At 43.6% G+C, this 288,358-nt stretch overlaps 8 protein-coding genes, 1 long non-coding RNA gene and 1 pseudogene across 12 annotated transcripts in view; 5 read left to right on the top strand and 5 right to left on the bottom strand.

Moving 5' to 3' along the window:
* ZNF831 (zinc finger protein 831) overlaps nucleotides 1-99,496 on the bottom strand; it is a 117,676-nt gene extending 18,180 nt beyond the window's left edge. The window contains exons 1-5 of one of the 3 annotated variants that reach the window (XM_069951644.1): nucleotides 99,082-99,496; nucleotides 84,613-84,664; nucleotides 41,031-44,524; nucleotides 38,557-38,654; nucleotides 38,147-38,265 (exon numbers count right to left, since the gene is read on the bottom strand). In XM_069951644.1, coding sequence (XP_069807745.1) covers nucleotides 38,147-38,265; nucleotides 38,557-38,654; nucleotides 41,031-44,501 — 3,688 coding nt within the window. In that variant the 5' untranslated portion in view covers nucleotides 44,502-44,524; nucleotides 84,613-84,664; nucleotides 99,082-99,496. Of the gene's footprint in view, nucleotides 1-38,146; nucleotides 38,266-38,556; nucleotides 38,655-41,030; nucleotides 44,525-60,222; nucleotides 60,305-84,612; nucleotides 84,665-99,081 lie in introns of those variants that run through there. The other 2 variants (XM_069951643.1, XM_069951645.1) reach the window with 2 other exon arrangements.
* Nucleotides 7,551-7,727, bottom strand: LOC138773630 (U2 spliceosomal RNA; annotated as a pseudogene).
* On the top strand, nucleotides 99,297-111,656 carry LOC138771720 (androgen-dependent TFPI-regulating protein-like). The gene is made up of 6 exons (XM_069951646.1): nucleotides 99,297-99,577; nucleotides 104,414-104,554; nucleotides 105,668-105,769; nucleotides 106,051-106,166; nucleotides 108,089-108,240; nucleotides 108,868-111,656. The coding sequence occupies exons 1-6, from the start codon at nucleotides 99,428-99,430 to the stop codon at nucleotides 108,912-108,914; spliced, it is 708 nt and encodes a 235-aa protein (XP_069807747.1). The 5' UTR covers nucleotides 99,297-99,427; the 3' UTR covers nucleotides 108,915-111,656.
* Nucleotides 111,657-128,504: 16,848 nt separating this feature from the next.
* On the top strand, nucleotides 128,505-136,972 carry PRELID3B (PRELI domain containing 3B). Its single transcript, XM_069951509.1, has 6 exons — nucleotides 128,505-128,611; nucleotides 133,361-133,529; nucleotides 133,795-133,884; nucleotides 133,998-134,068; nucleotides 134,449-134,551; nucleotides 135,010-136,972. Exons 1-6 carry the CDS (start codon nucleotides 128,580-128,582, stop codon nucleotides 135,127-135,129), a joined length of 585 nt encoding a protein of 194 aa, XP_069807610.1. The 5' UTR covers nucleotides 128,505-128,579; the 3' UTR covers nucleotides 135,130-136,972.
* A 3,750-nt stretch (nucleotides 136,973-140,722) lies between these two features.
* ATP5F1E (ATP synthase F1 subunit epsilon) lies at nucleotides 140,723-147,587 on the top strand. The gene is made up of 3 exons (XM_069951994.1): nucleotides 140,723-140,833; nucleotides 144,100-144,228; nucleotides 147,455-147,587. Exons 1-2 carry the CDS (start codon nucleotides 140,802-140,804, stop codon nucleotides 144,221-144,223), a joined length of 156 nt encoding a protein of 51 aa, XP_069808095.1. The 5' UTR covers nucleotides 140,723-140,801; the 3' UTR covers nucleotides 144,224-144,228; nucleotides 147,455-147,587.
* Nucleotides 147,588-153,743: 6,156 nt separating this feature from the next.
* TUBB1 (tubulin beta 1 class VI) lies at nucleotides 153,744-159,729 on the bottom strand. Its single transcript, XM_069953832.1, has 4 exons — nucleotides 159,614-159,729; nucleotides 156,206-156,314; nucleotides 156,003-156,113; nucleotides 153,744-154,989 (listed from the first exon to the last, which is right to left on the bottom strand). Exons 1-4 carry the CDS (start codon nucleotides 159,668-159,670, stop codon nucleotides 153,896-153,898), a joined length of 1,371 nt encoding a protein of 456 aa, XP_069809933.1. The 5' UTR covers nucleotides 159,671-159,729; the 3' UTR covers nucleotides 153,744-153,895.
* Nucleotides 159,730-164,856: 5,127 nt separating this feature from the next.
* On the top strand, nucleotides 164,857-179,927 carry CTSZ (cathepsin Z). Its single transcript, XM_069952114.1, has 6 exons — nucleotides 164,857-165,003; nucleotides 175,141-175,304; nucleotides 175,874-176,053; nucleotides 176,519-176,669; nucleotides 178,048-178,213; nucleotides 179,323-179,927. Exons 1-6 carry the CDS (start codon nucleotides 164,867-164,869, stop codon nucleotides 179,434-179,436), a joined length of 912 nt encoding a protein of 303 aa, XP_069808215.1. The 5' UTR covers nucleotides 164,857-164,866; the 3' UTR covers nucleotides 179,437-179,927.
* Nucleotides 179,928-184,962: 5,035 nt separating this feature from the next.
* On the bottom strand, nucleotides 184,963-197,440 carry NELFCD (negative elongation factor complex member C/D). The gene is made up of 15 exons (XM_069951713.1): nucleotides 197,127-197,440; nucleotides 196,345-196,457; nucleotides 194,054-194,163; nucleotides 193,751-193,860; nucleotides 192,567-192,674; nucleotides 192,328-192,480; nucleotides 192,106-192,236; nucleotides 190,629-190,794; nucleotides 190,145-190,279; nucleotides 189,607-189,746; nucleotides 189,392-189,506; nucleotides 186,587-186,682; nucleotides 185,621-185,761; nucleotides 185,394-185,523; nucleotides 184,963-185,129 (listed from the first exon to the last, which is right to left on the bottom strand). Exons 1-15 carry the CDS (start codon nucleotides 197,211-197,213, stop codon nucleotides 185,095-185,097), a joined length of 1,770 nt encoding a protein of 589 aa, XP_069807814.1. The 5' UTR covers nucleotides 197,214-197,440; the 3' UTR covers nucleotides 184,963-185,094.
* A 14,344-nt stretch (nucleotides 197,441-211,784) lies between these two features.
* COL20A1 (collagen type XX alpha 1 chain) lies at nucleotides 211,785-275,095 on the top strand. 2 transcript variants are annotated; one of them, XM_069952952.1, is made up of 38 exons: nucleotides 211,785-211,861; nucleotides 215,192-215,274; nucleotides 235,283-235,393; nucleotides 235,474-235,617; nucleotides 236,395-236,505; nucleotides 237,746-237,913; nucleotides 238,279-238,434; nucleotides 239,085-239,204; nucleotides 239,286-239,450; nucleotides 239,532-239,696; nucleotides 239,773-239,945; nucleotides 240,956-241,085; nucleotides 241,172-241,314; nucleotides 241,385-241,508; nucleotides 243,137-243,273; nucleotides 244,226-244,358; nucleotides 245,555-245,694; nucleotides 245,790-245,922; nucleotides 246,115-246,174; nucleotides 248,053-248,100; nucleotides 253,227-253,365; nucleotides 256,554-256,696; nucleotides 257,227-257,336; nucleotides 257,420-257,578; nucleotides 259,126-259,203; nucleotides 260,839-260,925; nucleotides 261,007-261,060; nucleotides 262,712-262,807; nucleotides 264,674-264,727; nucleotides 264,968-265,021; nucleotides 267,082-267,135; nucleotides 269,798-269,869; nucleotides 270,824-270,859; nucleotides 271,052-271,118; nucleotides 271,619-271,807; nucleotides 272,478-272,555; nucleotides 272,632-272,775; nucleotides 273,782-275,095. In XM_069952952.1, exons 1-38 carry the CDS (start codon nucleotides 211,851-211,853, stop codon nucleotides 273,808-273,810), a joined length of 4,098 nt encoding a protein of 1,365 aa, XP_069809053.1. In that variant the 5' UTR covers nucleotides 211,785-211,850; the 3' UTR covers nucleotides 273,811-275,095. The 2 variants fall into 2 exon arrangements, with proteins under 2 accessions (XP_069809053.1, XP_069809051.1); XM_069952950.1 differs by having other exon boundaries at nucleotides 236,392-236,505.
* Nucleotides 267,765-274,727, bottom strand: LOC138772510 (uncharacterized). The gene is made up of 3 exons (XR_011359774.1): nucleotides 274,553-274,727; nucleotides 269,491-269,579; nucleotides 267,765-268,086 (listed from the first exon to the last, which is right to left on the bottom strand). It is a non-coding gene; the product is annotated as an uncharacterized lncRNA (long non-coding RNA).
* Nucleotides 275,096-288,358: the final 13,263 nt, after the last annotated feature.

Genomic DNA, 288,358 nt, shown 5'->3' with positions numbered 1-288,358 from the left:
GCAGGGCAACCACTAAGACACTTATGCTGTGTGAAAGCTCAAAGAAATGCAGACATAACAATTTTAAAGTGCTTGCAAAAGGTCCCAGAAGTAAAATCATGAACATACTTTCCATGTTTCCAATCTATACGGCAGTAAATATGAATATAATTTATCATTCACCCATATTGCATATGGACAATATTAATGATTACTTGGAAGACCATGAAGTTAGCATTAGAGACTGACGGTGGAGGTAGAGGAAGATTTTATCATGCATTATTTCAGTCTAATAATGATAGCTGGCGTCCCTGCTTACCTGCTATGAAGTTTCCTATGTGTAAGAATCAATAAAGCACAAAGATCTGGTGAGTACTGTTTCCCTATCCTTTTGTTGAGCTTTTGTGGAACTTGTGTTTCTGAGACTAAGAACCGTTCAGTGCATTGATATAGAGCCCTATTACACCAATAGATTATCTGACAGTTTTTTTTAAAGCGACTCTGTACCCACAATCTGTCCCCCCCCCCCCCCCCCCCCCCCCAAACCGCTTGTACCTTCGGATAGCTGCTTTTAGTCCAAGATCTGTCCTAAAAAACAACTTTTAAACTTGCAGCCCTGTGTCAAACTGCTGTGGCCTAGAGTGTCTGTGCCCTATTATTTGCACCACCCCTCTGTCCCTCCTCCCCACCCTCTTCATCATTAGGAATGCCAATGACAGGATTTTTCCTATTCCTCTGCAGTGAACACTGCACAGGTGCCTTAGCCGATCCAGCCCATGTGCCGTGCTCACACAGCTGATGAATAGGGGAATACCTGCCTGGGGCATTCCTAATAATGAAGATGGTGGGCAGGAGGGACAGAGAGGTTGTGCCAGCCTAATGCACAGACACTCTAGGCCACGCCAGTTTGACATAGGGCTGCAAGTTTAAAAGTTGTTTTTAAGGACAATAACTGCATCACCTGCCGAACGGACCCCAGGACAGATCTTGGATTAAAAGCAGCTATCTGAAGGTACAAGTGGTTTGGGGGGGTCAGATTGTGGGTACAGAGTCACTTTAAGCCAAAGCCAGGAATGGATTTGTAAAGAGAAGAAATCTCAGTCTTCTCTGTTTATAGTCAATTCCTGGCTTTGGCTCAAAAAAAGCTGTTAGATAATCTCTTGGTGTAATAGGGCCGTTGGCGTCCTTCATGCATATGGAGTATGGTGAGAGCATTTAAGTTCAGTGCTGACTGCTGTCTCTAATTGGGTTTATTTCAAATATTATACATTTTTATAACACAACAAACCCTATGTTATTAGGTAGCTTAATTTTAATGACCTGAATGACCTTAATAGAACAGATTGTTCAGAATGAGACATGAATGGTGTAAAAAAAAGTATAAAAACACACTAAACAGTGTTTTTTAATTTTTTTATTGGCATAAAACTTATATAAATCATAGAATAATTTACATGTAACCACAAATAGTAGTGAAAAAATAAAATGTGGGGGGCATGTCCTGGCAGCACTTGAGCACCAGTTCCTGCACCACTAATTAGCTCCTGAAAGTAACTACTAACAACCACAAATTGCTCTATATTGCCGCATACTTCCTTATGATGCCCGTCAGGAAAAAACAGCAAAGCAGACCGCAGTCTCAGTCTGCATGCGCCAGATCGATGGCTCACCAGAGGAGATCATCGCCTGATTCGAATCTGAGCGGCATAGGAGACGCAGGTGCGAGGTGCTGTATGAGGGGAAGAGGATGTCTGCATGCAAGCACATGGTAACCTGATACACATTACACATAGCAGCGTGGCACAAAACCAGTGACCTAGCAATAGCCCTCTTAAAACAGCCGCCATGCTTCACAGCCTCCAATAAAGAGGTGAATGAACAGGGGCAGAGAATCAGGGGGATGCTTCCAGGGATGCACTGTTGCTTTTCCTGGCCTCAAACAGTGTCATTACTGAAATATCTATGGTCGATATGTTGTTATGCGTTATGCTTTTTATTTAGAATGCCAGAACAGCTACTTAAGAATAGACATGTTCTTAGTTGATAGGGATACCTATACCTTTAGCACATACAACCACTATTGAGACCGATCATGCGGCTATCACGCTATCATTGATACATTGAGTCACATAATCATCTTCCAAACTATCTTTGGAGGTGTAGTCCATTTATTATGTCACATCATAAAACATAGCCCAGCATATTTAGGAATTTCACATTAATAAACCCAAGGAAACCAGTCCACAAAATGTCTGGAATGCACATAGGGCCTGTATCCAACGGAACTTTATCAAATTTGTCTCTATACTATAAAGAGAAGAGAGAACGGCAGATCTCAGACCTTCTGCATGATATCAAAAACCTTGAGGCCCATAATAAGAGTAGTAGCAACAAAAGCTTTGATGTTGAGGGAAGCCAGATTAAAATTGAGAACTTTGCTTCTGGCCAAATATGAGAAGGTTCTGAAAAAAATAAGGCCATATATTATTCCCAAGACCAGTGCTTCTCAATTCCAGTCCTCAGGCCTCACCAACAGGCCATGTTTTGAGTATTTCCGTAGTATTTCACAGGTGATATAATATATAGTGCACCAGGTATTAGCACAGGTGTTCTTTGTATGGGAAATGCTCAAAACATGACCTGTTGGTGAGGCCTGAGGACTGGAATTGAAAAGCACTGCCCAAGACAGCAAGTTGGGTAAATTACTTGCAGCGCGGTTAAAATCCAGAAAACTTAAAGCCAAAATCCAATATTTATATCCTCCCTGCACTAATAATAAGTTATAATCCCCACAGCATATAGCGGATGGGTTCCCGGACTATTACTCTGGCTTAAATAATTTGGAGAGTAGCGCAGCACGAACCCCCTCATTAGAGAAAAATATTTCTACTTGCTTGTCATCACTAAACTTACCCAGTCTAAGGGTCCTACTACACGTATCGGCCAAATTAGGCTGATTCAGGTGATTATCGCTTGATAGAGAGAACCTAAAATCATTGAGCGTTGGGCACACGTGCTACGTGAAATAGTGAGGCGTTGCTGACGGCTTTTCTGATTAACCAATCGCTGGCCGAGACAGGACCTTGGCCAGTCATTAGCTGAGCAGCCTGTCAGTGCAGAGACTGGAAAAGAAGGAAACAGGAGGCAGAGCTGCAGCTACAGAGAATGGGGAAGGCCCTAGGACACTGGAGAACATGGTAAGGTAAGTAAATACTTTACTATTTTATACTAAAGGCAAGTGTTGCACGGACATTGCTAATGACATCCATGCAGCCCTTACTGCCCAATAGCCGTCCAGTGTAATCGCTCAGTAAACGAGTGCTTAACTAGTAGGTCGGTGCTGGTTTAACTGACATCCCTGAATAGTGACTTTACTATGCAAGAAATAAAGCCGATAATTAGACCTTTTCCATCAGACAAAGCTCCCAGCCCGGATGGCTTCGCCAATCATTATTATATAAGATACCTAGAGCTATTGGCCAGGACAGGAGTGTTTCCTAAAGAAAACCTCCAGGCGCAAATAGTTACGCTTTCTAAGCTGGGAAAACAGCAGATAAGCCACAAAATTTCCACCCCATATTGTTATTAAATAATGATATGAATATTTTAAACATGCCTAATTAATAGCGAATAACCGGGATTTGTCCAAGGGCGACAACCCTCAGATAGTACAAGACACATCTTAAATATCTTTTATACAGTAGAAACAGTAAGAAACTTCCAATGCTTGCTGTAGCCTTGGATGCCGAGAAGGTGTCCAATAGGCTTCGCTGGTTGTACGCCTTCTCGGTACTTGGGAGAATGGGATTTAGTGGCAGCGTAATTAAAGCCATCTTCACATTATGCTTAAACCCTTTGGCAAAAATTATAGTGAATGGAGAACTGTCCCAGGACTTAATAATAACAAAGCCCTAAATTGTTATCATTGCAATCGAACCTATGGCACAGAATATATGCTCTTATGAGCAAATCACAGGGGTGGCAATCGGTCACAGCGTCCATACCATCTCTTTATATGCAGACAATGTGATATTGACCCTGACTAATCCTGCCAAGTCCCTGCCAAGAACTAATTGAGTATTTTGGGTCCTTATCATATTATCACCTAAACACATCAAAAACGCAGGTCCTCCTAATTAATATCAATATTGAGATGATTAATGCACTTCACATTTGACTGTAAAATAGATGGCTTGGAATATCTAGGCATTCATTTATCTACTCAACATTCATCAGTGTATAATTTGAATTATGAGGCACTACTCTTAGGCCATGTTCATACAACGTAGTATTTTTGAAAAGAATGGCCACCATTTTCAATGACAACAGTCGCTATCCTTTTCAGCCTGGGCGGCATTGCATTGTAATTGTAAATGGTTTTGCGCTACAATGCATTGTGCTTGACAATGCGCACCTGTAGCGTGAAACCGTTGCCTCTCTAGACGTGCCCGCTTGCCATCTTCCCCCTTCCTTGCCTGCACTTCGTGTTCATGAATAAGTAGAAGACTACTTTTGGGTGAGTGCCATACGTCTCTTTCTTTTTACTATTATAGAATGCCTTACCTCGGTGTGCACCACCCTAGGAGTCTGTTTAGACACGACCTTCTTGCTGATTGCTTATTTATTATGCTGCTATAGCAGTGGTGCCGACCTCTCTCTCTCTCCTGGACAATTGTATTGTAATCATTACAACGCCACCCACTGGATGCACAAGTCGCACCGACAATGGGCGTTGTTCGGTGCGGCCATGCAAAAGAATGATCATGTTGATTAATAACGCCTGCTGTTCCACTAACAACAGCCGTTTTCAATCTTCAATGCTCACATGGATGCAGTCTGTTCATCCGTGGTGTAAGGGAAATCAAAGGACAACTCTGGCGTCAGCAAAAAAATAGACACAGACCCTATGCTCACCATCCCTCCTAAGTCGATTGCCATTCGAGAATCCCGACGGTCGCGGTCCCCGTCAACCCCGTCCGCATCTTCATCTTCTTCCTCACTTCTGAGGTCCCACTGCATGAATGAGAGCGAAAAGACTGCTGATGCACATGCGCACTGGCAGCCTTTTCATTGACTGGATTGCATCACATGGCTTCCAGCTTTCTCAGCCAATTCGCTTCCATTCATTATAAAGGAAGACGCTGAAGAAGAGGATGACCAGGCCCGCCCCAACCCCCCCCCCCCCCGCCCCGCTTGTGGCGACATCATCACAAAATGGCGGCAGGAGAAGAGGACGGGGTCGACAGTAAATGCGTAAGTATGTTTTTTTTAAGGGGGGGAAAAAAGCCTTTAAAGGCCATTGTTATACTATGTATGAACATAGCCTAAATCAGAAATCTCATGGGTAGGAAGAGTTGCAACATGTAAAATATGCATTGAACATGGACTTTTGTTAGGTTTTTTTTTGTTAAAGATAAGTGTATTATCAACTTTATCTAGAATAACAAAAAGCCTTGAATGGCAACTAAGCTATTACATAAACACCGGCTAATGGGCGGCATGGAAATTCCTGACATTAAGAGTTATTATGTAGTCACTATGGTGTATATTAAGAATCAGGAAGTAACACCTTGGGATCTTAACAATGCTATGCCCTCGCCTTTTTCGAAACATGTTAGACCTCCCTGCTCAAACCCAATGATGATAGCAACCTACAAGGCTTGGGAACAGTACCATATTGAAAGCACTCCACAATTATATATGAACCGTTCTCTCCTACCTTTATCTTTTTTAGAATATAGCATACCAAATTTAACGCTTCTGGAATGGAGGACTGGATGAATATTATTAGCAAATCAGCTACATGATGGAGATACTTTATTATCTTTTCAGAACTTAAAGGGGAAAATTTGACATTCCACAGAAGGAATTTTATAAATTTTAACAGATTAGACACTTCTTGCGTGGTCTGGTCCCATCGGATGTACGAGCAGAGGGGTCAATTTTCTTCTTTCTACATTATAATATAAAAGGTATAAGTCATGTCTACAAAAACGTAAATTACGTTTCCACCTTCACCAAAACAAAATCATTGCGGTTGTGGGAAATAGACTTAAAACAGTTCTCAAAAAAAAAGGAGCATATGGCCTTTTCCTTAATTCATAGCACCTTTAAATGCAGTACCGACATGGAATCAGCCTTCAAGACCATGTTAAAATGGTATTATATGCTAGATGGATTAGCTAGGATGTATACAGGGGTAAGTGATAGATGTTGGAGAAGATGTGGCTGTAACAGCTTTTTATGCTATGGAAATGCAATTGTATTCAGGCATATTGGAAATTATCAGGTAAGCGCACCATGAAAGGATCAGATACCATTGACCGTTCCTTTGTGTTATATTTTCCCAGAAAGTGGCATTCACTATCAAAGAACTGGAAGATCTGGATAGTAAATGCCCGTAACAGAGGCCCCTGCACTTGACAGACTCAAAGCAGATGAATGGGTCCTCTCCTCTCTCTCAACACATTTCACTCTGGATAGCTGCCAATCCATGCATATGTTTCATGGTAAGGACCAGACCCCCCTACCCCCCTCCAGTGGACTGTCTAAGCAGCTTAGCATCATATACTGCTTCCTCTTAAAAACATTTCTCCAACAGTCTATTAGTTCAGCTGCTTGTCACATCATTACTGATGACTGTCACTAAGATTCAGAATCTTCCTGGTTGATAATTCTGACATTTCAGGATAGGAAACAGTAACCATGGAACTGCAAACATCTTCTTAATGAGCTACATGTTGGTGTTTATATAAGTGAGTTTTAACATATGATAGATTTGTGGTAAACCAGGGAAAGTGCCATGACAGGAAACCCTGAGAGCTGGCACAAGGCCTTTCACAAGGTTACCACACACTCCATGGGCTGACACAATAATAAGGGTCTGTACAATGGTCAGAGGCGATGATGGTTCTCTGGGTCACACCCTGCAGTTTAGGCCTTCTTTGCAGGCTCTCTTCAAGTAGACGCTGCACTGGACAGCACTCAACCTTCCAGCCCAAGAGGCTTGGCTTCGATTAAAGAAGAGGGCCACCTTTGGGGTAGGACTCAAGAATTTGTTTTGTGAGGTCCTCAAACTTTTGGTCAAACTCACAATTTTTTTTTTATCTGCCCCCCAGCGCCCCCCCCCCCCCTTACCCCCCTCCAGGCGCTGGCATGTATACTCACCACAGGTGAACGGTGTCCCACGGTGCCGTTTAAATCTGGGGCACGCTCACGTCACCTGCTCCTGTGAGCCCTCTTCGGTCTCCTGTGATTGAAGGCCGGAAGTCACTCTTTCCCGTAGAGAATGCATTGGAAAGCCTTGAAAGGGACTTATTGCCTATCCACACTTATTCTTATGACTTCAATTCATATATGAGATTCTCCATCTTCATTACGTCTTTCACAGCAGTCAAGCGATGTACTGAGAACTCCACATAGGGGAACCCCTCTAATGCTATACTAGCCTGCATTGAAAATGCATAGGTCATGCAGTTTTCTGGCAATTCTACTTTGAGGATAGCAGTGGATATGCTTTTAATCTTCTATTCCTCCCACATTATATCCTTCCCTGGACCATCCTCGGCCTGTTAGATTTAACCAGGATATAGGGGGCAGATGAGAGACCACAAGAGCAAGCTCTTTTTCCATCGCCCTGTTCTAAAAATCCATTTAATATACGGTTCTCAGATAGGGGATGTATCAGATATTAAACTGATGAGAACAGATACTACACTTGATCTTAGCCAAAAAGGCAGAGAAGCAATCAAAACTGGGTTTTTGAGAACCAGGTCAACCTGCTAGGAATGCTTGCTGAGTCAAGATAGGCGGCTCAGTCTTGAGTGTACCTGGTAGGTTGACCATGTAAATGTGGGTCAAATAAAGTCGGTGTGGTAGGTGACAGTGTATAGGTGGGTAGGAGCGTGTTAAGTAGCAAAGCTATTCTATTGGGTTAGTCTATACTTAGTTAGTGCTAGTTGCACTCAGGTCATTTGGTTAAAATGTAGGCTGCTGTGAAGCAGTAGTCACTCTAAGGCAGTGTTTCTCAAACTTTTCAAGCCAAGTACCCCCATGTGACGAGATGCTCCAGCCGAGTACCCCCAAGGATGCGATCCATTAAGAACATTGCCCCAGGGTAGATTCACGTGTACTTTTCGCAGCAAAATCCACTGCGATACTCTGGCCTATGGCTCTGCATTCTCACAGAGGATTTTCATCCTGCTGCCAGAATGAAGCTGCTGTCTATTTACCTAATTTACCTAATTAGCTGCCGACCCTTAACAGATCCTACTTACCTGCCTGTACTTCCTTCTGCATCTTTGGCTCCCGGCTCACTGACAGCTTGCTCATCCAATCAGTGGTTACGGTGGGACAGTGCATTGATTGGATGAGCAGGCCGTCAGTAAACCGGGTGCCAGAGAAGCAGGTGGGATATGTCCCCCTGCAGCCAGATACCTCCCCCCATGTAGTCAAGAGGCCTCTTTCTTTGTAGCCAGATACCTCCTCCCCATGTAGTCAGATACCTCCTCCCCTTGTAGTCAGATACCTCCTCCCCATGTAGTCATATACCTCCTCCCCATGTAGTCAGATACCTTCCCCCATGTAGTCAGATACCTCCTCCCCATGAAGTAAGATACCTTCCCCCATGTAGTCAGATACCTCCCCCCATGTAGCCAGATACCTACCCCCTTGCAGCCAGACATCTTCCTATGTAGTTAAGGTACCTCCTTCTATAGTTGGAGATGATGGGGGTGAGAGGAGGAGATGATGGGGGTGAGGAGGAGGAGATGATGGGGGTGGTGAGGAGGAGGAGATGATCAGGGTAAGGAGGAAAAGGAGATGATGGGGGTGGTGAGGAGGAGATGATGGGGGTGAGGAGGAGGAGGAGATGATGGGGGTGAGGAGGAGGAGATGATGGGGGTGGTGAGGAGGAGGAGATGATCAGGGTAAGGAGGAAAAGGAGATGACGGGGGTGGTGAGGAGGAGATGATGGGGGTGGTGAGGAGGAGATGATGGTGGTGAGGAGGAGGAGGTGATGGGGTGACAGAAGGAGATGATGGGGGTGAGGAGGAGGAGGAGATGATGGGGGTGAGGAGGAGGAGGAGATGATGGGGACGAGGAAGAGATGGGGATGAGGAGGAGATGATGGGGTTGAGGAGGAGATGATGGGGATGAGGAGGAGATGATGGGGGTGAGGAGGAGGAGATGATGGGGGTGAGGAGGAGGAGGAGATGATGGGGTGACAGAAGGAGATGATGGGGGTGAGGAGGAGGAGATGATGGGGGTGAGGAGGAGATGATGGGGATGAGGAGGAGATGATGGGGATGAGGAGGAGATGATGGGGGTGAGGAGGAGATGATGGGGGTGAGGAGGAGATGATGGGGGTGAGGAGGAGATGATGGGGGTGAGAGGAGGAGGAGGAGATGGGGGTGAGGAGGAGGAGGAGATGATGATGGGGGTGAGGAGGAGATGATGGGGGTGAGGAGGAGATGATGGGGGTGAGAGGAGGAGGAGGAGATGGGGGTGAGGAGGAGGAGGAGATGATGATGGGGGTAAGGAGGAGGAGATGATGGAGGTGAGGAGGAGGAGGAGATGATGGGGGTGAGAGGAGGAGGAGATGGGGGTGAGGAGGAGGAGATGATGATGGGGGTGAGGAGGAGGAGGAGATGGGGGTGAGGAGGAGGAGATGATGGGGGTGAGGAGGAGATGATGGGGGTGAGAGGAGGAGGAGATGGGAGTGAGGAGGAGGAGATGATGATGGGGGTGAAGAGGAGGAGATGATGGGGGTGAGGAGGAGGAGGAGGAGATGATGGGGGTGAGAGGAGGAGGAGATGGGGGTGAGGAGGAGGAGATGATGGGGGTGAGGAGGAGGAGGAGATGATGGGGGTGAAGAGGAGGAGGAGATGATAGGGGTGAGGAGGAGGAGGAGATGATGGGGGTGAGGAGGAGGAGATGATGGGGTGACAGAAGGAGATGATGGGGGTGAGGAGGAGGAGGAGGAGATGGGGGTGAGGAGGAGGAGGAGGAGATGATGGGGGTGAGGAGGAGGAGATAGGGGTGAGGAGGAGGAGATGATGATGGGGGTGAGGAGGAGGAGATGATTGGGTGACAGAAGGAGATGATGGGGGTGAGGAGGAGGAGGAGGAGATGATGGGGGTGAGGAAGAGGAGATGATGGGGGTGAGGAGGAGGAGGAGATGATGGGGTGAGAGGAGGAGGAGATGGGGGTGAGGAGGAGGAAATGATGATGGAGGTGAGGAGGAGGAGATGATGGGGGTGAGAAGGAGGAGGAGATGATGGGGGTGAGAGGAGGAGGAGGAGATGGGGGTGAGGAGGAGGAGGAGGAGATGATGATGGGGGTAAGGAGGAGGAGATGATGGAGGTGAGGAGGAGGAGGAGATGATGGGGGTGAGAGGAGGAGGAGATGGGGGTGAGGAGGAGGAGATGATGATGGGGTGAGGAGGAGGAGGAGATGGGGGTGAGGAGGAGGAGATGATGGGGGTGAGGAGGAGATGATGGGGGTGAGAGGAGGAGATGATGGGGGTGAGAGGAGGAGGAGATGGGAGTGAGGAGGAGGAGATGATGATGGGGGTGAAGAGGAGGAGATGATGGGGGTGAGGAGGAGGAGGAGGAGATGATGGGGGTGAGAGGAGGAGGAGATGGGGGTGAGGAGGAGGAGATGATGATGGGGGTGGGTTTAGCGTCGGGGGTCCAATCGGGGCGGGATGGTCCTATTCAGACCTGAGAGCGGTCCGGACAGCTGCCAGAGAATCGGGCCGGCGAGGAGTCGTGGTGCGCAGGGCTCCCCCGCCTCAGGCTGTGACAGGAGTGGGATGTGGACCGGGGTGACAGAAGGCAGTGGGGCAGCCCCTGCGTCCACGGCCGCCGCTGCTTCTACCTGGTGGCCCTGGACGCAGGGGCTGCCCCATCTCCCGGTCCACATACCACTCCTGTCACAGCCTGAGGCGGGGGAGCTGTGCGCACCACGACTCCTCGCCGGCCCGATTCTCTGGCAGCTGTCCGGACCGCTCTCAGGTCTGAATAGGACCATCCCGCCCCGATTGGACCCCCGACGCTAAACCCACCCCCATCATCATCTCACCTCCTCTTTGCCCCCCATCATCACCCCTTCTCTGCCCCCATTACTTGCTGCCGCCGCTCCCGGGTCCGGCAGCCGCAGGGGGACAGCATGTAGCAGACACTGCTGGTGCGCTGCTCCCCCTGTGATCATCCTGACTCTCTCCATCTCCCCCTGCAGCATCTCCCGTCCCCCACAGAACACTGGTGAGCTGCTGCTGCGGGAAAGTAGGAGAGAGCTGCGGCGGTGACTGGTGCCGGGACACTGCTAAATGATAGCAATGTCCCGGCATCTAAAGCAAAACTTTATTTTTCCCCCGTCCAGCCGCGTACCCCCTCAACCTGCGGCAGGTAGGTTGTACCGAAGGTTGAGAAACCCTGCTCTAAGGTGCTGATTATAACTATTTAGTTTGCTTCCAGTTATAGCGCCCCCATCAAGCTTGTTGCCCAATGTACTGTAACTGTCAAGCTTACTATACCAGTTTGGGAAAATATTGGGAAAAAATGAATGAATCTGCTGCCACACAGTATTTTGGTCAGCATTTTGTAACCAAAACCAGGAGTGGATTGAAGACACAGACTATGTTCATACACTGTTGAAATTGAGTGGATGGCTGACAAATAATGGCTGTTGTTTTAGAACAATGGCTGTTATTTTAAATGGCCGCCATCCACTCAATTTCAACAGTGTTTGAACATAGCCTTCCTGTGTTTTTAATCCACTCCTGGTTTTGGTTGCAAAATACTGAGCAAAAATACTGTGCCTTAATGTATTCTAGTATTCCACAAACACTGCAAAATGTATGCAGCTGGTAAAGTTGTGCCTTTAAATGGCAATTTGCAGCAAAGTTTTATACCATTGTAATTTGTTTAACCCCTTCCCGTCATTCCCGTTCCTACTGCACATACCCAGGGCAGTAGAAATGTATATATACATTCCAGACTTCAGGGGCTTACTGATGTGTGCAGGACCGCTGCAGTGCGAGCGGTCTCGCAGGCATTAGTGTGTCTGGGGCCGGAGTTAATGAGAGGCAGCCGTGATCCCGCAGCTGCGTCTCATTAACCCCTTAAACGCTGCAATCTATATCGATCGCGGCACTTAAGGTACTTAGTGAAAGAACAAGCATATGTCACTGAGTGATCGCATGTATCGACGGGTGGGGGTAAGCCTCTTACCTCCGTCCTGTCGGTTCGGCGTTCTATGCATAGAGTCTGCTTTCAGACAGGCTCTATGCATAAATCGCTGATAACAATTATCAATGTTATGCTATGGCATAGCATAGATCAGTACATGCAAAATAAGGATAGCATGTTTTACTGTTAAAAAAAAGGTGTAAAAAAAAAGTTTTTAAAAGTATTAAAAAAACATTTTAAACCCCCAATAAAAGTTTAAAACACCCCCTTGCCCATTATAAAATTAAAAATATAAAAAAATAAACATTACATATCGTAGCATGCGGAATTGTCTGATCTATTAAAACATAACATTATTGTTCCCGCACGCTGAACGGTGTAAACGGAAAAAAAATTTTTAAACACACCAGGATTGCTGATTTTATTAAATTATGGTATATATCCGAAAAAATTTTATAAAAACCTATAAAAAATTTCTGTTACACCAATATGATATAAAAAAAAACTAGAGATCATGGCGCAAAAAATTATACTCCAACCAGCCCTGTAGGTGGAAAAATAAAAGCACTATGGCTCTTAAAAGGTGAGGAGGAACATTGATTTGACCCAGACATCCATGCATCAAAGGGCTCTGTCTTGATTAAAAAACAATACAATTCTTTAAAAATTTATGATATTTGGCTGAATGATTGTTTATACTGTAGATCATGTACTGTAGCTCCTATGGGGTTCACGGAGCAATCCCTTTAGGAATCTTTTCCATTGTGATAGGTAGTAAAAACCAACACAGAAATGTGGTCTCTACACATATCAGTCAAAAGTCAATGTCATATCATATCATATCATATCATATCATATACATAAGTCAGCAAAGTGGAAAAGTTACTCAAAGGAACGAGGTCCCCAGGACATAGTATTGCTGCAGGGGGTAACTAGAGCATTTGACTTTAGGGCCTGGCCAAATGCTATCTGAGCAGAGAGTTCACATGGGGTGTAGTGTGCATGGGTGGGTGGGGGGTTGTATTTAGTAAGAAGGTCAGTTCTCGGGTCTGTATCTACTTAGGGGCTCAGGTCTGAGGTCTGTTTTTGTTTAGGGGGGTTAGTTATTTTGATATCTGCTTGCAGTAGCGGATTATAATGTGGGTGGTTTGGGCGGCTGTCCAGGGCCCGAGGCTCCGGAGGGCCCATGCCGCGCTGCCCACCTTAGGATGTTACAGAGCAGCACATCACTTTTGGGGCCTAGTGGGCCCCTGAGTAATGTTCTGCTGTGGCGCGCTGTCCCTGGAGTCCGCCACGGCGCCGCCCCCTCTCTCCGATAGTCCGATGCCCTGCCTGGTTTGCTGAAATATGGGAACTCCCCTTCCGTCCCGGGCGGCACTTTGCTCTCTGACCCCTGCGTGCTTACGCTGTTTCAGGTGGGCGGGCCGCGGGACGCAGTTGAGAGGAAGGAGCTGGCGTCTGGCGATGCTGCATGAAGTCAGCTGAGCCTTAGCTGACGTGCAGTGCACCGCCCCCCATGCTGAAGAGGAGCAGCTATGGGGGTGCCCAGCGGCGCCCAACACCGCCCAGCTCCTGCCCTGACCATGTAATCAGCACCCCCTCTACTTCCCCTCCAGACCTCACTGGTCTCCTCTGCGCTGACGGCGGCAGCCTCCTCTCCCCCTGCGCGGATCTGCATCTCTCTCAGACAGATCCTCTAGCAGGCCAGTGATGACGTCATCGGGCCTGCTGGAGGATCCGTGCGGCAGCTGACAGTCTGGAGAGCAGAGGAGAGAAGAGAGGAAGACCGGGGCCAGGATTAGGTGAGTATATTGTTTTTTTGTTTTTTTTTTGTGTTCATGCAATGCAGGGGGGCTATGGGGATAATGCAGGGGGGGCTATGGGGGTAATGCAGGGGGGACTATGGGGGTAATGCAGGGGGACTATGGGGGTAATGCAGGGGGACTATGGGGGTAATGCAGGGTGTCCCCTATAGTGTTCCCCTGTCCCCTGTATTATCTCTGGTGTTACATAGGACTACAGGTGACATCTACTCCATTATCTGTACTCAGAGATATCACTGTGTTATCTGTGGTGTTACATAGGACTGCAGGTGACATATACTACATTATCTGTACTCAGAGATATCACTGTGTTATCTGTGCTGTTACATAGGACTGCAGGTGACTACTCCATTATCTGTACTCAGAGATATCACTGTGTTATCTGTGGCGTTACATAGGACTGCAGGTGACTACTACATTATCTGTACTCAGAGATATCGCTGTGTTATCTGTTCTGTTACATAGGACTGCAGGTGACTACTCCATTATCTGTACTCAGAGATATCACTGTGTTATCTGTGGTGTTACATAGGACTGCAGGTGACATATACTACATTATCTGTACTCAGAGATATCACTGTGTTATCTGTGGTGTTACATAGGACTGCAGGTGACTACTCCATTATCTGTACTCAGAGATATCACTGTGTTATCTGTGCTGTTACATAGGACTGCAGGTGACTACTACATTAACTGTACTCAGAGATATCACTTTTATCTGTGCTGTTACATAGGACTGCAGGTGACTACTACATTATCTGTACTCAGAGATATCACTGTGTTATCTGTGGTGTTATATAGGACTGCAGGGACATTATATGTACTCAGGGAATTAAGTTGCTGGAAATGTGCGGAGCCTAAGATGTTTGTCTGGCAGGTTCTGATGAGACAAACTGTAGCTGGAAGAAATCATCACAGTGGTCCGGGCCAGAGGAAAAGGAAAGTGACGCCTAAGATCAAAGAAGACGTCACCTGTAAGTTACATTTTTGTATTTAGTAGACAATTATTTGGTAGGGGTGCAACACTGCTCTATGTTGTAATACTCACACTTCTTCCTAGTAACCCCCCTTTCCTTCTCTACTTCATCCACCACTTAACCTGAGAGAAAAAAGGATTTTTGACAGGTACACAGGCGTCGGTTGTTGATGGACCGGGGGGGGGGGGGGGGCAGGGTACATTTAATCCGCCACTGTCTACTTGTATTGATAGGGTTAGCTCTGAGGTTTATATTTATTCAGCGGATCAGGTCAGAGGTCTTTATTTGGGTGATACATTTTTTTGTAATATATATATATATATATATATATATATATATATATATATATTATAGAGACAGGAAGCAGCTGCAGTCATCAGGTATTTGGGATGGATATAGGAAAAAAGGAAAGAGAACAGCTACAACAGGAGAACATACAACCTGAGTCACTGGATTTATAGAGGAGCCATCACCTCTCCTGACATATCTGTTATCATAAGTATAGAAAGGTAGTACTAAAGGCATTGGATCTACCTATTACCTCTCCTGCATATATCATTGATTCTGTCTACCCAGAAAAGCATATGATGACAAAACAGGCTTATCGGTAACCAATTAGCACAAAAATGGATTTAATGCTTGAAAATGTTGCTAATACTGCTAATCATACACTGAACCGGGTATGTTTGAAGAGGTAATCTATAGAGAGAGCGAACCGGATTCGAGTCCATTCGAACCCGAACGTTTGGCATTTGATTAGCTATGGCGCTGAACTTGGATAAAGCTCTAAGGTTGTCTGGAAAACATGGATACAGCCAATGACTATATCCGTGATTTCCACATAGCCTTAGGGCTTTATCCAACTTCAGCAGCCACCGCTAATCAAATGCCGAAAGCTCAGGTTCGGATGGACTCGAGCATGCTCCAGGTTTGCTCATCTCTAGTAATAAACGTAAGATTGCAGGGCACAGCGGCCAGGGAAGCAGGGAATAGCTAGATGTTTGTGTAGTTTATGTTTAGCAGTATTAGCAACATTTTCAAGCCTCATATTGATTTTTGTGCTGATTGGTTTCCACCAAAAATTTGAGATTTTTGGGGGGTGAAAAAGAAAATTGTTAATCATCCATTACATAGAAAGCAACCTGAGTGACTTATAAGACTCATGCTACATATTCCTTTACAGATGGAATTAATCCTCAGCATCAAGCCTGACACATGACCTGTTTAATGGCAGGGATTGTGTACAATAGACACCATATGTATCCCCATAGGGATTGGAAGCGTCCGGTTTAAGGGTCTATTTACAAACTGTGTTTGCCTACCTTTTACAAGATCACTGTAAACTAGAGAATCCATTTTCGGGTGAGTTGTACCATTAACATGAGTTTATACAGCCACGTATTATAATGCCTAATGCCTCCTGTTAAAAGACATTTACACGCTTTAGTAACAGGAAAAATACTGGTAGCAGGACCACATAGTAGACACTATAATCTTTAGACTACACAGTGAGTGGGAGTTCGGTGCGATTTGCTGGGAAATTTGTCTCGTAATTTGACTTCAATTTAAATTTCAAGCAACGTGGGAATGACTAACATTTTCTACATGTTTCTTTATAGTCTTCATACCACACACTGTACAGTAATTTAAAGCGAATGTATCATCAGATACATTCGTTTTAAATTTTCCAAGCTAGAACAGCGTTTAGAACAGCCCAGTTTCTGTTGCTGTTCTATTCCCAGGGACCGGCTGGGGGTGAAGCACTGGAGGCGGGTCAGCACTGGAGGCGGGTTAGTACTGGAGGTGGGTCAGCTAAGCAGTAGGAATATGGTTGTTGATAAACTTTTTAACTGGTTCCAGTGGAAACCTGCAACACTGTACAGAGACCAGTATAAGATAAGGTACAACATTCTGTGTTCCTATGACAGCTAAGGAGCTTACACTATATGCCAAATAACCTTATTATAAAATTTCTATACTGTAAGCTCGCCTGCAAGTGGCGGTTGCAGGTAACCCAAAATTAAATGGACATTGTCACTTTCAAAAGAAATATATATTTTGACAAGTCCAAGAGACATACAATGAAAAGTTTAACATCATCCAAAAATAGTGCAAATTCTTCAGTATTTAGTAACCAAGTACATAACTGCAATGTTTTGACCCAGCAGGGCCTTTTAAAAGCAGGACCTGCTGGGTTGAAATGTTGCCATTAACCCTTAGGGGACACCGCCAGTTTTCATTTTTGCGCTTTTCCTGTATACTGTGTATACAGTATAAGGCCAAAGCCTGTGCATTTTTCCACCTAGAGACCCAGATGAGCCCTTATTTTTAGCGCCACTAATTGTGCTTTGCAATGGCAGATGTAATTTTTCCTAAAATATGTTGTGAAACCAGAACATTTTTTTATTTGGGGGAGGGGGTGTTGTTTTTACGCCGTTCACCCTAGGGTAAAACTGACTTGTTATACATGTTCCTCATGTTAGTACGATTAAAACGATATGTAACTTGTATAACTTTTATTTTATTTGGTGGCTTTTAAAAAATTAAAACCTATTTAAAAAAACATACAGTATTTCCCTGCGTATAAGACTGCTTTTTAACCTAGTAAAATCTTCTCAAAAGTCAGGGGTCGTCCTTTACGCCAGGTTTCGTCTTATAGAGCGAGTACTGAAAAACTTTAGACTGGAGAATCTGAGTTTGCCGCATATGGTGGTGGTGGTGGTGTTGGTGGTGGTGGTGGGGGCTCAAAAATGGCCACATCCCAGACGTATGTGGCGACTGTATCGATGGCAGAGCAAGCTGTAGGTGTCGGAGATATGGAAAATAGATAAAGAAGAGTGGTGCTGTGCCCAGAAAAACACACCTCTTCTATCCATCTGGCCCGCCCTTGTATCCTACCGGTATTACTGTACCTCCTTCTCTGCCTCTCAGATCTCACTGCTGTCTGATGTTTTTTATTAGATTTTATTTGGTGTGCGTGGGAAGGGGGATAGTCTTATACAGTGAGTATATCCTAAACTCTATATTTTAACTGGAAAAGTTGGGGGTCGTCTTATACACCGGAAAATATGGGTATGTTCCTTGAAATCGCTCTATTCCCATGCCTATAGCACTTTTATCCTTTGCTCTATGGGGCTGTGTGAGGTGTCAGTTTTTGCACCATGATCTGTACTTTCTATCGGTACCTTGATTGCGCATATGTGATTTTTTGATCGCTTTTTATTACAATTTTTCAAGATTTGATGTGACCAAAAATGCACAATTTTGCACTTTGGAATTTTTATGCGCTTACGCCATTTACCGTGCGGAATCGGGAATGTGATAATTTATTGGTTCAGGCGATTATGCACGCAGTGATACCACGCGTTTATTTATTAATTTTTTTTTTTTTTTTATTATATATATTTTTTTTAGATACACCATTATGGCACAGACCCTGGCCCGGAGCAGATGCGGGGATCGCCCCTCCGCGATCCCGTCGTGGGAGGTGATCCCACCACTAGACCACCAGGGAAGGGTGACAGCAAGCATTTAGATGCAGCTGTCAACTTTGAAAGCTGCATCTAAATACCTAATTAGCAGGCACGGCGATCAGACCGTGCCCGCTAATAGCCGCGGTCCCGGGCTGCATATAGCCTAGTTCAGTAATGTCCTGATGCAGCTAGGGGTTAAAGGTGTTGTCCAGGATTTTTCAATAAAACAGCATTGCATTGACTTCTGTGGAAGCTGTATGTTCTATATATGTTTTCATTTATTATTTAGAGCACTTACTGTCACATGATCACTCTGCCTGTGTTTTCTTTACTTCCTGTGATTTCACGTTCCCTTTCTGTTTCCTGTTCCTGCCAGTGAGGGAACAGTGAGTCATCAGGTGGTTGGGGTTACGCATCCACATTGATTTAGACCAACCCTGTGGGAGGAGCTAACATCTGAGCCCAGTGAAAACTGCAACAGTAAGGGCAGCATGACATGAAGGAGAGCAGGAGCTGATGGCTGTGTTGTGGGGAGCACATAGGTTAGCCATGTAGTGGGTGGCACAGAGGTTAGCCTTGTTGCTTAGTAGTGTTGGAGTCCTGGGATAAAATGCCACCAAGGATATGCCCCCCAATGTTTGTTTGGATTTTAACCCCTTAACGACAGCGGCATAAATATATGTCATGGCGCTTCAACCCAGACTCAGAGAGGGGTCATGCCATGCCCCTGCTTTAACCATGCCGGGGACTGTGGCTATTAGCCTGCACAGCCGATTGACCGTGCAGGCTAATTAACCATTTAAATGCTGCTGTCAAAACTGACAGTGACATTTAAATGGCTTAAACACTCCATGTATGGTGGTCTAGTGATGGAATTCCCTCCCCCCACCATGCAGTCGCAGAGGGGTGATCCCTGCTTTTTGGTAAGGCTCATTGATCCCAGCTCGGCAATTGTTTACTATAGGCTGCAGCAGCCTATTTGAAGCGAGCACTGATTTCATAGATCAATGCAGTACATATGTACTGCATTGATCTCTATGAGAGATCAGTGCAGTCATCATAGAAGTCCCCCCTGTAAAAAAAAAAAAATCATTAATAAAAAAAATCCCATCCCATAATAAAAGTTTTAATCACCCCCTTTTAATATTTTATAAAATAAATTAAGAAATTAAAAAATATAAATTTTATATAGCCCAATGCAGAATCTCCTGAATAGAGATGAGCAAGCTGGGTTCGGTTTCGAGTCCATCCGAACCTGAACATTTGGCATTTGATTAGCGGTGGCTGCTGAACTTGGATAAAGCCCTAAGGCTATGTGGAAAACATGGATATAGTCATTGGCTGTATCCATGTTTTCCAGACAACCTTAGAGCTTTATCCACGTATAGCATCCACTGCTAATCAAATGCCGAACGATCGGGTTCGGATGGACTCGAACCCGAACCCAGTTCACTCATCTCTACTCCTGAACTATTGAATTATGCAATTCCCAATCTTGCACGGTAAACGGTGTAAGTGCAAAAAAAGCCAAAAAGCAAAATTGCTGATCTTTGGTCACGTCAAATCTTGAAAAATTGTAATAAAAAGTGATCAAAAAGTCACATATTCACAAGAAAGCTACCTATAGAAAGCATAGTTCATGGCACAAAAAGACACCTCAAATAGACCCCATAGACCAAAACATAAAAGCAATATAAGGATGGTAATCGAGCAATTTAAAAAAAAAATTAGCTTTTTTTTTTTAGAAAAAGATTTACATTTTTTTTAAAAACAGTCAAATAAAATAAACGTTATATAAGTTACTCATCGCTGTAATTGAATTGATGAACATAGATAACATGCCAGCCACATCCCACAAGTACAATTGGTTTAGCAAAAAAAGTGCTCATGTGGGTCTATAGGTGAAAAAAATGGCCTTTTAAAACACAAAGAGGATAAAGCAAAAGGTACAAAAATGAAAACTGTCGCCGTCATTAAGGGGTTTAAGTACTTGGCTACTAAATAAACCACCTGAACATTTGCACTAGTATTCCATGCTGCTGGACTTTCCTTTTGTGACCTTTACCTGGGATTATTGGCCTTCTGTCCTGGATCCTCCCTCTACTACTACTGCCTTACAGACGCCTGTATTTGAAGTCCTAGAGACATGTTAAAAGTTTCAAAAAAGCTTCACTCTTTGGCATACTGAGTTTTCCACCTCACTGTAGAAGATGGTCTTTATTGTAAGGGTCATATAAGACGACCCGAAGCATCAGGTACGCGAACACCAATCTGCCTGATCTGCACTCGCTTACAGAATATTATATGGCTCAACTATTGTGTGTCAAGGGCTGCATGGACATCGTTAACGATGTCTGTGCAGCCCTTGCTTTTTCTATAAGAAATAATAAAGTTTAACTTACCTCTCCATGGTCCCCTGTGTCCCCCTCCCTGAGCAGAGGCGTCTTTGAAGCTCACGGGGCCAATGACGGCTGAGACGGGTGTAGAAGCTTTAGCGACAGCTCCAGTCAGCGGGAAACAAGCAGGGGGGCACCATGGAAATGTAAGTTCAACTTTATTATTTTCTATAAAAAGCAAAGGCAGAACGGAGTGGTGAGCTGTTGGCGACCAATGATTTATTTAACATGCTGAAAGACAATGATTAGCTGATGATTAGCTACTTGGCTGATCTTTGTCTTTATTACGTGGGGCGATATCTGCCCAAATCATCCTGATTGGGCAGATAATCACCACATGTAATAGGAACCCAAGTCTATGAAAACTGTATCCTGCTGCAAGATGGAGATCACAGCAAGCAAGGAGTGAAGCACACCCTCAACCAGATCTGCTGTTGCTGCTGTCTCTATGGGATCAGGATATACTGCAGTTGTACACCTAAAATTCAGCAGCCCGTCAGGTAATTTGACGACCAGGTGATCTCATTAGGTTTCATTTGGAAAACTGCACTGATGAAACTCTCTCTGCAAAGTCAGAGGCATCATAGGAAATGTAGTCATTAGAAAATCATTTCAGTGGGCAAATACAAATCAATATGAAAACCCATCGTTGCCTCATCAGCTAAAACAGGTAAGCACAAGACATACACAAGAGTATTCTGGAATGATAGCCTATGCTGCACTACATAAGCTAAAAAAAGTGCCTTTTAAATCACAGTAACAGTTTACTTTGTAATTTCTCGTGCCTTTTGAATAAATGTATACTCAATTTAGCAACAACTGCAGCACATATGTTTCCCAGACAATAAGCAGACCCTATACTTGAAATGCATAGGAATGAAATCTTCAGAGAATAAGCCTTGAACAATTCCCAGTGGGATCGCAAAAGGGATGATAAAAATCTTCAAATATTCCACTTGCATTGTAAAATCCTTAATGTGACTCTCCATGGTCTTGCTATACCATTTGCAAGTCAGTTTATACTTGTGACAAGCATTTATTAGACTGGCTATAAAAAAAAAAAAAAAACAGGAAGCAGTATACGGTGGCCACTACTGACTAACACAAAACTGTGAGAGTTTATAGGGCACTAGAATAATACTTAAAAGTGAAAGGGGTCGGCCACCTTTTTTACGCTTTTTGTCAGCAATGGTTATAATAGGGCACGGACGCTTATAAGGTGCCTTCATTGTAGGCTCATTTTTTATTATGCTGCTCTGCCCACTGCGGATGCCCCATCTTGATGTCTTAGCCTGACACCTGCTTCTTCCATACATGATGTCCTATGGAGGAATATATGACATACATGTCACTCCACTGCGCCAGCACTACCTGGTTTAATGCTATGGAGGAGGCAAGGGTGGTGTCATGTATGAAGCCATGTATACATGGAGGAGCCCTCCGGTTATTGAAGGCATCAGTCGTGGCTCAGCTTTGATCTACTAATCAAAAGTATAAATCCATGAGTAATAGGTGCTTTCAATATGGAGAGAGGCAATAAGTGCAAGACCAGAACTGTAATATCAGATAAACAAAACCACCTGGCAAGAGGAAAAGCAAAGTGTCTATTTAACCACAAAAAATATTTTCCATATTAAGCACATACAGATTATAAAATGTGCCAAAGGAGGTTGTGCATGAAAACCTCACGTACAAATAATCATATCACCGACTTTGTTACACGGTATATTCACAGTGTTATATGATCTGTTATAAACACAGGAATTATACAAAAAAAGGTCCCCCCATAACAAACACACACTACCTTGCAGGAATGGGGTCTAATACCCACCCACAATATATCAGAACCAGTTAAACCTCACTCTGGAAGTCTGAGGGCTCCCACATCAGCCTGGAAAGGTGTCACCACCTAAGGTATTTCCGGCTGGTCTAGAAAAGTGACCTCTTCCAGTTTCACTTTACACCAGTTTGATAAATCTCCACCATAATTTACTATTAAGCCAGTCAATCAGTGTGACTGGACCACTGAGCAGGAGTACAGGCCATATTCCCCACAATTTGGGAAGGCTATGATACTATTTGGGTGAGATGAAGGGAAGGTAAACCCATAGGTGGCATGGTGCATAATACAAAATTGAGTTTCCCTCCATTGCTCAGATATGACTGCAGTTTGACCTGTGTTCCACCCTTTCAAAATCTGAACAGGTAAATCCGTTAGCGACCACTTCTCCTCCCAGTACTTAAACATAGATGAGGTCGACCCTTAGGTGACTGCATCGCGTAATGTCATATATAAGGAAGACAATGTTTACATAGGTGTTGACTGTAATGAAGGTAGTGATAGAGCTGGATAACAGCTCCAACCTAAGGTTTCTAAGGCGAGCCATAAGGAAGCTGCAAATCTTAGAAAATAAAAAAGAAGTATGCCAAACTAGAAACGGAGCACACCAAAAGTACAATATAAATAACAATCTTTGTTCCATGTGCCATAAGGTAACTGTGCATTTGATTATAAGCCAATAAGTGCCCTGGAACAAACCCATATTTGGATCGCAGTTCAAGAAAGGTAAAGTATCGCTCCTTAGAGAGGTTCATTAGATCCAAAGCTTTTGATACGCCTCTTTCCATTTACCAAAGAGGGGGTTTTGCCTCCCCTGGGGAAATTCTGGGTGATGCCAGATATCAAGGTACTTACACATCTGTTAGGGTAGACCCGGTAGTTTCCGACCCGCCTGCGAGGCTTTAATGGAATTTTTAAAAAGTTTTGATTGTTTAGGGGTCTGAGTTTTAGGTAACTTATACCCCACCACCACCACCACCACACACACATACACATATGGTACTGTGTCTGCACCAAAATTCTGTCCAAAAACTGTTGCACAGGACTTTTCTTCACAGATGCCTTCCCCTGGATCAACAGGGTAGGGTTTCTGTAGGTTGAACCAGATAAACTCTTGTCTTCGTTCAACCCTATTAACTCGGTTACTATGTAACATTTATTATGCATTCTAGATATTTTTTGATGGGTCAGGAAAAGGGTGCTTGGCTCCGGTGACAAGAGGATGTGACTTTATGGCATCCTAACCTGCTGAGCATAACAGAGCATAATAAGACACATTGTAAACGCCCCCCCCCCTCAAACGTCCCGTAGGGACGATCCACACATCCTTTACCGGCCGGGGTGAGCGCCATAATAGCGCTGATCCCGGCTCGGCACTCGATTGCTTCCGGCTGCAGCAGCCAGAAGCAATCCAGTGCCTATCTCATTGATCTATGCTGTATAGCTATACAGCATAGATCTCAATGAGAGATCAGTATACTTATACTAGAATTCCCCCAGGGGGGCTTCTAGTATAAGTGTAAAAAAAAACAACCCTCCTCTAATAATAGTTTGAATCACCCCCCCTTTTCCCATGGTATAAATAAAAATAAACATGTTTGCTATCGCCGCGTGCGTAATCGCCCAAAACATTAATTAATCACATTCCTGATCTCACATGGTAAACGGCGTAAGCGCAAAAAAAATCCCAAAGTGCAAAATTGCGCATTTTTGGTCGCATCAAATCCAGAAAAATTGTAATAAAAAGCGATCAAAAAGTCGCATATGCGCAATCAAGGTACCGATAGAAAGAACACATCATGGCACACAAAATGACACCTCACACAGCCCCATAGACCAAAGGATAAAAGTGATGGAGAGATTTTAAGGTACATATATTTGTTAACATTGGTTTGAACACATCAATGGTTTGAAGACATCAGATAAAATAAAAGTTATACATGTTACATATAGTTGTAATCGTAAGAACTTGAGGAACAAGTCAGTTTTACTACAGGGCGAAAAAAAAAACAAATAAAAGAAATGCGTTTTTTGTTTTTTTTCAATTTCACCACACATTGAATTTTTTTCTGGTTTCGCAGTGTACTTTATGAAAAAATTCAGCCTGTCATTGCAAAGTAAAATATGTGGGTTTTTAGGCGAAAAAATGCAACTGCTATGGCCTTTTAAGCACAAGGAGGAAAAAACAAAAACGCAAAAATTTAAATTGGCCCGGTCCTCTAAGGATTAAAGGAGAAGTCTGGCAAAATTTTTTATAAAAGTATTGTATTGTCCCCCAAAAGTTATACAAACCACCAATATACACTTATTACAGGAAATACTTATAAAGGGCTTTTTTTCCTGCACTTACTACTACATCAAGGCTTCACTTCCTGGATATCATAGTGATGTCACTTCCTGGATAACATGATGATGTCACTTCCTGGATAAAATGGTGGTCATGACCTGACTCCCAGAGCTGTGCGGGCTGTGGCTGCTGGAGAGGACACTGAGGAGAGGATGATGGCAGGGGACACTGAGGGACACAGGGCACTGGTGGGACACTGAGCATCCACCTGCCATCATCCTGTCCAGCAGCCACAGCCCGCACAGCTCTGGGAGTGAAGCCTTGATGCAGTAGTAAGTGCAGGGAAAAAAAACTTTATGTGCATTTCCCGTAATAAGTGTATATTGGTAATTTGTATACCTTTACTTTTTTTTTTTTTTTGGGGGGGGGGGGGGTAATACAAAACATTAATAAAAACTTTTGCTGGACTTCTCTAACACCACCCTCGGGGCGCCAAACTGCCCCCCCCCCCCTAAAGAATATCAGTGGATCTTGACCTTACTGGACACAGGATTACACTACAAACTGCATGGCGCCGAGGATTAAGGCAAGAGACATAACTTCATCCTCAGCACCCCATGCACAATAGGGAGCTATCAGCAAGTTAGTTTAATTTAACGGGCTGATTGTTCCCCTTTAAGAGATAATATATATTAATTTATAAATTTTTTGTGTACGTGCAAAAAAATCAATGCTGTTGTATGAAGGGTTATTTCCATAGGTCTGGTATGAATATCACATCTCACCCCAGTGCTTGACTCTCAGCTTAGACTGCTAAGAACTGCCCTATAATGCCCGCCATGCTGCTACTGATTCTGAAGTTGTGTATAAAGACAGAGAAGAGTAGGACTCCCTCTTATTCTTCGGCTGTCCTGGTATGATTAGAATTGTAGTTTTGCAATAGCTGTGGGGCCGGAGGTTCCCCATCCCTGATGTGCTTCAGCCTCCATTTCCAGAGATTTTGAAAAAAAAAAAAAAGAGACAATGAATATGAAGATGAACCATTGCAGCCTGACAGTGTACAAAACGTAAAAGTGCTCACAGAGGGGCACAAAAATGTTAGGTCATAAGGTTAGCCTTGATACCTTGGAATTTTCGCACGTAAAAGTGATTTATCAGAGTGGGACATTAAAAACTGAAGGCTACAGAAAACCCACTGCGCCAAACACAATATTACATTTTAAGAGCTATCATCCAAAAGAATTGGCCATCCCATATGGACAATCTGTTAGAACTTGCATTGAAATTGGACAAAACCCTCCCCAAAATGTCACTTTTTATTGTAGACTTATGACTTATGTATGTCTTAGGTAAAAGCTTGTTGGCACCTAACTTCAATGCATTATGTCCATTTTTAACCCCTTAGTAAAAAAACAAATTTTAGCTTTGAAAAGGATTTAAAAAAAATTCCTTCTGTCATAACTTTTTTATTTTTACTCATGTGTGGCTGAAAGATGCCTCTTGTATTTTATGGGGACATTTTTTATAGGAACCATTTTGGGTACAAATATTATATAATTTTTCGTGTTATTTTTTTCTGAGGAAAACCCCAGCAAGAACACAGGTTTTTTTTGCACACCTTGTTATCTGTAGTAAAAAAAAACAACATTTTGGGCATCTGTTTATTCTTTTTAAACCATTATTTCTGCCAAAAAAGTGTTTTTGCACACGGCATAAATTCTTTTCACGGCATATATCAAGTCGCTTGCACTTTTTTGATCAGCTTATGCCAGCTGCACCACTTTTTAAATTTTTGCAACTGGGGGTGGGGGGCGTTATTTGTGTCGTTTGTTAACCTTTTTTTTAGCAAAAATTGTTTTTTATTGCAGCACATGAAAAGAGTGTTATCTGGGGGAAAGCCCTGCACTAATGATGCAGAGCCCACTTTGACTTTATTCTTTGGGTCAGTACAAATGTATTGATACCAAATACAGTGGTTTGCAATAAGTTAGAATATCAACTTATCAGTATTTCAATTCAAAAGTGACCTCATATATTCTATAGAGCAGTGCTTCTCAATTCCAGTCCTCAGGCCTCACCAACAGGTCATGTTTTGAGGCTATCCCATACAAAAGGACACCTTTGAGAATACCTGAGTATAATTAAATCACCTGTGAAATACTAAGGAAATCCTCAAAACATGACCTGTTGGTGAGGCCTGAGGACTGGAATTGAGAAGCACTGCTATAGAGTCATTACATACAGAGTGAACTTTTTCAAGCGTTTATTTCTGTTGAAGTTGATGATTATGGATTACAGCCAAGAAAAACCCAAAAGTCAATATTTCAGAAAATTAGAATAATTAACCCAAAACACCTGCAGTGGCTTCCTAAGTGTTATAAAAGGTCCCTTAGTCTGGTTCAGTATGCAACACAATCATGGGGAAGACTGCTGACTTGACAGATGTTCAGAAGGCAGTCATTCACACACTCCACAAGTAGAGATGAGCGAACCAGCCGTATTTCTGGTTCGTATGAATCAGAAATCTCGGCGGCTGACTCCCACTGCCTGCTCCCACTGTGCAGCGGGTGGATACATCGTAAGGAACGCCTGGAAAACTGGGATACAGCCAATGCCAATGACTGTATCCCAGTTTTCCAGGCGTTCCTTATGATGTATCCACCAGCTGCACAGAGGGAGCAGGCAGCGGGAGTCAGCCGCCGAGATTTCTGATTCATACGAACCAGAAATCCAGCTGGTTCGCTCATCTCTATCCACAAGGAGGGTAAACCGCAAAAGTTCATTGCTAAAGAAGCTGGCTGTTCTCAGAGTGCTGTATCAAAGCATATTAATGGAAAGTTGAGTGGAAGGAAAAAGTGTGGTAGAAAAAGGTGCACAAGTAACCGGGAGAACCGCAGTTTTAACAGGATTGTAACGAAAATGGCATTCAAAAATTTGGGAGAAATTCACAAAGAGTGAACTGCTGCTGGAGTCAGTGCTCCAAAAGCCACCACATACAGGTGTCTGCAGGACATGGGCTACAAGTGTTGCATTCCATGTTTCAAGCCACTTCTGACCAATAAACACCACCAGACGCGTCTTATCTTGGCCAAGGAAAAGAAGAACTGGACTGTTGATCAGTGGTCCAAGGTGCTGTTTTCAGATGAAAGTAAATTTTGCATTTCATTTGGAAATCAAGGTCCCAGAGTCTGGAGGAAGAGTGGAGAGGCACACAATCCAAGCTGCTTGACGTCTAGTGTTAAGTTTCCACAATCAGTGATGGCTTGGGGAGCCATGTCATCCGCTGGTGTAGGTTCACTGTGTTTCATCAACACCAAAGTCAACGCTGCTGTTTACCAGGAAATTTTAGAGCACTTCATGCTTCCCTGTGCTGAAAAGATTTTTGGAAATGGAATTTTTATCTTCCAGCAGGATTTGGCACCTGTCCACACTGTCAAAAGTACCAATGCCATCAGCTGATCGCCTCCATGCCATGCCACATTGATGCCGTCATTCATGCAAAAGGTGCACCGACCAAGTATTGGGGGCATTTACTGTACAGACTTTTCATTTGGTTGACATTTCTGTGTTAAAAACATTTTTTTTCAGTTGGTTTTATATAATATTCTAATTTTCTGAAATACTGACTTTTGGGGTTTTCTTGGCTTGTAATCCATAATAATTACCTTTAACAGAAATAAACGCTTGAAAAATTTCACTCTGTATGTAATGACTCTATAGAATATATGAGGTAACTTTTTGAATTGAATTACTGAAAAAAAAAATTTTTTGTTGATATTCTAATTTATTGCAAACCACTGTATGTATAGTTCTTTTTATTTTTTAGTGTTTTTTTCTGTATTTTTATAGAAATATTTCTCTGTCACTGCATTCTAAGAGCCATAACTTTTTCCCCCATTAACTTAGCTATATGATGGTTACTTTTTTTGAGGGATGAATTATAGTTTGTTTATTTATTTATTTTTAGGGGGGGGGGACGACATTTTTTTACATTAAAAAAGCGGTTTTATTTAAAAAACAATTATTGCAGTTTTTCTTTTTACACCTTTTGTAATGTACACAAAAACGTAGCTGACCTTTTTTGTGTACATTAAAAAATGTACACAAATGCATCAGTTTTTCCATGTTTTTTTTGCAAAAGTGGATAAAAAAAATGGTTTGCAAAAATGTAGCATGAACCCAGCCTAACAGATGTTTTGTCAAGCACTTTTCAATCTCTATTAAAAAAAGAAACAAACTAAACTGGGCCATTTAAGTTCTGCCCCAGTACTGCCCAGGAATGCCCCCCAAAACTCTTAGTAAATAGGGCACATGCTGCTGTCAGCAGGGCCACATCTGCCTTGAGGTGAGATAAAGATCAGAATAAGGCTCTTTTTTGCAATTTTTGCAATCCGTTTTTTTCATTCGTTCAAAAAATGGATGAAAAAACGAATGGAAAATGGATGCATTTGCGTGCATCCTTTTTGATCTGTTTTTCCAATGAACATCAACATGCTGCTCTTCTTGGTGTGGTTATACCCCTTTAGTGTAAATTGCCAATACATGTTAATATTCTGTGAGTTATACTTTGATTTTTCAACGCCTTTTCTATGTTATTATTGCTTGATGACATTGATTTCTATTGTTATTGTACATTCTTGCCTTCATGTCTTTTCTTGTTTTCATCTTTTGAAAAACTAAAGTGCCTAAAATGTTCGTCTAACAAGTCATAGCTAAATGTAGTTATCATGATAGCCTGGACCGAACGTAGAAAAAAAGGAGAAAGTAAAAGACATCATTTGTGAGTCACTTTATGTAACTGCACTGTAATCACAATGTTGTCTTTATATGGGGGGTAATGTTGGACTCAGTACAGTGGTTCTTATTTAGTAGCAGCACTGGTATTTTTCAATCATTAGGAAGTGGTAACATGGTCAATATGTGACGGTATTATATGTCCCTTGTATAGTGGTAATATTGGTAATAATATTTAGTATCTATGGGTGGTAATATGTGGTCATTGTGTTGCGGTATTACTTGACATTTAGCAGTATCATAGTAGTATGTACGGTGATAATATTTGTTCCTTGTATAGTGATATTATTTGGTAACTGTACGACTGTTATATAGAGGTATATGAGTAGTTGTGCTGATACTGTTATATACTAAAAATAATTCCCAGAATGCCCCCACTAAACAAACACAATTCTTAGAAAACTTGGATTCCCATCTAAGTAACCTTTCTAATTTTCAATCTAAGGAGTAAAACAATACTTTATCCTGTTAAGTAAAATAGCAGTCGGGGAAGGAGGGGGTTGAAAGTGGAGATAAGACTTAACAGCTCTCACAGTTTTCTATGTCTTAAGCAGAAACAGCATTCTCAAAAGTGAGAGAAGGAGACATGTATAGAATATATTGTTAGTCTCCAGGAGGGAAGATGATTCAACATATACTTTAACTAACCAGATAACCCCTTTAGGCATTGCCCAGGAGAATACAAGAAAAGTAGCCCATAAATTTCTGAGGCCTTCTCCTTCTATTTGACTATTTTGCACAAAACTGAGCCAAAGATATATTGGTTCTTTCAAGATTGGACAAGCAAGTTTAGTGGCTTTTCATCTTCAAAAATGATGAGGATCTATCCAATGCTCCATGTGTCACTACTAAAACATGTTCGTCTGAATTCATTTCCCAAGCACTTCATTCCTCCCTTTAATTCTTTTCAAGTTGATGGACATGAATAATATACCACTGAAAAGATCATGGACTCAAGGACAGTCAGGAATGGGTTGCCGTCTCTAATATAATGAGAGAGGATAAGTCGTGGGAACCAGTAAACAATATCAATAATTAAGGACTGTCACCAAAGATATCCAACTCAACCATCATCCAGAAGCTGCTGTTGAAAGGCAGGAATAATGTTAAGAATATGCTGGATTTCTCAGAATTGGCCAGTAGTGGCAGTAGTTTCATGGTGAAGAAATTGTTTTACTTTTATTCACCAGAGGCTGAATATTTTTCTCATAAAGTCCTATTACGCAAAATATGTATTGGCACGATGTCGGCTGATCATTGCCTTTCAGCATGTTCTATAATTCCAACAACAATAGGGACGGTCTGCTGCCTATCGTCCTGTGTAATAGCAGCGGCAGCAGTAGACCAGCGCTCTCTTATATGGGCCACCCAGACAATCTATAGATCATCCAGGTAGCCCCATGCTCCATCCAATTGTCTGTGCTATTACACGCACAGACATTGGGAAGGAGCAGGGGGCTACCTGGATGGAACAAGGAGAAAGCAAGCGCTGACTTTACAGGTCAGTGCTCGCTTCACTCCTCATTTTGCTGCACAATGAGCTCTATAGACTTATAATAAATCTTAGGACCCTATTCCACTGGACGATAATCGCTCAGATTATCGTTAAATCGTTCGAATCTAAACGATAATTGTTCGGTTGAAATGCGCTTAACGATTAACGACCGAACGAGAAATCGTTGATCGCTTTGTAAGAGCTGGACCTATTTTTATCGTTGCTCGTTCGCAAAACGTTCGCAAATTGTTCGCATTGAATAAGATGTCGTTCGGTCGTTCGCAGTAGATACGAACGCAATAGCAAAGAAAAAACGATCGCAAATACGATCATAAGTAACGATTATCGTTCCATGGAAATGAGTGAACGTTTTCAGGTCTTTCGCAATAGCGGTCATTTGAGATCGTTAATCGTTAACGATTATGCGAACGATAATCGTCCGGTGGAATAGGGCCCTTAGTGAACCACATAACCAAACACTTCTCCTGACTCATTTTAGAAAACCTTATTTTTAGCCTCTCTTTGCTTTTTCTTATGACACTGTAACTCCTAGATGACCCTGGGCGTACCGGTCCAGACTGCATTTAAGGGGTTGTCCAGCGGAAAATTTTTTCTTTAAAATCAACTGTGTCAGAAAGTTATATAGATTTGTAATTTACTTCTATTTAAAAATCTCAAGTTTTCCCATACTTATCAGCTGCTATATGCCCTGCAGCAAGTGTTTTTTGTTTACATTCAGAAACAGTGCTCTCTGCTGACATCTCTAGCCGGACAGGAACTGTCCAGATCAGGAGAGGTTTTCTATGAGGATTCCCACAGAAAGCCAGTCCTACTCTGCAGAGTTCCTGTCTCGGACAGAGATGTCAGCAGAGAGCACTGTTTCTGAATGTAAATAAAACAACATTTCCTGCAGGATATATAGTAGCTTATAAGTATGGGAAAACGTGAGCTTTTTAAACAGATTGCCGTTCAGGATTCAGGATTGCTGAAAATTGGTGCAGTCATTTAGGTCGTTTTGGGCTGGGTCATGAAGGCGTTAAGCAAGGTGTTGTTTCTAAAGGTTGTTTCTACTTTTTTAAGTCCTTCAAGCTATTTTTTCGAGAACATTCCACCTCGTTCTTTCCTCTGCCCTTCCTATTTCTTACTTCAGGCCATTATTGGGTTCCAGCAGTGTTTCACCAGACCTGATGATCATTTCATGTATAAAGATGTCTTCTTAATCTTCCCAGACAGCAGATGTCTGGGAAGAGAACTGGCCTATCATTTTGTTTTTGGGGAGATAAGCCTCTCCCACAGATGTCTTCACCCTCCACACTGGGGGTAAATGTATGCTTAGCTAAAGCAGAGAATACATTTATTTTGGGAAGATCAGTAGAGAGTATTTGGCCAACAGCTGTGAGTATGGCCAGCTTAAAGGGGTAGTGCGGTGTTTAACATTTATTCACTAAATAACACACGTTACAAACTTTGTAATGTGTGTTATTTAAGTGAATGGCCCCCTTCCTCTCCCAGAGATGACGTCGTCAACCCAAGATGGCGTCCGGGGTCAGTGAGTAATGCACCACACTTCGGGGTGGGGAGTACATGGGGAAGGGGGCCTTTCACCTTAATAACACACATTACAAAGTTGTATAACTTTGTAATGTGTGTTATTTAGAAATGTGTTATTTGAGAAATGTGATTAATTATCTAAAATCCTACTATCTAGCTGTTTTTCTTACATGAATTTTCATTCTCATATGAAAGTCTCCTGTATGCGTTCACACATACAGGATCTGCAGCAGATTACCCAGATGGCCCAGATTACATTCAAAGCAAATCTGCAACTTCAAATCTGCTGCAGATCCTGTACGTGTGAACGCACCCTTAAAGAGTTAAGATGGCCATACATTTCAATAACTGTCCTATGAAAGCTGGTTATTTCTCCTGACCACCCCATACATGTTAACATGCAGCACAGCTGAAGATTCATGTTTTCTCTATGGGGAGGGGTAATCTTTAAGAACCTTTTCTAAAACAATAGGGTTGGGTAGTAAAAAATCCAACATGTCTGATCCTTCTTTCCTTTTGAAAAACTTGACATGTCAAAAGTTTTTATTGGTTTTACCAATCATGAAAACGAACAGGAAGAGAAGCCATCAGCCAGGCATTTCTCTCCCTACTTTGTGTCTATGAGACAAGGAGAGTCCCATCAAATTACATTACAAATACAGAGCTGGGAGGGAATAGGCTAAGTTATCATAATCAGTTGGGGTTTGAACACTCATGACATATCAAAAGTTTTTTGAAATGACAGTGCCCATTTAAGGAGACTTTTTTAAAAGCAGGGCCTCAATGACATATGCCCCAAAGCTTACATGACATGCTTGATTTGAATCCGAGGAGAAGGATGCTTAACATAAAACCAAAGATCTGTTTACGAAAAGGATAATGTTTTCTAACCTATGTTTTTCCGCATAACAAGAGCGTGACATATCGGCACATGTTCCTTCTTAAGACAAAAGATTCAACGCTAACAGCTGTCCCCCCCGCTATTCCCAAACTTAAACCCTTATGAGATATGAATGACCCAAATAATTACATGGACTGCAAATATTCAGATGGTATGCTACAGGTGTCCACAATTGTAGATTATAGTGGAAACCACATCTCACATTACATGGTTAGGTTAGTGGAGTGGAAGTTGATATGCTGTGCTGAGACCACAGGTAACATCTTTGCCCTAACCAGAAGCAGAATTGTCTTTTTAATGGCTTCAAGATGGAGGCAGACACAAAGAATTGTAGCAAACAGTGTAAATGTATAGCAAACATATTTTACAGAGAGCGTTGCAAAGAGTTTGTTAAGGGGTTATATTTATATTGGTGGTAGTATAAATTAAGGCTCCTAAATAAGATGGGATCCATTGTAAGATTACATGTTAGGTAAGGTTCTTGGTGACCTTTCCTTACTAAAGGTGTTCTCCTCTTTTGACTTTCTCTCTACTTAAAAAGGTGTTCACAAAGAGTCCCCATCCTTAGGGCCCTTTTACACAGAAAGATTATCTGACAGATTATCTGCCAAAGATTTGAAGCCAAAGCCAGGAATGGATTTGAAAAGAGGAGAAATCTCAGGCTTTCATGTATGACCTGATCTCTGTTTATAGTCTGTTCCTGGTTTTGGCTTCAAATCTTTGGCAGATAATCTGTCAGATAATCTTTCTGTGTAAATGGACCCCTAATCTTTTAAGTGACCTATAAGTACATGCTCAGTTTCCCTGCAGCAGCCCTGCGTTGAGTTAGAGGCAACAACTAAGAGATCCATTGTGGATAAAGTATAAAACAAATTTCACATCTGTATCTCCATAAGAGGAATTTCTTTGTGAAAATAGAAGATCATAGTAAGACAGCTGCAAGCTAGGAGTTTTTTTTTTTTTTTTCAGTTTGCAGATATGGTAACCCCCCTGATTCACACCATGTTTACTTGTGAGGAACTCAGAGAAAAGCGCAACTTAACAACCTCGGAGCACTTTACGTATATACAGCTACGTCCTTTTATGCTGTCACATGTGGGGTCCACCACAATTTCCAAACCCATGACATTTGAGCAGCAGGCTAAGGCCGGGACAGGAACAAAGGGCTTCATCTCTGACACTTATAAGATACTGGGGTCACCGGTTAATGACTCACCAACTCAACACAAATATATGACCAAATGGGGGGAAAAAGATTTCTCCAGAGTGCTGAAGTATGCGAGAGGGGGGCTAAATTAAGCCAATACAAGTTGCTAATGTTGTGGTATCATACCCCAGAATTGCTTAACAGACTGAATGACTCTATTTTGCCTCCGTGTTGGAGATGCCAGAGTGCTCTTGGGTCACTTTATCATGTCTTTTGGGATTGTCCAGTTATTAAAGCCTACTGGACTACAGTATGCAGTGTTGTTTCCACTATCATACAAAAACCTCTCCTATGTGATCCTTCGGTCTCCTTAAAGTGACTCTGTACCCACAATCTGACGCCCCCAAACCACTTGTACCTTCGGATAGCTGCTTTTAATTCAAGATCTATCCTGGGGTCCGTTCGGCAGGTGATGCAGTTATTGTCTTGAAAAACAACTTTTAAACTTTCAGCCCTGTGTCAAACTGTTGTGGCCTAGAGTGTCTGTGCATTAGGCTGGCACAGCTTTTCTGTCCCTCCTCGCCGCCCTCCTCATCATTAGGAATGCTCCAGGCAGATTTTCTCCTATTCATCAGCTGTGAGACACAGCACATGGGCTGGATCGTTAAGGCACCTGTGCAGTTTTCACTGCAAAGGAACAGGAAAAATACTGCCAGTGGCATTCCTAATAATGAAGACGGAGGGGAGGAGGGACAGAGGGGTGGTGCAAAGTTAGGGCACAGATACTCTAGTCCACGGCCGTTTGGCACAGGGCTGCACGTTTAAAAGTTGTTTTTTAGGACAATAACTGCATCACCTGTTGAACGGATGCCAGGACAGATCTTGGATTAAAAGCAGCTATCTGAAGGTACAAGTGGTTGGGGGGGGGCAGATTGTGGGTACAGAGTCGCTTTAACCATTTAAGGACCGGGGCAATTTAGATTTTTGCGATTTTGTTTTTTCCTCCTTGTGCATAAAAGGCCATAGCACTTGCATTTTTTCACCTAGAAACCCACATAAGCCCTTATTTTTTGCGCCACTAATTGTACTTTGCAATGACAGGCTGAATTTTTGCATAAAGTACACTGCAAAAGCAGGAAAAAATTCAATGTGTGGTGAAATTGAAAAAAAACCCACATTTTGTGTTTTTAGTGGATATGTGTTTTTACACCGTTCGCCCTGGGGTAAAACTGACTTGTTATATATGTTCCACAAGTTGTTACGATTAAAACGATATGTAACATGTATAACTTTTCTTGTATCTGATGGCCTGTAAAAAATTAAAACCATTGTTTACAAATATACGTTCCTGAAAATTGCTCCATTCCCAGACTTATAGCGCTTTTATCCTTTGGTCTATGGGGCTGTGTCAGGTGTCATTTTTTGTGCCATGATGTGTTCTTTCTATCGGTACCTTGATTGCGCATATACGACTTTTTGATCGCTTTTTATTAGAATTTTTCTGGATTTGATGCGACCAAAAATGCACAATTTTGCACTTTGGGATTTTTTAGCACTTACGCAGTTTACCGTACGAGATCAGGAATGTGATTAATTAATAGTTCGGGCGATTACGCACGCGGCGATAGCAAACATGTTTGTTTATTTATTTATTTATTTACTTTTATTAATAACCTGGAAAAGGGGGGTGATTCAGACTTTTATTAGGGGAGGGGGCTTTTTATTAATAATGACACTTTTTTTTTTACTTTTACACTTATACTAGAAGCCCCCCTGGGGGACTTCTAGTATAAGTTCTCTGATCTCTCATAGAGATCTCTGCAGCATAGATATGCTGCAGAGATCCATGAGATAGGCACTCGTTTACTTCCGGCTGCTGCAGCCGGAAGTAAACGAGTGCCGAGCCGGGGACGGCGCCATCTTGGAGTGGTCCCCGGCCGGCTTCAGAAACGGAGATCGCTCCTCCGGGATAACATCCAGGAGGAGCGATCTCCCCACTAGACACCAGGGATGACGCTGCAAACGGTAATCGGATGCAGCTGTCAACTTTGACGGCTGCATCCGATTATTGTATTAGCGGGCACGGCGATCGGACCGTGCCCGCTAATACCTGCGGTCCCGGGCTACAAGCGGCACCCGGGACCGCCGCGGTCCAGAGCGCGGCCGCTGCGCGGCCCCGCTCTTAACGTCCTTACCGACCGCAGGGCGTAAATATACACCCGCGGTCGTTAAGGGGTTAATCTCACTCCTAAAATCATTGGTGAAAAGCTTACCAATTTGCTACTACAAATGTTGACTGCAGCAAAAACACTCATAGCTAACCAGTGGAAGCAATCTCTTCCTGCGTTGATGGATCTAGTTGCCAAGATAAAGGAGATGAGAACGATGGATTTTTTAACTGCATAGTCGAATAATAGGTTAGAAGCGGTATGGTCTTCGTGGGATGATTACCATACGCAACATGGTTATGATTGAGGACCACTGGAACTGGACCCCTCCCCTCATTCTCTCCCTCTGTTTCTTAGTTTGTCTGATCTGCCTCTTGTCTTTGTCTTATATTCTTCTTTTTTTTTTTACCATACTTCCTGGTATTATTTTGTTGGTCTGATTATGATGTAGTTGCTCGCCTCTAAATAGCGGTGAATTTACTCCTCTTTTTGCTGATAATATTTTATCTGTTTAAAATACCATGGATGAAGGTGGATATTTCCATGTCCTGCTTTTTTTCCATGTCCTGTTGTTTTGGCCCACATTGTATTGTGGCAGTATGTTTGTTATTGTAATTGTTTATTTTTCATTTAAAGCGACTCTGTACCCACAATTTGCCATCCCTAAACCAATTGTACTTTCGGATAGCTGTTTTTAATCCAAGATCTGTCCTGGGGTCCATTTGGCAGGTGATGCAGTTATTGTCCTAAAAAACAACTTTTAAACTTGCAGCCCTTTTTCTAACTGGTGTAACCACAAGGTTAACAAGGCTGGTCATCTTGAACCATTTATTGTACAGTGATGGCGCCAGGTAACAGCAGCTCAAATCCTATTTACTTCAGAGGAAAACGAGCTGCAGTTATCAATGTAACCACTATACATTGAATGACCCAGGGCTTCTGGTATAATTCACTGTGTAGTGTGAGGGGCCAAAAGCAGGTTGGTGAGGGTGCCAGGAGTAGCCAATAATGCAATTGAAATGCAATGTTGCAGGCCAGAGTTACAAAGTAAATTTTTCATAACTAAATTCAAAATAGAGTGGAGAAGATAGATTGATAGCTAGATAGATGAAGTTAGTCAGTACCTGACTCAAGACGAGAAGAACCAATGATTTTCTTATGGTGTTGGTCTTGACCAAGAGCTCCTGGAGTCCTATGCTGTGGCATTTTGCTATTGGAACGTCCACGGGTACCATCTTTGCTCCTGAATTGGATAAACACACTTTGAAGGCTCCTGCACAGCCCAAATAACATTATCATTGATTAACATTATGCTTCACCTGCATTTGATTTGCTGTACCAGACATGAGATATGAGATAGGAGAAAGGAAACAAAAACATGGCAAAAAATAGTCACACACTGTCTTAACTGCCAACAATACACAGACATGAGACACAACCCTAGTCTAGGAAACGGTGGAACTCATAGTTGTGTTCATGGTTGACATCAACAAGCAAACAGGCAGCAGGAGAGAAGAATAGAGACATGGCACACCTTTTTACATGCCTAGACTTCATAACTGTGCTCGTCTTGCTTGACCTCTTGACCAATGGATGATAATTGCCATTGTCAGTTTCTTCATCCACATTGTCCTGCAAAGAGGAATAACTATATATAACAAAGATGTTACTTTTACTGAAGAGTTATTCCTATGAAACGCACAAAAACTTATTACTATTAGAACAGCTACTGTTCAAAATCAGTGCGTGCCCTAGAAACTACGGCATTTCCCAAAGGCTGCCCAAAACCATCCTACTGTAGTGTATGGGAGATTCCAAGGGGAGACTAAGAGAAATACTGATGCAAGAAACAAACAAGGGACATGGATCTCCGATCGGTGGGTTTCATGGGCCACTGAGTACACCAATAATGTAAAAGTCTCTGTAATGTCAGATGGTGTTTTAATTGGTGTTTGCACAGTCCCTAAAAGGGCAATATGAATGTGTCCTTGTATATGAAGTTCAATCTTACATGAAGCTTTACAGATTTTTGGCCAGATTTTGACATTACCAAAGAAGTGTGGATTATAGGCCCCTGGCTCCTTTGCTTTGAATAGAACCACAGGTACACCTAACCTGTGGCTTTATTCATTTATTCTCAAATTCTTTATGGAGTCCCTGGAAAAGAGTACAACACATGGCTCTTTCCAGAGGCTCCATAGAGAATGAATAGAGACACAGGTCAGGTACCATACCCGCAGCTCTATTCAAAACAAAGGAGCCGATATGGAGATCACCAGGAGTCCCCTATCCTTTACACAGGGGGCAAGTAAGTTTTAAGTTGGAAGCTCATAAGCACTGGAAGACTTGAGTTTTTTTTAGAGATGTATATTACACATCTCTGGCTCTTTCTGGGACCAGTTGATTTAAATGTTTTTGTGAACTACATCTTTAACTGTTTTAAAGCCTTCACCTTTTGAGCAATTTATTATTAGTGGGTACTCCCACTAGGGGGCCAATTTCTGCAATATATATTATTCTTAACTCTTCGGTGGGGGATAATCCCATCGGGCATAATAACATGACCAAGTAAGAGACAATTTTAGGTAGAAAAATTACTCCAGAGTGCTGGGGTATTGTATGGGACAGAGCTGCAACTTCCTCCATATGCACAACATACCAGGAATCACTTTACAAACGTTTGATGATGTTGTACCACACTTCGGAGCTTCTTCATAAACTGAATAGTAGCGTATCTCCACTATGTGTGTTCTGGAGCTGCGGGGTCACTTTATCACATCTGCTATGAATGTCCTCTTATTAAGAAGTTATGGTCAGGGGTTTGCAGTCAGTCCACTATGATACTTTAGAAATCTATACCCTTATAGATTGGCCTTTCTTCTCAACCTCTCTCCCTTAAGTCTAAGGAAAAATTCTACTAAATAGTTTCTTGCCATTTTGACTGCTGTTAAGTTGTTAATTGCTAGAGGTTGGAAACAACACCCCTCCCCTCTTTTCCCCTTCATTGGATAGCCTGATAGCCAGAGTGAAAGAGTTGAGATCCCTGGAGTGTTTGACAACCTAACTAAAAAAAACTAAATGGATCTATTTGATACTATGTGTTCCCCATGGGGTTAATACTTTGTCTCAAATTATATTTGGATGGAAAAGCTCTAGGAATATCCCCTCTATTTCCATTCCCTACTCTTTTCCTCTGTCTCCCCTGTGTTTGTCCTTTGTGTCAATTGTTATTTGAATACATTTGATCTCAGGGTTCAGCGCCTACCCTTGTTATAGGTGCTCAATCATCTGTTTCGGTTTTTGACACTTTAAAGTTTTGCTGTATATGCTTGGATATGTTATAAATATGTAACCATTTGGCCAAAAGTTTATTTGTTTGATAAGTTTGAACTTATAATATGGCCTACTGTATTACTTATTGTTATTTGTGTATTAATTTTTTTTAAAAAAAATTACTAAAAAATACAATTTTAGACTGACAAATTATTCATCAGTGGTTTACCCTGACAAAAGCATTCCAAAGTCACTCTGACCAAAGACATTCTGTTAGGATCAGGTGACAGATTCAGTGACTATTACCAGGTTATCCATATGTTACAATTTGCATTACTGTTATAGGACAATTGTAGAGTAGTAATAAATAAAGTCATATATAGTAATAATTACACATATTATATAACTTCTGCATGTCATCACCAATACATTATACAAAAAAGCTGCTTTTACAGTCTTGGACTGTAGGGGAGGTTTCTAATGGTTTCTGTGTATGTTATGGCATAAAATTGTTGCAGATTTTTGACTAGTCGCTAATTGTCTCAAAGCTCTGTGACTTTTCCTGTGTTTTGTACAAAAGTTTAGAGAACTGTGCAAAAACTAACAGTGTACACTAGTTTTCTGGTGAAAGCATTAATAAATCCCTGTTCACAGGAACATGACTTTTGGAGGAATCCCCCAACAATTAACTCACTTTTGCAGATAGAATTCTGCATTATCTGAAAATGCAAATACCTTTTGCTTTGCTGACATCAGAAGTGATGACATCACTGGTTGTTCAACAAATGTTGCCCTGTGGATCACATCCTTCTCAGTCTTCCCATTTGGTTCAGTTCTCCTTTCCTTAATGGCCTCAGTTGACAAAGATGCATAAACTGAATATGACTTTTCTTTCTGCTCTGCTGGAAAGGGCAGACATCTATCCAACCAGCACCATGTAGACTTAGGCTCTGTGTTCAGTGTGGAAAAGCTGACTTGTGTGACTTTGATACTGCAGATACTTGATGGTGCATAACTGGATATCGCAGTGAACAATGGGGTTTCTTGGTTTGGAAATCCAGTTCCATTTAGTGGTTTCAAACAAGTTTGTCCAGGCTGGATTACATCTAAAAGAAAAGGGTCTTGAGAAGGTTTGTTAACTTCATTGGTTGACATGGCTCCACTGCTTACTAATGTTATATAGGACTTTAAGTCTATTTGTTTAGATGTTAGGTCTTCTACCACTCTACATTCCTCAAGTGCATGATGTCTCTCTGGATATGTGTCGTCTAACCTGACGTTTTGATACCTACTTCCCTGAGTGTCTAAGCTTTTGTTCTGTACTAGATGCTGGGAAACTTTAGAGGAGCAACATATAGAAACATATTCTTCATTTAGACTTATTTTACCAAAGGGGGCAATTACAGAGTCATGTTTCTGCATCCATTTTGGCTGGCTTTCGAGGAAGGTTGGATGACATAGTTTGTTTGGGACAAGAAGACATGTTGAGTCTACATCTTCTGTAATGTTGAGCAAATCAGTATCTGTTGAGACACTACCAAAAACCGCTGGCTGGTTGGACTGTAATACAGATTCTTCTACTGAAGTTCCAGTGAAATTACATTTTATTAAGTATCTTGGTGAAAATAAAGTCTCTTTCAATACTAATGATGGTTCAGTAGTTGGGATAAAATGTTGACTTTTATTTGACTGTGGTGGTATTTGTCTACAACCTTCCTCATGGGAAAGGAGAACATCCTTTTTAAGGATAGTGGAAGGTGAACCACAAGATAAGTCTACATTAGCTATATTATCAACATTTATTTTTCCACTATCTGTTATGTCATCTATGTTCCTATTCTGACGCCCAATGCTATCTTCTGTAATGTCCAAGGAAACGCTATATAATATCTTCCCTTTCAACTGAGCTACCTTAGGCTTTTTTCTGTGTGATGGAGATCTTTCATGGCTTTGGCCATTGTCAGTATAATAAACTTCTGAACAGTCATCAATACTTGGAATATTTGGAGCTTTCTGCTGATTTCCAGTTACTACAGTACCTGGGTTACTGTACACACTAGTAGAAGTCGGGACATTTACTGGAACATTTTTGGAACCATTCATATCACCTTTGGACATATTTAAGTCACTTAGGGGCTTAGCTTCTGTTTCCTTCTTTTGACCATCACTGTCTTGATTTAGAAATATCTGTTGTTTTCCAATAGATATGGGGGCATCCATTCCTTTGCTAAGTGAGGTCGTTGCAGAAATACAAGATGTTGGAGTTGGAACTATAGGTATACAAGTAAGATTTTCAGATGACTTTTCCAGTTCACAAACTGCCTGTAAGCATATTTCATTATTGAACGAACCTTTAGACTCTGGATTGTCTTGTTTTGTTTTCTTAGCCTGTTCACTCTTCTTTACTTTTTGATAAAACTTCTTGAATGTTTCATCCCCATACATTTGCCACTTTTCATGAGAAAACATGTTTAATTTCTTTTGTCCACCTTTTTTACTTGTCGTTTTCAATTTTGAAGATAGTTGATCTCCTGTAGCCCTTTTCTTTTCCTTAATTTCTCCTGAAGCAGTAGAGTCAGAACCAATGCCAATATGTATCTCATCTACCGCAGCTTGCCTGACAAGTCCACGGGGATGGCTGCATGAAAAGTCAACTGTGCAGGCTGTGGCAGTGTTGGAGAGCAATAAATTGCTATAGCTGGCATTTAAAGGTTGTTTTCCTAAGCCATGGGATTTAACATTATGTACAGTCAATCTATCTTTCAATTTGCCAGTTTCCACAAATGGCAAGGAGTTGCTTCGAGTTAATATTATGTTTTCTATAGCTGTAGAGATCTGGGTTGGCACTGAGTGAAAAAATAGAGGTTTGTTCTTCTCTGGTGGAGTAAAAGTAGATTTGGTCGAGCAAAGGGTCACCTTCTTCCTGTTGATGTCAAAGTGGAAGGAATCTTTGAAAGTGTATGGCATTGGCAGGTCAATGCTGCCTTGTTTTGATAAAGCAGTTTTTCGAGGACGAACATTGTCCAAGTGTGTGTTATCTACAACAGCTTTATTCTGAGAGATCAACATGGATATATGTTCCTCTAAGTTCTTCTTGTGTGAGGATGAAGACTTATCCTCACTTTCACCACAACCAATACCTAGCATGTTCTCTGATTCCATACTGCACTCACTAAGGCTATGAAGAGGGCTTCCAGAAAAAATTTGAAGATCTGCACTGTCTGAATGGGATAAGTATCCAGAATCTGTGCTTTCACATTTTTTTAGTTTCCTTTCAGAAGGAGAAGAGTCCCATTGCTTATCTACACAGGTTTCATGTTGCCTCTGTAGTTGACCATGCCTACTTGTAGGTTTTGGGTCTAATGTTGCTTTTTGCAGATTTAACACACCTGGTGAGACTATGGTATGTGATGAATAATCACAATCTTCTTGTGTCTTTTCATGTATCTTCAAAGATGAAAGTCTAGATACGTCTTCTTTGTTTCCTGGTAAATTTTCCCTTTCCTGGACTGGATTTTTATCTATACAAACGTCACTTGTTCCACTGTTGCTGTCAAAACATGTGTTATGTTCATTTTGTACATGGGGTCTATCTTCACTGCAACTACCACAATCAGAATCCCAGCTCTGCTTGGCATTGTTAACATGGGTTTGTGTTCTTCTATGTTTGTAAAGGTTGCTTTGGGTTTTAAAGGAGATACCACATATGTTGCAGGGAAAGGGTCGCTCCCCAGTGTGTGAGCGAATGTGTTTCTCTAGGACGCTTGGCTTCAAACAATCTCGACCACAATGAGCACATATGTGCTTTCCGATACTCTTTGATTTACCTGGGTTGGAACCAGTAAATCCAGCAGCGGAATTTGGACTCAGAATGGGTAACGTGTTCACGATATTCAGTGTGAGAGTCTGTGTTGGAGTTTTTTGGAGAATTGTTTGAGGCTGAGGGGTAAATATCACAGATAGATTGGCGTTTTCAATAGCAAAGCTGGTAGCGCCTGATGTCAGCTGAAAGGGTGTCTGTTGACCTTCCTGTTGGGAAATCTGAACTAGAGGCAGGCTTAGGCCATTTAGAACCACAGCATGCGGAGATTTTTTTTCATTTCTTTTGGAGGCTTGGTGGTTATCACTGCTTGGTAGAGAATTAGATAAAGTGCATGAAGACCGTGCTAAGCTGGAGGCCAAAACTGTCATATCTGATGGATCCATTTCTAAATGCTCCTACGTTGTATCTGCAGATAAACCAGAAAAGAATGAAAGTTATTAGCTATTGAAATGTTATTACAGAATCAGCCACAAGATAAAGATTTTCTTAAACACTTGGAAAACTTAAAATACATATATAAAACTACTATGCGATAGTTCATGAAGAGAAACCTATTATACAAATGGCTGTTTTAAATGAGCATGCTAGTACAGTGCTGTGTCTAGTATATAGAAACATCTAGTGCAGTGCTTCTCAGTTCCAGTCCTCAGGCCTCACCAACAGGTCATGTTTTGAGGATATCCCATACAAAGATCGCCTGTGATAATACCTGATGCACTGACTATATTATATCACCTGTTAAATACTAAGGAAATCCTCAAAACATGACCTGTTGGTGAGGCCTGAGGACTGGAATTGAGAAGCACTGATCTAGTGTATATTGCTTGGTTGGAGGCACAGGTATAACTATAGGGGTGCAATGGTTGTAGTTACATCCTAGCCCTGATTCTAGGGGTTTTACTGCAATATCAGTAACAACTGGCATGAGACAGTAAGAGAGTCATGTACTGATTTTGGATAAGGAGCTTTAACCCATGCTTCAGGTCATAACAATATGCCTTATGTATGTGATTAATAAAAATTGAAAGGAAACCAAGAACTCACATGTACATAAAAGGAATTATTTTGTTAAGAAAACCTGTTTTAAATAACCTGTTATGTGGCTATAAAAAAACATATTTTACTCATGATAACCTGACACATCAGTGAACCACATGGTCAGCCAACTGAAATAAAAGGAAATTGTGTAATACTTAAAGTGTGACTGTCATTTAAAACTTTATTGCGGAAATCAGTAGTACAAGTGATTTTAAGAAACTCTGTAATACATTTTATGTAAACACACCCTTAGGCTATGTTCACACTACGTATATGTCCGGCCACACATTTTCACGGCCGGACATATACGTGTTAAACTCCATTCGGGGATTTACGTAAGTTGTGGCCTGCTACGTACGTTCAGCGAACTTACGCACGTAGTCTACTTACGCTTCCCGAGCGCCCTACGTAGCGATCTGACAGTGGTCTTTTACTTGGAAATCTTCGGCTAGCCACGGACACCCCACAGAACCTTTTGGATCGGCGAATCAAAGTGCAAAAATGAAAAAATCACCACTACGTACAGGACCACATGTTACGCTACAGGCGTAAGTTACAGCATTTTCGTCCTCAAACAATGGTCTGGTTCATTTTTTACAGTGCCGCGTACGATCCTGGCGTAAGTTCTTACGTAGTGTGAACTGTGCAGCTGTAGATCGTATACTTTCCATTGTACGCAAACTACGTAAATCTCCGGCCTCTCATTAACGGAACGTGCTACGTCCGGAAACTTACGTAGTGTGAACATAGCCTTATAGTATAAGGACCCTTCCTGGTGTCTTCCTGTAAAAAAAAAAGGTAAATCTGTGTCTACATAAAGTATGTATTGTGCATTTGTGTGTAAGTGTTATCTATATATGTAATGTGTATTTCTTCATATCTGTGTATGATGTGTGTATGCATTGTGCCTATTTCTCTGTAATATATATGCACGAAGGTTATATGCACTCATTTTGAGGTGTATGTATGCATTTACATATGTAATGTGCACACTTTTGCGTACATACATGTTTGTAATCATTATTCAGCTGCTTAAAGAGTCCCTGTCATTGTGATGTCCCTGTCATTGTGATGACGTGTTAAAAGTTATTTTTAAATACATGTACTGTTTAAATGGCCACTGTCACTAGAAAAAAAACTTTTCATGTCATAAAGAAATATCAAAAGATTTGATCGATTGGTGTTTGAGTGTTCACACTGCAAAAGCAATCACCACTCACTGTGCAGAGGCTGCCAGACACAGCGATCATGCTGGGAAGCCTTCATTCCCTGTAGTGTATATAAGAATATACAGAACAGAGGGAACGGGACCCTGCTCTGTCTAGCAGTTCCTGACACAAATGCTTGGTGCTGGGATCAGGGCTGGTCCAATCAGCTGCTGGACCCAGTCTCTGATCCTGGGTAAATAGCAGCAGGCTCCTCATTTCCCTGCTGACTATTAGAATTTACTTACCTGCTCAGCTCCCTGTCCCTTTTCTCTGTTCTGCATGTTGCTGACCTTTTGCACCTGACCCCCTACTATTAACCTGCTTACTGTTTTTTTATTTCGCTGTCCGACTGTTGCTGACCTGGGTTGTCTGACATCTCTTATTGTGTTTGTCTGTTTTGCTTTCCATGTGTCGAGAGTAGGGGACGTCTTTGTGGTTGTCCGCAGCCGTTTAGAGCTGTTAAGGCAAGAGGCAGGGACAGTGGGTGGGATTAGTCAGGGCTCACTGTCCCTGTTTGTGTGTGCTATTTGCCACTCCTGACATCAATACTTTTTTTTTAAATGAAGTTACAAAGCACTATAAATTTATTAAAGCAATTAAAAATTAATGTTTAGTCTCTGGAGTACCCCTTTAAAATCTTTTGGTCAAATCAAAAGTTAAAGAGGCATTCCGGTGAATAACAATTATTATATGGAAAGTATGGAATGAGGGGGGCTCAGACACTTTGGCCATATGGGGCCCCACATTTTCTGATGGCAGCCCTGGAGAAACCAATCGCTTACTGCTGTGTTTTCATACGTGTTATAGCTGATAGGTTAGGGCCCCAGCAGGCAGGCACTATATGATAAGCTTATTTTCTGGACCACTAGGATTTGTATTATTATAACTTATTTACACTAAAGAACTAATAACTATTCACTGTAGGTGAAATATCTTACTTTTCATAAACTCATTTGATGCACCAGGGGCTATGTTTTGGCCTTTAGCTTGTTTAATAATGGCCGATAAGCTGTTCTTCTTGGCTAGGATACACATATAATCACTAATACTCCCATTACAGTACACCGCCCGTCCCATGGCCTGGATCCAGACAGTCTTCCTTCTATCGGAACATAATAACCATGCCAGCAGCACAATAAGCAGCCAGAAAATAACATTTACGCACAGCTAGATCGATGTAAAGACTACATTAATACAATTATTAGAGAAACATGTGTATATTCATGTTTGCCTTTCCTAAATGAATAAGACAAGTAAGATGTATTAAAACACTTAACGTCCAAGGTTCCCTATGGATTAACTTGTCTCTGACCTTCAGGAATTGACTTATAATGCAATATTATTTCTGACTTGCCTCTGATTTAAATGAACACTCTAGGTAAAATGGATACACCATGCAGGAAGGTAAGAGGGGTGGAACATCATACAGGGATCGCCTCTTTGGTGCCCTGTGGCACGCACAACCCCTTAAGGTTTTATGTTTTTTCATATGACTTGGTCATTGTGGAGATCTGATGGCTGGGCTTGACCAATAATCAGGACTAGTTTAGTTTATCCAAACTAAAAAGATATGATCTTTATTATTCAATCTGTATACAGCAAGTGAAAAAAATATCTTCCCTACCTCAGAAACCAGGATCCCGTATTAATGCAATGCACTGCATAACATAACTTCCTTCTCCGTAAATATTATGTTGTAAGCTTGAGGACTAACACCCCACTATATGCACATATATACACAATATATCCAAATATACAATAAGCACAAATGCAAAATAATAATACCACAAAGAGGTAAATGCAAAGTATAATTTTCATAAAATACACAAGTGAAAGTAGATACAGCCTCACAAGCTATATAAAAATGGGAAGGAAGCATGGCCCTGACACAACCCTGCCCCACGCGTCCCATCAGTCCAAAACTGACCTCATCAGGAGTCTTTATTCTTTTGTATTTGTACTTATTGTTTATCTGGATGTAATATTCATGCTTACCAGGAGACAACGCTCTTTGTTATGCAACAATTCAGTCAGTATAATGTCACTGTGTGGTTACAGTGGTTTTTGGTGCTGTGTAATAGGAGAGCTGACCATACAACGTGAACATTCCCAGGACTCTGCTACTAAATGTGGATGTGCAGCAGCTGTACACATGTGCAGTGAAGACTTGACTGCTTTATATCCTGGGGAACTTTTTTGAGGTACTTTTGTTAGGAGGAATAGAAGACATCGGTGATGGAGCTACAAACATGAAGAGCAGTGACTATTAACTATCTCAGGATGGGAATTATGTTCATTATGGACTTTGGATTGGACAATTAATATTATTCTATTTTCACTTAAAAGAACCAAGAGGTTCCTTTTTTTTTTTTCCCCCCTGCGTTTTGTATGCGTTTTTTGTGCGATTCGCATTATAATGATTGTATAATGGTGATTTGTATATATGATTACACTTATTATTTAATATGGCACTTTTGCACTTTATTCTATTCATGGATGTTAGAATATACATTTGTTTGCACTATATCATGTTTAAAAAGAAAATGGAAGGGGAAAGGAAGGGGAAGAGAAGAAAAGGAAAAGAAAGAAAGAAAGAAAAGAAAAAGAAAATTTTTCTTACATTTTGCACTTTATATATGCTTATAGATTTGTTTCACTTCCTTATTTGCACTAGCACTTTGATTGATTAGCAAGTCTTTATGCACTTTATTACATACTAGTTAATAGGAGTATCACCTATACTATGCACTTTAGATTAGTTAGCTATAATTAGTATCGTCTTTTCCGTTAGGTCAAGATGAAATAAATTGGTCCATGTCCATATATGACCTATATAAAATCACATGGAACCTCTGAGATAGTATTGAGTGTTCAACCCTAATCTCTGTCCCCGCTCTTGGAGTGCGCATGCGCGCGGGGTAAGTGCGGGCGTCCGTTCCTTTTCCGGCGTCATATGCTGTGTGCGCATGATCGGAGGTTTATCTTCCGGTTCATTCGTTCCAGATGACGGCCGCAGAGGGTCGGATGAGATTCCTGCATGACCCGTACGCATGCGCCGGCGTCCCGGAAGTGTGGCAGACGCCATGATAGCTCTCACCATATAAAAAGATCCCTCATTAGGTACATAGATAGCGCCCCCTGAGGAAGATACGAAACATGCGTTGGGGTCCCTTGCGTTTACATGATGGGTAAGGTGCAATAGGAGCATAACTGTTTGTAATATGTACTTTTGTGTAGTTGTGGGTGGATTGGACCATGCATATAGGATATCATTAATATGTCACTGACGGCTATTTGATATTTATTATAATATACGCATTCTCCACTAGGACTAAATTTATGCCCCCTAGTTACTATTTATTATATTCATATGCTCTTTTTTACATGATAATAGACTGATGTTATACAATTAATACATTAATACCCATCAAGCAAGTTACGTGATCAAGTACTGGAGTGTTGTTTCCTTTAGTTTTTATGTATTTTATATAATTGTTTTTGTTGAATAACATTTTGATGTTTTTGGCTATGATCTGGGTGTTCTTTGGTATAAAATTTGTGGATAGATCGCCATTAGTTATGCGTTTGGTGGATTAGACAGATTAAATAGGCATAGTCCTAGATAATTGTATTGTTGGTGTTGTCCACCGGAACTGTTGTATATAATCGTTTTTTCTGTGTGTTTTAACAGCCATAGTTCCGGGTCCAATGTGGACTTTAGAGCAAGAGACCAATCGTGGCTCTTGCAGCTTAACGAAGTGTTTAAGGAAGACTCCAGTCTGGTTTTAGATGTGAATGGTCAAGACATGCAGGAGTCAATACGTCAATTGAAGGAACTACTGAATAAGAGGTTAAAAATATGGTGGAACAAAGCGTTTTTGGAAAAATATTTGGGTAAAGGACTGATACCTAGAGGTTTAAAGGGTTCAAGTGTTCCCCTCATATGTAATTGAAGATGAGAATTTAAAAAAAAGATGGGAAAATCTTTCCACTGTTTGTTCACATGGGTTCATGGAACTGTTAGTTGAGCAAAATCGTAACACACTTACCCAGATTGAAAAAGAGGTGGAGGAGTTACAAGAGAAAATTAAACAAAATGTAACCAGTGATGTTATGACTAAACTAGATGGTGAAATTGAAATTCTATTCCAGAAATGGGAAAAGGAGATATGTGCTGTAAAATCAAAAAAATTTCAACGGGATGTACAAGATCTACAGTTAGAACGAGTGTACAGGTGGCAGAGAACACGTGAACGCTCTCGATCCCGTTCCATATCTAGATCCAGATCGAGCTCCATATCCTCCAGAACATCCTTGGAAGAACATCCGAGGATGCGTGAATTAAGAAATCTGGGAGAATCCAGTGACAGTGAATATCAACCAAGGAGAGTTTTGAGAGGCAATCAGGGGATAAAACGTAAAACAGATATAGCACCTCAAAAACCTAAAAAAACAAGACAGACACTAGAGGTAATTAATCTCTCCTCACATTCCCTATCTGATGCACAGTATGAAGTATTATCTAAGGGTTTAACATTCTCCCCTAGTAATAAATATGATTTTTTCACAGCTCTGAAGGATTTGCACCTGTTCTCAAGGAAGTTAGTCTTGAAGAAAATACACTCCCGTGGGGAGACGAACAATGAAAACTTCAGTGAGAGAGAACAGGAGGCAATCCAAACATTAGAAAGCTTGCTTACGGAACAAGAAGGGACAATTCAAGGTATGTTTCCTTCTGAGACTATACCACGTTCCAGATATTTCCCCCCCTTGGGAATATGTCCAGCAGTGGAAATCTTCACTAGATTGGTGGCGGGGGTTCTAAAAAAGATCCCACCATCACTAGTGAATGATAATTTAACAAATGACCAACGTAAGGCAATTAAAGAATTACAAACATATGATGATGTAATTAATAAAGCCGCTGACAAGGGGGGGAATATTGTTATCTGGCCAAGAGACAAATATGAAAAGGAGGCATTTCGTCAATTGCGAGATAAAACTACGTATACCAAACTGACATATAATCCAGTACAGGGATTTGCTGCTGATTTGATTAAAATCTTACAAAAAGCGATGGACCAAGGCATTATACCTAAGAAAATCTTTGAGGGTTTAGTCCCAACATTTCCACAGATACCAACATTTTATCTGTTACCAAAAATTCATAAAGACCCCCTCAATCCGCCGGGCCGTCCGATCGTGTCTGGAATTGATGGATTATGTGATCCAATTTGTAAATTTATAGACTTTTACCTAAAACCTTTGGTGGAAAATTTACCATCATATACACGAGACACGACGGACGCCTTGGCTAGGATTGATGGGGTCTTTATGGAATCTGACATGGTATTGGTTGCAGCGGACGTGGAATCCCTTTACACGTGCATAGATCACGAAGATGGTCTCCGTGCAGTTGAGTTTTATCTCGGTTCCAGCAGCTGGGATGGTGACACCTGTAAACTTATTTTGGAATTATTGAGATTTGTTTTAACTCATAATTTTTTTACTCTCAAGGATTTGTTTTATTTGCAAAAACGCGGCACTGCCATGGGGGCCGCGTGCGCGCCCTCGTACGCCAACCTCTTTTTAGGGTACTGGGAGAGGGAGGTTTTCATGTGCGGGGGCGGGCATGCGACAACCCATGTGCAGTGCTGGCTGCGTTATATTGACGACGTTTTGTTTATTTGGCAGGGGTCACCGTCCCAGCTGAGGGACTTCATGATTGAACTGAACAATAATACAAAAAATATCAAATTAACTTATACATGGAACACGGAAAAAATTGAATTTTTGGACATAAAAATAGAGAAAGATGTACGTGGTTTATTGCAAACAGACGTCCATAGAAAAGCGACTGCAACCAATTCCCTTTTACATGCATCCTCTGCCCATTTAAATTCAACAATACGAGCTGTTCCAGTAGGCCAATTCCTCCGAATGAAGAGAATCTGCTCATCGGAGGAGAATTTTGAAAGACAGGCAATGGATTTAAAAAGCAGATTTTTGGATAGAGGATACAGTAAAAAATGTATCCGGAATGGGTACAAACGTGCAAAATTAACACAAAGAAAAGATTTGTTGAAACCAAAAATGCCTTGGAAGAAGAAAAATTATGATATGGTGAGATATATATCTACCTATAATTGCCGTTGGGAACAAATGCGTCAGATATTGGAGAATACACTGATCTGGTGCTTCGCCGGTATCTACCAAAATATCCCTCAATGACAGCACGGAGGGGAAAAAACCTCCGTGATATGCTAGTGTGCAGTCATTATACCGCAAAGCCTAACACGATTCCTGGCATGGGAAGACCCAGTTTTCCTTGCGGTGACTGCATAGCGTGTGAAAATATAGAGAGGGCAACCACTTTTCAAAACGCAGATAGAACGAGAAAATTTGAGATTAGGAATTATATCTCCTGCAGCAGTACCATGGTGGTATATCATGCGACATGTGGATGCGGCAAGATTTACGTGGGACTTACTTCAAGAGCATTACGAACTAGAGTAAGAGAACATGTGAGGGCAATAGTGGCATCAAAGGAGATTGATGATATCTCACAATTGAAAACAATACCGAAACATTTCAAGTTGTTCCATGACAGCGATCCCAAATCTTTCAAAGTTAAGGGGATAGAAAAGGTACACTGTGGTATCAGAGCAGGGAATGTGAGGAGGATCCTTGCACAAAAAGAAACTCGATGGATCACATTATTAGGTACAGTCATACCAAATGGTTTAAATGAACAATGTAGCTTTGTTCCATTTCTGTAATATTGACCATTCACGGTTTTAATGTTGTTGTCTTATGTACTGATTTTCATTTTGTGTATTTGTATTGTTTTAGACTGCTTTATATCCTGGGGAACTTTTTTGAGGTACTTTTGTTAGGAGGAACAGAAGACATCGGTGATGGAGCTACAAATATGAAGAGCGGTGACTATTAACTATCTCAGGATGGGAATTATCTTCATTATGGACTTTGGATTGGAAAATTAATATTATTCTATTTTCACTTAAAAGAACCAAGAGGTTCCTTTTTTTTCTTTTTTTTTTTTTCATGCGTTTTGTATGCGTTTTTTGTGCGATTCGCATTATAATGATTGTATAATGGTGATTTGTATATATGATTACACTTATTATTTAATATGGCACTTTTGCACTTTATTCTATTCATGGATGTTAGAATATACATTTGTTTGCACTATATCATGTTTAAAAAGAAAAAGGAAGGGGAAAGGAAGGGGAAAAGAAGAAAAGGAAAAGAAAGAAAGAAAAGAAAAAGAAAATTTTTCTTACATTTTGCACTTTATGGCTGGATTCACACGCTGTAACTGTGCGGCTGTATTTTTTATGCGGCTGTAAATGTGCGGGTGAAACTCCGGCCGTGGGAAAAAATAGACATGCGGCTCAAAACATACGGTCATTTACTTGGAAATCTGGTTCAACTAAAAATATCAAATAAAATGTTAAGAAAGTGATGGAAACACCTCTGGATGCATCTGGGAAAGCAGGGAACACAGTTTACATGAATCGCTATTACCGGGGTTTGCGATCCTCTGCACTATAGCCGATGTCTCTCATGGTTAATATATTGAATTAATAAAACACATTTTCTGTCTAATAAAGTCCCTTTTATTGTTCAATAATTAAATGTAAACGATTCCATCATTTTGCAATTAAATATACTGTTAAAATAAATATATATATAAATAAATGTATATTTATATATATATTTATTTTTTGACAGTATATTTAATTGCACAATGATGGATTCGTTAGAATTAAATTATTGACCAACGAAACTGAATTTATTTAAACGAAAATGTGTTTTCTTAATTAAATATTAATTAGTACAGGAAACTCCATAAGCCGGTAATTCATATGCCGGCAATAGAGCATTCTGTACTAATCATCACTTAACTTTAATGAAAACATCAAATGTTTCTTCTAATTATGTTATGACAATAGCATTATTAGAAGAAACATTTAGAATTATATGTGCGCTCAGCTGATTGGCTGATCGGCTGAGCGCACATATAATTAGCGGGTCCGCAGCACAGTGACTTCATTGTGCTGCGGACCAGCGAAGAGGACGCATCGGGGTGAGTATAGAGCTCTCCCCACCCCCTCCCCAGCACTGCACCCCTCCCAGCAAGGAAGGGGGGTCACTTAACCCCTTCCTTGCTGGGATGGGTGCAGTCTGACATCAGTCTGGCCCCCAGGGGGTTAAGGGGGATGCAATACATCCTCCCTTAACCCCTTGGGGGCCAGACTGTAAGCAGCGATCTGTAAAGATGCTGCATACTGTAAGGTGCACAACACCGCTCACAATGATGGGTGTTGTGCTCCTGTTTGTGTGTTTTTGTGTGTTTCTCCCTTTTTGTTTTTCAGATATCGGTATCCTGGGGATTACGTCGGATTCCATGGACTACGTCGATGACCAGCGTTTTTTTAATGTTTTTTTAATAAAATGGTCAATGAGGGGTGGGGGGGGTGTTTTTATTTGAATAAAAAAATTTGTAAACTTGTGTCTTGTCTTTATTTCTTTACTTTATAGACTTAGTAGTGGAAGCCGTCTAATAGACGGAATCCATTACTAAGTCGGGGCCTAGTGTTAGCCGGTATAAAATGGCTAACACTAACCCCCTATTATTACCCCAGTACCCAATGCCACCAGGGGTACTGGGAAGAGCCGGGTGCCAGTGGTCCTGGAGCGTCAAAATTGGCGCTCCTGGACCGGGCGGCAGCAGGCTGGTAAGATTTAGGCTGGGGAGGGCCTAAACCAATGGCTCTTCCCACCCTGGTGTTACCAGGCTGCTGTCGTTTGGTTTTTAACCCGGCTGGTTATAAAAATAGGGGGGACCCTATGCGTTTTTTTTTTTAAATAAATAAATAATTAAAAAAAACGCATAGGGTCCCCCCTATTTTTATAACCAGCCGGGTTAAAAACCAAACGACAGCAGCCTGGTAACACCAGGGTGGGAAGAGCCATTGGTTTAGGCCCTCCCCAGCCTAAATCTTACCAGCCTGCTGCCGCCCGGTCCAGGAGCGCCAATTTTGACGCTCCAGGACCACTGGCACCCGGCTCTTCCCAGTACCCCTGGTGGCATTGGGTACTGGGGTAATAATAGGGGGTTAGTGTTAGCCATTTTATACCGGCTAACACTAGGCCCCGACTTAGTAATGGATTCCGTCTATTAGACGGCTTCCACTACTAAGTCTATAAAGTAAAGAAATAAAGACAAGACACAAGTTTACAAATTTTTTTATTCAAATAAAAACACCCCCACACCCCTCATTGACCATTTTATTAAAAAAAACATTAAAAAAACGCTGGTCATCGACGTAGTCCATGGAATCCGACGTAATCCCCAGGATACCGATATCTGAAAAACAAAAAGGGAGAAACACACAAAAACACACAAACAGGAGCACAACACCCATCATTGTGAGCGGTGTTGTGCACCTTACAGTATGCAGCATCTTTACAGATCGCTGCTTACAGTCTGGCCCCCAAGGGGTTAAGGGAGGATGTATTGCATCCCCCTTAACCCCCTGGGGGCCAGACTGATGTCAGACTGCACCCATCCCAGCAAGGAAGGGGTTAACTGACCCCCCCTTCCTTGCTGGGATGGGTGCAGTGCTGGGGAGGGGGTGGAGAGCTCTATACTCACCCCGATGTGTCCTCTTCGCTGGTCCGCAGCACAATGAAGTCACTGTGCTGCGGACCCGCTAATTATATGTGCGCTTAGCCGAACAGCCAATCAGCTGAGCGCACATATAATTCTAAATGTTTCTTCTAATAATGCTATTGTCATAACATAATTAGAAGAAACATTTGATGTTTTCATTAAAGTAAAGTGATGATTAGTACAGAATGCTCTATTGCCGGCATATGAATTAACGGCTTATAGAGCTTCCTGTACTAATTAATATTTAATTAAAAAAACACATTTTCGTTGAAATAAATACAGTTTCGTTGGTCAATAATTTATTTCTAACGAATCCATCATTGTGCAATTCAATATACTGTCAAAAAATAAATATATATATAAATATACATTTATTTATATATATATTTATTTTAACAGTATATTTAATTGCAAAATGATGGATTCGTTAGAAATAAATTATTGATCAACGAAAGTGTCTTGATTACAAAGAAAATGTGTTTGATTAATTTAATATATTAACTATTAGAGGCATCGGCATTCGGCATCATTGCCGGCTATTTTTGAAGTACTCCGTACGGACCGCCTGTCAATCCACGGCCGCATATTCAGCCGCAAACAATGGTCTTGTTCATTTTTTACGGGTCCGTTTACGATAGGGCCGTAGATTCATACATAGTGTGCACTGTGCAGCCGCATATCCTATACTTCCAAGCATACACACGAACCACCAAAAATACCGCCGCACAATTACAGCCGCAAATACAGCCGCACTCTTACAACGTGTGAATCGAGCCTATATATGTTTATAGATTTGTTTCACTTCCTTATTTGCACTAGCACTTTGATTGATTAGCAAGTCTTTATGCACTTTAATACATACTAGTTAATAGGAGTATCACCTATACTATGCACTTTAGATTCCCTGTCCGACGTCATATGCTGTGTGCGCATGATCGGAGGTTTATCTTCCAGTTCATTCGTCCCAGCTGACAGCCGCAGAGGGTCGGATGAGATTCCTGCATGACCCGTACGCATGCGCCGGCGTTTCGGAAGTGTGGCAGACGCCATGATAGCTCTCACCATATAAAAAGATCCCTCATTAGGTACATAGATAGCGCCCCCTGAGGAAGATACAAAACGTGCGTTGGGGTCCCTTGCGTTTACATGATGGGTAAGGTGCAATAGGAGCATAACTGTTTGTAATATGTACTTTTGTGTAGTTGTGGGTGGATTGGACCATGCATATAGGATATCATTAATATGTCACTGACGGCTATTTGATATTTATTATAATATACGCATTCTCCACTAGGACTAAATTTATGCCCCCTAGTTACTATTCATTATATTCATATGCTCTTTTTTACATGATAATAGACTGATGTTATACAATTAATACATTAATACCCATCAAGCAAGTTACGTGATCAAGTACTGGAGTGTTGTTTCCTTTAGTTTTTATGTATTTTATATAATTGTTTTTGTTGAATAAAATTTTGATGTTTTTGGCTATGATCTGGGTGTTCTTTGGTATAAAATTATTGTTTATCTGGATGTAATATTCATGCTTACCAGGAGACAACGCTCTTTGTTATGCAACAATTCAGTCAGTATAATGTCACTGTGTGGTTACAGTGGTTTTTGGTGCTGTGTAATAGGAGAGCTGACCATACAATGTGAACATTCCCAGGACTCTGCTACTAAATGTGGATGTGCAGCAGCTGTACACATGTGCAGTGAAGACTTGACCCGCTCCTTGCGCGCTCAGGAATAGCTGTCAATCAATGGGTTCACATTCGCTTCATGTTTCCTAGTAAAACAGAGCCATGACAGCTATGCCAGACATCGTTTGCAGGAACCGACAAATACTTAAAAGGGTTGATTGAGGAGCAGAAAAGGTCACCAACATAGTGCGGTTATTGACCATGGTGAGTGAGAGTGGTCAAGATCTCGACATGAACCTGCCGCCCTCCTGTCTCAGAAGGAGAAGAAGAAATCAATTAGCAGAACAGGTAAGACCCCTATAGCTGAACAACCCCTATATCCCCAGCAGGTTCCTTGCCAGCTGCTGAAAAGTTGCAACATCTGTACTTACCTTTTCTCTAGGTCTGTACTTACTGCACCATGCTGCACACACTAAAAGCAGCCAGGTTTTGTGGGAGGGGCAATACTCTTATTAGTATCAATACATACTGTATATGAGAGCACTATCTATAATCTTCAGTCCTACTCCTCAGCATACTCTCTGTAATTGTTTAGATCCCGCACCATACATACCACACAGCAGACATTAGGAATCCCCCGTGTGTTTGTTAGCTCTTATGCTTCTTGAAGTCGCACATTTCTGGCACATACTGTATCAGTGATGTTCAGGCAGGATGTGACACCCAGCTACGTATTAATTTCCTGACATGTAAAACATCCTGCTCTCGTACACCTGCAACAGGCGAGTTTTAGGGTACGGTATAAGGGATTCCTGTAACCTACCTTTTCAAAGGTGTATTGAATATACGGAAGTCCTTGGAGCAAACTGATAGGATAAGCAGTGACGCTATCACTCACCAAGAACATACCATTGTTCTGGACCAGATACAGAAAGAGGAAGCTGAGGAATTCAATTTCGGCTTTTACAACTGTGTACTTGCAAACAGAAACCACTGACTTGGATTAACCCTTGCATTACCAAGTAGAAGCTTTGGTTATTTAATTCCTTGTTATCATCTATATTGCCCAGCTTCTTTTTCGTAAACAATGCAGTCCTGCGAAAGCTCTTGCCAGACAGGAACAGAGAGGATGGGTTCAAACAGAGCTGGATCCCATAATGGCATAGCCTTTTTTGTAGTATACCTTCAGGGAAGTTCAGGCCCTATTAGATAGCCAGCCCATGTTGTAAATTAGCTCTAATCTCACAGATCAGTACTGTGTTTCTCCGAAAATAAGACCTACCCCAAAAATAAGACAAAACTTAATTTTGCAGGCTTTTTGGAGTAGGCTTGAAATTTAAGTCCTACTCCAAAAATAAGCCCTAGTTTAAGTCAGCCAAGATCCCTGACACTGGGTGGCTGAGCATCAGCCAACCAGGGCCAGACTTGTTATGCTCAGCCCCCACCTGCTCAACACAAGCTGCAGGGAACACGGGAGTGGTAAGAAGATTTATTTATTAAATTGACCCAATGAGACAAATTTGTTTGCTTGTTTGTCAGCTGATTGCTGATCCTATTATACACCCCAATAAATGTCCAATGTAATAGGGCCATCAGTCTCTAATGTAGCGCTGCTAAGGGTAGTTATACTATATATGTCAATAAATCTGTATAGGATCCCACATTACCCACAACACAAACAAAAAAAAGCAATGCAGGACCTAAGGGAGCAGTGTATGACATAAGGATACAAAGAACACCAAAAAAGAAAAAGAATACCAAATAATCCCAGTGGCATGCCCCTATCAAAATAGGCCATCAGTATATGACCAGTGTGAAGTTAGCCTCAGGATCCTCAAATGATTAGCTGGAATCCAAACAAGTGTGGCCATGCCTGGTACTGCAGCTGAGCGTTGTTCGCCAGGCACAGCTACATTCATATGGGCATCACTGACTGGTAATACAATCATAGGGCCACAGTGGGCCAACAAGTGCAGCTAATCTCGAGGGGTCCTGAGTAGGGATGGTCCGAACCCTCGGAAATGATTCCTGCTGTCTGCCCGCTCCGTGGAGAGGGTGGATACAGCGGGAGGACCGCCTAGAAAACTGGGATACAGCCATAACCATAGGCTGTATCCCAGTTTTCCAGGCGGTCCTTCCGCTGTATCCACCCGCTGCATGGAGCGGGCAGAAAGCGGGAATCTGATGCCAAGCGTTCGGGTTCATACGAACCCGAACCTCAGCAGGTTCGGACCATCCCTACTCCTGAGGTTTGTCCTTTAATTATAACACATTGATGGGCAATAGTTCTTTTATAAAGGTTTAACAAACTAAGTAATCTTTTTCTCAACATTTCTAAAGCGGTTAATGATACTCATGATACTCCTTCCTGTTCTTCTACCACTAAAACCCTTTCATTCCTATTGGAACATCTCTATGAAAGTCCCCCTCCTTACTAATGTACTCTGAATATACTCACTGATCCAACCAGACCCTCTCCCAGCATAAAGCCACCTCTTGGCATCAGTCTGACCTGTGTTCCATGCTGGCCTGCTGAGGGGTGGAAGAGCTGTCCACTCCTCCTGGTTTCCCTTCTCTCTCCCCATCGTATGTTTTCTCTTTTCAAGTGTTCATGTTTTTTTTTTCTCTTTCGTTCAGATCACAGCAATGAGTCAGAATCCCCACATGTGAGCGTGTGACAAGCGTGGAGGGGCGGGCAGCTCTGGAAATGACTCACAATAATGAAATACTGAAAAGTGGAATGAAATGTATCTGTACAAAACAACGAAGACATGAGTCATGATAAATAAGTCATGTTCAGAACATTAACCAGCACCGTCCACTAAAACCAGCTTCAAGCCCGTTAGAGTGTGCTACATTACATAGTGTGGAGAAATAAGTGCTGTTATATAGAGAGGTTATATGGAGTAATAGAAGGAGTTATATTAGATGCTGCTACATATAAGATGTTGGAACTCAGTACAATGTATTGTGAGTACCAGAAAGTGGAGCCCCTTTGTTTCTTCTTATAATCCAGCCATGGTTGTATGGAATAATTGGATGAAAAAGCATGAATCCAGCACTGCTGTTTTCCATACAACGCTAGGCAAATTACATATACAAGTCCTTTTTTAATATATAAGACTACACAGAACTCACTCAGTGTTGTATACTCTTACTATGGCCACCTGACTGTCCAGCATGTGCAATGTCTGTCCAGTCTGAACTTTTGCAAAATGAGAATGGAACCAACGCTGGACCTATGCTTTAAAGGGAAACTATCAGCAAATAATAAAACCAGAGAAGCAGTCCTCTAAAGATTGCACTAAAAGCCCTGTAAAGGGATTAGTTTATGGGATCACCATCTCCTGGGTTAGACGGGCGCTTTTTGGCACAAACACACTCCACACCAGCAAGTAAGGTGAAACTGACCGCAACCAGTTTTATTTTCTTTGCAGCAGATAAAACAATAATACAAAAGAAAACCTATGCGGTCTGGCGACTCACTAGACAGTACACAACTAACTGACCAAAGCTGAGCCTAGTGCACTGCTTCCAAACAAAATATGCAGCACTTTATTACTCACAATAAGGTTTTACCCAGAGAGAACTATTATTTTGTGAGCTGTCTGCCCTTTTACAGCACACTCAGGTTTGTACCTGATTATCCACAGTTATTCCTAATAACTGGAGTGGCTAAGTGGGGTAGGAGCCCACCCATGTCTCTGTGGTGTCCCACCACGGGTTTTTCTAGTCTTTACACCCCTCGCAAAAGTCTGTACTTAAAAGTGAAAGTGGTTATGAAGTAGTACTAAGGTTTTACCACTAGATGTCGCTAGATGTTGCACAGCTGGGTGTAACTAAAGGGTTATTGTTTTAGAATCTGTGCACCAATGGGAGTTCTTTCTCTTTTCTACCTATCTCTCCTTCACGTTCTCTTGCACTCTCTTCTCACTCACAGCACACCTTACAAGTGCTGTAGAGGGAAGTCACATGGGGAATGGGGAGAGGAAGTGTAGACACACCTTAGTGAGTCTTACCCTGGTTGTTGTAGAGGATAGACACAAGCCAGAATGGACCCTGTAGTAGCCAAGGAGGGCCCTGGCTTATGCCAGGTCCCCTGTGGACAGTGGTTGGTTGGTCTCTGTAGTAAACAGATGCAAATAAGACACCTAAACATCTTTTTCTTGAAAGCAGCACTTCCCCACGCTATGCAGTGCTTAATGCACACATCAAGAGGACAAGTCAGGGATCACCCCAACCCACACTGAGAACCAGTCTAAAAGTGCAGGACAGTATCTAAGAAGAAAACAGAAGAAAAGAACTGACCCGGATAGAGCAAAGTTGCTAGAAGCCTACATACTCTATCTCGCAGAGCAGGTGTCATCAGAGAATTCTGACCACTCTGCTCATCCCAGGTAACAATCTCTGAGGCTTGTGTCACTGTCTAGGGCGGGTCGTCCGACATTGGTGGGCAATAGGTGGTGCAAAGACCAAGGAGTCAAAACACGGGCACAAGTATTCTCTCTACTCTCAAGTACTCTACTTATTCGCCTTCTAAAGTTCCGGCAGAGCACATTTCTACCCTGGGTTAGGACTCTCTCGACATCCTCTTCTCTACTTCTCTGAACCCTTTTCTACCTCTCAGCACGCAACTCAGTCAGCACAACTATAGCTCTCTAAACTCCCAGCACAGATCGGGTCTCTAAAGATTCAAGGATATTATTAAGTCAAGATCTTACTGTTTATCACTGTTTATTTATTCTAATTGTGGTTATTCACAAAGCACCTACACAGCCACTGCATCCTTCTTGGGTCATCTCCCTTTTCTGTGACTGTCAGTACCGATAGTCCAGGTGGGTCACAACTCCACCACTGTGATAAGTACCCAAGGGACCGCCAAACAGCCTGGCAGGTTACTGACCACTGGCGAAAGGGTATAGCCAGCATGTCTAAAATAAAAGCAGGTGTGCCACCATACCTGTGTGCCCAATGGGCACTGGCGTCACAACAACCTAACATCGGGCAGAGCTATTCTGACCAACCACCATAGAAGTGGCGTCACACGTTACCATCTTGCAGGTGATCGGTTGAGCGTACATATCTCCCCTACTCCAAAGCAATCTGGGTCTATTTTTTTGGTCTTTGCCAAAACCTATAGCAAGGAAACAGATTTTCCTTGCTATCCAAACTCCCTGGCTGCTTATTTAACACACATATGACAGAAACCTTGGTGGTGAACAAGGCTCTCACTGAAATGCGTAAACAATGTCTTTTCCATGACTGTCCCAAATAGAAAATAAAAGACAAGTTTTTAACCCACATCAGAGCTGAATTTTTTTTGTTTTTTTGTATGACAGGAACCTTGTTGAAAGATACATACCATCCACCACTTTGCTCCTGGTCCTGTCACATATACTCCACCTGTTTCCACCTTGGGGGCGGAACATTCTGTGCCCTTAAACAGTACACCCTAGATAGGGAATCAGCATTAGCCAACTGGTGCCCAGGTATATGTTTCACTGTAAAGCTAAAGTCTTGCAATGACATTTGAGAGGGGCATGGTCAGTAACAAGCTTGTATGTTCTCGCGATCAGATAATATTTGAGTGCTTCTTAAGTTCACTTTATTGACAGACACTCTTTTTCAACAATGGAGTACCTGCTCATTCAACTTTTTACTCTGAATAGCCTCAATTTTGTTTATTTGAGGCTTGCCCAATTGTGTACCCAAGGTATTTGGACTCTTCCTGTCCTACGGCACACTTCTTTGGTTTTGCTGTCAAAACCTGCTTCCCTAATAGAGTTCAGCACCACTTGAACCTTGGCCAAATTACTCTCCCAGTCAGTGTGTATGATCACATTGTCCAGATAGGCTGTAGGCGTATTTGCGATGTGGTCTTAAAATCCTATCCATCAACCTCTGGAAAGTGGCTGGGGCCCGTTGTAAACCAAACGGAAGGACCACATACTCAAGAAGGACATTAGGAACACTAAAGGCTTTTTTTTCTTTTGCCTCATCTGTCAGTGGCACCTGCCAGTAACCTTTTGTAAGGTATAATGTTGTGAAGTGCCTAGAATTACCAAGTCTATTAATTAGCTCATCCATTCGAGGCATTGGATTAAGTGTCAAATTTTGATACCGCATTCAACTTTCTAAAGTCATTACAAAACCTCTATGAGACTCCTCTATGACCCCCAACTTTAGCATCATTTACACCTCCTTTGTATTTGCCTTACACTTGGCCTCAGGTACTCTGTATGGCTTTTGGTGTATTCTGACCCCTGGTTCCGTTATGAGATCATGTTTGATCAGATTGGTTCGCCCTGGTAGATCAGAGAACACATCCCTATCTTTCTGCAAAAATTAATTTGCCTCCTGTATTTGGGAGACCAACAAAGTGTCAGCAATTTTTACTTCTGGTATGCCAGCTACACACTCTTTTTTACCTGCACTGTCTGCTAACAATACCTCACAGTCTTTCCATGGCTTAATTAGATTTACATGGTAGGCTTGGTATGGTTTATGTTTACCTGGCTGATGAATTCTGTAGTTTACCTCACCTACTTTTTCCACCACTTCATATGGGCCTGCCATTTAGCCAAAAATGTACTTTCCACCATAGGGACAAGAATCAGGGCCTACTGGAAATGTTCTTTAACAATCTGCATTACTTTCTCAATTCTATCCAGCATTTGTGTGATGCGTTCAATAACACTTTTGTAGGGTGTAGCCTCTTGTTCCCAGATTTCTCTCACTATATCCAAGAGACCTCAGGGGTGTAGACCATACACTAACTCAAAAGGGGAAAAATCTGTGGATGTTTGGGGTACCTCCCATACAGCAAACATGAGATAAGGTAAGAGGCAACCCCAGTCTTTCCCATCCTGTGCCACCACTTTTCTAAACTTCCCCTTGAGAGTTTTATTTAACCTCTCCACTAACACGTCTGTCTGTGGATGGTAAACTCACATACGCAAGTGAGTTATTTTCAACAATTTGTACAACTCCTTAGTGGCTGTTGACATAAAGGGTGTCCCCTGATCAGTAAGTATCTCTTTGGGTATCCCGACTCTGGTAAACATTAGGAATAACTCTCTTGCAATGCCTTTAACTGTGGGTTTCCTTAGAGTCATTGCTTTTGGATAGTGGGTTGCGTAATCAAGGTCAACCTTGATATGCTGGTGACCTCTAGCAGACTTAACAAGAGGTCCCACCAGATGCAACTGTCTTCTAAAGGATGATACAGGGTTATGTAACTGTCTCTTTTACCTCTTTATGTACCCCTGGCCAATAAAACACCCTGCAACACCCTGTCTTTTGTTTTATTATAGGCCAAGTATCCCCCTAGTACTTGGGAGTGGGCTAAATCCATCACTTTCTGGCAATGCGATTTAGGGACTACTAGTTGTTCCAGAACATGTCCAGACACCTTATTTACTCTGTAGAGGAGATCATTTTCTATTGCAAAATCTGGGAACCTTTTCTCGGCCCCAGGTTCTTGGGGCACAGCATTAATAATTTTTTCACTTTCCCATGCATGGGTTAACGTGGGGTCCCTGAGTTGAACGGTCCCAAAATTAATGTGTGAAATAATTCTATTGACATATAGCGCAATGTTTAGGCAATCCTATGTATACTACTGTTAGTATTAGTAAATGAATGGTTGTTTTTACGTGGTTGTCGACTGCTTTGCCAAGATTCTCGATATGCGTTAATTGTAGATCTTTTGCAGATGCTTGGTAACGTTAGTTAGCAACAAGATGGTTACTGTAACCCTGCTGGAGGCGCCCCGGCCGGCGGCACTTCTCCGCAGTGGGTTACGCTGATGTTGCGGTTCAAAAAATTTTCCCGGGAAGGCTGAGTGACGTCACTGCTTGTACGGGAGCTCGGTGAGACCAAAAAAGTAATCAACGTGTTTCGGCAACAATAGCGGTTGCCCCCGTCAGGATACGTAGGTCCCAAAATTAACACTGGAAACAGGCACGTCAGGTAGACCAATCTCAGGAGTATGTATCTCAATATCTCCTGCAAAAACCTCTAAAGGGAAACTATGGGTCCCACTTAGGGTCATCCCTACTGTTTGTACATTATCATCATCAGCTAGTAGAACAGGGTCGGCACGAGGTACAGATAAATGTTTTTCAAGCATTTCCCACAATTGCCAAAACAATGGAAAACGTCATCTCACCTTGTGCATTAAAGTCTTTACAAGTCCAATCTCATGGGTGATGTTCCCACACGGAGTTTTAAAAGGACACAACCGCAGTGAGATTGCAGATAACCCCCATATGTCTGCTTTGCCACTTTCTGGTGTCAACCAAACCGGCGGGGACAAGGGTTACCAGGCTGCCTGAGTCCAATAGAGCTTCAATGGAATGTCCTTTTACCACCAGGTTACAAGATTGTCCCTCTATGTTTTGTGAGAGCAAGGCAGAGTAGGCGGGTCTAGCAAACAGTGACTTTCCCTGCCCACTTGTATTGTACTCCATAGGCTAAGGGCCTTATTACGCGGGATGATTATCGTGCGAAAAATCGTTAAATCGTTCCAATATAAACGATAATCGTTCTGTGTAATTGCAGGCAACGATCGAAAAATCGTTCGTATGTCGTTGATCGTTTATTTAGATCTGGACCTAAAATTATCGTTAATTGTTCGCTGTAATTCCACATTCGTTCGCTCAAGTTCCGCATTTTTTCACTAATTGTTCAGTGTAATAGCACATTGTCCATTGTTTAGCTGGGATCAGAAGGAATAAACGATCGTAATAACGATGAATGATTTCAGGTTAATGATAAACAATCTCGTTTGTGATCGTTTAACGTTAGTCGTTAATCGTTAAAAATCGCTCCATGTAATAGGACCCTAATCCACAAGAGGACAATTGCAGCTACAGGTCCCAGACCTTGACAATGCCAGCAAACAATGTTCTTAACAGTTTGTCTGAGGCCATTTAGGGCTAACCGGCCTTAGATGCCTAGCCAAAAGGTCTTTCCCCATGCCTTCTTTATGGGCCTCCTTCACCCCTAATAATTAGAAACACTCTTACTCAGTTAGGAGGTCTTCTGGTTCCCTGGGGTCGGCCACGTAGGTGAGGCATCCTCTGTATTCAGGTACCGATCCACAAGTGCGACTGGGTGATCTGCATCGCTGGACTCCCACACAGCGCATCGCTTGTCCCACACAGTGCTGTATACGAACAGGCAGGGATTGCAGAAATCGGTCCAGGACCACTCTTTTAACCACCTGGACTGCTGTTGATACCTCGGGTTACGGACACTTTTTAGCCAGGTGAATCAGGTCATACATTTGTGACCTGACTGGTTTATCCAGTTGGAAAGTCCAGTTATGTTCCTGCTGGGCTCTGACAGCAGGTGTAACACCTACGTGAGCAAGAATTTCTGCTTTTAGCTTATGATATTGTCTCCCATTTTGCTCACTCAAATCAAAGTAGGCTTTCCACTCAGAAAAGAAGTAACTGTGTCTGCCCATTGGTCCACTGGAAGTTCCTCTCTTTCAGCAGCACTTTCAAAACTGACAAGGAACGCCTCCACATAATCATCTAGAGTCATTTTTTGCAGAGAGGCTTGCACTCTCCTTGCAGCAGATACAGATTCTGCCTAAACATGAGGCCTTTTTGCCAGCAGTTTTATTTGCTCCACCAGATTAGCGTTAATCACCTCTTGCCCTCTGAAGGCTGTTTGCGTAGACTCTATAAGCAAGTGACTGGTTTCTTGCTGGTTAGCATTAGTCTCTTGCTGGTAAGCATTGGCTTTCTGCAGCTGAATGTTAGCCTGAATCAGTTGCTTCACCACCTCATCCATGTCTGAAGTGTTTGGTTTTGCTACAGCAGTAAACTCAACCCACGATATGCAACTTGCTAAAATTTTGTGCCAGCACAGCCTCCACCATATGTGAGGGGATTAGCTCATGGGATCACCATCTCCACTTTGTTATTCAAACTGAGGTTTTACCCAGGGCCGTTTCTAGTGCCATGCGAGCCGGGCCATCACACAGGGCACCAACAGCTTGGGGGTGCTGGTACCAACCCCTTTAGCTTCTCCCCGGACTTCACCCAGCGGCGCTCAACAGCTTCCCAACCCCCACTGCAATCAGCTGATGTCAGCTAACCATGGGCGAGGATGCTCTAAGCTGATCATCATCACCAGCCAGCAACCACCCTCTGCTATGACCCCATTGAGCTCATCATTGGTGCCCCGCTCCTCCGACCCCACTGAGCTGATTATCGGCGCCCCTGCTCCTACAACCCCACTGAGCTTATCATTGGCACCCAGAACCTCGGACCCGACAGAGCTCCCACCTCTCGGACCTTACTGAGCTCCCCAGTCAGCACCCACCCTCCCCTCTAACCCCACTGAACTCACGATCACCACCGAACCCACTGAGCCCCCCCCCCCCCACCCACACTCATTTAGCATAGCTCCCTCTCTCTGATTTCTCCAGCAGGCGCAGTTATATGATGTCATTGCGCCTGCTACAGGATTCCTTGCTGCAATTCAAAGGCAAGAGAAGACAGACAGAAGATAAAGGGACCTTGCCATGCTTGCCTGTGAGTATAATGGTTTGGGGGTTTTTTTGTGTTGGGGCAATGCACAGAGAAATTATTACTATATAGAGGCTATATAACACAAAGTAGGATATGCTTAAACCAAAGGGTATTTATTAAGTATACAACCTTCACTAATATATACAATTATATACAAATCTGGAAGTCCTCCAGAAAGTTATTCAGTAGAAAATAATGCACCATGTCGTGCTAGGCTACATGCATCAGTTGTCCAGTCTGGTCCAGGCTGTACCCTGATCCGTCAGAGGGACTAATCAACCAGAATCAAAGCCACTATTGCAGTATACTGTACAATTGTCCCAGTTTTGATCTTAACTAATGTAATGCAGTACACAATGTGGAGTAATGACTATACCAACAGACCGAACCGTATATCAGTCAAAGTGGTCACTATGTCAGCAAAAATAATCGCAATTCTGCTCCAATACTTAAACATTAACACCTCGTCCCAACGAGTTTCAGCCACCAGTTAAAGTGATCTCATCAGGGGCCGTCGAGGCAAACAATTATAGCATATACACAAATGTTTTATTGTACTATCTGAAGGAGCTATATCACGTATGGAGACAGCTGCGGGTATGGCTACTCACTGTCCGTGGAGCGGTTAGAGGGTAGGTCACATGTAGCAGTGGCTGGTATGGACCAATCTCCCTCAAAACTGATAAGCAAGGGTGAGTGCCCGGAGGTCTGGAGGTGCCCGCGGAGCTGTACTTCTGCTATATGTCCCGTGGCTCTATAGGGAGCTGTACTTCTGCTATACGTCCCGTGGCTCTACAGTGGCAGAGTGTATATGGAGGCACAGCAGGAGACATTATTACTATATGGGGACACAGCAGGGGACATTATTACTATATGGAGGGCACAGTAGAGGGCATTATTACTATAAGGGGCACAGCAGGGGACATTATTACTATATGGGGGAACAGCAGAGGACATTATTACTATATGGGGCACATCAGGGGACATTATTACTATATGGGGGAACAGCAGAGGACATTATAACTATATGGGGGAACAGCAGGAGACAACTATATCATAAAAATGAAAGTCTGTCTGTCTGTCCCGTATAGACTTTCAAACGCCTGAACCGTTTGACCCCAAATTTGGCCCACAGATACATTGGGTGCCCGGGAAGGTAAGAGCGAAGGTCCCGTCCCCGCCAGATGTACAGGAGGGAAGGGGGAGGGGGAAGAGCGCCCCATAGAAATGAATGGGAAAATCTCCACACTGCACACACAGGTGATATAATTAGCACTGCAGCTGCCCAGCAGAAACGGCAGTTTGAAGCCTTAGCAACCAATAGGATTACTACTTTCACAGGGAGATGGAATCTGATTGGTTGCTAGATCCAGCTGCCTCACAACAGATCCACAGAAATAAATACAGTAACGGTGCCTTCACACACACTGGATCCGCAGCGGATTTCACACTGCCAATTCACAGCGAAATCCGCAGTGGATCCAGTGTCATTCAACCCTCTGACACTACATACTTGCAGCGAGATTAACATCCCGCTGCGAGCATGTAAATTAACCCCCTCGGCGGCTGGTGCGTAACTTACACTGACAGAGGCACCCATCATCAGAGGGTTGAATGACACTGGATCTGCAGCGGATTTTGCAGCGTGAAATCCGCTGTGGATCCGGTAGGTGTGAAGGCACCCTAACAGTGTATATACAGTGTATACAACAAGGAGCTTACCTGCCGGTTGGTGGTGTTGGGGAGTGTATACAGTAAGGGGGTGTTAGGGAATGTATACAGCATGGGGGGCTACCTGGGGGGGTTGTATACAGCATGGGGGCAACTTGAAGGGGGGAGCGTATACAGCATAGGGGCTACATGCAGAGGGGAGTTTGTACAGCATGGGGGCTACCTGAAGGGGGGAGTGTATACAGTATGGGGGCTATCTGCAAGGGGGGGCAGTGTATACAGTATGGGGGATACCTGCAGGGGGAAGTGTATACAGTATGGGGGCTAGCTGCAGGGGGGAGTGTATACAGTATGGGGGCAACTTGAAAGAAGGGGGGGAGTGTATACAGTATGGGGCTACCTGCGGGGGGAGTGTATACAGTATGGGGGCAACCTGCAAGGGGGGAGGGGGTTATAGAGTATGGGGGCTACCTGCAAGTGGGGGGAGTGTATAGAGTATGGGGGCTACCCACAGGGGTGGGGGGTGTATACAGTATGGGGGCTACCTGCGGGGGGAGCGTATACAATATGGGGGCTACCTGCAGGGACGGAGTGTATACAGTATAGGAGTACCTGCAAGGGGGGGGGGGAGTGTATACAGTACGGGGGCTACCTACAGGGGGGGAGTGTATACAGTATTAGAAACTTTGAAACCTCTTCTGTGTTGTCCTCACCAAGGATGAAAGGTAGTGCCTAAGAGGGCTAGATTATGATGATGCAGGATTGTGTATGCACTTATTATAAGCTGCAGGTTTTCTGAACACACACCTTACTTATGGTCTGCAGTTGGCCCCGGGGTGGGGGTGGGGGGTTGGAGAGAAAGACCCCCAAACTACACACTACACACTCCACCAACTATATACTACAGGTATACAGGACCTCCACTAACACTGTTAATGTTGTATATAACCAGGCTCAGCATAACACTACCAATGTTGTGCATAACCAGGCTGTATATAACACTGCTAATGTTGTATATAACTAGGCTGTATATAACACTGCCAATGTTGTATATAACCAGGCTCTGTATATAAAACTGCCAATGTTGTATATAACCAGGCTCTGTATACAGTCTAATCACATGATGACATCTCAGTTTGGCTATTAGGTATTTAGGATGTTTAAAGTTTTTAGTTTATTTCTAACCTACAATTTACATAAACAGTGCAGAACTGTCGTGGTATATAGCTTATAAAGGGATATATATACGGCTCCTGGTGATTTCCTCTTAAACAAAAAAAACAAGGGCATAGATTTGCATCCTGGGCGACGTTGGAACAAATCTAATTAACACACTGACACTTTATACCCGGGCAGCGCCGGGTACATTTTCTAGTTATTACTATATGGGCACAGCAGGGAACATTATTACTATATGGGGGCATAGCAGGGGGCATTATTACTATATGGAGATCCTACATACAGGGGGCAACCCACATAACTTCACTTTACTTCACCAAACAGCAGAATTACTACTGTTTGGGAGCCTATGGGTATGTTTACACTGAGTAATATAGGCAGAATTCTGTGGCAGGGGTCTTCACCGCAGAATCCCGTTTGCCTCAGTGTCACACAGAGTCTCTATGGGAGGGCTTGCGCACCTCCGCTCCCTGCTTAAAGAATTCACATGTCAATTCTTTGAGCGGAGAGCGATAGAAGCTTGTACCTGATTAGCCACAGTTATTCCTAATACCTGGAGTAGCTAAGTGGAGTAGATTCCCACCCATCTCTCCTCTACTCCAAAGCAGCCAGGCCCTATTAGTTCAGTCTTTGCCAAAACCTATAGAAAGGAAACAGATTCTCCTTGCTATTCTAACTCCCTGGCTGCTTATTTAACACGCATATGACAGGAACCTTGGTGAAACATACATACCATCCACCACTTTGCCCCTGGTCCTGTCACAGCCTGTTGTTTAATATTGGCCGATACAATGATAAAACTATAAATACCACAAGGCCCATGTGGTTACATTTAATAACATAAGGTACATAAAACATACACATACATGCAATATTGATATTGGTCAGGTGTATGTATGGGCCCCAAGTGTTTGGAGTTGCTAACTGGGAGTAGACTGTAATTTGTAAAACACTTTAGTGATATAATGTCACAAAGAAGTTAACAGCCGTTTAGAAGATGCTTATCTGCTATGTTCCCATAGGGCCGGGGATGCTGAGGATGAAGGTTGTTTTCCCTTTGTTAAATCTTCAGTTTTATTGATATGTAATTTAGGCAGTTTGGTGTACTGGGGGCAGGACTACTACCTTCAGTGCATCCTCTGCCTGCCAGCTGCCTCCTTACTGCGTCACTTATATATGCAGAGCTTTTTCTGCCCGATTAGCCACCCATCTATTATACAATTTTCCCCCATTTACCTAAATGACATCCATGTGATGTAATCTTTTTGCAAGAGGCTTCAAGGGCAAGACCCACTCTAATCTGGAGTAATAAATCAAGAAAAAGGGGGGATACATACTGTGGTGTGGCTATAGGGGTCTTGTAGGTTGAACAAGTCTCCCCCCCCCCCCCCCATACACACACACACACTAGCAGTGACTGTACCCTTAATATTAAGGTAGAGCACTCCTGAATTGCTCTGCCCAATCATAGAAAGAACAGCTGTGTCTATGCCTTTCCTGCACGTAACAGTGTATGGATAAAACAGGACACTGTTGTATTTTGCAAAGGTGAGTACCCCAGGAATGTAGTATTAACGAATGTAGTATTAACCTTTCCTCTGCCTTCCACCTTTAATCTCAACATTTATGACATCTTTAAATGTCTAATAGATTTAGGTCCCCCTTTACATTTTTCTCTAACAATAGCAGGTAGTGTACTTTACTAGGTAATCCTAGATGGCAAGGTACAGAGGAGCAGTTCCCCAAAGAAACCAATGGGATTATTATTTTCATTTTCTAACAGGCCTTGGCGAGATGAAATCTGATTAAAGTTTTTAGTCACAACATAACTAAAGCGGCAAATGGTTGCGGAAATTCCAGACTTCAGTAAGGTGGATAGTCCAATAATCAAATGAAGCAAAGTTGGTAAAATCAGATGTGCACCACATACATATAGATACAGTTACACAAAGGCCTCTTTCACACGTTCAGTAATTTTTCGGGGTCGCAGAACCTCCCGTTATCTTTTCTCCATGATCCCTGAAAAGTCCTCCGTATTTGCACCTGTAATTGCATTTTAATATCCTTAAAATGTGAACAGTACTAGCTTGCTTAGATTTAATCCGTGATTTTACAGACGCAATCTCTGTGTTTATGTGACATCTGTAATGTCCGTAAAAAATACTGATCCCATAGACTTCTATTGGTAATCCATACTGCAATCACAATCCGTACTAGCACATACGGAACAGATTACAGATCAAATTTAAAACGGACTGTGTGAATAGCCCAATATAAATTAATGTGCTCTGATACAGATTAAATTTCTCTAGTGCATCTACCAACAGTTTTTTTTTTTTTTTTAAGAATTTGTTAAATCTGTACTATACTAATTATTTTCTTTTTTTTATACATTTTTTTGTTTTCCAACAGGTAGGTTCCCATTAATAATCCAAATACAAAAAAGTATCAAATACACAAATATATCCTTAGCCTAAGATGCTGATGTGAACGAGGCCTTAGCTGTTAGGTATTTAGGAAGTTAAAAATGTAATAAACTGCGCAACTGTCAGGGTCTATAGGGCTACTATCAATCTTCCCATAAACAAAAACACAAAGGCATTCTTGGAAGAAATCCAATGAATATTGGCAACTCCCAAGACTCCATTCTAGGGCCTCTTCTCCATCTATACCTTTGACCTGGGACAAATCATAGAATTCCACCTTGAAGTACCATCTCTATGCTGATGACACTCAAATCTACATTTCTGGTCTGGATGTCAATTTCCTGCTATCCAGAATCCCAGAGTGTCTATTGGCTATATATTCCTTTTTCCCCTCCCGATTTCTAAAACTCAACATGAACAAAACAGAATTAATCATCTTTCACCATCTCACACCCCCCATCTAATCTGTTAATGGCTGCTGTCCCCCCTCCCTGCTGCCTTGGGGTCAAACTTTGATTCTACCCAAAAACATTTCTTGATTTCTCTCTTTTATCAATCCTGACATAACAAAACTACTGGTACATGCTCTCATTATCTCCTGCTTGGACTACTGCAACTTCCTCCCCTCTGGCCTTCTATATAACCTGTCCCCTGCATATATCTCTCATCTGAAATAACATTTCCGTCCCTCACGCAGTCTCCAATCCTCTAATGACCTCCTGTGTTCCCTTTTTGTTCATACCTCACACAACGGCCTCCAAGATTTTGGCCAATCTTCCACCATACTATGGAACTCACTTCCCCAACACACCCGGCGCTCATCCACCTTCAAGACCTTCAAAAGAAACCTGATAATCCACCTCTTTAAACAAGGCTACAACCTACAATAGCTCTGTACCACACTTATGGTCCTTTTACACGGGACGATTGATCGTTCGTTTTTGCACGATAACGGTCAAATTCGAACAATAATCGTACGCGTAAACGCAGCGAACGATCAATCGACGAGCAAAAAAATCGTTCATTTTCATCTTTCAACATGTTCTCAAATCATCGTTGATCGTTCGCAAAAAATTCGCAGATCGTTCCGTGTAAACATTCTTTCAGCGATTTCACCTGTGTGAGATAGGCTTAAACGACCACAAAACGATCGCATAGCGAATTTTCCGTACGATGTATCGTTCCGTCTAAATGCTGATCGTTATAAAAAAAACATCGTTCATTCAAAATCGTTAATCGTGCGATCGGGCGAATTATCGCACCGTGTAAAAGTACCATTACACTAGCTGCTCCTCCTTACCTTGTAGATTGTAAGCGCTCACAGGCAGGGTCCTCTAAGGGCCCTATTCCACCGGACGATTATCGTTTGCATAATCGTTAACAATTAACGACCTCAAACGACTGCTATTGCGAAAGACCTGAAACCGTTCACTCATTTCCATGGAACGATAATCGTTACTTATGACCGTAATTGTGATTGTTTCTTCTTCGCTATTTATTCGCTATTGCGTTCGTATCTATTGCGAACGACCGAACGATGTCTTATTCAATGCGAACGATTTGCGAACGAGCAACGATAAAAATAGGTCCAGGTCTTATAAAGCAATCAACGATTTCTCGTTCGGTCGTTAATCGTTAACTGCATTTCAACCGAACGATTATCGTTTAGATTCGAACGATTTAACGATAATCTGAACGATAATCGTCCGGTGGAATAGGGCCCATAGACTAGCTGCTCCCCCTTACCTTGTAGATTGTAAGCGCTCACAGGCAGGGTCCTCTAACCTTATGTACTAGTCTGCCATTTACCTTATTCATGTCACCTGTTTGTTAATCTCTATGGCTTGTATAGCACACACCAAGGCGAGCTTTAAAAATAAATAATAATAATAACATACATACATACATACAAACAAACAGACAGACACTTTAGACCCTGTTAGCACAAAATACTTGTTCTAGTGTTTAAAGGAGTATTCCCATTTCAGCAAATAAAGCTTAGTCATTGTATAACAAGTCATGCAATCTTATAATCTACTTTGTGTATCAATATCTTACTTGTTTAAAATTCTCTGCTTGTAGTCATTGAATAAGAACCTTAAGCTCTGTCCGTGTTGTGCCATGGACAAACAGTTGCTTGCTATAGTTACTAAATCTCTTTCTTGACTTAACATGTGTGACCATCACATGACACAGACAGATTTTCATCCTCAGGACAGTTCCCATTCAGTACCTACCAAAAACAATCTTGGAAATGGTGAGGAATTTGTTGTGAGTATGTTAGAAAGCAGCTTTATTTGCTGAAGGTAGACTACCCCGAGAGCCTATAAGAATCTTTTATTCCTTCCTGCACACGGCATCCGATGCACACTGACGTACACATAATGCATGCTCTGAACACAAAGCACCGATGAAAATCACAGACTGTACAACTAACACTTTACTTTGAGCAGGGTGACTTCATGGCCGGTGTACAGATACGCTTTGAGGTTTGGGTAGGTTCATCCCTCTGTACACCTCCACCTTCTCAGTACTTTCTGCCAGTGCGTTAAGGACCTGGATGGCATGGCGTGGGTAGAGCTTTAATGACCGTAATATGGTTTTCCTGCTTATAATGTCTGTGCCACTGCAGCTCTGTGTGGGCGTACAAAATGACACTACTGTGTTTTAACCTCTTCTAGACACAATCCAAAAATTACGTATCTGCCTTGTGATGACAAGATCCAGGAGCAGTAGATATGACTGTCTATCAGAGCTGCAAGATGAGTAAATGTGAGCCATGGATTTAGGGATGCATTCACACTGCTGCTTGCTTTATGTTGTCGAAAAGCTCCTTGCATATACATTATTTTTGTGGCCTCAATACTGTTTTTTATCCATGCACTATAAAATAGCATAGTAGACTGTGCTATTCTATATAGAGGCATTTACTAAAAACATATTATACACGTATATATCAGAGACATATAAAACCAGGCATAGATGCCACGCCTTCTTCCCGACTTGTAACGCCCCCTGCCCCCTGCAGACATGCAGGACATACACTAGGGAAAAGACGCAGATTTTTGCAAAATTCTGCACCTTTTCCCTGGTGTACACCAGGCCCGTAAATTATAAATTCTCCCCAAGGTCTATGATCCTCTAAGAAGCTTTCAGCACAAGACCAGAACCTCTCACTCCCACCTCCAAGACTTTGCTTGTGCTGCACTAGTTCTCTGGAACACTTTACCCAAAGACATTACACTCATTCACAACACTCACAGTTTCAAGCGTGCCCTAAAGACTCATCTGTTCAAGGCAATTCTTATTTTTTACAGACACATTTAGAATTTAGAAAGTGTTCAGAGAAGGCTATTTTGCTGCAGTATTGTAGTGACTGCTACCCAGACAATGGCTTAACTTATAGCTTATTGAAGGGTTCTTTTAGGCAACACTACAGTAACAAAATTCCAGCACTTAGACATAAGTGACTGAGTCGGCATGTAGGGAAAATTGGCATATCTAAAAATGATTCACAAGCTTATGTTCTGTGCTTTTCCGCTGCTAGTATATGGTTTTCTCTGTGTGTTATCACAGTAACTAGTAATTTAATGATGAAGGGGATCTATATATATTAAACATTAATTTTTATCAAACACAGCATGTCCAAAACCTGCGCCGAAATGGAACAAGTATATTTAGAAAAAAAGTCTGTTTTTTTTTTATTACAGTGTTCATGAAAACGCTCAACCATCTGCTCCGCAAAGTAAAGCCTGAGTCTAATAAACACAAAAGATTAAAAGGGTTGCTCCAGAGGAAAAAAAGTCTTTCAAATTAACTGATGTCAGAAAGTTATAGAGATGAATAATTTACTTCTATTTACAAAAACCCAACTTATGTGGTGTTATAGCTCAGCTCCATTTAGGACAATGAAAGTAAGTTGCAATATAATACACAACATGAGGATAGGTGTGGTGCTGTCTCTGGAACCAACAGTTACAATTATTGTGTATTTGTCACACTCAGAGGTCACTTAAATAAGTAAAGGCCTGGTCACATAACACTCCTACGGGCAGTTTCCTTGAGAAGTGAGCTGGGGGGGGGGGGGGGAATATCCCAGGTTCAACCTCTTTATGGGTTAGAATTTAAGGGGAACTCCAGGTAGAGGTTAAGAAAATTAAACTTCTGCAGAAGCATATAGCATTACTTACCTGTCTATCCCAGCTTTGAAACTACCAAAAATCAATTTGTTTGGGGGGGGGGGGGGGGTTGTTCTGTATTGTGTTTCTGTCCTTCCTGGTTGAGCAGTTCCCAGAATGCAATGCTTTCCCTCAGCTGATCATCACAGTCCCCCACCCATCACAATCAGTAAAATTAGTGCTGCAGCTGCTTCTGGCCATTCAGAGATGTTGAAGCACTCAGTAGATTGGGGGATCCAGCAAAGCCTCCTGTGAGATCATGCCCTGCCCCCTGTCTGCATCATCAGCCTGTGCTCAGCAAACTCACACAATGTGAGACAGAGACATGGAATATTTGTCTCCTAAGGTTCGGAGAGCAGTGGGAGCAGGAGACAATGTGAATTGGCACAGGGGACATTTTTCTTCACTTACTCACTTACTGGATTTCTATCAGCTACCAGTGTGGCAGAACCGTACAGGTATGGTAATACATTGTATAGACACATCTATATAACTTTTAATGTACTTTCAATAGAAAACAAGTTTTTCTTATTCAGAATTCCTCTTTAAACCCTGCAAATTTAGGTACAGAGTTTTACTGCTAGGCCTCAACAATTTCCAGTTCCCTTCAACCTCTAAAACCAAGTGCCTAAACTGCAGCATTACCCTACAACCTGTTCAGGTTGCTACCTTTACTAAAATGGATATCCCCACCTGAGCTGGTTATCGATAAAATAAGGATAAAAAGGTTAATCACTGTGGTCCGATCTTTAGGACCCCCATCAATCCCAAGAAAGCAAGTACAGTACTCGCCTCTTTCCGGCTCCACAGAGAATGAATAATGCCCCTTTTGACCATGGTTTTATTTTTAGTAATTTTATATAAATGATTTGGTTACACCCCCCCCCCCTTTTTTTTCCCTCTTCCCCTTTTTTCCAAAGTAAGAAAAACACTGTTAGGCTATGTTCACACAACGTATCTTTACTATTAATCATGGCTGTTGTTGCAAACTGCAACACCCAATGTAATTAATAGAAAAGATAAATTAGATTAAAGTCAGAGAGAATCCCAGCCGGAGTGTATACACATAGGAGGACATTTATCAATGAAAAAATGCATATTTTTTGTCGGAAAATGGTCAGATGCGAATAAATTTATTCGCAAATGGCCATTTTGCTAATAAATATTCACATCTGGCCATTTTCCGCCCGGCACGCCAGGGGGGGCGGGGAGGGGGTGAGGAGGGAGAGGAATGAGGGGGTGCAGAGTCCGCTCAATTCATCATTTGGTTTGCAATGAAATAGTCAGAAAACCTACTCCAGCTCTGAGCTGGCGTAGGTTTCCTGGCGCGCGCACAGGACTTATGTAGAGGCCGTACGCCTCTACATAAATCTCCGTACTGTCGGAGCTGCGGGGACATTGTTAAGTCCGGCGCAGAAAACGCCGGACTTAATAAATGGCCCCAATAGTATACACTCCAGCTGGGATTCCTAGCGGCCGCACAAAAAACTGACATGTCAGTTTTGTGCAGCCGCTATTCAAGTAGCGGCCGCACAACACTGGCAGTTTACACAATGGAAAGTGTGGCTCCAGCCAGACTTTCCATGGTGTGTTATGGTGAATGGGATGCAGGCACACACGGGTACGCCCGCATCCCAATTCAACAGAAAGTACCTGCCGGGATGGTTCTTTGACACAGCCGCGTCACAGAATGGCCGGTGTCATACTAAGTGTAAACCCGGCCTTACACTGAATCTAGATGCTGCATTTTGAAGACTTGTATTTACTCTTGATAGGATCTTGTGTTCCATACTTTTGTTGATGTGACTTTCCCAGTCATTTATGTGCTAAACTCTAATAAATCAGTTTTGGGGAAAATAAATAAATAAATAACCAATTTAAACAGAAGAAGACCCAGTACTTAATCTTGGGTTCAACACTTAGAAACATGGGGACCATGCGAAGTAAGAATCATTGACCACCACTCTCTGGGTATGGTCCTTAGCAACTATAAGGGACAGTGTCAAACGCTTTTGCAAAGTTCAGATACACTATATCCACATCCACCCTCTATACAGGCTTTTTACTAACCGCTTCATAAAAAAATTGTTGGTTTGCTAGCTACTTTCCTTAGTAAGGGTGCGTGCACACTGAGGACACTGACGAATGTAAAGTATAGGGTGCCTTCGCTATCAGCTGAATGAATTGACCACGACAGAGATTGCGCTCAGGATTTCCGCCTATTTTCCTCAGTGTGCACACACACCCTAAAACCATGCTGGCTAAGGTGCGCAAGCCTCCCATTGACTGTCATTATTACAGGGAGGCTGGCGGGGTGCCGCGGAATTCTGCCAGTTTTGCTCCGTGTGAACGGAGCCAATCACTTATAATACAGTTACCCTCTACATACTCCTGAACATAATTCCACTTGTGCTACTCAAAAAGCTTTTCCTGGAAAAAAGGCCATGTATGCCTATAAAATCCCTTGTTTACCAGTCTACAATTACCTGTGCCACAGCACAAACACATCCACTAGTTGCGATGCAGGCAATGCAACACTGTGATCTTTCCCTCAGCAACGCATGTTGCATCTACCATGTAGCCAGTAGCGTAGCTACCATAGAGCCAGGGTAGGCAGTTGCTATGGGGCTCGTGCAGGAGGGGGGCCCGGGGGAGAAGGTTCTGCTTCTGCTTAAAGGACAACTCCCACGAAATTTTTTTTTAGCTTATGTAACACACATTACAAAGTTATATAACTTTGTAATGTGGTTAAATACCCGGTCTGGCCCCCTTCCCCCACTTTCGGACCCCCGACCCCCCGCCCGGAAGTTAAAGAATATATACATTACCTATTACGATCGTCACGGTCCTCTTCTCCCGGGCGGCATCTGGTGACGACGACGTCAGAGTCGGGGGGCGGTCCGGGTCTTCTTCCTCCTCGGCGTCTTCATAGAGAGTGAATGGGACGGAAAAGGCTGCTGGTGCACATGCGCACCAGCAGCCTTTTCTTTGGCTGGAGCCCATCACATGGCTTCCTGCTTCGTCAGCCCTGATTGGCTGTGGTTGCTGGAAGCCATGTGATGCGCTCCAGCCAATGAAAAGGCTGCCAGTGCGCAAGCGCACTGGCAGCCTTTTCCATCCCCAGGACCCGGAAATCAGAGACATCGCTGGACGGCAGACGGCGGTGAGGCGGACGGCGGGCGAATGGAGTGGCGATCGTCACCGGAGGGATGGTGAGTATGGTGTCTGTGTTTTTTTTTTTGGGGGGGGGGGGGGGGGGTCCTGCGGGAGTTGTCCTTTAACCCCTTATGTACTGCAGTGTGTAAGTGATCTGTGTAGGAATGAAAAAAATTAAACAGCATGTCCACAAGTTGGGACAAAAGTGACATATTAATTCTGTAAGTGTATATTTTTAAAACTTTTTATGATTTTACAACTTTTGCGCATCATAACACATAAAGGGTTTATCACAAGATTACAAAAGGATAGGTGACTAGTGGGAGTTTACAAGAACAGGGGTTTGAGTGGAATGGTCCTGCTTGGGCACTGCCACTCTATTCAAATGCTATAGGTCTGTGTTCCAGTATGCATAACCACAATGGGTCACTCAGGACCCCTAATTTCATAAGTCGTCAATGTCACAGCAGTTGGACCTCCATCAATAATTATCTTCTGGATATATTATTGTACTGTCCCAGTACAGATGTGCCACTACCATTGAATTTCACCTGGTAGCACTTCAAGGTAGCACTTCTAGCACTTTCCCCACCAATAGGAGATTAGTCCCAGTCACCCCTATATAGGATATAGCTAGTTCCTGGTGGGAGGGTCTTCTTTAGTAGATGGTGGTGAGAGAAAGAGACAAAAAAGAACTAGTTCCTGCTGAAGCTTATACCCCAGCCTGGTCTGAGGGCCAGGGCCTTTGTCAGGAACCACGGATCACAGAGTTTCCAAAGAGACTTTCTAAGAACAAGCATGCAGTGCTAAACCCAGAGATGGGGTCACTGTCACCTGGGAAAACCTTGTCTACGCCAGGGGTAACCATCAGATACCTAATTGTGACAATCCAGCAACAACGGATTAGTCCACAGTGGAGCAAAGTGCCTGTAAGCCGACAAACTCCAATAATTGACCTACTCGGGGAACCTTGAGGGGTTAGCTACACCCAGTTGTTCAACCCTGGGACTCGTGCTACAAGACCTGATACTCCGTGGTCTGTCTTCTTCTTCTCAGTCCTAACCGTGAGTACAAGATTCTTCAACCAAGTAACACACAGTACAAGTTGCCCCAGCAGAGTTCTATACTACTAGATGAGGCCCCAAGACAGTCCCTTAGGCTACAAACCCACTTGCCGGATCTGCAGCGAGTCCCCTCACTGCGTATTTGCAGCGAGACTCACTGCAGATCCCGGTCCTATACTTTCAATGGCAGACAAACACGGCTTCGGCAGTTCCAGGTGTCTTCAGCAAGCCGGAGCGGGGACCAGGTGAAGTATATGCTCCAGCCAGCCGCCCGCCTGCAGCCCCTTTAACACCTCACGCAGCCCCGCCCGCCCGATCGGGGCACGCAGGGGAGCGATCGGGTGGCCGGGGCTGTGGGAGGTGTTAAAGGGGCTGCGGGCAGGCGGGCGGCTGGCTGGAGCATATACTTCACCTGGTCCCCGCTCCGGCTTGCTGAAGACACCGGGAACTGCCGAAGCAAGCCGGAGCCAGGATCAGATAAAGTATCAGCTCCGGCGGCCGGGGGGTTAACGGGGTGGGCTGCGGACAAACTCGCAGCAGGGATGTACATCCCTGCTGCATGTTTGTCTGCCATTGAAAGTATAGGGCCGGGATCTGCAGCGAGTCTCGCTGCAAATGCGCAGCGAGGGGACTCGCTGCAGATCCGGCAAGTGGGTTTGTAGCCTTACAGGGGTTGTTCAGTGAAAATCATTTTGCTTTCAAATCAACTGGTGTCAGAAAGTTATGTAGATTTGTAAAAAAAAAATCTATTTAAAAATCTCAAGTCTTCCTGTACCTATCAGCTACGAAATGTACTGCAGGAAATGTTTTATTTTCAGTCTGACACAGTGCTCTCTGCTGACATCTCTGGCCAAGACAGGAACTGTCCAGAGTAGGAGAGGTTTTCTATGGGGTTCATAGAAAACCAAGACAGCGTTCCTGTCTCGGCCAGAAATGTCAGCAGAGAGCACTGTGTCAGACTGAAAATAAAACATTTCCTGCAGCACATTTAGTAGCTAAGAAGTACAGAAAGATTTTTTAAATAGAAGTAAATTACAAATCTATAAAACTTTCTGGCACCAGTTAATTTGAAAGAAAAAGATTTTCACTGAACCACCCCATTAACCTATTTTTACTCAAGTAACACCTACTACCTACAAGCACCCAAGCCAAGTCTTTTGTGTCGTCCATCAAGAGAAATTTAGGTCAGTCATTATGAAAGAAAAAAAACAAAACATTGTTTTTTATTTATATTTCCTATGGCCTCCACCATATCATATAAAAAATGTTTTCTTTTTCTGCAGGTCAGCACCATTATGGCAATACTTAACGTAGGGTATTTTTATGTTTAAACCCCTTAAGGTCAAAGCCAATTTTCATTTTTGCGCTTTTGCTTTTTCCACTTTATGTTTAAAAGTCCATAGCGCTTGCATTTTTTCACCTAGAGACTTATAAGAGCGCTCATTTGTGGCGCCATGATGTGTTTTTTCTATCGGTACCTTGATTGCGCAATTTTGCACTTTGGAATTTTTTTGCACTGACGCCGTTTACCCTGCGTGATCAGGAATGTGATTAATTAATAGTTTGGGCAATTACGTGCGCGGTGATACCAAATATGTTTATTTATTTGTTTATTTATTAATTTATAAAATGGGAAAAGGGGGGTGATTTGGACTTTTATTAGGGGAGGGGATTTTCAGGTATGTCATGGGTCGCTAAGGGGTTAAACAATAAAATCACTTTTAAAAAACTAAGCTGTGTGGCCATTTTCTGAAAATCAGAACTTTTTATTATCTTTCAGCCCACATAGTTATATTAGGACTTGTTTTTGTGAGACAATCTGTAGTTTTAATTAGTACCATATTAGAGGCACATGTGACATTTCATAATCAGAAATTATGTCTTTTTTATGGCATTCAATGTGAAGAACAAATAACATTACAGTTTTATAGGATGGGTCGTTATTAATGGGCTGAAACCTAATATGTTTTTATTACTAGCAAAGGGTGTTTTTTTTACTTTACATTTACTTTTTTTGTTATCATCATTATTATTAAACAAAATCTTTTCCCTTTTTTGTTTGTGGTGCAATTATCTGATTGCTGATAGAGTACTGCTGTGTACTATGCACTTGCTGATGGTTAAATGGCACTTACAGGCTTCCATACAAGGCAGCCCCAAACGCCACAATTTGTATTTAAGCTGACATGGCAACTATTGGAACCCAGTGATCATATCACAGGGTTGTCAACAGGCTACAGGCAGAATCTCCTCCCTCTGTAGCCTGCAGACGCAGAAGTCTCTGCTGACCACATTTCTATGTAATTCTTTGAAAAATTCTAAAAGAGAAGCCCTACCTTGGAATATCTGTAAAATTGGAGGATTTTTTTAATTTCTGACAACTTCTGGGACCTTTAAACCCATTTGGACTGTGCTATTCTATTGTAGGTATGTACCACAGTATATATTACTCTTACAGGCGCTACGTGACTTTCTTTATCAATCATGGCTCAACGCTGACTACAAATCCCTACTCTAAGCAGAACACGATAGATCGTGATTAAGTCTCTTCACATTGATTCTATAAAAATGTACGGATTCAGCCCAAGGCACATCACCTCGGCTCCTGAACCACCAGCGTTCATCTGGCCACAGCACAGAGTTACAAGGGACAAATTAAGACAGATAAATACGCCACTCACCCGCAATCCGACACGAGGCGTGTGATGCTAAGTCCTCTTCCCCGATTTCTCTCTAAAAAGATAGATCATATTATGTTTTATATATTTTTTCTTTTGCTTTCATGCAGTTATGCTTTCATCAGTTGTCACGGAAACACATTTTTTTTCTTTTCCACTCGAATGTCTACATTTCGGTAACCATGGATACAAGACAACCAAAGAATGTAAAAGTGACAATTATAGGGTCTTGTAAGTTTACAGATATATAATGCGCGTGTAAAGTGTTAGTACAAAACACTGTCGATATTATATTGACATGTACCTTGTAGGCATTAGACCATATGGGGGCAATCTATGGCGTCAATGGGGCATCAACAGTGAGTAACATCATTACTTGCTGATTTGTGGGATGCCAATCTGAGGGCTGTTCTGCAGTGGCTGGAAGTGCTGCTGTGCAGGATTAAAGGGGTAATTAGATGGGTTAGTATTGCAGCTTCTCAAGGAGAGTGTGTATATAGGAATAGGCTCTATAGACCAGAGGTGTCAAACTCAGGTGCTCCGGCTGTTGCAGAACTACTATTCCCATCATGCCTGGACAGCCAGCTGATAAATGAAATATGCCAATGAATAAAAGGCATTTAGTGGAGACAGGTTCCTGTGAGGTTTTCTAACTAATATCATGCATATACCACATAGGGGTGTTATACAGGTATAAATTGCACATGACAGACATGTGGCCCTGCTGCAGATTTTGCATTGGGGCCTAAAAACTAAAAGTCACAGTGGCAGTCCGTTCCCACACCTACTGCAGAAGATAGCTTAAAGGGAACCTGTCACCCCGTGCGGGGGTGACAGGCTCCCGACCCCCGCTAGAGCCCCCTATACTTACCTGTTCGCGCCGGGTCCTGCTTCTTGATCCGGTCCGATGACGGAGATTTCAGTGCCCGAAGCCCGGCGCGCACGCTCCTGAGATGAGCCCGACGCTCATAGAGAATGGAGCGTCGGACTCACCATTCATTCTCTATGGGCGTCGGACTCATCTCCGGAGCGCGCACCGGGCTTCGGGCACTGAAATCTCAGTCACCAGACCGGGTCAAGAAGTGGGACCCGGCGTGATCAGGTAAGTATAGGGAGCTCTAGCGGGGGGTCAGGAGCCTGTCACTCCGGCACATGGGGTGACAGGTCCTCTTTAAGTCCCCCCACATGAAATGCAACTTAAAGAGGATGTACCACCCGGTACATCCTCTTTAACCTGAACCCACGTTTTGATCGGTGTAAAAAAAAACAAAGTGTTTTTTATTAATAAAAAGCCCCCTCCCCTAAAAAAAGTTTGAATCACCCCCCTTTTCCAATGTTACAAATAAAAATAAATAAATAAACATGTTTGTTATCGCCGTGTAAGTAATCACCCAAAATATTAATTTATCACATTCCTGATCTCGCACGGTAAACAGCATAAGCACAAAAAAATCCCAAAGTGCAAAATTGCGCATTTTTGGTCGCATCAAATCCAGAAAAATTTTGATAAAAAGCGATCAAAAAGTTGCATATGCGCAATCAAGTTACCGATAGAAAGAACACATCATGGCGCAAAAATTACACCTCACACAACCCCATAGACCAAAGGAAAAAGGCGCTATAAGCCTGGGAATAGAGCGATTTAAGGACCATATATTTGTTAACAATGGTTTGAATTTTTTAAAAGCCATCAGATAAAATTAAAGTTCTACATCTTACATATCGTTGTAAACGTAACGACTTGAGGAAACATATATAAGTCTGTTTTACCCCAGGGCAAACGGTGTTAAAACAAAAACTCTCCAAATAAAAAAAAATGTGTTTTTCAATTTCACCACACATTTATTTTTTTCCTGCTTTTGCAGTGTACTTTATGAAAAAATTCAGCCTGTCATTGCAAAGTACAATTAGTGGCACAAAAAATAAGGGCTATGTGGGTTTCTAGGTAAAAAAAAAAAAATGCAACTTTTAAGCACAAGGAGGAAAAAACGAAAACGCTAAAATTTTAATTGGCCCGGTCCTCTAAGGGTTAAAGTACTTTATTGCCCCCCAAAAGTTATACAAATTACCAATATACACTTATTACGGGAGATGCTTATAAAGTGCTTTTTTCCCTGCACTTACTACTGCATCAAGGCTTCACTTCCTGGATAAAACGGTGATGTCGCAACCCAACTCCCAGAGCTGTGCGGGCTGTGGCTGCTGGAGAGGATGATGGCAGAGGGATGCTCAGTGTCCCTTCAGTGCAGTGTCCCTCAGTGTCCCCCTGCCATCATCCTCTCCAGCAGCCACAGCCCGCACAGCTCTGGGAGTTGGGTCGTGACATTACCATGTTATCCAGGAAGTGATATCACCATGTTATCCAGGAAGTGACATCACCATGTTATCCAGGAAGTGAAGCCGTGATGCAGTAGTAAGTGCAGGGAAAAAGCACTTTATAAGCATTTCCCGTAATAAGTGTATATTGGTAATTTGTATAACTTTTGAGGGGCAATACAATACTTTAATACATTTTTTTGTCATACTTCTCCTTTAAATGGGCACTTTCATTAAAAACAAACAACTTTTGACTTGTCATAGAGACATGATACAACTTTTCATCAACTGGGGTCTGGGTGTGCAAATCCCCACTGATCGACAGAAGTCATAAGAAGCACTAGCTAAGCTCTGTCCTCTTGGCAGGAGATGTACTTCTATAGAAGTCTATGGTACTGTCTCTTGTGGCAAGACAGGGAAGAATGCACTCAGCTGCGTACTTCTCTTCACTAGTTCTAATGATCAGTAGGGGTCTGAACACCCTGACCTCCGCACCAATCAAAACTTTTTTTTTTTTACATAAAAAAAACTTTTTAAATGACAGGTGCACTTTAAATAGGCAGCATGTTACTTTGTTGAAAACATTAAATATCAACAGTACAAGCGATTTTAAGAAACTCTGTAATAGGTTTTATCATTCAAAAAAGCCTCCTTCTGTACTCAAGAAGCAATCTCCCAGCCTCCCCCCCCCCTGACTTCTTATCTGTGCATTATCAGGCAAACACGTCTTCATTACAGAGAAGCCAGTGAAGACGGGTTCTGCTCTCTCCATTCTATCCTTATGGAGGGAGGAGGGTCCGAGGGAGATGAGGGAGCAGGAAGAGGTGACATGAAGGTCAGCTGTTTGTAGACTCGGCACATAAAACGCTGGATTCTTGGGTCAGAAAGGTCAGTGCTTATCTATGAACTTACTGAGAGAAGATTGCAGGGTGTTGTGCTGTGCAGGACTGCTCCGTGCTCAGTCACTCCTAACAGCCCCTCCCCTCTCCATAGCCACATAATGGAGACAGAAATCCTGCTTCTTCTGAAGGGAGGGGGGAGGCTGGGAGATTGCTTTTTTCAGTCCAGAAGGAAACTCTTTTGGTTTATAAACCTATTACAGAGTTTCTTAAAATCGCTAATACTACTGATTTCTGCAATAAAAAAAAAAATATGGCAGTTATGCTTTAAACCCTCATTGATCCTCTACTCACAAAGCCAAATTCAGCAATTTTTCAGGGTGAATAAGGGCTGCAGTGTGACTGACATATCTGCCATCATATGTGCATTAGATACATGTAGCATCAGTAAGGAGTAAAGAGACATAGGATAAACCTCTTGCCCTGTGTGTGTGTGTGTTTTATCTAGTTTTATAGTCAATACTTCTGTAACTATGTCAAACTACAGGTAAGTTACCATAACGTATGTGAGATTACTAAGTCAGCTCTGCTTTATCTGTACAGAATCGTTCCAGTGTACACTCTAATTAAAGACAAATGTTTATTTAATAAGCTGCAGGTATCCCACTGATCCCTATGGGACATACAGACATTCAATGTTGCATTTTACGATCTTGTCCTATAACGTGATGTTCCCCTGTCATTCACCAGACACATGTGAATTCCGCCTGGAGAGGCCTGCGGGTGCAGCACGCATTGTGTTACTTGCAATACTCCCGTGACAGGCATCTCCATGGCAACACGTCATGTTTGTGCTGGTGATAACAGGGGAGGCTACTTCCATAGCAACCATGTCAGCAGTCGCCGCCTCATGAAATTAGCAGAACAAATAATCCTGCGGCTGTGCTGGGAATAACACTGTGCAGAAGGATGTGCCTTCCCTTACAGTGATCCTGGGCCAAAGTGCAAACTGCAACCTCCAAGTACTACATACTGTAGGATGATTGCATATTTTCCAGTGATTTGCTCCGACCTTCTTGCAACATTTAACCCTTCCTGACAGTGATTTTTGGCACTTAGAGAGCTATCCCTTATTCACAAGATAAGGGACAACTATCTGACCGGGTGGGGGCAAAGTGTCAAGAAAGGAAACCGCAGTTTCCTGTTAGAATAAACTGGTGGCTCAAACATGTGCTCCACCACCCCATTCATTCTTTATAGAAGCTATGGGGAAAGCTGAACCCCGTACTTGGACCCCTCTGGCATCTCCCATAGAGAATGAAGCGTCATTGGTCTGCATAGGTGACCTGCTGCTCCATTCCTGCAAGATACCCAGGTCGCTGTTCTCCAGATTGAGGGGGGGGGGGGGGGGGGGGCGGCAAGAAATGGCATCAGTTTAGTGGTATAATGGATGATATCCTTCTATAGGATAATCCGGCCTAAGGGCAGTTGTGCCAGGGGGTGGATGACAATTTTTGGAAGGCTCATGGTATAATATTGCTGAAAGATCTCTATGCACTGGATGTATTTAAACCTTCACTCAATTGCAGGAGGAGTTCCATCTGCCAAGGGGGTCCTTCTTTCATCACCTCCAAATCCATCATGCCTTGGCCAGCCAGTTCCACTGCCTGTTTCAGAATATCCACTAATAGGTGTGTTGTAGTCCCGAGGACCAAGGGTGTTGGTTTCTGCATTGTACATTCACCTCATTACTGTTAAGGCTGTTAGTACCCCTCTTACGGCGGAGATTTACTGGAAAGCCCATATCCCATCGTTGAGTACAGAAGAAAACAAAGAAAGGAGCGCACCAACTATTATAAAAAATAATACAAAATTTATTGATGAACAGCACAAAAAAAGGCAAATTAAAACCATTTAAAAACACAGATCATGAAACACCCTACAATACAGGGTGTGCATCCCACTGCTAAGGGCCCAGATAACCCCACCATTGGAACCGGGTGCACTAAGGTAATAAGAAAATGTACACAGTAATAATACCAAACAAAGAATGTGCAAAAAGATACAATACAACCTGTAATGGTGTACCTGAAGAATCAGTGTGGTGAAGATACCCTACATGCATCGCTGCCCCCCTGCAGCATGGTCAGGAGCTTGAAAAATGCCCTACTGACATATAAGGGCCAAAACTCGTTGCAATTTTAATACATTTTTACAGTGTTAGTATTATGCGGTATCCGTAGTGTGCTCTGTGGCCACAGTCACGCCGGATTATATACTATTCCTCCTGCGCTTGTGTTGAATAGAGGATCCACAAGACGATTCGATCCAGACCAGCTCAGTCTGCTTCGCAGTACATATACACCTTTGGTGGTATCCCTCTGACGAACTGTGGTGGTAAACTTCATTATAGGCTGAATATAGTGCTGTGTCTATAATTTTGCACAATCAAAATAGGCAAGTGTATACCACCTCCCTGTGTGCCATCCTCTTTATTGTTGCCAGTATCTTTATATACTACACCAGAAGGCGCCTCTCCACCTCTCTTTCACTACTAGATCGAGCATCTGCATACATTTGCTGTTTGTTTGATGCCCCTGCATGGGGAAGTTTTGAATACTGCTAACTTCTTGTTCTTTGGAGTGTGGAAATGTGATTTTTCTCTGCTTAAAGTTCGATAAAACGAATGGGAAAAAAGTGGTCCGTTCCCCCTTAATCAGACAGGAGGAAAAGAAGACAAAAATGAAGAAGAATTATTACTATATCATATAATGTATACAGTACAGGGTGCTGTTCTGGTGATCGTGGGGACGGGGGAGGGGTGCAGTGCTTAGAAACAATAGGAATTAAATTAATTTAAATCAGGTTACCCGTTTAACATTATTCTGCAGGTCAGCAATGCCTAATTTGTATAGTTTTGGTTTTACTCCTTTTAAAAAACATAAACTTGTTTTATGTCTCCCTAGTCTGAAACCCATAACTTTTTTATGTTTCCATCTGCGGGAAACAGATATAATTTTCATTGGTACTATTTTTGGTCACTTATCTATTCTGTATTGGGAATAAATGATAAATAATGTGATATATATTATATGGGGGGGATAAATCACCATTAGAGATGAGCGTACCTCGAGCATGCTCGAGTCCATCTGAACCTGAGCATTCAGCATTTGATTAGCAGTGGCTGCTGAAGTTGGATAAAGCCCTAAGGCTATGTGAAAAACATGGATATAGTCATTGGCTGTATCCATGTTTTCCAGACAACCTTAGAGCTTTATCCAACTTCAGCAGCTCCAGCTGATCAAATGCTGATCGTTCGGGTTCGGATGGACTCGAGCATTCTCGAGGTTCACTCATCTCTAATCACCATCCTTCGGCGGTTTACTCCTTCCTTTTTTCAGTTAGAACACATGCCTGCTCAGCTGAGCCGAACTGAACATTCTTGTGTATATATAAGGATCAGAAGAGACAGGGCCGGCTCCAGGTTTTTGTGTGCCCTTGGATGACTGAGCCTCAGCGGGCCCCTTTGTGAAATATATATATTTTACCTTAGTTAACAATAAGCTGTTGAACTGCCCGGGGCCAGCACACAGCAGCTGGGCTTGCAGTGGAACTCAGTCACACTTCACTGTGACGCCATCCTAATAAAGTAAGTAGGTCCCTTTGTGCCTTAATAAAGTAGGAAGGCCCCCATCTGTGTGTCCACAATAATAGTTAGATCCCTCTGTGCCCGCCCCATTTAAGGCCCCTCTGTGTACCTATATCGTAGTAAGGCCCCCTTTGTACATTCATACAGTAGGTAGGCCCCCTCTATGTAGCCCCGGTAGGTAGTCCCCATCTAAATGTTATGTCCCTGTAGGTAGTTAGCCCCCTGGGCCCTCATGGTATCCCAACACCACTAATAGCAGCATCCCCTTTGTTGTTACACCTCTTGTAGGTAGTTGCCCTGAACTCTGATACCCCCCTTGTAGGCATCCTCCGTAAAAAAAAACAAAAAAAACTTGTCCACGTAAGCCGTGTGCTGGCACCAGCCCTGACATAGCTGTCCCATGTATACAGGTGCCTTTAGTTTTCTCATTTCTATTATATCCAGCTCTGCACAAGTAAATGCAAATTTCTGGATTATTAAAGGTTGAAATTCAATCTGCATTTATTTTTATTCACAAGCGCCTCCCCCCCTCCTAATATAAGAGAATTGCAGGGTGCAGGTAAAATGCATTTTTGTCTTTTCTATGGCTTAAAAGGCCATAGCAGTTGCATTTTTTCACCTAGAAACCCACATGAGCCCTTATTTTTTTGCGCCACTAATTGTACTTTGCAATGAAAGGCTGAATTTGTTTATAAAGTACACTGCAAAACCAGAAAATTTATTTTATTTGGGGGGTATTTGCTTTTACGCCGTTTGCTCTGGGGTGAAACTGGCTTGTTATGCATGTTCCTCCATTCGTTACGATTACAATGATATGTAACATGTATAACTTTTATTTTATTTGATGGCTTGTAAAAAATTCAAACCATTGTTAACAATTATATGTTCCTTAACCCATAGCTGCACCAGGACGTTATTGAACGTCCTCGTGCCGCTATGGGAGTTCAGAGGGGGGTCGCGCGGCGACCCCCCTCTGAACTGCCGCGATCCCGGGTGCCGCATGTAGCCCGGGCTCGCGGCTATTAGCGGGCACGGTCCGATCGCCGTGCCCGCTAATTAAGTACTTAGAAGCAGCTGTCAAAGTTGACAGCTGCTTCTAAATACTTGCTGTTATATATCCCTGGTGGTCTAGTGGGGGGATCGCCCCCCTGCGGCGCGATTGCGGGGGGGCGATCCCTGCATCCATACCAGGCCGGGGTCTGCTCCGTAATGGCGCTGATCCCGGCTCGGCATTCTATTACTTTTGGCTGCAGCAGCCAAAAGTAATAGAACACCGATCTCATGGATTCATGCAGTATAACTATACTGCATGGATCTCTATGAGAGATCAGAGTGCATATACTAGAAGTCCCCCAGGGGGGCTTCTAGTATATGTGTAAAGTAAAAGAAAAATGTATTTTTAATAACACAAAATCCCCTCCCCTAATAAAAGTCTGAATCACCCCCCTTTCCCCATTTTATAAATAAAAATAAATAAATAAATTAATAAACAAACATGTTTGCTATCGCCGCGTGCGTAATCGCCCGAACTATTAATTAATCACATTCCTGATCTCACACGGTAAACGGCGTCAGCGCAAAAAAATCCCAAAGTGCAAAATTGCGCATTTTTGGTCGCATCAAATCCAGAATAATTGTAATAAAAAGCAATCAAAAAGTCATATATGCGCAATCAAGGTACCGATAGAAAGATCACATCATGGCGCAAAAAATGACACCTGACACAGCCCCATACACCAAAGGATAAAAGCGCTATAAGCCTGGGAATGGAGCGATTTTAAGGAACATATATTTTCTTTAAAAGGTTTTAATTTTTTACAAGCCATCAAATCAAATAAAAGTTATACATGTTACATATCGTTGTAATCGTAACAACTTAAGGAACATATATAACGAGTCAGTTTTACCCCAGGGCGAACATAGTAAAAACAACCCCCCCCCAAATAAAAAAAAAACATTTTTTTTTTCAATTTCACCACATATAATTTTTTTCTGGTTTCCCGGCACATTTTAGGCAAAAATTACATCTGCCATAGCAAAGTACAATTAGTTGCGCAAAAAATAAGGGCTCATTTGGGTCTCTAGGTGGAAAAATGCAGGCGCTATGGCCTTATATACACGAGGAGGGAAAAACGAAAATGCAAAAATGAAAACTGGCTGTGTCCCCTAAGGGTTAAAATCGCTCCATTCCAATGTTTATAGCACTTTCATCCTTTGGTCTGAGGGGCTGTGTGAGGTACTTTTTGCGCTTTCGGTGGAAACAGCTGGATTCCACCGTCACCAGCTGTTTCCACCGACCGAGGCCGCGTGACACCTTCCAGCTCACAGTAAGTCAGCAACCCGGGATTCCACCCACTGACGTCAGCGGATGTGACGTCTCGGTGTTGCACGGCCTCTACGAGTAAATACGGAGACGGTAAATCTTGGAAGTCATGTGAAATTGCAAAGTCATGTGATACTGTGAAGTCATGTGATACTATGAAGTCATGTGATACTCATGAAGTCATGTGATACTGTGAAGTCATGTGATACTCATGAAGTCATGTGATACTCATGAAGTCATGTGATACCCATGAAGTCACGTGACACTAGCCCCCACCCCTTAGGTGGGAGGTCATAGAACCTAATGGAGTGTATAAAAAGGATCATTTGTATACATGATGTAGGAGCTTGATAAAGGCGGCAGTACGTCGCCAAAACGTGTTGCTCATTAAACCAATTTTATGAATAATACTGGAGAGTACGTCTTGCAAGTCCTGCGCCGAGGCTATATCAGCTATCTACAGTCTATCTTGTATACACATTTAGCAAGTATCGGCATCTAGACGGGGGCCGACCACTACCACTGTTTGCCTGGCTGCGGACTTCTGTGTTATATTGGGCTTTGCTAGTGTTGTGCCTATCGTACGCACAACACGAGAAGGTTAGTCTACAACTTGCTTTTTATATTGGAAATTCCACTCCATTGAGCTACTATACTATATGAGCGCCCCTCTCTGTTCATGTTTGTCCATTCTTCTATATGTAACAGCACTGTGACAGTAAGTTCAGTTTCCCTGCAGTGTCACCACAGGAGATATGAAGCATTACACAACACCAACCCATATCCATAGGTTGTCTGTGTAATGCAGGACAGGAGAGGTCCTCTAGAGCAGGAGTTGTTTTTTTTTTTTGTTTTTTTTTTAAATAGTAGAGTTGAAATTATACTAGAAGTAGTAGTAATAAACTTTATTCACAGATGAACCACCAAAGGAAAGAATTTGAATGCATGAAATAAGTATCAGCTGGTGTTAAAGTAAAGGAGCAGGGGTCTGGGGTGACAAGGTTATTACTCCACTGGGAGACGACAGATATTTATCCAATGAAGATGGTAAAGTCCCTTTCAAGGGGTCGCTAACCTTTGGAGGACTTCATGTGAAATAATGCTCCACTGTCGGGTGGGGGATGGCCTGTGGGACCTAAAACAATTTACTGTCCTGCCAAGCCATGGTGTTTGTGATGGTTTTCCCACCATTGGCCTCTTCAAAGAAAACAAGTGGAACTCCAAGTATTTGTATTTGATCATGCAGATGTGATAAAAAGTATGTGGACCCTCCTAAGAATGAAAGTGATAGATCTGCCAGGGTCAACCTCTAAATGCTATTTGGGTATGTTCACATGGGGCAGACACGCAACGGAATTGAGTTAAGAAGATACAAAGCGTATTACAGTAACTGTAAAGTGTCCACACACTGCTGAAAATATCTGGAGAACCCTCAAGAGCAAATTAATATGTGGTATATTCAATCTGCATGTCAGTTCATTTTATAAATTTACTGTGGATTTTTCTATTTGATGTCAATGAGGTCAAAATCTGCAATAAACTTTGAATGCATATGGGGCATATTTACATGTGCAAATGCGCCAGAATTTTGGTATAATTTGTGCAAAAACTGTTTAACATGACACGCAATATTTACTATTTTTCCTAGCTTCCAATAAAAGAGGTGTGCCCTTGGTAAAAGAGGCGTGGTTTAATAAACATCCACCAGTAACGTTTAAATGTAATGTATCATATATATATATATATATATATATATATATATATATATATATATATATGTGTGTCCCACTGACAAAAATTACAGTGCATACTCTGTGACCTTTGCAGAGGTCCTTCAGCAGGAAGGGGAGGCTGAACTGTGAGGCTGAACTGTGAGCATAATCTATTGTCTTCTCTACTGGTGTCACCTTTCACTGTATTTCTTTACAGATCACTTTCCAGCAGCCTCTTCCTCATCACAGACAGAACAAGTAATCTAAGCTTAGTGTTAGGCCTAGTGGCCAGAATGAATACTACATGATTTTAGGATTAAAGGTTTGCTCAAGATTTGTTTTCCTTCACGTCAACTGGTGTCAGAAAGTTATGCAGATTTGTAAATTACTTCTATTAAAAAAATCTCAATCCTTTTAGTACTTATCAGCTGCTGTATGCTCCACAGGAAGTGCTGTATTCTTTCCAGTCTGACACAGTGCGCTCTGCTGCCATCTGTTAATGACAGGAACTGTTCAAAACAGAAGATGTTTTCTAAAGGGATTTGCTTCTGCTCTGGAAGTTCCTGACAAGGACAGAGGTGGCAGCAAACAGCGCTGTGTCAGACTGGAAAGAATAAACCACTTCCTGCAGAACATATGGCAGCTGATAAGTACTGGAATACTTGATATTTTTAAATAGAAGTCATTTACACCTTTTAACCAAGTAAGGGTATATGCAGACTACAGAAATCACACGGATAACTTGCCGCGGATTTCGTCTCTCGCCCACCACCACCCGCTTGAAGTTCCGCCGGTCCCATAAGCTCCATTCTACGCGCAGGCAAATTCAGACATCTCCCTAAAGTATTGTCATGTTAATAGGGTGGGTGGAGAGCCAAGCGAGAACATGGGGACAAGCGTCGGAATCAAATCCGTGACATTTACTCAGTGTGCACATACACTAAGGGGGAGATTTATCAAAGGGTGTAAAATTTAGACTGGTGCAAACTGCCCACAGCAACCAATCACAGCTCAGCTTAAGGCAGTGCTGAAAGGAAAGCTGAGCTGTGATTGGTTGCTGTGGGCAGTTTGCACCAGTCTAAATTTTACACCCTTTGATAAATCTCCCCCTAATAGTTGATCAAGTTTTAGTTTACATTCCCAATTCCGTGCACAGTCTGTAAGTGCAGACAATGTGCTAAGGAACGGACTTCAGATTATCTAGCATCATCATTCATTATGATGCCAGGAGTTCAGAAACTGTTTAATCTTTGCACTACTTTATGGAGACGTTCACACATTGTAAGACAGGGGCAGAAAAATACACGGGCAGATAGGCTTCTGAAATATGTACAACATTGTCTGAAAGTTTGTTAATACAATATGCACAGAATACACACAAAGGCTATGTTCCCACACAGTATTTTTGCAACCAAAACCAGGAGTGTATTGAAAACACAGAAAGGCTATGTTCACACACTGTTAAAATTGAGTGGATGGCTGTCATATAATGGCAAATAATTGCTGTTGTTTTGAAAAAGCGGTCGTTGTTTGCCATTAAATGACGGCCATCCACTCAATTTTAACAGTGTGTGAACATGTCCTGTGTTTTGAATCCACGCCTGGTTTTGGTTGAAAAATACATTACTGAGCAAAAATATTGTGTGAGAAAGAAGTAACATGTCACTTCTTATGTGTAAAGTAAAAATTTCTTGAAATTCAACAGAAAACACATAAGAGGTGTAAAATCGGTGTATTCTGAAGAAATATGAGCGTCTTGTGCTTCACACCTTTAAAGGAGAAGCCTGGCGAAAATTATTAAAGTATTGTATTGCCCCCCAAAAGTTATACAAATCCCCAATATACACTTATTACGGGAAATGCTTATAAAGTGCTTTTTTCCCTGCACTTACTACTGCATCACGGCTTCACTTCCTGGATAACATGGTGATGTCACTTCCTGGATAAAATGATGTCACAACCCGACTCCCAGGGCTGTGTGAGCTGTGGCTGCTGGAGAGGATGATGGCAGAGGGACACAGGGCACTGGAGGGACACTGAGCATCCCTCTGCCATCATCCTCTCCAGCAGCCACAGCCCGCACAGCTCTGGGAGTCGGGTCGTGACATCACCATGTAATCCAGGAAATGAAGCCTGGATGCAGCAGTAAGTGCAGGGAAAAAAAGCTCTTTATAAGCATTTCCCATAATAAGTGTATATAGGTGATTTGTAAAAATTTTCGCTGGAATTCTTCTTTAAGTATACCGTGCAAAGACTAACAGCCCCACCATGAAGCCGACAACCAAAAAGAGTGTTGAAACACACAGCTCATATGAAATGGGAATATATACATGTCCAATGTGGAGTGTCCATAGCCTAAGGGCCCTATAACACGGAACGATAATCGGCCGAATTGGCCCGATTCGGTCGATTATCGCTCCGTGTAATAAATGCAACGATCAGCCGATGACAACGATCATCGGCTGATCATTGATATAGGTTAGAACCTATTTTTGTCGGGCGCCGACCGCGCACCACTGCGTGTAATAGCGGTGCACGAGCGGCGACTAACAATATGCATTACCCATCCACGTTCCAGGGCTGCTCCTGCCGTCCGCTTTTCCTGGGGTCCCGCCGCGGCTTGTGATTGGCTGAGCGGCCTATCAGCTGACAGGCCGCTCAGCCAATCACAAGCCGCGGCGGGACCCCAGGAGAAGCGGACGGCAGGAGCAGCCCTGGAACGTGGTTGGGTAATGTATGCCAGTTTAGCAAGGGCTGCAAGAACATCGGTAATGATGCCCTTGCAGCTCTTGCTAAACGATTATCGGGCTGTGTAATAGGCCCAATAAACAAGCGACGATCTAGCAGATCGGCGCTTGTTTACAGGTATTATTGGGCCCTGCTCGGTCCGTGTAATACCACCCTAATGGTCCTTTTACACGGAACGATTGATCGTTCGAATTTGCACGATAACGATCGAATTCGAACGATAATCGTACGTGTAAACGCAGCGAACAATCAAACGACGAGCAAGAAATCGTTCATTTTGATCTTTCAACATGTTCTCAAATCATCGTTGATCGTTCGCAAAAAATCGCAGATCGTTCAGTGTAAACAGTCTTTCAACGATTTCCCCTATGTGTGAGATAGGCTTAAGCGATCGCAAAACGAATATTCCGTACGATGTATCGTTCCGTCTAAACGCCGATCGTTATAAAAAAAAAATCGTTCATTCAAAATCGTTAATCATGCGATCGGGCGAATTATCGCTCCATGTAAAAGTAGCATAAGACCAGTGTGCACAATGCCGCTATCTAGCCGCCCGAAGGAGGAATCACTACACACCACCTACAAATCCCCTCATGTTGTTAGCTCTCCGCCATTAGGGTCCTACATTGGTGATTATGTTTTCTGTCACAATGGCCGCGTCCTCCCCACGTGTGTTTGAGTTTTTTTTCATAAATTTGTTGTGTGGCACGTGAGGGAAGTATACTAACATGGGGCACCAAAATCCTGACCAAATGTTACTAAAACTGTGTCTAAATGTTAATTTGTCCTACCACAACCATTGTTTTCACCACATTGCATGGACACTGAGGTAAAATATCACAATAATAAAATCGCCCAATGTGACCATGACTACTAACATCTTACCACAGGTTTATGCTGCTTTCCCTGTACATAGCCGGCCATGGCAGATAACATTGTACCGATAACCTTACCTGCCTCCTACAACAACAGATACAATCTAGCAACTGAACTACATTGGCGGTAATTGTTGGTCTCCGACAACATGGCGGCCGTTCGCTGGCGGCGGGGACACGTGATGGAAAGCAGATTGGCCTCTAGTGTTCACAGTCTCTGCGCTCGGTTTGGACCTTGCTCCCGCACCGGACCAGCCCTGTGTGTGTGCAGCTGTGTGCTCTGCATTAGCCCGCATCCTCCATTGACGGAAGTGAGAGCCGGGGACGCGTGTGGGCGCCTTCTGATCTTCGCCAAGATGGCGGCGCTGGGGATTGTCCTTCACTTGGCTTTCCTGGCCTGGAGCGTGTTCGCGGTATGGCAGAATTTGGAGGTGACGAGCTCCAACCTGAGTCATGGGACGCATACATATGGAGGCAGGTGGAAGTACCTGACCTTCCTGAACCAGGTGAGAGTCCTGGCCTGCAATGAATAACTGTGCATCCATTGCCTTTGCACCTACACATCCAAGCATGTCTCTGGCTGCCATGCAAATCCCTTTAAGGGGTTAAGTAGTATTTGGGATTGTAGTATAGATTTTGTTTGCTGCCCCTGTACTGTCATATGACTGTAATGGCTGATAGTTGCAGGCTGTGTAACACGTGGTCCAGAGAGGCTGGTGTCAAGCAGCAGCTATAAAGCTTCATACATACAGTATGGCAGTCACAGTCATGTCTGGATCCACCTGGGGATAAAAAAAATACCAGTGACATGTTATATTACGTAATGCGCTACAATAAAAAATAATTGCACACTTGTTCCCATACTGAGTATTAGGGGGTGCATGTAACCACGTGATCTCAATGGGTTAGTGTCAGAAGAATATAGTCTCCTGCTGGTTCCACCAATGGTGAGGATTGCCTCAGATTTACCCCTTTAAGAGTGCGTTCACACGTACAGGATCTGCAGCAGATTTGATGGCCTAGATTTGATTTGCTTTAAATCTTTGCCATCAAATCTGCTGCAGATCCTGTACGTGTGAACGTTCACACCTACAGGATCCACAGCAGATTTGATGCTGTGTTCAGTTATTTAAATGAAATCCGCAGCAGAAAATAAGCTGCGGATCCGGTAAGTGTGAACGTACCCTTAAAGCGACTCTGTACTTGCTTTTAATCCAAGATCTGTCCTGGGGTCTGTTTGGCAGGTGATGCAGTTATTGTCCTAAAAATAACTTTTAAACTTACGGCCTTTGTCTGTACCCTAGACCTGCGACGTCTCTCTGTCCCTCCTCCCCGCTCTCTTCACTATTAGGAGAAATCCTGCCTGGAGCATTCCTATTCATCACTTGTCTGAACACTGTGCATGTGCCTTAAAGAGGATGTACCACCAGGTACATCCTCTTTAATCTGAAGCCACGGATCGAACGGCGCTGTCACGGGGAAGCCAGTGCCGCGGCCCGATTCCCGTGCACGGCGCTGTTCTATGCACCAGAACCGGCCGGTGTTCAAGCACTGGAAGTAGGCCAGCCTGCCCCCAGTGGGCGGGAATTCCCTCCCCTGTATGAGGCGGCTCCATTAGAATGAATGGAGCCGCGTCATACATGGGAGGGAATTCCTAGCTTCCCCGTGACTGCGCCGTTCGATCCGTGGCTTCAGATTAAAGAGGATGTACCTGGTGGTACATCCTCTTTAATGGTCCAGCACCTGTGCAGTGTTCAGAGAAGTGATAATTAGGACAATAACTGCATCACCTGCTGAATGGACCCCAGGACAGATCTTGGATAAAAAGCAGCTATCCAAAGGTACAAGTGGTTTGAGAGATATATTATAGGTACAGAGTCGCTTTAAAGCAAAACGATCAGCAGGTTAGAAGTCTGTAACCTGCTGGTATCTCCCTGTAGCACATTGGATGCTGAGGATGGAGGTAAGTTTCTTACATTAATGCTCAGTGCAGTTTCTGTGGCATTAGCAGTTTAATCCATATGCTAATTAGGTGTTTGAGGGCTGGACTACGTCCCCCAGTGCAACGATCTGGCCCGCCCTTTTTCAATGAATATCAGCAGAGCAGGGTGGATCGGTGAACTGGGGGTGGTATTCTGCCCCTAGTGTGCCAAAACACCTAAAAAGCATGAGGATGAAACTGCTAATAACATGGAAATGGTGCAGAGGATGAAGATATGAAACTAAAAAAACCTCCATCTTCAACGCCCTGTGTGCTATAGGGAGGTGTCAGCATTTTAGATGCTTCTAACCTGCTGATGATTTCCCTTTAAGAACCTTCTCTCTAGCTGTGATTTATTGATCCCATATCTTTTCCTAGCCACGTGACTGCGGTGATAGCAGAGGTGAGAGATCACAGGGATGAAGGTGACTGCCAGCATTTCATGGGGTTGCACTAATCGGGGTGGAGTAAGGCTGTATTTACACGTCTGTAGATTTTGCAGACCTACAGATGGTAAATACATGCAATGGATTGTTTCCCCGCCCGGCATGATGTATCAATATCATGCCAGCAGGGAAAGTCTTTGAATCGCTGCTGCACTGTAAATGAGCTACAGGGCTGTCAGTACAGTGCCGCGGCAACTCGAAGACTTTCCCTGTTGCTAGCATGATATCGATACATCATGTCGGGCAGGGAAAAAATCGTTTGCATGCTTACAGTCCGTAAGGTCCGCAAATATACGGACATGTCAATGCAGCCTAAAAAATTGTATCTAGAGATGAGTGCAGTCATGTGGTCCTGACAAGTTTGCTCACGTGCACGGGCACCTATGGTAATCTTATACAATTAGACATGAGCACGACTCGAGCATGCATGTCTGACCGTTAAGCATTTGAATACTGGTGGCTGCCAAAGTTGGTTGCAGCCCTAAAGCTGCCTAGAAAACGTGGATACGGCCATAGGCACTGTATACATATTTTTCAGGTCTCCCTAGGACTATATCCAACAACTTCTGCCACTGGTATTCAAATGCTGAATGATCGGACGTGCACGCTCATCTTTAATTATATAAGATTACCATAGGTGCCTGTGCACGTGAGCAAAGTTGTCAGGACCACCTGACTGTTTCATGTATGGGGGCATCCCAGGAAAGACAATTCGGGTAACTTGAATTTCCACACCCAATCCTTTGGTTATCACGTGAGATAAGCCAGAGGTATCTGTCAGTAGCTTATTCTTCATGGGGATCACTTGCATTTGAAATGAGGGGAGATGGCTATGTTAAAGCAACACAATCTGCCCCCCCCCCCCAAACCACTTGTACCTTCAGATAGCTCCTTTTAATCCAAGATCTGTCCTAGGGTCCGTTTGGCAGGTGATGCAGTTATTGTCCTAAAAAAGAAAACGTTTATACTTGCAGCCCTGTGTCAAATTGGCGTGCCCTAGGATTGCACCACCTCTCCATCCCTCCTCCCCGCCCTCTTCACCATTAGGGTGGGTTCACGCTACGGAATTCTCGCGGATAAACTCAGCGGAATTCCGTCGGCTGTCTGCGCGCCTTTCCGCCGGCTCCATAGACACCATTCTATGGGCCGACGTATTCCGCTATCTGCCGAAAGAAGTGACATGTCACTTCTTTCGGAGGATAGCGGAATACGGCGGCCAATAGAATGGTGTCTATGGAGCCGGCGGAAAGGGACGCGGACATACTGCGGAATTCTGCAGAGTTTATCTGCGAGAATTCCTCAGTATGAACCCTCCCTTAGGAATGCCCCAGGCAGGATTTCTCCTACTCATCACTTGTTTTAACACTGCACAGGGGCTGGATTATTAAGGCTCCTGTGCAGTGTTCAGACAAGTGATGATTAGGAGAAATGCTGCCATGGGGCATTCCTAATGGTAAGGAGCAACAAAAAATCCTCTCCTCTGCAACTAGGTCCAACAGGTAAAAAAGCAAGGCAAAATGAAGTACTAAAAATTTATTGAAAAACGTCACGACCTGTTTCAGGATCGCACCGATCTTTCTCAAGTGTCTTACCTTGAGAATGAGATCAGCGCAATTCTGAAACACATTGTGTCATTTTTTAATAAATAAATTTTTAGTACTTCATTTTGCCTTGCTTTTTTACCTGGACCAGCGCCTGTTGGACCCAGTTGCGGAGTAGAGTATTTTTTTGTTGCTGTTACTATCCCGTTGTGGCTGTGGTTCATATACCTGCTGTGGTCGAGTGCTGTGCCTTGTATTTGCACAACACCATCAGGTGAGAATCTCCATTTTCACTCTTTCCTGATGCCCTTCTGCCTAATTTCTACACCATGGAGCGCCGTTCATTTTTGTATTATTATTAATGGTGAGGAGGGAAGGGACGGGGGCGGTGCAGGCCTAGGCCAAGGACACTTTAGGCCACGCCAATTTGACACAGGGCTGCAAGTTTAAAAGTTGTTTTGTAGGACAATAACTGCATCACCTGCTAAACGGACCCCAGGACAGATCTTGGATTAAAAGCAGCTATCCGAAGGTACAAGCAGTTTGGGGGGGGGGCAAATTGTGGGTACAGAGTGGCTTTAAAGGGGTTATCCAATGTTAGAAAAACTTTCTTGCAGAAACAGCCCCACCCCTGTGTTAGTGTCACTGTCTTGGTTTTGTTTTCCAGAAATCAATAGTCCAGGTGATTTTAAGAAACTTTGTAATTGGGTTTATTAGGCAAATACACCACTATCTGCATTCAAAAAGCCTTTTCCCAGGTCCCTCTCTCATCCACTGCTCATTATCAGGAAATTCCAACATTTACATCAGTCTAGCCCTGTGTAACCTATGGAGAGGGGAGGGGGGAGGAGGGAGATTAGTCGCCAGCAGAGAACAAAGGGTTGCACAGTGGGAGCTGTGTGTAAGCCGGTTTTTAAAGGTCAGAGAGGTCAGTGCTTCAGAGGAAATAGCCCAGTGATGTAGCTGTAAGTTAACTCTTTGTCCTGTTTTGGTGCCTCATCTCCCTCCACCCCCCACCCCCCTTCTTCATAGACAATCATAAAGACTGCTTCAAACTGCTTTTTCATGATAAAAATGCATTTTTTGGCTAATAAACCCAATTACGAAGTTTCTTAAAATCGCCTGGACTATTGATTTCTGCAAAAAAATTAAACGACAGTGACACTTTAAGGCTGCCGTACACATCAGTATTGGTTCTTACTAAGTGGCTACAAGCCACTTACTTACTTTGTGGCTACAAGCTCCGGTCAATCTAGTGATTGGTGGTGGTCTTAGCACCCAGGCCCTGACTGTGTTGGGGGGTTTCTGCTTTTTACAGCTTAGCAGCTCTGTTTTTTTCTTTTTTAATTAAGTCTTATTCTTTTGTCTCCCCAGATACTGCAGACGGCGTTCTTTGGTATCTGCGTACTGTGTGATCTCCTTCAGCTCTGCCTGTCCAATCGGAACAGATTCTGCTCAGTACTGACGCGGTTAAAAGACTGTATTTTTGCTACACTGGCCTTTCCTCTTGGTGTGGTAAGCTTGGTAGTCCACTTCTATGAAATGTGTCCACAAGGTGGTGCTTATACATCAGAAACTGTATGCTAGTACATTGACACTTGCTAGTCAGTAAGGCTGGTCAAACACTTATATTGCATCTGACGTCCATCTGTAAAAGGGTTGACGATCCTTCTCTTTTTTTAACATCTGCTGTATGGGAGAGTCAGGAGGCCCTCATAAACATTAGATCAGGGGTGTCAAACTGACAGCTCTCCAGGTGTTGCAAAACTAGTTCTCACCAGAGCACTAGCTCTCCAGACATGGTGGGAATTGTAGTTTTGCAGCAGATGGAGGACTGCATGTTTAATACCCATGTATTAAGTGGTCAGTCCAGCCCCAATATATATATATATATATATATATATATATATATATATATATATATATATATATATATATATATAGTAGGGATCTTCCCGGGGGATGGTGTGTTTGGACACAGTTCAGCAGCAGACTTGGACTTATAAAAACAGCTTGATGTTTATTTGTATCATAAACAGTCCTTCACAACAGAAATATAGCAACACCGTGCTTTTAAGAACAAAACAAAAGGTCCTGCCCGTCTGGGCACTTACTAACATACCGGTCACCTCTCTGGCACTTCGATAAGCAGTATTGCAGGGTGTGAATTGGCCCCAGCAGCGTCTGTATTCCCAGCTCTCAGCAAACACACCACCCAGGCTGTTCACTCCTGGCTGAGAGCTAAACCTATACACTCTGCAGGGCTTTTAGCCTCTTGCAGGCTCATCAGAGGACACCTGATGGGAACACCCAAACTGGATCGGGGGGAGGGAATGTCAAGTCCCACTACCAAACCTACCTGCCATTCCATGTAAATCCAGGCCCGGTAAAAATAAATAACAATCTCAGCAGCATAGCACTGCTGAGTAACAGGTTCCTCCTGGACTCACCATCTCACCGTGCGTATCAACCTCGGTGAGATGTACACCCCCTCGACCACTTCTCCCGTGACACGTCTACTATATATATATATATATATATATATATATATATATATATATATATATCTATGGCCACCAATAATCATCACTTGTATTCAACTTTTAATCCTATGTTTTCCTTTTCCAGTTTGTATTTACTTCATTCTGGAGTATTTATGCCTATGATAGAGAGCTGGTCTACCCCAAACATCTGGACAGCGTCATTCCACTTTGGCTTAATCATGCCATGGTAAGACTATCCTAACAAAAAAGTTGCATTCTGTGAATTATCCCTCATTGTGACATATGGGACCATCCCATATTTTTGAGCAGTGACGCAAATGTGCAAAAATTTTAAACAAATTTGTGCAGAACATTTTTCATTTGGCCCCATATCCTTTCATTCTGTCCCTCCATGGGTCCTGATGATAGATGGCTTATCAGGTATTCTTGATTATGTGATTGAAAACTGGCATGTATAGACATATGTGTGTGGCTCTCCATCTTATCCTTTTCTTTTGTTCCTTACAGCATACTTTTATCCTACCACTTGTGCTCATTGAGCTCTTTGTGTGTTCCCACCATTACCCAAGCAAGAAGAATGGTGTTGGTGTCCTGCTGGTGTTTGCCATTGCTTATGTGTCATGGTAAGTTCTTATTTTCTAGTAATTTTAAAGGGTTGATGATTAGAAAACAGGGAACAGTGTCACTTCTTTTCCAAAGAAGATTCTGGTATTGCTGGATTCAAGTGAATAGGGCTAAGCTGTAATAGTCCACATAGTGATAGATAGGGGTGGCACAGACCTTGTTTGCTGATCCTGGACAAGCCCTTTCATTATGTTATGTGTCAGTTGGAAAAAAGCTTTGTACCTGACCATGACCAGGGTGTGCATTGTAAGTGAGTATTCCAGGCTGACGGATAGAGAAGTATCTAACTTGTTGATATCTTCCTATAGCTCACAGGGCACTAAGGATGAAGGTAAGTTTCTTACCTTCATGCTTTCCGCCTTTTCGGCGATATTAACCATATACCATATGGTTAATAAGTCGTTTTGGTGCACTGGGGTTGGGACTACCACAGCCAGTGCACCGACCCTCCCCTTTTAATAAATATCAGCAGAGTGGGTCGGTAGGGGGTAGTCCAACCCCCAGTGCACCAAAATGACAGTGGTACCTTGGTTCTCGAACTTAATTGGTTCCGGAACGCAGTTTGAGAACCGAGCAGTGTTTTCCCATAGGAAATAATGTAAATGTGTTTAATTGGTTCCAGCGCCCTCCAATAATTACCCACAGTACACATATATTACATTGAAAAGTGCCCAGTATAATCCCTACAGTACATATAGAACAGCACTATAGTATTATGTACATGACAGAACAGCACTATACTGTACAGTATATTATATACAAGAAACATACAACAAAACCAGCAATTATAGTACAGTAGTCACTCCTCACTCATCCTTTACTGTATAGCGTCCCCCCCCCATCTCAACAATGTAAAGTATAGGAGATGGTGGTGCACTGCCTGTACTACTACTGTACTGTATAGGCACTCCAGCAGTCTTATACAGTACTGTACTGAGTCTTATACAGTACTGTACTGTACGTGAAGCCTCACCACTGCTTAACTCACAAGGCACGACCCACCATCCACACTTACTGAAATGTTCAGATACCGAGCAAACTTGAATTCTGAACGTTACTTCCAGGTAAATTTTTATTCGAATACCACAGTATTTCTGTACATCAATATTTGGTGGCCGAAAAGTGTTTTGCGAACCAGAGTTCTGAGCAGTTTGAGAACCAAGGTACCACTGTATTAGCATATGGAATAAACTCTGTATGTCATGGAAACAACGCAGAGGATAAAAAAACCTTACGTTCATCCTCAGCCCGTGCGCTAAAGGGAGATATCGGCAGATATACTTCTAACCTGCTGACAGTTTCCCTTTAAATGTGTTGACTAATCTTAGAATAATATGGCTGCTTTAAATAAAAATAAAAAAAACCACAGGTGTGCACAGGTTGTCTGGTGCTGCTGCTCAGCCCCACTTACTTTAGTGATAGTTAGCTGGAATACTAGATTCAATGTGTGGCACTATAGAACACATTGCTAGAAGAAAGCTGATTCCCCCCACCCCAACCTAAAACAGCCCCTTTAACTATTGGACCATGCCAGTTGCATACAACTATCCTAACTATGTTTCAACAATGGCATAACTGCAAATGTGTCCCCCTTATTTACTGTAAGTGCTGCAAATTTATAGCAAGATGCTTACCACTTCTTATAAGAAGAGAATATCTAGGTAAGTACTTGCCCTGCCCTCCACAAAAGCTTCATGTCTTAGTGTTGCCGTTTTCTTTTGAAAGGTATTTATTTATTCATTATATTATATAAGAAAAACTTTATCGGCTGGGGGAGTCTCGGGACTTATTGTTATATTCAATTATTTTCGACCAACATGAGTATAAAATATATGAAAGAGTGCCGACAGACATCATTTTTAGCACTGTGAAAGTATGATGATAATCGGCCCCTAATGTCTCATTATCCTCTCCTACGCAGGGTGCACTGGGTGCATTATGCAGCAGACATCTGGGTATATCCCATCCTTGCCAAGCTGGATGCAGTAGGGATGCTGGTGTTTTTTGCATCATCGTTCTTTATTATGCTCGCCTTCTATTGGTTGGGAGAGTGGCTGACGCGGCTGCGCTGGGGTAAGCTGTTCTGTGTTGCACATGTTCCATTCACAAATTCTGGATTTCTCTATTTATTCACATTATCACAAAAATAAGACTGAGATGGCGACATCCTTAGGGTAGAAACACACACACCACATCCACAGCGGATTTCACGCTGCAAATCCGCAACGAAATCCGCTGCTGATCCCTTGCCGGTTATTTTCAATGAGAATATATAGTCGCAGCAGGATTGTCATCCCGCTGTGAGTATGTAAGTAACGGCCCCCTTAAACCCCTGCCGTCCGGTACATACATTACCTCCTCTGCGCTCCGGCTTGCTTCGGGGGTTCCCGGCTGTACGTCCCAGTCAGCCAATCAGTCTGCAGAGGATCTGGTGTCTGTTTTTACCCTTAAAGGGGTTGGCCCATCTTGTCCGATTGTTTGCTGGTGTCTTACAGTTAAAATCCTGATAGGAGAGTCAGTAGCCCCCACTAGTCCAGTCAAAACCAATGTCCTTTAAGGGATAAAAACAATATAGACCTAATACTTGTAAAGTATCCATTCCTGCCTATATATATCAACCAAATCTCTCTTGTCCTGATGTAGATGACAGCAATACCATATAGTAACATTTCTTTTAATTTCTTCCTGCTTATTCTGCAGGCTCTGGACGTCCCTCAAAAAAGAAGAGAAAAAAGAAGAGCAACTAAAAGTCAAAAAGAAAGATTCAGGACCAATAATTAAAGAATTATTTTATAATTATTATTAATTTTTTTTTTATTAAATAGCAAAACCTTCCCACATTTCCCCAGAGGAAGGTATAAGGACTACAGAACAACCATTGTAATGCTGATTGCTTCAGCTCCCCACTCTGCAGAGCTCTTTGGCGCCACCTAGTGGTCCCGTTCTACATGACATCAATGCTCCTATCCTAAATTGTGGCAACAGCAAATGTACAGGCATCAATTCTCTGTTCGACAAGAACGTTTCTACTCCTGCCGTCCATATGTAAATTGACAAAAAGAAGGTTAAATATTGGCACTTTTTTTAGATTCTTAATTTATAGTTTTTAATTTTTTTTTTTTTTAATCCGGTTATGTTTACATACTGGGGACAAGGCTTTACCCAGCAGGAATGTACTTCAAGCTGGTCCTAGTTCCTGCCTTAATCTGTAGCCTTACAGCAGCCTATGCACAAAGGAATTCTGGGTAATGGCTGGCTGCCTGGCTGTAGGACTGTGAAGATTTAACTCATTATCCTTTTTTTTTTTTCTTTTTACTTTGTGTATCAGTGGGACTACGGACTGTACAGTATGTTTTACTTTCCTTACGTTTCGTGGGTAGTGGATACATCTTGGCCTTGGTCGTATCACGGGTTCCAGAGTGGGTAGTATGTGGTTTAATAGGGGAAGAACTATTAGGGTATAGTTCTTTTATTGGGGAAGTCCCGCTTTCTTTGCCTCCAGGACTAGGGCCGGTGTACACCAGAAAATCTGTTCAGTGTCTGTGTAGTGTTGTAATTAAATGCAATGGTGTGTATGGACATGCAGAAGCTATGGGAGCTAATCTCTTTCCGTCTATTTGAACTACTGTGGCTTAGTGGTGCCCCCTGATCTGCCACTCACCCACCAACTTATTCAGGTCCTAACATGTCATACTATACCTTTTCCTGGAGCATTTGCTATTAGAAGTCCTATGTTTCTCTATTGTCCCCCCAGGAAGTAAGTAACAGTCATAAAATAGACAACTGGGTTTTACTATTCTTTACTCCACAAGGGTGCGCATACGATTGTACAGTGTTCCTACAAAATCTGGCAGTCCAATAATTGCTGACTGAGTGGAGAATGGGCATCCCCTATTGATATGGGCAGTGGTAATACCCAGTTGTCTATTTACAAACCTGTTTTTAAACAGAATAACAGAGGAATAGCACAATGCAGATTTCTAAGTAAAGATGCTCCAGCTTTATTTAATGAAGAATGCGTGTATTGATTCGTGATTGGATAACCCCTTTAAAGCACTTATTGAGACACCAGATAATTCCCCTCTCCCATATTTACTGTTTTACTGTATCATACCTCAGAGCTGCACTCACTGTTCTGCTGGAGGAGTCACTGTGTATATACACTACTTATCATGTGTTACATCCTGTATTATACTCCAGAGCTGCAATCAGTGTACATACATTACATTGCTTGTACTGATCCTGACTTCCATCCTGTATTATACTCCAGAGCTGCACTCACAATTCTGCTGGTGGGGTCACTTTGTACATACATTATGTTACTGATCCTGAGTTACATCCTGTATTATACTCCAGAGCTGCACTCACTATTCTGCTGGTGTACTGTGTACTGTGTCACTGTGTACATACATTACATATCCTGTACTGATCCTGATACTCCAGAGATACACTCACTATTACTCAGGCTTCAGAGCTGAAATCTTCCAAACCACTTCGGTTGTTCTTCCTTCTGACATAATAGGTGCTCACCTAAACTGTTTTATTGGAAATGGTTAGGAGGCAGGTCATCAGACATGCTCCAAACAGAATGGTGAGTGCAGCTCTGGGGTATAATACAGAATGTAACTCAGGATCAGTCCAGGATAAGTAATATAATAAATGTACACAGTGACCCCACCAGCAGAATAGTGAGTGCAGCTCCGTGGTATAATATATAACTTGGTTAGTGAAGGATAAGTAATGTCATGTATTTACAAAGTCACTTAATTCTGCATGTAAATTAGATGTGTATATCATAGGCTACCGACCTTTCAATACCAATCATTCTGAGTAGGCTACTGATTATTGGTATTGCTTTGCAGAAACTATGTTTACAACTAGAGATAAGCGAATCGCTCATCTAAATAAAGCAAAGCACTTTGCTTGATCTGCGCTCCGCTCATCAAGCCACCGGCCTTTCAAAGCTGCTCCGCTCCCTAAATCTCCTCCTAGGATGCCGGGAACAGCTGGATCCAATCCTGGGAAACTGTGAGACGTTTTCTAGGATTGGGTCCAGCTTTTCCCGGCTTCCTGGGAGGAGCGGCAGGGAGTGGAGCAGCTCTGAAAGGCCGGTGGCTTGATGAGCGGAGCGCAGATCAAGCAAAGTGCTTTGCTCGTCTCTATTTACAACACACCACTTGTATGTATACACATAGAAAGGAAGCTACAAATTGATGTGAATGTAACTTATTGATGAGCACAACACTGTTAATACTGCAGGATTTTGATGATGGGGATGGGTTTGGATTGTGTAGACGTCACATTTATTAATGCTGTATCATACTTGATGATCACTGGGGTTGGCCCTGTATGCCCTGTAGACTGTTAACCTTGTGGGTGGAGTTTAGCACTGGTTCACACGGAGTTAATGCTTCAGGAATGAGGAGTCTCTTATTATTGGTAGTTGCATTCAGCCTGTGGTCTGTGAATAAAATCTAATGAAAGTCTTATTACATTCCTATTTATTTCCTCCTAACACTTGCACATTGATGTTTTGAAGGTATACAATGTCTTTGTCTGAATGGCCCTACATGTGTCTCTGCGTTCTTTTTAGAACCATTAATGGCCGGTAACTATCATGAGTGAGATCAAAGGGGATTGCAGTGGATTCCTTTTCAGCATAAAGTTATATGAAAAGGCAAAAGGTCACAAGCTATATAACTATAGCTACGGTTTTATCGTTAAAATACTGCCCTCTATCTACATGAATATAACTACTATAATACTGCCCCCTATGTACAAGAATATAACTACTATAATGATACCCTAGCTTGAGGAAGCGGCAATCAGCCATGAAACAGCTGTCCTGGGGTAGCGTACGCCCGCACCTCCACCTGTCCTCCCTTCCCTGATGTGTATTGTGCCTGAATAAACATTCCTGAAGATTGGTGAGTGCCCGGACCTCGGTCTTCATTGTTTACATAACTACTATAATACTGCTTCTATGTAGAAGAATATAACTACTACAATACTGCCTCCTATATACAAGAATATAACTACTATAATACTGCTCCTATGTACAAGAATATAACTACTATAACACTGTTCCTATATACAAGAATATAACTACTATAATACTGCCCCCTATATACAAGAATATAACTACTATAATACTGCCTCCTATGTACAAGAATATAACTACTATAATACTGCCTCCTATGTACAAGAATATAACTACTATAATACTGCTCCTATGTACAAGAATATAACTACTATAATACTGCTCCTATGTACAAGAATATAACTACTATAATACTACTCCTATATACAAGAATATAACTACTATAATACTGCCCCCTATGTACAAGAATATAACTACTATAATACTGCTCCTATGTACAAGAATATAACTACTATAATACTACTCCTATATACAAGAATATAACTACTATAATACTGCCCCCTATGTACAAGAATATAACATCTATAATACTGCTCCTATGTACAAGAATATAACTACTATAATACTGCCTCCTATGTACAAGAATATAACTACTATAATACTGCCTCCTATATACAAGAATATAACTACTATAATACTGCCTCCTATGTACAAGAATATAACTAATATAATACTGCCTCCTATGTACAAGAATATAACTACTATAATACTGCTCCTATGTACAAGAATATAACTACTATAATACTGCTCCTATGTACAAGAATATAACTACTATAATACTACTCCTATATACAAGAATATAACTACTATAATACTGCTCCTATGTACAAGAATGTAACTAGTATAATACTGCCTCCTATATACAAGAATATAACTACTATAATACTGCTCCTATGTACAAGAATATAACTACTATAATACTGCTCCTATGTACAAGAATATAACTACTATAATACTGCTCCTATGTACAAGAATATAACTACTATAATACTGCTCCTATGTACAAGAATATAACTACTATAATACTGCTCCTATATACAAGAATATAACTACTATAATACTGCTCCTATATACAAGAATATAACTACTATAATACTGCCTCCTATGTACAAGAATATAACTAATATAATACTGCCTCCTATGTACAAGAATATAACTAATATAATACTGCCTCCTATGTACAAGAATATAACTACTTTTATCAGGGCTGTGGAGTTGGTAAGCTGCAGCTCCGACTCCTGAATTTTATCAGGACCGACTCCGACTCCTGTTCCTTCATAAATCGCCAGTCATATACCAGGAGAGTTATTTATCACACTGGCTCAGCAGCTTCTCCCTAATGTCCTATATGATCCTGGGGCGACTTCTGAGGGAATGAGGAATGATATAAAGCAGCTTCTCCTGTGTGTGCAGTGGATGCAGCCAGTCTCCAGCCTCCATGTCCTGAACTGCTCACAACTAGACTAGATGGACCAGGTGGTCTTTTCCTGCTGACAATCTTCTATGTTTCTAACTAAATATTCACCATACACAAAGACACACTGCTAACAATGCCAGATACCTGTGATATAGAGGGGTCACTGTGGGTGTGGGGGCACGCCATAGCATACACACACACACACACACACACACACACAGCCTGCAGCCATAGAACACTGAAGAAAGTGAACAGCACAGATTTCCCCCACACACACACACACACACACACACAATGGACTCTTCCAGCTCAGAAACAAACTGCCAAAGAGTGACCGACTACTTTTCCTCAACCACCCTTATGTAATAGGGCCAGTGTCCTATAAGAATGTTGCTCATAATATATATTGATGAGCAAAACGTATAAAATTCATATCAAAACTCAATTTTAAATTGTTCTAAGATTTTTTTTAAGGGTACAAACACACACACCGTATATGCAACTTATTTACTGCTGCGATACGCAGCAGATTAGATCTAAATAACTGAACACAGCATCAAATCTGCTTCAAATCTGCTACTTATCTGCTGCGTATACGGTGTATGGGTTGGTACCCTTAAGCTGAAGTTGGAGTTGGTACATTTTTTTCGACTCCACAGCCCTGACTATAATACTGCTCCTATGTAATTCTTTAGTTTCTGTCTGAATATGGAATATCCCTGTGTGTAGCTCGTGCACCCAGTGGGAAGTTGCCCTTCTTTAATGAACCCCCCCCCCCCCATCTACATACTTCCCTTCTTTCTGCTTCCTTGCTTGCAGGGCCCACTCCTCTCTTGCTGCTGACAGTAGACATATGCATGACAAGCGGTGCCATTGTGTGCATTATTAGCTTGGGTGGGGTCTCAAACTCAGTTCCATTGAAGTAAATGGAGCTTAAAGAGGACCTGTCACCCCCGGTGCCTGGGTGACAGGCTCCTGACCTCCCGCTAGAGCCCCTCATACTTACTTCAGCCGGTCCTGGGACGGAGATATGCTGCGGGAAGCCTGGCGCGTGACCACTGAGATGAGTCCGACGCTCATACAAAATGAATGGTGAGTCCGACGCTCCCGCAGGGATATCTCTATCCCTGGACCGGCCGAAGAAGCGAGACCCGGTGCGATAAAGTAAGTATGAGGGGCTCTAGGTGGGGGTTGGGAGCCTGTTAACCCGGCCCGGGGGGTAACCGGTCCTCTTTAACTGAAAACCACACCCAAACTGGAAACGAGAGGGGGAAAAGTGGCCATGTTTTTGTAGCGCTGGATAACCCCTTTTATGCAGCTTGTTCCCTACAGGATAAGTGATGGAGCGCGAAACCAGTGGTTCTTTGTTGGCTTTCACCTTTACCTGAAAGTGGCCAGGATTCCTGGTGCTAGTGATCGCCAGCAATTGTGCCCACCTGGGCAGAATAGGCTTTTTTTTTTTTTTTAAGTGGGTGCGCACCCTGTCCGTCCCTTGGCCTGACCCTGTCTCTATGTGCTCACAGTTGACAGGGGTGAGTGTCTGAAAAGTAAAAACAAAAGTCCTCTATAGAAGACGAGTTATTGTGTAACACATTGGCACAAGGCCGTTCCATCTCTTGTAAGTAGACTCCCATTAATAAGTTCCCCACTGTGTAACTTTAATATTTGCTCAAATAAAACTAACATGTCATGAATGAGTTTGGGTGGAGGCAGCTGAGCTGACCCCGAGCTAGGAAACACAGAGGTGCCTCGCGTCTGATCTGACATAATCTTTCTTTCTGCCTTTTAATTTCCTTGGACCCTTCCATATCAGACCGCTAATGGGGAAACGCTCTGCCAAATCCACAGGGGAAGGACATCTCAATATTGCAGGAAACCATTTAACCCACCCCAGATGTACCTAATTCTAGAATTACAAATTCATTCTTAACCCCTTCACCTCTGGCAGAATCTTACATAAGCCGCCTACTCCAAGCATCTTAGTTATGCAGACATTACAACTATATATTTCATGAACTCGCTACTAATCTCAGCTCTTGTTCCTCTGATACTAAATCAGGGAGGCTTATTGTTATGCAGCCAGCGCCCTGCTCTGTACCGAGCAGGAGCATCAACCCTGTGACAGCTTTCTACAGATGGCTCTCTGCTTCTTCTGGGAAGTTTGTTAAAGGGGTTGGCCACTTTATAGTAAAATTGCTCAATGTACAGTATTGGTAAGTGTACTCACTGCCCTTACTGACAGCAGCTCCCTGTGTACCTCATACAGCTAATATCAGACTCCCCTCTTCCAGGCTGGGCTGTCCTGCTCTGTGGTGAGTCTGTCCTTAAGATGGCTGCCATGGAGGAGCATGTGACCATGCCTCGCCCCCCCACAGTGTCCACCAGTGAGCCTGTATATGTCCTCCATGTCGGCCATCTTATGGACAGAAACAAAACAGAGTAGGGCAGTACAGCCTGGAGGAGGGGAGTCAGATTTTACCTGTATGAGGTACACAGGGAGCTGCTGTCAGTATATACATTGAGTACAGATACTAATACTGTACACTGACCTATTTTTACTATAAAGTGGCCAACCCCTTTAAATCTCTAATCGTGTACTAAGGCTTCTTAAAGGAGTTGGGCACTGATTTGAAGAAAAAGCCACCTCCAAAGCCAAAGGTGGTGGGAGAGAGCTACTTTCCAGAATTCCCAGTGGAGAATGAATGACCTTTATGATTCTGTCCACAAGGTTCATCTATAGCTGTGACACACTGAGGAAAAGTTGCAGCCACTAGGACTACATTGCCCAGGTTACAACTAGACCAGGATGTCTGAAGGCCATAGGTCTCCTCCTGCACCACTCAAGAATCTAGGACAGTTCTCGGCTTTTTTTTTTTTTTGTTGGTCTGTACGCTGCTAGCGATCCAAATCTACTTATCTTTTATCTATAGAGCTAGACCCCCGTAGCTTTCCTAATGGCTGGCACATGTCCAGGTACAAGCCTTACAGGAACAGATGGTCTGAGTCTGCCTCGGAGCTCCTTACGGGGTCTTCATTTGCTTCCTGGAGATGACTAACATCCTATAGGAAGCTATACACATCCCGCACAATAATTGCTCTTTTAGTTGTCCCCTCTCTCCATCATCATCATCACCTGGGTGGTCCCTGATCACAGCCGGAGTACGTCACCTTTTTTCCTGCCGAGCCTTTGTCCTGTCTCCTGTGGGAACTGGGGTCCCAGTGACACAGCTTTGAATTGGGGTCTTTTCAGCGGGTGTCTGTGGCACAGAGCGTGAAAACAGAGACCAAGGCACAGCGCGCCCTGACAATGACACGGCTAATGAGAACTGACAGCCGTGGCTGATTAACCCTTTCAAATGGCTAACCTGTTTGATGACCAAACTCCAAGCCACCCCACCCCTTCTCCATTGCCAAGGATATTGAGGGGAAGGGGTCTGGTAAGCTTTGTGTGGATTTCTTCCAGAAATTAACCACTTGTGCGCCATCACTAAACTAGTACTTCAACACACTTTCTTTCTGTTTTTATACTTATTCACGATTTGAAAAGTTGCTAGCACATTTTGCAAGCACAGATGTAATACATTTACATTACATGCTACATAAAACAAGTCTATAAACATATCTTTCCTGGACACACATAACACATTTCTTTTTATTTCTTCATTGTATTGTTATACTACAGGTTGTCTTGTTTAAGGAGCCTTTACACAGAAATTTATCTGACAGAGTTTTGAAGCCAAAGCCAGGAATGGATTTGAAAGGAGGAGAAATCTTAGTCTTTCCTTTATGACCTGTTCTCTGTTTATAAGTACACCTACAAGTTTCAAGACAACCCCTGAATAAGCAATATTTTTCCAGGAGTGGAAATCACTATTGTAAACTACTAACACCTATATTTCCCACCCTCAAAACCAATTAAAAAACATGCAAACAGTGATATAGTATCAATTTGTATTGTCACAAAAATCCAGATAATTAAAAACACCCATAAAAATTAGGGGGGACTGGGTACCGGAAAAACCAGGGCAAATGAGACAAAATAATAAATATAATAAGGTCGTAGTATAAAGTAATTTAAATAGATAGGGTCTGTAGAAAAATATCTAAGATCAGAGGATCATGCAAATATACAAAATACTTAGTCTGTGCCACATAACCTGTATAGTATGAGGGACCACTGTCCAAATGGTAATATGATGACTACTGCCTAAGTATGAGTAAAGTGCAAATGCAATGAGGTAGAGAGATTAGACATATGGCAGTGATGACTCATTAGGAACATATATAAAGTGCAAATGCTATACAGTGGACATATAATAAGTAACAGTATACAGATAAATATAAAGCAAAATGAGGCACACAAAAAAGCGATCCCCTTACAGATCCCACATCATGTGCCCTGTACCAGACCAAAGTCGCCAACCCCCATTACCATGTGCGCCGCATAATAAAAATTGATACTATATCACTGTTTGCATGTTTTTTAATTGGTTTTGAGGGTGGGAAATATAGGTGTTAGTTGTTCTGTTTATAGTCTGTTCCTGGCTTTGGCTTCAAAGATCTGTCAGATAAATCTCTCTGTGTAAAGGCACCCTTAGATAACCCATCTGCAAATCTCCTACCGCGATTACAAAGAGCGTCTCCCATTCTGGAGGACTTAAAGAGAATGTACCATTAGGTACACCCTTTTTAATCTGACCCAGGGATAGATCTGCGCTGTCACGAGGAAGCCTGTGCCACGGTCCGTTTTTTGAACCGCGGCCCGGTTCCCATGTACGGCGCGTTCTATCCACGGGTCCCGGGCCGGAGCTGAAGCACAGAAGGGAATTCCCTCCCCTCTATACGCGGCTCTATAAGAATCAATGGAGCCGCGTCATACAGGGACGGGTGATTTCGGCCACTGGGGATGGAACGGCCTGCCTCCTGTGCTTCAGCCCTGGCCCGAGACCCGTGGATAGAACGACGCTGTACACGGGAACCGGGCCGTGGTTCAAAAAACGGACTGCGGCACAGGCTTCCCCGTGACGGCGCCGATCTATCCCTGGGTCAGATTAAAGAGAATGTACTTGATGGTACATTCTCTTTAACTTGTATTTCCATTGCATGGAAACCCCTATTGATTTAAAAAAGAGAGCTATGCAATACTTTATATACCCTGAGGGGGTGCTACACCTGATACCAGTTCTCTTGCACGTTACAGTTTATAGTCTTAAAAAAAAAAAAAAAAATCGTCCAAAGCGTCAGAAGTAAGCTCTGAATTTTTGGAAGGAAAAAGTGCCCAGAGGGCATCCAGTGTCTGGATTTGTGGAGCCTTAAAAAAATTATATTAGTGGTTTCAATCACAAAATATGAATGAACTGGTAGTGACTCCAGGCACCCTCCCTATGAGCCAATGAAAGGTGTATGTATGGGGCTATGTCTGGGTTAACTGTGTGCTGGGATTTGGCCGCTGACTAATAAAATAAATCCCTATCCTAATCTAATAATAAGTACTATGTGACTATATGTTGAGCTTTAAAGTGCCTACCCAGAACTCCACAGAGTTGAGGAGTCTGGATGGCAGGGACTAAGGAACAGTGCTTGTGCCATCTGCAGGGGGAGCCAGCTATAATATACAATTCAATTCCAGGAATTTAACCCCCTAGATGCCACAATCAACAGTGACTGCAATGTTCCCTATAGAGCTACTCTCTCTGATGTCTTTTGTCATCTTCATTCTTACTTGAAGACAGTCACAGACACTATGGTGGCCCACTTGGTTAAGTGACAAACGGGAGCCCAGGGGACATGGATGTAAGTGAGTATGTCTTCTTTTTCATTTGAAAAAAAAACAACCCATATGTGTTCTGAATACCCTTTAACAAATGTCCCCATGTGTGTGAACCAAGTAGGCTCTGCTGGAGGCTGGAACTAACAGGTGGCCTATCAGGTGAGCATTGACAGGGAGGCATAATAGACTGCACTACATAGTACAATTTATTATGTAAGGGATCAAGGGGTAAGATCATGTACCCCTGTGGCCGCAAGTCCCAGGCTGACTATGTTTCTGATTTAAAAAAACAGGACTTGGCAGCATTCCTATGCCTATGTTCACACTGCAGGCTAAAGTACAGTTTTTTGTATGTTTCTGATTACCTGAATGGATCTGTTCGTGTCATCAGACCTGCAGTTGGGCCAGGACTTTCAGCTGTAATGTAGGGGGGGGGGGGGGGGGGGGGGGGGGGAAACTGTGGTGGAATTAGATTTATTTATTTATTTTTTCAATAAAAGTATTAATAAAATAAATTATGTTAATAAAAAAAATCACAAACCCTCAAAGCTAAAAATTGCAGTGGTAAGGAGTTCAAGGGTTTGTGTGTTAATATTGTTATTGTAAATTCAGTATCCCTGTGAAATACAGCAAGGTAAGTCAGTTACTGCGGAACTTTGCTGCCCCCTTGTGTTCATTGTGTGAATGACCACACCAGTGCACAAAGGACATTCATTCTTGTCATATCTCAGGGTGCAATGTTAGCAGAGTGCAGATTCACATTGTTGACCCTGTTCTGGTACTAAACAAGAACCGACTGCTGCAAATCCTTTTTTAAAAGGGGTTCATAAACAAATTTAAAAAAAAGCTGTACTATGCATTGTGTAGCCTTGTTCCCCAGCTGTTAAAGAACCTGTAGAATCTTTGCAGGCATCTCAACATTGGTTCATGCGCCATGGTGCCACAGAGACCTGGATCCAGCTCACCGGACCATCTGACCGGCCATATTTCTCCACAGAGATCTGGATCACTGGGACTGACCTCCACAAAGATCTGGATCCATCTGACCAGGCCATGTTTTCCCACAGAGATCTGGATCCCTCTGACTTGGCCATATTTCTCTACAGAGATCTGCATCCATTTGACTGTGCCATGTTGCGCCACAGACATCTATATTAAAGGGGTTATCCAGCGCTACAAAAACATGGCCACTTTTCCCCCTACTGTTGTCTCCAGTTCAGGTGTGGTTTGAAATTAAACTCCATTTACTTCAATGGAACTGGAACTGAGTTTCAAAACCCCACCCAAACTGGAGACAACAGTAGGGGGAAAGTGGCCATGTTTTTGTAGCGCTGGATAACCCCTTTAACCATTGGCCACAGATCTCCTATTACATGAGGAAATGTGCGGCCAACAGCAGATGATTTTTCAGGAGGTTGTAGCCTCTGGCAATGTTAGCATGTAAACAGTCCAACAGTAGCTCTGCGATTACCATAAAAATATCTGCCATTGTCTTCAAAACAATAGGGAATGTGCTGGAGCAGGCTGCCCTGGCCACAATTCACTGACAACAACATAATGTTATTAACACTTCCACTACATGGTAAAGCCTTGTTAAATAAGACCTCTATGATCGTAGCTTCAGCTAGGCAGTGTGCATCAGCCTGTTAGAGCATGATGGGAGTTATGATTTTGCAACAGCTGTAGTGCCGCAAGTCAGAGAACACTGTTCTGAGGCTCAAGATGTAGCACCGCCCACATGCCATGTCCACAGCGGTATTACCAGCTGATGCTGCCCTAGGCACTAAACCTGAAGATGCCCCATCTTCACTCACCAAATAGCATCATGATTAGTAGGTAATAGCTCCAGTCGTCACATTTAACACCGCCACACCAAACCTGACCAATACCGCCATACTGTGACTGGATAACACCGCCATACGAGACCTGACCAATACCGCCATACTGTGACTGGATAACACTGCCACACCAGACCTGACCAATACCGCGCATACTGTGACTGGATAACACCACCAGACATGACCAATACCACCATACCCCCCACCCCCCTTGAAAAGACACCAGATTTACTGGCAAGTCTGAACGGGAGGTGGGAGACTAGGAAAAAAAAAAGTTGTTTCCTTTCCCCCTGCTCCCTGGTACTGCCCCCCTGCAAGGTGCTGCCCTAGGCACCGGACTACGGGTGCCTAGTGGTAAATACAGCCCTGATTTTGTAACAGATTGGGGAATACCACATTAGATGTACTTTGAAAGAACTTCAAATGGAGGGGTCTAGTGGCAAATTCTATGAAGAAAATGTGCATGCTCACTAACTCGAGTGTGCATGTGAATTGGAAGGAGAAGCTGTCAGCTGAATAAGCGTATAAATGACAGCATGTATGATCTTTGTGTAACACTGCTACCTTCCTGTTTTTCCTTTCCTTTGTCCTTGGCTTAATCCCAGTGTGATAAGTCAGCTTGATGGATATGGACAAGGACATGGTCCTATTTCCAGACTGTAAGCTCTTGTGAACAGTCGGAGAAGGGCAGACAGTGACAGTGCTGTCCTAAAGAGCCCTTTGAGGCTGGGTTCACACTACGTATATTTCAGTCAGTATTGTGGTCCTCATATTGCAACCAAAACCAGGAGTGGATTAAAAACACAGAAAGGCTCTGTTCACACAATGTTGAAATTGAGTGGATGGCCGCCATTTAATGGCAAATATGTGCTGTTATTTTAGAACAACGGCTGTTATATTGAAATAATGGCCGTTATTTACTGTTATATGGCGGCCATCCACTCAATTTCACCACTGTGTGAACAGATCCTTTCTGTGTTTTTAATCCACTCCTGGTTTTGGTTGCAATACTGACTGAAATATACGTAGTGTGAACGCAGCCTAAATCTGCACATAGTATTCTATAGTGTTGGGTGTGACCGGTCTCGTACCAGACCCTGACATTGACCCCAAGACTAGGTTATCACTATGTACACAACACATGAAATAAGTGACGGCAATAGGTGACCACCATCCCTGTGTTTTGCCTTAGACATAGAAACCTCCAGCACAAAAATACAAGGGGGAGTTGTGCCAAAGGTCAGGCAAATGAAAAGTGGAAGATGCTTGTCAACTAATGGTGAGCCTATAGGTCCCGCTGCACTTCTCAAGGTTGATCCTGCCCTGGATTAAGGAAGTTTCTCAAAATTTGAAAACAGCACCACTCGTGTCATACCACACATAACCTGAGGACAGGTGTGACGCTGTTTGGAGAAGAAAGCAACTAGGTTGTTCCAATCCCGGATAACCCCATTTTGTGAAGAGAACATTGTTGTAGCTATGACTGCCCAGCAGGGGGCAGCAGACTGGTAATGTCTTTTGACGCTTTGTCACTAGAGATGAGAGAACCTCAAGCATGCTTGAGTCGATCCAAACCCGAACGTTCGGCATTTGATTAGCGGTAGCTGCTGAACTTGGATAAAGCCCTAAGGCTACAAACCCACTTGGCGGGTCTGCAGCGAGTCTTCTTGCTGCGTTTTTGCAGCGAGACTCACTGCAGATCCCAGCCCTATACTTTCATTAGCAGAGAAACTGCTAAACATCCCTGCTGCGATTTTGTCAGCAGCCCGCCCCATTAATCCCCTAGCCGCCGGACATTATACATTACCGGGTCCCCGTTCCTGCTTGCTTCGGGGCTCCCGGTGTCTTCACGGCCCACCCGGCCAATCAGTGCGCTGCGGCGGGGCAGCGCACTGATTGGCCGGGCGGAACTTGCCGGGAGCCGCCGAAGCAAGCAGGAGCGGGGACCTGGTAATGTATATCCTGGCCGCCCCCCCTGCAGCCCCGATCACTGCAGATCCGGCAAGTGGGTTTGTACCCTAAGGCTATGTGGAAATCATGGATATAATCAATGGCTGTATCCATGTTTTCCAGACAACGTTACAGCTTTATCCAAGTTCAGCAGCCCCCGCTAATCAAATACCGAACATTCGGGTTTGGATCGACTCGAACCCGAACCCGGTTCGCTCATCTCTATTTGTCACTTATAAATAATTTCAAATTCTCCTCCCACCTCCATGCCCTAAATATCCGGACACTGTTTGGATCGGAATCGCCATCCACAGTACATGAAGCAATACCAATTATGTTATTTAAATTTTTTTACATTATAATAGGAAAAGTGGTGCAGTTTCAAACTTTATTATTTAAAGTTTTTTTTTATGGCTGTATGTCATATAATGGTGTCACAAGGCGGTCAGGTCCCAGTGGTTAGTCTTGCACCAATCATGATGAGAGTTGTTGTTCTGCCATAGATTGGGGGACACGGCCTTGGCTGCAAATGCATTAGGACCCCAGTGGGATCAGTGAGCCCACGGCACGACAGAGAAGATACAGACAAAATGATCTTCCAGACAAACTGGTTCGCAGTTGTTACAAAACTACAACTCCCAGCATACCCTCACTGTCCTGACAGCTAAAACTTCTGCATTCCTAGACCTATTCATAGATCTATTACCAAAGGGTTAAATAGGGCACAGCGCTGGACCCATGGACCATCTGGAATATTTGCTATCTGTTGTGGTTATTTAAAAAAAAAAAAAAAAAAAACCTGTATGCATTGTATTGTGATCCATCACCTGTTCCAATATTTTGTGACTAATTTATTAACATGTAGCACTGCCGCAGTGAATGTATCTAAGTAAAAAGTTGCAGAAAAAGTCACAAAAAAGTAAAAATTGCGCAAGCATAGTTACCTGGACTGACCAGACCTAGGCCTGCACCTGTTTGTGTTACTTTTTAAAAAGCCACAAATGATTAATTGGGCGCTAATCCCGGATTATGCAATATTTGGGTGAATACTCAAAACAGGCAGATTAAAAAAAAAAAAAGTTGCATCAAAAAAATATTCACCCGTTGTACTAGTTCGTAAATAGAACTTGGAAAAATCCAATTATTCAACTAAAAACTAAAAAAAAATTCCCTTGATAAATTTCCTCCATGCTGTATGATTTGAGACCTGCCAGCGCTTTACTGACATATACTAAGGAATGGCCCGGCAAAAAAGAAAGTATAGAAAAAATTCATTAAAAAAAGACATTTATGTGAAAAACATCAAATAAAGACCCAACAAATCCTACGGCTACATTGATGATTTAAAAAAAAAAGACGAAAGTCCTGAACACTAAACTAGCTCTGTCCTTACAGGGTGAATGTATAAGCAATATAAGTCCCACACTGTCTGCAGGTGGCTGTGTTTGTGCAGAGGGTTTGGAGCTCTGTATCAGCTACGACTGCTGTAAAGATGTAGGAGAAAGGTTTTCCTATGGTTAAACCTCGTCATCACCTTTCTCAGTTTCTGATTAGTGGGGGTCTGACCACTGAGACCCCCATCGGTCAAGAGAACAGAGGACCCCTTAGTCCCCTTAGCTATTTTACAGTGTTCTTGTGGAATGGTCAGACCCGCCACAATTACACACTTGACAGGACAGGTGAAAATGTGGTAAATGTATAGAAGGATGGACGTTCCCTTTAAGTTCTCTAGTTAGATTGCTCTTAGACAGTCCCTGGAAACCGGGCAGAGTACATTCCCCATGCGGTGTCACCTTGTGTCTGTACAGGGGGAGGCTGGGACAGGAACAGAGCGTCACCTCTCACCCACTTACACAATCCAGTCCTGGGTGTTACGTCATCTTCTCTTGGGTGGATCCCTGTTCTTGGCAGCCGGCAATATTAGTAGTGTGTTATATAATGGATGTGGAGGGACACCAGGTCTATATATAACCCCCTGTCCTGGACGCTGCACACGGGAGACAAGGTTATTTACATATGAGTAGCATATAAACACCATAAACCATATATAGCCTGCAGCTTAAAGGGGAGGTCTGGATTTATGTAACTAAACTGAAGCTTAAAGGGATATTCCCAAATCACTTATGTGAATAAGGGATAAGTGTCAGACTGCTGGGAGCCCCCATGTTCTTGGGAAATGGGACCTGAGTGTTTCCACTGTTCTCTTTATTGTTTATGGAGACAATTAATAACCTGACCGACCACTCCATTCAGAATCTACACTCAGCGCTCGTTCTTAAGACTGCAGAGGTCCCAGTGATCTGACACTTATCCCCTGTTCACATTAGCGATGCAATACCCCCATAGGCCCATTAAATCCTATGTGTGCATTCACACCATCCATGCCGTGATTCTTGCCGCAAAAAAATAGGACAGATCAAAGGCCTCATTCACATGTCCAGTGTTTTTCACCCTTCTGTGAAAAACAGTCTTGCTGTGTTGGGATGCGCTGGGTTGGGGGAGCGGTGACAGGAACGGAAAAGAGATAGGAGCGGGTGAGAGATGGGAGCGGGTGACAGGAGCAGGCGAGAGATGGGAGCGGGTGACAGGAGTGGGGCAGAGATGGGAGGGGGTGAGAGATGGGAGCGGGTGACAGGAGCAGGGGAGAGATGGGAGCGGGTGACAGGAGTGGGGCAGAGATGGGAGGGGGTGAGAGATGGGAGCGGGTGACAGGAGTGGGGCAGAGATGGGAGGGGGAGAGAGATGGGAGCGGGTGACAGGAGCAGGGGAGAGATGGGAGCGGGTGACAGGAGTGGGGCAGAGATGGGAGGGGGTGAGAGATGGGAGCGGGTGACAGGAGCAGGGGAGAGATGGGAGCGGGTGACAGGAGTGGGGCAGAGATGGGAGGGGGTGAGAGATGGGAGCGGGTGACAGGAGAGGGGGAGAGAGGAGATGGGAGCGGGTGACAGGAGCAGTGGAGAGACAGGAGGTGGGGAGATGGGAGCAGGGGAGAGATGGGAGCAGGTGACAGGAGTGGAGGAGATGGGAGCGGTGAAAGGAGCAGGGGAGAGACAGGAGGAAGGGAGATGGGAGCAGGGGAGAGATGGGAGCGGGTGACAGGAGTGGAGGAGATGGGAGCAGTGAAAGGAGCAGGGGAGAGACAGGAGGTGGGGAGATGGGAGGGGTGAAAGGAGCAGGGGAGAGACAGGAGGTGGGGAGATGGGAGGGGTGACAGGAGCTGGAGAGACGGGATTGGGTGACAGGAGCAGGGAAGAGATGGGAGCAGGTGACAGGAGCAGGGGAGATGGGGGGCGGGTGACGAGCAAAGGAGAGATGGGAGCGGGTGACAGGAGCGGGGGAGATGGGGGGGGGTGACGAGCCATCCACACTAAGTTACCAAAAAAAACAATCCTCCCCTTTAAGCTGTTGGCCATATATGATACATAGGACTTTAGTCTCATCTACTACTCTTATACACTGTCACTTACTGTGACTATATGAACAATCTGGAGATAGGTTTCCAGGCTGGGTATGTAAGTAGTGATTGCCTTCATTCACTGACAGCCAGTACAAATTTACAACACTTTGTAAAGAGAATTCCCCAGCTAGATAGACGTCCTAGAGATCTGCTCTCATCTGTTTCTTGGTGACAACCACTATGGACATTGATTGATCTGTGGATATTTGATGAGTGATCGGATGGCAGTGCCATGTGTGTTGGTATATAAGGCTGGCACTGCAATATGACAATACTATGGGCCCCTTTAAAGGTGCTGCATAGTTTCTTCCACTTTATGGGATTATGCAGGGAATGGCAAAAATGTCACCGTACATAACTCTGAGGTGAGGGAGACAGTTGTGCGCTGAGCATTTACTCAGATTAAGGAAGAATATCTGCATCCCTATCTGCTGCTAATGGATGTGGAATGTGAATGTGCCTAAGGCTGATGAAATATGGTAACCACCCACAACATCTTAAAGGAAAACTCCGACCTATAGCAACCAATCGCGGTGCAGCTTTCATTTTACCATAGTGGTTAAGAAATGAAAGCTAAGCTGTGCCCAAAGTAGCTCTTGTCCAAAGTGTCCCTTTAAAGCAGAGCTGTAGAACTAAGAGCCCATTCACACTACTATATTCCGCTCGGAACCCCGTCAATTCCTTAGACTGATAGGGGTGTAAAACTCCATAGACTGATAATTAGAGATGAGCAAATCTACAGTAGGAAGAGAAGCGCTTTGTTCCTATCTGCATTCCGCTCCGTTCCGCTCTGCCGTGGGTGCTGGGAAAAGATGGATCCAGTCGTAGGAAACTTCTCCCAGTTTCCCAGGACTGGATCCCTCTTTTTCCAGCACCCGGGGAGGAGCGGCACAAAGCGGAATGCAGATAGGAACAAAGCGCTTCTCTTCCTACTGTAGATTCACTCATCTCTACTGATAATGTTGGGGGCTGAAGACCATCACCACCTCTCCTCAATGTAAGATGGCAGGACTCACCTTCCAGGATGGCAGGACTCACCTCAGGATCCATCCAGGATGACAAATATCTGCCATTTGCGGTCTGACAGTATGCATAGGGGCACTCCAGCTGGCACATTACTTACCTGGTAGTATTAGTAGGGTTAGTCTAGTTGGCATGGGGCATGACTGACACTACTTATGAGGTACTCTACATGGCAGTATTATACAGGTAGTTTTCCTGGCACTTTTTATGAGGTATTATGGCGGATACTACTCATGGGGGTACTCCATATGGCAGTATTATAGAGGTAGTATTTAGGAGGAATTATGGCTGATACTACTGATGGGTTACGCCTCATGGTAGTATTATAGAGGTAGTATTTATGAGGTATTATGGCTGATACTACTGATGGGGTACTCCACAGGGCAGTATTATAGAGGTAGTATTTATGAGGTATTATGGCGGATACTACTGATGGGGGTAATCCACATGGTAGTATTATAGAGGTAGTATTTATGAGGTATTATGGCGGATACTACTAATGGGTTAGGCCACATGGCAGTATTATAGAGGTAGTATTTATGAGGTATTATGGCGGATACTACTGATGGGGGTAATCCACATGGCAGTATTATAGAGGTAATATTTATGAGGTATTATGGCGGATACTACTGATAGGTTACGCCACATGGTAGTAATATAGAGGTAATATATATGAGACACTATGGCTAGCACTACTTTTCTATCATTATTTTGCAATTATTTTTCCTATTATTTACATCTTTTTTCTCATTATTTTACTGCTATCTGCTCAGATTCCATAGTCTCCTCCAGGCGAGGACCGAGGGGACACACCTCACCGGCTTATGAAGGTCACCTCCTGTTCCTTTAACAAAGCCGGGTCAGGGGCAGGGGCGGGGCTAACTGACGCAAGTCAGCTACGTAACGCTTTGACGTCGCGGCCTCTGATTGGTCGCCTCCTGTGCTCTGGCTGCGCGCGGCCCCGGCACCTCTGTCACTTGCTGTCTAGCGGGCGGAAAGATCGGGTCACCGGCAACATGAAGATCTGGACCTCGGAACACGTGTTTGAGTGAGTATTGGGGGCGTATGAGAAGCGGGGGGCTCTTAGGGGTCTGTGCGTGGGCTTTATAGGAGCCACAGGCGCGGTTTGGTAATGGAATATTCCAGAACTTGATTAGATAACCGGCGGGTTATGGGACTACAATTCCCAGAAGGCCTTGGCGCTTCAGGTTACGGCTAGTCAGTTAGGAGGCAGATGCAAGGTATGCTGGGTATTGTAGTTTCCTAACATCTAAGTCGTGGATGGAGAACGTTCGGCCCTCCAGCTGTGGCAAAACTACAATTCCCATCATGCCTGGGCAGCCGAAGCTAAAGCTTATTGTAGTTTTGCCACAGCTGAGGGCCGAAGGTTCCCCATCCCTGAGTGATCACTGCTTGCCTACCTAAGCTATAGGGTACAGTGCAAGGCATCCTGGGATTTGTAGTCCTGTAATGCTGATGATAAAACATTGATACACTCCTTACGCGTGTGTGATGTCACATGTCAGCGATGGCCAATAGCAACTGTGTGCCCCTTTAGTGATGTCATAGGCTGTGGGCGCCATTCTGGATGGGATTCTATAGGACCAGGCTTTCCAGTTATTGCAAAATGACAACTCCTATCCTGGTGCATGATGGGGGTTGTAGTTTTGTGAGAGTTTGGGGGACGCAGTTCAATGGGATCCATACACACAGGGATGAGGCATAAGTGTCACTGCCTCCGCCATATGAATAAAACCCACCGCGGGCAATGGCCTGGGTGCAGGTGGTGCTGCTCCTTGTTGCTATGTGACTATAACATTCATAGGATACAACATATAGCATTATCACCTGTAACACAACCAGCTCTGCTACATTCCTTGTACTCCCTCATCTATAGGTATTACGTGCTGTCCTCTTATTGCAGCTCTGTGCTAGGATCAAGTTCCGGATTATCAGGATTTTCCAGATAATGCCAGATTAAAGGGTTTATCCAGCCTACAAAAACATGGCCATGTTTCCCCCTCTCGTCTCCACTTCAGTTGTGGTTTGCAGTTAAGCTCCATTTACTTCAATGGAACTGAGTTTAAAACCTCACCCAATATGAGACAAGAGAGGGGGAAAAGTGGCCATGTTTTTGTAGCACTGGATAATCCCTTTAAGGGTGGGTTCATACTGAGGAATTCTCGTGGATCATATCTGCAAAATTCCGTCGGCTGTCCGCGCACACAGCCGCCCGCCTTTCCGCCAGCTCCATAGACACCATTCTATGAGCCGGCATGTTGCGCTATCCACCAAAAGAAGATAATATCCGTGATAATTCCTCAGTATGGACCCACCCTAAGGGAGAAATGCAGCCTGTATAAAACTACACCCCCCATCATGCACTGCTCTGGAAAGGTTGCAGGCCGCTGCACCTGACAATGTGATCTTACTACATACTTATGTATCCTGCTAGGGCTTATATTATAGAGCCCCTTAAAGTATGGCTGCTAACAGAGACTGCGGTTTGTTTATCTGTTAGTCTGCCCCTTTAAGAAGCTTTGTTGCTGTCAGTGATAGTTTATGGACATCATGTCTGGGATCCTTGTGCCCTGCTGACCCTGTGGGGCTCTCTTTACTTACGGTCTAAGCACTTTATTTTTGGAGCATCTTTTTTTAGGTCCCAGCGTTGTGCTGTTCCTTTGTTACTCCTCCTGGAAATACATGATTACAGTTCACCATTGAAGGGTACTCCGGGCTGGGGGGCTTTTTTTTTTTTGCCTATGGCCGTGGAGGAGGTGGATGAGGTTAATGACGTCCCCTTACCTCCCTGATTCCAGCGCTTCCAGGTAAGGGGAAGTCATTGCCCTCATCCATCTCCTCCCCGGCCATAGGCAAAAAAGCCCCCCAGCCCGGAGTACCCCTTTAAATCCCTTGTAGGTACGGATGTCCCTGCATGAGTGTTCTCCAATCTCCGACTCTCAGCTGTTGTAAAACTACAACATTCAGCATGCAGTTCCTCTGTTACTCCTCCTGGAAACACATGGCTAAAGCTTCCTTTGTTGATAGTTGTGGCTCTTCACCAGGCACGTAGCTGTATTAAAACTATAACCCCCAACATACCCTAACAACCTTTGTCTACCAGGACATGCTGGGAGTTGTAGTTACGGATTATCTGGAAAGCCTAGTAAAGAGGAACTATCGACTAGGGGTTGAATAGTAAACGTGAGTCATGAGTTTCCAGGAGACCTAACAGAGGAATTGCCCGCAGGGATCTGTCGTTTGGTAACCGATAGAGGTTAGAGAACACTGGCGGAGTCATCTGTATCCACAGAGGGTTACATTGTAAGCTTGAGTCCTGACAGTGGCAGAGTGCAGGGACTCCCACTTGGTTATGTACATTTCCAGGGGGAATAACAGAGGGACAAAGTCCACAGAATTGCTATTTCGTGGGGGATGCATACATTTACTAACACAGCAGACAGATCCCCCTTTACTCAGCCTACAACAAGCTATATAAATGCTTTCTCCCAGCTACAGTCCACAGTATGCTGGGACTTGTAGTTCTCTGCCCGGAGGCATCATTGTCATTTGACGTCAGGGACAGGTTGAAAGGTTTCCTAATGATGTGTTGTAATCTTTGTCTCCTGACAACGGTGACCCCGGCATATAATAGCCACCACATTCCTGCGCTCCTGTATAACTGGTTAGTCTGTGCCGGCACGTGGCAGCCTCATAGATAAAGGAGATCAGAGATTATTAGACCAATCTCTGATGTCATTCCTTAAAGGGCCCCCTTACAAAGGTCAGTGGCTTAACCTAAGTATGGAGGGTGGTAGTAACAGAATAATAGATTACATTTGCTTAGATGTCTTCTACTCAGTACTGTAGCAGTGATTGCAAGCTCCGGGCTGTAAGGTCACTTGTGTCCCTCTACTTACTGGCTCACACTTCACGTTTCCTATATTTGGCAATGTAGAAGTTAACCGTGGTCAGCGCTTTGATGGAAGGGTATCAGCCATGCTTGTGGGAGTGATGGGACCAGCATGCCTTACTGGTTAGCACTGGAATGTTAGGGGGGAGGGGAAGGGTCCTGTGACGACCGGCTTCCTCTGGATCACGTGTTTTTCCATTGCCGCATACATGCCGCCTGTCTGTGTGACCTGATAGTTTAGTCCTACATGTGTAATATCATCTTCTCTGCTTTATAGCTCTCTGTTATCAGCCGGTATATCAGATCAGGATGACGGCGAGGGGAGGCACATTGTCACGCTATTGTAGAAGAGAGCAGCGTCCTAGACCTACAGAGAGATGTCGCCTACACTCCCGTCCATCCTCATTGCTAATACACCACATCATATGCCGCTCTTGTGGTCACATTATTGCAGACGTCAGGTCTCTTGTCCTTTGCGTATCACGTATTACACAGGAAGCGTTGTCATTTCTTGCTGGTCTTATCTTCCCCAGTGATTTCCTAATAGACAGATACTGGTCTAATGAAGCAACAGCCTTGAAGGCATGATGGGAATTGTAGTTTGCAATGGCTAGAGAAGCGAATGCCTTGGTCTTATATATATGTAAGGGTGGTAATACACGGAACAATTATCGTTCGAAAAATTGTTAAATGGTTCGGATTTGAACCATAATCATTTAGTGTTATAGCAGGCAATGATTAAACGACCGATGATTTCTCGTTGGTTTAATAGAATTTGGACCTATTTTTATCGTTGATCGTTTCCATGTAATAAGACGTCGTTCGCAGTAGCGACAACAAGATGAACGCAATAAAGATCATAAGTAACAATCATCGTTCCGTGTAATTGGGTGAACGATTTCAGGTTGTTCAACATAGCGGTCGTTCGTTCATCGTTGATCGCCAAAAAATTACTTTGTGTAATAGTACCCTTAGGGCCAGTACACACTGAGTAAACAACTCTCCGCTGCGGAATCCCGCTGTGCTCAGTGTGCTGCTGTAAGTGAATGAGAGGGCGCGCGCTCGTCTGCTCCCTCCTCTCCGCTCAAAGAAGTAACTTGTTACTACTTTGAGCGGAGAGCGGCGGTAGCGGAGGAGCGCGCTCCCTCTCATTCACTTACAGCAGCACACTGAACACAGCGGGATTCTGCGGCGGAGAGGACCTCTGTGTTTACTCAGTGTGAACTGGCCCTTAGTGTCTATTTGCATCCGATAAACTCATTGCTGTGCTGCTGGGATAGGAGGGTACAGGAGTATTTTCCAGTCTCTGGTTCTCCAGCTTTTTCAAAACTACAATTCCCAGCATATCCTGACATCTGAATCTAACCCTGGACCAGTGTTCCCCAATCTGTGAATCTCCAATCTGTGACCATTGTTCTGCAACCTGCTGCTCTAATGCAGATGCAATACTACAACTCGAAGGCTGATGGGGCATGCTGGGAGTTGTAGTTTTGCTGCGCTTAACTACAGTTTGGCGTACAAGTTTAATATAAGTGGTAGCTGCAGCATGAGGCAAAACACCAGGGGAGGTAATGCTTTGCTGTCACCTGCAGAGAACAGGACATTCAGAGATAAGTTGTAGAACAAGGGCTGGGCAGCTCCACCTTGTACTGGAATCAGTAGACAGACCTGATGGCAGCAATTACATTAAAGATTCTGCATAGCATATATACACGCATGCACAGCTCTGCCGCCAGTGTGTGTCTTCTGATAAAATGATCATGTGATTTGGCCAATCTTAGGCTTTTAATTGGTTAACAGGATTTTCCCAAGACTACATTCCATACACCACCCGCTTTTAAATCAACAAAATTAGAATAACCTTGTTATGCTTTTGCCTTTCAGCCACCCATGGGAAACTGTTACAACAGCCGCCATGCAGAAGTATCCTAATCCAATGAATCCAAACGTAGTTGGCGTGGATGTCCTGAACAGACACGTGGATGGCGGTGGGAAGCTGCACAGTCACCGGCTCCTGAGCACAGAATGGGGCATGCCCAGCCTAGTGAAATCTGTAAGTGAGAGTTTCCATCATCCACTATAGGGTTACACTCCCCTCCCCTGCAAAGAGTGCTGAGCAAAGCTTTGCCATAGTGCGTAACTTTAACCGGGCACAAAGGAATGGCTGTATCAGCAGAGAGCAGCCATTGTGTGCACAGGGGCTGGAGTGTTTAACTATTTGAGCACTGATGGTTGAGATATAGATGGCGGTAGGTTATCGGCTTATGTCCTGTCTGATTGAACAATGCACTTTTTTCTTTTTTCTTTTTTTTTTGTAGATTATCGGGGCATCGAGGACGAAGACCTACATCCAGGAGCATTCAGTGGTTGATCCCGAGGCCAAAACAATGGAGCTGAAGTCATCTAATGTAAGTGCCTTGTGACACTGGCAGCCTCCAGATATAGTCTAGAGGACAGGAGAGTATACAAGGTTTATTGGCCTAGTTATTTGACTAACACTGATTTGTTTTCTTCTCTACAGATCACCTTCACACACATGATATCTGTGGATGAAAGACTAGTCTACAAGCCACATCCGCAGGATGCCAAAAAGTAAGCTTGCTGTAACGTGAAATAATAATCTATGTGGCAAGGGAGCAATGAATGGGGAAACTTGGTTGCATAATACGTCTAAAGTGTCGTGATTTACTGGAATGAATTCATATTGCAGACTGTTATCGCAATAGTCAGTGATTCCAGTGGGCACTGTGTGTTCTCTGTCAATCAAATCCGACTCATTTGCTTCATTAGTTACACGCTACCATGCTCTTCCCCAGGCTGTATTGGGATTGCAGCAGGTCTCAGGAGTATGACCCGATGTGAACAGTAACCGATGACATGTCAAAAGTTACTCCATATCACAGTAATGCTTTGTCATTTTACCAATTTGGGTTCTGCTTTGACCCCTGTATAATCCTCTCTTGTCTTTCCAGAACTGTCCTGACCCAGGAAGCCATTATAACTGTTAAGGGAGTCAGTCTGAGCAGCTATTTGGAGGGAATGATGGCCAACACCATATCCAGCAACGCCAACAAGGTAAGTGGTGGTAAAGGCTTGCCTCGGTTTATGTTATTGCAGCACATACATGATTAGTTGGATGGGATGTCAGTCCTTTGCTGTATACCTAAGATCAAACAATCTAATTGTATCATAGTTCATTCACCAAACAGACAGACATTTTCCCTGCATGGGGCCATTTAGATGACCAGCACTTCTTGTAATGTCATTATTACATTGACACGCATAATACTTCCACCCCCGCCCCAAAACAAAATGTCATACAATTTCTCCAATACATTTATATGAACCACCAAAATTTCCACTTAAAAAAACACAACTGTAGTTGCGTCATCAGACGGTTAATAGCATGGGTATCCTAAAGTCCCTGGTGAGTGTGCTTCAGTCCTTGGCGCTGTGGGTGTCAGAGTAGTAGTAGTAGAGATGAGGATTCTGTGTATTGCAGCTGCGTCATCCTTCTGTTTTTCTTATGGCAGGGCCGGGACGCCATGGAGTGGGTCATTAGTAAACTGAACAGCGAACTAGAAGATCTGAAGGCAACAACCAGAGGCGGCATGAGGACAGCCATGGCGGCGGCAGCCTCTGTAGAGGAATGATCACTCGTACTGGAAAGGCCGCCGTGTCTCTCCGTGCACATAGTCTATTTATTCTTATTTAAGAATGTATCTTTATTACCTAGGATTTTTTTCAAATTGAAGCTTGGCGAGAAGTAGCAGCAATGTGGGAACAAGAAAAGACGGGGACCAGGCCGTGAAGTGACCGCCTGTAACTGTAGCGTGGTCTCTTCCCAATAAACCCGTTTTCTAGTATCAGCACAGTTGTGACGTTATCGCAGCAGCTTCATGGCCACTGTCGGACCAAGAGTCATGTTAAACCAGCCCTTTCAATGAAGGCCCCCCCCCCCCCCCCCCTTGCTGCTCTGCTATTGTGAGAAAGTTTCAGCCATTACGGATACACATATCTCGTGTGCATAGATGATCTCACCGGACCAGTTACTAATATCTTGACCATTGACTAATATGAACGCGGCAGAGCTGAGTTTATTTGGTACAACCTGTCATAGTATCAACTGCATTATCATTGTGTGCAAATGTTGACACTACTAACTAGAGAAGTAACAAATTCAGCTCTGCTACATCTGTGAGTGCTTTGTATCTGATACTGGAAAATAATATAATGATGGTCTAACTTCTAGAATGTTAGCAGGCCAGAATCTAGGTAATATTCCTCTATACAGCGGCCATACTGGTGGAAATGTAGGTGTTTGGTGTTGCACATAGCAACCAATCAAATAACTCTTCTATATCTTATACAGGTCAAAAACTGAAAGAGATCTGATTTGTTTTTTACAGGCAACACAGCGCCTGTCCTGATAAGTCTCCCCCACCCCCCTTGTCATATGACCGCTGTTCATCAATGACTGGCAGCCATGTTTAATCATGACAACATGCATCACAGCAATTGGCTTCTTTACCATATCTACACCCTCAGTGTGTACAGATCTATGTGCAACAAAAATGAGACGCTACTATGTGAGAGTTAATCTGTGAAAGAATAAGTTATTTTACTTGAGTTTTATTTGTCAGGTTTAAAAAAAACGTTATGTGAATGTTTTGATTTGCTGGTTTCCCATTTGGGAATAAACCCTGCATGGCGGCCATGGTGTTTTGGGGGTTGGTTGGGGGGGGATGTTAGAAAGGCAACCCAGTTATTCTATCTATTATTCTATTCTATTTTATCCCCCGTTTTTTACTTTATTTTAGTTTCCAACGCCCATTTTCTGGCCCAGTCTTTAGATTAATACAATAACAAGTTTCCCCTGATCGGTGTAAATGAAGCTACATGGCAGCCATTTTGTGTCTACTTTTGTGTAATAATGGATCAAAATGTGTGCTGATTAGACAAAATGGCCTCCTTTTCCTTACCCATCACAAAGGACATGTTGGCTGTAGCAACCAATGGGAGTGCAGCTTCCTTTTTTGCTGGGGCAGTGGGCTGAGCTCTGATTGGTTGCTTTAGGCAACATGGTTACTTTGCATTGTATGAGGCAGTTTTGTTAGATTTTAGGTCCACACAAGCCACTTTCGTAGGCCAAGTAGATGTTGAAGTACTGTAAAAGTTGGTTGCGACGAACCTATGGCTGAGCAGTTGTTTTGAAACTACAACTTCCAGCATGCCCCTGTTAGCCTTTCACAATGGCTGCTTAGCAGCAGGTTGCGGTGGTGTAGGAAAATACAAAATGGTGTATTTGCTTGTGTGAGGGAAATGTAACATGGCCTTACCTGTACAGACAATAAGCGTTACACAAAAAAGGTTTTGTACGTTGAGCACTCCTGAGTTTATTTTTATATTGACCTTGTTGTTTGTGTTATATATGTCATGTCGACAAGCAGATGCCAGTAAAAGCTGGAGACGAAACAAACTGTGTCACTCTTTATTGGGAACAAAATGGAGGGTTTGTTGTATAACATGGGGGCGTGTACTGAATTTGATCATTTTCAAGGGCACTTACAGAGAATTATTAAAAGTTTTGATCAGTCAGGGTTTTGGTGTTGATCTCTAGCTATAACAGGTTTTCTCCCAGCTCTGTCCGCATGACCAACACAAACTTCTATACTGAGACCCCGACCAAGCAGGGAGAAGCGGCGCTCTGGATATAATTTTGTCTTTCCCTCATGTTCACTTCCTGTTCTTGACTGGTGCAAGCTGTGTTCCTTGGTACTGAGGAAAAATCTGTATAGACACAAATACCATAGAGGACATGCAGCATTGGCATGGAAGTGCAGAGTAGGTATTATAGCCACCCAAGGTTATTTTAGATGGCAGCAGCCTATTAGACTAATGAACTTACCATGGCTGCTGACATATGATGTAGCCTCCTAGTGTCCTGTTCTGCACACAGATGTTTTGTTGGGTGATAGGCCTCGCCTTACAGAAGATAGTGTGCTTCCAGACAGGGCCGTATTAATAGCTGCTGTTGCCCTAGGCACTATCCCCGTTTGCACCCACCAATCAGCATCATGATTTTCTAGCTTCTGAGCATCATATTGATATCTGATCAGTCTTAGGCCGCGTTCCCACATTTACTGTTAATCACCACATGCAGCCGATAACCAATAGGAGTATGGCGACTAATCGGGGAAGAAATGGGAGCCTGGTTTCGGCCACATGCATTTCTCTACATGTAGAAACATTGTCTGAATCGTGTTTTTCATGGTAATTAACCGCTTAAAACATAAACAAATTTCCACATTGAATCAATGATTAGAGCCGTCTGCATATTGTCTGATGGAATTCTCACCACAGGATTGGTAGGTAATCGCTCCAGGCGTCACATTTACCACCGCCAGACCTGACCAATACTGCCATACTGTGACTTGATAACACCGCCATACCAGACGGGACCGATACCAAGACACTAGATTTACTGGCAAGTCTGAACGTGAGGTGGGAGAATAAATAAAAGTTGTTTCCTTACCCCTGCTCCCACAAGGTGCTGCCCTAGGCACCGGATCACAGCTACCTAGTGGTAAATACGGCCCTGCTTCCAGATGCTCTGAGGTCTGTGTTACATTATGGGGGTTTGTATTACACTGGGGAGTGTCTGACTGTACATCTATTGAAGGCATATTTCCTTTCACATGGCAGCACTGAATTGAAGTACCGAGTGTTCACAGAGCAGTGTGCTAAGATTTCCCACAGTGGTTATACATACAGGATAACAGAAATGAGGTGGATGGGATTTGTAAGAAACTTGACCTCAGCAGATCTTGCATCCTCGGCTATAAATATATGCAGCAATGCTGCAGATTTATTGGTGAAATCAATAAATCTACTTAGCTGCAACACAAAGTAAAATATATGGCATTTAAATACATTAATTTATAAGAAAAAAAAAAAAAAAAACAGATTTGTAGCAGTAAGCCCTTAAGCACTGAGTAGTATGGACACTGAAAAGATGAAGCCTATGGAGCCACTGCATCTCTATTTCCTGCGGCCCTCACTGACTGATAGCTCTCTTCTTTCCTCCTGGAGGTTGGAAGTATTGCATCCAGCATAAGGCAATGTGCACACTTAGGAATAGGTTAGGAATTTGAAGTGGGCCCTGTACCTACTGGGGGGGACTAACTAGGGAGGACCCAGTACCTGGGGGGTTAGCCCTATAAACTAGTGAGGGGTCTGTACCTATTGGGGGGGGGGGGGTAGCTCAATGAACTAGCAAGGGCCCTGTACCTACTGTGAGGCAGCCATTTTTTATTTTTTTCAAATTTTTTTCAAGAAGTGACCATACATTGCCTTAGTATAACAGTAATCGTACATGTAAATGAGCCATTTCACAATAATCTTACCAATGGTGTTTACTTGATTATCATGTGATATACAGAATACTCATAAATAATTGATGCTGAGGCAGCTCTATTACCTAAAAAGGCCCATGTAATGACTGGGGGGAGCCCTATAAAATAGGGAGGGTGCTGTACCTACTTAAGGGGATCCCTATCTACTAGGAAGGGCCCTGGACCCAATGGGGGCAGTCTATCTCCTGGAAAGGTGGCACTGTACCTACTAAAGAGACACACTACCTATTGTGGGGCATTAAAAAGTGTTCAGTGGAGAAACCCTGGCAGGAGTGGGGTTACAAGAAGCTGCAGCCAAGGTCACAATTCGGCTTGGGGGTTCAAAATCAGTTTGGCACATGAGAAAATGAAGGACCATGATCGCCGCTGCTCTTGTGGATGGAATCTTTATTGAGACAGCACAATACTGTGGGGCACTGTATGAGGGGGCACCTACCAACCAAAGAGGACAGCTGTTAGGAACACTACCGGGGGCAAAAGTAAGGATGGTATGGGATTAGAAAAGCGCAAAGACTAAAATGTGCTGGAAGAAATCTTTTTGGCGGTTGGACGAAGAAGGAAAAAAAGAGCTCGGATAAGAAAAGACGTCATCAGAGAGTATTGGTGGTATATTTGGTCAGGATATGGTGGTATTACGTGTTCCTAGTATCGTCTTATTGGCCATATTGGCTTTGGTATACTGGTATTTATTCAGTAATAATATGGTGCGGCTGGCTCAGCCAATAAGTGGAGCCGTGACATCACAGAAACCAGGAGATGATGGTAAGCAGTACTAATGTCTGCAGCACCCCCAGCGGAAATGGGGAATGAACAAGAACAAATGTGGAAATACGTTCTGCTTAGAGATGAGCGAACCGGGTTTGGGTTCGAGTCGATCCGAACCCGAACGTTCGGTATTTGATTAGCTGGGGCTGCTGAACTTGAATAAAGCTCTAAGGTTGTCTGGAAAACATGGATGCAGCCAATGACTATATCCATGATTTCCACATAGCCTTAGGGCTTTATCCAAGTTCAGCAGCCACCGCTAATCAAATGCCTAACGATTGGGTTCGGATCGACTGGAGCATGGTTGAGGTTTGCTCATTCTAGTTCTGCTACCTCCAAAGATAATAGTATGATGGCTTAAAGGTGTAAAAACAACATATATGATTGGTGGTGAGTATGCAAGGATGTCAGGATCCACCAGGAGTATTTCATATCATTGCACTTATGGACATCAGCAGTGTTACAGCTTTTCTGTATACTACACAAGGAAGAGGTGCTTATGGGGTATAGGAAATAGACCATTGACTGAACTCCTTGTATTCAGGACCTGGCCACTAGGGGGCAGAGAGCTCCTTCCCAGTGACAGGGACAAAATGGGCCTCATACGTTAAACAGAAATCAGTTTGCTCGGTTGCTATGGGCAACAAGGACCTTTTCACTATTGGAGTTTTGCTAAATGGAAGTTCACTGTATTAAAAAATGACTATGGGGGAGATCTACCAGCAAGAATGTCCTCTATTGCCCATAGCAACCAGCCACAGCTCCGCTTTCACATATACATGAGCCCTGGTAAAATAAATTAAAAAAGCCGAGCTGTGACAGGTTGCTATAGACAATAGAGGACCTTCCAGGACTGTTTGATGAATCTCCACTTGTCAATGTTAAAACGGTTGTATATCAATAAAGCTTTACAGAAAAAAAAGGTTATTACGTCGTGGCGCGCAGCTGTTAATATCACCTGTTTTGATTGGGAAACTACAGCCGGCGCTTACCTGCGATTGGCTAACACTGAATAAGTCCGTGATTGGTCAGCTGGGCTTGTCCTTTGGTCTGATTGGTTCTTGGTCGCGCGGACTCTCCTCTTCCGGTTCTGTTCTCCTCCTGACCTCTGTCAGTGCGGCTTCGGTCGGTGGACGTCTGCAATCATGGTGGCGTACTGGAGACAGGCTGGACTCAAGTGAGGACTGGGGCTGCAGGCGGTGGCGGGTCATCGCTATTCTATATCGGGGACGGGAGAGGCCTTACAGGGGGCAGAGGCCGTGCAGCTCCGGTGTGTCAGTGCTGTCACCTCCCTCACTTTCTCTCCTTCTGTGTGTAGCTCCCATTGGCTTCAGTAGGGAGACCACGTGTTATGGGGATAGGGATTTCCATAGACTCAGCTGTAGGGACTTGTTGTGTACAGTGGTGGGACCTGTGGGTAGCAGTGCTGGATTCTGGTGCTTCATGCTCCACACTCTGCAATGTAGGAAAGTTGTCATGTGACTTGTAGTGTAGCAGGCATCACGTGACCATGTGGCCATTTATGTTGATGTGACACCAGCAGTATCTCCCCACATCTCCTGCTGAGACTGCAGCTTCTACCTGCCACCCTCTCCTTACATGTCTGATCCCTCCATCCCCTCTGCCTAATGCACATGGGAGCAGCTGCTGTCTATTCTGGGGGTAACTGACCTTCAGTCTTGTGATCAGTGGGGTCCCCATCAATCTGCTGATCATGCCGTATCCTGTGGGGAAAATAAACTAAATCGGTATTCCACTCAAACATATGTTGCGTCCATGGTGAGACATACATTTAATTTCATGCTTTTCTATTCAGTCTCCTTCCCCCAGTTCTCAGCTGCTGCCGTTTGCTGAAAACACAAAAATCTGTTTGTGAGCCTTTCTGACTCTCTTTCATTCTTCTTGTAGCTTCTTTGTAATGCTGGGAGGGATAAAGGGAACCAATGTATAAAGCTCCTGCAGCAGCTGCGGCACATACCAGCTGCAGCAGGAGCTTTATAATGCTATGTTTAGGCCCTATTCACACATCCTGTTCCTGTCCGCAATTGCGGATCCGCAGAAAGATAGGACCAATGTATTTCAATGGACCCATACACACATCCGTGTTGTGTACTGGGCTGCAATCCGTTCCGCAAAAAAAAAGGACAGACCCTAGTACGGACAGTAACTGACACATCCAATACAACTCTATGGGGTCCGTATTTTACAGAAGCAATACGGATTCAAAATTGCGGATTGGAAAATATACTGACGTGTGAATAGACCCTTACACGGAGCGATAATTCGCCCGATTGTACGATTAACGATTTCGAAGTAACGATTTTTTTTATAACGATCAGCGTTTAGATGGAATGATATATCGTACAGAAAATTCATTTTGCGATCGCTTAAGCCTATCTCGCACATAGGTAAAATCAGTGAACGACCTGCAAATCACCGAACGATCTGCAAATTTTTTGCGAATGATCAACGACGATTTATTAACATGTTCAAAGATCAAAATGAACGATTTTTAGCTCATCGCTTGATCGTTTGCTGCATTTACACGGAACAATTATCGCTCGATGCGATCGTTATCGTGAAAATTTTCCCGATAATCGTTCCGTGTAAATGTAGCATAATGGAAAAATGAGGCGGGGAGCCTCCCAGATGACTATTTCCCCGTCTGTGTCTGTCACAAGCCGGGGGAATAAGTAATTTTTCCCCGGTATAAAGCTGCTGCTGCAGCCGTGGCCGGTATGTGCAGCGGCTTCTGCAGGAGCTTTATACGTTGCTCCAGGGAACCATATCAGCCCAATCGGGCTGACTGGTTCCATTTAATCACGGTGAGTTCATTAGTAACTTGACCTCAGAATAACCCTCCTGGCATTATAAAGAAGATAGATGTAAACAAGTCCCGAATGGCTTTATCTGCAACACTGTATCTGTCTCAAAAGGGAGAGGGAGGGAGACAGATAGAGAGGCTCACACACAGATTTTTGTGTATTAAAGAGTACCAATCACCTAAATATAACTGTCCCTATTATGACAGTACATCTCTCCCTAAGTCTATTCATGAAGATACAGACTGCCTTTGCAGTCTGTATCTTTATACTTTACCTGATCCTCTGTTCCCTGGCTGTTCCGGTGAGCGCCGCCATCTTGATGACGTCACTTGCGTTCCAGCTGTGCGTTCCAGCGTGACGTCATCAAGATGGCGGCGCCGCCGGAACAGCCAGGGAACAGAGGATCTGGTAAAGTATAAAGATACAGACTGCAAAGGCAGTCTGTATCTTCATAGATAGACTTCATGAGGATACAGACTGCATTTGCAGTCTGTAGCTTTATACTTTACCAGATCCTCTGTTCCCTGGCTGTTCCGGCGGCGCCGCCATCTTGATTACGGGCCTTGCGTTCCACCGCTGGAACGCAAGTGACGTAATCAAGATGGCGCCGCCGGCCTTGCTGCACCGAAGAAGAGGATTAGGTAAAGTATAAAGATACAGACTGCAGAGGCAGTCTGTATCTTCATAAATAGATTAGAGAAGAGGGATTTTAGATAATACACAGCGATCTTGCGCTGTATAGCGCGAGATCACTGTGTGTTAACAGAGCGGCAGGCAAAGGATCATGGGAACCTTTCCTACCACTCTGCATGACGGGAGTTTCCTGTCTAGCGCCGGCTCTTTTGAAAAGAGCCGGCTCGAGACAGGAAAGTAAAAAGGGAATAATTCAAAAACGTGACAATAAAAATAATTAAATTTGCAAATGTCAATTAAATTATGATTTGCATCTAATTAAGGAATAAAAATTTTTTAACTTTCGTCCATGATTGGTTCTCTTTAAGCAGAAAGCAGCAGCTGAAAACTGGGAGAAGGAGACTGAATAGATAAGTATGGAAGGAATTGTTAGTCTCACCTTGGGCAGCAGCATATCAAAAGTTATGTTTCAGTAGAATACATCTTTAAAGTGAATGTACCATCAGGCCTGGACTGAAGCACTGGAGGCGGGCCGACCCACCCTCATTGGGAGGAACCCCCCGTCCCTCTATGACACTGCTCCATTAGCAGCAATGGAGCCCTATCATAGAGGGGTGGGTGTTTCCTCCCACTGGGGGTGGGTTGGCCTGCCTCCAGTGCTTCAGCCTGACTCTGGTGGTACATTCCCTTTTAAGGTTTTTTTTTTTTTTTTTTTTTATTGGGGTCTCTGTCATGAGACCCCCACTAATTGAAAGATAAATCTGAACTATTGACTTATACATTATGATTTTAGACAATAGGATCTTCCTGGTCATCGGGGGCCCCTGTGTTCTCAATGGGATTTCAGTGGGTGCTGTGTAACAGGTTTCTCCTGTGGTGTTGCTGTAGATGGGCCCCATCCTTAGCTGCCGTCATCTCCATAAAATTCACACACTTTCATGGCCATGCTGGCCAATATTTATGACTGTGCTTCTGGTTCTTACAGCTACATCCGCTACTCTCAGATCTGTGCCAAGGCAGTGAGAGCAGCCTTGAAACCACAGTTTAGAGCAGAGGCTGAAAAGATTTCAGCGCCCAATGTGAAGATCATCAAACCGAAGAAAGAGTGAAAGAGGTGAGTGCTGAGCGCAAGGCAGTCATTACTATAAGGTGCACCGCCATACTGGTAATCAAGGCTATGGAGTCGGTAAGTCGCAGCTCCGACTCCTTCATAAATGGCCAGTCATATACCAGGGGAGTTATTTATCACCCTGGCTCAGCAGCTTCTCCCTAATGTCCTACATGATCCCGGGGCGACTTCTGAGGGAATAGGGAAAATATAAAGCAGATTCTCCTGTGTGTGCAGTGGATGCAGCCAGTCTCCAGCCTCCATGTCCTGAACTACTCACAACTAGACTAGATGGAGCAGGTGGTCTTTTCCTGCTGACAGTCTTCTATGTTTCTAACTAATATCCCCCATACACTAATGGTGCGTTTACACAGACAGATTTATCTGACAGATCTTTGAAGCTAAGGGTATAAACCCACACACCGTATATGCAGCATATTTACTGCTGCAATACGCAGCAAACTCGCAGCAGATTAGATCTAAATAACTGAACACAGCATCAAATCTGTACCAACAAATCTGCTGTGTATTTGTTGCGTATCTGCTGCGTATACGGTGTGTGGGTTTATACCCTTAAGCCATGAATAGACTATAAACAGGGATCCATCCATTTTTCAAATCCATTCCTGGCTTTGGCTTCCAAAATCTGTCAGATAAGTCTCTCTCTGTAAACGCACCCTAAGAAACACTGCTTACAATGCCAGATCCCTGTAATATAGAGGTCAGCCATAGTGATAAACAGGGGGTCACACATAGTGATATAGAGGGGTCACTGAGGGGGCACACCAAAGCGCACACACAGCCTGCTGCAGCCATAGCATATATACACACACACAGCCTGCTGCAGCCATAGCATATATATTCACACACAGCCTGCTGCAGCCATAGCATATATACACACACACACACACACACACACACACACACACACACACACACACACACACACACACACACACACACACACACACACACACACACAGCCTGCTGCAGCCATAGCGTATACACACACACACACACACACACACAGCCTGCTGCAGCCATAGCGTATACACACACACACACACACACACACACACACACACAGCCTGCTGCAGCCATAGCGTATACACACACACACACACACAGACACACAGCCTTCTGCAGCCATAGCATATACACACACACAGTCTTCTGCAGCCATAGCATATATACACACACACACACACACACACACAGCCTGCTGCAGCCATAGCATACACACACACACACACACACACACAGCCTGCTGCAGCCATAGCATATATACACACACAGCCTGCTGCAGCCATAGCATATATACACACACAGCCTGCTGCAGCCATAGCATATATACACACACAGCCTGCTGCAGCCATAGCATATATACACACACACACACACACACACACAGCCTGCTGCAGCTATAGCATATATATATACACACACACAGCCTGCTGCAGCCATAAAACACTGAAGAAAAACACACAATGCGCTGCAGCCATAAAACACTGAAGAAAAACACACCATCTTCTCCCAGCGAGAAAGCACCACATTGAGAACAGAGGTTGCTGCTTCGCTATTTGTCTTCTCCTCCTCTATATAACACAGGATATCTTCATATTACACTGCTGCTCAATACCAGGAAGAGAACAGCACAGATCTCTCCCCCCCCCCCCCCCCCCCCCCACACACACACACACACAATGGACTCTTCCAGCTCAGAAACAAAGTTCCAAATAGTGACCGACAACTTTTCTCCGACCACCCATATGTAATAGGGCCAGTGTCCTATTAGAATGTTGCTCATAAAATATATTGATGAGAAAAACTTATAAAATTCATATCAAAACTCAATTCTACATTTTTTTTAAAGATTTTTTTATGAGTCGGTTTTTTCCAACTCTAGCCAAAACTAGCTCTGACTCTACGACTCCTACTACACAGCCCTGCTGGTAATATAGGTCCTTGTTTTATATGTGGTCCGTCATATCTTCCAGTGCTGTTCAGTTGCCGATAATTGTCATCCAGCCTTCTCAGATTCCTGGAAGGAAAAACTCCCACAGCCATATGGTAGTATCTCTAGGAATATTTGGGAAAGCCCTTATAAGGGTTGTAGCCTGAACCTCTGTACAGCAAGGAGCAGAACCTTAAAGGGCTTCTCCAGCCTGTCCTTAGTATTAGATTGATAGGGATGAGACGCCAGGTGTTTGAAGGGGGGCACTATGCTTGTGTGAACATCACAGCTTTATCATTGGTTACCATTACTGTGTACTTGCAAAAAACAGATGAGAAAAACTTCGTGTGAACCCAGTCTTAGGCTAGGTTCACACTGCGTTTTCAGCATCCGTTTAACGGATCCGTTTTTTTTAACGTCCAGAAAAATAGGGTCAGCAACGTTTTTTGGTCCGTTTTGGTCCGCCAAAAAAAACGGATCCGTTTTTTTTTATAATGGAAGTCAATGGAAAAACGGATGCACACAAATGAATCCGTTTTTTGCAATCCGTTTTTCATGCGTTTTTTGCAAAAAACGGATGCTGAAAACGCAGTGTGAACCTAGCCTTACACTGATGCTTTCAGTAGTGCAGCAGTGCTGGTAAACACTGTAGAAGTTGCACAGGCACTGTGCCCCCTTCAAACAGCTGATTGGTGGGGAGGTCAGGTGCAAATATTAAAGGCCTGAGGATAAGGCTTGATAACCCCTTTAAGTCTTTCCTGGTGCCAAAAAAATAGTCATCCAGTTATTGCTGGAACTACAAGTTCTTGCTGCTTTGTACAGAACAAATGTACATTTCAATAGTTTTTAAGCAATTACTCATGTAAAATCCGGTATAATGTAGAAATACTCATTCAATCGCATTTATTGCAAGGATACTCCACTCACTGGGATGGAGCTGTGGTTGGAGCGCTATCATGTGGCACCAGAGAACAGACACCACCAGTCATAAAGTGATTGCATTTCTTAGCTGTACTACATCACCTTAAAGTGATATTCCTATATTGTATAAGAACCTTTCCTGTAGGTCATGTTCCCTTCAGTGTGGGGCAAATAAGATAAAATAGTTTGCTGCCCCCAGAAATTGGCAATTCTAAACATGGCCTATGGCAAATAACCTAATGTAATGATATTTTCTTATAAATGTGTCTTGTTTTTTTTCTTTCCTATACCATAAATGAATTCTCATGACTTTCCCTTATACGGTGTAGTGACTGTAATATTACTCTGGTCTTTCAGATCTTCCGCACCAGAAAAACTGAATTGCTGGAACAACAAGATTCCCATAGAGTTCTGTCTGTTTAGGAATGTGACCCTCCTGTTATAAATTATACTGACTACCTGGGTGAATAAAGGATGTATTATTTGTAAATGGCTCCTGTCTTTCCATATTCTTACTGCATTTTGAGTCTGGAAACTTCTAGTGTTTTTGCAGGTAGTCTCCATACTCCATACGCCTGCTTTTGTGTTGGCTGCTCCTGTGCTGACTGCTCAACATTAAAGGAGACATCTAGGAGGAGAAGAACGAACACGTCATTGCTCCCCTTCCACCTTGGTCAAGTCTCATACTGCATCACGATCATAGCTTGCAGGCTGAGGCACACCCCCAGTGACCAGTGTTCATATTGTTATACTTCTACAATGTACAACAATATAACAACAAACAAAAAAAAAACCTCTGCTTGTTCCTGGTCCCTGGGAAAATTGTCCTATTAATGTTACTGCACATAATATGCTGAAGCAGCAAGAACTGCACATGACCACTGAGGCCCTGTTTGCCTGTAACATCCAGTGACCAGGTACTCTGGAGGGGTAGTGGTGCTAAAGATACTGTACAGCAGTGCTTCTCAAACTGTGAGGCGGGCCTCACCAGTGAGGTGCCCCCTAGTTGTTGGTGAGGCCCAGCTGAGGAGCCATTTTTTACAAAAGTAACTATGATCTGCACAATCCTCCAAAATCTCTATTTTAGTAACATTATTTTATTTTATACTTTATTATTATCTAGAGCTTGGGACACAGATGAAAGCTAGTCCTAGCATTATTTTCAGCTTTTAAATGGACTTTCACCACAGATGGTGAGGCCCAGGCACCCTCTTGGTCAGTCTGGTGAGGCCCAGGCATTACCCTGGTCTGTTGGGTGAGGCTCCAGTAGAAATAGTTTGAGAAGCACTGCTGTACAGGATAAGAAAAAACATTGCTGGTTGTTTTTGCTAACAGCGCCTTAGAGGTTGTGTGTGTGTGTGTGTGTGTGTGTGTGTTATTGCAGCTAAACCACACTCCCTTTACTGGGGTAGAACTGCAATACCAGAAACAACATGGATAAGGGGCTGTCTGTAACAAAGCTGCCATCTTTTTCTAATTTTGGATAATTGCCTTAAAGGGGTATTCCACTCAAACATAACTCTTGATATGTTACTGCCCATGGTGAGACTGAGGGCAGGTTCAGACTGAGGAATTCTTGTGGAAAATGTCAGCGGAATTCTGTCAGCTGTCTGCCCCCCCATTGTCCCTCATAGTCATATACAGGCTCAGTGATGAACACTGGGGGGTTGGATGGTCATCTGTATGACGATCACCCAGAAGTTTCTTTTACTTCACTTTTATCTCCTGGCTGTTTTGAGCAGCTGTTTCCTTCTCTGCATCATAGTTGCTCCCCTCCCCTATAGGTTCCCTTGCCATATACTTCCTCTTGTGACACTCCCATAGCGCTGGTATGAAAATACTGACACCTTGAAGTCGAGCTGGGCGCTTAATCAAATTAATTCCAATAGTTTCCTCAATTCAAAAATCTATTTTTTTTTTTTTATTATTTTTTTTTTAACTGCAAAATTGATTTTTTTTTAACCTGCAGGGGAGCAACAGAGCTCAGGGCCCAGGCTGTGTAGTCTCTGGTGGCCTCCAGCTGCTAGTAGATGACACCTTCATCCTGGTACAAAGGAATACTGAGTCCGGCAGGGAGTGCACCTGTTTCTCCCGTGCTTCCCGCACACAGAAGATTCTCCAGCAGTCCTTCGCCAGCCCTTGAGGAGCCCCTGGGGTTACAATCGAAGGAAGGGCAGGAGACAGACCCAGTGCACCATCACTGTAGAGCGGCTGTGGACCTGACATGTATCCTCCCCCACCAACTACTATTACTAAACCGCTTATCTATACCTCTATTATTACACCCCTCATCTATTATATCTCTACTACTGCATGTCTTATCTATTATGCCTCTACTACACCCCTCATCATTAGGAAAAAATTAAATCGAGAATAGTCCATAATTAATTTTTTTTTTTTGTCAGATCACCTAGCCCTACCTTGAAGCGCTGAGATGGAGTTAACTTACTAGTCTTTAGCTACAGCACTATACACCATTGCCTCATATGCAGTTTGAAAAGCGGAAACAGCAGATTGTGGGCGATGTGGTCTTATGATCGGCTCACATGTCTGCAGTACTAATATTAGTCACAATATGATGAAGAGAAACCTGATAAAATAATACATTTGGTATCTGGTAAGTGTCACATCTATGTCATGTGGTGTGTATAGCAGTGTCATAAAGCTGCACCAGATAAAGTATAAAAGAGAACTATATTATAGTCACACGTTTTATAATCACTTTGTCACCACCCACATCAATGTCAAGCTCTATACAAGAGCTGCTATTCAGCATTGATGTGGATAGTGATCCGAGTATATCACAGACTGAACTCCTATGGAACTCCCTGCATCATAATTAATGATACAGTAAACTCTTAAACAGTATGGCTGCATTCACACGTTCTGTGTTCCTCACGGACGTGGAATGCCTATAACGGACTCTTCCCCGCCCGGGCAGCATCTGTAATTAGATGCTGGGAGCGGGGGAACTGTACAGATATGCGCCCGGCTGATTCATTACAGGGCGGGGCATATATAGTCAGCTCACAAGCTAAACACGGATGTGTAAATCTGGTCTAAGGGGGTATTCACAAGTTCCATGCTTGGTCCATAAGTACAGATGATGTGCTACAGAACGGTGTTTTGAGTTCATAATGATGCCGGGAGCTCTGAAGCTTTTAAAATTTTTGTGCTACTGTACTGACAGATCACAAACTCCATCTCTCTATCTACTTTCCCTATGCTCAGCTGCAGTGTAGATGCAGACTAGTCTCTGTGCTGCCTCTTCTATACACTATATTCACACAAAAAAATTGATCCTGCAATCCTACCTCACCGTAGCAAACATGTGTATCCACTATTTTCTGTGGCCACAAAGTCTGCATGTTGCACAGGTTGCTTCTCTCCATTTCATGCTCCATAGGCTATAATGGCCAGTGCAAACCTGTCTTCACTTTGCTTCTCTGTGATGTACACAGCTTTTTCTCTATAATGAACAGATGAGAAGGGGGTGGGGGGGATAGCAGCAATTATCAAGCCGTTTGCCCTATTTTTGAGCACTTTATGCCGGCTGCGCCTTTTTTCAACTTTTTCAAAGGGGATGTGATTGGAGCATGGTTTATATTCGCTTCATTTTTAGTTAAATTTACCGTGTGCGATTTTTTTTTTTTTTTTTTGTGCAAAAAAATAAAAACATAAAAATGGTGCACAGGACCTGTGCTCCTATTGATAACTTTTGTGCATGGACTGGAGTTTTTTCCGCAGCTTGTGAAAAGAGCACTTGCGGGGGACAAAATGCATTAATGATACATACCCCCCTAAGTGTTTTCTAACACAACAAAATTGTTTAGGGACTTTGGGTGCAATCAAAATAAAATAAATCACGCTCGTATGTCCTGACCACTTTTAAGTTGACCTAACAGGAAATGTCTGCACAGTCCTGCAGTGTTGACCTACTACAGGGATGACACATCACTGGATTAATTAAGCTGTGGGTGATCGGGACAGGTGATTATGGTTTGCCCCAAAGTCAATTTTTAAACTATTTCATTGCACTGGAAATACATCTTCCACTTGCTGGAGGACAGGAAGTGTTGTCTTGTGGGCAGAGGGTTTGCCGTATACTGTCTTTAGCGTAAAGGACTTGTATAGTGCTTTAAATTAGACATTATCATTTTATTTCACATATTAGACAAGCATACATTTGAAAGTAAGCAGTGGTGAACCCAGTACAATATGGAGGTGTCAAATATTGTCAGACATCAGTCATCCAGGGAGAAGGGGCACAACTAAAAAAAAATGTTTTTAATTGAGTCGAGGTCTGGGTATGCAGACCCCCATCAATCTCTAGAACCACACAGCTGAGTGCTTCTCCCCATCTTGCTATAGGTGACAGGCCCATAGACTTATCGGAGTCCCTCTCCTGCTGTTCCCTGAGGATGGAGGGATAACGCACTTAGCTTATTCCTGATTTTTCTACGCAAAAAATATACAGACCCTTAAATGGTCACTGTCAGTATGAGGTGATGTGATATAAAGCAAGTTTGCAATTTACGGTTCAGGGAAGAAAAAGTTAGCAATTTACATTGATTATTTTTAAAATAATAAGTTATCATGCTGTAAAACAAAGCTATACTTACTTGTATCCAGGTCCAGTCTCCTGAAGACACATTTTTAGTCTTGTGCTTGTTCATAAAAAAAGAAAACCAAAAGCAGGAAGTCCCGGCCAGTACAACTATACTTACTTGTATCCAGGTCCAGTCTCCTAAAGGCAGGAAGTCCCGGCCAGTACAACTATACTTACTTGTATCCAGGTCCAGTCTCCTAAAGGCAGGAAGTCCCGGCCAGTACATCTCAATCAATCAATCAATCAATCAATCAATCACATGACTGCCTTCTCTGTGAGCATGCAGATGACTGTGACTTCTTGCGTAAATTGCAAACATTCTTTATATCACATCCCCTGTTGATTAGGATTTTGAAAGTTATTTAAAAACAGGTACCCTTTAAAGGGAACTTGTCACCCCCCGTGCCGGGGTGACAGGCTCCCGACCCCCGCTACAGCCCCCTATACTCACCTGATCCCGCCGGGTCCCGCTTCTGGATCCGGTCGGGTCACGGAGATCTCAGCCGCTGCAGCCTGGCGCGCTCGCTGAGAGATGAGTCCAACACTCATAGAGAATGACAGGAGAGTCCAGCGCTCCGTCATTCTCTATGAGCGTTTGACTCATCTCTCAGCGCGCGCACAGGGCTGCAGCGGCTGAGATCTCCGTGACCCGACCGGATCCAGAAGCGGGACCCGGCGGGATCAGGTGAGTATAGGGTGCTGTAGCGGGGGGTCGGGAGCCTGTCACCCTGGCACGGGGGGTGACAGGTTCCCTTTAAGGTCTATATGATCAGAATAGGTGCTCCCTATGGCACTGCCCAAGGCCACCAGTTTGACATAAATCAGGTCCGTCAGTGTGATGGCTTCCATGTATATGTGGAAGCTGGAGCACTAATTTGAATGAAGCATTATGCAGCCTGAGGTTCTGAAACAAAATATCTGAAGCAAAGAGTCTACTATTGCTGTACACTCTATATATCAAAAAAGCAGTCATTCAGTGCATCAGTAATATACAGGCTGAGCAATGTTATGTCCTTTTTGCTGTAAAGGCCCATTTCTCCAATGGGACTTGTAGTTTTAAATTGCAGAGACTATTGTCATATCAATAGAAATACTCAATGGTGAAAAATAATTAGGTCTAAATTGCCTTTCTGACCTCCCACTGATCTCATCCTGATGCTTCTTGGTCCCTGTTTATATGCACATGTGACACTTAAAGACCGTCACTGGGTTCAGTTGGTTACACATGTCCTTCTTAAAGAATCTAGTAAACAGTAAGTAATCTGTCAGGATTTGAGATGAGCCCAACTCAAGTCCAAGCATTTGAATACCAGTGGTTGAAGACGCTGGATGCAGCCCTGGAAAACATGGATATGGCCCATGGCTAAGGGCTGCATCCAACTTCTTCAGTCACTGGTATTCAAATGTTGAATCATTGGACTCGAGCATGCTTGAATTGTGCTCATCTCGTCAGGATCCAAAATCAGTAAGGGAGTATTACTTTATTACTTTACACTCGTGCAGTTCATAAAGTAAATCTAACAGGGCAGGGGACAGGACGGCCACACATACATTTAATACACTGTGCCATTGAGTAGCTTTAACTTGTGTTACTATGAACATGGGGATGGCCCTTTAGCCCTTGGTGCACCCATCCATTGTCTCCCGGCGAATGCCTACTGATGAATAGTCAGCCAGTGCTCAACAGTAATGTCACTCCAGACTGCTGATCACTGCAGAGCACCAGCTAAATATTCATCAGTAGATGCTCTGCAGGTGCTGGGGAGTGGACAGATAAGTGCACTGAGGGGTAAAGGAGCACAGTGCACCAAATGTTCTCATTTACATATCTACAAAACTTACTCATTAATACTGCAGTGCATGAACATAATAAAGGTGCCCCTGTCCCATGACCTATGCCCTATCAAAAACTCAGCTTCTAGATTTCTTTTAATGGTGCGTTCACACCTACAGGATCTGCAGCTGATTTTCTGCAGCAGATTTCAGTTAAATAACTGAACACAGCATCAGATTTGATGCTGTGTTCAGTTATTTAACTGAAATCTGCTGCAGAAAATCAGCTGCAGATCCTGTAGGTGTGAACGCACCCTAAAAGGGTTTCTGGTAGGAAAATGTGAACATCCCCCAGACCAAGGCCCTATTCAAATGGCTGTAATGCAACCTCATTTTAGCAAAGTCTTAAAAGTCTCCTACAGGTAAACCTTTTGTACGGTCTCTGTTACTTTTACTACTTCTGTTTCTTCAACATCTTCTTCAAAATAGTCCATGTCTGCAGTAGCCTCCTGGTACTGCTGGTATTCTGCAATCAGATCATGGGTATTACACTCCGCCTCTGTAAATTCCATCTCATCCATGCCCTCTCCTGTGTACCAGTGGAGGAAAGCCTTCCTTCGGTACATGGCTGAGAACTGGTCAGAAATTCGTTTGAAGATTTCTTGGATGGCGGTGTTGTTGCCGATAAAGGTAGAAGCCAACTTTAGACCACGGGGCGGGATGTCACATACTGCAACCTTGACGTTGTTTGGAATCCACTCCACGAAATAGGCGCTGTTCTTAGACTGTACAGCCAACATCTGTTCATCCACTTCTTTGGTGGACATTCGACCCCGGAATATTCCAGCCACTGTCAGGTAGCGACCATGGTGTGGGTCACAGGCAGTCATCATGGTCCTAGAGTCAAACATCTGTTGGGTTAACTCTGGCACTGTTAGAGCTTTATATTGTTGGCTTCTTCGGGATGTTAGAGGAGCAAACCCAGTCATAAAGAAGTGAAGACGGGGGAAAGGCACCATGTTGACTGCCAACTTTCTGAGATCAGCATTGAGTTGACCAGGGAATCGCAGAGAAGTAGTCACCCCGCTCATCGTCATAGACACCAGATGGTTTAGGTCACCATATGTTGGGTTGGACATCTTCAGGGTGCGGAAACAGATATCATACAAGGCCTCGTTGTCAATGCAGAAGGTCTCATCAGTATTCTCAATTAGTTGATGAATGGACAAGATGGCGTTGTAAGGCTCCACCACTGTGTCTGACACCTTGGGTGAAGGCATGATGCTGAAGGTGTTCATGATCCTGTCAGGGTACTCTTCACGAATCTTGTTAATAAGAAGAGTGCCCATTCCAGACCCGGTTCCTCCTCCAAGAGAGTGCACCAGCTGAAATCCCTGAAGACAATCACAGCTCTCGCTCTCTTTTCTCACGATATCCATCACAGATTCAATCAACTCAGCTCCCTCTGTGTAGTGGCCTTTTGCCCAGTTGTTGCCAGCTCCAGAATTACCTGTTGTGTAGAACATGTAGATTCATCAGCCCTCTCCAGCTCAAAACTAAATGGACAGAGAATACGTGAATGGTAAATCCACCAACGAGTTACCTTACAGAGTGTGCCTGGTAGTTTATTTCCCTGCTATATATTAATGTAATACCTTTACAGAATCTTTAAAAAATACCTGATCGAGGTTTCACTTCTGACCCTCCTAGCTAGCGTCAGAAAAGTGGAGACTGTCCTTTTTGCTTGGTATTGAGGCTGATTAAATTTTAGCATTCTCGGCTGTATGGATTTATTTTAGTGGTTTAATATGGTGCTTTGAATGAACATGACTAGTCTGGGGACCGAATGATCTAAAGGGACTAATGGGTCTGAGATCTAAAGGCATTGAGTTTACGGATCTTAGTTGGACATTAAATAAGTTTAGGTGATAAATCTGGAATCTGAATATGTTTAGGAGACATGTCTAATGAGTTTAGTGGTATGCCCAAGCCGCTACAGTCACTGACAAAGTGCGCGACCAGTGGTTGACGTACAATCACTTGATTATGCAGGCCTTTACTTCAGTTATCCATGGGCCACTGATCGCTGGCCCCATAGGGCGTTATCTGCCTGATGTGGAAGATAATTGGTCTTTGTAATAGGGCCCTAATCTAAGTTTGGGGTCTGACCTTGGGTCTGAATGAGTTTAAGGGACCAGCCTGAGATCTAAACTGAGTTTAGGCATCTGATTTGGGCATTGAATGGGTTTAGGTGACTAATCTGAAGTATAAATTAGTTTTGGACTTTTCTGGGGTCTTAATGCTTTTAGGGATCTTAATTAGACTTTCAGTAGTTTTGGAGGTTTGAGTTGGACTTTAGTGAGGTGAAGCTCTGAGCTGAACACCAACAACTAGACCTAGACCAGTGGACTTAAAGCTAGCTGAGTAGTCCTGGTCCACAGTCATGTTTTTTTTCTATCAAATAAAACAGACATCTATGTCATTCACCCACTGAAACATGAGTCATGTATGTATTTACGTTACCATGGATAAAGCTGTCAGGACGGAACAGAGGTCCAATAGCACTGGAGCGCAAACTGTCCATGGTGCCAGGTTCCAGATCCACAAGTACAGCTCTAGGAACATATTTGTGGGCTGTGAAAAAAGCAGAGAGCAATCCATAAGAACCAGAACCTGGTCCCAGCAATGTCCATGAGATGGAAGGGAAGTCACATAAAGACACTTACAATGAGCTTCAGTGAAGTAGACATTAATCCTCTCCAGCTGCAGGTCAGATTCTCCTTTGTAGTTCCCTCCATTGTCAATGCCATGTTCGTCACTAATCACTTCCCAGAACTACAAGGAAACACAGAAATCTTGAAGTAACTGAAAGCAGGGGTCAGGGGTTTTGGAGACCAGTCATTGTGCTTATACTATTAGCATCCAATCGTCCTATGTATCAGATGTTATGGTCTCAATTTAAAAAGTTGGCTTAGCTACAATACCACAAACAACCTGTGGACAGGAGTGGCGTTGTTTTAAGAGGGGGGGGGGAACCATGTTTTTCTCATCCAGGGTAAATCCATTAAGTAGTACGCTTGGTGCAGTTGGGTTATATACGACCATGGATCATTTCTGTGCAGCTTTCCATAACAGACCGTATAACAGCACCCCCCCCCCCCTTTTAATCAGGAAGCGGTTGTGGTTTTCTGAAAGAGCTCGGGAAGGATGAATACTGCAGGGAGCCTCCTATCTCCACTGCACATGTCCTCTTATCAGCCACAACACACCACAGTGTGAAGCCCTGGAATGGCACACCCTTCTGCTACCAGCTCCGATCCCTCATTTGCACTCCACTAGCTTATTTACTGACATATGGAAAAGTCTATCTTTTATGGGCATAGAATAGTGGAATGGCTGCTCAGGGCATGCTGGGAGTTGTAGTTTTGCATCTGCTGGAGAGACACAATTTTTAAGCCGCAGATTTTCAAGATCTTTGCATACACTGAATGAAAGACTTAACTTGTCTAGAAAAGAAATCTTGTTTTGTTCCATTAGCGAATAGTGGCACACCATATCAGCACCGATGTAATCATCACATGACCAGAAGTGTGTTTCCATTCAATGACTGCAAACAGAGACCTTAAAAAACTGTTAAGAATTGGTTCACAGGGTATTAGAGAACCGTATAGTGGATACTAAGATAACTTGAGGAAGAATGTGTCTGTAAGTGATGCCAGGAAGCGCTCTAGGATTACCGGGCCCCCCTCTCCTTTAGACACTTTTCATCTACTAGACGTATGTTTGCATCCTTGTGCAGTCGGCCATTGCGCAATGAACGAAACCTAAAACTTCCTCTATTCTTGTAAAAACAGAAGGTAATGAAGAGTGAAGATCTCCTATTTCTGCAGTCTTACAGTCACTTATATTTATGTAATGGAAGCAAGAAGAGCTCGCGGTTTTTCAAAATTGTGACTTGGTGTAAGAGCATTGCTTTGGTTTAAGAGCTTCCTGTTCTGAGTGGGAGGGCGAGTGGGGGAGGGACATGGTGTGCATAGCGGAGTCTACAGCACTGTACTCTGACCCAGGAAGTCTCCCTCACCTTCCAAATCATAGCAGATCCACTTCAGGCTGGGGCTTGCATCAGGGGACAGGACTGTGGAGGTAATCTCTTTATAGCTGTAACCCCTCTCTCCCCGGACAGAGAGTGCTGCTACATGTATGTGCCCACATCTGCCCTGCTCATTCTTTCATGCTCCCTGCAGTCTCTGTCAGCCCTTGTGTTTCCCATCCTCCCCATTACTGTACAGTAACTTATAATATGACATTCAGCTGTTTCTAAATGTTTGTTTCGGGTACAAACACACTTGTCGATCCGCAGCGAGTTTCTTGTTGCAAATTCGCAGTGACACTCGCTGCGGATCCCGGCCCTACGTACTCAATGGCAGACAAACTCGCAGCAGGGATGTACATCCCTGCTGCGAGTTTGTCCGCAGCACACCCTGTTAACCCCCCAGCTGCCGGAGCTTATAAATCACCTGATCCCAGCTCCGGCTTTCTCCGGCTTGCTTCTGGGCTCCTGACGTCTTCACAGCCCGCTCAGCCAATCAGTGTACTGCGGCAGGGCAGCGCACTGATTGGCTCAGCGGGAAGTGTCGAGAATCAGCGAAGCAAGTCAGAGGAAGCTGGAGCCGGGATCAGGTGACGTATAAGCTCCGGCGGCTGGGGGGTTAACGAGGCGGGCTGCGGACAAACTCGCAACAGGGATGTAAATCCCTGCTGCGAGTTTGTCTGCCATTGAGTGCATAGGGCCGGGATCCGCAGTGAGTCTTGCCCTTCATCTGTTTTACATGTTATGCAGGATAAAAAAATCATTATCTTTGGGGTGTGGAACCAATTGTTTGCATTTTATTTTCTATCCTGTGCAGAGTTAGATGTCATTTGACTATATGCCCCAAAACCTGTGTAGGCAAAGGTAACACCATGATGGTTCCTGATATATAAAGACATTGTAACTACAACTCCCAGCATCCTTTATTTGCAGATGAGCATCTTTTGTATTGGTATCAGTCAGGTCAATGGGGCCCTATGGATGTATGTGGCGAACACACTGGGAGCATATGCTAAATGCAGGGATTCGGATGCCATGTGAACAGAGACCTAGATAGTTGGTTATGGATGCATTGGCCCTACAGGAGCCGGGCAGGAGATGTAGCCAACCAGAGCAAGCAGTATTTGTGAACTGCAGTCAACAAACTATAGACTATAGGGGAGATTTATTAATCCTAGTACAGAGAAGTAGTTGAGCGGTCGCCATAGCAACCAGTTAGGCCTCGGAAAAATGAAAGCAGGGATCTGATTTGTTGCTATCGGCAACTGCACAAAGTATGTGCGGAAATCATTTCACAAAGTCTGGTCATCTGTAGTGAGACGTGGTGAGGTGCCGGTACACATTGGAATAATGGACAATTTCAACCAAAAGAATAATTTGTTTGGTGAAATTTAAAAACTAACGACCATTTTAGCTGAAAAAATACATAATGTTATCAACTGAAAAGAAGTCAGCCATGTTGGGTGATAGACAAAAGATGTTTGGTCCATGAACGAGGAAAGAATATTCTCAGACTATTCCCAGAAGCATCCTTCATCTTTACCAATGTAATGGCGACTATAGACTAAAATGTAAAAATACAGCAGACATGAGTTTGGCATTTGGCGCAGCTTATTGTGTCATTGTGATCTGTTAAATGTAGTTCAACATGAAGACTACGAGTGAAAGTCCCCTGAAGACGCCATTCTTGGTGGGATTGACTAACCATCTATGGCGGCCTCCTGCCTCAACAGATGATGATGGGGAGGAGAAGGATCGGGTATGTTGGATTTCAATTTCCCGAACCTTTTGTTTTCAAGGAGATAAGCCACTGACAGAGGAGTCTAGGACCCTTACTTCTCTACCATTTAGAACACATGAATGTTTAGTTTATAACCCAACACCTATGGAAGATGTATGAGCATGGTATGTTAAACCAATTGCATTATCTTAACTTAAAGAGTCTCGTGACATGTTTGGCTCTGCTTCATCTGTATTCCACTTATAAATATTGCAGGCCAACCATTATATCATCTTGGGGTCCCATCCCTTGTATATAGCTCACCTTTGCTCCTATTTGATTCCCGCATTGACCTATCTGCAGATGGACAATTTCTCGCATCCTGGACGCTGGAAGAAGCTATCGGGTCCCTTCTGTGGTTCAACAAGTGTGACACAGCAAAACTTCACAGGGGCTTATATACTGGTGCTGACGTCATTGAGAGCCGTATTATCTCTGCTCAGTGTATGGGTGGTTTATGTTATATACAGAGAGCCAGCAGAAACCGCCTACAGTGTAACAATCCTGAAGAAAAAGTATTTTAACGTATCTCTTGGAAAACTAGATGACAACCAATATGGCTACTGAGGTTTCCGAGAACTATGATGACAAACCCTTTATGCAGCTAGTCGCCTCCACTCCCCCATCACTATAGGATAAGGTATATTCAGGGGTCTCAGAAAGCTTTGATGGAATCAATAATGACGGAAGCCTTCGTAGCCTTCATCTTTCCCAGAATAGCATGAATAGGATTTGTAAGAACAGCCATTGGTGTACAGACACCCAGCAGATGAGAGGTTAAAAGTGCAGAATAGTCGGAATGGGGTAACCACAAAATAGGACATGGCCACAGCCCAACCCGCGTCATCGTCTCAGCGTTATCTGTGTCCACACACACCAGTTACTGAGAATATAACCCCAAACTAACCCGTCACTATCAACCCCCATAGTTACTGACTGCAACATCCAACCCAAGAGGCATGTCTAATGGCATTATGTCAGAATCGCAGGATCAAGGGCCTATTGTATGGTATAGATCTAGAGGTATGGGCCTGCTAGGGACAATCCCTGATTCATGGCGGGGGAAGGCTTCATTGTTAAAGTACAGTAGTTCACTTTGTTTCCTAAAACAGTGCCACACCTGTACGCAGGCTACATATGGTATTGCAGCTCAATCTCATTCATATTAATAAAGCTGAACTTCAATACCTGACTCAACAGAAGTAATGCAGTTTCTGGAAGAAAGCTGCAAATGTTTTTATTTAAGCTTGGAAACATACAGAGGTGTGTCTATGGGGACGGTATTGCGGTAAGGTTCAAAGAACCTCAGTAATGGGGCAGTGGAGGTTTCCATTCTCTGAATTTTGCAGTAACTTCAGCTTTCTAGGTGCCCTATGCACTGCTCTCCTGTATGATGACTTTTGTCCTACTCATTTTCCTGTCTCAGCAGGTATACAGCACTCACAGTTAATAAGTGTTCATCTTCCACTGTTGGCACGTTCTATAGAATTGTACTGGAAAAGATTAAAACATGGCTGCTTTCTTTCTAAAAGGGTGCTATGACTGTCCATAGGTTGTGTGTGGTATTGCAGTTTGGCTCAATTGATGTTAACAGGGCTGATCTGCAATACCAAACACAACAAATGGACAGCTGTGACGCTGTTTTTGGAAGAAAGCTGCAGTGTTTTTCTAGTCTAAGACAATCCCTTTAAGTAAAGTGACAGCATGTAATTTACTAATGCATATGGTCAGAACTGTCCCTCTTCCCCAGATGTTTGTACCCCAGAGCTGCTTTTCAGGAAACTGCAATTACAGATCAGCCATTTAAAGGGGAACGGTCATCACTTTCATGCTGCCTGAACCGCAGTCACAAGTAAATTATTATAGAGATAAAAGGAAATGTGCTTACAGACCAACTAAGCTGTAGACCGTAGACATCAATAAGAGCCATCAATTGGATTATTAGACTACTTTATGATAGAAATCGAACAAAGACAGCAGCAGAAGATGTTGGTTGTTCCTATAATAAAGAAAATTAAAAGGTTATGATCCAATTTCAGCCTTTTATGATTGGGCGTTTTTTATGATTCTGGTGCTTTTGTTCTTAGAGCAATAAGAGTCTGGCCGTGGCTTTATATATATATATATATATATATATATATATATATATAGTCTGGAGGAAGGAAGAGAAAGGGGGGACATGATTGAAACCTTTAAGTATGTTAAAGGAATAAATAAGGTTCAAGAGGGGAGTGTTTTTAGTAAAAAACTGAGCTCAAGAACAAGAGGACACAGTGAGAGGTTAGTTGGGGGAAAGATCAGAAGCAACGTGAGAAAATATTATTTTACTGAAAGAGTAGTAGACACCTGGAATAAACTTCCAGCAGAGGTGGTTGGTAAATCTACAATAACAGAATTTAAACACACCTGGGATAAATATATATCTATCCTAAGATAATAAGAAAGAAAATACTAAAAGGGCAGACTAGATGGACCCAGTGGTCTTTTTCTGCCGACAATCTTCTATGTTTCTATGCTTACATCATCTTTCTCCATTCAGGGAACACGAACACTTGACTGAGGGATGGATTGGAGAGATTGAGAGAGATCGCATGTATATGACCATCTTAAATTTCATGAATAAAGGGCATGAGGTCTCTTTAATATATGACTGCTTTATTAAATAATATGCTGGAACCCTTCTGTATATCCAATGTATGCTTAGTAGAGATGACTGCAGCTCAAGCATGCTCAAGTCCGTCCGAACACGTAAGTCTGGGCATTTGATTACTGGTGGCTGAAGAAGTTGGATGCAGCCCTAGGGAGTCCTGGAAAACAGCCTTAGGGCTGCGCCTGCATCCAGCTTCTTCAGCCACAGGTAATCAAATGCCCAGACTTACGTGTTCAGACGGATTCGAGCATGCTTCAGTTGTGCTCCTCTCTAAAGTTTAGAAAAAAAGAGCTCAGTTTACCAAGTACTAACCTGAGATACTGCTACTAATCCCTGCCTTATTCTTCCCTTTTGTGTTGTCTTTGTTGCATCTACTTTACTCCTGTGTAGTATGTTGTCTTAAGCATACCATTACAGTGCTTACAGAGTCCTTTTGCTTTAAATGACTAGCAAAATTATTTCATTCTATGCCTCTGTGTCTTCTTGTCTATTTATTGTAACTGCGAAAAACTTGACTTAAGAAAAAAGGATATAAAAGGAAAACATACAGGTGGGTGAAGGACGATGGGTAAGTGTTAGATTAGAAAACTCATAGTTATAAGCCTGGGTAAATAGAAAAAAAAATAGCTGGGGTCTGTGATTAAATAAAATAGAAAAGCTAAATGAAAAAAAACAAAACAAGAAAACAAAGCTACATAGTCTAGAGTAAAGAATTCTAGAGCAGTGATTTTCAACCTTTTTTGAGCCGCGGCACACTTTTTATACTTAAAAAATCCCGGGGAACACAACAAACAAAATGGCACAAAATGACACTAAAACAGTACATATTATACATATAGTTAATAATATAGATTCTACTCACTCAGTGTGAAACCTAGGCCTGTTTTCTTTCCCCCCCTGTGCTTCTCTCCACCATACTTCTCCCCCCTGCTTCTCTCCTGTGCTTCTCTCCACCATACTTCTCCCCCCTGCTTCTCTCCTGTGCTTCTCTCCCCCATGCTTTCTCCTGTGCTTCTCTCCACCATACTTCTCCCCCTGCTTCTCTCCTGTGCTTCTCTCCACCATACTTCTCCCCCCTGCTTCTCTCCTGTGCTTCTCTCCCCCATGCTTTCTCCTGTGCTTCTCTCCACCATACTTCTCCCCCCTGCTTCTCTCCACCATACTTTCCCCCCTGCTTCTCTCCTGTGCTTCTCTCCCCAATGCTTCTCTCCTGTGCTTCTCTTCCCCATGCTTCTCTCCACCATACTTCTCCCCCCTGCTTCTCTCCTGTGCTTCTCTCCACCATACTTCTCCCCCCCATGCTTCTCTCCTGTGCTTCTCTCCCCCTATGCTTCTCTCCACCATACTTCTCCCCCCCGCTTATCTCCTGTGCTTCTCTCCCCCCTGCTTCTCTCCACCAAACTTCTCTCCCCCCTGCTTCTCTCCGCTGTTTCTCTCCCCCTTCCCCAGGTTTCTCTCCCCTCCTTCCTCCTCACCTCCTCCGAGATGGTCGCTGCTGCTGTCCGCCTCACCTACTGGCCGCCCGTAGGGCCCGGACGTGCTCCTCCAATCAGCGGAGAACGGGAGCGTGGTGCGCTGCGGCGGGCCGTAGCGCACACGTTGATTGGATGCATGCATCACGGCCTGCCGCAGCTCATCACGCAACTGCCCACATTATAATCCGCCACTGATCGCTGCGCATTGCCGGGGAACAAAACACAGGGGCACCATAGTTTGGGGAACTTTCCCGTGATCATGTGTCGCGGCACACTGGTTGAAAATCACTGTTCTAGAGTGTGGAGGATTGGATGGAAGTGATATCACTGACCGGTTACCAATCTACATTGGCTGAGGAGATGATGCTGGATTGTGGACAATTTAATGAACCATATGAAGATGGCGGCTAAAGAGAACAAATGATATTTCCCACTATTTACGACAGGGATAAGGAACCTTCGAGCCTCCAGCTTCGCTTTGGCTGTCCAGGCATGATGGGATAAGTAGTTTTGCAACAACTGGAGGGCCGAAGGTTCCCCATCCCCGATTTACGACATGGGGTAATTATAATGCACCTTTCTACAGAAAGATTTTCTTGTCACATCATCTCAACGAGAACAAAAGACTAATGGGGTTTATTTGTTGATGGTTCTAGAATTTTTTTTCATCTACTTAATCTGGAAAAATATACTCGATTATTAAACTAATTTCTTTCTGTATGTGTGCGGGATGATTCAGCAAGCAGCTATTACATTGTTCTGTGTCATATCAGTGGGTTTGCTGGTTGACCGTCCTCTATGTGCCCCTCTATCCATTTCTCTAGATGGCAGCTTAGGGACAATAAAGAACACAAGAGACCTACACATATTAATAGTGAAATAACCCTGAGACAGCTCGCCAAGAAATTCTCCTGAGAACTCGGACTTTCTCAGACATTTCATAAGCGTGAGCGCCATTGGGTCAGCAAATGTCATATATTCAGTACAAGGGGGCAAAGCACAGGATTTAGGGGAAATTTGACCCCAGAACTTCTCCCTTTACGTACGCCACTGTGTTAATACTGTGTATTGTACATCAGATGATTATATAACACTCAGCTTGAATTTCTACATTTCCGGCACCCACTTGCTTATGTAAGCGAGACTGTGGGGACGGGTATTCCCGTATATGACGTGACTGGTACACAGCGAGGCGTTCCATGCAGGTTCTTTGTTAAGAAGAATTTCCGAGTGCAATGTGCCGGACAGATCTCTGCAGTCACCGCCCTGTCCCCTCCCCCCTCCCCTTACTCAGAACATGCTGTCCCTTTAAGGCTTCAAAAAAAATCCCAGTGAGTCAGCAATAGGGGAAGTGTCTCCTGTGTTTTTATACAGTCTCTTCCTGCCCATTACATGAGAGATCTTCTGTTCTCCACCATGTACAGTCACATCCTACTCCTCGCCCTTATCTCCTGGGTTCATGGGGGGCTCTACTTTCAGGAGGGTCACCACTGCTACAAGCCAGTATCCAGGGGCACCTTCGGAGTCAGGTAGGTACCAATGCTGGGTCAGTGACTAAGGGGATAAAAGGGCATAAAAAGTTAGCAGCTTTCGTAGAACTACAAATCCCAGCCAGCGGTAAATAAAATCAGACCTAATAACCACAGTCTACTCTTAAAGAACTAGAACTCCCAGCAAACCATTTCAGTAGGGTGTAATGAAGCAGTTTTCTAGACACAAATTACCAATCTGAAGACGGGCTAATCCTATATATGCAGTAACCTAAGGGAGAGAAGTTTTTGATTGAGGAATGAGATGCTATGTTCTTCTCTGTTATCAGCCACTTCAGACTAGGCAGAACCAGACAGTGTAGTGTTCTTCATTGAGAAGGGCGGCAGGATGTTTAGCTCTATAAGACATTTACATACCTGGCTTTAAACAATATGATCTGCTGCACTATTATTATACGCTGACGACCTTAGGATGTGTGGTTTTGTAATCCCTGCATATGTCAATTGTGGTAAGTACTATATTAATGTAAAACCCACAGGGCCCACGTTTGACCTTTTGTTACGGAAATAATTGACAAACATGGAGAAACTTTTGCAGCTGTAAAACATCCATATTTCAATATAATTCACCATTGCAAGATATATACTGTATATATATATATATATATATATATATATATATATATATATACACCTGTGGATCATTCATCACTATAGCAAAACCTGTGAACCTGCCCAGGGACCCCATCACAAGAGAAAATAGTAAAAGAAAAGCAGTGACTAAGGGGGCAGCACATCATGTATCACAGTATGGCAGTGCAGGCTGGGACATGTAGTATGACAAGGACAGGCTGGCAAAAATATACCCTAGAAAAGAGATAAATGGATACAGGTATATGGGGCGCTGACGTCTGTATAAATAAATTAAGAATAACCGTCTATAATTGTTCCTGGCCAAATCACAAGACTGGATTGTGAAATAGGTCAGGGCGTCACCTTGAGCACTTATGTGCAGCGTCTGGAGTCAATGGCACTTGGAAGAAGTTCAGCTCCAGCTACTCAGATACCACAAAGTCCCCAACAAACCCTATGTATAGACATATATAGTCTCCCTGTCATGTGATTGATTGTGATAATGGTGTGTGTATTAGTGTACAAACATCACATTCTGAGGTCAGGACTGACAGAAATGTGTTGTCACATAGGTGCTGTACATCATGTATATCATTATGAACTCTTGAGCAACTACTAATTGACTGAAACGTAGTGCATATGTTTACTACACACCTCACTGCCGCAGAACCTCATAATACACACCTCAGATGCTGCAGAACCTTATAATATATACCTCAACTGCTGCAAAACCTCATAATACACACCTCAGATGCTGCAGAACCTTATAATATATACCTCAACTGCTGCAAAACCTCATAATACACACCTCAGCCGCTGCAAAACCTCATAATACACACCTCAGATGCTGCAGAACCTTATAATATATACCTCAACTGCTGCAAAACCTCATAATACACACCTCACTGCCGCAGAACCTCATAATACACACCTCACTGCCGCAGAACCTCATAATACACACCTCAGATGCTGCAGAACCTTATAATATATACCTCAACTGCTGCAAAACCTCATAATACACACCTCAGCCGCTGCAAAACCTCATAATACACACCTCAGCTGCTGCAGAACCTTATAATACATACCTCATATGTTTGAAAACTTCATAATACAAACCTCAGCCGCTGCAAAACCTCATAATACACACCTTAGCCGCTGCAAAACCTCATAATACACACCTCAGCTGCTGCAGAACCTTATAATACATACCTCAACTGTTTGAAAACTTCATAATACACACCTCAGCCGCTGCAAAACCTCATAATACACACCTTAGCCGCTGAAAAACCTCATAATACACACCTCCGCTGCTGCAGAACCTTATAATACACACCTTAGCTGCTGCAGAGCCTCAAAATACACCCCTCATCTTCTTCAGAATCTCATAATACATACCTCAGCTGCTGCAGAACCTCATAATACACCCCTCAGCTGCTGAAGAACCTTATAATACATACCTCAACTGCTGCAAAACCTCATAATACACACCTCAGCCGCTGCAAAACCTCATAATACACACCTCAGCTGCTGCAGAACCTTATAATACATACCTCCGCTGCTGCAAAACCTCATAATACACATCTTAGGTGCTGCAGAACCTCATAATACACACCTTAGCTGCTGCAGAACCTCAAAATACACCCCTCATCTTCTTCAGAATCTCATAATACATACCTCAGCTGCTGCAGAACCTCATAGTACACACTAACCTGCTGCAGAACCTCATAATACACACCTCAGATGCAGGGCCGTTTTAATACATTGGTGGGCCCAGTGCACAGCCCTCAAGAGTGGCCCCCCCCCCCAACCCAGCGTTATCAGAATCGGAGCTCCTCACACAGTATAATGCCCTGAATGCCCCCACACTGTATTAGGAGCCCCAATACATACGGTAGTTACCTTATAACCAGGGGCGTAGCTAATGTCTCCTGGGCCCTGGTGCGAGAGGCCATCTTGGCCCCCCCCCTCCTTTCACGACCAAGTGATGCTATTGGTGTGTGTATATATATATATATATATATATATATATATATATATATATACACACACCAAGACAGATATTACCACTAACACCAGCATATTGGAAGAGAAAGTATTATCACCGTACATATTACTGCCATACTGTTACCGACCAAATCCTGTATACTGAGACCAATATTACCAGTAATACCAGTATATAGGAAGGAAACATTACTGCCACACCACAACCACTACCATCACCACCATATTGTTACTGACAAAATCCAGTATACTAAATCACCTCATCCAGTCATATAGAGGTGGCCCCAGCTCTACACAGGCTCTATACACCATATACATTACAGTGCAGATATATCAGGTGACTCACAGGGGGACGTCTTCTCTGATCGGAGTTCTTCCCTTTTCATCTTCTTCTCCATTTGCCCTGGGCCGTTATGAGAACTTCTCCGAGCCACGAATCCACAGAATCTGCCAGACAGACATATTAGTCTCCTCACTCTGGCACCATCCTCATCTATATACACACTGCACATCTGTATTGTCCCCTTTACACACTCCTTTAGTGGGTAGCCTGACTCTATGTGACCCCCTAATAATATATGCCCCCCTCTGTGTATTCCCTCTCCCCCATGTTGCCCCCCCAAATAGATGGCCCCTCTCCCCCCACCCTCCCTTATAGATGGCCTCCTCTCCCCCCTCCATATAGATGGCCCCCTTTACCCCCTCCCTTATAGATGGCCCCCTCTCTCCTCACCCTCCCTTATGGATGGCCCCCTCTCCCCCCACCCTCCCTTATAGATGGCCCCCTCTCCCCCCCCTCCCTTATAGATGGTCCCCTTTCCCCCCTCCCTTATAGATGGTCCCCTTCCCCCCCTCCCTTATAGATGGTCCCCTTCACCCCCCCCTCCCTTATAGATGGTCCCCTTCACCCCCCCTCCCTTATAGATGGTCCCCTTCACCCCCCCTGCCTTAAAGATGGTCCCCTTCACCTCCCCTCCCTTATAGATGGTCCCCTTCACCCCCCCTCCCTTATAGATGGTCCCCTTCACCCCCCCTCCCTTATAGATGGTCCCCTTCACCCCCCCCCTCCCTTATAGATGGCCCCCTCTCCCCCCCCTCCCTTATAGATGGTCCCCTTCACCCCCCCTCCCTTATAGATGGCCCCTTCACTCCCCCTCCCTTATAGATGGCCCCCTTCACCCCCCCCCTCCCTTATAGATGGCCCCCTTCACCCCCCCCCCTCCCTTATAGATGGTCCCCTTCACCCCCCGCCCCTCCCTTATAGATGGTCCCCTTCACCCCCCCTCCCTTATAGATGGTCCCCTTCACCCCCCCTCCTCCCTTATAGATGGTCCCCTTCACCCCCCCTCCCTTATAGATGGTCCCCTTCACCCCCTCCCTTATAGATGGTCCCCTTCACCCCCCCTCCTCCCTTATAGATGGTCCCCTTCACCCCCCCTCCTCCCTTATAGATGGTCCCCTTCACCCCCCCTCCCTTATAGATGGCCCCCTTCACCCCCCCCTCCCTTATAGATGGTCCCCTTTAACCCCCCTCGCTTATAGATGGTCCCCTTCACCCCCCCTCCCTTATAGATGGTCCCCTTCACCCCCCCCCCTCCCTTATAGATGGTCCCCTTCACCCCCCCCCTCCCTTATAGATGGTCCCCTTCACCCCCCCTCCTCCCTTATAGATGTCCCCTTCACCCCCCCCCCCTCCCTTATAGATGGTCCCCTTCACCCCCCCCCTTATAGATGGTCCCCTTCACCCCCCCCTTATAGATGGTCCCCTTCACCCCCCCCCTTATAGATGGTCCCCTTCACCCCCCCTCCTCCCTTATAGATGGTCCCCTTCACCCCCCCTCCTCCCTTATAGATGGTCCCCTTCACCCCCCCTCCTCCCTTATAGATGGTCCCCTTTCCCCCCACCCTCATAGATGCCCCCCTCTTTCCCCCCACCCTCATAGATGCCCCCCTCTTTCCCCCCACCTGTACAGGCTGATAAAAAAACAACACTTAACTCACCTGACAACGCGCTCCCACGTTGATCCTCACTCCTTCGGTCTGTCCCCGGCTGCTGCCCGGCTGCCGGGGATGTCGCGTCTTATCCCCGGCAGCGCGCGCATCCCAGAGCTCCCTGCGGAACCGGAAGACAGGGCCCAAGGCGCGCAGGGAGCTCTGGGATGCGTGCGCTGCCGGGGATAAGAAGCGACATCCCCGGCAGCTGCGCAGCAGCCGGGGGAAGACAGAGTCGGACTCTTGTGACCGCAAGCAAAACAATGCTTGCGGTCACAAGAGTGATTGAAAGGGGGGGCCCTGAGGGCCCCCTTTGTGGCGGGCCCGGTCGCGGCGGCGACCCCCGCGACCACGGTGGCTACGCCACTGCTTATAACCTTATAAAGATATCACCAATGATGCCATTACATAATACCGCCACACCATGACCACTATCACTACAGCCCTATAACAGTTACATCCATTTACTCACATGGGGTGTCTTCTCTGATCAGAGTCGTTCACCTTTTCTTTCACTCCATCCAGCCTGGGCCACCTTTAAGTCTTTCCGCGGCTGTGAATCTTCTCTTCAGAATCTGCCAGAGAAACATTTTAGGCTCCAACACATACAGTAGTAAGGTCCCCTGTACCCCTATACAGTAGTCACCCCCCTCTGTGCCCCTATATAGTAGTTACACCCCTCTGTGCTCCTACATAGTAGTTACACCCCTCTGTGCCCCTATATAGTAGTTACACCCCTCTGTGCCCCTATATAGTAGTTACACCTCTCTGTGCCCCTATATAATAGTTACACCCCTCTGTACCTCTATATAGTAGTTACCCCCCTATTTACCCCTATATAGTAGTTACCCCCCTCTGTGCCCCTATTTAGTAGTTACACCCCTCTGTGCTCCCACTTAATAATTAGGTATGCTCTGTGCCCCAATATAGCAGTAAGGTCCCTATATAGTATAGGCCCCTCTGTGCAGCCCCAATATTAGTATAGACCCGTGTGCTGCCCCCAGTAGTATAGAAAGCTGTGTGCTGCCCCCAGTAGTATATAGAGCTGTGTGCTGCCCCCAGTAGTATATAGAGCTGTGTGCTACCCCCAGTAGTATATAGAACCCCTGTGTGCTACCCCCAGTAGTATATTGACCACTAGGTGCTGCCCCCAGTAGTATATAGACCCCTTGAGTGCTGCCCCTAGTACTATAGACCAATAGGTGCTGCCCCCATTAGTATATAGCCCCCTCTGTGCATCCCCCAGTAGTATATAGACCCCTTGTGCACTGCCCCCAGTAGTATATAGACCACTAGGTGCTGCCCCCAGTAGTATATAGACCCCTTGTGTGCTACCCCTAGTACTATAGACCACTAGGTGCTGCTCCCATTAGTATATAGCCCCTTCTGTGCTCCCCCAGTTATATATACCCGCCACTGTGCATCCCCCAGTAGTATATATACCCCCCGCGCACCCCCAGTAGTATATATCCCATGTGCTCCCCCAAGTAGTATATAGTCCCCCTGTGCACCCCACAGTAGTATATATATCCCCTGTGCTTCCCCAAGTAGTATATAGTCCCCCTGTGCACCCTACAGTAGTATATATATATCCCCTGTGCTCCCCTAAGTAGTATATAGTCCCCCTGTGCACCCCCCAGTAGTATTAATATCCCCTGTGTGCTCCCTGACTTATATATACCCCCCCTGTGCACCCCCCTTTTATATAATCCCCCTGTGCACCCCCGTTATATATATCCCGTGTGGCCCCAATTATATATATATATACCCCCTGTGTGCCCCTCCAGTTATATATATACCCCCTGTGTGCCCCCAGTTATATATATATACCCTTGTGTGCCCCCAGTTATATATATACCCCCTGTGTGCTCCCCGTTATATATACCCCCAGTTATATATATATATATATCCCATGTGCCCCTAGTGTTATATATATATATATATATATATATATACACCCCCTGTGTGCCCCCAGATATATATATACCCCCTGTGTGCCCCCAGTTATATATACCCCCCTGTGCACCACCTTTTATATAATCCCCCCTGTCACTGTGCGCTCCCCAGTTTAAATATACCTCCTGTGTGCCCCCCCAATTATATATACCCCCCTGTGCACCCCCCCAGTAGTATATAGGCCCCCCTGTGTGCTGCCCCCCCTTATATAGCCCCCCTTTGTGATCCCCCCTCCCATATAGCAAGTAACAACAAAAAAAAAACACTTTATACTCACCTGGGTCCGCACGTTCCTCTTCTCTTCACCTCACTCTTATGGCCGCAGGCAGTACTTTACCTGCGGTCACAAGAGGCCACTCTCCCCTCTCGCGGTGACGTCACTCAGCGCCGATACCACTGCGGGAAAGCGGCCTCTTGTGACCGCAGGCAAAGCACTGCCTGCGGCCACAAGGATGACTGACAGGGAGGGAGCCAATGGCTCCCGACCTGTCAGTGCCGCTGCTGCCGCCTGTACCTATGAGCGCTCATAGCTAGAGTACAGAGCGCTGCAGGCTGGTGGCCGGAGTGGACCGCAATGGTCGGACAGAGCAAAGGCCGGCCCTGCTCAGGGTGGGCCCCTTTAACCAGTGGGCCCGTTGCACGTGCACCATGGGCCCTCTGGTTAAAGCGGCCCTGCTCAGATGCAGCAGGACATGATAACATGCACCTCAGCTGCTACAGAACATAATAATACCCACAAAGTTCTATAACCTGTAAACCAGGGCTGTGGAGTCGGAGTCGTGGAGTCGGAGCTAGTTTAGGCTGGAGTCGGAGTCGGAGCTAGTTTAGGCTGGAGTCGGAGTCGGAGCTAGTTTTGGCTGGAGTCGGAGTCAGGAAAAAAATGTACCAACTCCGACTCCAGCTTTAAAAAAATCTTTAAAAAATGTAGAATTGAATTTTGCTATGAATTTTACAAGTTTTGCTCATGAATATATATGATGAGCAACATTCTAATAGATCACTGGCCCTATTATATAAGGGTGGTCATTGAAAAGTTGTCAAGACACTATTTGGCAGTTTGTTTCTGAGCTGGAAGAGCTGGGGGGAGATCTGTGCTGTTCTCTTCCTGGATGCTGGATGACTTTATATGAGCAGCAGTGTAATATGAAGATATCCTGTGTAATATAGAGGAGGAGGAGAAGACAAAAGTAGTGTAGGTGTAACCTCTGTCCTCAGTGTGGTGTTTTCTCTCTGGGAGAAGATTGTGTGTTTTTCTTCAGTGTTCTATGGCTGCAGCTGTGTGTGAGTGAGCGTGTGTGTGTGCGCGCGCGCGTGTGTGCTATGGCTGCAGTAGGTTGTGTGTGTGCTATAACTGCAGCAGGCTGTTTGTGTATGCTATGGCTGCAGCAGGCTTTGTGTGTGTGTGTGCGCGCTATGGCTGCAACAAGCTGTGTGTGTGTGTGTGCTATGGCTGCAGCAAGCTGTGTGTGTGTGTGTGCACTATGGCTGCGGCAGGCAGTGTGTATGTGTGCTATGGCCGCAGCAAGCCGAGTGTGTGTGTGTGTGGTGTGCGCTATGGCTGCAGCAAGCTGTGTGTGTGTGTGTGTGTATGCTATGGCTGCAGCAGGCTGTGTGTGTGTGCTATAGCTGCAGCAGGCTGTGTGGGTGTGTGTGTATGCTATGGCTGCAGCAGGCTGTGTGTGTGTGCTATTGTGTGCCCCCACAGTGACCTTCTATATCACTGTGTGACCCCTCTCTATCACTATGTGTGACCCCTCTCTATATCACTATGTGTGACCCCTCTCTATATCACTATGGCTGACCTCTATATTACAGGGATCTGGCATTGTTAGCAGTGTTTCTTTAAGTATGGAGAATATTTAGTTAGAAACACAGAAGACTGTCAGCAGGAAAAGACCACATGGAGGCTGGAGACTGGCTGCATCCACTGCACACACAGGAGAATCTGCTTGATATACAGTATTCCTTTATTCACTCAGAAGTCGCCCCAGGATCATGTAGGACATTAGGGAGAAGCTGCTGAGCCAGTGTGATAAATAACTCCCCTGGTATATGACTGGCCATTTATGAAGGATCAGGAGTCAGAGTCGGGAGTCGGTCCTGATAAAATTCATGAGTCGGTGTTGGAGCTGCGGCTTACCGACTCCACAGCCCTGCTCTAAACATGGGGGAGATTTATCAAGGATGAGCCCCTGGTGCACATCAGGGAGAAGGTGAAGATTCTTGCCTTCTCCCTGGCGTACGCCAGCCATAACCCCAGCTCATCTGAAGGGTGTGGCAAGGCGGGAAGAGGCATAAACCCACCGGGGGAAAGGGGGCAGGGCTTTATTTAAGACTAGCGTACAAGTACATCAGTCTTGATAAATGTCTCCTATGGTGCTTTCAAATAGTCATCACCACTGCTTTAGCCACCACACTAAGACATCAATGTTCAGCCTCTGTTTCTGAGTGCAGCATGAGAGGATAGAGCAGTATAGAAGGTGTATATAAGGTATCCCACCACGGGTGATTCTAGTTTGGGCACTTGTCATAAAAGCCCTGTACTGTAGAGCAATGTGGTAATGAAGGTGCATTCTCAGGTTTTACCACAAGATATATTTATGTATGTTGCACAGCTGTAGTAAGTCAAGGGTTATTGTATTTTGTGATTCTGTACGCCAATGAGAGATGCCCTTCTCTTTCTACCTATATCTATCCTCCTTTCTTCTCGCGACACATACTCAAGATTCAGTGCCAAACACTAAAGGGAGGACAAGTCAGAGAACAGCTCAACCCATGCCGTGAACATATCTACACATTGAGGACAGTATCCTAGATTGAGGAACTGATCTGGATAGAGCAAAGCAGCCATAGTCAATGCCTACATACTTTATCTCGCATCGCAGGTGACACCGAAACACGCTTGGACACTTTGCTCAACTGGGGCTTGTGTCACCCATGTAGGACGGGTGGTTATAGCGACAAAGGGCAAGTATTCTACTTCTTTCAAGTATTTCTTCTTAAAGTATCTCTTCTACTAAAGTTCTGGCAGAGCACACTGCTAAACTGGGTTGGGACTCTCCCGACAAACTCCTCTCTACTCTTCTGAACTCTCTACTCAACCAAACTAGCACTACTGTTCTACCTCAGCACTTCGGCAACTCTCAGTACAGATCCAGTGAAAGCAAGTCTGTATCAGTCACGTAATATACTTTTATCCTGTATTACCAGAGACTTGTCAGTAAAGATCAATTTATTTATTCAACTGGGCCAAAAACGGGCTACACCATCCTTAGGTCATTTCCCCCTTTCTGTGGGTGGCGGTACCGACAGTCCAGGTGGGTCATATCTCCACTCCGGACCACTGTGATAAGAACCCAAGAGACCCATCACAACCCGGCAGGTCACCAACCATTGGGGGTCAATACAGCCAGACACTAAAATCAGGTACAACACCATACCTGTGTGCTAAGTTAGCACTCGGCTTGTGACAATATGCCAAACCTGAAAAAAGAGAAGAGTGCTACAATCTTTTTTCTATAGTCTTATGATTTACAGCACAGTAGACATGATCTCATGCAGATAAATGACTGTATTTATGACTTTATATTACAGGACTTACCCACGTCCACATGAATATATCCCTATTCGAAGTCTGCCAAAGGTGTGGGACTGGCGTAGTGTGAACGGCACCAACTATGTCAGCTCTACACGGAACCAGCACATCCCCCAGTATTGCGGCTCATGCTGGGCACATGGGAGCACCAGCGCTATGGCAGGTGGGTCCAAGCAAACTGTTTACTATGCCTTGCTGGTAAAGACACATTAAGATGTTTGTTCAGTTTCTAGGAAATTAAGTTTGGTTTATTGGTATGTAGGTTATTTCACCCCTTAAAGGGGTTATCCAGCGCTACAAAAACATGGCCACTTTCCCCCTACTGTTGTCTCCAGTTTGGGTGGGGTTTTAAAACCTCCATTTGAGGTAAATGGAGCTTAATTGCAAACCACACCTGAACTGGAGACAACAGTAGGGGGAAAAGTGGCCATGTTTTTGTAGCACTGGATAACCCCTTTAAGTCTCTGTATGTATTATGTCACACACAGCCGGCCATAGTTTTCCTGCATGCTGTGAACATTAGGGATGGCACAGCCATGGTGTTATGTATTCCGTATTTTACAAAGAGGATGATTACATTGATTACATTGATTACATACGTGAATCCTCCTGCATCCATAGGATTTTGCATAGAACTGTCCGCTCCATGCATTACACTGTAGACACAACCTAAGCCCATCAGAATTCATTGTATACATCCTAAAACTAAGAATCTTATTGGTTTCCTTTTAGATCGGATCAATATTAAGAGGAAAGGCGCATGGCCATCGGCATACCTGTCCGTGCAGAACGTGATCGATTGTGGAGACTCCGGATCCTGTGAAGGTGGCGACCATGGAGGGGTGTGGGAGTACGCTAACAAACATGGAATCCCGGATGAAACTTGCAACAACTACCAGGCCAAGGACCAGGGTAGGAGCCTCTCATCAGTATCACATATGGTGACCAGTCTGCCGACAGCCTCTGTTCTGAAGAATAATCAAACACTGATGGTCCATCCTATGGATAGGCTACTAGTGGTAGAACCCCTTTATTGCTCCTATATCATTTTCCCCCAAAGACAATACCAGCCTTTGTCAGTACCTCCATAACATTGCCAACCATACTCAGTCCCTCCAGAAGGGAGTACAGAGAAAACTTGTCATAGTTATGATCCCTATCGTTCCATATGTTGCGCACGCCTGCATCTCCATAACATAAACCAGAATTATTTTAATACCTAAAAGTACCAAGAAAACTTCTTATTAAAGCTGTGTTCAAATCTCTCTAAAAATACATATCCAAACCAAAATAACACATAACCATCTATACGAAGCAACGTGCAAAAGTTGCCTGAGGGTGAAAAATAAAGCTCAAATTATTCCTTGATGTTTATAGAATGCAACAAGTTCAACCAGTGCGGCACCTGCCTTACCTTCCACAAATGCTTCTACCTCTCAAACTACACTCTGTGGAAAGTCGGTGACTACGGCTCGGTCAGCGGCAGGGAAAAGATGATGGCTGAGATCTACAAGAACGGACCTATCAGGTAAAAAAAAAAATTATATGGTGACTTTTATCAAAACATTAGATGAATGGATAGTGCTGGGGGGCGGTGAAGGTGCATCAAATTGTATTTTCTATTTGCTCCAACATGTTGTCAATCATACAAATTGTGAGCGTGCCATAAAGGGCATATAGCAGTCACCCTGTATGAACAGTGGACTATGGCTCCCCTACATGTAGCATATAGGCAGTGCCGTATTTTTCATGTACTAAACTCAGTCTCTATATAGGAGTGTGATCTGCTCACTGCAGGGTTATGGTTACACTTGAATGGTGGTGAGCGTTGTTGTGGTTGTAATACAGGTCTTTATACCTTATTATAGCTATGTGACCATGCTCCAGGTCCATCACACAAGTGCGTTATGTCTGTGTTTTTCCAGTGTTAATCTATGGGGATGCTTTTACACTGTAGCATGGGCTCCTCTATCCACTATGCATCTATGGTGTATTCTAAACATGGATGCATCAATGTGCAAAAAAGTCTGCGGATCATCAGTTACTAATATCAAAAAATGGGACTAGCCAGATCGCCCTCTAGGGAAGGAAACAGCAAAGAGATGGCTCCTGTAGGGAGACCACCAAAACCACCGTATTAAGTGGTCCCTTCAGTCAATATCCAACTCAGTTACAAGTCTGATGATATGACCAGGGAAATACCAAAGCCAGGTATCCATCCACAGACAGCAGAAGGAGAGGCTTTCTATGGGAATCCCCATAAAAAACCTCTCCTGCTCTGGATAGTTCCTGTCCTGGCCAGAGATGTCAGCAAAGAGCACTGTGTCAGACTGAAAAGAAAACATTTCCTGCAGGACTTACAGCAGTTGATAAGTATGGGAAGACTTCAGATTTTTTTTATAGAAATAAATAACAAATCTATATAACCTTATGACACTAGTTGATTTGAAAGAAAAAGATTTCCGCTGGACAACCCCTTTAAGAGTTATAAATACACCACAAGTGTAAGGCTGAAGTTCAGTTTATTTTGCAGGATCTGAGCGGACAAAAAAATCCTGCAAATTAAATGGACCCTGGATAGAAATCCAATGGATCCCACTTAGGTCTGGTGGATCCCTTGGGTAACCATGGGCATCAGTTAATGTCCGTTCTTGAACAGACCGTCCAGCTCTATTATGTGGTACTAAACGGACTCTCTGACAGGGGTAGAGATGGAACCTAGCCGGAAACAGGCCCCAAACACATTTCCTCCTCCTTAGTACATGGTGTGAGACTAATACCTTGCTTACTTATTCTGTAACTTACCTTTACAACACGGTATTTCTTCACATCAGATATCAGGAGTTTAGCGGATTAACTTACATTACACCATACTGTTATTTAACTCTTGTTGTTGTGTTCTTCAGCTGTGGGATAATGGCTACAGACAAGCTTGATGCCTATACCGGAGGGCTGTATGCCGAGTACCAGCCGAACCCCATGGTTAATCACATTGTCTCGGTGGCTGGATGGAGCATAGATGAGAACGGAGTGGAGTACTGGGTGGTCCGCAACTCCTGGGGAGAACCTTGGGTGAGCCTTTCCTCTATTACTACCTGTTATATGTGGCTTGGATGACTATTAGTTATAGTTGTGACTTTTATAAGGCCATGTTCACATTTGCTCAATGCCAAGTGGGTATGGAGTTCATAACCTGACTAACACAAGGTAGGGAAATACTGCAGATTGCAGATTTTCCAATAGAAAATCTCACTTTTTTCCAGATTTTACCTTGTGCAATACAAATTCTGTTTTGGTTGTGGAATAGCAGCAGAAAATTTCTGTCTCATTTTGACTGGAGATCTGCATGTGTTGTTCTTGTCTAAGACGGTAACATTAGGATTCGAACCCTGGTCACTCCGCAGTTCAGTGACCTAGCTGGGTGGTGGGTGGGACAGGGGCACAACAAGGGAAAGATAAAAACTCTTGGGCTGCTCTTGCTGTACTCCATGTATACAGCATATACCCTTTAGTATATAGTCCTGTATGATGTATAATACATGTGATCCTAATTTTTATATAATTCCATATGATAGATTTAGGTACAAGTGAGGATGGATTTAAACGAATTTAGGCCAGGTTCCCAATCTGTCAATCCAGAGTTGTCCTGGATACAACACACTGGATCCATTGCACCTATCAGACCATCCACTGTCCCATGTGCTGAGATGGTCCATGGTGCACACTTTAAAAAAAATCCAGCATGGCCACCCTCTTGGCTTCATCAAAAAATGCTGCATACAAGGTTTCTCGATCTGGCATAGCCATGCTGGACAACTATGCCAAGTTACAGGACTTAAAAGGGTTGTAAGATATAGTCCTGATTAGGGATGGTCCGAACCTGCCGAGGTTCGGGTTCGTATGAACCCGAATGCTCGGCAGCAGATTCCCGCTGTCTGCCCGCCCCGTGGAAAACTGGGATACAGCCTATGGCTATGGCTGTATCCCAGTTTTTCAGGCGGTCCTCCTGCTGGATCCGCCAGCTCCACGGAGCAGGCAGACAGCGGGAGTCATTACCAAGGGTTCGGGTTCGTACGAACCCGAACCAAACTCGGTTCAGACCATCCCTAGTCCTGATAATCATACCCCACCCTATAAGAAGCTGGATGGTGATGACTTAATGTGTGTCTATTGCTTTGCAGGGTGAGAAGGGATGGCTGCGGATAGTGACGAGCGCATATAAAGGAGGTCAGGGTGCAGACTATAACCTGGCCATTGAAGAGGATTGCGCTTATGGAGATGTTATAGTCCCCTGATGAACTTGTGATCAACTATAAAAGACTGAGAGGCTGGCCTTACCAATAACATGACAATCTGTACCGGACAGAAGCTGCTCCCACCCTGGAGATTACACATGACTATAACGGTATCAGCATGGTCGGGTTTTGTTGCTGACAGTGACTGGGGCACACAACATGCCATGCTTAATGACATAGGATTATAAAGGATCTGGATGTTCCTGGTTCATTGCGGTATCTTCTATCTGCGGGACTTTATTACATCCTGTGTAACAAACTGACCAGTGGCCATGTAAGAAATGTCAAAGGAACGAGAAGTGGCGCCCCCATCCTCCACAATGCGGACGCACAATAGATACAAGCTGCTATTATACATGTGATCTGATGAAGATGCTGAGAACTCTGTCTGAGAATTATACATCCATGATCTAGGAATGTTATTAAAATCTCTTATTATGTAATAGGTGAATGCATTTCTATATTATCGGTATAAAAGAGGTATTAGATTACAGCTTGTACTTTTATCTAATACAAGTTCCTAGAGCAAAAGTGTCAAAGGACAACATGCAGGTTGGCGAAAAGTATGACCTATAAAATATTAGCACATATATATATATATTTATTTATTATACACACACACACACACACAATCTCTCTATCTGTATCATTGATCTCCAATTTATGGCTCTCGAGCTGTTGTGAAACTACAACCTGGGCATGCTGGGGGCCACAGGTTGGAGATCAGTGATCTATACTATAAAATAATCCTGAAAGCTTGTCGATTATTCTTACCACTATGCCTAAAACTAAGCTGAGACTTCCTGTTCTGTCTGTGATAAGAAGGAAGTTGCTGTAAAGTGGCAGCAGTAGACAGAAAAGACAATAGATGAAGCTCACAGCTTGGACTCCCCTTCCCTGAGGAGTTTGCCAAGTAATGTTTCCTATTGATGTCAATGGGACAGCTCCAATCAATTGTCACCTACGTTCATGGGGCTTGCTGTAAAGCACATCTCTTAATGCTGTTAAAAGCAGATCAGGCAAGATGGAAGCCCCCATAATAATGCACAAAAGAGTAAAGGACATGTCCGTTTTGGCACAAATTCAGCCTCACATGAGAAATCTTCTGTTCTTCACCATATGCTGTCACATCCTGTTCCTTGCCTCATCTTCTGGGCTTATGAGGGGCTGTACTTTGCCAGCATTGCAAGAAGCCAGTATCCAGGTACACCTCTGGGATCAGGTAAGTATATAGTGATATAGAACAGTGTCACCTTGAGCACGTATGTGCAGCGTCTCAAGTCAGTGTTATTTGGAAGAGCTTTAGCTCCAGCTACACAGATACCACGAATTACCCAATAAACCCTACTGTATAGACGACTCTATCTAATGTGATTCATTGTGACAATGATGTGTGTAGTAGTCTATAAACATCACATAGGTGCTGTATATCTCTTCTTTATTAGTCACAGATTACTCTTCAGGAAGATCTACTTCTTTCACTAACAACTGATTAACTGATATATATGATGCTTGGTCTCTTTGAGAAGTGGTTCTTCAGCTGCTGCAGAACCTCATAACACACACTTCAGCTGTTTCACAACCTCATAATACACACCTCAATTGCTGCAATACATGATGCACACTTCAGCTTTAGCAGATGTGAGCATCATAATTGTAACAGGGAGACATAATTTTCATGTCTCTTTTCAGTTTGCATACATGTGTGCGTATATATATATATATATATATATATATATATATATATATATATATATATATATATATATATATTACACACACATACATACACACATGCATTTAGACCTACCTATACCTATTGATTACTGTGTTATATCTGTGTGTGTATCGTATTTGTATAGATTAGCTGGCCGTGTATGGCTATGTGTGTGTAACCCATTGTAGTTTTGCAACCCATTGTAGTTTTGTTTGTGTAAACTACCCTACCTATTTCACTTGTTCAGCTGTAAGCCTCCCTGATAGCATTAACAATGGAGGATACAAAAAGTAGTGTAACAACTGTTTAATCAGCTGGACCTATTCTGCCTTATTATCTAGCTGGTCAGTTCTGGAAAACTCTTACCACTACCAAAAATGGTTATGAACTAGTCCCCTCACCCCTAGTAAAATTAGTATAAAAACTCCTAGTTTGGTACAGTCAGGAGCCTCAACTGGAACAGAACTGCTACCAGACCGCTGTGTCCAGCCAGACTGCTGATTCGACTTCTGGGCCACATGACCTTGTGGAGGGGGCTCCCCAGACTGACCTGAACTCATTTTCATCACCGAAGCGAAGTATAATAAACATTCTTTCTACTTTTTCATTAATTGTCTAGTCCTTCATTATACAGTATCTAGGTTAAAAATATCCAATTGGATACAATAATACACACCTCAGCTGCAGCACAACATCATAATACACATTTCAGCTGCAGCACAACATCATAATACACACCTCAGCTGCCGCACAACCATAATATACACTACAGCTGCTGCAGAATATTATATGACACAAAAAAACACTACTGCCATCTGGTGGTCAATAGGTATAACGGAAAGTGAATTTTTTTATTATAATACTCTTACTCTTCTACAGAACTCAACCTACCCTCATGCACATGAATACATCCCTATAGAAAGTCGGCGAAAAGTCTGGGACTGGCTTAATGTGAGCAGCACCAACTATGTCAGTCCTACACAAAACCAGCACCTCCCCCAGTATTGTGCAACATGCTGGGCACATAGGAGCAAATGTGCTGCACACAGGACAGACACAGGGGCGTAGCTAGGATTCATAGGGCCCCATAGCAAAAAAACTGTACAGGCTCCCCTCCACACACACAACAAAAAGCTCTCCATTAACCGCATAGGTGCAGGAGCAGACTACCTTCTGCTTAACCCCTTATGTACTGAAGTGTGTACAAAAAAAGCTTAAAAGCAGAAGAGAAGGAGATGGCTAGTGTATTGATAACCCCTGACCTCTGCAGGGCTCAGGAGAACAGAGGTCAGGGGTTATCAGACCAGTGAAGCAAAGATCCCTTGTCTTCTGCTTATTGACCTTACACACGGCAGTACACGAGGGGTTAAGCAGAAGGACACAGGTTGGCTCTTATCTTCCCTGTGCATTTTTGGATTAGAATTGCTGCCAAAATCGCCACAAAGCCCTAGATGAATGGTTTATCTATCAGCCTGAGACTATAGTCCTACACAGCTTTTTTGACAGTTTTTTGGAACTCAATGAAAAAGAAGTGTAGAAAAAAAAACCAACTAAATTTATAAATTAATTTGTACCCCAAAAAAGATGCACCCCCTTCCATTTAAATGTAAATTAAAAAGCAAAACCAAAACAAATCATTTTGTTCTGAAGGGGCTAAAAACGCTTTTGTTATACATGTCTGCAACACATTTCCTCACCTTAGGGTGTAAATGAGCACCTGGCCAAATAGGGCTAGTCATCAGAATTGTGGAAATACTAATAGTGCTTTTTGCTGCTGAGATACAAGCCTTTTTGTTAATACATAAGTCAGTCTCAGGTGCCCAGGGGGCATTCCCCAGGACACCAAGAGCCCAAGTCCAGACCATCCCCTCAGGATAGGTGGATGTACAGAAATTATAAATAAAAGAGGACATGTGAAGGACTGAACTGCGCCCTTACTTGAGCCTCATTTGCGTATTAACCAAATGGCTGGTATAGCATTGTCATTCTGTTTTCCTGCTGACGGGTCTGCTTTAAGCCCCTTGTCATTCTTTTCTTCAGCTGCGGGACAGTCATTACACAAAAGCTTGATGCCCAAACCGGTGGGCTGTATGCAGAGTACCTGCCAAACCCCATACGGAATCAATTATTTTGAAAAGTAGATACAGAAGTGTGAACTTCCAGTGCCCACATTGCAATAAGAATTCAGCTGAACCATTTATCAGGATCCTTACCAGCTTGCCTGATGTCCAAGCTGCATCACACTGGTCACAGCCTTAGTTCACACCCAACCCTATAGGAATCGTATAATGGACTGTGATAACTTGATGTGAGTGCACTGCTTTGCAGGGTGAGAAGGGATGGCCGCAGACAGTGACGAGCGCATATATAAAAAAAAAAAAAAGGTCAGAGTGTAACATGGCTAATGAAGAGGATTGCGCTGATAGAGATGTAATAGTCCCCTGATGAAGCTGTGATCTGACTACAAAAGACTGAGAGGCTACACTTCTCTCCTTACTTATAACGTGACAATCTCTGTACTGGACAGAAGCGGCTCAAATCTTGGTCCTGTCACAGTTACGTATCACTAGCACTGCTGCATGTAGATACAGAGCCACCCTGGTGTCTATATAATACATATCAGCAGTAGATCAGACATTAATTGGGGAAGCTGTCTGTGTTACAACCACCACTACAATTTAACATTACATATTGCCCTGTCTTCTGTTTCTTTGCCAAATGGCTGGGATCTCAGGAGCGTGCATTCTAGAGCATGAACAGTAATGACCGATACAAGCCACCTCCCTACTGCACCATAGACTTCATTGTGACCGCTATAGTTGCTGTAGTCCTGGGGCTGTCACAATGGAGTAGTACGGAGCACAGCTAGTGTGTGGGGTCCCTTCCCTTCCCGGCGCTGTTATGTGTATATGCTAATATACAGGTCCCGCTGTGCACCTATAGAGCATACACACATTATTATTATATATATCACAGCATAGCGCTCTCTGCAAGGACCATGGCATCTTACGCTTTTAGTGTAGGGCACCATGGAGATTATAGCATGGACCCAGGCCGCCTAAGGCTCCCAGACATTCTTTATAGACATACATTAACTGTACATCAGCATCAGGAGTGTATAATTTCGGGGCGTAGTTTAGCTGTTGATAGCTTACCCTAGCAATCGGAGGTGAGCGGGAGAAGGGCTGGGACAAGCAATCCACTACAGAGCAAGGTACGGTTGATGATTTAATATCCCTCTCGGTGTCTGATAAGACCGATAAGAGGTTCAAGCATTAAAAGCTAAAATGGCTGACCTGCAGGACAGGAGCAGAAGAAACAACATTGAGAAGAGTGCCCAAATCTGCAGTGTCAGCCCACATTCCTGCCTATGTTAAGGCTTTAATCAAAGCAGCCCTTCCAGATTGTTCTACCCAGGAGTGTGTAATTTTAGGCAAGCGCATTACTATAGTGACACTTACCATAACTGTCAATCAAGCACAAACATCCTGCCCCACATCTGTTCACATGAAGAGAAAGCCGTGCGGAGAAGAGAGATGAGCTGGGCAGATAGGAATACCCCCTCTAAATGAAGTGGCATCAGATTGTACTACTCACAACCCCTGAGCACTGTTCTCATCATTAACACTCACCACCTATAAGCAATGAGCATTAAATGGTGAAAAAAACTCTTTTAATTACTGAGGGAACTCTTTGCATACACTGGCTATAAAAAAACAAAAACACAAAACAGAACCCCTCCCACCATAAACACACTCACAAACCAAATCTGTAAAACAATAGTTTATATTTAATAAAAAAAATCCCCAAAATAAAATATTATAACCAATTTTTTTAAACTTCAACAGGGCCATATATACAAATAAAAAAAAAAAAAAAAAAAAAAAAAGAAAAATATCTGAGAAGATGGTGCTCACTCCACATCCACGAATCTGTTCTCTTCAGTTTATCATGATGAATTTGGATTTGCAATGAGCTGAAAAAGCAAAAAATGAAAGATTATTCCTTTTCCCATTATGCAATATAAGTACACAGTAATGTACAATATAATAATATAGACAAGCTGTAGTGCACCTCCTAGTGCTCACAATGATAACTGCAGATAACATGTGACCTGTTACCTGATGCCCCTTTCTGGGGAGCAAATTTAAATTTTAAAACAAGAAGCACTTCTGTAATGTGCCAACCGTGACACATGGTGTTGGCAGGATGGTAAAGGAATACAAATACCGGTTCCTACCTATGAACTCTGTCACAGGATCATGTTCTCCTTCTGTTTTAATGGTGCCAGCTATACTTTCATTCTCTAGGATGGGAAGGAAAAGCTGCACAAAGTCGGAGGTATATGGAGGAGCAATGACATCCAGGACCTGGGGAGGAAAATGACAGGTTAGGAAACATGACTGATGGGCCTTACAGGTAATGGAGTCAGTTGGGTGGTCTATAAGATAAGTAGTTAGAACCCACCTCTGTCACAAAGTACCGTATGAGGGAGATGTCTGTATCTAGTTTCTCCAGGCATCTGCGGATGTAAGTGACAACAGGCAGCACATACCCTCGGCTCAGCAGGTGAACCATTCTGTCTAACAGCGTCTTCTTTAGCTCCAGCTGAATTTGGAGAAGCACAGGAGGGAGACAAAGTTCAAGCAAATATCCACATTATTATAAAAATCTTTATGCACAATGTCCAAACAAAGCTTTTCCTAATGATCTATATTCTGGGATATCAAATGAATCACTCTTGTACATGTTAAGAGCTTTGCTAAACTGTTAATGCTTGCTGAAAACAGTCAGCAAGCGTCTTTATCAGAACTATTGGGGAGAGGGCAAAGAAAGTGCAGAGTGTGCAGGTCTGATATATTTTCTTCTAGGTATAACAGCTCAAAACACCATTATAATACGCCGTCCTTAAAGGCTTAAAAAAAAAAAAAAAAAAAAAAAAGGCAACTTTCTTCCAGAAACAGCACCACTCTTGTCCTTATCTTGTGTGTGGTATTGAAGCTTAGTACCATTGAACTGAATGGAGATAAATTGTAAAACACACACAACCTTAAGACAGGGGAGGTGCGGTTTTGTCCCCCTTTAAAGAGACTCTAGACCTGTCTGTTTTGGCAAATACATGCAATCCTTACGAAATACCAATTCCGAGTCATGTATTCTTATAGCTCTTTGCCACTCCGCTGTACAGGACACGTACAGCGACCTACTCAAGCGAATGAGATGGGAAGCACCATCCTGCAGTGACAAACTGCTAAATTCATGCCATGGCCAATTTAGTCTGGTATCAGTGATCAGACCCAACCAATCATAAAGTGATGGTGTATTTTAGTGATATATCATTACTTTCCTAGATGGGAATCTCTTTCCCAATAGAACATCATTTTACCAGAAGATATGGTCAGCGTGCACCCAGCATACACCGCTGTCACTTACCTGCTCCATGACATCTAGCTGGGAGTGCTCAGTTTCAAAGAGCTTTATAAGCAGTTGTAGGACTTGTGGGTGTAGAAGCTGGTGACAAGTGCTGATCTGCCAAGACAATACAGGAGAATTTAGTGCTGGAAACAAAATGTGAACGAGAATTATGATTTTTTTCTTCCTGTCATAAAAAAGTCAGAAAGAAAATCACTGAGAATTTCCAGATAATGGCACAATTGCAGAAAGTGAGACACATATCCTTAGTTGTTGTTGTTAAAGGGGTAGTGCGGCGGTAAACATTTATTCACGGGAACGTGCTGTTGAACGTGTAATAAATATTGTCTCGGAGTATGGTTCTATCTCCGGTTTACAGATTAACTGGGGCAAATCTGCCCTAATGCAATTGGGGGAAGGCGATAGATTACTGCTGAATTCGGTGTGTGTTTTACAACCAGACGATTCTCTGGACTATTTGGGGATTAAGATTCACCCTAAGATTGAGAAGTTTACTCAGTGTAATCTCGCCCCTTTGGTAAAGAAAATTATAACTAAGGTAGAATATTGAAGTAGACTGCCAATATCTATGGTGGATAGGATGGCTATCACCCTTCTTCCACACATTTTGTACGCCTCTCCAGTTTGGATACCTGAATCTTGGTTTCTTAGACTTACACGTCTTCTTAATTGTTTTATTTGGGGTAAAGAGGCCTAGAACAAAATACGAGGTGTGGACTCAAATGGAGGGAGAGGGGGGGGGGGGGGTATGTCCTTACCTCATCTACAATTTTATTTCTTGGCCTTAAATGCTCAAGTCCTCAAAAAGTGGGAATTTTCTCCTATTATACAATATATTTTGGGGAAGTTGGGTGGGCGTTTTGATGATTTTTTTGTTGGATTAGAGGCAGCATTTGGTGGTGTGAAAGTGTTGACACATGGGGACTTATATATTAAGGTTTGGCATGCAATTAAAAGGGTATGTAAGATTAAGGGGAAGTGGTTGTCCTCTCCTATTTGGGATAATGTTTACTTAAAAGAATTTCATAAATTGGAGGTTGCACATTTTTGGGTTACAAGGGGGGTTAAGTTTATTCCTCACTTAGTAGAAAATAGTAAGATTTTTTTCATTTACTGAGTTTCAGGAGAGATATGCACTAGCAGACTCACAAAAATTATGGTATCTTCAGTTACTGCATGCGTTTAGAGCTACCGGGGATAAAGTTGAGTGGAATCTAGTGAGACAAAGTTATAGATTATATAAGAGACCCCCCTCAGGGTAGGAGACACATTGGGGTGATTTATAGGATGTTAGTAAGTGAGAGACAGGGAGTTGCACTTGAGAGGTCTAGGGAAAAATGGGAGTTAAGAATAGGAATTATCTTAGATGAGGTTTGGAATTATGCCGTGTCTAATATTCCAAGTAGTTCTGTTAACCCGGGCCATAGACTTATTCAGCTTATGTTTTTATATAGATTATATCTTTCCCCTTTGGATCTGTTTAGTAGGAATTGTAGAACCGACTCCAAATGCCCTAGATGTCATCTTGAAGAGGCGGATTTTCTTCATTTATTTTGGGAGTGTTCTTATCTTCAGGTCTTTTGGGGTAATATCATTGAGTATTTGCATAAATGTAAAATCTTGATCTCGGAGCCAGACACTACCAGGTTACTACTTGGGGCATTCCCGCCTGATGGAAAAAATGGCTCTCTTCTGAATAAACTCATTGCCTTGGTGAAAGTGGTAATAGCCAGGAAATGGTTTGCTGAGGAACCACCAGCTCTACAGGAGTGGAAGGGGTTGGCTAATAGTGTGAAGAAATTTGAAGAATGTAAAGCAAAAGGGTGTTCCCTAAAGGCTGTTAAGAAACATCAAAGGATTTGGAGTAGTTTTGATTAATTTTATAGTGTGAAGGTTCCTTTTTTTTCTTCCTCTCATTCTCCTCTCTTGTAGGGTGGGTGTGGGTGTGGGGGGGGGGATTGTAGATCCTTGGTTTATTTGTTTTTTGGAAAGGTCCTTATTTTGATGATGGTTGTATTTTGAATTATGGATTTAAAACAATAAAGACGTATTTAAAAAAACAAAACAAAAACATTTATTCACAAAATAACACACATTACAAAGTTATACAACTTTGTAATGTGTGTTATGTATGTGAATGGCCTCCTTCCCCGTGTTTCCCCCCACCCATGCTAGACCCGGAAGTGTTGGTGCATTATACTTGCCGCATTTGTGTCGACCCCCGTCCCCCATCTTGTCATAATGACGGCGTCTTCAGGAGGCCGGCCAAACCGCTCCATCCGTCCCTCATGCCTGCCCCCCTCTGCCGCGTCATTAGCTGCTCAGCCGCGATTGGCTGAGCATAACTGTGGCGGACGGGGGTCGACACGAATGCGGTAAGTATAATGCACCAACACTTACGGGTCTAGCGTGGGTGGGGGGGAAACACATACATAACACACATTACAAAGTTGTATAACTTTGTAATGTGTGTTATTTTGTGAATAAATGCTTACCGCCACACTACCCCTTTAACTGCCATGTTATAAAATGTCATGGGTAAAACACCCAAAATGTACCGTAATAAAAGGGGCTATTCACGCTTACAAAAACATGGCTGCTTTTTTTTCCAGGAACGGCACCACGCTTATCCTCAGTTTGGATGTGATTTTGCAGCTCAATTCCATTGAAGGGAATGCATCTGAACTGTAATACCACACACAACTTGAGGACAGGGGTGGCGCTATTTTTCCAAGAAAGTAGTTGTGTTTTTTCTAGATTATCCCTTTAATTTAAACAAAAACCTTTAATCCCCGCTGCACTCACCTCATCCAGCAGAGCCAGGTGTACTGGAGTGTGATCCGTCTGTAGCTGAAAGTAACGTGGTTCTGATACGGTCCAGTCCACCCACTTCAGGACACCCATTGCTACAACGGGGAACCTGGTGCAGAAAAATGAAAAAAATAATAATTAAAAAAAAAAAAAAAAAGCTAGTCTGTATGTCCACCATTCTATAGCAGCAAACCCGCCAACCATCCTACCTGATACATTGATACAATGTGCCAAGCTCAGCTACAAGTTCTGAAGCGCCCTTGTTCTCGTTGCAGCACAGATTATGGACGGTCTCTATCGCTTTGGACGTGGACTTCAATTCATCTTTATTAATATTTACTCGCTTATTCTGCAGCAAACAAGAGGACAGGTTGACTGGAGATATTCTGCAACTAAATTTGAATATATTGATTTGTTTTAGTGCAAAAAACTGCACATTTTCTGCAACTTATCTGCAGTTACAAATAACAATTCCTAGCATGCCTGAACAGCCAAAAACAAAGCTTTAAAAAGTCCAGGTATGATGGGAGGTTTTCTATAGCTGGAAGGCTGCATGTTCCCTACCTTAGGGTAGTTTGCATGTACTATAGTAAGATGCAAAGTTTCTCTCGGTAAGTCAAGTCATAGCCATGGACAAGGAAGGCAATCTTCTGTGTTCATTTCAGACAACCTGTTTAAGGTCTGGCTGGGGGTGGCTAACTAATTAAACACCTCCATGCCATGAACAGAAAGCGAAGAAATAGCTACCTTTTTCCACGTCTCCACCACACTGGCAGCATAGGCCAATATATGGATGTATTTATGTTTGTGGTCTTGGTTTATCTTTGCCCCAGGTTTGAAGAGCGACTGCATGAAAAGATCCAGGAAAGCAGGAACACGGATCTAGGAGGGAAGGAATAAATGTATCACGTACAAGAAGAAATAGCAAAAATATATTACTAAAGGTGAGCAATGGAACACACAAAGAAGTATGTTACACAGTGATCCCGAGCCACTCATGCTACTCGCTATTCAGAAACAACATGGCCGCTTTGTAGACTAACAGGTATGTTTTTTTAGACAAATGGTGAGATGGAAAAGGCTGGAAAAGCAAGGGAATAAAGCTCTTCTTCCAGATTCATCTAATGACCAATGGGCATCTGAACACCCAGACCCCATACTTTTTACATGTGGTAGAAACACAAAGTATTGATATGTCCTGAGTGACTGCCGGCCACCGCCATGTTCTCACCAGCTCCACTGGGGGAGAGTCCATGCTTGTAAACATCTTGTACAGAACAGTAATATCTGCTGGGTTCAAGGCTCCTTTAGATAACATAGCACCAAGTGCCTGACAGGCCCGAGGGTAGGACGCAGCAGTTCCCAATGCAAGAGTGATCTGACTGGCATCGTGGCCCCTGAGGAACAAAGACATGGGTCTTAGTAATGCCGGCTGCCATTTGTTAATGAATTATCTTTAAAGGTGTTATCCAAGATTAGAAAAAAACACAGTTACTTTCTTGCAAGAACAGCGCCACCCCTGTCCTCAGGCTGTGTGTGTTATTACAATTCAGCTCAATTCACTTTAATGGAACAAAGCAGCAAAACCGAGGACAGGAGTGGTACTATTTCTGGAAGATGTTTTTGCTTCACCCTCCCCTCTCACAGCTTGCACACTCCCACGCATTAACCAGGACAGGTTATCGGGAGATATTAATAAAAAATGCTCAGCGATTGGCTGACTAGAAACTTATTGTGGGGACGACGTGTCAGCTGATTTGAGGGGTGAATCGGCAAAGTGGGTATAGATTCTTTTTAGTCTTCACACCAGCCCCCCCAATGTATATAAAAATTTTTTTGTCTCTTTAAAAGGGGGTTAATCCAAGAGTGAAAGTTACCCCTATTCACAGGATAGGAAATAGCTAGCTGATTGATGGGGGTCAAACTACTGAGACCACTAAGGATCCTGAGAATGGATGTCAATTATCCCATGAATGAATGGAGCAGCAGCTTGTGTGTGGGACCAGAACACTTTTTAATCTCATAAAACTTCGGAATACTGCTGAGCACTGTCCAGTAGCCCCCTACAATCTGGTCATACATGTGTTCTGCCATCCATTTATTTGGGGTAACTGACCTCCATTTTTGGGATCTGTGGTATTTCCAATAGTCTGATCACCACTGATTAACTAGTTAACACCTGTCCTGTGGATGGGGGCTAAGTTCTGATCTTGGAATAACCCCTTTAAAGTAAATACAGCTTCGCCCTTCTCTTTTGTCTTTATTTACCGTTTCATGCTAGATTTTAGAGGGACTTAGGAAGTTCATGAACATTTTCAGACAGCTGGAAGATAAGAAAGGCACGACTGTGACGTATGTAGTCACAAATATTGCTAGTTAGGCTGAGTTCAAAGTGCGTTTTTGCAGTTTGTTCAGCGTATTCATTTGTAAATGGTTATTTTTAATGTACACAAAAACGTGGTCAACCACGTTTTTGTGTATGCTAAATTAAAAAAAAAAACGCATTTGTTTTGTTTTTGTTTTTTTTTTTATAATAAAAGTCAATGGAAAAAGGATCCAAATGGATTGCACACAATAGCATCCGTTTTGTTTCATAAAACGTAAATGTTCAACAGACAGCAAAAATGCAATGTGAACCCAGCCTTATGCAACTACAGTATATATCATTTACTTCTATACCCTTCTAAATTAAAAGTAACCACTCTTACTTCTCATGAGCAAATCTTTGCACCTCCTGTGCAATCCTGCGCATGGCAGATCCCCCCTGTTCCTCTTGTGCCAATATGGACATGATTGCCTGGGCAAACAAATAGGTGTGTTCTCCATGGCAAACCATTTTCTACAAGAAGTGGAGATAAGAACACTTAGCAGAGGTGGACAGTATGATACTGCGGACCAGTAAAAGAACAGGAAAAAAAAAACACACATACAGCAAACTCAGGTAAGTTTTTCTCAAGGTTCTCTTCTCCTCCGTCAAGGATGGTGGCCAGTGATGTACGAAGCACCCTGGAGAAGACCTCCAGCTGCTGGCATGCTGTGGAGACACTGGTGATCTCTCCCTGATAGCCGGCATCAGAGATGAGCTGGAAGATACACAAGGAAAAGGATTTATAGGGTCTGGTGACATCATGAAGGACTTAATGACCTATAATACTGGAGTGTCGCTCACCTTCACTGTGAAGTTCAGCATCAAACAGTCTGGATGCGCCTCGGCAAGCTTGTAAAACAGATCCCGCCATGTAGTGTGAGCAATCATCTGCTCCAGCCATGCCGGAGTCTGCAAAGCAAAGATGGAGCAAGACAGTAAGACTTCAAGTTATACCAAGTCAAATTGGTATTAGACAATTACCAAAAATATATATGACTATATGAGGGAATTAAAGAGTGTTCCCATATAAATAAAAGTTTAAAAAGCATAAGAAAATTCTAATATATTGTAAAGAGGGTTGTCCAGGGTTAGGACAAACATGGCCGCTTTCCTCCAGAAACAGCATCTGTCGTGTCCTCAAGTTTGGGCATGGGCTTTGCACCTCTACTCTGCTGAAGCAAATTTGAGGTGAATTTTAATACCACACACTAACTTAGTATAAGGGTGATGCTGTTTTTACAAGAAATTAGCTGAAGTTTCAGCGCCGTCGAGCAGAAGACAATACTGCCTGCTAGACAACCCCTTTAATTTCTCACTATTGTTAACATTTAATTGTATCCAGTCTGGTAGAAATGAACTGATGGTTTGTTGCAATATTTCAGAGCAGGTAAACCCTAGGTACGGACTATTTTGGTGATGAAGGATTGTCTGAGGTGATACAATTACATTGCTACCAATTCCCTTCAGAACTTGTGTGAAGAGATTCTGCCACTATGTTTATGCTTTCCTATCTGATCTAGTGACTGATTGCAACGATGTATGACTTACAACAGGTATGAGAAACCTATGGTCTTCTAGCTGCTGCAAAACTTCAATTGCCAACATGCCTGGACAGACAATACCAGGATGGGAACCGTAGTTTTGCAACAACTGGAGGTTTCCCATACCTGAAATACATCATTTAATGCAGCCATTGTGATATCCAGGAGAAAGAGCACCACGCATGCAACTAAACCCCCACCCCTTGTATTGACCGGCCTATGGTTGACAGCTGTCTCCTATACACAATATAGGCTACAGAATATTGACTACAGAATGTGCACACATAATGGGAAGGACAAGAGTGTTCTCAATAATAACTACATAAAAGGATCAGCTTCATTACAAGGTGGAAGTGATACATGATTGTAATTAGTGTCTGTCCCTAGATTCGACTGCCCTTAGGAAGGGGGGCATAAATCTAGCGACTGAGTTACTAGCATTACCTCTCCTTCCTCTGTAAATATGGAATCTGCTTTTCTTGGCTCAAAGTGTTTTATCAGCAGACTTTTCAGGTGGTTTTCCACAGTCTCCTGGACTTGCACCGGCTCTACTCCTAAAATAACACAGTGAAAGCACAACACTTGGTGGGTGACACAAAGTAACAATGATATATTTGATTCTATGTCTGTTCTGTGACCGTTATAGATTCTGATTTATCAACAAATCTCAACAACTTAGTTATACTAACCGCATTTACTCTCATCTGACCACCAGGATCCACCCCATCACCCACCAACGACATGTACCTGAATGGATGAGCCATTCTGCCAACAGGTTCACAGTCTGAGCAACAGCAGTGTAGTTCTCTGACAGGAGTTGAATGACGTTCTCTGGAGACCCTCCTGCCTGGAAATACCTGCATAAAAGAGTCAAAATTCACATTTAGGCTAAGTCTTTACTTTCATTTTTCATTTTTTTCCTTAGAATTGCTGCATTACGTCAATCAATACTAAAGTGTTTCTGGCACTGGTAAAAACTTTTGATGTGTAGGAGTCGAGGTCTGGGTATTCAGACCCTGAACCAATCCTTAGAAAAAATTGGGAGAAGCATTTGGCTGATCGCTTCTCCCCCTGTCTCACTGCATGAGTAAAGCCCATAGACTATAAAATCTGTATGCTGCAGTGGGACTAGGAGAGCGACATTTAGGGGGGAGCTTCTCCTGGCTCTAACCTGGCTCTGTGGAGATCCGAATACCCAGACGCTTTGGGAAGAAGTTCATTCTTAATAATGTGGTTGAGATTAGGTGAGATTTATAAATGTAATTAAGGCAGCAAAGGTTCTGATATGGCGCTGGGCACAATGTGATATACTGAGTGTAATACAAGAAGAGATATAACTACTAAGATACAACTACAACAGTGGCAATTTGCGAAAGGGTTGTTTCTATCAGACAGGCCCCTCTCAAGCAGGGGGCAGGGTCTCTCTCTATTATGTCCATATGCCCTGGTCGGGCATATGGACAGCGATTGTCCTTCACTGTAAGGCGTTAAAAGGGTATACTCAGCTGCTGAACATTCAGGACAGGATGCAGGCGAGACAGGAGGCAGCGGTGCTGAGCTGAATCAGCTTGTCATTGCTGCGTCTTCCACAGAGGTTACACATGTCTCCTGTAGGGACAATCCACAACACTGAAGACATATGTGGCCTCAGAGGGAGACATATAAGGGAGTGAAATTGTATACCTACGGCTCCCGGCCACTGCTCTCAGAGCAAAGAACAATGGTCGGGAACAAGCTGTCAACACTACAGGGAGAGAAAGGCAGCAAACTTTTGCCAATGTTTTCTTTTGCGTTCTCTATCACCTAACAAAAGTTTAGGTAACTCCCCGTGCAAACAAAGCAAGAGTGGCGGAATGCCGCCAGCTCCAGTGTCATAATGACACTCTATGGGAGGCTCGGGCGACTCCTCTTCCCACGCTGAAGAATGAACATGTTCTTGCTCTGTGTGCACGGGGCCTTATAGGAATAACCCTTGTTTTTTCAGAAATATTTTGACACGTCACAAACGTAAGTCAAAACTTTTTATCAGTGGGGGGCTGGGTGCTGAGGCCCCTATCAATTGCTAGAATAAATAGGGAGAAGCGCTCTGAGAGTAATTTGCCCTGTATTATTGACTGGTGGTGGTCAAATGTTTTCTAATATGATCAATAATTTTTAAAGAGGAACTCAAAATGACAAAAAAAAAAAAAAGCCTGCAGGCATGGGCGTGCTGGAACATAATAAAGGATCTATGTTTAACCGCCTAACCAGACTGTGTCATAGGCTCACTGACCGCCGCCAGGCTCCAATTTCTTCCTTGTTCTGGTGTCGTCATCCCCTGGGAGGAAGGGCCTGCCCAGCCAGTCAGTGACCCTGACCGTGAGGTTGCAGGAGATCTAGAAACCCGACAGCAGCAAACAAGTGGTAAGGCAGCGCTTTAGTGGCATGGAGACGGGTAAGTTTACATTCCTTATTATGTTCCCGCATCCACATATTTGTATTCCTGGCCAGACTTCTCCTTTAAATGACATTGAATAACCCCCTACTACTAAAATAAGCCTCCCCGGTTATCATGTGACATCAGAAAAAACTAAAACAGACCAACTATTTAAATGGTTGTAAAAAGACGTAGCGTCAAGCCCCCCCAAATGTTTGCTCCAGCTGACCTATCTGGTGGGGTTCCTAAATGGAGGTGATCAACAAGCTATACAAAAATTCCCTTTAAATGTTAAGATGTCCTCAAATAGTATTCTTTCACCCGATCTTCAGACAGGCATGGAGGGATGTGACAGGTTCACTGTGACTACGGAGATTAATGCCCCCTCCATTGATTATCATTCAAAGGGATGGGCCAGATGATTTGGCAGTGCTCCTAGCGGTGCTCCAGGGCAGAGTTTACCCCGGCTAACAGTGCGGGACCAGCGCCAAGGAGGAAGGTAAGAGACATACCTTCCTCCTGAGCGTCCCCGACACCATAGGGGGCTATCAGCAGGTTACATTTGTCTAACCTGACGATAGTTCCCCTTTAAGTTCTCCTAAAAAATCACAGCAGCTCTCACCTCTTCAAGGTGTTAAATATGGCAGGTTCCATGATGTAGTCACGACTGGATAGTTTCTGCAGGCATTCTTGTTGCACCTCTGCATCGTCCTCCGCTTCTGCATACTCTTCATCCTGCCACAAAGCAAAGTGCAGCAAAAATGTCAGTGAATGAGCAGTATAAAGGCAATGGGGTTGGGCTTCTTCACAAGCAAATGACAGAGGAATCACTTTATGTGCGCTCTGCTAGCATACCACTGAACAGGCAGAGCGCAGAGGTAAATGCAGGCACACCGGGGTCTACGCCACTATCTAACATTTCAATGTGGGATTCCTCCTGTCCTACATGAAGCTGAAGATCTAAATTCTGACCTAACATATGTATAGGAAAACACAAGCCTATCAATATGCAGAGACCTGGCTTTACTTAAAGGGACACTCCATTCCCATTGCAATTGTCAATAAGGGAGTCTATTGGAACCAGCACTGCTTGTTAAAGGGGTCTCTGCAGTGGAGACATGGATGACATGCTGCTAGGTCAGCCACCTCTAGCCACTTTAACAAAAAGGCTGCAGCCATTTTGGCTTTTCTCGCGAATACACAGCAACTTCCCATAGCAACCAATCACAAGCCTCAGCAAATACCAGTAAGAGAGAATCCGATTGGTTGCCAAGGGAAACTGCATAGCTTACACTATTTTAGCCCAGACTGTGAATCTCTGTAGAATCCTGTGGTACTACAAGTCCCAGAGATAGACAGAAGCAACAGCAGATGGATGAGGAGTAAGTCCCCGCACACACTCACCGCTCCTCTCTCCTCCCAGTCTCCAAGGATGGTCCCGGAGCTCACTCCTCCGCCACTGCCGCTCCCGATGAAAAATTCGGGATCCATAGAAGTTATGTGGTCCCAGCTTCTTTCCGTAATCTCCAGGCGCGATGTGATGACGTTAACTCTTACCGGAAGTACAGAGAGAAACCGGTGTTGACCTTAAACAGCACACTCTGTCCTTGATAAGGTGTGGCCGCCATGTTAGTGAAGACCTAAACTCTGTAAGCGCGAATAGGAATGTGTCAGCGCTATCACTGGTCACGTGATCGGCCCAAGTCACAGGGACTGGATGCAGGGTAGTGACAGGGGACTGTATGACGACATGGGAAGTGGGAGCTGGACTGTAGCTGCCAGAGGTAGGGGGACCTTTGATGACCTCATGCCCATGTGACCAATCTCATGTGTGGGAGGAGCTATCTTCCCTTCAGGACGGGGCTAATTATCGTTTTTGGGCTTTCCTTTTTTCCTCCTTGTGTATATAAGGCCATAGCACTTGCATTTTTCCACCTACAGACCCACCAGAGCCATTATTTTGTGCGCCACTAATTGTACTTTGCAATGGCAGGCTGAATTTGTGCATAAAGTATACTGCGAAACCAGGAAAAAATTAAATGTGTAATGAAATTGAAATAAAAAAACACATTTTTTTAAAAATTTTGGGAGGTTTGTGTTTACACCGTTCGCCCTGGGGTAAAACTGACTTGTTATATATGTTCCTCAAGTTGTTACCATTACAACGATATGTAACTTTTATTTTATTTGATGGCTTTTAAAAAATTAAAACCTTTTTTAGAAAATAAATGTCTTTGGTCTATGGGGCTGTGTGAGGTGTCATTTTTTGCGCCATGATGTGTTCTTTCTATCGGTACCTTGATTGCACATATGCGACTTTTTGATCGCTTTTTATTACACTTTTTCTGGATTTGATGGGACCAAAAATGCACAATTTTGCATTTTGGAATTTTTTTGCACTTACGCAGTTTACCGTGCGAGATCAGGAATGTGATAAATTAATAGTTCGGGCGATTACACACACACATACTAGAAGTCTTCCTGGGGGACTTCTAGTATGTTTGCCCTGATCTCTCATTGAGATCTATGCAGTATAGTTATACTGCATAGATCAATGAGATAGGCACTCTATTGCTTTCGGCTCAAAGAATGCCGAGCCAGGATCAGCGCCATTACGCCGCAGACCCCAGCTGGGTGAGGATGCGGGGATCGCTCTGCCACGACCGCGTTGCGGGGGGGAGATCCCCCCTACTAGACACCAGGGAAGGGGAAAAGCAGCATTTTAAATGCAGCTGTCAACTTTGACAGTTGCATTTAAAAGTCTGATTATCAGGCACGGCGATAGGACCGTGCCCGCTAATTGCCACGGTCCCAGGCTGCAGATAGCACCCAAGATCGTGGCAGTTCAGAGCGGGGTTGCCAAGTGACCCTTCTCTAAACGCCCCCACCCGCATGAGGACGTACAGTTACGCCCTCATGCAGGAAGGGGTTAAGAGGCAGCAGTAAAGTTAGTGCAGTGTATATAATCAGCACGAGGTAAGGCACATTGAGGGCACTGTTCTGCAGGATGTGGGGTGTACAGGTGCAATGTTCTGCAGGATGAGGGGTGTGTGGGTGCACTGTAATGAGATGTTCTGCAGGATGTGGGGTGTGTGATCGGGCCCTCTGATTGGGTCCTGAGAGGGCTGGCGGGGGGGATTTTTTGCGCTGCTGAGATGGGGGGGGGGGGGTGACGTAGGGGATCACTGTTTAGGTCTTGAATTCCCGGGGGGGAGGTAATGCAGACATCACGGTAGAGGTCAATGGGATCACTGCCGTGGTCCAGGGGGAGGGGGGTGGAGGACAGAGGGGAGAGCGAGCAGGGTGCTGTGCTCTGGGGGGAGATAGAAGGGACGCTACTCCATCGGGCTCTTAACAGCTTTCAATATGACCAACATACATTCCATATACATCACATGTACCTTGTGTCCTGTGTCAACCTCTAATCTGTTGTCGGACTACAACTCCCATTGTGTGATGAAGTCCTGTATAATACCACACACCATGCTGGGAGATGTAGTTCTACTGTGCCACTGCCCCCCTTTCCTATTCTGTGTAATCTTCTAATCTGTTGAAGAACTACAGCTTGTAGTTCTGCAACCTGGATGGCCACAGGCTGCAAAACTACAACTCCCATTATGAACTGCCAATAGGGCATGATGGGGGTTGTAGTTCTGTAACCTCGATGGCCACAGTACCTCTGAGGTCTGGGGGAGGTGCACGCTTCAGTGCTGCCGGGGGAAAGTGGGGCCGGGCAGCACCATTGAGGTCCCAGGGGGTTGCATGCGGCTTTTCCATTGCTGCTGAGGTCCGGTGGGAGGGAACTCAGCGACGGGCAGCACTACTGAGACCCAGGGTTGGGGGTGCATCAGGAAAAACGTCCTGAATTCTGGTGCTCCCAAAGAGTTAGGACAAAATTAGGACAGGATCTAAAAAAATCCTGACCTATTTTCCAGAAAGGACACCATTCAGGAAAAATCCTAAAAGGTGTCCGTCGCTAATGCTGGGAAAGCTGGGTGACTACATCATACTGAGAAGAGTATACAGGGAAAAGCTGGATAACCACATCATACTGAGAACAAGATACAGGGGAAAGCTGGCTGGGCAACTACAGGATACTGGAAAAGCTGGATGACCACCCCCTCCTCCAACCCCACTCCTGTGCAGACATCACAGGAGAGGTCTGGGGAGGGGGGGGGGGGGAAAGGTTTCAGCAATTTTCACTGGGCAGAGGTTTTGGGGGGCCAGGGGGGGGGGGGATAAAGGACTGCTGCTGGGATTTCCTGCAGTCTGGAATCCACTGCAAGGGGGCACTTAACCCCCCTTCCTTGCTGGTATGGGTAAAATGTGAGATCAGCCTGACCCCCTGGGGGCCACATTGTTCAGTCTGGCACCCAAAGGGATAAGTGTAGGTGCAATGGATCCTCACTTAACCCCTTGTGTGCCAGACTGTAAGCAGCATCTGTCAAGATGTTGCGTACTGTAAGGTGCAGAACACCTGTCAAAATGATAGATGTTCTGCTACCGCCTTTTTTTTTGTGTGTCTCTCCATTTGTTTTTCAGATATCGGTATCCAGAGGATTGCATTGGGTTCGTTGGTTTACGTTGATGACTAGTGGTTTGCATTTTTATCAGTAAAATGGTCAACGAGGGATGTAGCAGTATTATTTTTTTGAATAAAACATTTTTATCAATTCTGTCTTGTTTTTTTTATTTACTTTACATGCTTAGTAGTGTGAAAGCTGTCTGATGGCATCACCGATCTAATGACCTCATGACATCCAATGATTGATTGATGTTATCGGATCGATGATGTCATTGGATTGATGATGTCATCGATGATGTGATGAGATTGATTTTGACATTAGATTGATGATGTCATCGATGATATCATTGGATCTATGATGTCATAGATTATGTCATTGATGATGTCATCGGATCGTTGATGCCATCGATTACGTCACTGATGACGTCATCGATTATGTTATCATTGATGTTATTAGATTGATGATGTCATCATTGATGCCATCGGATCCATGATGTCATCAGATCAATGATGTCATTGATGTAATCGGATCGAAGATGTCAACTGATCGATGATGTCATTTATAATGTAATTGGATCGATGATGTAATCGGATCGAAGTTGTCATCAATGATGTCATCATATTGATGATGTAATCAGATCGATGATGTTATGGATCGATGATGTCATCAGTGCTGTCATTGTATCAATAATTTAATTGATGATGTCATCGGATCAATTATATCATTGATGATGTCATTGTATTGATGATCTCATCGATAATGTCATCGGAATAATGATGTCATTGATGATGTCATCAGGTCTATGATGTCATTGATGATGTCTTTGATGATGCCATCGATTAGGTCATCGGATTGATGAAGTCATTGATGATGTAATCAATGATGTCATCAGATTGATTAGGTAATCAATGATGTAATCGATGATGTCATCGGATCAATGATGTAATCGATGATGTCATCGGAAAGTTGATGTATGAAAAGAATGCATGTGCTCAACCGTGTTCTATATGGAAAATAATTGAGTAGGTAACGAGTGCACTACCTGGTTTGCACCTATGCACCAAAAAATAATAGAATAAGAAATGGTAGGCTCTCAAGAAACTTCCTCACATGCATAAAAATAATAAAAAGCATTCCTAATGATGAAGAGGGTGGGGAGGAGGGACGGAGGGGTGGTGGAAAGTTAGGGCACAAATACTCCAGTTGGGCACAGGGCTGCAAGTTTAAAAGTTGTTTTTTAGGACAATAACTGCATCACCTGCCGAACGGACCCCAGTACAGATCTTGGATTAAAAGCAGCTATCCGAAGGTACAAGTGGTTTGGGGGGGGGGGGGGTCAGATTGTGGATATAGAGTCGCTTTAAAATCAATTAATCATGAAATATCATAAAATACCAACACTAGATATATTGCATGAAACTATAAAGCTATAAACTACTTTATAGTTCTATGCAATACACCTAGTGTTGGTATTTTATAATATATATATATATATATATATATATATATATATATAAAATACATATATTAAAAATATATATTTTAATTTTTATTTAAAAAAAAAAACTTATTATTTTTATGCATGTGGGAAAGTGGATGTCATTGATCTTATTGGATCAATGATATCATCGATGATGTCATTGATGTGCTTATCGGATTGATGATGTCATCGATGATGTTATTGGATCGATGATGTCATTGGATCGATCATGTCAATGATGTCATAGGATTGATGATGTCGATGATGTCATCAGATTTATGATGTCATTGATGATGTTATCAAATCAATTATGTTATCAGATCGATTATGTAATTGAATCAATTATGTCATCCATGATGTCATTTGATTAATGTCGTCAGCCATGATGTCATTGGATCGATGATGTCATCGGATCAATAATGTTATCGGATCGATGATCAAAAAGGTTATCAATGATTTCAATGATTTGCTAAAAGTTATTATAAAAATTGGCTATTGTAAATTATAGCTGAAGTCTACTCCAGGCTACAGCTTGTGTAGATTTCACTTTAGCGTGTCCCAGAATTTATTAGACATTCTCCTTATGGAATAGGCAATAGACAATACATTGTGAACTTGCATAATACTATGTGTATTCAGGATGGGACCACTAGAGGGCAGAGAGGACATTTCCAGTAAAAGTAAAAAGACACCTGCTGTAGAGTTGGATAATGTATCACTTAACTAAGGGCCCTTTTACACAGAAAGATTATCTGCCAAAGATTTGAAGTCAAAACCAGGAATGGATTTGAAAAGAGGAGAAATCTCAGGCTTTCCTTTATTACCTGCTCTCTTTTTATAGTCCATTCCTGGCTTTGGCTTCAAATCTTTGGAAGATAATCTATATCAGATAATCTTTCCGTGTAAAAGGGCCCTAAGGCTGCGTTCATACATATTGCAGATTCACTGCAGTATAATCATGGTACCTCTGAAATGATGTAGTACCACAACAGTATTGCAGTTAAATTTCAACATATGTGAACACGGCCTTATGGGGAGCAGTAAATGGCCAATTTACAGTGAACTTGATAAATACTACAGAGGGAAGAGAGCATCTTCCCAGTGACAGTAAATGGAAGCTGCTGCAGAGTTACAGTATATCCCATCACTGGTGTATGTATGTATGAGCTGCTTGGAGGCGCGTTATGTGGTCACATGAGCAGAGATAGGAGATTGGTTGGTACTAAAAAGTATGTATTCTGGGGTTAAGGTGTAAAATATCACTTCAGCTGAAGGTCTTTTGTAGTAAAGGGTTAAAGGGGTATTCCCCCAAAATTATTTTTGCATTAATATGTTGCCCACCCATAGCTTGTTTACATCTTTTCAATATCAATTTATTATGGATTATGCACAGTTTTGCTATTATCTAGATGCATTTACCCCCACTAAACACATACAATCATCAAATCCCAGTCCATTCCGACACTGCTCCCTGCTCTTGGTCCCCACCCTCCGTGTCAGGATCACGTGTCCTCAGTCTCTTTAATGGGCTGGGTTAGCGCTTCCAACCCTGCCCACTGAAGTGAGGAAGGACACTGACAGCTGCTGCTAATCACTGTCTCCCTCCCCCCAGATCATTGGCACTGACTGCCCCCCCTGCTTACCCGCGGCGCCCCTGCGGCTCACTTGTGGGCCTCCGCGCCCCCCCATGCTCACCCACTGCCCCACCCCTGAATAACCCTCTGCCTCAACCCACTAACTCAACTCTGTTATGTCACTGCTTCAACTCTGCTATGTCTCTGCCTTAACTCTTCTATGTCACTACCTCACCTCAACTCTGCTATATCTTGTGGATATCAACTCTGCTACATCATGGACCAATCAGGCATAAGCATTGCATGATGGGAGATGTAGTTTTCTGGCCAGTGTCATGTTGGATATAGATAATTAAAAAAAAAAAAAAACTAACTATGGAACGGCAGCAGCTAGAAAGATGGGAGATGGCTCAAAATCCTCAGGGGGACTAGGTTTGGGAGCATTTAATTTTTTTTAGCTTTTGGGGAGAATACCCCTTTAAGAGTATATGTGACAGAGTCATGTACTGTACTGATTTGTTTGTGGAGGGTACCCCATGCAGTCTTCTCAGGCCTTCTCTACCAATCAGCTAGCTCCCTGAGGCCTTTACATATTGGGGAAAGCAGGCCATGTGTTGAGTTCAGTTAGGGAGTGTAGTGCAGTGTATGCTGTTCTTGATTTGTTATTTTACCTCAAGTGTTCCTGTGCTAGCCATGCTGGGCTCGTAAAACTTATGGTGAGGCTACTATAGACGGGGACCAAGGACTTATCCATGCTGAGGGGTTATCTTCTTCTCTTCTTCTCAAGTGCCCTTGCAAGTCTCATCTAGCAACCCCTGGTTTACCGCCTATAGTGTCACACTAACGCCCTATGAAACAGATACTTAATGCCTCTTCCCAACTTATCCAGGTGCCGTGTCTTGATTGCTGTTCTGCTGCCGACCATCAAGCTGAGGTTCTGTGTCTATTCACCTACCCTCCAGGCTTCATCGCTTTGACTGCTCTTCTTCTGTGGATTGTCAGGTCAAGGCTTGGTGCCCATCCCCTACTTGTCCGGGTTCCAATGCCTCAGTTGCAGTTCTGTGTATTTTTATCATGTAAAACTACAACTCTCAGATGCCCAAACGAGGCCTACAGGAATTTCTTATTTTCCTTGTTTCCATGACACCATCCCTGAGTTTGCCAGTTCCTGATTGAGGCAAAAAAACAAAACATTGAGAGGTTACAGGTCCCCCTCTAAAGGTAGTTTCTCCAACACATTATAGGTTGTTTCCCCAGTAGCCAGGCCCCCCCACTAAAGGTAGTTTCCCCAGTAGCCAGGCCCCTCACTGTATGGTTTCGCCAGTAGCCAGGCCCCCCCCCACTGTAGGTAGTTTTGCCAGTAGCCAACCCTCCACTCCACACTGTATGTAGTTTCCCCAGTAGCTAGGCTCCTCAGCTATAGGTATTTTCCCCAGTTGGCAAGTCCATCACTGTAGGTTGTTTCCCCAGTTGCCAGGTCCATCACTGTAGGTTGTTTCCCCAGTAGCCAGGTCCATCACTGTAGGTTGTTTCCCCAGTTTCCAGGTCCGTCACTGTAGGTTGTTTCCCCAGTAGCCAGGTCCATCACTGTAGGTTGTTTCCCCAGTTGCCAGGTCCGTCACTGTAGGTTGTTTCCCCAGTAGCCAGGTCCATCACTGTAGGTTGTTTCCCCAGTTGCCAGTTCCATCACTGTAGGTTGTTTCCCCAGTAGCCAGGTCCATCACTGTAGGTTGTTTCCCCAGTTGCCAGGTCCGTCACTGAAGGTTGTTTCCCCAGTAGCCAGGTCCATCACTGTAGGTTGTTTCCCCAGTTGCCAGGTCCGTCACTGTAGGTTGTTTCCCCAGTAGCCAGGTCCATCACTGTAGGTTGTTTCCCCAGTTGCCAGTTCCGTCACTGTAGGTTGTTTCCCCAGTAGCCAGGTCCATCACTGTAGGTTGTTTCCCCAGTTGCCAGTTCCATCACTGTAGGTTGTTTCCCCAGTAGCCAGGTCCATCACTGTAGGTTGTTTCCCCAGTAGCCAGGTCCATCACTGTAGGTTGTTTCCCCAGTTGCCAGTTCCATCACTGTAGGTTGTTTCCCCAGTTGCTAGGTCCATCACTGTAGGTTGTTTCCCCAGTTGCCAGTTCCATCACTGTAGGTTGTTTCCCCAGTTGCTAGGTCCATCACTGTAGGTTGTTTCCCCAGTTGCTAGGTCCATCACTGTAGGTTGTTACCCAGTAGCCAGGTCCATCACTGTAGGTAGTTTCACCAGTAGCCAGCTAGCCCCCCATCCCCACACTATATGTAGTTTCCCCAGTAGCTAGGCTCCTCAACTATAGGTAGTTTTCCCAGTAGCCAGGTCCATCACTCTTGGTAGTTTCGGTAATAGCCAGACCCCGCCCCCCGTAGGTAGTTGCCGCAGTAGCCAAGTCCATCACTGTAGGATGTTATCTTAGTAGCCAGGTCCATCACTGTTAGTTGTTTTTTCCCCAGTAGTCGGGTAGTTTCTTCAGTAGCCAGGTCCATCACTGGGGCAGGCAGTAGGCAGGTCCTCCAGGGTGGACAGTTATATCAGCAGTCAGGTCAGCACTCAGGTCCTAACTGATCAAAACTTTTGATATGGTTGAGCAGAGTTTATTCAGCACTCCCCAGTGTCAGAGTTTGCTGCACAGCAGAGGCTGATCTAGTTCTCACGTCTTGTAAATTCTCTGCCCACTCATCCACCCCCGTAACATTAACTGCCGCCATATCCTCCAATAAACCTGATACACCCACGTCCTCGGCCCCCTCCCACTCAGAAGCCCCAGCGAGCCCAGCAGTCTCAAAATTTACAATTTTTTTTACATTCCTGCTAAATCATTCTCGTGTATCCTTAAAGTACAGTTTTCTAATAGATGTTGTGGAACAATTCCTCCCCAATCCTTGCTTGCTGTCAGTGAATGAGAACACCCAGCTTTCCCAGACTTTAGCCTAAATATGTAGTAAACCACATAGGCATGAGTCCCTTATCTCTAATTAAGTAGGCTGTGACAGTCCTATACTATTCCACAAGCAGCAGAATTTTCTGCATGCAGATTATCACAAATATTCAGCAAATGTTGCAGGTTTTGTTGCAGATTCACTGTGGGTCTCACCCAATACACAGAAAGTAGTGAAGTCAGTCACAAATCCACAGCCTAATACCATTTCACATTAAATATATATACAAGTGGTATCTTGGTTTAAGAGTAACTTGGATTGAGAGCGCTTTGCAAGAAGAGTTCACAGTTTTTCAAAATTGTAACTTGGTTAAAAGCATTGTTTTGGTTTAAGAGCTCCCTGTACTGGGTGGGAGGGGGGAGTGGGGGAGGGGCGTGGTCTGCATAGCGGGGTCTACAGCACTGTACTCTGACCCAGGAATTCTCCCTCACCTTCCAAATCTTGGCAGATCCACTTCAGGCTGGGGCTTACATCAGGGGACAGGACTGTAGAGGTAATCTCTTCATAGCTGTAACCCTCTCTCCCTGGACAGGGTGTACCATACCTCCCAACCGTCCCGTTTTCGGCGGGACAGTCCCGATTTTGGGGTCATGTCCCGCCGTCCCGGAACGGGCCCCAAGTGTCCCGCTTCCCAAAACACAGCTGGCCCTTTAACTACTAGTGCTCCTGGTGAGCGCTGGCAGATGCGGAGCGGTGATTGGCTGGCTCCTGTGACCGGAAGCTGCATTCTGCCTCCGGCCACAAGAGTGCGGGAGATACGAACTCCCTCTGATGAGTCTGTTCCCGGCCTCAGGAGTGTATCAGCCGGCTGCACCAATGAGACAGGGGAACTACTCCCTGCTCCCGCCCACCAGAAGACTGTGAAGGAGGGAGAAGAGGAGCAGCTGCTGGGAGAGGAGCACTGCTGCTGCACGGCCCGGTATAAGGGGATTGGGGGGTGTTAATGAGGCCGAGCAGGAGGCAGTTTACAAGGAAGGGGTTAAGTTACCTTTGGAGTCAGAACATCCCCCACCTTCTGTGCTGAGCACCCAGAGCACTGTACGGACTCAGCAGAGAAGGGGGGAGGGGAGGATGGAAGTGACTTAACCCCTTCCCTGCTGTGCAGGTTAGCTGTCTGCTATCATGTCTGTCAGCCAGCTGCTGACGCTACCAGGCACTGCCAGGAGGGAAGGAGTTAAGTGTGATGAATGAGGCTTCTCTGCCTGACCAGCCTGGACGGCAGACAGTGACCTGGAGGGACTGTGGATGAAGTGCTCATTATCTGTGTATTGTCTGATGTCTCCTAAAGTCACTATAAGGAAAGCCCCTTCTCTAGGGGGAGTAATCAGATGACTTCTAATACTACTACTCCCAGCAGGCTGCTGCATGAGGCTGAGGAGGCAGAGCCACAACTTAACTCTACATAGTAGCTAAAACTCATCCTGGCAGTCCAGAGGGTACAGAGAGATGATAGAGAATCCCTCCTGATAATAGAGAATCCCTCCTGATAATAGAGAATCCCTCCTGATAATAGAGAATCCCTCCTGATAATAGAGAATCCCTCCTGATAATAGAGAATCCCTCCTGATAATAGAGAATCACTCCTGATAATAGAGAATCCCTCCTGATAATAGAGAATCCCTCCTGATAATAGAGAATCCCTCCTGATAATAGAGAATCACTCCTAAAAGAGAGGATATCACCTTTAATACTGTTTCCCCACAATTCTGGTCCATGTATGTAGTTTAATCCATGTCCCTATGTGGTCACCAATAGATGTACAATGTTGCCATGATTGCGCAGCTACTGGTGACCACATATATGTCCATACGCTGTACAAACAACGGCCGTTCCACGTGAACAACTGTTGTTTAACGCTAACTATGGTCAGAAGTAATGAACGTGTTCAATAACTCCAGCCGTAGGTTGTGTTAAACAACGGCCATTCAAGCTGAACGGTTGTTGTTTGTACAGAATATGAACATAGCCTTAAAGTGTAACGATTATCTTTCGCTGGTGGCAGGATACGCTGTCAAAATGCTGCCACCATGCTACAGTACCTGTGAAGGTCCAACAATACCATCAATTGCACTGTATGCAACGACACTGCCGGAAGTATTCCATCTCCGCTGCGCGCATGTACAGGATATCCTGCCACCAGAGAAAGACCATCAGTACACTTTAAGTTTCACAAAGATTTGAAAAATAGGCCTTGGTACTTATGGCCAAAAGTGGGGAGTTAGAGAAGCACTACAGGAATTTTTTTTTCTTGCTTATATAATGCAACTTGGCAATTACTAGAGGTACTTTAGTTATCATGCTATGCAGTTAGTGTACAGTAGCGGCATTAAAGTGACTGTACCCCCAGGCCCAGGTTGAAGCACTGGAGGCAGGCCGACCCACCCTTAGTGGGGGGAAACCCCCGCCCCTCTATGATAGGGTTCCATTGATTCTAATGCAGTCACGTCATGGAGGGGCTGGAGTTTCTTCCCACTAGGGTACTATTACACCAACAGATCTGATGACAGATTATCTGCCAAAGATTTGAAGCCAAAGCCAGAAACAGACAATAAACAGAGATTAGGTCATAAAAGAAAGACTGGATTTTTCCTCTTTTCAAATCCACTCCTGGCTTTGGCTTCAAATCTTTGGCAGATAATCTGTCGTCAGATCTGTTGGTGTAATAGTACCCTAAGGGTGGGTCGGCCCGCCTCCAATGCTTCAGCCTGGGCCTGGTGGTACAGTCACTTTAAGTTATTGTATGGTGGCATTATTTAGTCATATATGTTGGTGATATTTAGATCTTTTGCTAATAGCGATAATTGGCGTGTTCAAATGGGCCTTCACAACGGGCGTATTGAGACCTAGTGCAGCCCAAGCTGTAAATACAGCCCTGGTGATCAGCAGTGTATTATATACTTATCTTCCTCCTGAGTGAGTATATATCTCTCCATGCTATGTAGGCAGCAGTGTATTATATACTTATTATCCTCCTGTATGAGTGTGTATATATCTCCCCATTCTGTGCAGGTATACAGCAGTGTATTATATACTTATTATCCTCCTGTATGAGTGAGTATATATCTCTCCATGCTATGTAGGCAGCAGTGTATTATATACTTATTATTCTCCTGTATGAGTGTGTATATATCTCCCCATTCTGTGCAGGTATACAGCAGTGTATTATATACTTATTATCCCCCTGTATGAGTGTGTATATATTTCCCCATTCTGTGTAGGTATACAGCAGTGTATTATATACTTATTATCCTCCTGTATGAGTGTGTATATATTTCTCCATTCTGTGTAGGTATACAGCAGTGTATTATATACTTATTATCCTCCTGTATTAGTGTATATATCTCCCCATTCTGTGTAGGTATACAGCAGTGTATTATATACTTATTATCCCCCTCCTCTATGAGTGTGTATATATCTCTCCATTCAGTGTAGGGATGTAATCCACAATATATTATATTCTAAGTTTTATCACTTATTGCCAGCTAAAGTCTTCAGAAATTAAAAAGATTTTTTTTGCAGAGGAAATGAGCCAAAGCCAAGAGTTAGCTCAGAAGTAAAAGAGATATAAGTTAAAGTGCTATACTTACCATCCTGGTCAAACCATTTATTTCTGCAAGAAAACCAATGTGGCACTACAGTGGAAGACGTGATATGGGAGGGTAGGGGCGTGTCTTGGGGTTAGGGGGCGTGTCTTGGGGTTAGGGGCGTGTCTTGGGGAATAGGGCGTGTCTTTGGGTGGGTTAGGGGCGTGTCCATGTCCCTCTTTCCTCTCAGCCAAAGTTGGGAGGTATGGGTGTACTCCATTTATGTGTCCCCACATATGTCCGGCTCATTCCTTCATCAGTCTCTTTTAGCTCTTGTATTTTCCATCCTCTCCATTCCTGCTATAATGTGCCTGCACTCACACTCAGCTATACACACTGTTGCTATAATGTGCCTGCACTCACACTCAGCCATTCACATTGCTGTATAGAAAAGTTTCTGTCACTGTGCTCAGTTCTGTGATTCTCACTTCCTGATTGGTCCATGCTGAACACACCCCCTTTCCCATTGCTGTCATGTGACCACACAGACCTCTGACAGCAGCCCTGCTTCTCTATTCTAGCCTGTTGCACTACACTACTACATTATGGGGATCTACAGCTCCATCCTGTATCTACAAACTGCTGCAGTTTTTTCATGTTATGCAGTTACTATACATTATACTCCACATGCTGATTGCTATACTGTACTGTAACTTATAATATCACATATTCAGCTGTTTCTAAATGTTTGTTTCATTTGTTTTACGTTTTATTCAGAATCAGAAAAAAAAATCATTATTTTTGGGGTGTGGAACCAATTGTCTGCATTTCAATTATTTCTTATGGGAAAATTTGCTTTGGTGTAAGAGTGGATTTGGATTTGAATCCAAGGAACCACTGTATGTATATAGGCGATATGTGTGCAGTAGGAGTGGGATGTAGTGTATAGGCGATATGTGTGCAGTAGGAGTGGGATGTATTGTATAAGAGATGCGCAGTAGGAGTGGGACAAAGTGTATAGGAGATGTCCTGGCGTGTGCAGTAGTAGTAGATGTAGTGTACAGGATATGTGCTGGCATGTGCAGTGGGAGTGGGATGTAGTGTTTAGGTGATGTTCAGTAGGAGTGGGATGTAGTGTATAGGACATGTGCTGGTGTGTGCACTATGAGTATGATGTAGTGTACAGGCAATATGTGTGCAGTAGGAGTGGGATGTAGGGTACAGTGCATGTGTAGTAGGAGTAGAAAGTAGTGTACAGCATGTGTGCTGGTGTGTGCAGTGGGAGTGTGATGTAGTGTATACAAGATGTGCCGTAGGAGTGGGATGTAGTGTATAGGACATGTTTTGATGTGTGCAGCAGGGGAAGGATGTAGTGTACAGGAGCTGTGCTGTAGGAGTGGGATGTAGTGTATAGGAGATGTGTTGGTGTGTGCAGTAGGAGTGGGATGTAGTGTATAGAAGATGTGCAGTAGGAGTGGGATGTAGTGTATAGAAGATGTGCAGTAGGAGTGGGATGTAGTGTATAGGAGATGTGTTGGTGTGTGCAGCAGGGGAAGGATGTAGTGTACAGGAGCTGTGCTGTAGGAGTGGGATGTAGTGTATAGGAGATGTGTTGGTGTGTGCAGTAGGAGTAGGATGTAGTGTATAGGGGATGTGTTGGTGTGTGCAGTAGGAGTGGGATGTAGTCTACAGGAGCTGTGCAGTAGGAGTGGGATGTAGTGCATAGGAGATGTGTTGGTGTGTGCAGTAGGAGTGGGATGTAGTGTATAGGAGATGTGTTGTTGTGTGCAGTAGGAGTGGGATGTAGTGTATAGGAGATGTGTTGGTGTGTGCAGTAGGAATGGGATGTAGTGTATAGGAGATGTGTTGTTGTGTGCAGTAGGAGTGGGATGTAGTCTACAGGAGCTGTGCAGTAGGAGTGGGATGTAGTGTCTGGATGATGTGCTGGAGGGCTGGACAGTGGGAGGTGTTAAGATATAATCTGTCATCTCTCCTGTATCCCTCAGACAGTAAGCTGGGACCCTCCTCATCTCATGGAGTGACTGGTGGGACAGTGCGGAAGCACAATGGCTGGGGGGTGAGTTGGAGCTCTGGAGGTTGGGACAGGAGTATAATGTTACCTGCAGACTGGGTCAGTTTAGCATGGGCCTTGGTCCCACCACCAGCTGTTGGGTACTTGAGAAATCTGGGTTTAATGCTCACATTATATAGCTGGCTCTAGTATATAGGCATTGTATTATATACGTGGGCAATGTATGGCACTGTTATGTAGCCACTGTATGGCACTAGTAAGTGGGCATTATGGTACAATTATGTAGGCACTGTGGTACTATTGCCTAATCACTCTATGGCAATAGTATATTGTATGTAAGGATTAAGTGAACACATTATACAGTATATAGCAGCATTACATGAGACCAGGTAGCACTCTATGGCACTACAGTATTATGTAGACACTAGTACTATTCCCTAAGCAATCTACAGCAGTACTGTATTGTACAGAATGATTATGTGAGCATACTATGTAGTAGTTTTATATGGACACTGCATGGCACTATTGCCTAGTCAATCTTTACCATCATTTATATGGAGGTGATATGTGGCCACAATATATGCACTGATTGGCACTACTATGTAATGGCTTTAATCACTCTACATCTATATTATAGTGCATGGAAGGGTTATGTAGGCACACTATATAGTAGTATTATGTGGTTGCTCTGTGATACCATTATGTTGGCACTGTGTGGCATTTTCACATAGTCACTGAATGACACTATTATGTGAGACCTATGTGGCACATTTATGTTTGCATTGTGCGGCACTATTATGTGGTCACTGAATAGCACTATTGTCTAATATGTCTACAAGAGTATTATAGTATCATAGTATTATATGGGCACGCTATAAGCAGCATTCTGTGGTTACTCTATAGCACAATTATGTGCAGACTGCACAGCAGCATTATGTGGGCACTATAGGTCTATATTATGCAAACACTGTACAGCAGCATTATGTGGGCACTATAGGGCTGTATTATATGGACACTGTACAGCAGCATTATCTGGGCACTATCGGGCTGTATTATGTGGATACTGTACAGCAGCATTATCTGGGCCCTATACAAAAACATCATGTGAACATTATAGGACTGTATTATGTGGACACTATAGGTCTGTATTATGGGGACAATGAACAGCGCATTATCTGGGCACTATAGGGCTATGTTCACATTTTGTAAGACACCGGCCGTTCCATGATCCGGCCGGTAGTACTGGTAGTACCAGTACCGGCTGGATGATCCTTAGTGTCACTGAATTCTGATGCGGGCGCATCAGAATTCCCCACTGCTCACAATGGAGTGTGCGGCTCCGGCATTGTGAGCACTGACAGGGTTTTCTACGGCCGCAATTCAGTGAATAGCGGCCGCAGAAAACTGACATGTCAGTTTCTCGCGGCGCCGCTAAGAATCCTGACCGGAGTGTATGCCATGTGTATAAACTCTGGCCGGGATTCCATTGGAGGCAGCACTAAGTAAGCTACGTAGTAATCACGGCCATTGTTGTAAATGAGCAACAAGTGTGTGAACGTAGTGTGAACATAGCTTAGGGCTCTATTATGTGGATACTGCACAGCAGCATTATGCGGGTACTGCATAGCAGCATTATGCGGGTACTGCACAGCAGCATTATGTGGGTACTGTACAGCAGTATTATGCGGGTACTGCACAGCAGTATTATGCGGGTACTGCACAGCAGCATTATGTGGGTACTGTACAGAAGCATTATGTGAGCATTATAGGACTGTATTATGTGGACACCACAGGTCTGTATTATGTATATTGTATCATACATGGTGGTGTTTTGGCATGGTAGAGCACTATTATATGGATATACTATGACAGTACTGCCTTCTATTTCCACAAATACTGAGGACTAGAAGGGGCACACAGGTTACCCCCATTCACTACGCTCCTCCCCACCCATTGATCATCCATGTCCTGATAATCTCCACTAGAATGTTATTACTGCAATGAATCAGTTTAGCAGCAGGAAAGATTCTAGATGGGTTACAGGAAAATAAGATCCATAAATTGTTCTGTTTATGAGCCTATAAATCCGAACTGATCGTAGCTAAGTGACACAGCTGGGGGTCTCGTCACAATGTACTAGACCCCTTTCTTGTAAGAGCCTTGGACATGTTTCCATTTACTGACAGCAAGCAAAGATCAGGTGAGAAGTCAAAACACTAAGGGGGACGTGTATCCAGTGGCGAAATGTGTTTTTTTTTTGGCGGAAAGTGGCGATTTGCGAATGATTTTATTCGCAAATGGCCGTTGAGGGGGTATGGAGCTGTCGTAGGTTTTCTGCCGTGCGCACCGGCGGGCACGGGATTTATGTAGAGGCAGTCCGCATCTACATAAATCTCCGTAGTGCTAGAGCTGCGGGGACATTTTTAAGTCTGGCGCAGAGAACGCCGGACTTAATAAATGTCCCCCATAGTATATTACAAAGTCGCAGGTTAACATACATTGTAATCTATGGGCTGATGGTTTAATGGGCAACCGGTCAGCAGTAGCAGCCTGCACCCCCTGAGCAGACCCTACTGTGGTATGGCAGCTCTTGTATCCCTGTAGAGCAGGGATGGTGAACCTTCGGCCCTCCAGCTGTTGCAAGACTACAATTCCCATCATGCCTGGACAGCCAAAGCTAAAGCCGAAGGTTCCCCATCCCTACTGTAGAGGATGCAGTGTGAGCTTCTTCCTAAATTCCTTTATTGATTGCTATCTAGATTCTAGACATAATACCCCTATAGGAAGGCAGTAGAACGTGTTAAAGGGGAAGTCTCAGAAAAGCCCACATCACAGGAGCCCCCTTACCATTAACAGATCAGAGGGTAAGAGTATAACCATAGGACAACGTACTCTAACTATTGGCCCTCAAACTCTTGCAAAAGTACAACTCCCAGCAGGTCCTGACAGCCACAGACATGCTGGTAGTTGTAGTTTTGCTATTCATTCACTACCTAGAGCAATGACTCTCCAGCTGTTGCAAAGTTACAGCTCCCAGCATACTGTGACAGCCATTTGCAGTGCAGAGATAGCACAGTTTATGGTTGTACAATGTTATCCCATACTGCTGAATAACCAGGCACATCTGTCATTCAGAATCCTGGGAAAGCTGTATAATAATCCGTGTGGGGGCTATGCAGAAGACATAACAGTTGTCAGCTATATCTGACATGGGTCCTTACCCATCATTCTGAGGACATTTTTTGGACTATGAATGCTTAGTGCAAGGGAAGCCATGTTGGTGGTCAGGATACTGGGGAGTGGCACATTACAGTTAGCTCTATAGACAGCAGAAATTTCAGCTTCTCACCTGTCTCATTCCATCCGTCCTCACAGATCAGTCACCAAGACGCTCCTGTCCCATCTCATCCTGTTCGCTGCCATTTACATCCAGGTTGTCAGAAGTCACCAGAACCCAGGTAAGATGATGGGACCTCCGGGCTGTGCCCCCAGGCCTCATTGTGAATTCTCTCTTCCACCTGTGTCTCCTCTGGACTCCATTCTGGTACCTTTTACCTGCACTCATATTGTAACAATCACAAGACTAGACGCAATGTGACAAACCTTCAGCTGTGAGAAGTATTTGTCCCTGCAGGGGTTTTTAATGTGAATTTCCCCATTGACAGACAGCAAGCAGAGGTCTGGGATGTGGTCAGGAAATGTAACATAAAGTATAGTAGAAGGTGCAAAATTTTTCTATTAGCCATTAGAAAAGTTTCTTAGGCCGATAATCGGCTTGTGCAAAAGTGACAGTGATCAACCGAGGAACGGAAAACCCCCCGGGCCTTAGCTGATCACATATTTTGTGCGGGCTTTAAAATATATCGCTATTGGCGACAGATGACGTGCGGCCGAAAGCAATAGATTTAAATGGATTTAAATGAGCGATACAGTAATGCAGCCCGGCTGCTCAATTTGTTGTGTCATCTAAAGGCATTGCAAAAAGTGCTGATCTCACTGTGGCTGTTATTGTTATGGGGCAATGTATATGGCTCTTTAATGGGGACATTACACCTTTAGGGGATGCACTGTGATTGTCTCCATTATCAGGGGGCACCCTATCTGTATCCATTATGTGTGGCACAGTGCCTGTCTTCATTAGGGGGTGCACTGTGATTGTCTCCATTATAAGGGGGCACCCTATCTGTATCCATTATGTGTGGCACAGTGGCTGTCTTCATTAGGGGGTGCACTGTGATTGTCTCCATTATGAGGGGGCACCATAGCTGTATCCATTATGTGTGGCACAGTGCCTGTCTTCATTAGGGTAGCACTGTGATTGTCTCCATTATAGGGGGCACCATGGCTACAGCAGAAGAACTGATCCATATAGAGCAAAGCAGCCAAGAGCCTATGTACTCTATCTCGCAGCGCAGGTGACACCGGGACACACTCGGACACTTAGCCCAACTCAGGTAACCAAGAGTGGGTCACCCTGATAGGATGGGCACCCCGATACTGCAGGGCAAGAGGTGGTATAGCGACAAAGGTCGAAACACGTGCACAAGTATTCTTCTTCTTCTTTCAAGTATTCTTCTCAAGTATTCTTCTTCTTCTAAAGTTCTGGCAGAGCACAGTATTACATTGGGTTGGGACCGTCAGGACAAACTCCTCTCCACTTCTTTGAACTCTCTACTCTTCTCAGCACGTAAACAAGTCAGTACTACTGTTCCACTCACAACCTCAGTATTCTCAGCACAGATTCAGTGGACGCAAGTCTGTACCTTCACAGTCGCTATCAACCTGTATTACCAGAGACTTGCTAGTAAAGGAAAGTTTATTTATTCTACTGGGACTCAGTGATCATTGCACCAGCACCTACACACAAGCTACACCGTCCTTGGGTCATTTTCCCTTTCTGTGGGTGGCGGTACTGACAGTTCAGGTGGGTCATATCTCCACTCAGGACCACCATGATAAGAGCCCAAGGGACCCAACGCAACCCGGCAGGTGACCGACCATTGGGAAGCAATATAGCCAGCCACAAAAAACTAAAAGCAGGTATACCATCACACCTGTGTGCTGAGTTAGCACTGGCATCACGACAACCTTTTAACCGGCTGAGCTATATTCCACCGACTATCCACTAGAGAAGTGGTTTCACACTTAATCACCTAGCAAGTGCAGGGCAGCTTCCACACTATCACCTCTCTTTCTTTCACACACACAGCCCTGCCAATCACATATTAGCTAGGTAATCCCTATGAAAAGGAGCTAGTTCCTCGTTGGAGGGTCTTTAGTCTAGTCTTTTGTCAGTAGAGGTGGGGAGGGACTGAAACACTCAAGTAAGCTACTTGTTTCCTGCTGTTCACTACAACTACCATGCAGTGCTAGATCCATAAGAGGGAGAGACGTCCTCTGAGGAGAACCTTGTCCATGCTAGGGATACCTTCAGCAACACACAGGACAGGATAATTGGAGTTAGGTACTGACCTAACGGACAAAGCAGCATGCACTCCTATGTATCCTACTGTAATGCACGGATGTTCTGGGAAGTCTTGAAAACACTGCTTAACCCAGCGCAGGGACCTGGGACCTCGTACTACCCTAGAAGGACGGGTGCCCCGACACTAAAGGGCAAAAGGCGGTCAGATCAAAAGTATCTATACGTGAGTATGAGTATTTTCATTCTTCTGTTCTCCACTACGCTATCTCAGCAGACTACACTACTAAATTGGACAGGGCCCTCAAGACGCTTCTCTACTCTGTTCTTCTCTTACTTCATAAAGTCTAATATAACAACCTCTTGCCTGCACCTGCATGCCAAAGTCTTCCTATTTTCTTGTATTGCACTGAAGATTCTAAGTAAATGGACATTACTCTGGTTAAGTCATTGGATTCTGGTCTATCCTTTATTGCACCTACACACCAGTTCACACTTGGGCTAACTAAACCTTGAGTGCGGTGCCCGTTTGTTCAGGGGTGGGTTCCAGCACCACTTCTGGCCACTGTGACAAGTGTCCAAGTGACCCTACACCCACGCAGCAGCCACAACACCGCACAAGCTACCCCAACATATGGCACCCACCATCTCGCAAGTTACTTAGCCCAGGTGTATAAGGACTTAATGGCACACCTGTGCTGGGACACTACATATAGACTATAAGGTGTTTATCTAACCACCCTGTCCTCCTCGTCCCCTGGCTACTGGCACAGCAGTCATGTAGCAGTGTTAGCAGCAATCTGTGTACCCGCGGTCACACTAATCTTGAGTCTTCTTGACCGCCTGACATCTTGGAAGTCACTCGTCCGAACAATTTAGGGGACAGTTTGTTGATGTCTAATTTTCAGGACAAAGTTATAAAATGTGTTTACTTCCGATTGCTGTGATTGTCTCCAACCCTTGGTCACCCACTCTGCTACAATTACTGTCCGACACAAGATCCCCTGAGACATTCCTTGGCTGTATCTGTAGTAACAGCCTGTGAGGAGGGGGCCCGGACCTGTCAATGTCACACTGTCTCCGACCCCTGGGGCTAAGTGATGGCCCAGCTGGGAAATGGCATGTGCTGAAGTGTGCGGCGGACACAATGTCCACCATTGTTCCCTACAGACAGACTGCCCTTGTTCTGATCCTAAGAGGGCCACTCTGTTCTAAGAGGGCAAAGAGCGGAAATCCTAGTGATGGCTTCAGATCTCAGTGATTTCAGTGGGGCTTGTAAGGAACAGGGGAGGAGGAGGCTCAGTGTTTACCATTCAGGGGTCTGGGACAGCTGGGTGACCAAGCCTTTCATTCTAGCAACGCATTTTGTTAGCCAGCGTTCCTAGAGACTGTTATGAATTAAGCGCTGTCACTTTAAAAAACTTTTCATGTCAAAAGTTTTGATCAGTCACGTTCTGACAGTTACACTTATAGCCTACCCATACCAATACCCTAGGGCTCCCATAGTCTCCTTATACCAATAACCAGACTGCCTCCATGGTCGACCCATACTAATAACCATAATGCCCCCATAGCGTACCCATACCAGTAACCATAGTTTCCCCATAGCCGACCCATACCAACCAGGTTGCTCTGTTATGGGTAATGTATTTTTGGTGATTTTTTAATGGGTTCTTGTAGAGGTACATATGCTGTGTTATAGGAGAAGCCCGGTTAGACCAGTATAGCTGATGAGGGCATATTGGCAGTAGTTAGCATTATGGTGGGGTGAACAGAGCTTATTTTCCCAGCAATATGCCAGATTTGGCACATGTGACAAGGAATATATGTTCCTGAGCCTCTGCCTGTTTACAACTATATTATAGCACTGCCATCACTATATACACAAGCCCCAAAACTCTGTAGCCTAGTTTTTCATGTTCGGAATTGCCTTGTTTTTTTAGATGTGTATTTGCAAATAATAAACATATTGTGATTTTATACGTGTGTTGATCCATTTTCCGTAGATACTGTACCAATAACCATAGTGCCTCCATAATCTACCCATACTAATAATCATAGTGCCCCCATAATCTACCCATACCAATAACCAAAGCCCACCTTTAGCCTACCCATACCTATAACCATAGTGCTCCCATAGTCTACCCATACCAATAACCATAGTGCCTCCATAATCTACCCATACCAATAACCATAGTGTCCCCATAATCTACCCATACTTAAAACCATAGTGCCCCCATAATCTACCCATACCAATAACCAAAACGCCCCTTTAGCCTACCCATACCTATAACCATAGTGCCCCCATAGTCTACCCATACCTATATCCATAGTGCCCCCATAGCCTACCCATACCAATAACCATAGTGCCCCTATAGCCTACCCATACCTATAACCATAGTGCCCCCATAGTCTATCCATACCTATATCCATAGTGTCCCCCATAGCCTACCCATACCAATAACCATAGTGCCCCTATAGCCTACCCATACCTATAACCATAGTGCCCCCATAGTCTACCCATACCAATAACTATAGTGCCCCAAATAGCCTACCCATACCAATAACCATAGTGCCCCCATAGTCTACCCATACCTATAACCATAGTGCCCCAATAGTCTACCCATACTTAAAACCATAGTGCCCCCATAATCTACCCATACCAATAACCAAAACGCCCCTTGAACCTACCCATACCTATAACCATAGTGCCCCCATAGTCTACCCATACCTATATCCATAGTTCCCCCATAATCTACCCATACCAATAATCATAGTGCCCCCATAGCCTACTCATACAAATAACCATAGTGCCCCCATAATCTACCCATACCTATAACCATAGTGCCCCCATAGTCTACCCATACCAATAACCATAGTGCCCCCATAGCCTACCCATACCAATAACCATAGTGCCCCCATAGCCTACCCATACCAATAACCATAGTGCCCCCATAGCCTACCCATACAAATAACCATAGTGCCCCCATAATCTTCCTATAGTGTTGACTATTATCTGTTGGTACTCATAATATCATCAATGATTCTTTGGTTGTGATTGACCTTGAAATCTTTTTTTATAGACATTTTTAATAGCCCTAAAGTCTCCTTTCCCAGAACTTCTTAAATCATTGGTCTGCGCCACCCCCCCTCCCCCCCACCGCCAATACACCCACACACTGACTTTGTGTCACACAGAGCTTCTTTACCCCACTAGTTGTGATATTTACACATCCAGAAGGGTTAATTTCTCGTGGAAGGAAAGATGCAGCTTTCTGAGGACAATGAATTCAGTTTTTCTGTGAAGATGGAAGGAAGAAGAGACGTCACCCCCCAGGCCAAAACCATAATGGATGCTCTGACTATTCATGTATTCCTCCCAGCGGCGGAGAAGGGAGTGGTTATTCCCCATCACTACATTTTACATCTAATCTGAATTGTTCTGCACTCTTGAGATGTTTCCCATACCCTACAGCGGAGACGTCCCGGCAGACAGCACAGTGCTGACCGGCTGACTACTGTACAGCTGCTGCACTGCTGGATGTGATGGGATCAGGCAGTGTCAGCTCCAGGGTCTGCAGGCAGTGACAGCAAAAAGACAGTGCAGACTGGTGGTGACACCCCATCCATATCATCCCCAAGACTCCGCGAGCTGCCACATCCACGCTATACCACTTATAACACCTTTGCCGTAACACCCAGAGGCCGATGGGAGAGAACAGCCCCTGTCCCCTGCCCCTTATTTATCTACAGTATCTACAAGTATCTCCTATCTATCTATCTATCTATCTATCTATCTATCTATCTATCTATCTATCTCCTATCTATCTCCTATCTATCTATCTATCTATCTATCTCCTATCTATCTATCTATCTATCTATCTATCTATCATCTATCTATCTATCTATCTATCTATCTATCTATCTATCTATCTATCTCCTATCTATCTATCTATCTATCTATCTATCTACTATCTATCTATCTATCTATCTATCTATCTCCTATCTATCTATCTATCTATCTATCCATCTATCTATCTATCTATCTATCTCTATCTATCTCTCTCATATCTATCTATCTATCTATCTATCTATCTATCTATCTATCTATCTATCTATCTTTTTGTCCGTCTATCTACCTATCTATCTGTCTAATATCTATCGCCCTCTCCACTGCTCTCTCTTTACTGCTCTTTCTATTATGTACCATTCTCTCTCCCCAACTTCCTCTAGTATCCTCCTTTAGTCCACAATTTGCTCTCTAGCACTTTTTCTCTACTAGATTCTTATACCACTCTCTGTCTCTTTACATCTTTCTGCCACTCTCCCTATTTCTGCTGTCATCTCTTTCCACCATTCTCTGTCTCTCTACTACTCTCCAATACTCTCTATCACTCTCCAATACTCTACCTCTCTCTGACTAAAGGCCCTATTACACAAATCGATTATCGCCCGTATTTGGCTTTGTGTAATAAAAGACAGCCATCGGCTGATCGGCTGATCGTTGTCTTTCATTCTGTTTCAACATGTTGATAGCAACAATCTGCTGCCGTTACTCCGCGCAATAGGAGCAGCGGCAACAGACCGCCTATATCTCCTATGGCCCCCCGCACTTACCTGCTCGCTGTCGGCGTGGGTAATAGCAATAGCCCGTGTAATAGGGGCTTTAGTAATACTTTCATTTTTTTTTACCACGTTTCCCTATTCTCTGCTTCTGTCTTTTTTCCCTTTTCTTTACCCCTTCTTTCTCCCCCTGTTCTTTTTCCATCCCCTTCCATCTCCCCCTGTCTCTTCCTTTTCCTCTTCTTCTCCGACTGTCTAGTCTCTAGCTCTTGGATTCATGGTGCACACCTCACACCTTGCTCTCATGCTGTCACTATCTCTTACTTCCGCCTCAATCCCCGGCAGCTGTCTTCAGGCGGCACAGTCCCAGCTGGAGTACGCTCTGTGTGGGCTCACATACTGAGTTCTGTACCTGCAGGCACATGATATTACTAACTATGAACTTTCTGCCTTTGCGTGATGTGTGTTTTCCTTACGCCTCAACCTCATAACAGTTAGTGATATAACATTACCCAGATAGGGGCACTGTAACAAAAAAGATCAGAATGGAATCCCCTTGCCTTCATTTCCCTCTTTTTTTATCATTCCCCTTTAACTTTTTCTTATTCTCTATCACTGCCAGTGGTGCAGTCCTTGTTAAGAATGAAAGGGAGACCAGAGCTGGTGCTTATTCCTGCAAACATATGGCCCTATTTACACCAACAGATTATCTGACAGATTTTTTTAAGCCACAGCCAGAAATGGATTTGAAAAGGGGAGAAATTTCGGTCTTTCCTTTATTACCGATTCTCTGTTTATAGTCCATTCCTTACTTTGGCTCAAAAAAATATGTCAGATAATCTGTTGGTGTAATAGGGCCCATAGGTAGATGTCAGTGCCTACCGGGCTAGAAGGAGGACATGTTCTATGTGACCTGAAGCCTGATCTGGAAGCCCAGTGCAACATCTGCAGGCCTCTTCATGGCGAGTTACCATTAAAACATAAGTGCCCTGCTAAGACATCTCTTTATATCCTATCAGATAATTCTGAATTAGTAGAAGATCCTCCTGCGGCGGGCCATGGATGAGCGGCAGAAACACAGGGGGGCAGATTATGGGTTGGTTGGAAGCACCCCCACAGGCACTTGTCACTGTGAGCCAGGAGTGGGACCAGCTAGCCATCCCTTAGTGCTGGCTCTGCAGCACCGCGTTCAGTTGAGAGACCTAGATAAAGTAAACCAGGAATAAATCTTACTTGTAACACTTTGGAGGACAAGTACAGTATAGAAGCTTTGAATAATACAATATTTTGTTCAACGAGATAACACTCCAGTAGGGAGGTACAAATGTGGACGAAGTTCTCACACGCTTTTGCATATATATATATATATATATATATATATATATATATATATATATATACTACCGTTCAAAAGTTTGGGGTCACATTGAAATGTCCTTATTTTTGAAGGAAAAGCACTGTACTTTTCAATGAGGATAACTTTAAACTAGTCCTAACTTTAAACAAATACACTCTATACATTGCTAATGTGGTAAATGACTATTCTAGCTGCAAATGTCTGGTTTTTGGTGCAATATCTACATAGGTGTAAAGAGGCCCATTTCCAGCAACTATCACTCCAGTGTTCTAATGGTACAATGTGTTTGCTCATTGGCTCAGAAGGCTAATTGATGATTAGAAAACCCTTGTGCAATCATGTTCACACATCTGAAAACAGTCTAGCTCGTTACAGAAGCTACAAAACTGACCTTCCTTTGAGCAGATTGTGTTTCTGGAGCATCACGTTTGTGGGGTCAATTAAACGTTCAAAATGGCCAGAAAAAGAGAACTTTCATCTGAAACTCGACAGTCTATTCTTGTTCTTAGAAATGAAGGCTATTCCATGCGAGAAATTGCTAAGAAATTGATGATTTCCTACAACGGTGTGTACTACTCCCTTTAGAGGACAGCACAAACAGGCTCTAACCAGAGTAGAAAAAAAAGTGGGAGGCCGCGTTGCACAACTAAGCAAGAAGATAAGCACATTAGAGTTCAGGGAAGAAAAAGAGTGCTGCCCCTCACACCTATGGCTGATACTAGTACCTCTCGGCTGCATAAAAAACATCAGAATTCTGTATGTGAATTGATCAAGCCACACTGCCCCATGTACCGCGTGCAGGTATCTGATACACATGGGTCCCTACACTAAGTCCACACTGTGCCAGTCAGCGACCACCACCCCCGCAGGCGTGCACAGTCAGGGAAGGGAGGCATGGAACGGCCCTGCAACCCCCATGCCACAGGACCAGACCTAAAAATGCCACACCAAAACCCAGCCAGCACCACCGGCGGAGGAAGCTGCCCCCAAACAGCACAAGTCTGGATAAGGTATTGCACTCACCATAAGCACATTAGAGTCTCTAGTTTGAGAAACAGACGCCTCACAGGTCCCCAACTGGTATCTTCATTAAATAGTACCCGCAAAACACCAGTGTCAACATCTACAGTGAAGAGGAGGCTGCGGGATTTTGGGCTTCAGGGCAGAGTGGCAAAAAAAAAGCCATATCTGAGACTGGCCAATAAAAGAAAAAGATTAAGATGGGCAAAAGAACACAGACATTGGACAGAGGAAGACTGGAAAAAAGTGTTGTGGACGGATGAATCCAAGTTTGAGGTGTTTGGATCACAAAGAAGAACATTTGTGAGACGCAGAACAAATGAAAAGATGCTGGAAGAATGCCTGACGCCATCTGTTAAGCATGGTGGAGGTAATGTGATGGTCTGGGGTTGGTGCTGGTAAGGTGGGAGATTTGTACAGGGTAAAAGGGATTCTGAATAAGGAAGGCTATCACTCTGCACCGCCATGCCATACCCAGTGGACAGCGATTGATTGGAGCCAATTTCATCCTACAACAGGACAATGACCCTAAACACACCTCCAAATTGTGCAAGAACTATTTACAGCAGAAGCAGGCAGCTGGTATTCTATCAGTAATGGAGTGGCCAGCGCAGTCACCAGATCTGAACCCCATTGAGCTGTTGTGGGAGCAGCTTGAGCGTATGGTAAGCCAGAAGTGCCCATCCAACCAATACAACTTGTGGGCGCTGCTTCTAGAAGCGTGGGGTGCTATTTCTCCAGCTTACCTCAACAGATTAATAGCTAGAATGCCAAAGGTGTGCAATGCTGTAATTGCTGCAAAAGGAGGATTCTTTGACGAAAGCAAAGTTTGATGTAAAAACAATGTTATTTCAAATACAAATCATTATTTCTAACCTTGTCAATGTCTTGACTCTATTTTCTATTCATTTCACAACATATGGTGGTGAAGAAGTGTGACTTTTCATGGAAAACACAAAATCGTTTGGGTGACCCCAAACTTTTGAACGGTAGTATATATATATATATATATATATATATATATATATATATATATATATATAGTTCTGATAAGACTTGACAATCTTTGAGAATACAATTTGTAATACTTGAACACAATGGAGATAATAGACCTGGGATAGTACTGCAGCTGAAGTATATTTGAGAATATAGCAGATGAGTTGAATACGGGTTGACAATATACTGATAGTTAGTTAGCAGTAGTTGAAGTAGACTTCTGAAGCTAGTTGAAATAGACCATAGTTGTAGAGCGTGGGTAAGTAATGATACTGCGGATTATTAGAAATGGGAACCTATTTGGCACAGTGGCTCAGCTGGGGCTCTGGGGCTGTAGAGACAAGTCCTGAATCCTCTGACATCCGCTGAACTACTACGTGGGCATGAAGTGACGTGCTGATAGGGATTACAGGTCCACTTAGTGGAAGAGCTAGTTGTCCGGGAGACCCTCAGGGGACACACTAGCAAGATGCAGTAGAAACTCAGCCTTTGCACTTCGCTAAACTGCGAGTGAGTTTGGTACCTCAGTTACTTTTGTAGACTCCTTCAGAGGTAGGAGAATTAGACAATCCCTCAGTGTAATAGGCTAGTACCATCCTCACTACAGCTCTACATGGTGCTCTAGCCGGACATGGCTAGGATCTAGTAGTAAGAGGAAAATACAGAAGTCCCACACAAGTCTCCTGGTGGCAGTGACAGTTGTAACTAGACTGATTCCAACTGAACCCATTAGTCCCACCCCACTATATATATATATATATATATATATATATATATAGCTAGCTAACAGGAAAGGATCTGATTGGGCAATACACTTGGAATAACCCTCTGTGATAGGGTAGAGCTCCTGAGGTAACTAGCAGGGATTGGTTAGTTTACTATCTGAAAAAAGTGGCAGGAAATACATAATCAATAATAGAGACATCAGTTAACCCTTATGCAGGTTTAGCTATCAGCCGTGCAGTACAGCAGTGACATCTAGAAGCAGGAGTTATGTAATACAGTTACCTATTACAGTGCATACACATATACAGGATACCGACCTATCAGGGCCGGTTTTAGACTAGATGTGGCCCTGGGCGAAGTTAAAGGTGGGGCCCCAAATGCTGAAATATTTTAGCAACAATTTAAGGTCCCCATACATGTTACTCTTTTGTTGGTGGTACCTGTTGCTCCTGGTGGGTTCGGCCATCAGCGTAAGGTGTATGGGGCTCTCTGGACAGTCCTCTGACAGATGATATCAGTGGACATAGGGGGTCGAGCTTGATGGAAAATCAACGCCCAACCTCTTTGTTCTCAGAGAGATAAGCCGGCATCAGATCTGTATGGCTATGGCTTTCCCCTCTCATAGAGAACACAGGAACACTCAGATGTGCCAAATTTCTGTGTATGGGGAGGACGGGACCGGATGGGACAGATAATTGTCAGCTGAAGGATTGTTCAGCCAGCAGTTATTGGAAGCATACGGCCACTTTTAAGGCCGTATTACACGGCCTGATATTCCGCAGAAGCGAGCGCCAATCTGGTAGAATGGAGCTCGCTTAGAGAGCCTACTACATGGCTCTTTTATGATGCAGCAAAAGCTATGGAGGAGATTTATCAAACTGGTGTAAAGAAGAATTGGCTCAGTTGCCCCTAGCAACCAATCAGATTCCACCTACTTAGAATGTGAGTAATGAAAGGTGGAATCTGATTGGTTGCTAGGGGCAACTGAGCAAGTTTCATTTTACACCATGTTTGATAAATTTCCCCCCCTATGTGTATATATACAGTATATCATTAGTGATGTGTGTGCAATCCTTGCTGTATATAGTAAACAATAAAGATATATACTACCTGATTAAGGTCCCCCGGTGTCCTCAGGCCTTGTCTGTGATATATACTACCTGATCATGTTCCCCAGTGTCCTCTCAGAGCGATAGCGTCCTGATTCGGACAATTTTCGCTCCATGTATTAGGGCCCTTACTCAGTTCAGAAGGTTACATGCCGGGACTGCCGCTATATGCCAGGACTGCCGCTACATGTCAGGACTGCAGCTACATTATGGGTCTGCCGCTACATGTCGGGACTGCCGCTACATGTCGGGACTGCCGCTACATGTCAGGACTGCCGCTACATGTCGGGACTGCCGCTACATGTCGGGACTGCCGCTACATGCCGGGACTGCCCCTACATGCCGGGACTGCCGCTACATTATGGGACTGCCCCTACATTATGGGACTGCCCCTACATGGCAGGACTGCCGCTACATTCTGGGACTGCCACTACATTATGGGACTGCCACTACATGCCAGGACTGCCGCTAGTGGTGTAAACACAAGAACTATTTATATGAATTGCATTAAAAAAATTAAATAAAAAAATCACTATAATCAGGACCAAATATTACCTCCATACCGTTATTGAAGAAAACACACTATATATAGGCCAATATTACCACCATAAAGTGACCGCCCCATAATGACTTTATATACACTATATACAGACCAATATTACCGCCATAGAGTGACCACCGCATGACTCTTTATATACACTATATACAGACCAATATTACCGCTATAGACTGACCACTGTATAATGAATGACTCTATATACACTGTATACAGACCAATATTATGTGTCTGTAACTCTATGGCTGTACTTTTGGTCTGTATATAGTTTATATATAGAGTCATTATGTGGTGGTCACTGTATGGCGGCAATTTGGCAATATCATTATGTGGTGGTCAATCTATGGCAGTAATGACTATATATACACTTTATACAGACCAATATTATTGCCAAAGAGTGACCACCGCATAATGGCTCTATATACAGACCAATATTACCGCCATAGACTGACCACCACATAATAACTCTATATACAGACCAATATTACTGCCATACAGTGACCACCACATAACTCTATATACACACTATATACAGACCAATATTACCGCCATAGAGTGACCGCCACATAACTCTATATACACACTATATACAGACCAATATTACCGCCATAGAGTGACCGCCACATAACTCTATATACACACTATATACAGACCAATATTACCGCCATAGATTGACCACTGCATAATGACTCTGTATCCAGACCAATATTATGTGGCGATCACTCTATGGCTGTACTATTGGTCTGTATATAGTGTATATAGTCATTATGTGGTGGTCACTGTATGGCGGTAATATTGGTCTGTATATAGTGTCATTATGTGGTAGTCAATCTATGGCAGTAATGACTATATATACACTATATACAGAGCAATATTAATGCCAAAGAGTGACCGCCACATAATGACTCTATATACAGACCAATATTACCGCCATACAGTGACCACCACCTAAGGACTGAATACCACCTTATTTTTTTTTCTCACCGTATTGCCTTATATACATAGGAGCTGCAGCCAATCAGCGGCCTCAGTGGTCACCTGCAGCAATTACATAGGACTGATGAGGCCAGAGAATGGCTGCAGCTCCTATATACAGTCTATTCACCTCAACACTTGGAGTCAGCAGTGCTAATACACACACACCATTATATATATATATATATATATATATATATATATACACACACCATTATATATATATATATATATATATATATATATATACACACACACACCATTTTATATATATATATATATAATATATATATATATATATATATATATATATATATACACACACACCATTATATATATATATATAATATATATATATATATATATACACACACACACCATTATATATATATATATATATATATATATATATATATATATATATATAAAAAAAATTGAACACGAGGACGGCACTCCAGTAGTGTATAGTGAGGATTTATTCACCCAATCACAAACAGCTATATATATATATATATATATATATATATATACACACACACAGCTATATATATATATATATACACACACACACACCATTATATATATATATATATATATATATATATATATATACACACACACACACACACACATCCATGAAAACACATTATACAGATACAAACCATCCAGCCCACACACTATACACAGGACATGTAACACACACTACAGTCATCCATTATACACCTACATTCATACACATTACACACTACATGTACAGTATACTTACCCCCTCTAGCATGCTGGGTGTAGTGGTACATCCCCCTCATGTACCTTGCAGCAGCAGCAGGCTGTCATCCTCACCCGGCAGCCCTCTCCTCCATCGTCCCGACAGCTCCACACCAGAGCAGGAAGTCACGTGCAGTAAGAGGAGCTGGAGGGAGGGGGAGCTACACACACGGAGCAGACACCAGCCCAGCGTCCTGCAGCCTCTGCGTGACCCCTGATGGCAGCAGCCGGGGATCACTGCCAGACGCTGCAGGACGCTGTCTGTGCTCTCCTCTCCTACTGGAACTGCGGGAGGGGGCCCCTGGGGGAGGGGGGCCCTGGGCATTTGCCCTGCTTGCCCCCCCCTAACGCCGGCCATGCGACCTATACCTGCTAGAAAAAGACAGTGGACTTCTCCCTGGGACACTGCACTCCCATATTCTCTGGAGGACCCAGCATGTCTGTACCCACACAACAATGGTTACCATGTAATACTTCACTTTCCTTGTGGGGGCACTGCACTTAAAGAGGATGTACCATCAGGTACATCCTCTTTAATCTGACCCAGGGATAGAACGGCGCCACGGTCCGTTTTTTGAACCACAGCCCGGTTCCCGTGTACGGTGCTGTTCTATCTATCTAATGAAGCCGCGTCATAGAGGGGAGGGAATTCCCTCCCACTGGGGGCGGGCCAGTGCGCCTCCTCCTGTGCTTTAGCCCCAGCCCGGTACCCTTGGATAGAACTGCGCCGTACACAGAAACCAGGCCACAGTTCAAAAAACGGAACACGGCACCGGCTTCCCCGTGACGGCGCCGCTCTATCACTGGGTCAGATTAAAGAGGATGTACCTGATGGTACATCCTCTTTAAACTTATCACTTCAATTCAGTGTTCTCCATACTGTAGATTACAGCAGTAAAAGGAAAAATTGTAACAGAAAACAAAAGGGATCAACATCCCCTTTAACTTTATTATAGTAGTTTTGTAGTTTCCATCACCTTTATCCCTGATGTTCTATATATTCTGTATCTGAGTCATGTAATCGTCTCCCACCTTCCTTGTCCCCATCTTCTTTCCTCCTTTATAGTTTGAATTTTTTTTGATGAGCCATCGCCATGGTAACAGCGGCCCATTAAAAAGTCGACCTCAGTAACCGCTGACACTACTGTACTTTCCGAATCTGTTTTCCTCCTCCGTCCATCGTTCTTCTGTATGTAGCAGCTGCTGTGCCATGTTCTACTGCTCGGTGAATGGGTAGCGTTGTCCTTATTGTGCTCTCGGTGCAGGTATCAGAGATCAGCCACTGAGGTTACATATAGAGGCGGAAACCTCTACAAATCTCATACTACTCGCAGCAGAGGGTTTGCTACATTGTAATCAGTCTTTGAGCAAAGTATACTATCAGGACCTAATTTCTTCTAAAAACAGTGCCACCCCTGTCAACAGTCTGTGTGTGGTATTGCAGCCTAGCCCTATGCAATATCACTTACAGCCTGAGGACAGGAGTGGCGCTGTTTTTGGCAACCAGCCATGTCTTTCTAATCCTGTAAAAATTCCCTTTAACAACTTTCACATTTATTTATAAAATTTAGAATTCTCCACATTATTAAGGTATCTACGCTGGTCATTGTTGCCTCCGGTGACGGAATAGTTGTCAATTTCCTGCCAGTTATGGGCAATTATGACACTCAGTTGATGGTAATTGAACGTGATTATGCTATTTTATGCTACAAATTGCGCTAAAAGTTCATTCTGCTCAAAATAGAAGCCATTACCTTCCCGGTGTGTTGGGTTTTTGCATCTATTAAAGTCTTAATGAAGAGGAGACTTTGTCATTGAGAACATTTTCTGCTGAAATACAACGTCTACAATGGATGAACACAGAAGGGGACCCTGTTTTGCATCTTTATAAGGTGGTTTCAAAGAGCGTCTCTTCCTTTGGAGGACCAGCACGTCTGTATGTTACACATGATTTCCCTCATCTCAGTGGTCAACTTGTAATACATTATTTCACCTGTGGTGGAGCTGGAGGGAAATTGAACAGTTGCTGACAGATTCTTCTGCAGATTTCACCTGATCGCTGGAAGTCCAAATCTATTTGAGCTATAAACAGGAATACATTTATGGACTAGTTTACTAAACTATGTAATTAAATAAGTTATGGTGTTAATTAAATAAGTTAGTTATGGTGCGTTTACATGTTCCATGTAAACGCACCATAAGTCTTCCAGGTAACATGAATCCACACCCTATCCCTCTTAAAGGGACTCTGTCACCTCCAAAACACCTGCTAAACTTAAGTTATCAGTAGAGTATACAATTTTGATTATATATCTGCAATTTTTATCTTTCTATGTTTTTGCATTCCTTTGCCATAAGCCACAAATGAAGGAGTCTGAGTAGTCCTCTCCATCCATTATATCCTTGAGCTGAGTATTCCTCTCCATTATACAGTATTCTTGAGCAGAGTAGTCCTCTCCATCCATTATATCCTTGAGCTGAGTAGTCCTCTCCATTATACAGTAATCTTGAGCTGAGTTGTCCTCTCCATTATATTCTTGAGCTGAGTAGTCCTCTCCATTATATTCTTGAGCTGAGTAGTCCTCTCCATTATATTCTTGAGCTGAGTAGTCCTCTCCATTATATCCTTGAGCTGAGTAGTCCTCTCCATTATATTCTTGAGCTGAGTAGTCCTCTCCATTATATTTTTGAGCTGAGTAGTCCTCTCCATTATATTCTTGAGCTGAGTAGTCCTCTCCGTTATATCCTTGAGCTGAGTAGTCCTCTCCATTATATTCTTGAGCTGAGTAGTCCTCTCCATTATATTCTTGAGCTGAGTAGTCCTCTCTATTATATTCTTGAGCTGAGTAGTCCTCTCCGTTATATTCTTGAGCTGAGTAGTCCTCTCCATTATATTTTTGAGCTGAGTAGTCCTCTCCATTATATTCTTGAGCTGAGTAGTCCTCTCCGTTATATCCTTGAGCTGAGTAGTCCTCTCCATTATATTCTTGAGCTGAGTAGTCCTCTCCATTATATTCTTGAGCTGAGTAGTCCTCTCTATTATATTCTTGAGCTGAGTAGTCCTCTCCGTTATATTCTTGAGCTGAGTAGTCCTCTCCATTATATCCTTGAGCTGAGTAGTCCTCTCCATTATACAGTATTCTTGATCTGAGTAGTCCTCTCCGTTATATTCTTGAGCTGGGTAGTCCTCTCCATTATATTCTTGAGCTGAGTAGTCCTCTCCATTAAATTCTTGAGCTGAGTAGTCCTCTCTATTATATTCTTGAGCTGAGTAGTCCTCTCCATTATATTCTTGAGCTGTGTAGTCCTCTCCAATATATCCTTCAGCTGAGTAGTCCTCTCCATTATATTTTTGAGCTGAGTAGTCCTCTCCATTATATTCTTGAGCTGAGTAGTCCTCTCTATGCACCAACATGCCCAGTGTGTAGGCTTACAATGGTGAAATAAAAATAAGTAGAAAGCTACAAATTACAGATTTGGAATCTGCATTCTTTATCCTACTTAAAGATGACTTTAGTTTAGGGTTTTGAGGAGGATGGGTTGGAGGTGGCAGAGTCTTTTTAACCTCTAGACAACCCTGGACGTACAGTTACGTTCTGGAAGTCTGTCACCAGATGACCCTGGACGTAACTGTACGTCCTTGGTCTCTAAGGAGCTATGAAGAGCGCTCCAAACACGCTGCAGCGTGTCAAAAACCCCTTAAATGCTGCGCTCGTGGCGCGCTCGCAGCGTTTAAGTGTAAGTGATAGGAGCAGCTCCTGTCACTTACTGGACGGGACTCCCATAGTGTGACTGCGGGGGTCCTGATTGCTTTCACGGACCGCAAGAGCTGTCCACAGTGGCAGGAAATTACCATAGAAAACCTTTCCGGCTCTGGACTGTTCCTGTCTCAGCCAGAGATGTCAGCAGAGAGCACTGTGTCAGCCTGAAAATAAAACATAATTTTCTGCATGACATACAGCAGCTGATAAGTATGGGAAGACTTGAGATTTTTAAATAGAAGTAAATTACAAATCTATATAACTTTCTGAAACCAGTTGATTTGAAAGAAAAAGATTTTCGCTGGATAACCCCTTTAATGCAACAGTGGTGGAACATATAGTGGAGACGCTAGTGCCTAGTAACATCCGTTAGCATGGCACACATTCAGTGGTGGTGATCCAGCAAGCAGAAATTCACAATTCATATAGCACAAGTCAAAAAGGAAGCAATAGATCGCACTCACCGACCAAGAAAATGTGTTCTTTATTGTGGAATCTTTAGTACATTACTTTACGCATGACATCAGGACAGGAAGAAAGGGAAGGAAAAGCTGCAAGCTATAGTGGTCTTGCGCAACTCTCCTGCTTCTATTGGCCATGTTGTGTATAATAATAGTCTTTCTGTACTAATGTACATTAAAAAATAGTTTTAAAAAGTTGCAGTGTTGCGAGTTCTCCAGTTTTTCTTAGATGAGTTTATTCACAGGGTGTCCTGTGTTTCGAATCCTCCTCGATCAACTCAGCAAGAGTTGTATTTTCTTGCAGTGCCACCACTGGAGAAATAAAGTATTACATGATAATAGAAATCAACGGACTGTGTGGGTAAAGCATGGAAATGTTTGGTCGTCCAGCGAGAGAGATGCTCTGTTTAGCCTCTTATTACTCTAATAGTTGTGAAAATTCCTGTTTATTATGGAAGAATTGCCTAATAAAGTATTTTAGAATGGGTTTTAAAAGTCAGACAACTCCTTTAAGGATCTGTTATCATTTAAAAAGATTATTTAATTATAGTGATATTATTTTATCTAACAAAAGGTCACCTTTGTCGTAGACGCAATCTTCAGGAAGGCCACTAGATGTCGCAATGACACAAATCTCACTTTTAGGTACAAAACTGTTCATATGTAGCTTGAGGTTTGGGGCCTATGAACAGTGTGCCAAATATAGAAGGTGCTGAAACAGTAGTCACACCCAGGCCCTAGTATTATAAATGGGACATGGGAGATAGGGTCCAGAGGTGTTATTATTGGGTCCTGATATTTGGGCACCCACTGTCACCATGGCCCAGGTGTAGCTGCTACCTTTTATTCCCCTATACTTAAGCCTATAGGGGGCTAACTGTAGATTTTGCTTCAGGATTTTTATATATATATATATATATATATATATATATATATGTGACTCACATCTATGGTCAAATTTATATTCCTCATACAACTCATACACCCACAAAATGTACAGTAATAAATTAGGGTGAGAATAAGCCATGAATCATCTGATAATTGTTCCCACACTTCTCTTCCGAATCCTTTGGGGTCTTTTGAGGATGAGCACTTGGAATACAAAATATATAATAATTCTAAAGTTCTTTAGATTTGTAATTTACTTCTATTTCAAAATCCCAAGTACTCCCATACTAATCAGCTGCTGTATGTCCTACAGGAAACGTTGTCTTCTTTTCAGTCTGACACAGTGCTCTCTGCTGACATATCTGGCCGAGACAGGAACTGTCCAGAGCAGGAGAGGTTTTCTATGGGGATTTGCTACTGCTCTGGACAGTTCCTATCTCGGCCAGAGATGTCAGCAGAGAGCGCTGTGTCAGACTGGAAAGAAAACAAAATTTCCTGCAGGACATACAGGAGCTGAAAAGTACTGGAAGACTTGAGATTTTTAAATAGAAGTAAATTACAAATCTGTATAACTTTCTTAAACCAATTGGTGTGAAAGAAAAAGATTTTTGTTGGATAACCTTTTTAATGATATAATTTAGTTTCTGTATTCAATATACAGTATATGGCCTTCTCACTTTTAGCTTCAAATGATAAGAAGATCCTGCTGCTAAGACCCCTGTGATCAGCAGTGATCAGCAGCTGATATTCAGTTTTCCTGCAGCGCCACCACAGGAGAAATGAGGAATCACATGGTTCTCATTAAAATCAATGTTCTATTAGTCCTTCACTAGCTCAGAATTCAGATCCTTCTTGCTCCTCTTAAAGGCTCCAGGCGATTAAGACTGTTAGTTCTTGCCGAGGATCGACTACAGATGAAATGGAGAGAGGCAGAAGGACTCAGCAATGGTTACAAAGTCCTAGTTAAGCCACTGACAGGTGAGATTATGAAGATTGCAGGGATCCGAATTCCTCATCCCTTATACCCAATATTGTCAAGACCTTCTCTTTCATTTCAGGTGATCCAGAGCAGGAGGTAATGCTAAAAACCAAGACCCCCAAAGTGACAGTAGGTGGTCTGGACCCTGGGAAAGAATATATCCTCCAGATACATGTAATCCAGGGGGAGAATGACACTCTCATAGCAAAAAAGAGGTTTATCAGTGAGTAGTCTGAGTGAAATTAAAGGAGATCTCAACACAAGGGCCCCTAAGGGCCAACACTGTTTTCTTTAATACAGTGGTCCCTCAACATATGATATTAATTGGTTCCAGGACGACCATTGTATGTTGAAAGTATTGTATTTTAAGACCAAAATTCTATGGAAAACTGTCCCAGGTAAAGAGCAGCACAGGACATGTAGTATCACTCTATACTCTGGAGGATCACTACTAGACAGCCAACCAGTGCATGCATGACAGTAATACTGGGGTTTTACCAGTAAAATGGCCAGTTTCATTGGTTGATCATCTAGATATTTACATGTGCCGCAGATCCTGACTGTATGTAGCATTGTATGTTGAGTCTGATCTCAAGTTACGATGGTCCAGAAAGGACCATTATATGTTGAAAATATTGTATCTTGAGGCCATTGTAAGTTGAGGAATCACTGTATTTTCTTTCAGAAACTGCATCAGACCTGTCCATAATTTGCGTCTAATATTTTAGTTCAGCCCTATTAAAGTGAGTGTGACTGGACTGCAATACCACACACCGCCTGTTATTAGGGTCGGCACTGCTTTTGGGGGGAAAACTCCCACATTTTTCTATTCCTGGGTAACCCTTTAAAAAAATCTTTGAAAGGTAAAGATGATCTGCAAAGTTTTTATGAGCTTTCTATTCCTGTCACAAAAGTTAGCTCTGGGTTTGGGTGTGAGTGGTTTGGATATATAGAAATGACGACTGATCGTTTCCCTCTCGCCATTATATTTGTGTAGTAGATGATTTGAAATCTCAAATCAGAAATGAGAAGAAACTGGAAGTAACTCCAACCCTGGGGACCCCTGAGATGGACTCTCTCCCGTCTGTAGAGAGCAGCACACCTGAGACAGGTCTGTGGGGATCTCTTCTAATCTTCCTCTCTGCTCATATTGTCTCCTTATATTATTTCCTTTACTCTTCCTTCCTATCCTTTCCTTTCATCTCCTCTCCTTTTTTCTCCTCTTCTTCTTCCCTTTTTATTCCTCTCTGTTCATTTTTCTTTTTTTCTGCTCTCTTCCCCATATCTTATCCTCTCCTCTCTTGTTCTCTCTTTTTCTTTCCTGTCCTATGCTTTCTTGTCCTCTCTTCCGTCATCCTGTTCTTTCTTGTCCCCTCTTCTTCTCTCTTGTGTTCTTCTTTGTTATTGTCTTTTTTGTCCTCTTCCTCTCTTGTCCTCCACTATTTTCTCCTCTTCTAGTCTCCTTTTCTAGTCTTCTTATTTCTTGTCCTTTCTTCTCGCCATCTCTCTCCGCTATTGCCCTTTTCTCTTTTCATGTCTTGGCCTTTTTTCTTGCCTCTCTTGGCCTTTTCTCTTTCCTCCTCTTATCCTCCTTTTTTTGTCCCCTCTTCCTATCCTCTGTATCATTCTCTCCTCTCTTGTCCTGTCCTGTCTTCTCTTTCTTCAACTACTCTTGTCCTCCTTTCTCATCCTCTCCTTTCTTGTCCTACTCCTCTGTTGTCCTCTTGTCTTGTCTTCTCCTTTATCCTCCCGTTTCATGGTTTTCCTTCATTCCTTCCTTTCTTCTGTCTGTCTGTCCTTCCTTCCCTTTCTTCTCTCTCTTCCTTTCCCCTATCTTTCCCCTTCTTTTCTTAATTTTTCTTTCTCTTCCCTTCCCCCATAATTTCTCCTTCTTTTTTCCTACTTTCCTTCATTTTTCTCTCTTCCCACCTCCTCATCTTTTCCCCTTCTTTTTCTCATTCTTCTTTTTATCGTCCTTTCTGACTTCTCTCCTCTTTTTTCTCCTCCTCATATCCTTTTCTTCAGTCATTCTCTCGTCTTGTCTATACTCTTTTCCTTCTTCCTAATCTTTATTTTTTTCGTACTTCTCTCTCCTTTCTCCTTCATTTTTCTCTTCAGATTCCCTCTCTTCTCTTTTCTTCTCCTTTCTTCCTCTCCCTTCTTCCCATTTTGTCTTCTTTACTTTTTAATTCTATATCTTGTCTTTTCCTTTCTCATTCAAGCACACTGTCTACTCTCCTTTTCCATTTCTTGTTACTTCTTAATACATTTTCCTTCTTCTTTCCACCAATGAGATGCAAACACTCAAACCCCAATGGAGTTTTTCTAATCTAATTTTTCTTTCTTTCTAGAGGGGACAACAGACAGCGAGTTTTTGGTCACTCCAAGTACCAAAACACAGGAACCTGATGTGAAGAGATATAACCCTCCAAATACAACCATGGCACCCAGACCTACTCAAAAGATTTCCTCCAAAATGGAACGAGAGGTTTCTGCTACACCTGGTACCCCTCGAAGAGGTGACAAAGTCCTTAACTGCCTGAATGTCCACATTAAAGTGCATTATACTTAAGGTCCGCATAAACTTTTGTTGGCCCAACCCACCACTTCTGGGTTCTTCCAACAATATAAAGCATGTGGAGCTCCTCTGACACTTCACCGACAGATGATGAGATGATATAGGTGGAGATATCGGTCGGGCATGATGTAAAATCACTGCCTGACTCCTTTGTTCTCAGAGACTGCTCTGGGAGCGGTTTAATCCTCCCCATAGAGAGCACAGGAATGCTGTGCTGAGCGTGTATGCGAAAAACAGGAGAAATTCAGACGACATTTATTAGTGTAGGCCACCTTTACTAAATGAATTGTTTTTGTCTCTCTTTAGGATCCTCGCACCAGTGTGACACTGCACTTGAGTGGGACATCATTGTACTTGTGGACAGTTCTTGGAGCGTAGGACGCACAAATTTCAGGCTTGTGAAAAGCTTCCTATGGGGAATCCTCAGCCCCCTTCACATTTCCCGGGACAAGATCCGCGTTGGTACTACTTTTATTGATGTTTTGTCTCCCGTATCTATAAGCACCACACTAGTGCTGCCATAGGTACAGTGGGGGTTCCAAGCTTGGTGAACAGCCTAAGGGCCCTATTCCACAGGACGATTATCGTTCAGATTATCGTTAAGTCGTTCGAATATAAGCGATAATCGCTTGGTTGAATAGCAGTTAACGATTAACGACCGAACGAGAAACCGTTGATCGTTTAATAAGACCTGGAACTATTTTTATCGTTGCTCATTCACAAATCGTTCGCATTGAACAAGACGTCCGCAAAAATGATCACAAGTAACGATTATCGTTCAATGTAAATGGATGAACGATGAACGATTTCAGGTCTTTCGCAATAGCGGTCGTTTAGATCGTTAACGATTATGCGAATGATAATTGTCTCGTGGAATAGAGCCCTAAGGCCTATGGTAAAGTTATTCCGCCCCTGAAGGGGGGGGGGTGTCATGATTCAGAAACTGGGAAGGGGTAGCACAGTTTGTGGAGATGGAAAGAGAAAAGAATTACATAGTGTAGAGGGTCTGTATTAAAGTCTCTTGGATTGTCCTTTTCTACTACAGGGTCTCCAGTTTTTAATATCTGGACAGCACCTTATGTATGTACCAATGTTTTGCTCCCTATCTTTAGGTCTTTCTCAGTATAGCAGAGAACCACAGACAGAGTGGGACTTGAGTACATTTACCTCTAAAGCCGAAGTCTTAGAAGCCATAAAGCGAGTGAAATACAAAGGCGGGAACACATTTACTGGTATATACTGGGTGACTGTGTGGGGTGGGAGTCTGCCATGGTCGCTCACCACCATAATATGTATGTCTGGTGTATGACTAGGTATGGCTCTCATCCATGTTCTGGAGGAAAATCTCAGAGCAGCCTCAGGGGCTCGGCCTTCAGCAGGGAAGGTGTTAATCCTGTTGACTGATGGGAAGTCCCAAGATGATGCAATTACAGTTTCTAAAAATCTGAAACAATCAGGAATCTACATATTTGCTATTGGTAAGGATCCTTCTTATCCATCAGTTTCATGTGACCACCATGGATCCTGCTTTATTTTCATCATTCGCTCTGGATTTGCAGGGGTTAAGAATGCAGATGAGTCTGAGCTGAGAGAAATAGCATCAGAGCCGACGGAGCTGACTGTGCACATGGTTCCCGACTTCCCGATGCTGAGCTCCTTGGTGGGAGATGTGTCTCGAGCTCTCTGCATGAGACTGAAAGAGCGGAGGAGGGAAGCAGATCTTGGTAGGACATCTGGGATGTGATGGGACCTTAGTATTAACCTTTTCTCAGTTTAGTGATACTTGTGCTTCTCATACAGGGTCCTGGAATGTTGCTGGACCTCGCTCAGTTGACCCCCATCCCAGTCCTACACATCTGGTGGTCTCCGATGTAACAGCTAGGAGCATGCGGGTCTCCTGGACTCCACCTCAACAGCCTGTCCGGAAGTATCGTATAGTCTACTATCCATCACGAGGAGGGACCCCTCAAGAGGTGTGCCACCCTTGTTAGAGTGGTTGTCCTAGATATAAAAAACATGGCTGCTGTTATGAATAAAATGTGCCCGACTTGTCTGGGGGTTGTGTAGTATTCCCTCCATTGCAGGGGCTGGACCAGAGCGGGGCTGCTTTCACTTACTTTTTTGGCCAGTCAGAGCACACATAATACCTTCTCCACTCTGCTATGCCATGGCATGGTGCTAGTGCTGGTTAAAGTGCACTGAACAGGCTGCACTGTGCTGGGGGATGATGTGCACTGATCACTACTATTGGTTACATGTAGCTGGAGAAGGCACTACTGATGCACTGGGTTTGCAAGAAACATCAAGCAGCATCAGAAACACAGCATGGAAAGGGTTACACTAAGCACTAAACTGCTTCTGATAACATGCTAAAGGGAAGGGGACACATTACTGTGGATATACAGCAGTAGACAGTGACAGCTGCCCTGAGCTTTATAGAGGCAGAGAGATGAGACAGAAGCCTTAATTTACCTTTTAGGAACAATGTAGACTATCTTCAGCAGGCAGATTAGTTCATCTTGCACTGCCCTGGATTTCTCCCTCTCTATCCTGCACATTGCACATTCTAAGCCCTATCCATACTTCCTGTGTTCTGTCCTGATCTAGCTGTTACTAAAGACAGAATTCCTCTAACAACAGGCAGTAGACAGCAGACTGCAGACTACAAAAAGATACCAAGTGGCCAAAACATTAGAGCTAATTTTTTCTGCCGTAAGGAAACATTTTGTTAAATGAAGTGAATATGTAACAGATCACAAAAAGGAAAGGTGTCTGAAATGACAGTGACCATTTATGTAATAATATTCTTTTTGATTCTGGTAAACATCATCATTCTACAAAAATCTTCTACTTGTGCATGACTAAGCTCTGCTATTCATGATGTGTACATCATGTGCCCTCTTGCCTTCTCTTGGCACTTTACCCTATATGTTTTGTTGTAGGTTTTGCTCTTGCCCCTTTGATCCTATTAGTTGTTTTGCAGGTAGTATTAGATGGAGACTCAACCTCTGCTGTTCTGATGAACCTGACATCTCGTACAGACTACCTGGTGTCGGTGTTCCCCATCTACGTCAGTGGTGTGGGTGCAGGACTGCGTGGGATTACCTCAACCTGTGGGTTCCTTTATTTGCTGCACCCATATTGGAGCAATGTAATGCTCTGTCTAGGTTTATAATATATCCCCTGTTATCCTTTCTAGTGCCACTGGCTGCTCCTTCTGCTCTTACTGTGGAGCAAGTGACGGCCTCATCCATGCAGTTACACTGGCAGCCATCAGAGGGGGCTATGCACTACCTGGTGACCTGCTCTACAGAGACGGATCAGGGTCTGGAGGTGACAGAGGTAATGCTGCCCCCACTCTGTCTCCTTATAGATTGATTGGACCTATTTATAACATATCTTTGCATTGCAGAATAGGGTGGAGGACACACGGCTCTCTCTGTCTGGGTTATGGCCAAGCAACCTGTATAGTGTGACTGTGGTGGCGGTGTCAGGGGACGAGGCCAGTGACCCTGTCACTATTCAGCAAAGGACGGGTGAGTTCTAGCGGTAAATCTGATAACATTAATGTAACTAAGATTCTGTGTTTCCCCTGGGTAAAACATATGGTGGACTCTCCCATTATTATATGGAAGAAGGGAGAAATAAAACTGTCCTGAAACTTTCCAAAATAAACATATAACATATAATGCTGATACCAAAGAGCAATATTATTCAGTACCATCCATGATATCACCTTATAGTGCCTACATAATAGTGGCATATAGTGCCTATATAATGTGTACAATGATGACATACACTGTCTGCATAAGTGTTACGTAGTGCCAACATAATAGTGCCATACAGTATCTTACATGATAGTACCATGTTGTGTCCTACAGATAATAGTAACAGTCTTCTTAAGATTAGTACCATACAATATCCCACATATTTGTGCCATACAGTGTCCTAAATATTAGAGCCATACAGTGTCTTATGTATGCTATATAGTGTCCTACATTATAAGCCATGAAGTCTTCAAATTTGTTGAATACAGTGACCCACATATTACAGTCACCCATACAAGTCTATGGTGCCATACTGTGTTCAATATAAAAATGGCATACTATAAAACCACATATTAGTGCCATACAGTATAATAACATCTATATGATAATGCCTTTACAATTAATGCCATGCACTGCTTACTTAAGTGTCATGTAGTCCCTACATAATAGTGCCATATGGTGTCTTTCGTAGTTATACCATACATTGTCCTACATAATAGTGCCATATGGTATCCTACGTAGTTATACCATACATTGTCCTACATAATAGTGCCATATGGTGTCCTACGTAGTTATACCATACATTGTCCTACATAATAGTGCCATATGATGCCAGGTTTCTGCACAGTGGGTTGGATTCAGTCCTATAATGCCTGGTGTTTGTGTTTCTTTCCTTTTATTTGGACTACATATTAGTGCCTTACGTTGCCCTACATAATAGTGCCATATATGTCCTAAATAATAGTGCCATATATAATAATGTTACAGGATGTCCTCCATAATAGTTTATTAGGATGGTCTACAAAAGTGCTATATGGTGTCCTACATAATGGTGCCGTATGGTGCCCTTTATAATAGTATAAAAGTGTGTCCTACATAATAGTGCCAAACGGTACCTTACATAATAGTGCCAAATGTTGCTCTACATAATACAGTTATATGATATGCTATATAATAGCGCAATTTAGTTCCCTACATTATAGTGCCATATGTTGCCTAAATAATAGTGCTAAATGGTGTCTTACATAATAGCACCATATGGCCCTAAATAATAGTGCCATATAGTGGCTTACATAAAAAAGCTATGTGGCACCTACAGAATAGCATCTATGCAATTATCCCATATAGTGCGCACACAGTGATGACACGGTGATGACATAGTGCTCTCTGCTGACATCTGTGACAGAGTTCCTGTCTCGGCCAGAGATGTCAGCAGAGAGCACTGTGTCAGACTGAAAATAAAACAACATTTCCTGCAGGACATACAGCAGCTAATAAGTATGGGAAGCCTTGAGATTTTATAATAGAAATAAATTACAAATCTATATAAGTTTCTGATATCAGTTGATTTAAAAGAAAAAGATTTTCGCTGGACAACCCCTTTAACTTTCTTTTAGAACCGGTCATCCGACACCTGCTCTTCACCAATGTCACGCACAGCACTGTCACCATCAGCTGGGAGAGGATGCCTCTCGACGGACCAATCCAGCGTGTCTCATATACCCCTCACCTAGAGGGCGCCAGTCATGGAGAGGTGAGTGTGAAGAGCCATCCTTGTGGTCCACATGGCTGTCTTATATTACAGTGCAGAGATGATGAGAGTGACACACGAGATGATGATAGCAGGAGCCCCAGGAACCAGTCACAGCAGCTAATCCTTTGCATGACAGGCTTGATGTCTCTAAATTATCATCCCCCAAAGGTGACACTGCTCACATTGCCATTCATCTTGCTCTGGAGATGACATGACGGCTATTCCCACAATTTCTGCTGCCGTATCCACTAGAGATTGTAACCCTTCGCTTTCGAGGCTCCTTATTCTGAGAAAGCACCATAACAAAGACTAGACCTCCAATACCAGTGACTGCACAGCGATCTATGGGGCTGTCCATTCAGGAAATCTCTTATTGTAAGGTGCCCAAAGAAGACTTCAGTATTAAGAATAGCCCATGGTAGGTGGGGGCCATTACAGATTTTATATAAGGGCCCAGGAGCTTCAAGGAACTGATTACAATTTGACCTGTAATCTGTAATCAGTCTTTTCTCATCTATGCAAGTATTCCAATTCCCTGCAGTGCCCCCCAAAGGAAAACTGAAGCATTGCATAATTCTCATTAAAATCAATGGGCTGTCTATATTGTTCTCACAGTTGAGGGTTGGCTCCAGTCTACTTAAAGAGTTATACAAATGTATAAGCAACTCAAATCTCAAGCTTTCCAGTACTTATCAGCTGCCGTATGCCCTGCAGGAAGTGGTGTAGTCTTTCCAGGAACTGTCCTCAGCAGTAGTGATAGAAAAGTTCCCCTGTTTTGGACAGTTCCTGACTTGGACAGAGGTGGCAGCAGAGAGCACTGTATCAGACTGGAGATCTTAAAATAGAAGTAATTTACAAATCTGTGTAATTTTTTCACTCCAGTTGATTTTTTTTTTTAAAATGTAACCCCTTTAACCATAACTAACTTTATTCTTTCCTCATCTCTCTGCAGATGGATATCTCTGATGATAGCTCCTCCATGATCTTGACGTCATTGACCTCGCAGACTCTCTACACTGTCACCGTCACCTTTCCGCGCAGCAGTCCAAAGACCTTGTCTGTACTTACTGGGAACTTCACAACCTGTAAGTGACAGGTGATTGCCCTCATGCCTACTCTGTTCTTGGCACTGCCATCCTCCTGGAGGAGCCGTGCACTTGTCTGTCCTTGGATTCGGAGGAAGTTGTTTACCTTTCTCAGGCTCCGCCGCTCCTCCGACAATTAGTTTTAATTAGAGAATGTCAGGACGTCACTTCTGGTGTCAGATCCATCGGTGCAGAGGGACAGACGCAGACTGACCTGTGAGGACTGACATATGGCTGAATGCATCTCTGCCAGCAGATTTGTTGGCTTTATGAGCATCGTATTTTTCAGTACAGAAATTACTATAATAATGATAGGCCTCCTGGGTTGATAAAAGGGTACAGTAAAGTTCCAGAGCTGCAGTCACTATTCTGCTGGTGGAGTCACTATGTACATGCATTACATTACATATCCTGTACTGATCCTGAGTTACATCTAGTATTATACTTCAGAGCAGCACTCACTATTCTGCTGGTGGGGTCACTACGTACATACATTACATTACTGATCCTGAGGTACCTCCTGTATTATACCCCAGAGCTGCACTCACTATTCTGCTGGTGGGATCACTGTGTATATACATTACTTACTTATCCTGTACTGATCCTGAGTTACATCCTGTATTATACAACAGAGCTGCACTCACTATTCTACTGGTGGGATCACTGTGTACATACATTACATTACATATCCTGTACTGATCCTGAGTTACATACAGTATTATACTCCAGAGCTGCACTCACTATTTTGCTGGTGGGGTCACTACATTACATTACATATCCTGTACTGATCCTGAGTTACATCCAGTATTATACTCCAGAGCTGCACTCACTATTCTGGTGGGGTCACTGTGTCACTGGTGGGATCACTGTGTACATACATTACATTACTTATGCTGTACTAATCCTGAATTACATCTTGTATTATACCCCAGAGCTGCACTCACTATTCTACTGATGGTGATACTCTGTACATACATTATATTACTTATCCTGTTTTCACCTCAAGTTACATGTGTATAATATATGTATTATACTCCAGAGCTGCACTCACTATTCTGCTGGTGGAATTACTGTGTACATGCATTACATTACTTATCATGTACTCACGCTGCCCGATACGCTTACCTTACCTTAGCTACTATAGTGCAGGGGGAGGCAGCTGTCCTAGAGGTCTTTCCTTACATTGTATTTTGCAGTAAAAGTTCCGCCCCCTAGTGGTGTGAAAGTGGTCGATGTCTCTGGAGACAAGGCGACAGTATCGTGGGATCCAGGAGCAGATGATGTTGCTTCCTATCTCATTAAGTGGATCCCACTAAGTGGAGGACGATTAAACCAGGTGAAGTATAATGCATATGTACCAACTACATCCAAAATAATCTTCTAAATGAGAGAGGCATGCTGATCATTGTAGTCCTCCTTCTTTACCAACAGATGTCCACCACTGGTTCAGAACACATAGCTGTCCTTTATGATATGGAGTATAGTACAGAATACCAGGTATCAATATCTGCACGCTACATGGACGGAGCCCAGAGCGACGCCTCTTCAGTGCGCTACAGTACAGGTAAATCTTGTCTGTGTAATACGGGTCACTGGACTATCGGGCCTCCTCAGACTCCATCGGACAAGGCAGTTGCTATGGGGCCCTTGGAGAGGGGAACCCTATCAACAGGGTGGTCCTGAGAATCTGCACTGTCCTCTTATGGGTGCCCAAGTCCTCTATCTAAGCAGACTACTTTTTATTTTCATGGCATAGGAGACAATCCCAGGAAGATGCCCGTGGCCCGTGGAGGGTTCGCGCTGACTCGAATAGGCGGTGAGTAATCAGCCCCTCTAGGTCACATGACAGTTGTCAGCCAATCAAAATGATGGGATGGAAATTGGTAAATGGTTGTTTGTAGCATAAATAAATAAATAAATAAATAAAGAGAAATACAATAAAGTAATAAATCAATAATAGCTTTGGAAATATGTAAATAAATATAATAAAATAAATACAAATATTTTCGGCTTAATAGTTTCTGGTAATTCCATATTAAAGTTCATTGTTTGCGTCCAGGGTTGTGATGGATTTACTGGAACACAAATGGCAATTTGATTACAATTTAGAGAAGTTATTTATTCCCCAGAGGTGGAAGCATTTGGGGAAATGAGCTCCGCTCGTCATGATGCGGCTCGCTCTGTGCTACCGGATACCAATAATTACCAGAAAATTGTAGAATAAATTGCGTCTTTTGTCCTGTAAACTTCATCCGGACGTCCATATGGGGCTCCACCTATGCCTGATAGAGAACCGAATGGATAGTAAAGGGTTAATTGTTTATAGAACACATTAACCTGACTTATTGACTAGACTAGATGTAAAGGCGGCTAATAGGAAATTATTGCCTTGTCCAAATTATTGTAAAAATTGTAAAAACTGCAACAGTGAGTTTTAAAGGGGAACACCAGCAAAAAAATATTTTTTACAGTGGGGTATTCTTTACAGCCTGACGCAGTCCTCTCTGCTGCCACCTATGTCCATGAGCAGGAGAGATTTTCTATGAGGATTTGCCACTGCTCTGGACAGTTCCTGACATGAACAGAGGTGGCGGCAGAGAGCACTATGTCAGGCTGTAAAGAATACACCACTTCCTGCAGGACTTACAGCAGCTGATAAGTACTGGAAGACTCCTGATTTTTAAATAGAAGCAATTTCCATATCTATATAACTTTCTGACAACAGTTGATTTGAAAAAAAAAAAAAAAAAATAATTACCCCTTCAAGCACCCTTTGTTAATGATAAATGGCTGCATTACCACCTATGACCACCAGGTAAGAACCCTTTATGTATTCTAGGTTGAATGTAAGAAAATTTCAGTGTACCCTATGTTATAAAATAGTAAAGAGCTGCAGTACCCCCTATGGACACTGGGTGTTGGTAGTGAAATAAGATCAATTGCTCTACTGCAGCATTCTCCAACTTATATCTCCCCAGCTGTTGCCAAACTACAACTAGCCAGCATGCCCAAACAGCCAAAGGATGAAGCAGAGAGAAACCACAGAGAGTGGTGTCCGGCCCCTCTCTCCAAAATCTTGTTTCCTTTATGTGCCCCAGAAGCTGCAATACCACCAATGGCCACCAGATGCTGATATTGAAACCATTTGTCCTATGTAAGGGTGGGTTCACACTGAGGAATTCTCCCGGATAAATTCCGCGGAATTCCGCCGACTGTACGCACCTTTCTGCCGGCTCCATAGACACCATTCCATGGCTGATTCCGCATTCCGCCGAAGGAACTGACATGTCACTTCTTTCGGCGGAATGCGGAATCAGCCGGCCCATAGAATGGTGTCTATGGAGCCGGCGGAAATGCGCGCGTCCGTGAGCGTGTACATCCGGCGGAATTTATCCGTGAGAATTCCTCAGTGTGAACCCACCCTAACTTGTAGTCTCTCTAGACAGGGATTTTAATCAAAGATTGAACTTTCCAGATCCAGATTTTTTCTTCAGGTCACCTATATACCATAGAATACACGACATAATGTACTGTACCCTTGTAAGCTGCAGGGTAGAACATACAGGCTACATACATAGTTACATGAGTATATGACCGCCATGGAAAGCGAACCCCTTGCCTTAGTAGCAGCACTGCCCCTGAGTTCCTATGCTATATATGTAGAATACCTGAATCATGTATTTGTATTTTACAGAATTGTGCCCTCTCATTGAAGACAAGGGACTAGACAACGCATTCCATGGTAAGATCTCTCGAGGGACAGACACAACAATGCCGAGCTGTAAATCGTCTTATGATGACTTCTCAGTCTAGATCTTAAAAATATTTATTGTTGGGAACGCTGGGTGAAGATGAAGGTGGTGTCCATTACAGCTTTCCTAGAGTTCTGGTGGCCATTCAGGACTAACAGAAAGCTGGGTGACAACCTGCCTGATAGCTATTCTATATTAGATGTCACCCAGCTTTCCCTGAAACAAAGATAACCAAGAAATAGGTGCAAACTAATTTCCCATGTGACTTCAGAGGACAAATCAGGGATATTTATGGGGGATTTCATGCTATTTAGGGTAGAAATGCTTGTTCGCCCAAAGTAAAGCAATGGCTTTGTCTTGGAGAAGCTTCTCCCAGGAGTTATGTACGTCTTATCTTTACAGCCTATTCCGTCTGTCTGAACATTAGATCCCGGTGTCAATCAGCAGCAGTAATAAGATTGTCTTCATCTGTTCTGAGCCAGAAAAGAGTGAAATACAATGAAGATATTATAGGAAAAGCTGCGGCTAGAAATAGAGATCTTAAAGGGGCAGTAACAACTCAAATATCGATTAGTGTTCGGGATGGAGGGAACTATTGGAGGCCAATATCTATGATTTATCTCCCAACTTCTAATTCTCACTTCTGAAGGAGGTGAAGTGACAACCCCAATGTAACATAGATATAGGGGTGCTGAAGCTACAATCATGCCAAAGCTGAGTGCCTGGGGGACCACAAAGAGACCAGCAGTCTTCTAACGGGTTAGACATGCCTTAAAGGGGTTGTCCAGTGAAAATCTTTTTTTTATCAATTTGTAATTTACTTCTATTAAAAAATCTCAAGTCTTCCCATACTTATTAGCTACTGTATGTCCTGCAAGAAATGTTGTTTTATTTTCAGTCTGACACAGTGCTCTCTGCTGACATCTCTGGCCGAGACAGGAACTCTGTCCTGGTTTTCTATAAATCCGCATAGAAAACCTCTCCTGCCATGGCCAGTTCCTGTCTCAGCCAGAGATGTCAGCAGAGAGCACTGTGTCAGATTTAAAATAAAACAACATTTCTTGCATGACATACAGCAGCTAATAAATATGGAAAGACTTGAGATTTTTTAATAGAAGTAAATTACAAATTTAAAAGAAAAAGATTTTCGCTGGACAACCCCTTTAACACTAGTCTGAGCTCTCTTATTACTGAGTGCTTTAGGGGCCCTACGTAGTACTGGCATACAGCTTCTGGGACAAGTAATGTGAATCCTTTGGAATACAGTACTTGAAATTCTACAATGCTTATTGAAGTTTTTATTAATTTATGAATTAATTTTTCACTGTGGATGTTTACTCATTGTGGTTAAGAAAACTGAGCTGATGGTTTAAGCTAGATTGTGTTTGTCCCTTACTGTGACCTAGATACATATAGTCAACATTTTGTTAGTTATCAATGCAGAAGAATTCCAGGGAATTCCATAGGATTCATTAATTTTTTCCACCTTCACTGTGGTTGTTTACTCACTGTAGTATGTAAAAGACATCAATTGCTACAACTGTGTGCTGTTGGTTTTGTTACATTGTGTATGCCTATAATTGTATAAATAAAAAAATAATTTTCACCGGGACATGTCAAGGGTATTAATAGGTATCATGGCGACCGGGCCCCTACGCTAGGGGGGCCCGCACGGCCCCCCTTGCCATTTCCCCCTGTGCTCCCCCAATCCGGGGGGGGGGGCCGTGGCAGGGGATATGCCCCCTGGCCCGGTCCCCCCCCGTGCAGTTAAATAGCCGCGGCCGCCGGACCTCTTTCAGTTCAGTGAGCTTCCGGGATGCCGGCCCCGGCCGGAAGCTCACTGATGCAGGACCGCGGCGCCGGGACTTCTCCTCCTCCTCGGCAGCTGACATGTGACGTTATCACGTCACATGTCAGCCGCCGTGCAGTAGAGAGGAGAAATCCGGGCGCCGCAATCCTGCATCAGTGAGCTTCCGGCCGGGGCCGGCATCCCGGAAGCTCACTGAACTGAAGAGAAGCTGCCAGGGAAATCAAGGATCCAGGTGAGGTGAGTTTATTTATTTTTTTTTCTTTTTCATTTTTTACATAAATGTTGCGATGTGGGGGGCTGCACAAGGGGTCTATACTGGGGGGCGGGGGCTTGGCTGCACAAGGGGTCTATACTGGGGGGGGGGCTGCACAAGGGGTCTATACTGGGGGGGGCTGCACAAGGGGTCTATTCTGGGGGGGGCTGACAAGGGGTCTATACTGGGGGGCGGGGGCTTGGCTGCACAAGGGGTCTATACTGGGGGGGGGGGCTGCACAAGGGGTCTATACTGGGGGGGGGGGCTGCACAAGGGGTCTATACTGGGGGGGCTGCACAAGGGGTCTATACTGGAGGGGGGGCTGCACAAGGGGTCTATACTGGAGGGGGGGCTGCACAAGGGGTCTATACTGGGGGGGGGCTGCACAAGGGGTCTATACTGGGGGGGCTGCACAAGGGGTCTATACTGGGGGGCGGGGGCTTGGCTGCACAAGGGGTCTATACTGGGGGGCTGCACAAGGGGTCTATACTGGGGGGGCTGCACAAGGGGTCTATACTGGGGGGGCTGACAAGGGGTCTATACTGGGGGGCGGGGGCTTGGCTGCACAAGGGGTCTATACTGGGGGGGGCTGCACAAGGGGTCTATACTGGGGGGGCTGCACAAGGGGTCTATACTGGGGGGGGCTGCACAAGGGGTCTATACTGGGGGGGGGCTGCACAAGGGGTCTATACTGGGGGGGCTTCACAAGGGGTCTATACTGGGGGGGGGCTGCACAAGGGGTCTATACTATGAGGGGGGGCTGCACAAGGGGTCTATACTGGAGGGGGGGCTGCACAAGGGGTCTATACTGGAGGGGCGGCTGCACAAGGGGTCTATACTGGGGGGGGCTGCACAAGGGGTCTATACTGGGGGGCGGGGGCTTGGCTGCACAAGGGGTCTATACTGGGGGGCTGCACAAGGGGTCTATACTGGGGGGGCTGCACAAGGGGTCTATACTGGGGGGCTGCACAAGGGGTCTATACTGGGGGGGCTGCACAAGGGGTCTATACTGGGGGGGGGCTGCACAAGGGGTCTATACTGGGGGGGCTTCACAAGGGGTCTATACTGGGGGGGGCTGCACAAGGGGTCTATACTATGAGGGGGGGCTGCACAAGGGGTCTATACTATGGGAGGGGGGCTACACAGGGGGTCTATACTATGAGAGGGTTACACAGGGGGTCTGTACTGTGGGGGTTCTACACAGGGGGTCTATACTGTGGGGGGGCTACACAGGGGGTCTATACTGTGGGGGGGATACGCAGGGGGTCTATACTATGGGGGGCTACACAGGGGGTCTATATCTACATTATCTGTACTCAGAGATATCACTGTGTTGTCTGTGGCGTTACATAGGACTGCAGGTGACTACTACATTATCTGTACTCAGAGATATCAATGTGTTATCTGTGCTGTTACATAGGACTGCAGGTGTCTACTACATTATCTGTACTCAGAGATATCACTGTGTTATCTGTGGTGTTACATAGGATTGCAGGTGACATCTACTGCATTATCTGTACTCAGAGGGATATCACTGTGTTATCTGTGGTGTTACATAGGACTGCAGGTGACATCTACTGCATTATTTGTACTCAGAGATATCACTGTGTTATCTGTGGTGTTACATAGGACTGCAGGTGACTACTACATTATCTGTACTTAGATATTACTGTGTTATCTGTGGTGTTACATAGGACTGCAGGTGACTACTACATTATCTGTACTCAGAGGGATATCACTGTTATCTGTGGTGTTACATAGGACTGCAGGTGATATCAGGTGACTTCTCCAGGTTGCAGAAGTTCAAACTTCATTGTGCCCTGCTGACAGTTTATTATGGGAGTTTTGCAGCATTTGGCTCTTCAGGTTGCAGCACTACAACCCCCATCATACCCAACTGGCAGTTCATGATGAGAGTTGTAGTTTTTCAGCTGGAGAGTCAAAGATTGGAATACAATGATTAGACAATGACACAGTACAGTCCATTAATTATAGGGGGCCGTAGTGCAGTACATGAGGTGGAGGCAGTGACAGTGCATTAGAAGTAATTGGATATAACGTTAGATATGACTTGTCTGATCGGGTGAGATGGGGAGCCCCAAGCTAACATTTTGCACCAGGGCCCATCAGCCTTTAGCTACGCCCCTGGGTCCCACCAATCAGGAAACATGTGGTGGGATGCATGTGGCAGCAAGATGCACTTCCCTGCTGTCAATCCTTTCTGACAGATCACTGCAAACAAGCCAGGGACTTCTCCCGATTAGTGGGGTCTTAGCAGTGGGACCCTGACCAATCAAAACTTTGACCTGTCTTATCAGTGCAGACGTCCAGCCAAAGGTTTTTTCCCCTGCACTGTGGGTGTTTACCCAATGTATCTCCTGCAATTGTCCCTAGGAATGAAACCCAAACGGGACATAATGGGCATTCTAAAGCTGTCACCATGAATGGGGGTTTGGTTGTTGGGATGTATACCCATCCCTGACATGTGTGATCATTCTGGATGACATCTAGGATGCTGTAGCATTACTGAAGCTTTATCACATATCTAAATTCGGCATCATTTTCCACATCTCTTCTTGCTGTCAGTGAATGGAAGCAGTCGGATTCACCTCCAAAAATGTAAAGCCTGCCCTTACCTGATATTCTTCCAAGAGTATTGATTATCACAAATGTATCCAGTCTAGACAACTAAAAACATCATTGATCTCCCTCCTGTCTCGGGATTGTTACAGTCTATCAGATCAGGTGTGATGTATTTGCCTGTTTATTTCAAGGGATTGTCTAGACTTCATACAGACTACAGGCATCAGGATATTTTTTTCATCCAGGTTTTAGATGTGACAATGCTTTCATTCACTGACAGGAGACAGAGATCTTGAAAAAGTGAAGGAATTGAAATTGAAAGTATACTAGGACGTTGCTGCTGTCATGGCTGTGCTGTATGCCTATGACAACCCTTCTAGCTGTCCCAATATACTGCCCATAGCAGTTGGCATGATTCCGATCTACATACATGATTGTGTACATGACTGATCTCTCCATCTCTGTGTTAGGTTACAATATGATGGCAGCATTTGGCTTAGATGAGAAGCATTACTCTTCCATCAGAGGGGTCTCCCTTGGTGCCTTTGTTTTAGGGGGGTCCAGGATCTATACAATTGCTGAGAATATCCAGCTGACTCTATGGACCAGGTAAGGACAATGACGGTGTAATGTATATAGCATGTACTGTATGCCATTTAAAGGGCTTGTCCAGTTATATTCCAGTATCAAACAGCTGGAAAGGTTTGTCCCATTGTGCTCTAGATCAGAGGACATCCATAAGATCAAATACGACAACCCCTTTAATCACTATATAGGGAATGTTGTAACACACTTTGTCAGCTTCTCACAGTTTTTAAGATCACTGCTTGCTTTCAATAAATGTTAAGATTTACAGCCACAACTCATCTCTAATCCTGTTTACACTGCAGTTTCTATGTATCTGTCTCAGATTGAGCTATAAACCTGGTGTCTGTATAGGTGTTCAGCCCCTGGATGTAAACAAGAAAGGTTCGATTCACTGACAGCAAGCAGAAATATTAAAAAAGAATAGAAAATTGACACCTAAACTAGTTTAGAAATCTGCAGATCCAGTTTCCCTTCCGGCTCAGATCTACATATGCCATGCTACAGGCTGTCAGGGCATGCTGGGAGTTGTAGTTTTATATCAGCTGGGAAGCCACAGGGGTAGCAGGTGCAGCCAAGCCCTGGTACATGATTGGCTCACATATGAACATTACACATAGTATTAGCTTCACAATACTTTGTTTGTAGCAAGCCCTCTATATACACTGAATGCTTTCATTCACTGACAGCAAGCAAAAATCTAAAACAAGGATGAGAAATTGACACCTAAACTATAGCTTCAAGCTTCCTCTCTAGGGGTAGTATAGCTATATTGGGGGAGATTTATCAAACATGGTGTAAAGTGAGACTGGCTCAGTTGCCCCTAGCAACCAATCAGATTCCACCTTTCATTTTTCAAAGAGTCTGTGAGGAATGAAAGGTGGAATCTGATTGGTTGCTAGGGGCAACTGAGCCAGTTTTACTTTACACCATGTTTGATAAATCTCCCCCATTGTTTCTTATATTGTAGCAACAGGTTTGTATATGTTTTCAGTTCCTGGATGTAGACAAGAATGCTTCCATTCACTGACAGCAAGAGGAATAGATAAATGATATTAGAGCCCCGCAGAATCCAGTGCTTTGGCGTCAGTTCTGCGGTCAGGTTCCGGTTTGGGGCAGCTCCCCAATCTCGCCATAACACATGGCTGCACGGTGCTAATCTGTCGCCCTCTGCAGCCTCAGCATGGCGGCGCCCCCCCCTCTCTGTCAGGGCCTTTCAGTAATTTCCTCTATTCTCCATGCTAGGCCTCATTCTCCTGCTCCTCTCATCTTCCAGAATCCCCCCCCGTCCCCCATCTTCGCTCCGTTTCACTCTTCATCTCATTTCCTCGTCCCGGACGCGCCTCTCGTTACGGTGGATGTGAAGTTAATAGGCGAGCGGCCCAGGGAGCGGCAACCGGCTCCGTCTTTTCATTTCGCCTTTGCTGTTAATCCTACAAAGCCCTGATAACACGAATCTCCTTTACAGGGAGAAATCCGCCAAACACGTAGCAAATCCCCTCAGACCTGGCCTGCCCAGGCTGACATTTGCCCCCTTTGGTGTGGGACGAGGAGGAGGGCGGGTAGTCATTTGACTCCTATCCAGTCAATTATCCCAGTGTTATAATTGAATTGCGGCATCATTCACGGTCCTGAAGCTGCGGCGCCCCATATCACAGGTCGCACATTGGGCTTCGCTATTTGATATGTTAATTCCACCTAATATACATCTCACAATCTCAGACTATTCTGTTATCAGGGAGCGCGGCTTGTAGATTGCCATCGCCTCCCGCTTTGGGTATAATGCAGTATTTCGACTCGCTTCCCCCGGCCATAGAAATCTTCCCAATTTGTTAAATGCAACATGGTTGATCAATCAATGCTGACAATATTGCAGCCATTTGGCTGTGTGAAGATAGGCCCAGTCTGCTTTGGGTGCCACAAGAGTGCAGGGGGCTGGAGCGCAGCAGATGAATGTCTTTGCTTCTAAGAATTACATTAGCATGATTAATTTCCATATTAGAATAGTCTACCATGAAGGCAGATACGCCATCAACTGGCTCAAGAGGTATACATAGGGGGAGGTAGCAGTCACACCTGAAGGGCCCAAAGGCCTCCAGATATATGTTAAAGGGAACTCCGCCAATTTTATTTTGTTTTTTTTCAAATAAACTGGTTTCGGAAAGTTATATAGATTTGTAATTTACTTCCATTTAAAAATCTCAAGTCTTCCAGTTTTTACCAGCTGCTGTATGTCCTGCAGGAAGTGGCGTATCCTTTACAGTCTGACACGGTGCTCTCTGCTGCCACCTCTGTCCATGTCAGGAACTGTCCAGAACAGCAGCAAATCTGCATAGAAAACCACACCTGCTCTGGACAGTTCCTGTCACGGACAGAGGGGGCAGCAGAGAGCACTGTGTGAAAATGGAAAGAAAACAACGCTCCCTTTAGGACTTACAGCAGCTGATAGGTACTGGAAGACTGGAGATTTTACAATAGAAGTAAATTACAAATCTGTAAAACTTTATGATACCAGTTGATTGGAAAGAAGTTTGAGTTTCCCTTGAGGGGCCCTTGTTTGCATTAGTGCCAAGGAGCTGTATTTAAAAACATGGCTGCTTTCCAACAAAAACAGCACTACCCCTATGTGTGGTATTACAACTCAGCTCCAGTCACTTCAGTACAAAGGACCTGCAATATCACACACACACTGAGGATTGGAGTGGTGTTGTGTATGGAGGAGAACAGTTAGATTTCTGGGTAATCCCTAGGTATTCTGGATAATCCCTTTAACCAGTTGCGATCAGCTAGTTATCCCCTATACTGTGGATATGTCATTTATCAATTCCACATCACATTCTCAAAGTTTAGGGATGGAGATGTATGGCGCTGGAGATGTATGGCGCAGTAAAATTCTCTTTGCTTCCCCTAACAACGAATCACAGCTCTGCGGCCTGTTCTCACATTGCTCTGGTAAAATGAAGCTGAGCTGTGATTGGTTGCAACAAGGAGAATCTTATTATAAGACACTGCCATAAATCTCTATTCCCACTGAACCAGATCATAGCCGCATAAACCTGCATGCAAGCAGCGCCCCCTATCATCATCAGAAAATTTCTAATGCAATATCACTGCTTGCTGTTGGTGAATGGAAACCTTTGTCTGACCCCCGTCCAGTAGAAGTGTTAGGATGTATAAGAGCTGTATCTAGTGTTACATGTTTCTCTTCCTAGAGAAGTTCATCCTAATGGACTCCCCCTAGAGATCAGCTTGAGTTTCCTTCTTCGCCTACCGCCACATGCGGCTGAAGAACCCTTTGCTGTATGGCAGATAACAGATGAAGACTTCCAGCCTGTCCTGGGGATAATCCTGGACCGTAAGATATTCCAGATATAGAACTATATGAGACCTTGAATCTAAGTTTGGGATATGGCAAGGGATTGTTTATGATTAGAATAAAAGCACCACCCCTGTCCATAGGTTGTGTCCAATATTTTAGCTCAACTTTATTGAAGTGATGGAGCTAAGCAGTAATACCACACACAACCTGGGGACAATGGTGGCGCTGTGTTTGATATGTTTGTCAAATACTGATATTTCTTCCAATATGTCAGCCATGATGACTCCTGTAGCAGTTGGTTCTAGGACATGGTTGTCTCATGCCGTAATAAGTGATCAAAAACCAACATCACCCTCAACCATGATGATTTGTAAGCTATAATGGTCATCACAGCCCCTTATAATAGTCACCAATAGACCCCAGCCTCACAAGTTAGACCATGGTGGGCAACTTGAGCCAGCCGATGATTAGATTAGGCCTTCCATAAGAGAGGCCACGTTGGACTCCTTGGGTTGGGTTCTTTGGGCTATAGTTTCTTCAGATGTCTTTTTATGTCTTATTAACAGCCACTAAGCAGTCTCTGACGTACTTTTACCCTGACCTTGAGGGCCGATTACAGGAATTGACCTTCGATCAGGAAGAAGTCAAGAAGATCTTCTATGGAAGTTTCCATAAGGTAAAGTATTGAAACTGACTGGAAGGAAGCATTGGTCAATGGTAGATCTCCACTGTCTGGATCTCTTCTTTATTTGTGTCCAGGTACAACTGGCTATTAACAGGGTGAATATCAAGCTCCTTGTGGATTGCCAGTTGGTGGCCGAGAAGACGGTAAAGAGCATGGGAAAGGTGACCACCTTGGGATTTGAGATGATGGGAAAACTAACTAGAACCAGAGGCCCAAGGAGCGGCTCCTCAGCAGTAAGTACTCGGATGATACCAGTGAATGGTTTTACACGTATTACACTTTTTTTTTCCCCTCTTGCAGCACAGGAAGGGTTAATGTGTATCTATTTTCTAACAGTGTTCAAAACTGGCATCAGTCATTCATTGTACTTCCTAATGCAATGTCACCCTGGTGTGGGTGCAGCCTCCCGGCATATCAGCCCCGGCACAGAACGCCTTATTTTCATCCGTCATTCAGTTTAACCTGAGACATTTTACATTTCCAGTGATCAATGGGCGTCATTTGGAAGAGATTCAGGCTCAGACTGATTCCTGCATCTCGGGGAATGGAGAAGAAAGAGTCGAGCTCTCCGGAGGGCGTTTAAAGCGAGGCGATAGCATCTGGCTATTTATAGCGACGTGGGTCAGTGGAGAGGGGACCGCCAATAGGGGACAAAATGAGAAGAGCACCGCGCTAAATCAACATGTTCATTTAATTGTGAACTGTGGGAGCTGCCGGGTGGCGTCTGTCCTTAAATACCATCACATCGTGTCCGAATATGCAGCTCCACAACATTGTACCTCGAACTGCCGGCTATTGGGGTGTTATTTCAATGATACAGTAGCTGTATCTTCCAGGCTGTGATTTCCAATTAAATTAAAATAAACCGTAATTTGCAATATTACCTCCTATGATGTATGTGGGCTTTCATGAGGCCAGGATATAGGCGTGCATTTCCCTTCTGAATGCATCCAAACAACCATAGAAGGCTTCGTGACATACTGCGAAAGGAGTTGGAGTGTTGAGGAAATAGTAGAAAGCAGGAAAGTATCGGGTCGGGTGACCAGTTCACTAGACATGACTCTGCTTAGATCCAATGATGGCTGACTATGGTTGCAACTTCCACGGAAGGACTTTTGTCGTTGAAGCTTACTATCTATAATGGGTAGAGAGATGCATTTCCCAAATAAAAAGCTAGTAAAATTGGAAGAGGAAGAGCGGTCCAGAGCCTAGGTGCAGCACGGAAGAAAACTCTGAAGGAGGAGAAGCTACTTCCATCTTGACTAATGTCACCAATCTCTGTCTCCCCCTAGTAGTCCTTGTAATCTCAGGTATCTCTGTACAGTCAGAGCCAGGGTTACATTTATTTAAACTTTAATAACGGAGGATGACAGAGATGCCAACATGAGTGTGAATATGGCTGACAATGATACCAGATAGCTACTTCTTGTCTCAGAAGCTTAAGCATGGAGCAGAAGCTACTAAGCTTACATGGTCCTCAGGGACTACTCTCATCAGGCATTTAGAGCATAGCCTAAAGAGAGTGATGGTTACACCCCATGAGAACTATATGGCTGACAGTGGTAGCTGCCAGATAGCCACCTCCTGTCCCAGAAGGTGAAGTCAGGACAAGCCTGGAGCATAAACAGCTGAGGTTATATAATGGAGTCCCTAGGGGACAGTTAGAGCCTGTCCTATGTGTCTTTTATTTGAATACTCCTTTAAAGAATTCTGTGAACCATTTACCATAGTTCTCCAGTCATTGCCCTAATCCTGAGTCCCTCCTATGTTTGTCTTTCAGCTGGAGCTCCAGTCCTTCTTCATATTCTGCAGTTCAGAGATCCCAGAAGATGATGGATGCTGTGATGTCCCAGCTAAGGTGAGAAGATAACACGCTCTGCTATTCCTGTCCTCCTCTACATCCCATACCCAGTGCTGTTCCATAGCTTATCCCAATGTCTGGTGTAACTATGGAGTAATTGGTGCGGTTCTGTAACTAGTCCCCCCGAGGTCTATAGGTTCCTGGATTTCACAGCCTGCACAAGTTTCCTAATTACATATGAAGTGAGATCTTTACATTGACATTTTTATTGCACTGAATATGCTGAGGATGATAAAGTACTGTGAGGTCTGGGGGAATGCATGGCACCACGGAGATGTGTGGGCACAGGCCAGGATCAATACACAGAGATGATCTATAAGAGAAGTCATTACTCCTTAGGTCAATGATGCCCAAGCTGCATGATGAGAGCCACAACTTCGAGAACATTATTTTAGGCTATACGTTCCATTGCACTGAGCGCTTTCACTAGCAGCTGGCAGTGTTGTCGTTTGGCTGGTCTCCCTGAGTTCAGCAATCTGTTTCTCTTATGGCTCTACTAGGCATTGCTCCCACCTAGCCAGAATCCTGCTCCACACTGATGAGGGGCAACACCCCGAAACAGCTGTATGTGGATGGTTACCTAGCCTTGGTTTATCCCTTGTAATTACATTGACTTATAGGGCCACTTAATATGGTGGTTTTGGTGATTTCCTAACAGGAGCTGCCCCTTGGCTGGGTCCTTCCCGGAGGGATATCTGGCTAGTCCTGTGTTTTGAGACTCTTCAATGAGGCTCCACGGGCTCTTCTTTTGCATATTCACGTTCCATTGGATGTAATTCACATTATAAAATTAGTCTTTCAAACATAACAAACATGGCATCATGGCAACCACATTTACAGTTATAAGTATGTCTTGTAACAACATCATGGGCACTCTATAGGTCAAGCACCACATGTCCTGTACTTACACCATATAGGGTCTTCATAATTTACGTCAAGCTTTCTAGGTTGTGGACTAACATTAAAGACTTCCTAGGTTGTGAACTAACATTACATCAAAAATCCTGTACCAACATCATGAGCTCCATTGCTCAAACACCACAGGTCCTATACAAAGATCATAGGCATTCCTTAAGCCCACCACCACAGGTTCTGTACCAACATCATAGGCACTCCATTGGTCAAACACCACAGGTCCCATACCAAGAGCATAGACATTCCTTAAGCCCACCACCACAGGTTTTGTACCAACATCATAGGCACTCCATTGGTCAAACACCACAGGTCCCATACCAAGAGCATAGACATTCCTTAAGCCCACCACCACAGGTTCTGTACCAACATCATAGGCACTCCATTGGTCAAACACCACAGGTCCCATACCAAGAGCATAGACATTCCTTAAGCCCACCACCACAGGTTCTGTACCAACATCATAGGCACTCCATTGGTCAAACACCACAGGTCCCATACCAAGAGCATAGACATTCCTTAAGCCCACCACCACAGGTTCTGTACCAACATCATAGGCACTCCTTAGGTCCTACACCACAGATTCTGTACCAACTTCATAGGCATACCTTAGATCCAACCCCACAGCTCCTGTACCCATGTCCTATATACCAACATAGCTCCAGCACATCAGGCCCTCTACATCTAAAATTTACTACAATAATTATTTTCTTGTTTCAGAGGGATAAGAACAGCTGTCCAGCTCCGCCATCTGCCTGCACCTGTATCTCGGAAATTCAAGGGCCTACCGGGCCTCCTGGACCCCCTGTAAGAACCATATTTTACACAGAGACATTGGGCATTTGAGGTAGGTAGATTTGGTTATAACCTATGATTTTGCCTCTACAGGGACCACCCGGGCCTCGAGGACCCAAAGGAGAACAAGGGGAAGCTGGATCACTGGTATGAAATGTTGCAGCTCACTCTACTGGAAATGGGGAATATCTAATGTTCGTTAATCCTTATTAGTGTTCATGAATAGGATCAAAAGCAGGAATGTAGTTAGAGGTTAGAGGATATGTAACTAACGGTTAGAGGTTAGTAACTTATGGGAGGGGGTGTAGTTGTAGTTGGACTAGTGGAACCCCCAATGCTCCAACATCACAGGTTCTGTAGCCACACAATAAAGGCCTTCCATACATCCAACACCACAGGTTTCATTGGGGACTGACTGAGTGATGGGCCCTTCTATAGTATAAAATCGAGGATGTTATGATAAGTCAACTGTTTAACAGGTCCGTCCATCATCCAGTGATCTCAGTCCATGTAATGGAAATGCCCTCATCCAGCTATCCAAAACTCCACAAATCTACCTAATTATATAGTGTTACAAGAGCTGGGGATTCACATTAGATTTTCCCTTTAAGGGGTTTTCTACATTTTAGAAATGTCCATTATCCTTGTGCAGATCACATAGTGTTATCCTGCTGAGATTTTTAGCAATCAGCAATTTAGTTTCCCTGCAATGCCACCACAGGAGAAATAAAGTATTTGGCTGCGTTCACACTACGTATATTTCAGTCAGTATTGCAACCAATTTCATATTGTAACCAAAACCAGGAGTGGATTAAAAACACAGAAAGGCTCTGTTCACACAATGGTGAAATTGAGAGGATAGCCGCCATATAACAGTAAATAACTGCTATTATTTCAATATAACAGCCGTTGTTCTAAAATAACAGCAAATATTTGCCATTAAATGGCGGCCATCCACTCAATTTCAACATTGTGTGAACAGATCCTTTCTGTGTTTTTAATCCACTCCTTGTTTTGGTTACAATATGAGGACCACAACACTGACTGAAATATACGTAGTGTGAACCCAGCCTAACAAAGTAAAATTCATTCTAATCGATCAGTTGTCAGTGGAATCCAACACAGGTCAGTTTCTCCAAAGAAAGAGACAACACACTTTGCAGAGAGATGAGGTTCCTGAATAGTGGACTTTCTGTTACTAGGGTTGGGTGAATGGAAATGGGTTTTTGAAACTGGACAACCAACCCCTTTAAGAATGCATATACCTGTATTGAGGCCATTATATCTGTGCTTAGTGTTTGCACCCTCTTTTCAGAAAAATTCAGCATTCTCGAGGTGTCTAATGGTTGTCATGGTAACACTCCCAAGATACCAAAGGAATTATTTTAAGGTTCTTTTAGTCTACATGTATCTCTTATTGCACAAAGGCAGCGCCCCCCCCCCACCCCCCCACCCAAGGTAAAGGGTCCTCCATTATCCTAGTTCCCCTCCTGCGCTGTGTATTCTGCTGTTCCTGGGACATTGTGACCTACAAATTAGGAATATTTTATAATGATACGCTTTACACGTGAGTGGATTGCGCTCAGGGATTTGTAGGAAACTTTTAATTCCTCCATCACCTGCATTAAATCAACACATAACACTTTGGGGAATGAACTGAGAGGGAATGTAATCAACACAAGGGGATGAAATGTAAAACAAGGTGACAATATCTGCGAAGATGACGTAGGTAAGTTATTTTTTTCTAGATTGCACAGCGTGGAGTCTGAACCTTCTGATTTCTTGCTATTTATATTAGGGTGAAGCTGGAGTCTCTGGACAGATGGGTTCAGAGGGTCTCAGAGGGCGGATGGGATCTCCTGGAGCTCGTGGGATGACAGCTACTGGACCAATGGTATTGATCACTTTGGTCACTTGACCTCTGCTCCTAAAATAGCCTTTTACTGTAAATTAGGGCAGGAAGTTACATTCATAATCAGCCATTTTTGGAGTTAAGACGAGCCTTGTTTGGTCTAACGGTCACCCAGTGCCTACTTGTTCACAGCCCTGCTTTCTACAATCCTCACCGTACTCAACCAACATTTCATACATGTTCCTAATGCTAACAGTGGACCACTAGGCTTTTAAACTTTGTGCAGAGACTTCCGGGAGTACTGTTACCAAATTTGCTCATAGGCACACTCATGAGACCCCAAAGAGGTCAAGGTTGGATAAGGATGACCACCTAGTAAGGAATGTTCTGGTTGCAACAGACCTTCCTTTATGCTTACTTTTATTACTTATTATTATGTAGCAGGGCAGTAAGGTGCAGGGAGTGTTTGTTTGGGAAATCCTACCGAATCAGCTGTTACGTTGGTGTGGTAGCTGAATGGGTCTAGGGTTACTTGGGCACTTGTCACGGTAGCTTGGAGTGGTATGGGACCCCGGACAGTCTTGGTGCCTCACCGGCACAGAAAATTTAATTGACCCAAGTGTAGTGATATGTGTGTATGGGTGCGGAAGAGATAAGCCAGAATCTGGTGCTTCAGTAAAATAGAACAGTTTACTTGGAATAGCCGAAGTGAAAGAATAGCCGAAAGAATACTAGTGGCAACAATACGGTCCAGGGCAATACAAAAGTTACAATCTTGTAAGAACCCAAGTGCTTACAGTTGAGGTAGAAACCATGTGCTTAAAGTAAGAAGGTGCTTTGCAGTAGAGAGAGTAGAGGAGTCGTCAGAGGGGCCCTGCCCTGTAGAAGTGTACTCTGCCAGAACAGTACAGGTGGGTAGTAGAAGAGAATAGTTGTCCCAGTTGTCCTGTACTACGCAGTGGAATACGTAGACTTTTCCTAGTACCTTTGTTCCACTGGGGTCAGTTCCTATGATTCTGAAGGTAACTGCTCTGCACGGTTTAGAGAGGTTCACGGCGTGGGCAAGGTGATCCCTGTTAGGCTTCTTTCTCCTTGTGAAGGCTTAGCACTGTATAGCTGTTCTAGTGCTCATAGAACAAAAACTGTGACGTTCTAGCCATGTCTCGGTTAGACAAGCTTTTTTAACCCTGGCTGTGTGTGTGCAGAAAAAAGAGCAAAACAAGATAGGTTAGAGAAAGGAGGGAAAGCACCTCACCCATGAGTGGTCAGAAAAGCACCACGACACATAACAGTTAATCCCTGGAAGACTTTAGCTGTGCAAATAACAGGTCACACAGAGACACAGTAGTGACACCTAGTGGGAAAAACACTTAACACAGTGGACACCTCATCCCACTTAGGGGCCCGTACCGGGTCAATTAAAATTACTTACATTATGATGAAAGCTGCAATCCTGTTGGGAACAATACCATATTATATCATAGTCACCATCAGTTTGACCAAGTTTGATTATAGTCCAGTATGAGACCTCCATCTACCCTTGAGGTTTCCATAAGCTCATGTGAAGGTTTTAAACCTTCTTAGAACAAGGACCAAATCTGATTATATTCACTATGGGACCACCAAAAAGGTCACTACAATATTTATTACCTTCCAAATGTATTGTCTCTGTCCAACTAGATCCTGATCAGAGGACCCCCTCTACTAACATAGAGGTCACTAATATGGTTTTCAACTATGGTCATAGACTTGGTTTCAGTGGTGAGTGCAATCAGTGCAACAAGGGCAGCATTTTTGAAGACATAGAAAACTCATAGACTGAGAGGTTAGAATCTTCCCAGTCCAGAAGACACTAAATTCAGGGATATGGTTCCCAAAGTTGCAGTGCCAATTAATGTTTTATTTCAGGGCCCTCCAGGTATGAAAGGCGAGAAGGGGGACATCGGAAGTCCTGGACTGCAGGTAATATAGGACATTCTCTGTGTTCTGTCTTTGAGTCCTTGATCTAATAATACAAGTGTGGGTAAAAAAATTAATGTGCTCAGTGTAGGAAGGGTTAATATCACTAAACTCCATAGAGAGTAGGAGCGGTGACGGGGGGCACGAAAAGTTACTCTGCCACCAATGTACATAGGTCTCTGTTAAAAACCTTTCATTGGCGCGACAGTTACACCTATGTGAGTAATCTTTTTGGTCTTACAGGGACCCCCTGGCCCGGAGGGCATGCCGGGAAGAGACGGGATGATGGGACCCAAGGTATGTATGGCTGTGATGATCTTAGTGACGTGTTTGGTTACATGGATTGTGCAATAATTATAGGAACCTGCTAAGATGCTGAACATGTGTGATCACAGGTCTTGATGCATGTGGCTATATAATATATATCCCATGGGTGTGACTTTAGCTATTTTTGTATCCTAATTTCCTCTCCCGCTATGTTTTTTTTTAAACTATTTGCAAATTATTCACCTATATGAAATCAAGTCTCTATATCTATGGTTAAGGGTCCAGCTACCTTTTGGAAACCTGATGTCTTGGAGAAACCCTAATAATGTTGGTCTTCATTTCTTTCCCTGTTACTCGACAGTCATTCTGGGCCATATACCACAACAAAGCTCCAACTCCTTGGAAGGAAAGGGAGACTTGGGGCCCAGGAATTACTTTTTGGCTATTTAATTCATTCATTTTAATGTTTGTTGTTTTTTTGGTTGGGGGGGGGGAGGGGGTAGTGCTTACTTTATCTTTTATAGCTTGTCAGGGTTAGGTACATAAGCACCTGCTATCAAAAAGGAGGGGAGTAGAGATGAGCGAACCTGGAGCATGCTCGAGTCCATCCGAACCCGAACTTTCGGCATTTGATTAGCGGTGGCTGCTGAACTTGGATAAAGCCCTAAGGCTATGTGGAAATCATGGATATAGTCATTGGCTGTATCCATGTTTTCCAGACAACCTTAGAGCTTTATCCAAGTTCAGCAGCCCCCTCTAATCAAATGCCGAACGATCGGGTTCGGATGGACTCGAACCCAAACCCCGTTCGCTCATCTCTAAAGGGGAGCTATTTTATCACAGCTAGGGTACAGGGAAACAGGAGAGATAAACTTAAAATGGCAAACACAATATTAATACAAAACGTGTTTGTGAAAGAGTTGTAAAAACCAGTGTATATCTTGTGTCCTGCTGCTTTTGTATTTCATTATGGCAGGAAGGAGATCCGACCTTAGGGACATACAACCAGTGTAGACTCCAGGGGCACCAATGCTCCTGATGACTTGAGTACCAATCCCTTGGTGCCCAAACCTATGGAAAGGCAACTGAATTTTTATTCTGTAGTTAATTGGGCATAGACTCCAGTGGTTATTCTCAAGAACAAAATGACTGAGCATGTTCTAATCCTTCCCTCCCTGACATCACCAGTCAGAGGACTCTCATGCATATTAGATAGTTGGATGGTCCTGACGAAATCTTTAGGTTTAGCCAACAGTAATGTAGTTTGTATGGCCAGCTTATGGAATCATTGTAGTCACCATGGTCTTCTTCCTGCCGTTGTATGGTAAGCAAGTATGGTAGAGCTATGAAGAATAGACTCTTTACATTAACCATTGTGACAGAACCAGGGGCAAAGTGGTGGATGGTATGTATATTTCACCAAGGTTCCTGTCATATATGTGGTAAATAAGCAGCCAGGGAGTTAGGATAGCAAGGAGAATCTGTTTCCTTGCTGTAGGTTTTGGCAAAGACTGGAAAATAGGGCCTGGCTGCTTTGGAGTAGGGGAGAGATGTGTGGGCTCCTACATCGAACATGATAAAAGTCCTCAAATGTCAAAGACAACCCAGTTTGATACTAATGACCTCCCATTTGTACAGGTTGACTATGGGTTTGCCTTCTTTTTAATACCTATCGCCACCAGTTGCCTCAATAAAGACGTATGGCTGGGACTTTACCTTCGGAACTTTTCCTGTACTCGCCCTCATAGTTTGTGACTTCGTCTTTGGAACTTTTCTCTAAACAGTTTTCTAAATTGTCAACACTTGCAGCAAGGCACGTATCTCCGTGACAGCTCATTATGCGTCTGAAACTCTCTAGACAAATGTGACCTTTTAATATACAGTTGGACTTTGCTTACTGCGGAGAACGGCAGCTGGTTTTTCAATAAATCACTTTTTTCTGCAATTTTGATAAAAAATGCTAATAGCCGCAAACAGTCCTGTTGACTCGTAGCAAGAAAAAGCTTGTATACTGCATTGTTAACTATATGCTGGTGCCCATATCTTGTACACATTTCATTGTATATTGTTTGACTTGCATATATTTGCAGGGTATACGAGGTGTGGAGGGGATATCTGGCATGCCTGGACCGCCGGGACCTCGGGTAAGTACTATAAACAGACAACGTAAAATTGTATGCTCTCTACTGATCTATGATACAGCGTCTTAAAGGACTGATTCCAAAAACTGCATATTGGCCCCTCTTTAAATTGATTCTATGACCCCATGATGCCTAAGTTGGTTTCTAAGTGGTCTTTTGACTGCAATATTAAGATGTAGTTCCCCTACTGAGGTCTACAGTCAGTTGTGTTTTGTGGCCTATATTTGGTGAAATAAAGCATACCATACACCATATATGCTATGGCACACGGCCATGTCTGTTACCCTCTACCTGCTCCCACCAACATAAAATTGTACAATGTTTTAAGCAAGGTTTCTAGTGAACTGCAATGGGTAAGGTTAAGTGCTCCTTAGATGGAACACATTTGGCTAGATGATCCTAAAAAAACTACCATAGAACACTATGGTGATCCAGGTAGGGTTCTTCTGCATTGCATTTGGTCTGGTTAAAGTTTCTTTACATGGGATACAGATAAGGGACTTGGGGAAATGACTATTTATAGGCCAATGCTCGCTATGTCCAATATTATGCGCTTTATCCATAAAGGACCATTTTGATGTCTTATACAAGAGCTAGGATAAAGCGGAATATCTATTTGTCATGGTGTCAACATGCCATATATAGGGCAGCCTTTATTTATAGCACTCCTATAACACATATCCAGAGACTGTGAGAACGAAGCTGGGAAAATACTATGTGAGACATCTGAAATTGGTCTCATTACCTATAATAAATTACAGACATTTAGAGCGGGAACACCAGCACATCCAGATCAGTCAGGAATAAGTACATTGAGATATATCACCGCTGTACGGGGAAGCTGACCAATATTAATGGCTTCTTTCACAGTCTCTTCCTGGAATTTGGAGAAGAATTCTGTATGACCTGCACTGATATAAACATCCTCCAGGGTTCTTCCCAGCTATATAGCGTCTGTAAAAATGAGAAAAACATGTTGTCTCCTTCCACAAACAGCACCACTCCTGTGCACAAGTTGTGTGGTATTGCAGCTTAGTCCCATTCATGAAATTGAGTTACATTACTAGCCGCAACCAATATACTAGTGTGCAAAACACAATTACTGAGCTCAAAGAGGTCAGCAAAAAATCCAATGGAGTACTCAATCAAGAGTCTTCATTGATACATTGCCTCCTGAAAAAATTGAATATGCAAAGAAAAAGAAAAAAAGTGTCAGCCTGTGCTCCATCCCTGCTGCCCGTGGAGCCATGTAGCCGACCCGCCATCCAGACCTTCCTTTACTTCTCACTGAAACCGTATCGCTTTGCGCTTGGGGAGAGAGCAGGCTGTGCCCTTCCTCCTGGAAGGTCCGGACTGTGGGTTGGCTACATGGCAGCAGGAACGGAGCACGGGCTGACAGGTATGATGGAGAAATTCACATTTCACATCATCCCGATGGTCTCTCTCTCGTCTTGCACCAGAGCTATTACCGGAGCAGTTACCGGAGGTTACACTACTTCACGCTCCTATCCCTGTCACCGCACAGCCCAGCCCCCACCTCTGTATGTTGGATAGTGGGTCGTGACATCACCATTTTTGCTAGGAATAGAAGACTTCAAGCTGTAGTAATTGAAGGAATCAAGCACTATGGGGGAGATTTATCAAACATGGTGTAAAATGAAACTGGCTCAGTTGCCCCTAGCAACCAATCAGATTCCACCTTTCATTTTCCAAACAGTCTGTGAGGAATGAAAAGTGGAATCTGATTGGTTGCTAGGGGCAAATGAGCCAGTTTCACTTTATACCATGATTGGTAAATCTCCCCCTATATGTGCATTTCCTATAATTAGTGAATATTGAGAACTTTTATAATTTTTGTTGGGCAATAACATACTTCAATATATGTTTTGGCCGAACAAAGGCAGCCATGTTTTTTTTTCTATTTAATTGTGGTAGGAGTAGAGAATGGTTTTCTTAAATCTTTACATGGACATTGTCAGCACTCTATGAGCATATATTGGCACCTAAATGTCCATATGTACATTTGTTCCTTACAAAACCTCTTGGACCTTACCTCATGCCTATGCAAAGACTGGAAAAGGTCTTCCTCAAACTATTGTTATTGTTATTGCAGCTGTGTATGGTCTACTTGGTATAAAGGCTGTAACCCAAGCACCAGCCACCACTCCGTCAATGAGCTGTTGTTGTGCCAGGACAGGTTCATACTGTTGACCAGTTCAAACATGTGACCATATCGAAAGCCACCATGCTCTCTAGTACCACCCATTACACAGCTGATGGTTTAGTTTTTATGTACTTTTTCCATGTATTGGGTATGTAGTGTATGTATACATTTGGTGTAGTATATGCCAGTCTTACCTTGTTTAATGGTAGCGTTTGATATTGCTTTCTTGCATCCTGTACACCACCGGTAAAGCTGCATTTAATGGGCAGGTGTATAGGTGTTCCTGCCAAAGAATTATTATAGGAAATGTTCACAGCACTTTTTGTATTGAAGACAGGGCTGAGCAACAACACATACAAAACCAGAGCCAGAGAGTAGAGTATATACCATGGAATACTCAAGATGCCACCTAAACCGCTCCTTTCATCATGGGTGACCCCTGGGGAACCCTATGAACCCAGTTCATCATTAAATTGGATACTTTGCTTTTGCTCTCCTCAGGGTATACAGGGACTTCATGGTCTAAAGGGTAGCCCCGGAGAGAGGGGACCAGTTGGTGATGTTGGGCCTACGGTAAGTATAGCAGAAGCCTATAAAAATATTCTAATCCTTCTAGTCTAGTCCTTTTATCCTTTCTATATGCTTTTGCGAGGTATCTGGGTCTGTAAGCACCTATAAGACCACAAGAGAATGAAATATCAATTTCAAATATACCACCATGCCATGTAAATCAAGACTTATCAAGCCAAATACACTTTTATTGTCATGTCAGTGTCTAAAGGAATTTTTGTTTTTAAAGCCCCGCCCCTGAGGAGCCAGATGACTGCATTTTATTTTAAGTCACCTCTAGGTGGAACCTTAAGAAATATTGTGTTAGCTACTGTGAGTGTTGCATTTCATCATGGACCCTAGGGTTAAATTGGTGTTATGAATACCTGCAGACAAACACATGGTTGTGTTTGTTATTGTACCGCAGCCATGGTAAGACCTCCATTGTTTTGCTCCACTACAGTCTCTACAAATGCAGTAATATGGTGGTCCCCAACCTATGGCTCTCCTTTTATTCCACAACTACAACTCCCTGCATTTCTCAACAGCTTGTGGCAGTAGTTGCACTTCATAGAGTAGTGGTGTGTAACCTGTGGCTCTACAACTACCAGCGTGCCCTTCAGCCTTCCACATGGTTAGACTACATAGAATGATGGCTTTCAGCCTGTGCCTGTCTGGCTGTCGCAAAACTACAACTCCCTGCATGCCTTAGCAGCCCTCAGCATGCTGGGAATTGTAGTTTTGAAACAGTTACAGGTTGTTGATCAGAATACTACTACAACACCCACTAAATGTATTGATAATAAAGTTTTTATAATGAAAGTCAGGGCATTATAGGAGATGTAGTTCTGCAGCAGCTGGACACCCACAGCATGGAAATCCTTCAATTTCAAGGGGTCTGGATATAATGTCCCTGTTCTCTCCTGAAGCTTTGTCTCATCCCTTTCTAATCACTTGCTGTGTTTTCTTCCTCCTTAGGGTCTTCCGGGCACCCGCGGTGAGAAGGGCGAGAAGGTGAGTAACAATTAACACAAGAGTAATTGCTCATCTCTTGATTAGATGTCTCTCTTATTGTGAGCAACATGGAGGGACAGGAAATCATTGTGGACCAGCTGAGCCCTCATCTCTGAGCTCCGGGCATTGATTGTCAGTCACTTGTAGGAATTTTAGTGACATATAATGTAAAGTCATTTCTTCTCATCACAGGGGGAACCTCAGTCTATGGCCACAATTTACCACTTGGTGCACCAGGTGTGTGAGAGGTTAATCCAAGGTAAGTAGTTGCATCCACTCCATTTCCAAAATACTAAAAAAAAAACACCTAATTCATTGTACTATGCTTAGTTCAGGAACCCTGGGGCAGAGCATATAGATTTGTAATTTACTTCTATTTAAAAATCTAAAGTCTTCAGTCTGACACAGTGCTCTCTGCTGACATCTCTGGCCGTGACAGGAACTGTCCAGAGCAGGAAAGGTTTCCTATGGGGATTTGCTGCTGCTGTTTACAGTTCCTGTCTCGGACAGATGTGTCAGCAGAGAGCACTGTGTCAGACTGAAAAGAAAACAACATTTCCTGCAGGACATACAGCAGCTGATAAGTAGTGGAACACTTGAGAATTTTAAATAGAAGTAAATTATAAATCTATATAACTTTCTGACACCAGATTTGAAAAAACAAAAACAAAACCTTTAACATACACATTGATAAATAAAATACATACTAATCTGTATGTAAGTGTGCACTCGTTTCTTATACCCCTTTTGTATTTGTAGCTCACTTGGTAAAGTTGGATGCGGTTCTTAGAGAACAAGAGATACAACCGGTTCCTCTCTGGGATACAGAAATAAAAATGGGGGAGCCAGGACCACCAGGATCTCCAGGACCACCAGGGGAGCAAGGAGAACCAGGTGTTAATGGGGCATCTGGACAACCAGCTAGGAATGGATATCCAGGAGAACGAGGTAATCATTTACATGGTCAGAGCCATTTGGCTGTCTACCTACAATGAATACCTTGTGTTGTAATAAAATCGCTCAGTGTACAGTATTGGTAAGTGCACTCACAGCACGTACTGACAGCAGCTCCCTGTGTGCCTCATAGAACTAAAATTAGATTCCCCTCCTCCAGGCTGGGCTGTCCTGCTTCCTGCTTTGTGGTAAATCTGTCCTTAAGATGGCTGTGACCATGCCCCCCCCCCTCCCCCCCAGTTTCCATCATAGGCATATACAGACTCAGTGTTGGATACTGGGGGCGGGGCATGGTCATATGCTCCTCCATGTCAGCCATCTTAAGGACAGACTCACCACAGGGCAGGAAGCAGTACAGCACAGCCTGGAGGATGGAAGTCTGATTTTAGCTCTATGAAGTACACAGGGAGCTGCTGTCAGTAAGTGCTGTGAGTGCACTTACCAATGCTGTACACTGAGCAATTTTACTGTAACATGGCCAACCCCTTTAATGCATGGATGGGAGTGGAGCATGACTCAGGGATTCTCTATTTAGTTCTGATGCCTCTTCAATAAGTGTAGACGCTTGTACCTACAAAATTTATACACAACCTATTTGTAGGGGGACATATGATATCTCTCTTACTCATGTAATAACTATGGAGCTCATTGTATTTTATTGTAGGACAAAAAGGATATCAAGGAGAAAAGGGTGCCCCAGGGCAAGGAAGAGAAGGACCCCCAGGACCTCCAGGAACCATAGGTCAGCATCATCATCTTCTTGGAAATAAATTTGGCAACAGAATTTTTGGATTATCTGGCTTACATATCTATTGCAGGTCTACAAGGGACAGAAAGTTTTGGAAATCCTGGACCTACGGGTTCTCCTGGGGTTCCTGGTCCTCCTGGTGCTTCTGGGATCCCGGGCCATCATGGACCTTCTGGTGCCACGGGAGACTGTCATTTGGCACCATGCTTTATAGGTACTTTGGGTGTTAATAACAACTGCTTGATAAAGAATGTCCAACACGATGTGAGATCTGAGTAATGGGGTGTTCAATACTTCATTGGTTCTGGTGAAGAGGATGCCAAATAGCTAAAATTTGGAAACTGAAGTGATAAGATGAAAACACTCGCAAAATTCTGTCATCTATGTCTCCAATTCCTGCCTCTTTCTCTGTAGACAACACGTCAACGGCCGTGATTACTATGAAACTTACGTAGTGCTACCTTCTAAGGGATCCCGGCCGGAGTGTATACACATAGTTCACTCCGGCCGGGAAAACTGACATGTCAGTTTTCTGTGGCCGCTATTCCCTAAATAGAGGCCGCAGAAAACCTGTCAGTGCACAGTGGTGAATTGTGATGTGGGCGCACACGGATGTGCCCGCATCCCAATTCAGCAGCAGTAAAGATCATCTGACCAGCACTGCAGTATTGGCTGGGATGATCTTCTCTGACACCGGCCATTCTGTAACCTGGCCAGGTCACGGAACGGCCGGTGTCTCGCGCTGTGGGAACATGGCCTGATGCTGAATGGTGCAGCAGGTGCTACAATCTTACTAATGGTGCAATAGTCTGCAGTAAAATGAAAAGTTCTTGAACAGCTTTGGTGAAGGGAGACTGGCAGGAGTGCTATGGGATGGGAATAGGCAGGGTGGGAGGACTGTGATGAAGAGCTGTGAGAAATCAATGCATTCTGGGATTTGTAGTACTGAGCAACTGCTCAACCAGAAAGATCAGAAAAACATGGGTTTTGGTGGTTTTTAGAACTGGGCCAAACAGACTGTTTTCCTACCGCTACTATGGAAGAAGTGATCTCCTTTTTACCTCAACTCGACCATCTTGTAACAAGTTAGTTTAAACTCATCATGACCTTCATATTAGTCCATAATGTCAGCCGGAAGTCCATAATGTGGCCAGATTTTACTCTCTCTCCCCAAACTAACAATATCATAGGGTTGATAAACATTGTTCTTCTTTTTCCAGATCTTCCAGACCCAAACTTCATCCCCTGAACCCGCTATGTGATTCTCAGGATGGACAAACAGGACCTTTGTATCAGGGAGATCCACTAGTGACCAAGAAACCTTCCTTTGCATACTTGGATTTCATTATAACCTTTGTTGGGTTCATCTAGATGGGCCACAGCTGAGATGAAATGTAACAAAAGAAACATGGCTGCTTTCTTTCAAAAAGTGCTCTTCACCTGTTCATGCAGCTTACGGTACCTCTATTGAAGTAAATGGAGCAGTGCTGCAATACCACCAACAACCAGTGGATATGTGTGGGGCTGCTTTTACAAGAAAGCTGCTATGTTTTCCTGATCTTATGCTACACAAGATGTTTTTTTTTCTGTATTTAAAGACATACCAGCGCTCTCTTACTTTCTTATATTATTATGCCTATGTGTGTATACCTTGTACTCATCAATATCTTTATGAACTGCAGCAATGGTGACCTAAGGCACGTACACATCTAGCATTTACTATGTTACTATCACTGCTGCCCAATTGCCAGGACATCTCACGGGCAATAAAGTGGCTGATTAAGTTTTCACACCCAGATATTTAAACTTTTTTAAAGGAAAAAATTCCTTTAAAAAAATCATTTAAAGGGGGTGTGTCATGAAACAACGCTGGTTAAATCTATCTATCTATCTATCTATCTATCTATCTATCTATCTATCTATCTATCTATCTGTGTGTATGTGTCCGTATACAGGAGTACAAATGTGCTGTGTTTAGTAAAGTAACTTACATCCCTGTACTGTTCTTCTTCCCCATGGATTTCATCACTTTCTGGTTTCCTCTCTGAACTGTGACCCTTATGTTGCCATGCAACAGTGCATATACTTCCCCATAATCCCCTTTGCTTGCAGGCTAACTAGAGACCAATTGGCAGTACTTCCTTGAGACTGCAGTTGAACTGAACATGCCGGGACCACCTTAGTGGGTCGTAACCAAGGGCAACAAGGATTCAAAACAATGCAGTCACATGGGGATTAGTAAGTCTCTTATATAGTACAGTTTCAGAGATGCGTCTACATTTTAAATATGTTTTCACATCAGTTACATAAGTTTGAACCTAGTTTTCTTAATGACACAACCCCTTTACATATTTTTACGCAAAAGTGCCTCTTGTTAATAGACTAAATCTGGTATTGCAGCTAATTCTCATTTAAAGGTTAAGTGTTGATGACAAAACATCTGATAAATCTATTGTAAAAATGTATAATAAGCATAACAAACATGGCAAAGATGGCAATGAAGATAATCTGTGGAGACAATCATTAATACTTACTATTCTTTACAATAAAATTATATTTTAATACATCTTAGATGTCTATATGTGCATCACTGATCTCATTAATATGTAGTTACATTCTTGTATATAGTTATATTCTTGTACATAGGAGCAGTATTATAATAGTTATATTCTTGTACATACGAGCAGTATTATAGTAGTTATATTCTTGTACATAGGAGCAGTATTATAGTAGTTATATTCTTGTATATAGGAGCAGTATTATAGTAGTTATATTCTTGTACATAGGAGCAGTATTATAGTAGTTATATTCTTGTACATAGGAGGCAGTATTATAGTAGTTATATTCTTGTACATAGGAGCAGTATTATAATAGTTATATTCTTGTACATAGGAGCAGTATTATAGTAGTTATATTCTTGTACATAGGAGGCAGTATTATAGTAGTTATATTCTTGTATATAGGAGCAGTATTATAGTAGTTATATTCTTGTACATAGGAGCAGTATTATAGTAGTTATATTCTTGTATATAGGAGCAGTATTATAGTAGTTATATTCTTGTACATAGGAGCAGTATTATAGTAGTTATATTCTTGTACATAGGAGGCAGTATTATAGTAGTTATATTCTTGTACATAGGAGCAGTATTATAATAGTTATATTCTTGTACATAGGAGCAGTATTATAGTAGTTATATTCTTGTACATAGGAGGCAGTATTATAGTAGTTATATTCTTGTACATAGGAGCAGTATTATAGTAGTTATATTCTTGTACATAGGAGCAGTATTATAGTAGTTATATTCTTGTATATAGGAGCAGTATTATAGTAGTTATATTCTTGTACATAGGAGCAGTATTATAGTAGTTATATTCTTGTACATAGGAGGCAGTATTATAGTAGTTATATTCTTGTACATAGGAGTAGTATTATAATAGTTATATTCTTGTACATAGGAGCAGTATTATAGTAGTTATATTCTTGTACATAGGAGCAGTATTATAGTAATTATATTCTTGTATATAGGAGCAGTATTATAGTAGTTATATTCTTGTACATAGGAGCAGTATTATAGTAGAAATTTTTTCATACTCACGTAATTTTACTTTCTTCGAGTCTAAAGGCAGCACAATAGGGTTATTCAGCTCCTCCTTAGATCCTCCTAGGAACGCCCACCTAAAAAAACCTCATTAACCAGCACCAATCCCACTGTATGACTCCCTTTAAATCACTCCCACTCACACACTGACACGTGTAATAACATAGCCTTCTAGATGCTTAATCTTTTAATAGGGTGGGTATATTTGTGCTGCCTTTAGACTCGAAGAAAGTAAAATTACGTGAGTATGAAAAAATTTCTACTTTCTTCTTCGTCTCAAGGCAGCACAATAGGGAGCTTACTAGCTACTAAAGGGTGGGTATCGCTGCTGCACTCAGAACCGCCGTGCTAAAGGCTGGACCTCTACCTTGCATGTCTAGTCGATAATGACTGATGAAAGTAGACGGGAATGTCCAGGATGCGGCATTACAGATGTCAATTATCGGGACTTGAGCCCTCTCCGCCCATGATGTCGACATAGATCTTGTCGAGTGAGCTCGAAGAACTTCTGGTGGTGGTAGGTCTTGAACTCTGTATGATTCCAGAATAGCTGTTTTCAGCCACCTGGCTAAGGTATCTTTCGACGCCTTTTTCCCTTTGTTGCCTCCAGCAAATTGCAGGAACAGATTTTCATCTATCCGGGACTGAGCAACTCTATCTAGATAGATTTTTAATGCTCTGACCACATCTAATGTGTGAAGTCTACTCTCTTCTTCAGACGCCGGCTCCGTCATGAATCTTTGCAAGAAGACTTCTCTATTGATGTTCTCAGTAGATGAGATCTTAGGAAGGAAGGATGGAACTGTTCTTATTAATACCCCATCTGGGATGAACTTCAAGAATGGCTCTCTGGATGATAAGGCCTGTAACTCTCCCAGCCTTTTTGCCGATGTGATGGCTATTAGAAACACAGTCTTACAGGATAGCCATTTCATGTCTGCTGACTGTAGAGGTTCAAATGGTGGACCTGTTAACGCATTTAGGACTGTTGTTAAGTCCCAGGAAGAAACTGGAGATTTTATGACAGGTCTCAGATTTTTTAACGCTTTGAAGAAGCGTATAATCAATGGGTGACCTGCAAACTGGCCATCAGTGAAGGAATTAATTGCTGTCATGTGGACGCGAAGTGTGTTCGCCTTCAAACCTTTTACGAACCCTTCTTGAAGAAATTGCAATATCACCGGTAGCTCTATATTCTGGAAATTCTTCTCTTGTCTCCAGATTGTAAATTTTCTCCATAATTTGGAGTATACTTTATTAGTTGAGCGTTTTCTGGCCGACAATAGGGTGTCTATCACCTGATCAGAGAGCCCAGACCGTCTGAACTTAGATCTTTCATATTCCACGCAGTTAAGTGGAGATGGTCCAGGTGAGGGTGAAATAGGCCGTCTTGTATGAGAAGATCCTGTACTTGTGGAAGCTTCCAGAAGATCCCTTTGGACAGGCGTAGCAATAACGGGAACCATACCCTGCGAGGCCAGAATGGTGCTATGACTATTGCCTCGGGGCTGTCCATCAAGATTTTCTTCAGGACCTTGGGGATAAGGACTGGTGGTGGGAAAATGTACATGGACTTGCCTCTCCATGACACTGAGAATGCATCGAGGATATCCGGTTCGTCTCTGGGGTTCAGTGATGCAAACCTCCGAACCTGACGATTTTCCCTCGTCGCCATCATGTCCCACAAAGGTCGGCCCCATCTGCTGACTACTTCCTGGAAGTAGGTAGGGTTGAGTTGCCACTCGTTGGGGCTCAGAGTCCGACGACTCAGAAGGTCCGCTACTGTATTGCTGGATCCTTTTATATGCAGCGCTGAGATTGATCTCACTGTGTGTTCTGCCCAATGCATGATGGACTTGCACTCTCTCTCCAACCTGGGGCTTCTGGTTCCACCCTGCTTGTTTATATAAAACACCGTAGCTGCATTGTCTGACCTGACAAGCACAGACCTGTTCTTCAACTGCAGTGTGAAATGTCTCAGGGCTAGTCTCACCGCTTTGAGCTCCTTCAGATTGGACGTTGCTTTCCTGTCCATAGCTGACCAGGCTCTCTGTACCCACTGACCCCCCAGATGGGCCCCCCAACCCATAGCTGAGGCATCCGTGGTCAAGATTACCGGATCGCTCGGACGGAAGCTGTTGCCTTTGTTCACATTGTTGGGAATCAACCACCATTGCAGATCCTTCCGCGTCCCAGGTGACAGCGTCACTGTTGTTGCTAACGACGTCACTTTCCTGTCCCACGTATTCAGAATCTCCTTCTGAAGAGGTCTCATTCTTGCTCTGGCCCAAGGGACTGCTTCGATGACTGACGTCAATAAGCCCAAAGTGCTCATGGCATGCCGAATTGACACTGTGGAAGTCTCTATCAGAGCATGAACTTGCCTCCGAAGTGTCTCCACTTTGTCTGTTGGCAGAAAAAGTTTCATCCGAGTCGTGTCTATCAAGAAGCCTAAGAACTTCTTCGTCGTAGCAGGGGATAGGTCCGATTTCTTGATATTGATCAGGAACCCGACTGACTCTAGTAACTGGCGCGTCAGAGCTAGATGATGTAGCAGAAGCTGAACAGAGGGAGCTATCAGGAGCCAGTCGTCCAGGTAGGGGACTATTTGTACTCCCTGAAGCCTCAAGTGAGCCACCAGAACAATCACTACTTTGGTGAACACCCTTGGCGAGGATGTTAAGCCGAAGGGAAGTGCTTTGAACTGGTAATGCATCACTTCGTCCCCTACCTGAATCGCTACCCTGAGATACCTCCTGGACATCGGATGGATTGGAACATGGAGATAGGCGTCCATGAGATCTATGGACACCATCACATCTGACTGCTGTATAAGGCTGATTGCTGACCGAATGGAGTCCATCTTGAACTTTTCCTTTTTTACAAAGTTGTTCACATACCGTAGGTCTATAATTAGGCGGGATTTCCCTTCCGGCTTGGGCACCGGAAACACCCGCGAATACACTCCGCTCCCTTTCTCCTCCTCCGGAACTTCTTCTAGCGCATTTTTCGCAAGAAATTCTTCCAGTAGGGATGGTACAATGCTGCTGCTTGGCTTGTTGACTACAAAACGAGGTCTCGGTCTGTGAGCAAAATTTATTCTGTAGCCGGTCTTTACTATGCTTAGAACCCACTCGTCTGTGGTGATGCTTTGCCAAACTTGCCAGAATTTTAAAAGCCTTGCGCCTACCGGAGGTGGATGAAGGGAGAGGCTGGCGTCAGAACTCGGTCTTTGACTGTCCTTCTCCTTGTTTTCCTTTGCCCTTATTATAATTCCTTTTGTCAGCTCTGCCTTGGAAACTTTTGCGCTTGAAGGCATTCCTACCTTTGCCTCGAAAAAATTTGAAAGGCTTCTTTTTCCCCGACATGGGAAAGGAGAGTCCCTTGCCTTCCTTAGCTGGTTCCAGTATCTTCTCTAACTGATCACCTATAAGGTGACCAGGTTCAAAGGGCAGGCTGCAAAAATTGTTTTTATTGGCTACGTCACCTGGCCAAGGCTTGAGCCAGATTGCACGCCTCACAGAGTTCACTAACGCCATGGTTTTTGCCGAGATCTTCAGGACGTCGATCGGAAAATCACACAGGAAATCTGCGCAAACTTTCAGGCTTGAGACCTGTTCCAACAGCTCCTCCCTTGGGACTCGGTCTTCAATCTGTCTGCTTAATTGACTAAGCCATACACGCATTGCCCTAGACACTGGGACAGTGGATAAGGCTGCTTTACTCAAATCTGCGGCATTGTAATGCGCCTTCTTTAACAGGACATCCGACTTCCTGTCCATGACGTCTTTTAAGATAGACGAATCCTCTGCAGGGAAGAGGGTGTTTTTTGACAACTTGGCGACTGCAGTGTCAACTTTCCCTGGCGCTTCCCACATTTCTGATTCAACCGGATCAAGGCGATATACAGACTTGAAGCGAGAACCCAGGATTACCCTCTTATCTGGCTTCTTCCACTCCTTCTCCATAATTGTCTTGAGCACTTGATGCCCAGATAACACACACGACTTTTTTCGTGGAAAATAATAAAGGTTATTTTTATCTTGAGAAGATGATTTATCTTTTTTAACCTCTACAATCTCCTTGACGGCCTTGATTAATTTGTCTGCGTGCTCTTTTTTGAAGAGATAGTAATCCTCTGTAGGTGGTTCCTCATCCGAGGATTCACTTTCTGGAGCAGAAGTGGAAGAAGAGGAAGAAGAAGATTTTGATGAGGAAGGCTCGCTTCTTTTGCTAGATCTTTTCTTCTTTTTTGCCCCTGATTTACTAGGCATATTCTCTTTAAACCATGAAAAGAATGATCTAGCCTCATTCAGAAACGCTGAAGTTTCAGTTTGAGAAGATCCAGTCGCTAACTCAGCTGACTGGCCAGACTGGTCTCTCTTGCGCTTGGCTGATGGCGCTTGTGATGAGCAGAGATGGCAAATGGAATGTCCATAATCATCAGGCAATGGTTGTTCACATACTCGGCACAACCTGTGCTTAGTCTTAGTCCTCCTCTTCCCTCTAGATGATTCACTAGACATCTGTAGGGAGATAACAGTACACACAGTTAGTAGGCCGGGTCCCACCCCCCTAACTATGTGCAACCGCAATTCCACTAACCTTAGCAAGGAGAGAATCCGGCTGCCCTGCACAAAGGGTACCGCTCGGCAGACTCTCCCTGCTTAAATATCCCGGCAGAAGCCGCGCATGCGTGGATGCCGGGACCCTCTGTGACGCACTTCCTGTGCGCGTCACCCGCATCACCTGATTCATTGTGGCCAATCCTCTTTCAGCGCGTCATCCGCTGCGCCCGATCACGTGACTTCGAACTCCGGACCGGAAGTGACGCGGTAGAGGGCTGTGGAACGCAGAAGCCGGCCCTTGGAACGCACGCGCCCCCACGCTGCACCACGGGCCGAACGGGAGAGAGAACGCCAGCCTGATTACCAGCACCCTATCCCTCACACCAGTTCTGGGACACAGGTATCTCTCTCCGGCAACTAGGTCCAGGAACTCCTGACCGATGCCAGCAGGTACCCCAAAAACTGCCCCAGCACCTAAGGCCGGGTACCTGCTGCAGCCTAGGCTGCAGTGCTGAGGCTCAACGGCCTCTCTGCAAGAAAACAAACACAAAACAGTGTTAATATAAGGTGGGCTTAAAATGGCATATACTTGCCTAACCTCCCAGGCTAGGAGGATATGAAAAAACACGTGTCAGTGTGTGAGTGGGAGTGATTTAAAGGGAGTCATACAGTGGGATTGGTGCTGGTTAATGAGGTTTTTTTAGGTGGGCGTTCCTAGGAGGATCTAAGGAGGAGCTGAATAACCCTATTGTGCTGCCTTGAGACGAAGAAGAAAGTAGTTATATTCTTGTATATAGGAGCAGTATTATAGTAGTTATATTCTTGTACATAGGAGCAGTATTATAGTAGTTATATTCTTGTACATAGGAGGCAGTATTATAGTAGTTATATTCTTGTACATAGGAGCAGTATTATAGTAGTTATATTCTTGTACATAGGAGCAGTATTATAGTAGTTATATTCTTGTACATAGGAGCAGTATTATAGTAGTTATATTCCTGTACATAGGGGGCAGTATTATAGTAGTTATAGTCTTGTACATAGGAACAGTATTATAGTAGTTATATTCTTGTACATAGGGGGCAGTACTATAGTAGTTATAGTCTTGTACATAGGAACAGTATTATAGTAGTTATATTATTGTATATAAGAGCAGTATTATAGTAGTTATGCTTCAGGAAGATACAGGTGCCGGCACTGTCTGAATACTGCTCAATCAGTAGCTGTGCGCTGGTGTCGGATAAAGGGCTAATAAACTGCACTGGTAAGTAGCCACGGTGCTCGAACAGAGACAAGGGCAGTACGGTGTATAAAATAGAAAATAAGTCCAAGACTTGACAAAGCGCTGAGGCGCGAAACAGTTGTCTGCTACACGCTCCCGCACCCTCTACCACGGCTCCCTCCCTGTGATGTCTGAATAAACGCACAAAGAGATCACTTCATCCGGTGAGTGCTTGGACTTATTTTCTATTTTATACATTATAGTAGTTATATTCTTGTACATAGGAGAAGTATTATAGTAGTTATATTCTTGTATATAGGAGCAGTATTATAGTAGTTATAAACAATCCAAAGAGAAATAGGAGCGAGCACCAATGCGCATATAGGGTATTTGTGGAGTACTCTGGGTCAGGACTAAGAGTAGAGGATGTATAGGCAGTGGATATTCAGCTGGGTGGTGCATAAAGCTAATGATAAGATAAATCCAATCCGGTCCAAAAAAGAAGAAAGAGCTAGCACTCACCGTTTGCTGAAAAACATTATCCAGTTTATTTGGGGTTCAATACAGCATGGATCACGGGGAGGGAGGTGGAAGCAGGTGCGTCAAGGCGACAGACTGTTTCACTTGCGCTTGCAAGTTTCGTCAGGCCCACGGACGTTACTGCCGGGGGAGGGTCATGTATAAATAGGTAACAACAATAAGTGCAAAAGTTAAAACACCATTTAAAAACAATTGTTACAGAAAAGATCCAAAGTCGTTACGTTCATTAAGACCTAGGGGTCCTGTAGCATGTAATCTGCTTATCCATATGGACTCCCTCTGGAGTAAGCGTTGATGGCGATCTCCGCCTTCTTTATTGCAAAAAACTCGTTCTAAACCTAAGAACTGCAGTATCTTAGTATTCCCGCCATGCACCTCTCTGACATGAGAAATTAACCTGGGTACGCCCTTACCTGTCTTGATGGAATAGCAGTGCTCTTTATATCTTGTACTAAGGGCTCTTTTTGTCTTGCTGACATAGAAGCGTCCGCACGGACAGAAAATAGAGTACACCACAAAGGTGCTCTTACACGTAATAAACTCATTGATAAAACACTCTTTGCCATTCAGGCAAACAAAGGACACGGGGTGCATCTGGCAACAGTAAGCGCACTGCCCGCATCTCTTGTTTCCCACAATGTTACTCTTATTAAGCCATTTCTCTTGGAGGGTTGCACTGGTGTTGGGTAAAACTTTCTTTTTTAGAATATCTCCTAAAGTGTTGTTCTTACGGTATGTGATAATGGGTTTGAGTGAGGCTACACCATTGAGGTCAGGATCATCCTCAATGTAATGCCAATGCCTTCTTATACGGTCGTTGATACATTTATTCATGTTGGTGTTTTGAAAAGAAAATGCAAATCTTTTAGGTCTCGTGCGAGGGTTCTTTTTACTTTTTAATAGCTGTAACTGATCTCTACAGGATACTTTCTCTAGAGCCTTGGTGACTAAATCTCGGGGGTATTGTCTCTCTTCAAATCTGTTGGCCAGTTCAGATGCTTGTTCTTTGAATAATTGTTCGGTGTTATTTATTCTTCTAAGTCTAAGAAATTGACTGTATGGGATACTATTTTTCACCTGTTGCGGATGAGAACTGTGGTAATGTAAAATGGAATTGGTGGCCTGTGGGTTCCTGTAAACGGAGGTAACGAGTTCATGACCAGATATGTCAACTAACACATCTAGGAACTCGATAACTAAACCCCCGAATTTGCTGGTGAAACTCATATTTACATTATTAGTGTCGTTCAAATATTTCACAAAGTCATTAAATTGGTCCTCAGACCCCTCCCAAATTATGAAAACGTCGTCGACGTATCTTAAATAATTTCTAATGTGCGGAATGAAAGGGTTACAGGTATGGAACACAATGTTCGTCTCCATAAACGCAAGAAAAAGATTGGCGTAGGTGCATGATACGGGCGTACCCATCGCAGTACCGGTATTTTGCCCGTACCATGCACCCTCAAAAGTAAAAAAAATATTGTTCAAAATAAATAACAAAGCTTCTTTAGCAAAATCTCTTAAAGGTAAAGAATGACCAGTGAGCTCAAGGAGGCGATCAATTGCCTCCACACCCGCATCATGAGGGATGCGGGTGTAGAGGCTCTCGACGTCCACTGATGCCACAAAACAACCGGGACCAACATAACTATCTTTAAGGGCTAGCAAAAAATCATTGGAATCTTTTAAATATGAAGGGAAACCATCCAGGAGGGGTCTGAGTAACCAATCCAGGTATTGAGAGATCCCCTCGGTAGCCGATCCAATAGCGGATACAATAGGGCGACCGGGGGGTCTCTCAAGACATTTGTGTACCTTGGGAAGACAGTACCATTTAGGTACTCTAGGTGACTCAATAAGCAATTTTTCAGCAACTTTTTCAGTTATGGCTCCCTTGCGTACATGTGTATTGAGTAATGACCTCAGTTTCTCTACAGTTCTTTTAGTAGGATCATGTGTGACTAGGGTATAGACCCGTCTATCGTCGAGCTGACGGTGGGCCTCCTCGCTGTAATATGCAGCAGATAGGACCACCGTAGCTCCGCCCTTATCGGCCTTAGTGATGGTAAGGTCAGGCCGGTTTCTTAACCACTCAATGGCTTTTCTTTCTCTGTCAGTTAAATTACTTTTACTAACAGGATAGACTAGAGACCGAACATCCTGTAATACAGCCTTAGTGAAACATTCCACTGCCCCACCAGGGGCTACAGGAGGGGTAAAAGTAGAAGCATTCCCACCTGTAAAAGGGTTAGACATATGAACAAGATCACTCTCACCATTAGATTCCGTTTCACAATCCGCCAACAATCTAATACATTGAATATCTTGTGTAGAAAAATTATCAGAGACTATGAACCCTAGAGGGCCCACCGAACACCTTCTTATTAGACCAGGGTCTTCTTTGCTCTTAAATTTATTATTAGAAAAATATTTATGCAAATTAACCCTTCTCAGGGCTTTATAGAAATCTATCTCAAAGGAAGTAAATGAAAAATTTTCTGAAATGCCAAAATTGTATCCTTTCGAGAGCACATCCATACACTCAGATGGTAAATCTACTCCCGAGATATTAAACACATTTGTTGGTCTGATTAGTCCCTCCACGAGACTTGCTTGAAGGTCCTTTTTCCTTTCCATCCGGGCTTTCCTCTTTGTGCCCCCGCGCCTGGTGTGTTTCCTAAAGGGACGACAGTTCCTGGTGTTCGTCCAGTGGCAGCTGATACAGAGCGGCCTGCCCCATTGTCGTCTGAAAGACTCGTATCCGAGTCTGTAGTCCAAAATTCAGATGGGGGTCTGCGTCTCCCTTTGGTGCGTTTTTGCCGGCGCGGGTTCCACTCAAAAACCCGATAATTCTCGTAATCTGATTTATCACGAAGAAATTTGTCCCTTTTGCGTTCCTTCGTTTCAACCTGCAAAAGGAGCAACTTTTTATCCAACTTTTTATTGAATAAGGCAATATGACTTTCAGATGAACGGGTGCGTTGTTCAATACGCGCTTTGCATAGCTCGGCCGTAATGGCCTCGTATTCCTTGCGGTTTCTGTCCAGTATCAGTCCGAGGAGATTCATGGAGTGGATCCTGTGAGCTGCTTGCCACTCACGCATGAACTCCTCATCCTCTTGATATTGCACCGGACTTTTGTAGGATCTCAGTCCTCTTGGTGCGCGGCTGCTATCAATGTACGACTGCAGTGAGTTAATTGTCCAAAACAACTTGGTCTCTTTTTCAGCCAACGTAGAAATCTTATACTCCAGGGCTTTCACGCTCATTAATTGTAGATCTTGTTTACTGTTGCAGGACGTGAAATACGCCCCTGCGTTCTCCCTCCCCACATGCAAAGCCTCATCCTCATTAGGGTTCTCGGCGTCCATATTGACCTCCATGAGAAAAACCGCAGCAGTGTGCACGTGCTCCAAGAAAAATACACAGTCTAAAAACAATCCAAAGAGAAATAGGAGCGAGCACCAATGCGCATATAGGGTATTTGTGGAGTACTCTGGGTCAGGACTAAGAGTAGAGGATGTATAGGCAGTGGATATTCAGCTGGGTGGTGCATAAAGCTAATGATAAGATAAATCCAATCCGGTCCAAAAAAGAAGAAAGAGCTAGCACTCACCGTTTGCTGAAAAACATTATCCAGTTTATTCGGGGTTCAATACAGCATGGATCACGGGGAGGGAGGTGGAAGCAGGTGCGTCAAGGCGACAGACTGTTTCACTTGCCTAAGAACTGCAGTATCTTAGATCTAAACCTTAGATACTGCAGTTCTTAGGTTTAGAACGAGTTTTTTGCAATAAAGAAGGCGGAGATCGGCATCAACGCTTACTCCAGAGGGAGTCCATATGGATAAGCAGATTACATGCTACAGGACCCCTAGGTCTTAATGAACGTAACGACTTTGGATCTTTTCTGTAACAATTGTTTTTAAATGGTGTTTTAACTTTTGCACTTATTGTTGTTACCTATTTATACATGACCCTCCCCCGGCAGTGACGTCCGTGGGCCTGACAAAACTTGCAAGCGCAAGTGAAACAGTCTGTCGCCTTGACGCACCTGCTTCCACCTCCCTCCCCGTGATCCATGCTGTATTGAACCCCGAATAAACTGGATAATGTTTTTCAGCAAACGGTGAGTGCTAGCTCTTTCTTCTTTTTTGGACCGGATTATAGTAGTTATATTCTTGTGTATAGGGGGCAGTATTATAGTAGTTATAGTCTTGTATTCTTGTTCATAGGAGCAGTATTATAGTAGTTATATTCTTGTATGTAGGAGCAGTATTATAGTAGTTATATTCTTGTATATAGGGGGCAGTATTATAGTAGTTATATTCTTGTATTCTTGTTCATAGGAGCAGTATTATACCAGTTATATTCTTGTATATAGGGGGCAGTATTATAGTTGTTATATTTTTGTACATAAGAGGCAGTATTATAGTAGTTATATATCACAAGCCTTTAAGTAAGGAAAATAGAGGCCAGCGGCACTTACCAGGTTTCTGCAGCTACAGCCGTTTCGCGGGCTAACTTTCCTGCTTCATCTGGCCAAGTTAGCCCGCGAAATGGCTGTAGCCACAGTGCACAGCACCTTTGGACCTGTCTCTCCCTGCCCTGAACATACCTGCATGATGGCATCTTGATAGTAAACCACAACTGCTGCAGAAACCTGGTGAGTGCCACTGGCCTCTATTTTCCTTACTCAAAGGCTTGTGCTATTTGAATGGACTGTATTCTCACTAATGCTGAGCACCACTGCTATGCAGACACCGCACTGAAGTTACTCATTGCACGGAGATCACAACGCTCCTCATTAAATCAGACCACTCAGCCTGTATAATACTTAAAGATATCATGGTTTCCAGATAGTGCCAACACATCTACAAGCTTGTGATTATAGTAGTTATATTCTTGTATATAAGGGGCAGTATTATAGTAGTAATATTCTTGTATATACAGTAGGAGCAGTATTATAATAGTTATATTCTTGTACATATAATCAGTATAATAGTAGTTATATTCTTGTAAATAGGAGCAGTGGCGCCGCAATGATGAAGCGACCTGAGTTGTCTGCCTCAGGCGGCGCCACCAGCTGTCATCATGGGGGCGGCATTCAGTGGCAGATTATAATATGGGCGGTTCGGGCGGCCGCCCACATTATAATCCGCCACTGATTGTACCATATACCGGAGACCCCCGCGCCAGGACAGCATCTGTAATTAGATGCTGTGAGCGGGGGAGACTGTATTCATAAGCGCCGCGCTGTAATGAATCAGCCGCGTGGTGCTGTTACTACAGCGCGGTGCTTATGAATCAGAGAGCTCCCCGTGCGCCGGAAGTCACATCCACAGGCGCACGGGGAGCTCTCTGATGCGCGCGCTGCCGGGGACAGGATGGGACACCCCCAGCAGCCGCACATCAGCCGGGACCAGACCAGAGAGGCTCGACGGGGGAACGGAGGGTAGGTGAGTTATGTGCTGTAGGGGGGGGGGGGGGGGGGGTGAGAGGGGGACCATCTATAAGGGAGGGGGGGGGGGTGAAGGGGACCATCTATAAGGGGGGGGGAAAGAGGGGGACCATCTATAAGGGGGGGGGAAGGGGACCATCTATAAGGGAGGGGGGAAAGAGGGGGACCATCTATAAGGGGGGGAGGGGGACCATCTATAAGGGGGGGGGGAAAGAGGGGGACCATCTATAAGGGGAGGACCATCTATAAGGGGGGGGGGAGGGGGGAGAGGGGGACCATCTATAAGGGGGGGGAGGGGGACCATCTATAATGGAGAGGGGACCATCTATAAGGGGGGGAAGAGGGGGACCATCTATAAGGGGGGGGAGAGGGGGACCATCTATAAGGGAGGGGGGAAAGAGGGGG

This window comes from Dendropsophus ebraccatus, chromosome 14 (assembly GCF_027789765.1).
Source record: "Dendropsophus ebraccatus isolate aDenEbr1 chromosome 14, aDenEbr1.pat, whole genome shotgun sequence".
Lineage (NCBI taxonomy): Eukaryota > Metazoa > Chordata > Amphibia > Anura > Hylidae > Dendropsophus > Dendropsophus ebraccatus.
Note: the sequence above shows the minus strand (reverse complement) of the source record. Positions and strands in the feature narration are given on the sequence as shown.

What these genes read in the sequence shown, in the direction of transcription:
- NELFCD (XM_069951713.1), bottom strand. Translation starts at nt 197,213, where the DNA reads ATGGATCCCGAATTTTTCATCGGGAGCGGCAGTGGCGGAGGAGTGAGC. An exon ending in ACCTGGCTCTGCTGGATGAG is followed by an intron (nt 186,683 to 189,391) that starts GTGAGTGCAGCG and finishes TTGTCTTGGCAG; the next exon opens with ATCAGCACTTGTCACCAGCT. An exon ending in AGCTAGATGTCATGGAGCAG is followed by an intron (nt 185,762 to 186,586) that starts GTAAGTGACAGC and finishes CTCCAAATTCAG; the next exon opens with CTGGAGCTAAAGAAGACGCT.
- TUBB1 (XM_069953832.1), bottom strand. Translation starts at nt 159,670, where the DNA reads ATGCGAGAAATTGTCCATCTGCAGATAGGTCAATGCGGGAATCAAATA. An exon ending in CTACTTCACTGAAGCTCATT is followed by an intron (nt 156,114 to 156,205) that starts GTAAGTGTCTTT and finishes CTTTTTTCACAG; the next exon opens with CCCACAAATATGTTCCTAGA. An exon ending in TCCTGACAGCTTTATCCATG is followed by an intron (nt 154,990 to 156,002) that starts GTAACGTAAATA and finishes TCTACACAACAG; the next exon opens with GTAATTCTGGAGCTGGCAAC.
- LOC138771720 (XM_069951646.1), top strand. Translation starts at nt 99,428, where the DNA reads ATGGCGGCGCTGGGGATTGTCCTTCACTTGGCTTTCCTGGCCTGGAGC. An exon ending in ACCTGACCTTCCTGAACCAG is followed by an intron (nt 99,578 to 104,413) that starts GTGAGAGTCCTG and finishes TTGTCTCCCCAG; the next exon opens with ATACTGCAGACGGCGTTCTT. An exon ending in GCTGACGCGGCTGCGCTGGG is followed by an intron (nt 108,241 to 108,867) that starts GTAAGCTGTTCT and finishes CTTATTCTGCAG; the next exon opens with GCTCTGGACGTCCCTCAAAA.
- PRELID3B (XM_069951509.1), top strand. Translation starts at nt 128,580, where the DNA reads ATGAAGATCTGGACCTCGGAACACGTGTTTGA. An exon ending in TGCCCAGCCTAGTGAAATCT is followed by an intron (nt 133,530 to 133,794) that starts GTAAGTGAGAGT and finishes TTTTTTTTGTAG; the next exon opens with ATTATCGGGGCATCGAGGAC. An exon ending in TGGAGCTGAAGTCATCTAAT is followed by an intron (nt 133,885 to 133,997) that starts GTAAGTGCCTTG and finishes TCTTCTCTACAG; the next exon opens with ATCACCTTCACACACATGAT.
- CTSZ (XM_069952114.1), top strand. Translation starts at nt 164,867, where the DNA reads ATGAGAGATCTTCTGTTCTCCACCATGTACAGTCACATCCTACTCCTC. An exon ending in GAGCACCAGCGCTATGGCAG is followed by an intron (nt 175,305 to 175,873) that starts GTGGGTCCAAGC and finishes GTTTCCTTTTAG; the next exon opens with ATCGGATCAATATTAAGAGG. An exon ending in ACTCCTGGGGAGAACCTTGG is followed by an intron (nt 178,214 to 179,322) that starts GTGAGCCTTTCC and finishes ATTGCTTTGCAG; the next exon opens with GGTGAGAAGGGATGGCTGCG.
- ATP5F1E (XM_069951994.1), top strand. Translation starts at nt 140,802, where the DNA reads ATGGTGGCGTACTGGAGACAGGCTGGACTCAA. An exon ending in TGGAGACAGGCTGGACTCAA is followed by an intron (nt 140,834 to 144,099) that starts GTGAGGACTGGG and finishes TGGTTCTTACAG; the next exon opens with CTACATCCGCTACTCTCAGA.
- COL20A1 (XM_069952950.1), top strand. An exon ending in ACCTGGTACCCCTCGAAGAG is followed by an intron (nt 237,914 to 238,278) that starts GTGACAAAGTCC and finishes GTCTCTCTTTAG; the next exon opens with GATCCTCGCACCAGTGTGAC. An exon ending in CTGGACCGCCGGGACCTCGG is followed by an intron (nt 267,136 to 269,797) that starts GTAAGTACTATA and finishes TGCTCTCCTCAG; the next exon opens with GGTATACAGGGACTTCATGG.